At 42.2% G+C, this 280,546-nt stretch overlaps 11 protein-coding genes, 6 non-coding genes and 1 pseudogene across 55 annotated transcripts; 9 read left to right on the top strand and 9 right to left on the bottom strand.

The window, feature by feature from the left end:
• Positions 1–841: 841 nt before the first annotated feature.
• On the bottom strand, positions 842–42,646 carry LOC129823809 (serine/threonine-protein kinase N2-like). Its single transcript, XM_055882822.1, has 22 exons — positions 42,277–42,646; positions 22,070–22,370; positions 18,702–18,856; positions 17,248–17,377; positions 16,803–16,948; positions 16,152–16,365; positions 15,672–15,857; positions 15,118–15,227; positions 14,659–14,802; positions 14,360–14,435; positions 13,848–13,989; positions 13,566–13,704; positions 13,128–13,270; positions 12,535–12,610; positions 11,639–11,730; positions 10,101–10,277; positions 9,171–9,233; positions 9,002–9,078; positions 7,118–7,260; positions 3,749–3,856; positions 3,472–3,552; positions 842–3,080 (listed from the first exon to the last, which is right to left on the bottom strand). Exons 1-22 carry the CDS (start codon positions 42,295–42,297, stop codon positions 2,877–2,879), a joined length of 2,928 nt encoding a protein of 975 aa, XP_055738797.1. The 5' UTR covers positions 42,298–42,646; the 3' UTR covers positions 842–2,876.
• Positions 20,677–20,752, top strand: trnav-uac (transfer RNA valine (anticodon UAC)). Its single transcript has one exon. It is a non-coding gene; the product is annotated as a tRNA-Val (tRNA).
• A 4,396-nt stretch (positions 42,647–47,042) lies between the features above and the next one.
• On the bottom strand, positions 47,043–72,347 carry LOC129823808 (heparan sulfate 2-O-sulfotransferase 1). Its single transcript, XM_055882821.1, has 7 exons — positions 71,887–72,347; positions 51,512–51,756; positions 51,055–51,140; positions 50,449–50,587; positions 50,142–50,239; positions 49,635–49,792; positions 47,043–49,184 (listed from the first exon to the last, which is right to left on the bottom strand). The coding sequence occupies exons 1-7, from the start codon at positions 72,008–72,010 to the stop codon at positions 48,958–48,960; spliced, it is 1,077 nt and encodes a 358-aa protein (XP_055738796.1). The 5' UTR covers positions 72,011–72,347; the 3' UTR covers positions 47,043–48,957.
• Positions 72,348–72,714: 367 nt separating this feature from the next.
• On the top strand, positions 72,715–86,518 carry LOC129823807 (selenoprotein F-like; annotated as a pseudogene).
• A 731-nt stretch (positions 86,519–87,249) lies between these two features.
• cldn18 (claudin 18) lies at positions 87,250–92,099 on the bottom strand. The gene is made up of 6 exons (XM_055882819.1): positions 92,016–92,099; positions 89,674–89,896; positions 88,400–88,564; positions 87,961–88,093; positions 87,752–87,862; positions 87,250–87,622 (listed from the first exon to the last, which is right to left on the bottom strand). The coding sequence occupies exons 2-6, from the start codon at positions 89,888–89,890 to the stop codon at positions 87,520–87,522; spliced, it is 729 nt and encodes a 242-aa protein (XP_055738794.1). The 5' UTR covers positions 89,891–89,896; positions 92,016–92,099; the 3' UTR covers positions 87,250–87,519.
• Positions 90,591–93,045, bottom strand: LOC129823805 (transcription factor Sox-14-like). Its single transcript, XM_055882818.1, has one exon. The coding sequence runs from the start codon at positions 92,698–92,700 to the stop codon at positions 91,966–91,968; it is 735 nt and encodes a 244-aa protein (XP_055738793.1). The 5' UTR covers positions 92,701–93,045; the 3' UTR covers positions 90,591–91,965.
• Positions 93,046–103,688: 10,643 nt separating this feature from the next.
• Positions 103,689–103,760, bottom strand: trnap-ugg (transfer RNA proline (anticodon UGG)). The gene has a single exon. It is a non-coding gene; the product is annotated as a tRNA-Pro (tRNA).
• Positions 103,761–106,334: 2,574 nt separating this feature from the next.
• Positions 106,335–124,022, top strand: LOC129823803 (septin-2B-like). 2 transcript variants are annotated; one of them, XM_055882817.1, is made up of 13 exons: positions 106,335–106,454; positions 108,684–108,723; positions 109,684–109,798; positions 111,163–111,249; positions 111,439–111,562; positions 111,961–112,095; positions 119,058–119,175; positions 119,452–119,553; positions 119,948–120,093; positions 120,569–120,652; positions 121,769–121,841; positions 122,072–122,169; positions 122,487–124,022. In XM_055882817.1, the coding sequence occupies exons 2-12, from the start codon at positions 108,700–108,702 to the stop codon at positions 122,156–122,158; spliced, it is 1,095 nt and encodes a 364-aa protein (XP_055738792.1). In that variant the 5' UTR covers positions 106,335–106,454; positions 108,684–108,699; the 3' UTR covers positions 122,159–122,169; positions 122,487–124,022. The 2 variants fall into 2 exon arrangements, with proteins under 2 accessions (XP_055738792.1, XP_055738791.1); XM_055882816.1 differs by having other exon boundaries at positions 120,569–120,685.
• A 1,992-nt stretch (positions 124,023–126,014) lies between these two features.
• On the bottom strand, positions 126,015–139,468 carry stk25b (serine/threonine kinase 25b). Of its 2 annotated transcripts, XM_055882814.1 has the most exons (12): positions 139,065–139,468; positions 134,366–134,596; positions 134,106–134,162; positions 133,717–133,825; positions 128,410–128,567; positions 127,864–128,049; positions 127,343–127,488; positions 127,038–127,143; positions 126,876–126,947; positions 126,617–126,753; positions 126,442–126,456; positions 126,015–126,336 (listed from the first exon to the last, which is right to left on the bottom strand). In XM_055882814.1, exons 1-12 carry the CDS (start codon positions 139,092–139,094, stop codon positions 126,297–126,299), a joined length of 1,287 nt encoding a protein of 428 aa, XP_055738789.1. In that variant the 5' UTR covers positions 139,095–139,468; the 3' UTR covers positions 126,015–126,296. The 2 variants fall into 2 exon arrangements, with proteins under 2 accessions (XP_055738789.1, XP_055738790.1); XM_055882815.1 differs by lacking the exon at positions 126,442–126,456.
• Positions 139,469–139,818: 350 nt separating this feature from the next.
• trnav-aac (transfer RNA valine (anticodon AAC)) lies at positions 139,819–139,891 on the bottom strand. Its single transcript has one exon. It is a non-coding gene; the product is annotated as a tRNA-Val (tRNA).
• Positions 139,892–140,605: 714 nt separating this feature from the next.
• Positions 140,606–140,678, top strand: trnav-cac (transfer RNA valine (anticodon CAC)). The gene has a single exon. It is a non-coding gene; the product is annotated as a tRNA-Val (tRNA).
• A 324-nt stretch (positions 140,679–141,002) lies between these two features.
• trnav-cac (transfer RNA valine (anticodon CAC)) lies at positions 141,003–141,075 on the top strand. Its single transcript has one exon. It is a non-coding gene; the product is annotated as a tRNA-Val (tRNA).
• Positions 141,076–141,402: 327 nt separating this feature from the next.
• Positions 141,403–141,475, top strand: trnav-cac (transfer RNA valine (anticodon CAC)). The gene has a single exon. It is a non-coding gene; the product is annotated as a tRNA-Val (tRNA).
• A 13,494-nt stretch (positions 141,476–154,969) lies between these two features.
• LOC129823800 (bcl-2-related ovarian killer protein homolog A-like) lies at positions 154,970–162,354 on the top strand. Of its 3 annotated transcripts, none has more exons than XM_055882811.1 (5): positions 154,970–155,312; positions 155,775–156,087; positions 157,116–157,244; positions 160,386–160,549; positions 161,158–162,354. In XM_055882811.1, the coding sequence occupies exons 2-5, from the start codon at positions 155,880–155,882 to the stop codon at positions 161,281–161,283; spliced, it is 627 nt and encodes a 208-aa protein (XP_055738786.1). In that variant the 5' UTR covers positions 154,970–155,312; positions 155,775–155,879; the 3' UTR covers positions 161,284–162,354. The 3 variants fall into 3 exon arrangements, with proteins under 3 accessions (XP_055738786.1, XP_055738785.1, XP_055738787.1); XM_055882810.1 differs by having other exon boundaries at positions 155,755–156,087; XM_055882812.1 differs by having other exon boundaries at positions 154,971–155,312; positions 155,914–156,087.
• A 39-nt stretch (positions 162,355–162,393) lies between these two features.
• On the bottom strand, positions 162,394–172,828 carry thap4 (THAP domain containing 4). The gene is made up of 5 exons (XM_055882813.1): positions 172,331–172,828; positions 170,531–170,684; positions 163,720–163,829; positions 163,142–163,245; positions 162,394–162,776 (listed from the first exon to the last, which is right to left on the bottom strand). Exons 1-5 carry the CDS (start codon positions 172,353–172,355, stop codon positions 162,660–162,662), a joined length of 510 nt encoding a protein of 169 aa, XP_055738788.1. The 5' UTR covers positions 172,356–172,828; the 3' UTR covers positions 162,394–162,659.
• Positions 172,829–184,235: 11,407 nt separating this feature from the next.
• Positions 184,236–226,859, top strand: LOC129823797 (kinesin-like protein KIF1A). 34 transcript variants are annotated; one of them, XM_055882779.1, is made up of 50 exons: positions 184,236–184,573; positions 186,278–186,467; positions 191,389–191,462; positions 191,887–192,069; positions 196,496–196,564; positions 198,414–198,592; positions 198,750–198,861; positions 199,183–199,260; positions 199,484–199,549; positions 199,657–199,674; positions 199,852–199,930; positions 200,064–200,142; positions 200,403–200,545; positions 200,719–200,757; positions 201,343–201,369; positions 201,762–201,961; positions 202,256–202,335; positions 202,448–202,523; positions 202,685–202,764; positions 203,056–203,162; positions 204,913–205,011; positions 205,297–205,477; positions 205,578–205,650; positions 205,750–205,846; positions 205,975–206,135; positions 207,331–207,509; positions 207,669–207,806; positions 208,088–208,206; positions 208,345–208,439; positions 208,564–208,699; positions 209,484–209,664; positions 211,001–211,091; positions 211,268–211,386; positions 211,465–211,538; positions 211,645–211,753; positions 211,872–211,938; positions 212,038–212,122; positions 212,455–212,560; positions 214,085–214,108; positions 214,956–215,070; positions 215,210–215,343; positions 215,471–215,532; positions 216,546–216,691; positions 216,988–217,176; positions 217,386–217,457; positions 218,615–218,721; positions 220,393–220,515; positions 220,803–220,995; positions 221,294–221,412; positions 221,620–226,859. In XM_055882779.1, the coding sequence occupies exons 2-50, from the start codon at positions 186,362–186,364 to the stop codon at positions 221,657–221,659; spliced, it is 5,229 nt and encodes a 1,742-aa protein (XP_055738754.1). In that variant the 5' UTR covers positions 184,236–184,573; positions 186,278–186,361; the 3' UTR covers positions 221,660–226,859. The 34 variants fall into 34 exon arrangements, with proteins under 34 accessions (XP_055738754.1, XP_055738759.1, XP_055738749.1 ...); XM_055882784.1 differs by having other exon boundaries at positions 209,466–209,664; positions 217,386–217,430; XM_055882774.1 differs by having other exon boundaries at positions 209,466–209,664.
• A 19,369-nt stretch (positions 226,860–246,228) lies between these two features.
• On the top strand, positions 246,229–259,247 carry LOC129823796 (ras-related protein Rab-6B-like). 2 transcript variants are annotated; one of them, XM_055882771.1, is made up of 8 exons: positions 246,229–246,452; positions 250,979–251,037; positions 251,331–251,396; positions 251,878–251,983; positions 252,190–252,301; positions 255,018–255,111; positions 256,190–256,256; positions 258,376–259,247. In XM_055882771.1, the coding sequence occupies exons 1-8, from the start codon at positions 246,383–246,385 to the stop codon at positions 258,438–258,440; spliced, it is 639 nt and encodes a 212-aa protein (XP_055738746.1). In that variant the 5' UTR covers positions 246,229–246,382; the 3' UTR covers positions 258,441–259,247. The 2 variants fall into 2 exon arrangements, with proteins under 2 accessions (XP_055738746.1, XP_055738748.1); XM_055882773.1 differs by having other exon boundaries at positions 246,231–246,452; positions 251,331–251,384.
• Positions 259,248–259,390: 143 nt separating this feature from the next.
• On the bottom strand, positions 259,391–275,661 carry LOC129823795 (CMRF35-like molecule 5). Its single transcript, XM_055882770.1, has 6 exons — positions 275,454–275,661; positions 274,835–275,176; positions 264,313–264,435; positions 263,499–263,597; positions 261,623–261,666; positions 259,391–260,616 (listed from the first exon to the last, which is right to left on the bottom strand). Exons 1-6 carry the CDS (start codon positions 275,497–275,499, stop codon positions 260,503–260,505), a joined length of 768 nt encoding a protein of 255 aa, XP_055738745.1. The 5' UTR covers positions 275,500–275,661; the 3' UTR covers positions 259,391–260,502.
• Between the last annotated feature and the right edge of the window lie 4,885 nt (positions 275,662–280,546).

Genomic DNA, 280,546 nt, shown 5'->3' with positions numbered 1-280,546 from the left:
CGGACAGTCTGAGCATTCCTGGTGTAACTCAGGCAGTTGTTGCCATTCTGTAACTCCCGGAGGTGTGATGTTCAGATGTACCAATCCTGTGCAGGTGTTGTTACGCGTGGTCTGCCACTGCGAGGATGAGCACTGTTTTAGGCGTCCCACAGTACTGACATTGCAATTTATTGCCTTGGCCTCATCTGCAGTCCTCATGCCTAAGGCACGTTCACGCAGATGAGCAGGGACCCTGGGCATCTTTCTTCTGGTGTTTTTCAGAGTCAGTAGAAAGGCCTCTTTAGTGTCTTAAGTTTTCTTAACTGGGACCTTAATTGTCTAGCGTCTGAACGACCATTCCATAGGTGCATGTTCATTGAGCAAGCATGGGAAACCGTGTTTAAGCCCTTTACAAAGAATCTTTGAAAGACAGGGTTCTGAAAAAGGGACGTTTATTTTTTTGCTGAGTTTATTTGCAAAGTTGAACATGACAAAGTTATACTGTAGCTTAACAAGGGGAACTTGTGCTCAATGCTTCACCTGGATTAAAGGTAAATTAGTCTCTTTACTATTCTTTCAGAGGTTTTGATCCTTCTACGTGAGATCATGTTTTAGTTATCCACTTACCTCAAAGCCAGGTCACTCCTTGCTATTTCTTCAAAGTGCTCCAGCTTGGTCTGACTTCAGTAAGATGCACTCTGGGTTATGGATGGACAGTGGACTGCTGTAGTATGTTCATGGACAGTTCTATTGGGCATGTTGCTCTTCACACCATGGAAGAGATTCTCAGAGCAAAGAGACCAAGACATAGCATGGGCTTGAAAGTGATGTGCTCATGCCAATAGAATACAATATGCAAAAGTAGCACAACTATTAAAACATTTAATTTGTGCATTCATGATAGGAGACAAACCCCAACAGCAAAATGCTTCTTTACACCAGGGCCAACAGGGTCTTGTAACTTCAATGTGGTGTACCATTCAAAAAAGCTTGTCTGTTTTTGCAACATGCTCAAGCGGCCATTTAAGCACCGGGAGAAATAACTTTGTACAATCTATTTTCATAATTACACTAAACATCATAAAAAAATATCTATTGATAGTGCTATAAACTTAATTGTGTGTACATACATATATGCCCTCCCTGTAATGATTCATTTACATAGTCTGCACAAACTGGCACTAAGTTTAAGCTCCAGAGTTTAGTTTCCCCTGGGTAAAGATCTAGGGCCAGCTTCCCCAATCCTCCTAACCTGGAGGCAACTTCACCCTACACATAGGTTGATGTCAGTTTGATCATACATCCATTACTGTTTCCATAGTCCCACTGTCAGGACTGAATGGATGAGTTTTGGTAATCAGCTGTATCAGTCACTTCAGATCCATCATTTGACCAACTCCAATCATTGCAGGCTGTGCCGTCTTCTGGTATCTTCAGTTAAAAGAATTGAGGTATCGAGGTTGGAATCAATTCTATTTCAAATCAGTTAAGTCAGGTAGCGAATGGAAGTTCAACAGAATTCATACATTTTCTGCATCGAATTGAATTATAATAGAACTGACCCACTGTTATAAATGCTAGAGTAATCGATTCTATCCACAAGAGCACAACATTGCTAGCTGAATGCATTGTTATCACCCAATAACTAAATCTGGGGATGTATAGCTCAGAGTACGAGTGCTGATCTAGGATCAGGTTCCCCTGTTCATGTAATCCTTTTCATTGTGAGCTAAAAGACATAACTGATCTTAAATCAGCACTTCTACTCTGAGACACTTGATTTATATGCTTAATGGTGCTAGGAACCCACCAGAGGGAGCCATGTCGGATATGTGTCCATATTGTGTGCACCTTACAAATGATGACTTTTAAAGCGGCAGTCGCCTTTGATGTCTCTAGAACTCTGTTCTACTGCTTAATTATTTTCCCTCCAACATCCTTATAGCATTACATAGTGAAACACATCCATGTATGCTAGTAAATGAGGGATAGTTGCAGTACCATGAGGGCTAACACTGGATGCACTGCTTTGTCTAATGATCATCTGTTTAAAAATAAAAAAATTCTGCACTATTTTTTGAGAGTGAGCCAGCTCTTAGCTTTGCTAGCAGAAACAGGAAGGCATTCTTTAAAAACGGTGGGAGGGTTCTCCCTGCATTGTTGTGAATGGCCCGTAACTAGGCCCGCAACTAAGCATTTCACTGTTAGTCCACACTGGTTGTTTACGAAGCATGTGACAAATAAGTGTGTGGGTGGGGGAGACGACAAGGATCAGCTAAAAGGGAGCCCTTACTTTGGCTTTCAAGTCAAAAGGCAGTAGTAGTCAAGATGTGTTGTTTTTAACCTCACGTGACAGTTCAGTGATTATTGCTTAAAACACTCATAATACAATATGGCAGACCTTACAGAGAAAAGTCATTTAGTTATGGCTTGAGAAATGACTCGTTAATACGGATGAATAATATTCTGTACATGATAAAAAATAAAAGACCGACTATGAATAACATGATGTTGCCGGCGTTTCTTTTGACATAGTTCATATGAAAACCTTCTCAGTGGTCAGACAATAGACAACATGCGCTGGAGGCCTCCTTCTCCCTCTTCTCACAAAATCCTCAGAAGAAAAGCAAAATGTAATCTCTCTCTCTGTTAAAGAAAGTTCTTCATTTTGTTAAAAAATAAACAAGGGTGTTCAGTTGTGGAGTCGGGGGGGGGGGGTCTTTCAATGGCACAGAGTGCGCCCGAAGGCTGGAAGAACGATGTTTTCCTTTCCCTCAATGTTTGTTTGGGAAAAAGGCTTTTTTCCAAATGTGAGCTACAGTCAGTCAGCGCTGTGTTGTTTGGTTCACAGTGTGTGTTTGTTCAACGTGTTAGGAGGAGGGAGAAGGGGGGGGGGGCTAACACCAGTCTGCGATGTAGTCAAAGTCTGAGAACATGTCCTGCTCATTCTTGCTGAGCGCCCTGGGTTCTCTGGGCGGGGTCAGGATGGGCGCTTCTGAGGTAAATTCGTTGTCGAAGTTGCTGACGTCGTTGGAGTCCTGGATGGTCGGCACAAACGGAGGCTTCACCTTCTTGGACAGTAGTCCGTTCCAATCCATATTCTGGGGGGTGAAAGGAAGGAGAAAATTGATGAAAGAGTGAACTTTTGTCAACTATCAGGACAGACATGTATTGAATCGTCTACCTTTGAGAAAAAAAGCTAATGACAACCAAGATAAGTAGACAAGTCTAATGAACATTATAAACTGGGTGGTTTGAGCCTTGAATGCTGATTGGCTGACAGCTTAGGTATATCTGACCGTATACCATGGGTATGCACAAAACACATTTTATATTGGCCATTAACCACACCATCTCAGGCCTTATTGCTTAAGTACCCTGCATATGTAATGATAAGGTGTCCACATTACCTGTAATCAAGGCTGTTTTGGCTTACAATATCAAAACAGATCAAATATATACACAATTTAAAGAAAACCACTTTCAACTTACTCTGAAGAACAGATGTTTCTTTACTTCTTCTGCGTCTCGTTCTCCTGCCCCAAGACGTCTTTCTGGACTCCTCCTCAAAAGCTACAAACAAAAAGAGCAAAACAAAGCAGAGTAAACATTAAAGCTGTGTTTCAATAACGCCATCGTCTTTGGTTTCTTCTCAGTTCACACTTTCTGACAGCTGATAGCAGTCACTTGAGGTGTTGTGTTTCAGTAAAGGTCAATCTGAAGTGACTGCACCATTTGAAGTTAGTAGTAGAACTTCACCAGAACCCACCCTTCTCATGATGGAGATGGCCTCTGTTGAGAGGAACCTTGGGTAGCGGACTTCATCGTTGACAATGCTGTCAAACACCTCCTCCTCATCGTCCCCAGGGAATGGAGACTGGGACAAGGAAAAAAACACAGATTTTTGCACATACAGTCAATGATTGAGAATGCCATTTTTTTTTTATATGGAGAAGTACTGACCAGGTCAGCTATGTACAGTTGAAGTCGGAAGTTTACATACACTTAGGTTGTAGTCATTAAAACTTGTTTTTCCACTCCAACCACTCCACAAATTTCTTGTTAACAAACTAGTTTTGGCAAGTCGGTTAGGACATCTACTTTATGCATGACACAAGTAATTTTTCCAATAATTGTTTACAGACAGATTTCACTGTATCACAATTCCAGTGGGTCAGAGGTTTACACACACTAAGTTTACTGTAGCTTTAAACAACTTGGAATATTCCAGAAAATTAATGTCATGTCTTTAGAAGCTTCTGATAGGCTAATTGACATCATTTGAGTCCATGTATTTCAAGGCCTACCTTCAAACTCAGTGCCTCTTTGCTTGACATCATGGGAAAATCAAAGGAAATCAGCCAAGACCCCAGAAAAAAAATTGTAGACCTCCATAAGTCTGGTTCATCCTTGGGAGCAATTTCCAAATGCCTGAAGGTACCACGTTCATCTGTACAAACAATAGTATGCAAGTATAAACACCATGGGACCATGCAACCATCATACCGTTCAGGAAGGAGACGCGTTCTGTCTCCTAGAAATGAACGTACTTTGGTGCGAAAAGTGCAAATCTATCCCAGAACAGCAGCAAAGAACCCTGTGAAGATGCTGGAGGAAACGGGTACAAAAGTATCTATATCCACAGAAAAACGAGTCCTATATCGACATGACCTGAAAGGCCACTCAGCAAGGAAGAAGCCACTGCTCCAAAACCACCATAAAAAAGCCAGACTACGGATTGCAACTGCACATGGGAACAAAGATCATACTTTTTGGAGAAATGTCCTCTGGTCTGATGAAACAAAAATAGAACTGTTTGGCCATAATGACCATTGTTATGTTTGGAGGAAAAAGGGGGAGGCTTGTAAGCCGAAGAACACAATCCCAACCGTGAAGCACGGGGGTGGCAGCATCATGTTGTGGGCGTGCTTTGCTGCAGGAGGGACTGGTGCACTTCACAAAATAGATGGCTTCATGAGGAAGGAAAAGTATGTGGATATATTGAAGCAACATCTCAAGACATCAGTCAGGAAGTTAAAGCTTGGTCGCAAATGGATCTTCCAAATGGACAATGACCCCAAGCATACTTCCAAAGTTGTGGCAAAATGGCTAAAGGACAACAAAGTCAAGGTATGAAGTGGCGATCCTAACTGACCTAAGACAGGGAATTTCTACTTGGTTTAAATGTCAGGAATTGTGAAAAAGTGAGTTTAAATGTATTTGGCTAAGGTGTATGTAAACTTCCAACTTCAACTGTATATAATGTTAGAATGCTCATGACAATTGTGGTTTTGTGATAATGTTTTTTTTTGCCATTATCATCTTGCCAATTCAATTCTAAAAATGTAATAACAATATATATACATTACCAGTCAAAAGTTTGGACACCTACTTATTTCAAGGGCTTCTTCATTTTATACATTGTGGAATAATAGTGGAGACATCAAACTATGAAATAACACATATGGAAACATGTAGTAACCAAAAAAACTATTTTAGATTCTTCAAAGTAGCCACCCTTTGCCTTGATGACAGCTTTGCATGCTCTTGACATTCTCTCAACCAGCTTCATGAGGAACGCTTTTCCAACAGTCTTGTAGGAGTTCCCACATATGCTGAGCACTTGTTGGCTGCTTTTCCTACACTCTGCGGTCCAACTCATCCCAAACATCTCAATTGGGTTGAGGTCAGGTGATTATGGAGGCCAGGTCATCTGATGCAGCACTCTATAACTCTCCTTCTTGTTCAAATAGCCCTTACACAACCTGGAGGTGTGTTGGATCATTGTTCTGTTGAAAAACAAATGATAGTCCCACTAAGCACAAACCAAATGGGATGGCGTATCGCTGCAGAATGCTGTGGTAGCCATGCTGGTTAAGAGTGACTTGAATTCTAAATAAATCACTGACAGTGTCACCAGCAAAGCACCATCACACCACCTACTCCATGCTTTACGGTGGGAACCACACATGGAGAGATCATCCGTTCACCTACTCTGGGTCTCAAAGACACGAGTCGGAACCAAAAATCTAACATTTGGACTCATCAGACCAAAGGACAGATTTCCACCAGTCTAATGTCCATTGCTCATCATTCTTGGCCCAAGCAAGTCTCTTCTTATTATTAGTGTCCTTTAATAGTGATTTATTTGCAGCAATTCAACCATGAAGGCCTGATGGGGCTCCCGATTGGTGCAGCGGTCTAAGGCACTGCATCTCAGTGCTAGAGGCATCACCACAGACCATGGTTCGATCCAGGGCTGTATCACAACCGGCCGTGATCAAGAATCCCATAGAGCGGCGCACAATTGGCCCTGCGTCCGGGTTAGGCAGTCATTGTAAATAACAATTTGTTCTTAACTGACTTGCCTAGTTAAATATAGGTTAAATAAAAAATAAAATTAACAGAATTCACACAGTCACCTCTGAACAGTTGATGTTGAGATGTATCTGTTCCTTGAACTCTGTGAAGCATTTATTTGGGCTGCAATCTGATGTGCAGTTAACTCTAATGAACTTATCCTCTGCAGCAGAGGTAACTGAGTCTTCCTTTCCTGTGGCAGTCCTCCTGAGAGCCAGTTTCATCATAGCGCCTGATGGTTTTTGCGATTGACTGACCTTCATGTCTTAAAGTAATGGACTGACTATCTTTTCTCTTTGTTTATTTGAGCTGTTCTTGCCATAGCATGGACTTGGTATTTTACTAAATAGGGCTATCATCTGTATACCACCCCTACCTTGTCACAACACAACTGACTGGCTCAAACGCATTAAAAAGAAATTCCACAAATGAACTTTAACAAGGCACACATGTTAATTGAAATGCATTCCAGGTGACTACCTCATGATGTTGGTTGAGAGAACGTCAAGAGTGTGCAAAGCTGTCATCAAGGCAAAGGGTGGCTACTTTGAAGAATCTAAAATATTCCATGTGTTATTTCATAGTTTTGATGTCTTCACTATTATTCTACAATGTAGAAAATAGTAAAAATAAAGAAAAACCCAGGATTGAGTAGGTGTTCTAAAACTTTTGACTGGTACTGTATATATATATTTTAGAGTTGTTCAAATATTGGCCAGCTTTAAGAGCCATAGTATTGAGTAGGTATGCATCCATATGACAGGTGAGAACCACTAACCTCTCCAACCAGCATCTCAAAGACGAGGACCCCCAGACCCCACCAGTCCACAGCACGCGTGTACGACGTCTCCGTCAGAACCTCTGGGGCCAGGAACTCAGGAGTACCACAAAACGTGCTGGTGCGGTCCCTGAACCCCATTCCTGCCAGAATACACAGAACCATGATACATGTATGGGGACTTTACGGTCCACCCTGACATGGAAATCTGACACCCATATAAGTTTCAGATCAGCATACATACAGTGCATTCAGAAGGTATTTAGACCCCTTGACTTTTCCCACATTTTGTTACGTTACAGCCTTTTTCTGAAATTGATTAAATAGTTTCCTCCCCTCAATCTACACATAATACCCCATAATGGCAATGCAACAAAGTAAAAAAAAATTGTAACATAAAAAAACTGAAATATCACATTTCTATAAGTATTCAGACCCTTCAAATCAGTACTTTGTTGAAGCACCTTTGGCAGCGATTACAACCTCGAGTCTTCTTGGGTATGATGCTTCATGTTGGCACACCTGTATTTGGGGAGTTTCTCCCATTCTTCTCTGCAGATCCTCTCAAGCTCTGTCAGGTTGGATGGGGAGCATCGCTGCACAGCTATTTTCAGGTCTCTCCAGAGATGTTAGATCGGGTGTAAGTCCTTGCTCTGGCTGGGCCACTCAAGGACATTCAAAGACTTGTCCCGAAGCCACTCCTGCGTTGTCTTGGCTGTGTGCTTAGGGTCGCTGTCCTGCTGGAAGGTGAGCCTTAGTTAGAGATCCTGAGTGCTCTGGAGCAGGTTTTCATCAAGGATCTCTCTGTACTTTGCTCCGATCATCTTTCCTGACTAGTCTCCCTGCCACTTTAAAACATACCCACAGCATGATGCTGCCACCACCATGATTCACCGTAGGGATGGTGCCAGGTTTCCTCAAGACGCGACACTTGGCATTCAGGCCAAAGAGTTTAATCTTGGTTTCATCAGAGGTCAGAGTCCTTTAGGTGCCTTTTGGCAAATTCCAAGCGGGCTGTCATGTGCCGTTTACTGAGGAGTGGCTTCCATCTGGCCACTCTACCATAAAGGCCTGATTAGTGGAGTGCTGCAGAGATAGTTGTCCTTCTGGAAGGTTCTCCCATCTCCACAGAGGAACTCTGGAGCGCAGTGAGATGAACATCGGGTTCTTGGTCACTTTCTTGACCAAGGCCCTTCTCCCCCGATTACTCAGTTTGGCCAGGCGCTCAGCTCTAGGAAGTGGTGGTTGGTGGTTCCAAACTTCTTCGATTTAAAAATGATGGAGGCCACTGCGTTCTTGCTGCAGAAATGTTTTGGTACCCTTCCCCAGATCGGTGCGACACAATTCTGTCTCGGGGGTCTGCGGACAATTCCTTTGAACTAATTGCTTGGTTTATGCTCTGACATGCACTGTCAACTGTGGGACCTTATCTAGACAGGTGTGTTCATTTCCAAATCATGTCCAATCAATTGAATTTACCTCAGGTAGACTCCAAATCAAATTGTAGAAAGAGCTCAAGGATGACCAATGGAAACAGAATGCACCGGAGCTCAATTTCGAGTCTCATAGCAAAGGGTCCGTTTACATATGTAAATAAAATATCTTGTTAATTTTAAAATAAATGTGTTACATTTTCTAAAAACCTGTTTTTGCTTTGTCATTATGGGGTATTGTGCTTAGATTGATGAGGACATTTGTTTATTTAATCCATTTAAAAATAAGGCTGTAACGTAACAAAATGTGGATAAGTCAAGGGGTCTGAATACTTTCCGAATGCACTGTAGACCTTATATAGAGTTATTATACATTTATTTTACATTCAATGGTGTTGGAACAGTGAGAGATGGCATTAAGTTGAGGTTGTGTGGTTTTTGTCCTATTTACCCTCTTTGCAAAGGCCAAAGTCAGCTATTTTTACATAGCCCTCAGTGTCCAAGAGCAGATTGTCAAGCTTCAGATCTCTGAAAGTAAAACAAAAATAAATAAATCATGAGAATCAGTATCAATATACTACAAGAGTATAATTTCACCTAGTGAATGGAATTATTCCTACCTGTACACAATCTTATGTTCGTGTAAAAACTGTAATCCCAATACGACACAAGCTGCATAAAATCTACAAGAGAGAAAAAAAGTGGATTTCAGCAAGAAATCAGAGAAAATTTGAAGAGAATCCACTTTATGATTTAGCGTACCACTGAAAACAAGACAGTGGATGTAGAGGTGAGCACTTAAGATACTATTTCAAAGCAAATTGCACCAGAAAATAATCTTGGCACAGAAACAAACGCTTTGGTGCTCACAAAGGACGTGAACCTTCATATTACTACTAGACAAAAATACCTTAAAGATGAAATTCACAGTAGGGGAAACCGCCCCACTATCTGCCCCATGGCCATTAAGGTTTTTGTTTTGTTGACAAAGCAGAGCTGGGGAGCGTCGCAGAAAAAAAAAAATGGCAGTACATATGCTGCTGTTCTATCACATGTGCAATGATGTCAGAGGGGGGAAAAACAACTGTGGTTTGCAGTAACTTCTGTTGTTGTAATATCACAAACAGACGTGGCAGTTTCATTATTAAGGATTTTAGCTTTTACAAAAAGGGGAAATCTGCAGTTGCTACATCCATTTTTGGACTTATAATTTAATGATATGTACTGATTGATTCTGGAAGAATATAACATATAAATGCCTCGAACTTAGTTAAACTGTAATACCCCATCAGAACCCAAAATATAAGACTGTTTTACTCCAAAGTTTGTAAAGAAAGTAAATGTAAAACAAACATTATAAAACCTCAACATGGTTAAAACTATAATTTTTATATAATGGATGGTCAGTCCTTGCATAGGTCTATGAATTTGAGAGTGATTACATTTCTCAAGCCCCATCCCATAGCTTTTTTAGCAAAACAGGGGCGGGAGAGGCTTTGTTATTGATTTCAGCTTTAAAGCATGTAAAAAATAAAAATGGTGTCACTCACATGGCCCTGGGCTCGGAGAAGACATCAGAGTGGATGTGCATCATCAGGTCTCCTCCGGCAGCGTACTCCATGACGAAGCACACGTGCTCCTGCGTTTGGAAGCAGGCAAAGAGGTTGACCAGGAACGGGTGGCGCACGCTGTTCACCGTCTCAAAAATACGCTTCTCACACATCAGACTGGGGGGGGGGGGGAGACCGAGAGACAAAGATGTAAGCCACTGATGCCTGGGCAAGAAAATCTATTTAATGCTACTTAAAATCCATGTGTAAATCAATTCCTGAAATGAAAGGAAATCAGACCAAACTTGTCTGAGCTGAGCTAATATATTTTCCAGCATCAACTGTTAAAGGATTAATATGTAGAAATCGCTCTGCCAGTGTCTGGTTGCAAAAAAACGAACATATTCACTTAATTTCAGTTTATTTGACAAAACAACCAATGTATAGTGTAGAGCAGGGCTCTAAAACCCTGTTCCTGGAGAGCTACCATCCTGTAGGTTCAATCCAACCCTGTTCCTGGAGAACCACCGTCCTGTAGGTTTTCAATCCAACCCTGTTCCTGGAGCGCTACCCTCCTGTAGGTTCACTCCAACCCTGTTCCTGGAGAGCTACCGTCCTGTAGGTTTTCAATCAATGGATTGAAAAACTACAGGAGGGTAGCTCTCTGGGTACAGGGCTGGATTGAATAACTACAGGAGGGTAGCTCTCTGGGTACAGGGCTGGATTGAAAAACTACAGGAGGGTAGCTCTCTGGGTACAGGGCTGGATTGAAAAACTACAGGAGGGTAGCTCTCTGGGTACAGGGCTGGATTGAAAAACTACAGGAGGGTAGCTCTCTGGGTACAGGGCTGGGTTGAAAAACTACAGGAGGGTAGCTCTCTGGGTACAGGGCTGGATTGAAAAACTACAGGAGGGTAGCTCTCTGGGTACAGGGCTGGATTGAAAAACTACAGGAGGGTAGCTCTCTGGGTACAGGGCTGGATTGAAAAACTACAGGAGGGTAGCTCTCTGGGTACAGGGCTGGATTGAAAACCTACAGGAGGGTAGCTCTCTGGGTACAGGGCTGGATTGAAAACCTACAGGAGGGTAGCTCTCTGGGTACAGGGCTGGGTTGAAAACGTACAGGATGGTAGCACCCTGGGTACAGGGCTGGAGAGACCTGTTTTAGAGAATCATTGTACCACCTAAACCCCTGTGAAATGTCTTCAATAACAAAAAATATCTGGTGTACAAAACCGAAAGTAAAAAAACGCAAAAAATATGAAACTAAAAGGACATAAAACGGACCTACCGCTTACCAGGCTTGCTTTCCATGAGAATGAAAAGTCTATAGCTCACCTTTCTTTGTGAATTTGGTCAGTTTGCGTACAAAGCTACATATTGTGCCCATATTAATGGACTTTCTTTTTGCTCGTAGTCAACTCTGAACTGAATTACACGGCTAAACAAAGGTATACTGTTCAGCTCATCAAACAAACAATTCAAAAGACATCAGTATCTGGCCTACTTGGTTGAAGTGCACAGGTTGAGCCCCTTACCTGTCCACCTCGTCACGAGCCACAATGTCTCCTTTCTTCAGGGCTTTGATGGCAAACATCTCTCCTGTGCTTTTATACTCGGCCAACAATACCTGTGTGGAATGAGGGAAGAGAGAAGGCATTTTAGGAAGGCTGGGTTGAGATTTTCAGTAAGAGCACATTTCTCTAGAGCAGGGTTTCCCAAACTCAGTCCTGGGCGTGTGCACATGCCCGCCTGCCCCCCACCCCCGAGTGCACGTTTTTGTACTACACAGCAAAGATTGATGATGAGTTGGTTATTTTATATCAGCTGTGTAGTGCTAAGGGAAAACTAAACATGCACCTAGGGAGGGTCCTGACCTCTAGAACAGGGACGGGTAACTCCAGTCCTCCGGGTTTTGATTGACTCCAATAATCAACTAATCATGATCTTCAGTTTAGAACGCAATTAGTTTAAAATCAGCTGTGTTTGCTAGGGATGGGGAAAAAAGTGAGAGACCACTCTTGAAGGGCTGAGAAAGAGGGAAGAGCAGGACTCTCCAACCCTGTTTCTGGAGAGCTACCTTCCTGTAGGTTTTCACTCCAACCCTGTTCCAGGAGCGCTACCCTCCTGTAGGTTTTCACTCCAACCCTAATCTTGCACACCTGATTCTAATAATAAGCTGGTTGATAAGATGAATCAGAAGTTACAACGGGGGTTGGAGCGAAAACCTACAGAAGGGTAGATCTCCTGGAACAGGGTTGGAGCGAAAACCTACAGAAGGGTAGATCTCCTGGAACAGGGTTGGAGCGAAAACCTACAGAAGGGTAGATCTCCTGGAACAGGGTTGGAGCGAAAACCTACAGAAGGGTAACTTGCCAGGAACAGGGTTGGAGAGCCCTGGGATCGAGAAATGTGTTGGGTGTGTGCCACGTACCTTTCCGAAATGACCACGACCAAGGACTGCAACACATTTAAAGTCTCTGAGACTAAACTGAAATTGTTCTTCTTCCCTGGAAATGGAGGTAGATATCATATATTCAATAGAAAAATACAGACAAACTAATGGTGTCCTGTGTGGCTCAGTTGGTAGAGCAAGGTGCTTGCAACACCAGGGTTGTGGGTTTGATTCCCCCAGAGGACCACTACTGTAAGTCGCTCTGGATAAGAGCATCTGCTAAATTACTAAAATGTAAAACATTTTATTGCTTTCAATAAGAAAATAAATAACCAATCAATTAAGAGGTAAAAACATGCACTTCCTCGTGGAAGTTGGGAACAATACACTGCCCCCAATAAATTATAACCAATCAAACAAAAACAAACACCTATTAAAAGTACATCATGAATGCATCAGTTTCTTCCAAAAATGTCCTCAAACAGTTAAAACAATATTTGAGTGACAGATATTCACCCTATTTGAGAGTCAAAGAATCGCTGCTCTTGATTACATAATGAGTAATTATTTAGGATCTGTAAATCAGTGATTCTGCGCAGTTCAACTGCAATGTAGTCACCAGTGAGCTCTACCTTATCTCCTTCTGTATGACTGTGAGCTCCAGGCCTGGAGGCTGGATCTCCTGCTCTGCAACCTTGTCTAGTCTGTCTAGGTCTGACGACTTCACAGCTATGCTGTTCCTCTTGTTCAGGAAATCAAACGATGCCAGGGCGTCCTGCAACAGCATAACACACTTTTTAGGAGGATGGGGCAGCGTGGTTATGTTCATTGTGGCACACTGTAACAAAATGTTTTGCAACAGAAAAAGTGAATTTTCGGATTCAGGCAGTACAGCCCAGCTTCAAAACGTTTTCATTGAGCAAGACCCAGGTTTCCATTGACCCAGGTTTCCGTTGTTTAATGTTTTTGAACTGGGATGACCATTCCCACTATCATAACCATTATCATATATGACCACATGTGCACTACTTCCTCTATCAGGCATCTCAATGGTAACCCCATATCCGTACCTGTACTTCCTCCTTGTCGGGCAGTTTGTTGTCCTGTGCCAGTGGTTCTCTGATTCCAGCGGGTACAGGGTAGTGCTTGGGTCCCAGGGTGGGCTCTTTGTCAAAGTCCAGCTTGGTCACCAACGGTTCACTGATGGGACTGGAAGGAAAGGTGCCACATCTTAATGAGAGAGTCTACAGACTGTGTGAAGATGTTATGAAAGTCTCTGGCATTTGTGACAGTGTGCGTGTGCATACAAACACCAGTTTGAATTTATGCCTGTTATATATACACACACAAACCTGGTGGGTGTTGGAGATCCTGGCAGACTGCTGGTCCCGGTCTCAGCCACCTGTGGGCTGACTGTGGGTAAGGCCCTTCTGACCAGGCGGCCCCAGGTGGCAATGTTGATGTTCATCTGAGGAGCACGCAGGAACGTCTTCCCTGAGGAGGGACACAGGATAGGTCAGTGACACCACTAACCTCCTTAACAGCGGTCACAAAGCCAGACGGGGAACACTAGTCCTCACAACACCCCTACAGACCCTATGACCGGGGGTGACCGTGGAAATCATCACCTCACCCTTATTTGACTACCGATATTTAGTGTAAGAGACTGAATTAAGCCGTCCAAAGAGGACAATAAATAGTGTCCTGAAAACCAAAGCAACTATGTGATTTCTCAGACAAATTTAGATGTAATTAATATTTTCCATTAAAACCAGTTTTTTTCTGTGGACCTCCTGTTGAGTATGAAGTCAATTGTATTCTGCTTTGGGCCCTATTTTTGTGTTCTCAGAAAATGACGAGTTACCTTGCTGCTTTGAGAAGATCTTTTTTTGTCTCTGCAGTTTGGGTCGCCGCTCAATGACAGGGGTGAAAAATGTGACCTGAACAAAAATCCATAGTTTGGAGGAGACATACAGGACACCAAGCAAACAGGCTTCATCATAGGAAGGTATTGATAACTGGGTGGTGTTCATTAGGGCAAACACGGAAAACATTTAAAACCGCTAGCACCAAAAACTAAAATGAGCGTTTCTTATTGGACAGGTCCAGGTAGTCCCCTTGAGTTAATGAACACAACACTGGTGTAGTGTCAATGTGGGATACCTCTGCAAACAGGGTTCCCTGAGGTTCCAGGTAGAGACACATGCCGTGACGCTGGTTGTCTAGGAAGTCCTCCAGTCGCAGGAACTTGACAGCACACAGCGAGCGCCAGTCTCTCCAGTACACCGAGATCTCCAGCTCACGAGACTGCAGGTCAAACAATGCACACAAGGTCAAGCGCACAAACACACAAGCAAAGTCATGTATTCATAGGGTAACATTTGTGGTGCATTGTGATTTCATTTGAAACGATGTGAATTACTAGGAGATTATTTAACTAGCGTCTAGTGAACTGAGGAATCCACTAGTCTTCTCCTCATAACAAATAATGTTGTAGAAAATACCAAAATTAAACTGGCTGCCAGATAATGAGGTTTGCAATATGCTTATAGGTTAACTGTGTGTGTGTGTGTGTGTGTGTGTGTGTGTGTGTGTGTGTGTGTGTGTGTGTGTGTGTGGTACCCTGTCCAGCTCCAGTGTAAACTTCTGATCCCAGGACTGGTTACTGACAGGTCTCCAGTTGGTCTGTCCCACCACTGTATTGTCCAGCTTCAGCACAGCACTGATTTCATCTGGAGAGTAACAAAGATTTAATACCATTTCCTGCCAAAAATGTACATATTATAGTTCATACATGTATTGTTCAAATGACATTACATTTAAATGAACACGGTGATCTTCCTTTAGGAAACATTACATATAGAGTGCTGTGGTTTCTGTATATTTATAGTTCTGCTACAACTCATGCTCTCAAGCGGAGGGGATGATGGCAGCGGTAATCAGTCACTTGACAGGTTTCAGGTTTCTCCAATGTGCTTTTGTAAAGTGTGTATATGGCGGTGTCTGAAATGGGCCCTATATAGGGAATAGGGTGCTATTTCAGACAACTATGTATAAATATTGTACATCGTAAATTCCTGGTTTTCTGACGGTGTCAAAAAAGCTATCAATGGATTAAGTTTGATTAAGTTTGATGGAGGGCAAGTAGGAGAGACTGTTGGTGTTAGGAGACTCACTGGAGAGGTCTTCACTCTTGGAGAGGTTCCGTGCGCTGGCGCCTCGGTTGCGATTCCCCCGGCTCATGAAGGAGGAGCGCGTCTCGCTGGGGCTCCAGCCAGGCAGCAGCACGGAACCGACTTTGGAACGACCCGGAACGTTCTCCAGCAGGTCCTGGCAGCCCATCAGCCTGACATCTAACGTGCCTGTGGGAGACGAGAGATTTTTATCATAAAGTGATAGATTTTATCAGCCCTGGCTAAGCACAGTACTACAGCACTACTGTCATGATATATTGGTAACTGCATACTTTAAAGACTGAAATCCCAAAATGCCAGTACATAAAAGGCTAGAACTTGAGATCTTTGTAAGTCAAGTTTTCGCACAAATCTTCCATTGACAAAATTAACAGGCGCATATCTCAAGTTAAGATTCAGCTCTACATTGACGTTAACCGCATGCAACTGATGACCACTGCTGTGGGATATAAGGCCTTTTACCTGTGAGTGCGGCGGGCTTGGCCACGGTGCTGTATTGGTTCTGGTTAGAGATGATGCTGGAGCGCGGGCTGAGGGCGGGCGAGGACATGAAGGACAGCTCCTCCACGATGTTGCTGCTGCGAGGGTGGTTCTTGGGCAGCTCACTCAGCCTCTGCTCCAGGGAATACTTGAGCAGGTCCAGCTTTTGACTGGACTCGTTGAAGCGGGCCTGGGCCTGGGGAGAACAGCAAGGTCAAGGGTCAAAACAGGGGCATCTTCAGTTGGCAATAAATGGGTGAAAACTCAATGTACAATTTTGTTTGTTTTTAATTTCAAAATGTGTTTGCTCTCATACTGGTTTCTACAGAAGGTGGTCCAGGAAAAACAAGTTCACAAACAGAAAGGGTATTTTGTATAGAGTTTGTCCAACAGGCACGCACAGACATTTTGAAAGCGTTTGCTCCCATTTTGGGCATACGTTTGTTGAGCAGTGACTTGGACTAAGGGTTTAGGAATAGCTTTCGAAAACATATTTTTTTTGTCTAGTTGTTTTTGGGGCCAGGGTAGGAGTGCTGACCTAGGATCAGTTTAGCCTTTTAGATCATAATTATATAGACTAAGGGACCTGATCCTAAATCAGCACTCCTACTCAACTATGACTGTGGTCTGTACCTCTGAGTGTGCCCTCTTCTCCGTGACTTTGCCAGAGCCCAGGAGCTTCATTACGTTCTTGGCGCCCTCGGCCACGGCTGACTCTATCCTGGCGTGGTGACACAGCTCCTCTACCCGCAGGTCCAGCGGGCTGATGATGGGCTTGGCTGGAGGAAGAGGACCTTGTTAGAGAGACTATCAGGGCATTTCAGGGGATCAGTTTGAGCAAGAGGTGCAGAATCACTCATCTGGATCACACAGTGAGTAAATATTTAGGATTGAAGGTAATCTTTAGATCAGTGATTCCATGTAGTGAATCCACTGTGTGTGTGTGTGTGTGTGTGTGTGTGTGTGTGTGTGTGCGCGCGCTTGTGTATCCGCGCTTCTGTATCCATGTGTCAAAGGGGATAACACAGGACAGGAAGCCACGGCCAGAATGAGTCACAGGCAGGTGTGTGCGTCTCACCCATGACGTCGTTGTTATCAAAGCTCAACTCGCTGGCCTGGCTGCCCTTGAGGATCTGCATCCTGATGAACTCAATCTTTGTCTTGCTGTCCTGGAGCATCTGTTGAGCAGTCGCTAGCAATTTCCGGTCCTGGGCAGAAAATAAAGACACTCACACCATCACCAACAGGTACACAGAGACGTCTATAACAGAAAGTAACTCACTGGACTGTGTGATATTGATCAACATCTGATCTAAACATCATTTCTTCATGAGTAAAATAACCCAAAACAACTGACCCAAATTCCACATCATACTTCAGACAGAATGTGTGTGTGCGTGGGTTACCCAATCGGAACACGGTCTCGTCAAATCATGACCTTAAGTGGAGCAAAAGTTTTCAATGAACGCATGGAAAAAGTTATTCACTGCAGGCGAAAGTAGAATGTCATTGTGTTGTTGTGTTATCGGTGACCCTCGAGTTGACGCACACACTGGCCCGTGGAGTAAACTAGTCGACTCCACCCAGAATTCCTTTGGTGGAGGAGCGCGCTATGCTATTCCGTGCCGGCGTAGAAGGCAGGAAAGGCTTCCAGTCTGACAGGCATTTCCTGGCTGACATCATCAGACCATGCCATTTCCCACAGGATGGTGCCACTTTCTCCAGGAACTCCAGCAGGGGAGCGCTGACCAGGGGTTGCCAACATTCCACACCTTGATATTATACAGTGCTCAGAGTCAGCTATGGCTGATTTTAGCAAAGGGCACCTTCGCAAATAGAACGAAGCTAATACGCCACATCTTGCATAAAATGCTGTGGTTAGTAGTTAGCACTGAGGTTGCTAACATTCCACACTTTAGCGTTAATATCCCTATTGTATTAGTGCTGTATGATTTTAGCTGAATTCATCAGCATTCTACACCTTAGCAACCAGTGCAGAGCTAAATACGGCCTGATAATGCTCTGTTAATATGGCTGGGGTTACTTAACATGATTCTGCACAGGGAGTACTAGCTAGTTCTGTTAATACCATGTCTGGTGTCACTGCCAGGGACACTATCTTGTAGGTTAGTCCTACCATACACCATATTTATAATGGTGCTAACTGAGCTCAACATTTTGAATAATGGATTTTGTGGTCTCTTAAAAAGAAAATACCACTTAAACTATAATTTGGTATTTGCTCCATTAGTCCACTGTTGATACAGTCCAAAAATGTTTTGCATGTCAGCAATCAAGTTTTCAAAATACAGATATGTGTTGCATCATACTGTGACACTGGAAAAACCCTCCATTTCCAAGAAGGATCAAGTGGACAAGAGACTGCAAGGAGGGACTACCTGGAATTAACCAATAGGACACGCTCATTTTCGTTTTCTGTAGAGTTAAGTGCCCTAATGAACATGACCCAGAGGTCACAAACTGAAAATAACTGTTTGTGAAGGGCAAGAGGTCAGAGGTCAGTGGGCATACCTTGGAAGAGCCGTTTGAGTACATCTGGATCATGTTCTCTGCCCCCTGTTTGACCTTCAGCTCAATGTCGTTCTGCTTCTTCAGGGCGGCCAAGCGGCTGTTGCTGGTGCACATCCTTGCCTCGCTAGCTGGGGTGTCCGGGGTCAAAGGGCACTCTAGAAACAAAGGTAGAAGATCAGAAGGGAAGATATGAGGCTTGGATATTAAAACGTTTACAAAAACAATAAAGTTTGCATGTTCATTAGCTACAACATTCAAAGGCTTGTATGGAAGGTCTTAGAGTTGGCCATAATGCATTTCTTATCTTGTTCAATGCAGCCATATTCACCAGGTTGTTGTTTACCATCTACAACAAAGCAATTTGTGTAAAAACAGAAAGCCTGTTGGCAGGGATGGAATTGAAGGATTTTGGACACTGGCCAGCCGGGGAATCAGACTGAAATCTTTACTAGCCCGGGTCGAATATCTGTTCCATGCAATATTTCAAAATACTAAATGTCACTATCCTGCGAGCTAGTTGGGCACATTTTCTACCAGCCCGGTCTGAAAAGTAATTTCCATCCCTGTCTGCTGGTATAAAAACTACTGATGACGGGGAATTATTGTATGTACACTTAGATTCTTTACTAAAACTCCCTGAAGAGTTGGGATTTCTGTTCCAAACAGCACAGAAGTTAGGGGAACCCTGTAGCGGTCTCTGGAGAAAAACAAGCACAAACTTGCTCAAGACAAGATGTGAAGTTACTGTACATGCAAATATATGGTATGACTGACAGGCCCTTGTTGCTAAAAGCCGGGGTTGTGTTCATTAGGAACAAAACATTAGAATGGACAAACACGGAGGGACTACCGGAAGGTTTCCAATAAGAAACGCTCAAGATTCCGTTGCAAATCTTCCGTTGCAAAGCGCTTTGCTACAGTTTTGCCACCCATGTACTCTGTGCTCTTGTCCTGCCCCAGGGGCTGTTGGGTCTGGTGCTGTGCACACCTCACGTATTCTCCTTCCTTCCCTCCAAAAACAAAAGTGTCCTCTATCATTTCAGTCAAGCTGCGGTACTGAGGGATGAGCTCACTGGTTTTCATGCCTGGGCAGAACCCCTCCTCACCGCTGCACCCCTACTCACCGCTGCACCCCGAGACGAGTGCTAAGCAAATGCTCGCTTCGTCACACACAGGTGGGCAAAAACCTGCCTGACTGACTTCTACTGTCTCTTACCGTCATCTTGGTGACAGTTTGAGGTAAACTGTACTCATTTTGAGGGTTAGATTTCATTTCAATTTACAGTTCAATTAGAACAAAAATAAGAGGTCCAATATTCCGCTCCAGCCATTACCACGAGCCCGTCTTCCCCAATTAAGGTGCCACCAACTTCCTGTGCTGAAATGGCTCCACAGCTGACCAACATATCCCTACCGCTAATAGCTCTAGGCCTATACCCAGTCAACAGCACTAACCATAGTTAGCATTCAAATATCACACACACCGCTTTAGCATGAGAAGCACATCCTGTTAAACATTGGCGTCTCTGGAGACTCCTCAGGAGGTCGCCAATTCATTCTAACAGAGAGTAATAATTAATTTAATCAGCCAATAACCTGGCAATGCATATGAAGGAGAACGTCAGGTTGCTAGGCAGCACCAGTCAAAGTTGTTAATTTAGCACTAACGAGAATGATTATGGGTCCGCAAGATTCCTCCGACAATATGTTTAATCTGTGTTCAAGCTCAGACTGAGTGTAAGCAGATGCAAATATAAACGTTGGATACTCAGCTATGTTGTGTGTGTACGGACTGTATTGCAGTCTTAACTGACATTCAATTATCAGTGTGTGCGTGTGTGTCTATCCGTGTGTGTGCCTGTGATCCAGGGCTTCCCTCCAGAAGAGAGGGGTTTGGTCGGGGTCAGGACCAGTCAAGGGCCCCCTCCACACAGCTCACGCTGGGCCAGCCGACAAGTGCTGAGCTATTGAATATGGTCCCGTGTGGCTCAGCTGGTAGAGCATGGTGCTTACAACGGCAGGGTTGTGGGTTCGTTTCCCACGGGGGACCAGTACAAAAAGTACCAACATGTATGCACTCCCTATTGTAAGTCGCTCTGGATAAGAGCGTCTGCTAAAATTACAACAAAAAAAGTTAATGAATACCAAGCAGGGTGATGTCACTCCTGGAGCGCTGACAGGGAAACCAGCCCAACGTCTGATCCCAGGTCAGCCACCGACAGGGTAGAACGCAACACATAGTTACATCGTCATTTAAGAACTGACCTAAGACTTGTTTAGTGTTTTGTCATATTGTTGGGTGTGAAAAAAGGGGAAGGTAATCTGACATCAGTTGTGGAGGACAGAACCCTCCCCCCGTTGCTCTAGAACTTGGCCTGAGGTCAGTTCCCAGTTCCGCGACATAACACTGGCAATGCATCCCTGAACAAAACACCTTTCTCGTCAGATAAGGGTTCTATGTGTCAGGCTAAATTTGTTCCCACTTAAAGTTACGTTATAAAAAGGTTTTGTATAATTTCAGCCAGTAGTTTTGAATGTAGCTCTCACGAAACAAAATGGGTCCCCGAAAATTGTGCACAATTATGAACAACGTCATCCATTTTGTATGCTATGTTTTGTCCTGAAAAATGCTCTAATTCGTACAATATGTTACAAATTTGTAAGTGCTTTAGATCCCGTTAAAAATCTTTATGACTTCCATTACATACAGAAAGGCAGCCCCAATTTCCAATGTCTACAACTAGGGAGTAAGAAATGCCATAGCAGCAGACAGACAAACCCAGTCCTTCTCTCTCCACCCACTATTAATAAGATCAACTATTCCCTGCACATCCACTGAAACATTCACCCGTGTTCCAGTAACGTGCTAAAAATCCATTGTTGTTCACAAATTCATGGTAGCAGGTTCCAACAGCCTCGAAAATAACTAAACGGAGCCCTATTGTAAAACAATAAGGAATATGCCAGTGTCAGCTCCTAGAAGATGAGTCACCAAAATAGAGGGCATTCATTGTGTGTGGGTCCTATTTGTGTATTATGTGCTGTATCATGTATTGAGTGTCCTTGTACCAAGAAATACCACACCTAAAGAGAGCATAGTACTGCACTAAATTCCGTTTAGCCTATGTGAAACAGAACAGAGGGAAAGCATTCAGTACATACACCTCATATCAAAAGAAAGGTTTCACATAGGCTACATCCCCTGAAGTTCCCAGGTTTTTCAAAAATCCCTGTTGAAGGATTCCTGAAATCCGGAGGGAATAAGCAGCGAGTGAATCCTCCAACCAGGGATTTCAGAAAAACCTGTGGAAAGTTTCAAGAGTTTGGCAACCCTAGTTACTCCCACTCCCCGTGAAAAATAGCCATACCTAGTAGGTCGTCGGGGTCCTTGACCACAATGTGGGCGTTGAGTTCCTGGAGCTCCTGGTGGAGCTCCTCCACCTTCTTGTTAGACTTCTTCAGCATGTTGTCCACATAGGCCAGGCTCTTCTTATCCGTGGTGACCTTGCGCAGGTTCTCCGCACCCTCCTTGATCTTCAGCTCTTTGCGGATCTCGCGGCGGATCTGCTCCTTGATCTCGTCCAACTTCTGCTGCACCATGGTGTCCGACAGGTCCAGGTTGTGGCCCAGGCCCAGCCGCTCCGACACCAGCTGGCCCCTGGCGTCGCCCTGGAGGACAACAGAGAAAATAGGTTGGGGTTAGGATTCATAAGGAAATGTAGGGCTGTCCCCAACTAAAATAAAATCTTGGTCAACCAAGAGTCGTCTGTTCTTTCGACCAATCGATTTGTTGAAATGTTAAAACTTGTATTTCTCCGTATATAGACACATGGTATGTTTTAATCAAATCACTGTCAACTGAAACGCAGTTGACAATCCTCTCACTGTCAACTGCGTTTATTGTTATCAAACTTAACATGTAAATATTTGTGTGAACATAACAAGATTCAACAGACAAACTGAACAAGTTCCACAGACATGACTAACAGAAATTGAATAATGTGTCCCTGAACAAAGAGGGGGGGGGTCAAAATCAAAAGTAACAGTCAGTATCTGGTGTGGCCACCAGCTGCATTAACTTTTTAGTATAGGGGGCAGCATTTTCACTTTAGATGAATAGCGTGCCCAGAGTGAACTGCCTCCTATGTCCCAGATGCTAATATATGCATATTATTATTACTATTGGTTAGAAAACACTCTGAAGTTTATAAAACTGTTTGAATGATGTATGTGTGAGTATAACAGAACTCATATGGCAGGCAAACTTCCAAACAGGAAGTGGAAATTCTGAGGCTGGTCGATTTTCAACTCATCGCCTATTGAAAACACTGTAGGATATGAATTTGTTTGCACTTCCTACGCCTTCCACTAGATGTCAACAGTCTGTAGAACGTTGAATGAAGCTTCTAGTGTGATGTGGGGCCGGATGGGAACTGTTTCAGTCAGTGGTCTGGCAGAATGCCAGTTCCTGGTCATGCGCATTCCACATGATATCGCCTTGCGTTCCATTACTTCTGTAGACACAAAGGAATGCTCCGGTTGGAACATTATTGGATATTTATGATAACAACATCCTGAAGATTGATTCTCTACTTAGTTTGACAAGTTTATTCGACCTGTAATATAACATTTTTAAGTTTTCGTCCGAGTTCGCCAGGACCTGCGCGAGCGTTTGGACATGTGTACTAAACGTGCTAGCAAAAGTAGCTACTTGGACATAAATACCGGACATTATCGAACAAAACAACAATTTATTGTCGAACTAGGATTCTTCGGAGTGCATTCTGATGAAGATCAAAGGTAAAGGAATATTTATGATGTAATTTCGTATTTCTGTTGACTCCAACATGGCGGAAAAATGTTGTTTATATCGGAGCGCCGTCTCAGATTATTGCATGGTGTGCTTTTTCGGTAAAGTTTTTTTGAAATCTGACACAGCGGTTGCATTAAGAACAAGTGTATCTTTAATTCTATGTAAAACATGTATCTTTCATCAAAGTGTATGATGAGTATTTCTGTTATTAGATGTTGCTCTCTGCAATTTCTCCTGATATTTTGGAGGCATTTCTGAACATGGCGCCAAGGTAAACTAAGATTTTTGGATATAGATATGCACATTATGGAACAAAACATACATGTATTGTGTAACATGATGTCCTATGAATGTCATCTGATGAAGATCAAAGGTTAGCGATTAATTTTATCTCTATTTCTACTTTTTGTGACTCCTATCTTTGGCTGGGAAAATGGCTGTGTGTTTTTTAGACTTGGCGGTGATCTAACATAGTCATATGTTGTGTTTTCGCTGTAAAACATTTTTTTTAATTATTATTTTTTATTTTATTATTATTTTTTTATTTTTTTAAATCGGACACGATGGGTAGATTAACAATATGTTTATCTTTAATTTGCTGTATTGGACTTGTTAATGTGTGAAAGTTACATATTTCCCCAAAATATTTTTTAATTTCCCACGCTGCCTTTTCAGAGGAATGTTGTCAGGGGTTCCGCTAGCGGAACGCATGGCTTAATGACCGTTGTTCCACAGGTTCATGTTCATTAATTGTTTATTGTTCATTGAACTAGCATGGGAAACAGTATTTAAACCCTTTTCAATGAAGATCTGTGAAGTTATTTGGATTTTTACAAATTATCTTTGAAAGACAGGGTCCTGAAAAAGGGACGTTTCTTTTTTTGCTGAGTTTATATTAACTTAGCTTGTCTCATTCTTTAAGCACACTGTTTGATTAAATAATTAAAGACACACAAATGACTAGAGGGAGTCCGACCAGCAATTGATTTGATTGTGCTGGGCTCAAACTTGCAACGCTGTGTAAAAAAAAAAAAAAGACAGCGAGTGACTGTGACAAACACCTGTTGTCCCTCTCTCTCCTCCCTGCTGCAGCGACCACCAGTTATCACGCTGTACGCGTTGCTGCAGCGACCACCAGTTATCACGCTGTACACGTTGCTGCAGCAACCACCAGTTATCACGCTGTACGCGTTGCTGCAGCGACCACCAGTTATCACGCTGTACGCGTTGCTGCAGCGACCACCAGTTATCACGCTGTACGCGTTGCTGCAGCGACCACCAGTTATCACGCTGTACACGTTGCTGCAGCAACCACCAGTTATCACGCTGTACACGTTGCTGCAGCAACCACCATTTATCACGCTGTACGCGTTGCTGCAGCGACCACCAGTTATCACGCTGTACGCGTTGCTGAAGCTGCAACAGTAATTTCTGACTGAAAAGCTCTGTTTCCAAAATCCCTAATTTTTTTAGGGAAAACATTCCCTATTCCCTCAACCCTTGTTCTCTTTATGTGACATGTATTCATCGCATGCACGTGACCAATATGGCCTGACCTATAGCATATCATAATCACATCAATAAAATGGTCATAACAAACTCCAAACATCGTAACAGCAAAATGGATGCAGAGGACGTGACAAATAAACTCGAAACGGGGAAATGTTTACTGGTTGCTCATGAGGTAAAGGGGAAGTCAGATTTGTGGAATACATTTGACTAGTTGTGGAAAATACTGGATATGAAGAAAAATAAAAGTTAAGGAGCAAGCTCTGCGTGCATATTATGTATGCCTAACAGGTGCTGTTAGATTACAATAACATTTTTCTGACCGTTTGGAACAATGTAAACACTAAATAAATTATACGCATACCTGTGGTAACGTTTTTATTTAAAAAGCCTTTATAACAGCAAAGACTAAAAACATTCACATTCATTCGTTAATGCAATTCCCGAAATGGAACGGTTTATTTATTGTTTAAGCTAATTATTTAAGGGTCACTTTCTTTTAAAACTAAAATGCTTGACTGCATTTCAAATCATGAATGACTCATATGATTGATACAGTAGCCTATATAAGTCTTGAAATATAGGCCTATGTAAGTTACGGTATTAAGGCTAAACAGGAAACGCTCTTAGGCTTACAGCTGGATGGTAGTTATAGAAGGCTGCTATACTAACACTACTAATGATAATGACATCACTTATTATTAGTAACAATATGAAGGAGATCAAGAAAAAGGAGCGTTAATAATAATAATATTATATAAAAAAATATTTGTTGTTGTTGTTGAAATAAAATTGGACAATTTGGAACTGTGTAAACACTAAATAAATAATACATATTACCAGAAAGGCCGTTCTAACAAAGTAAAGATTAAAAACAGACAAATGTGAATTAAAAAAAATATATACTTTTTTCCCCAGGGGGTGTATCAGCTTTAATATTGAGGATAGATTGTTGCTTCCAACAATGTAATTGTCTGCATCATTTCCAATCCCCCATATTTTTTTGGGTAAATAAATATATATATTTTTTGGTAAATAAATAAATACACACTTTTTAGAATATACCTTTATTATTCCCTGCAAACCCTACCACCCTTCCCCCAATTGGAGTAAACTAATAAGCAATAACACTTAGGCTTCTACCTTCAGTTTATACATCTTATACACATTTTACAGACAATCTATTTTACAATAGTTATATTTTGTTTGTTTTCAGTCCTTCCTCTATTTCTGATGTCCATCCAGTTTGATTTCTATTTGTAACTGAGCTATTTCAAAGTTTCTGAACCTATATACATTTTACAGAACCCATATGTTTTAGATTTGTTATCTTAATAAGTCCCACCTTTCAGCTCCATTCAATCCCTCCCATCTATCACTTAACACCATCCATTTTGGATTTCTATTTGCCATATATTTTTAAACTGTGCTGTGATGCTTCACAAAAGTACTGAACCTTTCTATTCTCATACCTTCTGCAGAATGTAAATTAAAGAAACATTTTTGCTAAAATAATTATTATAGTATTGATCGATTGACTGTGACTTTTCACATTACCCAGTACTGCTATCGGCAGCATTAGTTCTAGGTAAATGTTGCAATTCATCAGCCATTCCAAAAACGAGCTACATATGGACAGTACCAAAATAAATGATCTAACGACTCTGCCTCCTCGCAGCAAAATCTGCAAAGCTGAGAAGATTGTATCCCCTATATCATTCTATTGGTTGCAAGAATTTTGTATAATAATTTAAAATGTGAAGTTTTGAATCCGTCGTCATAATGCGTGTCAATTCATAAACCATGTGCCGTGGAATCGGTACATCGAAAATCTCTTCCCAACTATTTTGCAATCTATATGGCACAGCTGTAAAAAACAAATGTCCTTAAATGAAATTGGTATATATATATATATATATATATATATATATATATATATATATATATATATATATATATATATATATATATATATATATATATATATATATATATACACACTGCTCAAAAACATAAAGGGAACACTAAAATAACACATCCTAGATCTGAATGAATGAAACATTCTTATTAAATACTTTTTTCTTTACATAGCTGAATGTGCTGACTACAAAATCAAACAAAAATTATCAATGGAAATCAAATTTATCAACCCATGGAGGTCTGGATTTGGAGTCACACTCAAAATTAAAGTGGAAAACCACACTACAGGCTGATCCAACTTTGATGTAATGTCCTTAAAACAAGTCAAAATGAGGCTCAGTAGTGTGTGTGGCCTCCACGTGCCTGTATGACCTCCCTACAACGCCTGGGCATGCTCCTGATGAGGTGGCGGATGGTCTCCTGAGGGATCTCCTCCCAGACCTGGACTAAAGCATCCGCCAACTCCTGGACAGTCTGTGGTGCAACGTGGCGTTGGTGGATGGAGCGAGACATGTTGTCCCAGATGTGCTCAAATGGATTCAGGTCTGGGGAACGGGCGGGCCAGTCCATAGCATCAATGCCTTCCTCTTGCAGGAACTGCTGACACACTCCAGCCACATGAGGTCTAGCATTGTCTTGCATTAGAAAGAACCCAGGGCCAACCGCACCAGCATATGGTCTCACAAGGGGTCTGAGGATCTCATCTCGGTACCTAATGGCAGTCAGGCTACCTCTGGCGAGCACATGGAGGGCTGTGCGGCCCCCCAAAGAAATGCCACCCCACACCATGACTGACCCACCGCTAAACCGGTCATGCTGGAGGATGTTGCAGGCAGCAGAACGTTCTCCACGGCGTCTCCAGACTCTGTCACACGTGCTCAGTGTGAACCTGCTTTCATCTGTGAAGAGCACAGGGCACCAGTGGCGAATTTGCCAATCTTGGTGTTCTCTGGCAAATGCCAAACGTCCTGCACGGAGTTGGGCTGTAAGCACAACCCCCACCTGTGGACGTCGGGCCCTCATACCACCCTCATGGAGTCTGTTTCTAACCGTTTGAGCAGACACATGCACATTTGTGGCCTGCTGGAGGTCATTTTGCAGGACTCTGGCAGTGCTCCTCCTTGCACAAAGGCGGAGGTAGCGGTCCTGCTGCTGGGTTGTTGCCCTCCTACGGCCTCCTCCACGTCTCCTGATGTACTGGCCTGTCTCCTGGTAGCGCCTCCATGCTCTGGACACTACGCTGACAGACACAGCAAACCTTTTTGCCACAGCTCGCATTGATGTGCCATCCTGGATGAACTGCACTACCTGAGCCACTTGTGTAAGTTGTAGACTCCGTCTCATGCTACCACTAGAGTGAAAGCACCGCCAGCATTCAAAAGTGACCAAAACATCAGCCAGGAAGCATAGGAACTGAGAAGTGGTCTGTGATCACCACCTGCAGAATCACTCCTTTTTTGGGGGTGTCTTGCTAATTGCCTATAATTTCCACCTTTTGTCTATTCCATTTGCACAACAGCATGTGAAATTTATTGTCAATCAGTGTTGCTTCCTAAGTGGACAGTTTGATTTCACAGAAGTGTGATTGACTTGGAGTTACATTGTGTTGTTTAAGTGTTCCCTTTATTTTTTTGAGCAGTGTATTTTTTCTCCCACAATTATCTTTAACCATTTTTGCTCTTTAATGCAGAGCCGACAGACAAGTTCCTTACTTTTTCATCCTTCTACTTGCCTCTTCCATTTTTGTGGTAATGCTGCAATTAGTTATAATTTTGGGTAGAGCAGACATTTCCATATGTCTGTGTTAGCTGCATGTGTGACAACTCCACCAGTCCTATTTATGATATAATTTTTTTTTTAAATATATATCGAAAAATCATTTAAAAAAAAATCTATTAGTATATTTGAGTTTAACCACAATATTTGTGGTATTATTTGTTGTGTCTTTTCAGGTGGATTAAACTGAAATTGCAAAAAAAAGTGAGTAGCTGTAATTTGAATAAAGGGAAAAAGGCCATTCTTGAACATGGGGTGAGACATTCTTACTAATTTACTAGAGAGCCATTTCGCATTTAAGTATAACTTTTGTATGACATTTACGTCATTTAGCAGACGCTCTTATCCAGAGCGACTTACAGTAGAGTGCATACATTTTATTACATTTACATACTGAGACAAGGATATCCCTACCGGCCAAACCCTCCCTAACCCGGATGACGCTATGACAATTGTGCGTCGCCCCACAGACCTATGCATCAGTATGACTGATGCATTCCGTGAGAGGTCTAATACTTTAATATTTAATAATGTCTTCCTTCCAAATTCATAATATAAATAGGCCCTTTTAATTTTGTCTGGCTTGCCATTCCAAATAAAATGTAATATTTTTTGTTCATATAATTTCAAAAGCAGGTCACTAGGTGTAGGTAAAACCATAAGCAAATGGGTAAACTGTGATATGACTAAAGAGTTAATCAGGGTGATTTTTCCACAAATAGACAGGTGTTTTCCTGTCCATGGTAGCAAGATCTTATCTATTTTTGCTAACTTTCTATAAAAATGTATTCGGGTGAGATCATTTCTTTCTTTCTGGATATATACAGTGCCTTGGAAAAGTATTCACCCCCTTGGCATTTTTCCTATTTTGTTGCATTACAACCTGTAATTTAAATAGATTTTTATTTGGATTTCATGTAACAGACATACACAAAATAGTCCAAATTGGTGAAGTGAAAAATAACTTGTTTCAAAATATATTTGAAAAAAAAAAAAAAAACGGAAAAGTGGTGCGTGCATATGTATTCACCTCCTTTGCTGTGAAGCCCCTAAATAAGATCTGGTGCAACCAATTACCTTGGTTGCACCATAAAGTCTACCTGTGTGCAATCTAAGTGTCACATGATCTCAGTATATATATACACACCTGTTCTGAAAGGCCCCAGTCTGCAACAGCAAGGGGCACCACCAAGTAAGTGGCACTATGAAGACCAAGGAGCTCTCCAAACAAAGTTGTGGAGAAGTACAGATCAGGGTTGGGTTATAAAAAAAACTCTGAAACTTTGAACATCCCACGGAGCACCATTAAATCCATTATTATAAAAATAGAATACGGCACCACAACAAACCTGCCAAGAGAGGGCCGCCTACCAAAACTCACAGGCCAGGCAAGGAGGGCATTAATCAGAGGCAACAAAGAGACCAAAGATAACCCTGAAGGAGCGGCAAAGCGCCACAGCGGAGATTGGAGTATCTGTCTATTTAAGCCATACACTCCACAGAGCTGGGCTTTACAAAAGAGTGGCCAGAAAAAAAATAAGCAAACATATTTGGTGTTCTCCAAAAGGCATGTGGGAGATTCCCCAAACATATGGAAGACGGTACTCTGGTCAGATGAAACGAAAATTGAAGTTTTTGGCCATCATCGAAAACGCTGTCTGGCGCAAACCAAACACCTCGCATTCCCCCGAGAACACCATCCCCACAGTGAAGCAGGGTGGTGGCAGGATCATGCTGTGGGGATGTTTTCATTGGCAGGGACTGGAAAACTGGTCAGAATTGAAGGAATGATGGATGGTGGTAAATACAGGGAAATTCTTGAGGGAAACCTGTTTCAGTCTTCCAGAGATTTGAGACTGGGGCGGAGGTTCACCTTCCAGCAGGACAATGACCCTAAGCATACTGATAAAGCTTGAGTGGTTTAAGGGGAAACATTTAAATGTCTTGGAATGGCCTCGTCAAAGCCCAGACCTCAATCCAATTGAGAATCTGTGGTATGACTTAAAGATTGCTGTACACCATCCAACTTGAAGGAGCTGGAGCAGTTTTGTCTTGAAGAACAGGCAAAAATCCTAGTGGCTAGATGCCAAGCTTAGAGACATACCCCAAGATACTTGCAGCTGTATATGCTGCAAAAGGTGGCTCTACAAAGTATTGACTTTGGGGGCGGGGGAATAGTTATGCATGCTCAAGTTCTGTTTTTTGTCTTATTTCATTCACAATAAAAAAAATATTTTGCATCTTCAAAGTGGTAGGCATGTTGTGTAAATCAAATGATACAAACCCCCCAAAAAGCCATTTTAATTCCAGGTTGTAAAGCAACAAAATAAGAAAAATGCCAAGGGGGTGAAAACTTTTACAAGCCACTGTATACTGAATATGTCCACATCCCCGTCAGACCATTTTATTAGTAAACTACACGGTCATGTAAAAGTTGCATTTTTCAGTGATGAAATTTGGTTTTAATCCAGAGAGGTTAGCAAAAGTATCTAGATCCTCTATGAGGCTGTGGAGGGATTCTAATTGTGTTTTTTAAAGAAAACATGAATCATCAGCGTACAATGACACCTTTGTAATTCATCCACAGATTTCTAATCCCTTAAAATTAGATCTAACAATATCAACAGCTAACATTTCAATGGCAATAATAAATAAATATGCCTATAGTGGACAACCTTGTTTTACTCCTCGACAGTTTAAAACTTTGAGATGTAGCTATTATTTACTATTTTACACCTAGGGTTACTATACATAACTTTAACCCATTTTATAAGAGATTCTCCAAAATTTAAATATTCTAGGCATACATATAACTCCAGTCATACTTTATCAAAAGCCTTTTCATAATCAGCTATGAAAACCAGGCCTGGTTTCCCCGATATTTCATAGTATTCTATTGTTTCCAGTACTTGTCTTATATTATCTCCAATGTATCGTCCATGTAAAAAAAACTGTCTGATTAGGATGAATAATATCTGACAAAACCTTTTAAATTCTATGCGCCAAGCATTTAGATACAATTTTTGCATCACAACACTGAAGTGTAAGAGGCCTCCAATTTTTTAAATGGACTGGATCTTTATTTACACACACCACTTGGGTCCTGTTTCAGTAATAATGAAATCAGACCGTGTTGCGTGTCTGATAATCTACCATTTATATAGGAGTGGTTAAAACATGCTAATAATGGTCCTCTGAGTATATCAAAAAAAGTTTTGGATACTTCCACTGGTATGCTATCCAGCCCTGGAGTTTTCCCATCCTTAAAGGCTTTAATTGCATCAAGAAGTTCCTCTGTAATTTGGCCTTCACATGAGTCTTTTTGTACAGATGTTAATTTTACATTATTAATAGGGTTAAAAATCCATACAATTAGCTTTGGTTAGTAGAGATGGAGACAAACGAAACCATTCTTAAGGTGCTTTACTTCCTCTTTCAAAATATTGTTCAGTGAATCATGAGTGATCATTTGTAACAAGTTTCAATACATTTTTTGGGGTAGCATTTCTATGTTGAAGATTGAAAAAGACTTGTGCATTTTCCCTCATATTGTTTACTTGACATGACATTGTGTGAGGTGTGGTACACACAGAATCAGTAGGGTATTAAACAAACACTCAAATAGGCAACAGAAGCAGGATCGGTCTTATTTCTGTAGATATACATGGATGATTTATAAAGCCAGGCGTTTTTAACAGTTAGGCTACTGATTATAGACAATTAAGTTGGGGTTTCCTCTCTCCTCACCTTTCTTAGACATTAAAGGCAAGGGCTGTTTTCTCATCTCATTCTGCTGCATTGTTCTCAACTCCAACATGCTGGTTAACTTTGCTATTATGCACATAACATGGTCTAGGAAAAGGCGCCAATTCAACAGCGCACTGATTGGTTTCAGAACCGTCGACAGCGACCACTATCCAATGCGGGAGAAAGTGCATTTGTTATAAAATACTATTTTTTATTAGTGTTGCACCATTGTCCTTATGTAATTTGACCATATACAAGTTCAGAAGAACTTCTTAGAGTGTGATGGACTATGCCATCCCTACGACCTCCACAATGGATTGGTCCACTCAGACAGGTGCAAATCTGACAGGTGTCTTGTACACATATACAATACCAGTCAAAAGTTTGGACACACCTACTCATTCAAGGGCTTTTCTTTATTTTTACTATATTGTAGAATAATAGTGAAGACATCAAAACTATGAAATAACACATATGGAATCATGTAGTAACCAAAAAAGGTGTTATAAACTATATTTTGATTTGTTTATTTTGTCAAAGTAACCACCCTTTGCCTTGATGACAGCTTTGCACACCCTTGACATTCTCTCAACCAGCTTCATGAGGAATGCTTTTCCAACAGTCTTGAGGGAGTTCCCACATATGCGGAGCACTTGTTGGCTGCTTTTCCTTCACTCTGCGGTCCAACTCATCCCAAATCTAAATTGGGTTGAGGTCGGGTGATTGTGGAGGCCATGTCATCTGATGCAGCACTCCATCACTCTCCTTCTTGGTCAAATAGCCCTTACACAGCCTGGAGGTGTGTTGGGTCATTGTTCTGCTGAAAAACAAATGATTGTCCCACTAAGCATAAACCAGATGGGATGGCGTATCACTGCAGAATGATGTGGTAGCCATGCTGGTTAAGTGTGCCTTGAATTCTAAATAAATCACTGACAGTGTCACCAGCAAAACACCCCCACACCTCCTCCTCCATGCTTCACGGTGGGAACCACACATGTGGAGATCATCCATTTACCTACTTTGCGTCTCACAAAGACATGGCGGTTGGAACCAAAAATCTCAAATTTGAACTCATCAGACTAAAGGACAGATTTCCACCAGTCAAATGTCAACTGCTCATGTTTCTTGGGCCAAGAATGCCTCTTATTTTCGGTGTCCTTTAGTAGTGGTTTCTTTGCAACAATTCGACCATGACGGCCTGATTCACACAGTTTCCTCTGAACAGTTGATGTTGAGATGGGTCTATAACTTTAACTATGTAAAGCATTTAATTTGGGCTGCAATCTGAGGTGCAGTTAACTCTAATGAACTTATCCTCTGCAGCAGAAGTAACTCTGGGTCTTCCTTTCCTGTGGCGGTCCTCGTGAGAGCTAGTTTCATCATAGCACTTGATGGTTTTTGCGACTACACTTGACTGAACTTTTTCCGGATTGACTGAACTTCATGTCTTACAGTAATGATGGACTGTCGTTTCTCTTCGCTTATTTGAGTTCTTCTTGCCCTAATATGGACTTGGACAAATCAAAATCAAATCCAATTTTATTGGTCACATACAAGTTTTTTTTATTTATGTATTTTTTATAATTTTTATCCCATTTTCTCCCCAATTTTCGTGGTATCCAATCGCTAGTAATTACTACCTTGTCTCATCGCTACAACTCCCGTACGGGCTCGGGAGAGACGAAGGTCGAAAGCCATGCGTCCTCCGAAGCACAACCCAACCAGCCGTACTGCTTCTTAACACAGCGCGCCTCCAACCCGGAAGCCAGCCGCACCAATGTGTCGGAGGAAACACCGTGTACCTGGCCCCCTTGGTTGGCGCGCACTGCGCCCGGCCCGCCACAGGAGTCGCTGGAGCGCGATGAGACAAGGATATCCCTACCGGCCAAACCCTCCCTACCCCGGACAACGCTATGCCAATTGTGCGTCGCCCCACGGACCTCCCGGTCGCGGCCGGCTGCGACAGAGCCTGGGCGCGAACCCGGAGACTCTGGTGGCGCAGTTAGCACTGCGATGCAGTGCCCTACATACACATAAGTTAACAGATGTTAATGCGAGTGCAGTGAAACTTATGCAGTAATATCTAACAATTCCCCAACAACTACCTAATACACACAAATCTAAAAAAGGGGTGAATGAGAATATGTACATATAAATATATGGATGAGCGATGGCCGAGCGGCATAGGCAAGGTGCAATAGATGGTATAAAATACATTATATACACATGGTATGAGTAATGTAAGATATGTAAACATTAAGTAGCATTGTTTGAAGTGACATTGTTTAAAGTGACTAGTGATCCATTTATTAAATTAGCCAGTGATTGGGTCTCAATGTAGGCAGCAGCCTCTCTGAGTTAGTGATTGCTGTTTAGCAGTCTGATGGCCTTGAGATAAAAGCTGTTTTTCCAGTCTCTCGGTCCCAGCTTTGATGCACCTGTACTGACCTCGCCTTCTGGATGGTAGCGGTGGGAACAGGCAGTGGCTCGGGTGGTTGTTGTCCTTGATGATTGTTTTAGCCTTGCTGGTCTTTTACCAAACAGGGCAAAAAAAATGTTTACCTTTATTTAACTAGGCAAGTCAGTAAAGAACATTCTTATTTTCAATGACGGCCTTGTTCAGGGGTAGAACGACAGATTCGTACCTTATCAGCTCGGGGATTCGATCTTGCAACCTTTCGGTTACAAGTCCAACGCTCTAACCACTAGCCTACCTGCCGCTATCTTCTGTAAACCACCCCTACTTTGTCACAACACAACTGATTGTCTCAAATGCATTAAGAAGGAAAGAAATTCCACAAATTAACTTTTTCCAACACACACCTGTTAATTTAAATGCATTCCAGGTGACTACCTCATGAAGTTGGTTGAGAGACTGTCAAGAGTGTGCACAGCTGTCATCAAGGCAAAGGTTGGCTACTTTGAAGAAACTCAAAAATAAAATATATATTTTGATGTTTCATACTTTTTTGGTTACTACACGATTCCATTTGTTACTTCATAGTTTTGATGTCTTCACTATTATTATACAATGTAGAAAATAGTAAAAAATAAAGTTGAAAAAACTTGTGGTACTGGTACTGCGTGTGTGTATATATATATATATATATATATTTTTTTTTTACTACAGCTCTACTAAAGAAATCTCATTCGACCAACAGCCTATCGACGAAACAATCGACCAGTCGACTAAATGGGGTCAGGCCTAAGGAAATGTCATGGAGATTGCTATATAAAAGGATCTGGAGGACAAAAAGGTTATACCACAATTGGCGAAGCACCAGAGAAGGACCCTTTGTATCATGATCATACTTTATGCAGGTTAGTTAGCAAGACATTGCTAACAAATGATTAAAGCATCTATAAAGCGTTCAGGAATACATTAAAGGAGCCGCCCCTTTTCCCCCCAAAATGACATACCTAAATCTAACTGCCTGTAGCTCAGGACCTGAAGCAAGAATATGCATATTCTTGATACCATTTGAAAGGAAGCACTTTGAAGTTTGTGGAAATGTGAAATGAATGTAGGAGAATAACACATTAGATCTGGTAAAAAATAATGCAAAGAAAAATCGTTTTTTGTATCATCATCTTTGAAATGCAAGAGAAAGGCCATAATGCATTATTCCAGCACAGGTGCAATTTAGATTTTGGCCACTAGATGGCAGCAGTGTATGTGCAAAGTTTTAGACTCATCCAATGAACCATTGTATTTCTGTTCAAAATGTTATATCAAGACTGCCCAAATAGTTTATTAATAACTTTAAGTTCAAAACTGTGCGCTCTCCTCAAACAGCAGCATAGTATTCTTCCACTGTATTAGCTACTGTAAATTGGACAGTGCAGTTAAATTAACGAGAATTTAAGCTTTCTGCCAATATCAAATATGTCTATGTCCTGGGAAATGTTCTTGTTACTTACAACCGCATGCTAATGGAATTAGGCTACGTTAGCTCAACCGTCCTGTGGGGGACCCATCGATCCTGTAGAGGTTAATGCTTTATAAAGTTTTTATAAAAAAGTTGTAGTTTGTATACAGTGGGACACATTTAATTGTATCAGCCTGTAGCACCATTTGAGGTGCAACAGAAAGAAATGCCGAGCAGGTTAACACCAAAGCCTGTCAGGCGTACAAATAGCAGGTAACAGCAGGTTAACACCAAAGCCTGTCAGGCGTACAAATAGCAAATAACAGCAGGTAAACACCAAAGCCTGTCAGGTGTACAAATATCTCTGTAAACGATACTTAAATTATAACTTGATACAAATACCAAATATTGGCTTATGCCACACTTTTTAGCACACTTTTCAAAAACTTTAGGGAAAATAGAATGGGCATACAATTGACAATTTCATTTCATTTCACTCGGGTTGACCCCTTTCCTAGAACTTGTGTATAATATTTATTTCAAATTGTAGCAAAAAAATAAAAGCTCCCCCTGACATAGTGAAACCATTAAAAGCTTAAGGCACTTGAACTGAGCTTAGCTTACTGCTCCATTCATAGACAAGGCACAATGAGCCCACAACACCAGAACATGTTACGCCTATCTACACCCCATGTTGCATTCTGCCCTTGCTGCATTCTGCCCTTGCTGCATTCTGCCCTTGCTGCATTCTGCCCTTGCTGCATTCTGCCCTTGCTGCATTCTGCCCTTGCTGCATTCTGCCCTTGCTGCATTCTGCCCTTGCTGCATTCTGCCCTTGCTGCATTCTGCCCTTGCTGCATTCTGCCCTTGCTGCATTCTGCCCTTGCTGCATTCTGCCCTTGCTGCATTCAGCTAACACCGTAACGTAATCCACACACGGGTGTTTTACAATTCCTACAGTGGCTACACAAATCTATGTTCCTTACCATCACATCATCAATTTCCATCAACCTTGTCTCCATTGCATCTGCTACAGATGCCGTCCACGTATGTTTTTAAGTTCTGCGTTGTTCTTCCTCTCACAACAAAAACAAAAGTTCTCCCTTTTTCTAAAAACAGAGTTTGGCCTAAACTGTCTGAGGAAGGGGCAGCCAAATCCTGTTAGCCTCTCGCTCTGTGAGGTCACATGAGACAAGAAAGGGACCTAATCTCACTCCGGGGAGCGAGTGGAGTCTTAAAAATAAACTTTGGTAAAAAATATATATACACTGCTCAAAAAATAAAGGGAACACTTAAACAACACAATGTAACTCCAAGTCAATCACACTTCTGTGAAATCAAACTGTCCTCTTAGGAAGCAACACTGATTGACAATAAATTTCACATGCTGTTGTGCAAATGGAATAGACAAAAGGTGGAAATTATAGGCAATTAGCAAGACACCCCCAATAAAGGAGTGATTCTGCAAGTGGTGACCACAGACCACTTCTCAGTTCCTATGCTTCCTGGCTGATGTTTTGGTCACTTTTGAATGCTGGCGGTGCTTTCACTCTAGTGGTAGCATGAGACGGAGTCTACAACCCACACAAGTGGCTCAGGTAGTGCAGCTCACCCAGGATGGCACATCAATGCGAGCTGTGGCAAGAAGGTTTGCTGTGTCTGTCAGCGTAGTGTCCAGAGCATGGAGGCGCTACCAGGAGACAGGCCAGTACATCAGGAGACGTGGAGGAGGCCGTAGGAGGGCAACAACCCAGCAGCAGGACCGCTACCTCCGCCTTTGTGCAAGGAGGAGCACTGCCAGAGCCCTGCAGCCCAACACCGTGCAGGATGTTTGGCATTTGCCAGAGAACACCAAGATTGGCAAATTCGCTACTGGCGCCCTGTGCTCTTCACAGATGAAAGCAGGTTCACACTGAGCACATGAGCACATGTGACAGAGTCTGGAGACGCCGTGGAGAACGTTCTGCTGCCTGCAACATCTTCCAGCATGACCGGTTTGGCGGTGGGTCAGTCATGGTGTGGGGTGGCATTTCTTTGTGGGGCCGCACAGCCCTCCATGTGCTCGCCAGAGGTAGCCTGACTGCCATTAGGTACCGAGATGAGATCCTCAGAGCCCTTGAGAGACCATATGCTGACACATGCACATTTATGGCCTGCTGAAGGTCATTTTGCAGGGCTCTGGAAGTGCTCCTCCTTGCACAAAGGCGGAGGTAGCGGTCCTGCTGCTGGGTTGTTGCCCTCCTACGGCGTCCTCCACGTCTCCTCATGTACTGGCCTGTCTCCTGGTAGCGCCTCCATGCTCTGGACACTACACTGACAGACACAGCAAACCTTCTTGCCACAGCTTGCATTGATGTGCCATCCTGGATGAGCTGCACTACCTGAGCCACTTGTGTGGGTTGTAGACTCCGTCTCATGCTATCACTAGAGTGAGAGCACCGCCAGTATTCAAAAGTGACCAAAACATCAGCCAGGAAGCATAGGAACTGAGAAGTGGTCTGTGGTCAACACCTGCATAATCACTCCTTTATTGGGGGTGTCTTGCTAATTGCCTATAATTTCCACCTTTTGTCTATTCCATTTGCACAACAGCATGTGAAATTTATTGTCAATCAGTGTTGCTTCCTAAGTGGACAGTTTGATTTCACAGAAGTGTGATTGACTTGGAGTTACATTGTGTTGTTTAAGTGTTCCCTTTATTTTTTGAGCAGTGTATATTAAACGGCAGAGTTCCAATGGCCTCCCCTGTGGAGTGACGTGTATGGGAGCAAGAGGAAGATCAGTTGTGTACAGCTACATGTAAATTAATACTTCTAAGGTTGAGATTGGGAGCCTCGGAAAGAGTTTGTAACGTAAAAACATTTTTTGCCTTGGTTTCCCAAAACTGTATACATATTTTAGTACAGTTAATTAATCAGTATTTGGCCAATGAAATAATCGAATCCACTACTTCGGTGAAGCAAGCAAGCGCCACGTTTCAACCAACTGAGCCAACGGAATAATATAGGGCGCTTTGGAACGATTGTATTTGAGTCAAAGTAGCCTACGTTTATTTCTCCCTAGCTGCTATACTCTTATTGACACCTAGGCTTAGTGTGTATTTGAGATTAGACTGCACGGTGGTTCCCTGTTCTGGGTGACTAGTGGCCAAACCTTTACAGATGAAGTATTTGTTGGCCTATTAGGCCTGCGTCTCAGTCCAGAGGGAGAGAGGCTCCGCCTCCCTGTATGACTCACAGGTAAAATGGAGGTCACAACTGCTGGAAGAGGTAAAAAGACAGCTCAACCCAATTGGTTTCTGTAGCTGTGTTTGACTATCAGTGTGAAGACGATGCAAAGCCATGGACCACCCTTATTTTCCACTCTAAGCAACAACATAGCTATGAAAATTTAACTGACTGAGGAGAACATTGAACTTGGACAGGCTTGCATATAAGTTTGAATCAACGCAAATGATAAAAGCTTGTGCCCTTATTCCTTAACTTAGTTTAACCTATGCACCTACAAGAATCCAACCAAAGCAAATATTAGGGCATGAACTTCCACTGTAAGCAGGCTAAATAGCCTTAAGCTCAAACTCCAACAAAAGCTAAATGAGGGACAATGGAAAAGTCAGACAGGCGAACGTTAACGTATGCTAAAAGACTGACTTTAAAAACCAAGACTATTTAGGTTTAAGGTAGAGCGCAATGGTAACTGCTTTTTTTAAAGCCCAAATTAAACCTAAACAACAATTGAACCTAAACATCACCAATTCCTACCCCAAACCGGATTTATTACATTTGGTTTGGTAGCTGCATTTATACCAGAAATGGCACATAAGCGTGAACACAATCACCTCCAAGCCAGACAAATGCATTTAAAAGACTGCAACGCTTGTAAATTACATAGATGACAGGAGTACACCGAACAAAAATATTAAAGCAACATGTAAAGTGTTGTTCCCATGTTTCATGAGCTGAAATAAAAGTTCCCAGAAATGTTCCACATGCACAAAAAGCTTATTTCTCTCAATTTGTGCAGAAATGCGTTTACATCCCTGTTAGTGAGCATGACAAGTGTGGCAAATCAAGAAGCTGATTAAACAGTGTGATCACTACACAGGTGTACCTTGTGTTCAGGACAATATAAGGACACTAAAATGTGAAGTTTTTCACACAACGCCACAGATGTCTCAAATTGAGGGAGTATGCTGACTGCAGAAATCCCACCAGAGCTGTTGCCTGAGAATGTAATGTTTATTTCTCTACCATAAGCATTTTAGAGAATTTGGCAGTACATCCAACCGACCTTACAACAGCAGGCCGCATGTAACCATGCAAGCCCAGGAACTCAACATAAGGCTTCTTCACCTGCAGGATCGTCTGAGGTGGCGGGGGTAGGTGGTAAGCAGTATTCTGTCTGTAAGAAAAACTAATTCTGATTAGCTGAACCTGGCTCCCAAGTGGGTGGGCCTATGCCCTCCCAGGCACACCCCTGCCCACTCATGTCAAATACATAGAGTAGGGCCTAATGAATTTATTTAAATTGACTGACTTCCTTTTATGAACTGTAACTCATTAAATTCTTTGAAATTGTTACATGTTGCGTTTATATTTTTGTTCAGTATAATTACAGCCCTGGTCAGTCTAACTGGACGTGTCACTCTTACATCACAGGCCAAGGGCAGTGATACCTAGGAACAGTGTATGTTTTTCCTGTTTTTCTTGGCAGGATTACAACACAAGACACAAACTACTGATGACCAAAAGGTTATGGGGAATAACACCACTTTGTCACTCCTATACATGCACTAGTCCTTTGTCTAGTCGTCAACAGCAACATAATCAATTCGACAAATACCAGATATAGTCATCCACTCACTGTCCAAACAATCTCAGCGATCACCAAACAAACACAAGAGTCTTGTGAAACGATGTCTGCAAAAAGACAAGTCTGAATTCATGAGTGAGGCTGAGTGGGTACACATAAGGTTCCAAAGAGTGACCTACCTCTAATCTAATCACTGAAACTGCAAACAAAGGCAATATGTTCACAGGTTAGTGTCCTGGAATACAGAAGTTTGAGAGAGAAAAATAATGTAGCCTCATGTTCCGCAGGACACAAAGTTATGGTCAGATCACATCGATCACATCATTATGCGTCCACGCTACATTGTTGTTCGCTAGACTTTTTTTTTCCTCTCACCCTAATATACAAATGACCAGATTTGACAGATGACGTCACCCCAGTCAGCAATGACCGCAAACTTTTTTTCGGAGTAATTTGTTGCGGTTGAGATTTTATTTTTACTTTCTACCGTTTTTTTTTTTTTACAAGATGTGAAGTTTCAAAATGTTGTAATATCATTAGAGTTACCAGTTTCAAATTCAATCATGTATCAGGGAATGCTCAACCTTTTGGAATTGAAAAATATTATACTTGCATGTCTTGGAACATTATTTTCAACTAACTTAGTACACGTATTGTAGCCTAGTAAAACAAGTTTTTATTTTAATAGACACCATTGGGCTTTAACACGCGCCCACTTGACTGGGTCACTGTTTACAAAGGACCTTAAAATGGAAAATGTTTTTCCATGCGTTCGAAACTACGTAATTTTTCTTCCAAAACGCTCAACATTTTACTATCATAGTCGATATTCAATTGATTTGTCATTAAAATATACAACAGATTAATTCAGTTGTTCAGCTGGTGGGAGCTCAAGTGCAAAATTACACAAAACTTTTGATATTTTGATAAATGTTTTCCAGGCCTCAATCTATAATTCCCAGACAATCCTTCGGAAGAGGGGGACAAAATCCCTAAGAAATGTATTAAACTCAAAAGATTTGAATCCACTGCAAATTGTATATAGAATAAAGTTATTTACCAACTTGGAAAGCGCACTTTACAACAACTTTACGCATTTATTGCAACAGTTGTCAACTTTTCATACCTGCACGGAATCGGCGGCCATCTTGGCTTTTGACTTTGAATCAAACTGTACGGAGACAGGGGAGGTGGAACTCCAAAAACAGCCTTGTTTTAAGTTTCCCTCTCGTGCGTCAAAAATAACCTATTTGGTGACCAAACCATAGGTCATATTGGAAATACTTGACTTTCCATGGCTTTCCTTGAGTCCTTGCGTCTTTTTTCGCTGAGGGAAGAAAAGTTGTTCTGTAGTCCACATATATGAAGCAGCAACATAAATAAATGTCCCACTGCTTTCACTTTGGGAGCGAGAGGCTGTGGTTTGTGTGGAAACACATCAGCGTCCGCCCATGGGAGCTATGCACCAACTCAACCCAGAGCCCATTCTCTCAGCCAGATTCTATTCACACTCTCTCACGTGATCATAAAACTTCTCACACGCACGAGCCTCGCACTCTCCTGTAAGAAATCATGTTTACACAATATAATAGCGTGTGACAATTCTAAAAGTGCACTAAAATGATGAAGATCATGAGCTGGATACTACTTGTTCCAGGTTATCCTATAGTTGAAACTTAGTGGTGTAAATTATTTAAGTAAAAATACTTTAAAGTACTTCTTAAGTAGTTTTGGGGGTATCTGTATTTTACTATTTATATTTTTGACTACTTTTACTTTAACTCCACTACATTCCTAAAGAAAATTATGTACTTTTTACTCCTTACATTTTCCCTGACACCCAAAATTACTCGTTATATTTTGAATGCTTAGCAGGTCAGGGAAATTGTCTAATTTACCCACTTATCAAGAGAACATCCCTGGTCATCCCTACTGCCTCTGACCTGGCACTCACTAAACACAAATTCTTTGTTTCTAAATTATGTCTGACTGTTGAAGTGTGCCCCTGGCTATAAGTAAATAAAAACAAACAAGACAATCGTCTTGATTGCTTAATATAAGGAATCTGAGTTGATTTATACTTTTACTTTTATATTTTAGCAATTACATTTACTTTTGATACTTAAGTATATTTAAAACCAAATACTTTTACTCAAGTAGTATTTTAGTTTAATCAAGTATGACAATTGGGTCATAGAGGTTTCACCTCTGATTGACATCATCTTCTTCATCATCATCATTCATCATAATAGGATGCCTGAAAAAAAAAAAAGTGGCAGTAGTATAGTATATAGCGGTAACCTAATACACTGTAGTAGTACAGAAATAGCTGCAACAAGACAGAAAGAAGCAAGTCCATGTGTAAGCTCAAGAAGAGGGAGCGAAGAGGGCACGAAAAGTCGTGAAGAGGGCACAACAAAACCTTTACCCCTCAGGAGACTGAAAAGATTTGGCATGGGTACCCAGATCCTCAAAAAGTTCTTCAGCTGCACCATCGAGAGCATCCTGACCGGTATCATCGCCGCCTGGTATGGCAACTGCTCGGCATCTGACCGTAAGGCGCTACAGAGGGTAGTGCGTACAGCCCAGTACATCACTGAGGCCAAGATTCCTGCCATCCAGGAACTATATAATAGGCGGTGTCAGAGGAAAGACCATAAAATTGTCAGAGACTCCAGTCAACCAAGTCATAGACTGTTTTCTCTGCTACCACATGGCAAGTCTACGACCAAAAGGCTCCTTAACAGCTTCTACCCCCAAGCCATAAGACTGCTGAACAATCAAATGGCCACCGGACTATTGACCCCCCCCCCCCCCCCTCCCCCCCCCCCCCCTTCCATTTGTTTAGTACACTGCTGCTACTCTCTGTTTATTATCTATTCATAGTCACGTCACCCCTACCTACATGTACAAATTACCTCAACTAACCTGTACCCCAGCACATTGAAAAGTTGAAGTTACATCAGACCTCGCTCAGTCTCATAGATGACACTGTAGACTAGCCTTCATTACAGGTCCTGGATCAATTTGGTCATTTCACAGATGACAAGAGAGAGCACACTATTTAATCTCATGAAGCAGGCCCCAGATCAGTCTGGGAAGTAGCACAAAGGGAGAAAGCATAATGGCACTCAACAGGGGTGTTTCCATTCTGCTGATTCTGTTGCAAAACATTTCTTAAACTGAAGCAAGCGGAACAAGACGGGGAGGGATTTACCTGAATTTGTCCAAGAGAAACTCCAAACAGTTGCAAAACGTTCCATTGTGAACCAGAATTGTTGGAATGAATACACCCCAGGGCATTACCTGTTGAGACAGTTATGGGAAAAACAGACAAGTAACTCTTTGCATCTTTATTTCTATCTAGAACCGTAAAGTTTCCAGGCAGAACCTTTTAACCCTACGAAGAACCCTCAAAGAACCTTTTACGAAAGAAAAGGGGGTTCTACAAGAATTCCATCAGGCCTAATTGTGGCTTGGACAGAGGGTAGGGAAACCCTTTTTTATTGTGTCACATTGGCAAATCCAGGAATCTGTCGTAGGCTACCTAACGATGGGATTACTGGGAGATTGGTTCAGTAACTGATGACTAGCATAAGATTACCTGGGTCTGTCTGGGTAGAGTTTAGTGGAACCCTGGGCCAGGCTGGGTAGAGTTTAGTGGAACCCTGGGGCAGGCTGGGTAGAGTTTAGTGGAACCCTGGGCCAGGCTGGGTAGAGTTTAGTGGAACCCTGGGGCAGGCTGGGTAGAGTTTAGTGGAACCCTGGGCCAGGCTGGGTAGAGTTTAGTGGAACCCTGGGGCAGGCTGGGTAGAGTTTAGTGGAACCCTGGGGCAGGCTGGGTAGAGGTTAGTGGCACGCTGCTTCGACCATAGAAACATTATTAATTATATGGCTTCAACAGTGTGCATCAGCAGCCCTGGGTTGGAGCCAATATTTTCCCTAGTTTGGAAACCCCTGTGTCTCGATTATGGATTTCAACCATGGATTGCATTTTATGTAAAAATAAATCAAATATAGATATTTGATCTCCATTGCAACACTATTGACAGATAAAGGTAACCTAGAAAAGCAATTTCCTTATGCAGAAAAAAACAAGTACACCCCTAGCATGAAATATCGTCATGTAGGCATTTCTTGTAACTGTCTATCAGTCTCTTCCTTCGACTGGGAGGAATTTCTGGTCACTGTTCCTTACAGAATTGCTTCAACTGTGTGATGTTTGAGGGATTTATTGCATGTACAGACCGCTTCTAGTCCCCCCACAGCATTTCAATAGGATTGAGATCTGGGCTTTGATTCAGCCATTCCATAACCCTCCATTTCTTATTTTTGAACGATTCAATTAAGAATTTGCTGGAGTGTTTTGGATCAATTGTCCTGTTGCAAGATCCAGTTTCGGTTCAGCTTCAGCCTTTTGACAGATGGCCTCACATTCTCCTCAAGTATTCTCTGGTACAATGTGAATTGATGGGTGATCCAATGATGGCAAGTTGGCCAGGCCCTGAAGCAGCAAAGCAGCCCTAAACCATAATGCCCCCTCCACCATGCTTTACGGTTGGTATAATGTTCTTCTGTTCAAAGGCAGTGTTTTGTTTTTCGCCAAACATGACGTCTGGCATTGCGCCCAAACAACTACACCGTTGACTTGTCTGTCCAGAGCACATTGTTCCAGTAGTCTTGTTCTTCACCCAGGTGTGGTCTGGTAAACTTCAGTCGTCCATTTATATCATTTTTTTTAAAGCAGAGGCTTCTTTCCTTCCTGACCTCTCATGTAGGCCAAGTTTGTGCAGTCTCTTTCTGACAGTTGACTCATGCACTTCGACATTGATTGTTGCAAGATGCCTGTAGATCCCTTGATGTTGCCCTGGGGTTCTTAGAGACTTCTTTGAGCATCTTTCGGTCGGCTCTTGGGCTGAATTTGGTGGGACGGCCTGTCCTAGATAGATTGCCAGTGGTCTGGAATTTTCTCCATTTGTAGATGAACTGTCGGACAGTGGAATGATTGACTTCAAATTGCTTGGAACAGGCTTTGTAACTCCTCGCAGACTCTAGTCATCAACAATCTTTCTTCGAAGGGCCTCAGTGAGCTCTTTTGATCTTGGCCTATTTATTTATGTATTTAATTAGGCAAGTCTATCACACACCTGTATCGTTAAGACCAAACCAGACCACGTTTCTGATCTTTATGTACCCTCCAAGTTACTCTGACTTCTAATCATTTGCACCTGTTTTGGTGCACCGGATTCTAATTTTAGCCATTTGATGGGATGATACAGGTAGGGGTGTACTAACTTTTTCCACACAAGGAAAATTGGATTTCTGTTTATTTTAATTGCATAAATGTGTTATTTGTCACTGTTAAATGTTATATTAGGTCTATTTGTCAATAGTTTGAAATTAACATTAACTATCCATATGTCCAAATATATCAAAGACATACTTTTTCACAGCACTGTACATACACAATTGCATGCATACCTCATAACACTATTGGCAGTTGCCAGTGATGGTATAGGGAGGGTTGGATCTGGTCTACACTAACAATACAAGCGTTGCAGTGGTGCAGTCATATGACCTCAACCTATGGAACAAAGATTTGATTTGAGGCTACAGCTATTTTGAGTAGCTGTTTTTTTTTTTTGGAAGGGGAAACACCTAGCCTGATTCATCTCTTTTAACTTACAGTATCCAAGTGTTCATTTGCTGTTTCCATCACACACACACCACATCCCCATGGACTGGATAATGTCTCCCGTAGATGTCTTCACTCCAGGCAGGGTGAAGACACGATAGCTAATGAGCTCCCTCTACAGTATGCAGCAAGAACAGCAGCCTTTAACATTTTCATCGATCAATGTACTAATGAAGAATGACATTAAAAGCACTCAGTCATGGGCATTTCAGTTTTTAAATGTGTGTGTGTGTGTGATATATAACAAAAACATGAGAACGACAGAATAACAAAAACATTGTGAGGTTGACATTCCAGCAGATAAATCTGCAACAGAGAGGGAGAGAATGTTTTGAGGTTTCTACGGAGGAATACACAATATGCCATGTAACAAAACCTACAAGACTTTCTGTTTAACAGACCTTAAAAAGGGACGCTTCACCACTTTTGAACCTCACATATTCATTACCTCTAGCACCGTACAGTAACAGTGTTCTGTAGTAAAAAAAGAAGATGACTAAGAAAATGACTCCTGATGTCACATGGTGAAGTGCCTCTTTAATGACATGAGAACACAAGCAATGTGTCTGACATGATCACCATTGTTTGGTTTTTACTGCCTGCCTACCATCCCAAAATTACATTTCACCTCGGGGAGTCAACCTCTCTTTTATAGTCCCCTGTGAACAAAATCCCTTTGCTTTTAGTACTTCTGCTGCCTCAACGTCTGGGCTAGGGCTTGATTAGTTGAGAAAGTCACTTCTTCACAACACTTTTGTAGGCTGTTCTAGTGCTCCAGCACTGCAGTCACTGTTGCTGGGCTGAGTCACAGAGATGATCTGATCAGTGTCTGTATTAAGGCCATCAATAGATGAACCGAAATTGGCATTAGCAGTGTCAGCAGTTAGCAGTGTCAGCAGTTAGCAGTGCACACATGGGTTAGGTTATAGTCTTACATAATAACCATACAAATGTAATGAAAATGGGTTGCAAGTTATGATCCTAAGGGGAATAGCAAAATAACATCTAAATTCAGTCATGAAATATCGTGTCAAGAAATTCAGCAAGTTCATGACTTTAAAGCAGCAAAACAACAGACTTGGGAGATCTTTGGGTTATGACAGTAAAAGCACAAAAATAAAATGGTCTCTTGCCAATATAGAGAAAATAACAAAAGCTGAGAGAAAAATCTATAAAAATGGCTCATTAACTAAATGTGTTATACCAGAGCTGAAATAAGTTAATAATAGTAAGTCCTCTTGATATAGAATAACTGTTTGATCCAGATTGAAATTAGTATTATGTACAGCAACTAAATGGTCAGTTGTCTGTCTTCTTCCATAGTTTAATTAAATCATGTGTAAACACTTCACATTCCACCTAGCAATAATCCAAACGGGTGAAAGAGTCAGAAAACAACTAAATAAGTATAGTATAGTATAGTATCAAACACTTAATAGTAGTACCACAGTCGTGAACAGGGTGCATCTGTCACTCAAGTCTATGGAGGTCACAGGATTTAGATTTTGGAAAAACGTCTGCAGTTCATATAGGTAAACTCCAAGATAACATAGTAGTCAACTTTTAAGTTATTAGTGGGAGGGTTACAACGTAAAAAAATTACACCCTCTTAACGTATAAAACTGGGTCGACAATGTTCCCATAGACAACGATAGTAAAGTAGAATAAACCACAAAAACGAAACCAAACAGAACACGGCCAATAAAACCCCTCCCCCTGCACGGAAAATATAAATCATGTGATCAGAAGAAAGAGAACATGGGCGGCTGCCAAGTAGACTCGTCTCCTGTCATGTGTCCGTCGAGCATACCACTCCTGTGACCTTTCACCTGGAAGTATAAAGGGAGTCCTGGACCTGGGATGCTGGTGGGAACATGACCTATTGGCATTATCTCGCACCAGGAAGAGGCCACTTCCTAGTTCTGTCGGCTACTATGGAGACGAGGAGGAGGAGTCAGTTAAGTGGGCGACATTCAGAAACTGCTGACTAACGTCCAACACAGACAGTTCCACAGACCCACTGATTATATTAGTCTTCCTCTTCTCCTCTGTCCAGTGTATGTGACTACGGGATGAAGCCTAGATGAATGGTCCATCTTCCATGTGCATTAGTTAGTTCGTTTTGGGGTAGATCTTCTCGTAGAAGAAGTTCTGAGCCAGCAGGTAGAGTTCCCCGTCCTTCTCCCGGACGGCGTGAGCTCGAACAAACTGGAACTGCTCCAGGGCAAACTCGTAGAACTCGTTCTCCATCTTCCAGATGGCCGACTGCTGCAGCTTGGCGATGGACTCCTTGGTCGGCGGCTTCTTCTCACTCGTCTTCCTCAGATGGGATTTCTTCCCTGTGGGGGAAGGGGCATATGGCATCACTACCAATCCAGGTGGCCCTTGGATTTTTGTTTTTAGTTAAAAATGGTTTATAAAAAAAAATATCTAATGTAATGAATGTAGAGGCACTTGCATATTTCTGGAGCTGTTAAAAAGGTGAGAATTGCTCCAAGGGGAATAACAAGTGAAAGTGTTGTTTTGTTTGCACAGCAAATCACCTCTCATGTGGCAAAGGTACAGCTAAGTGCACGTTCAGAAATAAGCACGTAATCATTCCACATACGATTTACAAAGACTCAAAATACATATTAATCTATTTGAGTATGCTGACACTATAATAAAAAAAAAAAGCTTTAAAAAGACAGAAAACAAATAAATCAATTTCTGCTTAGTTGACAAAGTAATGAATAAAGTCAATGTAAAAGGTCATCTCAAGAGGCATGGTGGTGTCTCTGGTACAGTACCTGTTCTGTAGAGCTCTGTGGCGCCCCTGAAGAAGCGTGGCAGCGCCGCCTCCAGCATCATAACAAAGTCCTCCAGCTCCTCTGTCACCCCCACCAGCAGGTACTCATTGACCAGGTTATACTTGGCCTGCTCCAGGGCCCAGTGACTGCCCACGTTCCTACAAGAGATGTCAATCAATCATGTAATCAATTAAATGCATTTATAAAGTCATTTTTTCATCAGCTGCACATCAGATGTTGTTTAGATCAAGCAAAATAGGCTAGTCTCGCATTCTTAACAGATGCGCTAGAGAGAGGAGAATGATACATATCACAAGAGAGAAAAAGCAAATAAAGGCCTCTAGAAAAGAAAGACATGCAATATAGCATGTCTAATGGAGGTGTTATATTTTAAAGGGGTTCGTGTTTGGTGTTCTACTGTTCATATATCAGCCCATTAAGAAGTGTGTAATGGGGTTAAAGGTTAAGAATGCTTGTTGTGGATGAAACGTAAGGAGGGGTACATACCAGCACTCAGAGTAGTGACCACAGAAGAAGGGGATCTGCAGCCACAGCTTTTCCGGGGCGCAGTCTGAGCCTCCCGCCGACACACACTCATCAAAGGTCTGAAATACATCAATGACAATCAAAGACAGAATTACCTATGGAAGCGTGTTCTACTGTTGAAAATACATTGCATATATAATAATAGTTTGCTGGGATTTTTTTCTCCCAGATTGTAGCTTTAGTGTAGGCATAATGTTAACATTATTTTACAGTGTTAATCACTAATACACTAGTTGGTACAAAATAATCAGGAGAATTGCAGACTGACCTTCTTATCCCCCTGTTTCCGGCGCCGCAGGCCGGGCCGGTAGTCGTCCCCAAAACGCAGGAAGTAGTAGTAGGACACCAGGCGCTCAATGGGGTCACGGATCACATTGATGTAGATGGGCTTCTTCTTTACTCCTAACCTGGGTCAAAACAGAGAGCTAGTGTAAGAATAGATGGTATAATGAAATGCCACCTGCACGTTACGATGCGCCACAAAGATCATGTGTCATTAAATCTAAGATGATCTATGAATACACAAGATGTTAATCTGGGGCCTGTTCAATAGGACCTGGATCAAAAGAGAGAGATAAGAATACAGTCCATTGTATTTAACCTAGAAAGATCCTTTAATGACATTATATCAAGATGTGAATCTGGGCCCTGTTCAATAGGGTAGTGTTGCAGATGTAAAGCTTCAACCTGCCATGACACCACCCCTTTTCACATGATTTAAAGACATATCCCTTCTATAGAGAGTTGCATTCTATCTGGTCTTAATGTTGCACTCTAATGTTGTATTAATGTAGTATTCTATAAGACCACAAGGGAGAGACAGCAGCAACAGTCTATCTGGTAAGACGTGTTCTGCAGTGGAGGGGGCACTCACTTTGTAAAGTCCAGGAAAGAAACGTGACCGTGGTAGAACGCCGGCTTCATCTCCCTCCACTCGGTCACGTTTTTCACAAACCGCACCTGAGCAGGTAGACAAGACAATTAATACATGATATGTGCCAATGCAATCCCTTCTTCAATATCACCCTCCCACTTTCCCCCCTCGCTATCTCTCCGTCTCTCGCCCTCTTCCACAGAGGTCAAACATTGCCACATTAGTGTGCGATCAGTGACGGCTGGTGTGACATTAAAACGGAGGACTGGCTCATTTTAATGGCTGGAATAGAAGAAACCCATTGTTTGATATCTTTATATTCATTCCATTCCAGCCATTTCAATGAGCCTGTCCTACAATTTCCCCACCCACCAGCCTCCACTGTGTGCAATATTTTCTCTAATCAGCTACGAGTGCCATTGACCGTTGAGATTTGCCTCTGACCTCACCCTCTCACCTGGTCCTGCATGGACATGACTGGGTTGTTCTTGGTGGTGTTGATGTGCAGCACGTGGTAGTGGTTCTTGCCACACAGGTCGTAGGCGATGTTGGTGAAGGAGGTACTGGCCGTCTTGGGCACGCGGTTGTAGATAACCACCACGTCCTCGCTGTCGGCCGCCGAGGGGGCCTCCCGCTCCCGTAGGCCGTCCTGTGTGTGCCGCTGCTCGATCTCACGCACCTCGTGCCTCGCGATGGCCCGCTCTGCACAGAGGAAGAGGAGGAAGAGGAAGAAGAGTTAAAGGGATAGTTCACCCACATGAGGACCTATATTCTGTTAGCAACAGTATGCAAACTATCCTTTTACCAGCCTTCTGAACATAATATAAAGAACAGAAAAAAATAAACAAATCACCAAATTCACTGAGAATACATTACATTGTATTAATAATACTCCAAAGCTTCATTATACCTGTCAAACATAGAGAACTGATACTGTGTACTGGCACTTTGGGGTGCACTTGGTGTGGGGTTTGACCATTTATTTAGATCCCTCATGCCTTAATCATTGTTAAAGAGATTCTCCGGTCCTTTTGTATACTTTTTAGCCAGTAGTTTTAAAAGTAGACCTCACAAGCTAAAAGTGGTCCCCAACCACATCATTGTTCCCTGCATCTTGCTAGCGGTCACTCAAATGGGTAGGGGCTGAAGCTTATTGTCTAGAACTTAGAATTCCCCGGAGGGGGGGGGGGGGGGGATTGGGGTGTAGGGAAAATGGCGCAGCACAGATTTCAGAAAAACAGTCACTTTCAAACTAGGGACTTGGTGTCTAATTGAGGTAAGACAGTAATTCTGCATGTATGAACTAGGCATACACTGACACATCCAGCCCAAAGTGCGAGGTTTAAAAAAATACTTAGTAGTCACTAAAGTTCCAGAGCATGTCTTTAAGAGGTTTGGTCCAAATCGGATGTGGGGTACTATATTTATTAAATATTATATGAATCCTATAAATTGAAAATGGCCAATGTGGGTGCAATCAATTAGCTTAATTCCTCAGTGTTCAAATCATCTTTCAACAAAATAGCCTTTCAGGAATGCTAATCTTATGTTTCTAACTACTGAAAAGATTTCAGAACAATCGGAGATGGTGGGTGTCGGACTCCACTTTCTTGTGGTTTTTGGAGGTGGAGTCCTTTGTGTCACACCACAGCCTGGAGTCTATCCCTGTTATATCTCACCTCTGTGTAACTTAACAGATGTGTCTGAGTATGCATGGCCTAAATAATCTCCTCTTTCTGGGAATGGGAATACTGTGTCCTCTCTATATATATAATTTAGATTTGAGTCATTTAGCAGACGCTTTTATCCAGAGCGACTTACAGGAGCAATTTGGGTTAAGTGCCTTGCCCAAGGGCACATTGACAGATTTTTCCCCTAAACGACTTGGGGATTCGAACCAGCGACCTTTAGGTTACTGGCCCAAAGCTCTTAAACACTAGGCTAACTGCTGACCTTACAGTAGCTGTATCAGATAGAAAGGTATGTGACTAACTGTGAATAAACAGACAACGCTGTAGGCCTGAGCCATTTCCGTTTGGCTTTCCTATCCCAGGTCTAAATCAATCTCAGATTGACTAGTGGTAACATTGGCTCAGATCTGTGCTGGAACAGATCAACAATCCAGCATCTAATACTCATGGGAAAGCCAAGCCATGCCAGGCCATGCTGGCAGCTGGCACAGAGAATAAGATGTCATCTGTGATCACGCTGCACTCCCAACCCCCCAACCCCCTTTACCATCCCCACATACACAGCCCCCCCCCCCCCCCTCCCTTTTTACACCCTCCCAGGCAGCTGCTAATGTCCCACTGATCAAAGCTAGCGCTAACCAACCGTGCTAGCAACTGATGCTAGCCACGATACTGGGCTGTGACAGGCGGCAGTCTATGGTCGTCTGTCGTCATGATGAACATAGATAAATATGGTCATAAGTAACACCCAGAATGTATAGTTAGGAGAGACATCTATCCACACGTCACCTAAAGCACAAAGCCATAAAAGAGCAGTTATCATTTTCATATCAGTACGAGTGTTGATCTAGGATCGGTTTCACCTTTTAGATCATAATGAATTAGATTATATGGACAGTTGGAGACCTGTTCCTAGATCAGCACTCCCACTCAGATGCTAAGGCTGCGTTTAGACAGGCAGCCAAATTCAGATTTTTTTCACCAATTGGTATTTTGATCAATCAGATCAGCTCTGAAAATGATCCCAAAAAATTGGAATGCCTGTCTGAACGCAGCCTTATGTGGAGCCCAGATCTCTAGGCCTTAGCGTATTCCCACAGCGTGTCCTAACATTGGAGACAGTAGTCACGGACTGTAACAACTGAATCAGGATCAGCACTCCCTAGCCCTAAAACATAACGAGCTGAACTTAAACAGGCCCCAAGCCACTAGTTCAGGGCATTGTGTTCAGTGCCAACAATTAACAGGGAGGTACAGTATATTGTAGTCTACTGTGTTGAACAAGCTTAGTTAAAATCCCACTGTGTCCGAGCAGAGGGCGCCACACACACACACACGCTTAAGCTAATGGTTGAGTCTGAGGTCATTTAATTAGCAGACAAAGACCCGCTCTGTATTGATGAATCACTCTGACCACACAGTGTGCTTCCATTCAGTCACCATTTCCGTTGGTTCCCCCTCGCCATTTCCAGCTAATTATGACGTATGGTGGAACTGGCAACACAGTCTTAAACACTACAACAACTAATCCGATGCCTATTGTTCTGAATACATATTCTAAAATGCCAGCCGAGATAGCAATATTTACTAAAACAATTTCACGCTAGATTAGAATTGCCCATTTCCAATCATCATTCGTCTTCGGCGGGAAATCCGTGAATATGACAGTTTGTGGTGTGTTATGGTGTCTCATACGATCTTATGGGATAATAAAAACCGGGGAGAAGATGATCCTTTCTCCAGGCAGCTCATACATCCATCATACTCCGCAGCTCTTCATCCCGGAGCGGGTTAGCCCCTCGAGCACAAGCCTAGGCTGAGGGGTAATAGAGAGCCTGAGAGCTAGAAGCCTTGTATGGTTCTGCTTCAGTAGCGCTGGATTGCAAAATCAATGGAGTACGACAGGGAGGAGATCTAGGTTGCTGCTAAAAAATAAATAAATATGAAGTGGTATTTTTTATTTATTTATATACAGTAAGCTTCGATGCGGCCTGTGGCACCTGCAATATTTGTTTACCAGAGTGCATACACAGCCAGGTGGTAATAGGAGTGTGTGATTAATAATTTCAAGCATATTGTACAAGGGACCCTTGGGCTAGCCTTTCACAGCTGCAGGAACTGGGGATTCAAAAGGAGCCTGTTCAACCAAATGCTTCATCAACGACTGTACAGAACTACTGTTTCAAACAAATGTATGACACAGACACCTCATCACAATCTTGCAGTGTTTGCAAATAAATGACGGAGGCACCATGAGTTACAATTTAATTCCTTAAGTGATCTTTTTAGGACAGATTACCGTAGTTGGGGGGGGGGGGGGGGTCCTGGCTTGGAGACAACTGCTGCATTGATGGCCCATGAAAGCTCTCATTCACGTCTAGCCTGGCGGCTAAGGTGTAGACAGCTGGGAGAGAGACGGCTGGGCCGAGCCGGGTGAGGACACAAGGCAGAAAATGAGAAACGACACTTGGATGGCTAGTACAGTTTAGCCCAAGCAAGTGGAGATATTTCGCTGGCATCAACAGAGGTGCAGTGGAAACTGAATAACTAAGCACTCACATGCTCTATTTCCACATGCCAATATAAATCTGTATGTGGAAGCAGCCCATTTCTAAACATACAAGGTATCTTGTTAAGTAGCCTATTTTCCTCATGGAAGAAAACACACGCATCTATGGTCAGTGAAACCAGACCAAAAATCTTGTCAGCAGACAAAACATGCCCTGTGCAGTCCGTTTTTAGGGAGGTTCTTGATTGGGACTGACTAGAACCTTATTACAGCATCAATACGAGTATCACAATAGAGTGCCATTGGTCATGCCCCGTGGTAGTGGACCTGATCAATGGCATGGTTTTAGAAGCCCTCTTGGCTGAAGATACAAAATGTTGGGGTTTTTAACGCAAATTTCCTGCAATTCTACACATTTTGCAATGGCTTATGCCAGTGGTCACCAACCGGTCGAGCGACTGACTGGTCGATCCTCTAGGCACTCCTAGTCGATCACCAAAATGTCTGTAGAAAAGCAAACGATAAAGGCTCCTTTATTTTTATTTGACTTTGCACTTTTGCCGGAAGGTGCACTTGATTCAGAAGCCCTGCGTGCCAGGTAGCCAGTGTTCCTATTTTTAACCATTTAATTTGTCTGAAGGGACAGACTCCACCTACCCGGCGGACCAGGAGCGCTGTAGTTAAATCAAGTGTGCCTACTGCGCTGGCCAATCGGATAGCTCCAATCATCATGCCTATAGCTTCCAAGAACCCACAGTTGGATACTAGCCTGCATAAGATTTCATAACTTTTAAAACCATGACCAGATAGAAACTGTCAAAGAAAAAAAGCATAGAGCTGCTGTTTTTAGGAGTGAGTTATTTGTTTTTATTTCAGCACTGTCAACACTTTTTTCCCCAACACTTTCACAAAGCATAACACTTGCTTCTCACTACCTCTTCTTGCACCGCAGCTGCAAATAATTAGTAGCCACGTGTATCGATAGGCTTGTGTTTTTATTATTAGCAGCTCGCCATGTGTATTTTAATATTGAGGAATATTTAACTTTCTCTAGTCAAAGGAACAACATGAATTTGTGCATGAGGCAGAAGTCATGTGGTCCAATTCCAGTAGCCATCAGGAGGAGGACGGTGTCCTCTCTGGTCAGTCTCACCGGAGGAAAGGAGAGAACAGGGACAGTGAGAGGCAGACCCTCTACTGCCCTCTCCCTCCCTCAGCTGCAGGTACCATCATTCCAGTCAAATAAAAAAGGAAATGAATTTCAATTTATGCAAAGCTGTGCATCGCAAGTGATACACCAACTGATATATTCTGTTATCAAAGCTCGAGTTATGAAATGTAATATGGTCTTAGCAGAACAATATTAGCAGGCCAAGCACAACGCCAATAAGCTGTGACAACAAAGTTTATTCATGTTGCATAGGCTTACATTTTTTAAGTCATGTTTTTATTTAAAAAAATTTCCCCCCATTTTTTTAATTTTTAAATCTGAGTGGTAAATCTCTGCTTGCTTTTTGACTGCGAAAGTGATCTTGACTCAGAAAAGGTTGGTGACCACGGGCTTATGCTATCGGAGTGACTCAAACATTATAACAAAAATCAAATGGGGGCCCCATGCCATAGCATTTTTGGAATTGTAGATTCTCCCATCTAGTGGTGATTGTTAGTTCTCAAAGATGATCGTAATAAAAAAAATATTTTGTTCCATTATATTTTCTACATACTTTACATCTGCTTTTTAGTTTTTACCATCCCCCAAATTATTAGGGTTAGTTTATGCTACACTGAACAAAAATATAAAAACACAACATGCAACAATTTTTAAAAGAGTTACAGTTCATATAAGGAAATCAGTCAATTGAAATTCATGAATTCAATTCATTAGTCCCTAATCTATGGATTTCACAAGACTGGGAATCCAGATACGTGTCTGTGACAACAGATACCTTAATAAATAAAAAGTAGGGCGTGGATCAGAAAACCAGTCAGTATCTGGTGTGATCACCATTTTCCTCATGCAGCATTTGCCTCACATCTCCTTCACATAAAGTTGATCAGGCTGTTGATTGTGGCCAGTGGAATGTTGCCCCACTCCTCTTCAATGGCTGTGTGAAGTTGCTGGACATTGACGGGAACACGCTGTCATACACGTCGATCCAGAGCATCCCAAACATGGTCAATGGGTCTAGTGAGCATGCAGGCCATGGAAGAACTGGGACATTTTCAGCTTCCAGGAATTGTGTACAGATCCTTGGGACATTATCATGCTGAAACATGAGGTGATGAATGGCATGACAATGGGCCTCAGGATCTCGTTACGGTATCTCTTTGCATTCAAATTGTCATTGATAAAAAGCAAATGTGTTTGTTGTCCTTAGCTTATGGCCGCCCATTCCATAACCCCACCGCTACCATGGGGCACTCTGTTCACAACGTCGACATTAGTAATCCACTCGCACACACGACACCAGAAACACCGTCTGCCATCTGACCGGTACAGTTGAAACCAGGATTCAGATGAGATTCCCTGAGACGGTTTCTGATAGTTTGTGCAAAGATTCTTCAATTGTGCAAACCCACAGTTTCATCAGCTGTCAGGGTGGCTGGTCTTAGATGATCCCGCAGGTGAAGAAGCCAGATGTGGAGGTCCTGGGCTGACGTGGTTACACGTGTCTGTAGTTGTGAGGCCGGTTGGACGTACGGCCAAATTCTCTAAAATAGCATTGGAGGCGGCTTATGCTGGAGAAATTAACATTCAATTCTCTGGCAACAGCTCTGGTGAACATTCCTGCATTCAGCGTGCCAATTGTACGCTCCCTCAAAACTTGAGACATCTGTGGCATTATGTTGCGTGACAGAACTGCACATTTTAGAGTGGCCTTTGATTGGTGCACCGGTGTAATGATCATGCAGTTTAATCAGCTTCTTAATATGCTACACCTGTTAGGTGGATTGGTTATCTTGGCAAAGGAGAAATGCTCACTAACAGGGATGTAAACACATTTGCGCACAAAATTTCAGACATAAGCTTTTTGTGCGTATTGAACATTTCTGGGATCTTTTTATTTAAGCTCATGAAACATGGGACCAACACTTCACATGATACATTTATATATTTTTTCAGTGTGCACGAATATAGGGGAAACACTGCCAGTCCCTGGTACAGAAAAGGTTGAGAAATGCTGGTGTAGTTAGTATGTCTAGTGTCAATAGTAGGATACATTAAGTATGGTACCAAGCTACTGTATCACTGCAAGCTTAGCACAGACACTGGTACCTTAATGCGAACATAAGGTAATAATCATAGTTAACTTACCCCTGCAATTTTTCTCTGCAATCAAAGCTCATTTTATCTGACAAGGTGAGTTTATACGATATCGGAAAAAAAAGACAGCTTCAGTTCCGCCCATCAAAAACGGGCAGTTATTTGAGATGATAATTTACACAGATGTCAGGCTTTACAGGCTAATAATTCTATGCCTTGGCAAGGGCTGCTCTGTGGGGTGGACAATTGATTTGTCTAGATCTCTTGGCAGGACTTGTCATTGACTAAGCAGGGCAATTAGCCTACTGCTTGAAATAGGGGGAAAATATCAGGTTCTGTCAATAACACTATCTATCCAGAATCACAGGAAGAGACAGCAGCCATTTCTCCATGTCCACCACCACTTAAGAAATGGTACGGCAAACTGTTCATGTGAGAAACTGTATTACTGTCCAAATGTTTAAAAAAACAACATCACAGAAATAAACAGCTTACATAACAATGCAGGTGTAGGCTAGTTATTGTACAACACAGAAATGTGATTCTCTCCCCCATAAGGGTTAATAATGCATAGACAGGAGTCCAGGGAAAACTCCACAAATGTTCGGGCAATTCTGAGGGCAGCTATTTATAGGACAGATGAGGAGTGGCTAATAGGTTAATAGGACCCAAAGCTCCACAGAGGAAGCCCAACAGAGAACTCCAGTGTCGTTGATGTGAGATCAGATCCATCATCGGCTGTCATAGCAACCAAGTAGGAGAAAGGAAACGGACACCAAAAATGTTCCTCTATGGTCACAAGCGGTTCTCAATACTACTCCTCAAGAACTATAGCCTGGTTAAACCAGACTGAACAATGGAGAGCGCAGCGTTCAGTCTGGTTTAACCAGGCTACATGAACAGCAGCTAATGAATTGATTGAGATCATTCATGAACAAGAACATCTCAAGTGTTCCAACTGGCCTTTCTGTGACATACCACTTCTGTGGTGAGAGGCTGTCCCCACTCCCCAGAGTCTCGGCACACTGCTGGCAGTCTCGCACACACTCACAGTGCATTGCAATGCTGAAGAGAAAGTCTGACAAGGAGAGCGGGCCACAGCAGCAGAGAAACTTTCAGTTCCCCCCCAGAGCTGATAGTACAAGATGCACTGTACCACAGCAGATGAAAGCCAAGCCAGGATAGAGTACCACAGTATGAGTCATAATACCTATAAAACCTAGCGATCAAACAGGAAATGGTTCCAATCTTTTTCCCACCGTACATTTTTCCCCATAGGGGATTTTAGAAACACTTAAAATAAGGGCTGTGTTTCATGTAGACTTACCCTGGCGTGATGTTTTGACAAGGTGACATATTCGTCTGTATTTACCCCCCAAAAACGAAATGCTAATGTGGCTATCATAAAGAACTACAAATGCCATGATGATCTGGACGAGACTGCCGAATCAAGGCAAAGGTAAGAATCTCTGGATTAACTATCTAATGTTAGTTAAATGTAGTAATTAATAAAAATTGGCTACATTTCTTTAAAATGACAATTATGTGAACTGTCTTGTGTAAGTTTTAAATAGACACAATACCTGTTAGCGAAAGTGTCAGCTCGAGATGACGTGCAGGAGCTTGCAGGGATTTGTAGTTTTGCATGACGTCTACTTTGACGCAAATTAGCATTTTCGAATCAAAGTAAATAGAGACGAATATATTGATAAAAGTCACCTTTTCTGGTTATTATGACACCTCCACTGTGAGGCTCTATTCGGCTGCTGTATACAAGATGGAAGTTATATGCAAGACAGGAGGAGCGGAACAGTTCAGCCAGACTGCCTTATCCCTCTATTCTCTGATGAAATTGGTTTTAAAATGCTGCAGGCATGTTTCTCTCCCCTCCTTTTGTTAAGGCTTATGATGTGAGCAGCCAGGGATTTAAATATTTCTGTGTTGAGATGAAAATTAAATCTCACCACCCCCCACCCCTCGTAGCTTTGAAGCGGAAGATAGCTTTTGGATGTAAGTTGGAAATTGGGAAAGGCCTGTTTGGCCACAGGGAATTAGCATCTTGCACTACAGTAGCATCCCAGGCTCCAGATAAAGAGGCTGTTTATGATTATTGATTAGCAAAGGAAGGACTCTGATGAAAAGTAACATGATTATCAGTTATAATGATGCTTGGTATTCTTACAATGCGTCTACAGAAGCTCTGTTACAGCTGGGTCTCTCAGAGGGATGTTGATCAGTGTTATAAAAGCGATAAGTCACCCACCTGCTTTCACGCATGCTTAACCACACCGACCGCATCGTTCGTCAAATCCCTTGGAAACTCGACAAGGGAACACTGCGGCGCAAGGAGAGCGGTCTCAATTACACTCCGGGGTGCGAAACAGTTCATAGCACCGTGATTAGCCTGTCAGTCATCCGCAACTGTGCACGGAAATGTAGCACAGAACTTCACGGGAAAACATTCTTCTTTAGAGTGCAAGCCAATGCCCATAAATACACCAATCAGGGCCCTAACTGCTCGAGCTTAGGGCCATTAGTACTCTGCCCACACCAAATCCATTCCTGACACCTGTGTTTCCACAGTGGGATCCAATCCATTAGGCACTCAAATGGCATGTTTCAGAGTGCTGAGACACATAGAGATGTCCAGTAACCACTATTTAGTGAATACCAGCAGACTGCCAGTGTATGTCTCCATTTTATAACCCTGGGGGAGGCTAAAAACAGCTCCATGGTGTCAAAAGGAGTTCAAAGGCAATCTGAGTGCTCCGGATAATGGTGAAAAAGAGCAAGAGCAAGAGAAAGAGAGAGTGTAGGAGTTGAAAGTGAGGAGATGGCTGAGGTGTGAACTTGGTGATGCAAGAGTTTGATCAGAGGGAGTCAAGTTGGCCACTTCTCAATTAACCTACTAACAAGGCTAAATGAATGACAACCAGGCCTCGACCAGAGTCCTACTTGATACACGTGTAATTAACACCAACGGAAGAGTTGGTCTGTTTTTTTTTTTACCCCTTTTTCTCCCCAATTGGTAGTTACAGTCTTGTCTTATGGCTGTAACTCCCGTACGGACTCGGGAGACGCGAAGGTCAAAAGCCACGCGTCCTCAGAAACACAACCCTGCCAAACCACACTGCTTCTTCACACAATGCCCACTTAACCCGGAAGCCAGCCGCACCAATGTGTCGGAGGAAACACTGTACACCTGGCGACCTTGTCAGCGTGCATGCGCCCGGCCAGCAACAGGAGTCGCTAAAGAGCGATGGGACAAGGACATCCTGGCGGGCCAAACCCTCCCCTAACCTGGACGACGCTCGGCCAATTGTGAGTCGCCTCGTGGGTCTCCCAGTCGCAGCCGGCTGCGACACAGTCCGGTATCGAACTAGGATCTGTAGTAACGCAGCTAGCACTGCGATAAAGTGCCTTAGACCACTGCGCCACTCGGGAGTCCCGAAAAAGTGTTGGTCGTTAAGCAGAAGTTGATGGATATGTAGGCTACAGCTCAGCGTTCAACAGCACAGTGCCCACGAAGCTCATCACTAAGCTAAGGACTCTGGGACTAAACACCTCACTTTGCAACTGGATCCTGGACTTCCTGACGGGCACCCAGGTGGTAAGAGTAGGCAACAACACAACACGTCTGCCACACTGATCCTTAACACTTGGGCCCCTCACGGGTGTATACTTAGTCCTATCCTGTATTCCCTGTTCACCCACGACTGCATGGCCAAACACGACTCCAACACCATCATTACGTTTGCTGAGGACACAACAGAGGTAGGCCTGATCACCGACAACGATGAGACGGCCTATAGGGAGGTGGTCAGAGAATTGGCAGTGTGGTGCCCGGACAACAACTTCTCCCTTTACGTGAGCAAGACTAAGGAGCTGATCGTGGACTACAGGAAAAGGCGGGCCGAACAGGCCCCCGTTAACATCAACGAGGCTGTAGTGGCGCGGTTCGAGAGTTAAGTTCCTTGGTGTCCACATCACCAACGAACTATCATGGTCCAAACTAGAGGTCGACAGATTGATTTTTCAACACGGTTAACGCAAAAACACAGTGTTGGAGAAGAAAGTAAAAGTGAAATATGTGCCATGTAAAAAAGCTAACGTTTAAGTTCCTTGCTCAGAACATGAGAACATATGAAAGCTGGTGGTTCCTTTTAACATGAGTCTTCAATATTCCCAGTTAAGAAGTTTTAGGTTGTAGTTATTATAGGACCATTTCTCTCTATACCATTTGTATTTCATAGACCTTTGACTATTGGATGTTCTTATAGGCACTATAGCAGGGGTGTCAAACTCATTCCACGGAGGGCCTAGTGTCTGCAGGTTTTTGTTTTTTCCTTTCAATAAACCCCTAGACAACCAGGTGTGGGAAGTTCCTAACTAATTAGTGATGTTAATTCATCAATCAAGTATAAGGGAGGAGCGAAAACCCGCAGACACTCGGCCCCCCGTGGAATGAGTTTGACACCTGTGCACTATAGTATTGCCAGCCTAATCTCGGGAGTTGATGGGCTTGAAGTCATAAACAGCGCTGTGCTTCAAGCATTGCGAAAAGCTGCTGGCAATCGGAGGTAAGTGCGGTTTGAATGAATGCTTACGAGCCTGCTGCTGCCTACCACCGCTCAGTCAGACTCTACTATCAAATCATTAACTTAATTATAATAAAACACACAGAAATACGAGCCTTAGGTCATTAATATGGTCAAATATGGTCAAAAAAAAACTATCACCTCGAAAACAAAACGTTTAATCTTTCAGTGAAATACGGAACCGTTCCATAATTTATCGAACGGGTGGCATCCATAAGTCTAAATATTTCTGTTACATTGCACAACCTTCAATGTTATGTCATAATTATGTAAAATTCTGGGAAATTTATTAGGGCCTTGTTGTGGTCTTCACACAGTTCGCAACGAGCCAGGCGGCCCAAACTGCTGCATATACCCTGACTCTGCTTACAATGAACACAAGAGAAGTGACACCATTTCAGGCACCGCATTGATTATATGCAACGCAGGACAAGCTAGTTAAACTAGTAATATCATCAAGCATGTGTAGTTAACTAGTGATTATGTTAAGATTGATTGTTTTTTTATAAGATAAGTTTAATGCTAACTAGCAACTTACCATAGCTCCTTGCTACACTCACGTATCAGGTGGTCAGCCTGCCACACAGTCTCCTTGTGGAGTGCAATGTAATCGGCCATGATCGGTGTCCAGAAATGCAGATTATGAAAACTTCACAAATCGGCCCTAATTAAATCGGCTATTCCAATTAAATCGGTCGACCTCTAGTCCAAACATACCAAGACAGTCATAAAGAGGGCATGACAAAATCTTTCCCCCTCAGGAGACTGAAAAGATTTGACAAGATTTGGCACCATCGAGAGCATCCTGACCGGTTGCATCACCGCCTGGTATGGTAACTGCTCGGCATCTGGCCGTAAGGCGCTACAGAGGGAAGTGCGAACTGCAAGGTACATCACTGAGGCCAAGCTTCCTGCCATCCAGGACCTATATAATAGGTGGTCAGAGGAAAGCCCATAAAATTGTCAGAGACTCCAGTCACCGCACGGCAAGCAGTACCGGAGGGCCAAGTCTAGGACCAAGAGGCTCCTCAACAGCTTCTACCCCCAAGCCATAAGACTGCTGAACAATTAATACAATCGCCACAGGACAATTTACATTGACCCCCCCCTCCCTTTTGTACACTGCTGCTACTCGCTGTTTATTATCTATGCATAGTCACTTCACCCCTACCTACATCTACAGATTACCTCAACTAGCCTGTACCCCTGCACACTGACTCGGTACCGGTGCCCCCTGTATATAGCCTCGTTATTCTTATTGTGTTACTTTTTATTATTACTTTTTATTTTAGCCTACTTGGTAAATATTTTCTTCTTCTTGAACTGCACTGTTGGTTAAGGGCTTGCAAGTAAGCATTTCACTGTGAAGTCTACACTTGTTGTATTCGGCGCATGTGACAAATAAAGTTTGATTTTGATTTGATTAGTGTATCAGGATTTTGACTTTTTATAATGTTCAGATTCATTATTATAACTGAAAGCATTCAAACGTCCAAGACGTGAACTAGGAACTTGACCACATCAGCGATGATATACTGGTCCTCCTAGCACTGCACTGAGATGGACTTTTCAAAGCCATGCTCAAGGCTACTGTCAATCACATCAAATAGTATAACTTTTTTCAAAGTACTTGATGTCGGACTGTGGATGGCAAGGTCTTTTCATGAGCAAATTCCTGTCCAGGGCACTCAGCAGTAAGGAGGTTGGTGCCCAGTGTGGAAATGGAAGATAATTCAGGTCCGACTCTTTAAGAAGTCGCAGGGCAGGCAATGAATGAATGTTGAGCAGAAGGCATTCCTACATCCTTGTGTCACTCTCTCCAAACACATTCACAATGCATGTACAGTACCCTTTCTCCTCTGCATTAAAAGGCCTCTCTTTCATGTATTATTAAAGCAGTGTAAGAAATAAAAGACAAAACCTCACTTAGGATTTTTCACTCAAGTACAACGCGAGAAAACAATTCAACCAAGCTCTGGCAAACCAACCACAATCATTGAGCTTGCTGTAACATCGTGGCGAGTGGGAACTTACTTAGCTCATTGCTCCTCATGGAGCAGCAGGTAGCCTGGCGGTTAAGCGCGTTGGGCCAGTAACTCAAACGGTCGCTGGGTGGAATCCCTGGGCAGACTAGGTGAAAAATCGAATGTGCCCTTGAGCAAGGCACTTTACCCTAATTGCTCCTGTATGTCGCTCTGGATAAGAGCGTCTGCTAAATGACTAAAATGTAAATGTTGTGGAGACTGGTGTGGTGGTTAAATGTAGATACATAGTTAGTTGCATGGGCCATGAGGTGACAGGTTTATAAACAACGCTTCAATTTACACTGCTCTTAGCAAGTATAGCATATACACCCATCTAGAGTTACAGCCAATGAAGAAAGCACACCGTCAACCCCACCTCCACGTGCTAATGTTAAACTTCACGTTTCTACAAAATGTACCTAGCTGGCATAAGAGGACGCTACAGGAAATACAGTGCATTCGGAAAGTATTGAGACCTCTTCACTTTTTCCACATGTTACGTCATAGCCTTATTTTAAAATGGATTAAATACAAAATGTTCCTCGACAATATACTCGCACACAATACCCCATAGTGACAAAGCAAAAACAGGATTAGACATTTTTGCAAATGTATAAAAAAAACAAAAAACTGATACCTTATTTACATAAGTATTCAGACCCTTTGCTATGAGACTCGACACACACCTGTCCACATAAGATCCCACAGTTGACAGTGCATGTCAGAGCATAAACCAAGCCATGAGGTCGAAGGAATTGTCCCTAGAGCTCAGAGCCAGGATTGTGTCGAGGCACAGATTTGGGGAAGGGTACCAAAACATGTCTGCAGCATTGAAGGTACCGTCATTCTTAAAATGGAAGAAGTTCGGAACCACCAAGACTCTTTCAAGAGCTGGCCACCCGGCCAAACTGAGCAATCGGGGGAGAGGGGCCTTGGTCAGGGAGGTGACCAAGAACGCGATGGTCACTTTGACAGAGCCCCAGAATTCCTCTGTGGAGATGTGAGAACCTTCCAGAAGGACAACCATCTCTGCACCACTCCACCAATCAGGCATTTATGGTAGAGTGGCCAGACAGAAGCCACTCCTCAGTAAAAGGCACATGACAGCCCGCTTGGAGTTTGCCAAAAGGCCCCTAAAGGACTCTCAGACCATGAAAATCAAGATTCTCTGGTCTGATGAAACCAGGATTGAACTCTTTGGCCTGAATACCAGGGGTCACATCTGGAGGAAACCTAGTACCATCCCTACATTGAAGCATGGTGGTGGCAGCATCATGCTCTGAGGTTTTTCAGAGGCAGGGCCTGGGAGACTAGTCAGTATTGAGGGTATGATGTACGTAGCAAAGTACAGAGAGATCCTTGATGGAAACCTGCTCCATAGCACTCAGGACCTCAGACTAGGGTGAAGGTTCACCTTCCAACAGGACAATGACCCTAAGCACAAAGCCAAGACAACACAGGAGTGGCTTCGATGACTGGAGTAGAGGTCGACCGATTATCATTTTTCAACGCCGATACCGATAGCAATTATTGGAGGACCAAAAAATCCGATACCGATTAATCAGATGATTTTTTAAAATGTATTTGTAATAATGACAATTACAACTAGAGGTCGGCCGATTATGATTTTTCAACGCCGATACCGATAATTGGCGGACAATTTTTTTTATTTGTAATAATGACAATTACAACAATACTGAATGAATCATCAATAAAATCAATTTAGCCTCAAATAAATAATGAAAGTGCAATATGTGCCATGTAAGAAAGCTAACGTTTAAGTTGCTGGTGGTTCCTTTTAACATGAGTCTTCAATATTCCCAGGTAAGAGGTTTTAGGTTGTAGTTATTATAGGAATTATAGGACTATTTCTCTCTATACGATTTGTATTTCATATACCTTTGACTATTGGATGTTCTTATAGGCACTTTAGTATTGCCAGTGTAACAGTATAGCTTCCATCCCTCTCCTCGCCGCTACCTGGGCTCGAACCAGGAACATATCGACAACAGCCACCCTCGAAGCATTGTTACCCATCGCTCCACAAAAGCCGCGGCCCTTGCAAAGCAAGGGAACTACTCCAAGTCTCAGAGCGAGTGACGTTTGAAACGCTATTAGCTCACACCCCGCTAGCTAGCTAGCCATCACATCGGTTACACCAGCCTAATCTCGGGAGTTGATAGGCTTGAAGTCATAAACAGCTCAATGCTTGAAGCATTGCGAAGAGCTGCTGGCAAAACGCACGAAAGTGCTGTTTGAATGAATACGTATGAGCCTGCTGCTGCATACCATCGCTCAGTCAGACTGCTCTAGACCTGAAAACAGCTGTGCACGGACACTCCCCATCCAATCTGGCAGAGTTTGAGAGGATCTGCAGAGAAGAATGGGGGAAAGTCCCCAAATACAGGTATGCCAAGCTTGTAGGGTCATACCCAAGAAGACTCGAGGCTGTAATCGCTGCCAAGTCGCTGCTAAAAGGTCTGAATACTTATGTAAATCTGATATTTCAGTTCATGTTTTTTTATAAATGTGAAAACAATTCTAAACCTTTTTCTTTGTCATTGTGGGGTATTTTATGTAGATTGAGGGGAAAAAACGAATTTAGTCAGTTTTTGAATGGGGCTGCAATGTAACGGCATTTGGAAAAAGTCAAGGGGTCTGAATACTTTCTGAGTGCACTGTATGTCAGACACCATAAAAGGCATTTCATTTTTACAATAATTGTCCAATAAGTGTTTAAAGGACTTTATTGTTTATTTACAACATTAGATTATTCAAATATGTAATTCAAATCTCCAAACATATTTTTGTTTTGTTTTATAGCACTATTAATGCTCCAAGGCTAATTTCGTTAGCATTTTGGCATGTTTTTATAGATTTAGAAAAATAAAACATTTATAGCGCAAACAGTATCCATTAGGTCAAGCACAGCAAATACTTCAATTGTTTAAGCATATGTTGCAGAACAGTGAATAATTATTTTTTCCTTCTGATTATTGACAAACAATATTGACTAAATCAGTGACAGTTGACAACAGATACACAAAACACACATATTTTTCCTCTAAAAATAAAAGTTCAATACAAACATTTTGTAAAATATGGAAAATTATTCATTTTGCCAATCCCCAATAAAAACATAAACATTCTTTCAGATCTTTAAGTTGACGCTAGACAAAAATCTGAAAGAGATCATGTTTTACGGAGTTGACAAAAATATATATTTTTTCTTCATTCAAGTACACAGTAGCAAGTACACAGTAGCAAGTTTGTTTTTCCTCAGCTGTTTTATGACTCTAAAATCTAAATACATTGAACATATTTGAACCAAAGTTAATATTCTTTCATCATCTATCAGGCAGATGGAGTTGACAGTTTATGGTTGTGACCATTATGAGTCCAATATTGTTTGTTTAAATCTATGAAAAGTAGAGAACTTTACAGACCATGAGTGGTCTTGCTACTCTACATGTAATGAGGACATGAATAAGGGGTCCTTATGGTATAGCTGCCCCTGCTCATTCCTGATGAATTCAGGATTTTAGACAAATCTGACGAAGTTGACCAAATCTCCAGTCACATCTTCTAGGAATCACAGTTTTGAGAGAAATGTGATTTAAAGTTACAGAGGGCTATTGCAAAAAACTACATAAGATACTTTTTCAGTTAATATCCATTATTGCCCTTTAAAAAATAAAATAAATTACATTTTTTTTTAGAGTTTTAGTTGGGATCCTTTGCACTGGACAAGTTCATGTAAGTCGCTCTGTAAGTCGCTCTGGATAAGAGCGTCTGCTAAATGACTTAAATGTAATGTAAATGTAAATCATAGACTTAGTTATAACATAATAACACACAGAAATATGAGCCTTAGGTCATTAATATGGTCAAATCCGGCAACTATCATTTAGAAAACAAAACGTTTATGCGCACATTCTTCATTGATGTTCATGGTTAGGTACAGTCGTGCAACGATTGTGCTTTTTTCGCAAATGCGCTTTTGTTAAATCATCCCCCGTTTGGCGAAGTTGGCTGTCTTTGTTAGGAAGAAATAGTCGTCACACAGTTTGCAACAAGCCAGGCGGCCCAAACTGCTGCATATACCCTGACTCTGTTGCAAGAGAAGTGACACAATTTCCCTAGTTAAAAGAAATTCATGTTAGCAGGCAATTTTAACTAAATATGCAGGTTTAAAAATATATACTTGTGCATTGATTTTAAGAAAGGCATTGATGTTTATGGTTAGGTACACGTTGGATCAATGAGTCCTTTTTCGCGAATGCCCACCGCATCGATTATATGCAACGCAGGACACGCTAGATAAACTTGTAATATCATCAACCCTGTGTAGTTAACTAGTGATTATGATTGATTGTTTTTTATAAGATAAGTTTAATGCTAGCTAGCAACTTACCTTGGCTTCTTACAGCATCCGCGTAACAGGCAAGCTCCTCGTGGAGTGCAATGTAAGGCAGGTGGTTAGAGCGTTGGACTAGTTAACTGTAAGGTTGCAAGATTGAATCCCCGAGCTGACAAGGTAAAAATCTGCCGTTCTGCCCCTGAACAAGGCAGTTAACCCACCGTTCCTAGGCCATCATTGAAAATAAGAATGTGTTCTTAACTGACTTGCCTAGTTAAATAAAGTTGTAAAAAAAAAAAAACGGCCAAATCGGTGTCCAAAAATACCGATTTCCGATTGTTATGAAAACTTGAAAATCAGCCCTAATTAAAATCGGCCATTCCGATTAATCGGTCGACCTCTAGACCTGAAAATAGCTGTGCAGCGACGCTCCCCATCCAACGTGACAGAGCTTGAGAGGATCTGCAGAGAATGGGAGAAACTCCCCAAATACAGGTGTGCCAAGCTTCTGGCGTCATACCAAAGGAGACTTGAGGCTGTAATTGCTGCCAAAGTTGTTTCAACAAAGTACTGAGTAAAGGGTCCGAACACGTATATAAAATATATAGATTTTTTTTTAGAAATTTGTAAAAATTCTAAAAACCTGTTTTGCTTTGTCATTATGGAGTATTGTGTGTAGATTGATGAGGATTTTTTAAAATGTCATCAATTTTAGAATAAGGCTGTAACGTAACAAATTGTGGAAAAAGTCAAGGGGTCTGAATACTTTCCGAATGCACTGTATGTCACCAGATAACACAGATGAAGCTACAGGACAAATGGATCGTTAAAGTCATGGGGTGATTTAAATCCATGCAGACTACCAAACTCCTCACAATTAGCCTGGAAGCAAATCACAATGGCTTCTGCACTGGAGACTTCTAGTAGGAAAAGTGATTCAGCGTCTGAGTGAAGTAACAAGCAGATAAGAAAATAAGTTGGAAATGGGCAATATTGGAGTGTGCCCCCCCCCCCCCCCCCCCCCCCAAAAAAAAAAATAGGCTAATAAATATACAGCTTGCTTTCTCAATGTAGACGGGAGAACTGCATCAGCACCTGGTTGGACAGCAAGTGGTGTCTATCATGTTGCCCTGCCTCAAACCTAGGCTATTTGACTATGCAGGAGATAATTGACAGCTCCAGTTTACAGAGACGTTTGCCCTCTCTAGGCATCAATCAGACGCATTGTCAAGTCAATAAAATTCTTTGAGTAGGCTGTAATGGAAAAGACAGCTCCCTTTAGGTCTTGTTCCAGCATCTTGTGTTTTTTCACTCCAAAATAATTTAGATATTCCCTGTGTTGTTTCAGCAGTTGATTTTGATGTCTACCCAGAACAGATATCCTCCCAATATTTGTTATGGATCCACCATGATAATTAATTCTGATCACAGTTTGTTGAAATGAGCAGGTTGTTTACAACACATTCTTTTGGAACTCATGTTTTACATTAATAAAAGGTTTCTGTGGCACAGCACACTACAGCAAGGACATTTCTCAGAACGATCAATTCCACCATGCAAATATAAATGGTTGTTGAAAATAATAATGCTTACATGGAATGCACATTGAACGGGCCGAAATAGTGAACTTTTCTAATCCCCACGTAATGCATGTTTACATGAAATCACCTTGGAATGGCCATCATTCAAATCTTAAGTCTCTCTCCACACAGCTATTGTTGTCTCCTTGCATGTTCTGTAAAGAGGTATATGAAGTTTAATGAAATAGGAGGTAGAGCCCTTCTGCCGTAACCACGTGGTCTCTGGTCCAAGCCTGGCTCCAGTTTACACTCAATTGCTAACTTGGTGGCAGCGGTGGTATAACCAGGCAGCTCTAAAAGGCGTTATACACGGGTTGCTTTTTATTTTAAAGTGTAATGACCTCTGCTTTACCAAGAGGTCTGGACCTCCTCCATGGCCAAAAGCTGTACTGCACCAGCCCTATAACTGCTGGGTTGATGGTTCAAGCCTAGTTGTCCCCCCTCAATTACTACACTATCAACCATTAACCAACTGGAGGGATAATGGTGCCACAGGTTCTACTTGCTGTTCACACATGATCTGGTCAACCATATGATAAAAGAGGGCAACCTCGTTATACAGTAGGTTTGTCAAATCGTTTACTAAACCTGACTGAAAATTTCGTTGATGTTCCTGGGTTGCACGTTGTCCTCAAAATGCCAGTTTGTCACTTCCCAAGGGGAGCGCGAATGATGTCGTCACAAGTCAACCCCAAATTGGCAACCAAACTGACAAGATGTTCAGCAATGAATCAACCCCTACTGCATCTCACGGACATATTTACCTACGGCATGATGAATAAGGACAGCTTGACCGCAGTCTTACCTAGCTTTCCCCGAGACTCCTCCAGCTTCTGGATTTGGTTCTCCAAGAAGAACATGGCCACTGCGAATGCCAACAGCGCCAGAAGCTGAAACTTGGGCGGTATCATGATTCTTAGAAGCCCCATCAAACAATCCAGTAAGAACAGGTCATTCCAGGTTTAGAAAATACTACATAAAAAGGTAAATGAATTGTCAATTACAGAGCGAACGAGTGTCTGTTAAAACCCTGGTTGTGCAGTAGGAAACACACTCAGGTCCAAATTATGATTCCTACTGTAATATACTCTCATTAAAGAGAACTGAATGCAACCTCAATGCCGTCTTCTTGATGTTGAGATGTCCCCCACAAGGGTGTCAATAGAAGCGGGCTTGTGTTCCTTGGTCTCGGCGAGTCTTTCTCTGTAGAGCTGTCCCGTTCAGTTCACTTAACACGCCTACCTTCGTCGGAGGACTTATTACAACAAAACCCCTATTGGTGAAACCAACAATCCACTAAACGGAATAGGCTTTTCATTCGTCAACAGTCAAGTCTGTTAAAATGCGATTGGACACATTTTAAACAGTTCTTGAATTTGACCACGGGGGGCACTGTCCACATCCGACTGGAATGTAACTGTGAGTGACCGATAAAAGAAGAGAAGTTAAAGGTGCCCTTCTGTTTGCCATCTGAAAAGAGGAATACAAATAACAAATTTGTTTTAGACAAATAACATAAACAACCAGATATTATTTTTGCGAATATATGATCTAATTTTGTTGAATATAAAGATAATTACTAAACAACGTGTATATTCCAATTTACAGAACATTAGGCACTTGCCAGTAGCTACTACTTCCTACTTTTTAAGGGGTCCTCAGTAATCGCCAAAATGTCGGGGGAGGTGTATATTCTGTGGCTTCTTTCTCTCATACAAACGGTAGGTTTTTAACAAAAATAAGCTAAGCCACACGTATGCATTTGTTGCCTATTGCTCAGCTTGTATCGACTGGCAGGTTTTCTTTTGCTACACGATTTATAACCACTTCTTTGTTGCGACATTCGCAACCGGTATTAAACCGAATGACGTGGCTTAAAACAATTGTACCGGTTAACAAAGTTTAACGTTAGTTAACCAGCTAGCCACCTTTGGTACAACTGATATTTAATTACCTTGTAGTAAATCTTAAACTTTACCACTCATACTGTACTTCAAACAAACGGAAACTGCTCGCGTTCACTGAAGTGACAAAGTAAAGAGCCAATCACGGCGAGACAGCGGCTGCGATTCTTCATAACGTTCAAGTAATGGGGAGAACATTTTACCTAGCCCGATTGTTCTAGTATTTGAACATGAGTGTATGACGATAAATGAAGTATTAAAAATGGTTACATGTCCACCACTCAATGATATATAAACACATCTTGTGTTTACAACTTATTTAATTGTTTCAACTTACAACTTTTTTCTAGTCAATGCACAGCTAACGTTACAGTGAAAGCACGTTCTTGCTAATTTAAAAACCAACAATGCAATAATCAATAACAATGTAATACGAGAAAACAAACGCGATAAATTAAAATGTGAAGAACACGAAGTAAACATACTATATACAGTTGAAGTCGGAAGTTTACGTACACTTAGGTTGGAGTTATTAAAACTCGTTTTTCAACCACTCCACACATTTCTTGTTAACCAACTATAGTTTTGGCATGTCGGTTAGGACATCTACTTTATGCATGACAAGTCATTTTCCAACAATTGTTTACAGACAGATTATTTCACTGTATCACAATTCCAGTGGGTCAGAAGTGTACATACACTAAGGTGACTGTGCCTTTGAACAGCTTGGAAAATTCCAGAAAATTATGTCATGGCTTTAGAAGCTTCTGATATGCTAAGTGACATCATTTGAGTCAATTGGAGGTGTACCAGTGGATGTATTTCAAGGCCTACCTTCAAACTCTCTTTTCTTGACATAATGGGAAAATCAAAAGAAATCAGCCAAGACCTCAGAAAAAAAATTGTAGACCTCCACAAGTCTGGTTCATCCTTGGGAGCAATTTCCAAATGCCTGAAGGTACCACGTTCATCTGTACAAACAATAGTACGCAAGTATAAACACCATGGGACCACGCAGCCGTCATACCGCTCAGGAAGGAGACTTGTTCTGTCTCCTAGAGATGAACGTACTTTGGTGCAAAACGTGCAAATCAATCCCAGAACAACAGCAAAGGACCTTGTGAAGATGCTGGAGGAAACGGGTACAAAAGTATCTATATCCACAGAAAAACGAGTCCTATATCGACATGACCTGAAAGGCCTCTCAGCAAGGAAGAAGCCACTGCTCCAAAACCGCCATAAAAAAGCCAGACTACGGTTTGCAACTGCACATGGGGACAAAGATTGTACTTTTTGAAGAAATGTCCTCTGGTCTGATGAAACAAAAATAGAACTGTTTGGCCATAATGACCATTGTTATGTTTGGAGGGAAAAGGGTGATGCTTGCAAGCCGAAGAACACCATCCCAACCGTGAAGCACAGGGGTGGCAGCATAATGTTGTGGGGGTGCTTTGCTGCAGAAGGGACTGGTGCACTTCACAAAATAGATGGCAACATGAGGAAGGAAAACTATGTGGATATATTGAAGCAACATCTCAAGCATCAGTCAGGAAGTTAAAACTTGGTCGCAAATGGGTCTTCAAAATGGACAATGACCCCAAGCATACTTCCAAAGCATAATGGCTTAAGGACAACAATGTCAAGGTATTATAGTGGCCATCACAAGCCCTGACCTCAATCCTATAGGAAATTTGTGGGCAGAACTGAAAAAGCGTGTGTGAGCAAGGAGGCCTACAAACCTGACTCAGTTACACCAGCTTTGTCGAGCGGAATAGGCCAAAATTCACCCAACTTATTGTGGGAAGCTTGTGGAAGGCTACTCGGAACGTTTGACCCAAGTTAAACAATTTAAAGGCACTGCTACCAAATACTAATTGAGTGTATGTAAACTTCTGACCCATTGGGAATGTGAGGAAAGAAATAAAAGCTGAAATAAATCATTCTCTCTATTATTCTGACATTTCACATTCTTAAAATAAAGTGGTGATCCTAACTGACCTAAAACAGGCGATTTTTACTGGGATTAAATGTCAGGAATTGTGAATCATTTAGTTTAAATGTATTTAGATAAGGTGTATGTAAACTTCTAACTTCAACTGTACAGGCTCAGTTCCAGTACAATTTTTACAATGTGTATATATATATATATATATATATATATATATATATAAATAAGTGTGTGTGCATATTATGTCTGACTAAGCAGATTATGGAGTGAGTGTTTAGGGCCCTGTTAGTTTGCATAGACAGTGCAAGCAATAAAATAAAAGGTCAATAAAGATACAAGGTTACCACTACCCCACATTAACCTGTCTAGGACACGTTCCGCTGAAAAGGCAGGTCGGGAAATTCAAAAATATTTTTTTGAAATGTGTAACTTTCACACATTAACAAGTCCAATACAGCAAATGAAAGATAAACATCTTGTTAATCTACCCATCGTGTCCGATAAAAAAATAAAAATAATAATAAATAAATGCTTTACAGCGAAAACACAACATATTGTTATGTTAGATCACCGCCAAGTCCAAAAAACACACAGCCATTTTCACGGCCAAAGATAGGAGTCACAAAAAGCAGAAATGGAGATAAAATGAATCACTAACCTTTGATGATCTTCATCAGATGACACTCATAGGACATCATGTTACAGAATAAATGTATGTTTTGTTCGATAATGTGCATATTTATATCCAAAAATCTGTTTACATTGGCACCATGTTCAGATATGCCTCCAAAATATCCGGAGAAATTGCAGAGAGCCACGTCAAATAACATAAATACTCATCATAAACTTTGATGAAAGATTCATGTTTTACATAGAATTAAAGATACACTTGTTAATGCAACCGCTATGTCAGATTTCAAAAAAGCGGAAAAAGCAAACCATGCAATAATCTGAGACGGCGCTCAGATAGAAACAATATTTCTCGCCATGTTGGAGTCGACAGAAATACGAAATTACATGATAAATATTCCCTTTGATCTTCATCAGAATGCACTCTTAGGAATCCTAGTTCCACAATAAATTGTTGTTTTGTTCGATAATGTCCATTATTTATGTCCAAGTAGCTACTTTTGTTAGCACGTTTAGTACACATATCCAAAACGCTCGTGCAGGTCCAGGCGTACTTCGGATGAAAACTTCTAAAAGTTATATTACAGGTCTACTAAACTTGTCAAACTAAGTATAGAATCAATCTTTAGGATGTTGTTATCATAAATATTCAATAACGTTCCAACCGGAGAATTCCTTTGTGTCTATAGAAGTAATGGAACGCATGTTGATATCATGTGGAATGCGCATGACCAGGACCTGGCACTCTGTCAGACCACTGACTCAAACAGCTCCCATCCGGCTCAACATCACAGTAGAAGCTTCATTCAACGTTCTACAGACTGTTGACATCTAGTGGAAGGCATAGGAAGTGCAAACAGATCCAAATCCCACTGGGATTTCAATAGGCGATGAGTTGAAAATCGACCAGCATCAGAATTCTCACTTCCTGTTTGGATTCTTTCTCAGGTTTTTGCCTGCCATATGAGTTCTGTTATACTCACAGACATCATTCAAACAGTTTTAGAAACTAGAGTATTTTTTATCCAATACTAATAATAATACGCATATATTAGCATCCGGGACAGAGTAGGAGGCAGTTCACTCTGGGCACGCTATTCATCCAAAGTGAAAATGCTGCCCCCTATTAATGCGAAGCTCGAGTCGTGCGTTCTCCGAAACATGACTCGCCAAACCGCGCTTCTTAACACCCGCCCGCTTAACCCGGAAGGCAGCCGCACCAATGTGTCGGAGGAAACACCGTTCAACTGACGACTAAGGTCAGCCTTCAGGCGCCCGGCCCGCCACAAGGAGTTGCTAGAGCACGATGAGTCAAGTTAAGCCCCCCCCGGCCAAATCCTTCCCTTACCCGTACGACGCTTGGCCAATTGTGCGCCACCCTATGGGACTCCCAATCACGGCCGGTTGTGATACAGCCCGGGATCGAACCCGGGTCTATAGTAACGCCTCTAGTACTGCGATGCAGAGCCTTTGACTGCTGCACCACTCGGTGGCCCCTGAAAACTTTAAGTGACAACCAATCTAATGTCTCTGCATTCTTTCCTGCTCAGTTTTCGGCCTATGGAGCCGACCTGTCCTCAGAGGCATGCAGGGAGCTGGGCTTCTCCAGCAACCTCCTGTGCAGCTCCTGTGATCTGCTGGGAGAGTTCAGCCTGGGCCAGATCCAGCCTGTCTGTAGACAGTGCTGCCAGCAGGAGGCCCAGATGGAGTCCAGGAAGGTAAGACGTTTGACCGCATTTAGAGTATCTATAACGGGTGTATCAATTAGAGGTCGACCGATTATGATTTTAACGCCGATACCGATTTATTGGATGACCAATTAAAAAAAATATATATATATTTGTAATAATGACAATTACAACAATACTGAATGAACACTTTTATTTTAACTTAATATAATACATAAAAATCTATTTAGTCTCAAATAAATAATGAAACATGTTCAATTTGGTTTAATTAATGCAGAAACACAGTGTTGGAGAAGAAAGTAGAAGTGCAATATGTGCCATGTAAAAAAAACTAACGTTTAAGTTCCTTGCTCAGAACATGAGAACATATGAAAGCTGGTGGTTTCTTTTAACATGAGTCTTCAATATTCCCAGGTAAGAAGTTTTAGATTGTAGTTATTATAGGACCATTTCTCTCTATACCATTTGTATTTCATAGACCTTTGACTATTGGTTGTTCTTATAGGCACTATAGTTTTGCCAGCCTGATCTCGGGAGTTGATAGGCTTGAAGTCATAAACAGTGCTGTGCTTCAAGCATTGCGAAGAGCTGCTGGCAAACGGAGGAAAGTGTGGTTTGAATGAATGCTTACGAGCCAGACTGCTCTATCAAATATCAATTCATAGTCTTAATTATAATATAAACACACAGAAATACGAGCCGTAGGTCATTAATATGGTCAAATCCGGCAACTATCATTTCAAAAACAAAACGTTTATTCTTTCAGTAAAATACGGAACCGTTCCCTATTTTATCAAACGGGTGGCATCCATAAGTCTAAAAATTGCTGTTACATTGCACAACCTTCAATGTTATGTCATAATTATGTAAAATTCTGGGAAATTAATTACGGTCTTTGTTAGGAAGAAATGGTCTTCACACAGTTCGCAACGAGCCAGGCGGCCCAAACTACTGCGTATACCTTGACTCTGCTTGCACAGAACGCAAGAGAAGTGAACAATTTCCCTTGTTAATATTGCCTGCTAACATAAATTTCTTTTAACTAAATATGCAGGTTTAAAAAAAATATACTTGTGTATTAATTTTAAGAAAGACATTGATGTTTGGCGCATTAACAGTGTTTTTTTCCCACGAATGCGCTTGTTAAATCATCACCCATTTCGCGAAGTAGGCTGTGATTCAATGATAAATTAACAGGCACCGCATTGACTATTTGCAACGCAGGACAAGCTAGTTAACTACACATGGTTGATGATATTACTAGTTTAAGTTGTGGTTATGTTAAGATTGATCGTTTCTTTATAAGATAAGTTTAATGCTAGCAAGCAACTTACCTTGGCTCCTTGCTGCACTCGCGTAACAGGTGGTCAGCCTGCAACGCAGTTTCCTCGTGGAGTGCAACGTAATCGGCTATAATCGGCATCCAGAAATGCCGATTACCTATTTGTTATGAAAACTTGAAATCGGCCCTAGTTTAATCGGTCGACCTCTACTATCAATTATCCTCGTTGTCTCAGTCCTTCCATCTGCACTGATTAGAAAGACTTGCCTGGTGAAAATAATGTGCAGGAAGCTCATCAATAGGCTGACTTTCACCCGGTAAGTTCTTCACAGAGCAGTGCAGATGAGAGGCGAGGAGAGGATGTAGTGAGCTGTATGAGCAAGGATCGACTCCATCACACATACAAGTCATGGGATCAGCTATGTCAGAATATGTTTCCATGGTACCATGTGCATTGATCCTCTGTGGCCAAACAAACATGAACTATTCTCATGTTCAGGCTTTGCAAGAAGATACTGACCCTACCGTTACGCAGAACGCAATCATGGTTCCAGCGTGAGATATGGGTCGGGAAACGTACCTCAATGCAGCTAGCAGTAGCCACCACTGGCATTTTGGAATGGCAGTGTCAGTCAATCAGTACCTTTGTTGTTCAACGTAATGTGTGATTCTATAATGGCTGCTGTGGCTACTGCAAGCTAGCATGTGGACGAAAAAGGCAGTTCTCAGGAAAAAGTAGCAGTATTCCAATCTTCTCGATGGAGCAATGTGGACAAAGGTCAAATTTAGAACACAGTGGCATATCCCATCCCTGCATTGAGGTACGTTTTCCGATCCATATCTCACTCCGGCTCCACAGTGTCTTAATGTAACCATGATTAAGTTCCAGCCAAGTGCATCTCATTTAAACAAGCGTAACGGTAAGGTAGGTATCTTCTGGTAAGTTCGGGCTCTACACCAGAGCAAAAATTTGAGTCTCATAGATTTGGATTTTCGTCCATATTGCAGCCCTTCTCATGGCTGTGTTAGGTGGGTGTTATTCGTTATTAAGATATTACTGGGTTGTTATTAGTGTGTTAGATGTTATTAGTATTATTAGATATTAGTGTGTTAGATATTATTAGGTGTAGATGTTATTAAGTGTATTTAGCAGTCTAAGGCACTGCATCTCATTGCTAGAGGTGTCGCTACAGACCCTGGTTTGATCCCGGGCTGTATCACCAGCGGCCGTGATCGGGAGTCCCATAGGGCGGCGCACAATTGGCCCAGCGTTGTCCATGTTATGGAAGGGTTTGGCTGGGGTAGGCTGCCATTGTAAAATAAGAATTTGCTCTTCACTGAATTGCGTAGTTAAATACAGGTCAAATAAAATAACCACCCCATTGTACCCATGCCACACTATCCTTAACATTGGAGCCCTGACGATACCAGTATCACGATACTCATTATTATCATGGCAAGGAAACAAAACACCAAGCGGCTTTAACTTCTTTAGGAAAACAGCCCTAATGTTGGAAAGAAACATCATTATGTTGTCATCCAGAGTCACATTTATTTATTTTCCAAGCTACTGTATAGCACACAATATTTTACATACAGCAGGTTTTTAAAGTCTGCTTTGTGTAAAAAAAATATATAGATTTTTTTTTAATCCATCAAAACATATTGCGATACTTGTATCATCCCAGCCCTACTTAACACGTGTTCAACTACTCAAATAGATTCAAAGTTGGCTCAAGTGGTAGAGTACAGAACTGTCATTTCTGCTTGATTAAACTAAGCAGCCTCCCATGCCACCCGAGTGCTGTGGTATCCTAGCAACACTACCTAGGAGAGTAAGCCTACAGAGAGGTGTGAGCAGCAGCTCATTTCACATCTTGATTATTACCTCCGTCCTGTAATAGATCGTAATATGCCACTTAGCATACGCTTTTACCAAAGTCACTTACACTATAAATGTAAGCACTCACTGTATGTGGTCATTTCCATGTAGAAGGACCCATGACCACCAACGTGAGAAGTTCATAGGATCGTGACAAATGACACCTACTGTACTGTGCTGTGCTTTGATATCCAAACTTGTGAAAGACACTTCTATGATTGGTTCAGATTTGGTCCGGTCTGGACCAACCAAATTAGGTCTCGTTTGGGGGCAGAGCTCATTAAAATAATAACCAGTGTGTAGAATAATACCCAAGGCAGGATGTTGCATATGTATGCAATATCCATTAGTGGATGGAAATTACACAAACATAGAAATTACATTTATCTATATGACTTCAATATTATGTGAATAAATGCAACAGGCCCTGTACGTCTCTGGAGGAGTCTAGTGAAGGCAGCGCGCCTTGCATCACCTCTCAGTATGACTATAATCAACATGTCTAACTTGCACCGTTATGCAATTGTTGAGAGACTACATACAAATGGCTAATCCTGGTAACCAATGTTCTAGAATTAATTTGAGCCAATCAGATCAGCGATATCAAGGTGGTACCCAAGAATGTGTATAGTGTTAACTACCAATAGGTCTACTCAAATATAAGTCTATAGTCAAAGAATTACTCTGTAAAACGAGGAATGCATTTCATGAATTAAACTAATAGATTAGTCAAAGAATTAACACTCAAACCATTCCAGTGATGCATGATATACATGATATACATTAGACTAACAAGAGTAAATGATGATCACCAATAGGCTAAGACTTAACGTGGTTTTACACTTTGCTCGTTAAAACAGTAGACAGGAATACACTCAGATTCTATCAACTCAATTTTAAACTCCTGTGTCTCTCCCTCTTTGAACTAGACGCCATCCAATGAACAAAATAAGTTTTCCTGTAACAAAAAATCCATAGCACTTAGTTAGGCTTGGGCTGTATACTGGGTTATTTGTAAATAGCCACGGGTTTTTCAATACATATTTGTACGGTGTAGGCAGGTAGCCTTGCGTTTAAGAGAGTTGGGCCAGTAACCAAAAGGTCGCTGGTTCAACTCCCTGAGCCAACTAGGTGAAAAATACGTTGTGCCGTTGAGCAATGCACTTAACCCTAATTGCTCCTGTAAGTCGCTCTGGATAAGAGCGTCTGCTAAATTACTAAAATATATATTTTTTTTTATGTGGCAATTTTTTGGGCAAATAACTGCAGTCAACTTGTGCAATGCGTTAGGAGAGAGAACTGCTTGCGTTCATTTCACCCGTCACATTATGAAGCTCATGTACATTAGTGCAACACATTCAACATAAAATAGGTCAATTTTCATCAGATGACAAAAGTGCAACGCTATTTGGCTGGCAGCAAAAACATTTGGCCGGTAGGGATATCCATGTCTTATCGCGAATCCTGTGGCGGGCTGGGCGCACTGTGTTAAGAAGCAGTGCGGCTTGGTTGGGTTGTGTTACGGAGGACGCATGGCCTTTGACCTTCGTCTCTCCCGAGCCCGTACGGGAGTTGTAGCGATGAGACAAGATAGTAATCACTAGCAATTGGATACCACGAAAATTGGGGAGAAAAGGGGGTAAAATTTAAATAAATAAAATATAAAATAAAAAAACAATGCATGGCCATCATATTTCTAATGTTTAGGCCCATCATAGAAAGAATGTAGCCAGATATATTTCCTAATGTTTAGCTTGAAGTTAATCTTGCATTTTACCTGCTCCTCCCCCCTCTTCTCCAAGCAGAGCAGGCACACCAGTTGCCCTAGCAACTCCGGATTCCACACAGACACAGCATGTAGACATGCTGCTGGAGAACCAGTACTGTTCTTCCTTCAGACAAGCATGAGTCAACTTTGTTCATTTGCACAATGTCTCTCGTTCACATTCGCTTGTAAATGTCCAAACGCACCAAAAGTGACGTTCCGTAGCTCCTACCTATATATGTAGGCTATAACTTAATAATTAACTTAATTGCCTTTCTTTGCAATTTGTTTATTTTCGTTTGCTGCTCATTAGCATATTTTGCTAGCAGCCTCGTGGAAATTTGCTGTTACTTGTGCTAATTTTGTTAGCATTCTGGTGATAGACGCTGAACAGGCTTTTTTGTGTTTTTTTGGCACTCTGCCGGTAATAGCGAAAGAACAGTATGATGTTATAAAAATCTGGATACCGCTCAACCGTACTTACAGTACAATAGAACGTATCAAAATGCATAGCTCTTTATGAACTCTTGAAACAATCGAAACATGGCATTTTAATTCACACAGTAACATTAATTTAGTCGATTTCACGTTTTCATCTGTCTTCACACCTCCAACGGTGTCCGTGCTCCCAGGGTTCTGTGGGAACGCCCCTCCCCAGAGAAAGCCACAGTTTAAGGTGTGTTTGACCTTGATAGCTCGTAGATGGTCAGCCATCCAAACAATGTCATAAATCGTCATTGAGTCATCACGCTGGACCTCAGCGCCGGCAAGTCGCCAGTCGTGGATATCATATCCATGCCTTTCTGTGTAGTACAGATCAGACACACACAGTGAAATTCTGTTACCGGGTGTAAATCCACTTCACTTTCTGTAGTTCAATAACCAAAATAGATTTGGTTGATGTGTCATGTTATATCAAAATTCTGTTACCAAACTGCACACTTCTTCCAGTAAATGTGTTTTTGTAAAATGTTCAGTGTACATTGTTATGTAATCCTTGTGCATAGAGTTCTATGTTTTATTAAACTTTGAAATCCAATTGTTTTTGTTTGGCATATATGTTAAGTCAAATATCTGAGTCTCGGCGCAATTCCGTTAACGTGGAATTGCCTTTGGGATTTCTCAAGAGTGCCCCACTCTTACCAACTGTGCCACAAAGGACCACATGTACTGTAAGGCGGCGGCTACTGCCCCTCTTAACCCTCAGGAGACGTGTGAGAGGGCGTTCATACTAATGCCTTCTCTTCAATAAGCGCAGTCATTTGTGTGACTGTAGAATGTTCTATTCACGCTTGACATTCTGCTGCATAATGAAACATTTGTAAAAATGACTTTTTATAGTTTAATGTGAGTCTCGATGAGCATGGAGGACATTTTGTCAACCATATATCTCTGTGTGTGTCCAGAAATGCTCCTTCAGCTGCACCTCTGGCTCTGCTGCCTCTCTGCAGGCTAATATTACTGTCGCTCAGTAAAGCAAGCCAGCGATGGCCTTTAGGGTTTTGGCCCATTCTAATGAGTTTTTACTCCAAGCGTTTTAGAAAAGCACTGAAACTGGGAACGACATCTTGGTTAGTTCAGAGGATGAAAATAATAAAAATAGCCAAATTATTGTGTGCAAAACTAAAGTTTGCTGTAAGTGTGAGGGATTGATTAACACTTTTTTTAAAGGCCATTATGGTAGGAATCATCAACACCCCTGTGTCGATGTTCCCCCATAATCAACAAAACTGTTACTTCCTACCATGCAGTATGTGAAAAAAGATAATTACATTTGCTGTGCTGGCTTAGGGTAAAGGAAGCTCGCTTTTGTAATTGTATTTGTGTTCCCAGTAACAGCGTGCCTGGGAAATACTGCTGTGACACTCCAATTTCCTGTAAGTTATCGCGTATAGGTGTAGAGCTTTGATTACCTGTGAGGCACAAAGCTGCCTTCCATCAGAGCATATGCAGAGGTTCACAGTTTAATGACCCTGAGGAACAGCCTGTCTACCACATTCATGAACCAGACTGTCCAGAATCACATCATCACCAATTCACCGCCAGGAGCTTCTCTGTGTGTGGGCATCAGTGTGTAAAAATGTATAGTCAGTAAGGAAGTTGGATTTTTCTAAGACTGCATATTTTTGTTGGCCAAAGGATTGTCAAGATAAACCTCTGCATTGGTGTAGAGCAGTGGTGTTCAACTCTCGATGGCCGTAGTCCTGCTGGTTTTCCTTTTTACCTGGCAATTAATTCATCAATTAAGGTCATTGACTGGCCAGCGATTGCTGGCTACCACGCCATAATCAAGTCTGGTAAAAATGTAAGGAGAACCAGCATACCTTGTGGCCCTTGAGACCTGTATTTGTTTTGCTAGTTTTAGTAATGAGCGGATTTTAGGAGCTGTGTGTTAGTCAGACAGGTGACCTCCAGTAGAACAACGTGGTCATCCTACGCCGCACCATGACCGTCTGCTTGTACACACTACAGGACTTAATCCAGTACTTTCCCCTCCACAGCTCTACCCTGGGGCCATCCTGGAAGTGTGTGGATGAAAGTTGGGAAGGTTCCCTCAAGTCCAAGGTGAGTTGTGTGGTAATGTTTTGTGATCACCCATCTTGCAAAGCTAATTGGTGTCGGTTTGTTCTGAGGGGGCTGTTATTGTTGCAGGCTTGTTGGGGTTGAACAGGGATCATCAACGAGATTCAGCCACGTACTAATTTTTTTAATTTTCAGGATGGATGGTGGGGGAGGGGGGGGGACATAATTACAATAATTTGTAGTGTGCAAATATACCACAAGTAGCCCAAACAGATAACATTTGACTAAAACAATAATTTCAAATATTGCTAACGTGTATATGATCACGTATCTCTATTATTATGCGTGGGAATACTTGAACAGATTTTCCCAATTGAAATCACATGGAGCTGATTTTCCTGGTATAATTTTTATTTTTTATATCCAACAATAAATTCTAAAAATATATATAATTTTGCTCAGAAAACTTGGGGGTGGCATATAAATCCAGTTGGGAAACCCTGGGGTAGGGCCTTGGAGCTCTGTGGCACTGTTTGTGTTTAGGACAGCTGTACGATTGCTTTCACGACTGTGGTCCCGTTAACTTGATTACCGAAGAATGTTTTCCAACTCTTTCTGTTTACAACCTTTGTGCAAAAATAAAAACTGTCCATCAATTGATGGATTCATTAGACCTGTGATAATGAGTTAACCTTGTTTTCTGTCCACAGCTTTTGTCAGGTCTGACAAACCGAAGATGTTCAAGGGTCTTCAAATTAAGGTACAAATGAATTGTAGATAATCTTGCCTGTTGTGTACAATGAATTAGTTAAGTGTCAAATGCTGTAAAGAAGTTGTTTCTCTCAGCTTTTATACAACTTTGGAATTAAAATAACCATATTGTCTTGGAACATAATCTTCTGTCTGTATGGAAAATCATGAAGCCCACGCACCACCATAAAGTTTCAATATCACACAGTATATAGAGTTTTTATAATCTTATAGGCATTTCAATGGCTATGTTGAATTGAAAGTGTTTACTGGCTTGCCCGTAGTCCTGATAGTCCTCTTGTCTGTGTTTTTGGTTTCAGTATGTGAGAGGGGCAGACCCTATACTAAAGCTGCTGGACGATAACGGGAACATCGCTGAAGAACTCAGCATCCTCAAGTGGAACACGGATAGCGTGGAGGAATTCCTGAGCGAGAAGTTGGAAGTCTATAATACTGATTCATAGTGCATCATAACATTTTTCCCTGCTACATCTGTACGCCATTTGGATTTGATTGTCTAATTGTATGTTGAAGTACTGCACTCTTAGAATATATATATTATTTTTTTCTGAAAATCAATCTGTAGATTTTCCTAATTATATTTTGTGCCAGGATGTAAAACGGCTTTTTTGTAGATTTGTGAAGATATCAAAATACTTAAACTTACAAGCAAAATACCTGCTGTTAACTTTAAAATTATCGGAATGAATTATCCAAAGAGAGTGTTAAGAAGATTTTCAGTGCTTGTTACTTTTTATTTTTGAATGTTTTTTTTCCTCCTTCCGTCTGTCAGTTGGCCCTGTGTAGTTTTTTTTAAATATTGCAAATGGTGTCAGCAGGAGGATCTTAGGGTGGGGGATCTAGGTGTCTCACCTCATGAGAATGTTCTGGGGAGGCACACATTAATGAAGGCCTCACAGTAAACCACATTTTGGGATGTGAGACCTGATGTCCTTGTGTGTCTCTCTGGGCGTATTGCTGTGGAGAGGGACTGGATTCCCCAGTGTGTGAATGAGTATGGGGAGGAGGAAAAACGCTGCAATTAATAAAATGTCTTTCATGGTATTTATTTCTAATGGTATCTGTCTTTGTGCGTACACTTCATTTAATCAATTGTGCTGTGGTGCATACTTCTGAGTACCACTTTCACTAAAAGAAAAAATGGACAGGTATACCACTGAGTGTATAAAACCTTAGGAACACCTTCCTAATATTGAAGTTGCACACTTTTTTGCCCTCAGAACAGCCTAATTTTGTTGGGGCGTTGACTCTACAAGGTGTCGAAAGCGTTCCACGGGGATGCTGGCCCATGTTGACTCCAATGCTTCCCTCAGTTGTGTCAAGTTGGCCAGATGTCATTTGGGTGGACCATTCTTGATACACACGGGAAACACTTGAGTGTGAAAAACCTAGCAGCGTTGCAGTTATTGACACGCTCAAAGAATTGAGAATCCTTATTTAACCCGTCTCCCCTTCATCTACACTGATTGATGTGGATTTAACAAGTGACATCAATAAGGGATTCACCTGGTCAGTCTTATGTCATGGCAGGAGCAGGTGTTAAATGTTTTGTGCACTCAGTGTAGGTCCAACATGGAGGGGAGCTTTGATTTGCCAAAGGGTGTAGCGTTCTTGCCACCTAGTGGAATAAAATGTCAGTTTCCAGGTATGTACAAGAGAGTTTTCAAATATAGGCTCTGTGTATTGTGTACTCTTGACTCAATGTTATGGTAGGACATTTGAGAAATGGAGAACATTTTGAAAATGTATTTGGTGCATTTCATTGTACAAATGAAAGCTTTACATTAATGGTTTATTGACAAAAGAGCAATAACACATTACCCAAGACCACATGAAACTAAACAGTTACTGGCAGTATAAAATGGAGCCCACTATCAACCACAACAGAATACACATTTTTAAATAACATGCAGTAAAATGTATTGAAACTCTTCAAACGAATCTAGGAAGCGTATATGAAAATTGAGCACTATATTCCAAAGCAACATTTAAATACATGCTTCTTAATGCAGAATCAAATGTATTGATGCAGAATATAACACAAATTATACATATTTTTGGTTGTCTCTCTTCCCATCTTCTGCATGGTGGTCATCATAGACGGGCCTGTTCTGGGCTTGGGGGGCTTTGTAAGCAACTCCTGTGTAGCTGGGGGAAAAAATGCATATTTAAATTCATTTACATAGGTAAAAAAATAAATAATTTGCCTTCATCACAGTGTTCATTTTTGGGCCTAACTGAATATAGCTAGAAAATTATGTACAATTGATAACCTACGTTGACTTGTCCGGTTGTAGTCCCCTGAAGGCAACACACTTCAGAATCCCGCCCAATAAGAGCAAAGCTGCGCCTATCCAGGCAACAAAGAGGGCGGGGCCAAATGTGTACCTGTCACAGAGAAAAAGCACAGTCAGTAACTGACTCACCTGTCTATAGCGATACCATGACCAAATATGGAAATACAGATACATGAAGTTCACTCTTACCTCGGCATCATATTTCCTCCCATCTCCATGCCCTGTCCCATCCCTCCTCCATAATTGGGGTTGTTGGTGGTCATCATGAAACTAGCCACGATTTGGTGAGCATAGATAGAAGCTCCAGCAATAGCACAAATGCCTGACAGAGAGGAAGGAAATTCATTGCTCACTGGCAATAAGAGTGTTTAACAAAAGCAAGCCACTGAAACTGGAATTGTACATTTATTTGAAAAATTCATTGATTGAGGACTTGGGTGGTTACACATTATCACCAAAGATTCAGTTCAGAGAGAGACATGTAGAAATAAGGGATTGAATTGCTGTTCTCCAAGCAACATGCAAGTAGGCTGTCATTGTAAATAAGAATTTGTTCTTAACTGACTTGCCTAGTTAAATAAAGGCTACATTTTAAAATGTGTAAATATAAACCTTTTCGTCCCTATACCTGCAATGATGAACATGACCCCCGCTGTAAGGGTCATCTTGGCTTTGGAGGAATCTTCCATGCTGCCCATTTTAAGGCACTTGAGGGAGAACAGGGCTATCATGGCCCCTATTACACCCAGAACAATGCCCACAATCATCAGTGCTCTCACTGTCTGAAAAGTACCTGGAATACAACACAAATCATTATGTATATTCCTGACGTACAAGCCACACATTGTTTTAGTACACATGAGTTTACAAGTCAAATTTCCTGGGATAGAGGTTCCAATGTGAATTACAAGCTTCAATGTATTTGAATTTTGAATCTGATTCTTTGTCTAATTTTTTTGCCTGTGATAATGGTGTTGACCTAACATGAGCCTGGCTATGAACCCATAATGCACTGGGGCTAAAGTCAATACTGATAGGAGCAGGCCAGGGAAACGGGCGGGAGTTCATTTGGGGAGAGGAGAGGACTGAAACTTAAAAGCAGAAAGCCTCCAAAATGCCCTGTCAAATAAGTAAAAAACCTTTTAGCTGCCCTTTTTTTCCCTTCAAATGTCGCTAATGATTGAACCTATTCTGTGTAACAGTATAACTTTAAACCGTCCCCTCGCCCCGACCTCGGGCGCGAACCAGGGACCCTCTGCACACATCAACAACTGACACCCACGAAGCGTCGTTACCAATCGCTCCCCAAAAGCCGCGGCCCTTGCAGAGCAAGGGGCACACTACACCTAGGTTTCAGAGCAAGTGACGTAACTGATTGAAACGCTACTAGCGCGTACCCGTTAACTAGCTAGCCATTTCACATCCGTTACATCTGCAAGTAAATAACTATGAATTTTTTCTTAAACCATGATCCATTGTTGTTATACAGGCCAACTGTTCCATGTTCCATTCCTTGAGAATTAAAATGAGAGGAATCTACTTGATTATTTTGACAATATCAAGGTCAGAAATGTTCAAGTGATGCCCTGTTTCAAGTCCAACCCAGGTGTCAGTGTGAGTTTGGACACAAAAGACCACTAGGCTACTACAGAGTGGAAATAGAACTACAACTCTTGCTCTAGTTTAGTGGTGCATTTAAGAACCTTGACGCAATTTGGTGATACAGGTAATTACTTTCGGTGAAAACACATTGTTGATCAACCTTTTGAGGAACTAATGGCCACACCAATTCTTCTCCAACTCCCCATACAAGTCAATCTGTAATTTGAACCCTGAACCAATATCTCCGAAACCTTCAATGTAAAGCACTTGGAAGAGTTTCATAAATTCCACATTATTTACCTGAGAAGCCCAGGAGGCCGTAGAGGGGCCGGCACTCAGTGAAGCCTGAGGTGCCCACCTCACAGTTCTGCCACAGGCCCTTATAGGTGTACACCGAGGTCACCACGTCCCCCTGACGGTCCTTGACGCTCCAGTTGTTCATCCCCGTGGCGGCGATGATGGCAGCCGCGCCGAGCAGGCCCAGGACGAATCCACCCGTCTGGAGTGCAGTGGCCATACTTTCCTGAGCGTGAAGTGTGAGTGAAATGTGTGTGTGTGTAGGAAAGGGATGTAGAAGGGTGAGAGATGGGGAAGGCGAAAGGGCGGTGGTGGAACTAATGTGGAGGAGGGTGGGGTTGCTGAGGTTTCGCCCCGCCGCGTGATGTGGCGTGGGCGGTTGACCATGTGCACGTTCACGCTCACGTGTGGGCACAGTGGAGATAGGTGCACCAGGTACCTTTCATCTGAGCCAACCGTTGTTGGGCATGAGTAAATAAAGAGGTCTGAATCACTTTAGCTAAGACAACCCCATAATAGCACGGCATGGCGAGCATGTGTAATGTCTATATACCCTGACAGGGACACACTCAATAATACATAATACACACAAAGAAAGCTAGTGAGACAGAGATAGATTAAGAGAACACGGACAGACAGGCAGACAGGCAGGCAGACAGACAGAGTCAGGTAGGTGGATAGATAGACAGAACAACATATTAAGAGGCACGCACTTCACAGACACAGGTGATGGAGATGATTTATAGACGTGAATTTAGTTGAGACTCGAATGATTCAGAGTGAGCAACAACCTGTAATGACATCCGGTAAGTCCCAGAGTGTATAGGCATCCAGATGTTAGTGTTGATGATTTGTTGATGTAACCACATCAATACTTTTAATGTGATGCTTAGTAAGACTCTTTCCTTTTCACACTCAGAACAAGCAGAAACTCATTTTAATCACACGATCATTTTGTCAACAATCCAACGGGGCAGGAGAGGCTTTCCATTCTTCTCTTATCGCAAGCCTTTCTCATACACTGAGAGCACACACACATACACACACACACACACACACATACAGACGTATACACACTCAAAGTTGTACAGGGTATGTTTTTATACAGTGAAACCAAACAGTCTGGATTTCATCAACCAATACTGGTAGACCATTATGGACCAATAACATTATTGATAAAAAATACCATGGTAACACAATCTTGAGAGTTTTTGCTAATCGTTGTTGGTGGGCAGGGAATTAAAATTTGATAAGTGGTTTAACAAATAACTTCCTTTGCTTCAGAATTTGAATGTACATGTGGTCCAATGGAAATCATCAACAAACTAAAAGCTAGAAGAGAAGTTGACCTCAAACGCTGTTCTAAGATCAGTTAACTCAACCCCAATCCTCCTTAACCATTAAGGAGGCAAAATGTGAAACTGAATATAAATCAACTTCAACTAGATGAATCTGAATGCAGATGAACATGTCAACCATCACCTTAACAAAACACAGTAGCAGTGGTCATCATGGTATTCATTGTTATATTGTAATAAACGGCTCAATTTAATGAGTAATCATAGAGGCATCGATTGACTGATTTATTCTTTTGTATTAGAGTTTAAAATAAAGCATCCATTTTACATCACTAAGAGTCTGTTTCTGTTAAAAATCATCACTGATTCACAGGTCTATCCTGCCCTCATCTGGCCACTGGTTGAACATGTGAGATGACGTTTGCAAAATTATACTTTGATGCAGTCTTATTTATGTGGTAATTTCATAAGACAATAATGTACCTCATTGGGGTCTATCTGACTTGGTATGTTTACTATGTATCTTCTGATAAACCGACTTATTGGTAGCTGGCTAGGAACAGCTGCCAAGCAATATGGTCTGATCTGTTAAAAACAACTATTTTAATTGACAATAGACAAATCCAGATTTTTGAAGGCATATTGACAATTGAGATTTAAAGTTTGGTAACAGCCTTTTTTAAAATGCCAAAATAACCTAAATCATATTCCCCAAAAATATTGTCCTAAAGTTAACGAAGTAAACACAACATAAATACAGAACGAAAAATCCATATAAATAAGGAAAACCAATCAAGAGTGTAAATTCATTTAGACCTATCTACAGTAAATAAATAGATATATTCAGTTTTACCATGATCAGAATCGGTCCTCGTTGCGCGTGCGTGGTAGATATAGCCCATTGCTCACCTTGATGTGAGACAACAGCAAAACTATTTTGACAGTTATGATGTGAACATTCATGTATTTTATTCACATGCGTTTTTTCTTTATGTGGTCACACACTTGAATGTGGTGAACAGGAGTACGGGTCTATGCCGGCCATACCTGGAAAAAGGATGTATGCAACCTGAGGCTGTAAACCCGTCGCCGACCAAGTGCCACAGTTACAGGGCAAGGCGTACCCCGGGTTCGTGGAGGACGGGTGAGTATGAGTGTGCTGGCTGGGGCATCCCAAACTTCCAAACGCGCCAGTCTGGTATCCAAAAGAGGGCGCGTAGGACAAGCCGTTGGCACCCAGAGCGTGGGGAATTTCTGAGATCCTCTGGACAGCACCGGTGCTGAATTGACCTGGGTCAAGGAGCGAATATGGTGACGACGTCGGCGGCAAAAGGGCTCTAGCTTTCTCAGCGGATGCCAAAATGGACTCAGTGGAAAATCCTTTCAAATGTTCTGCCTCCCCGAGGAAGGGAAAGGGGAAAAGGAACCGGTCCTTCTTTAGCAAGCTCTTGGGTTTGCGCCGAGGTCTGTACTTGTAGTTGGGGTGATCTTTCATGTGTTGCGCGCGCAATCTCTTGGCTTCATCAATGTATGGTCGCTTCTCTGATTCGGAAAGCAACTTCCATTCCGCGCCAAGTCTTTTGCTGATTTCAGAGTTGTGCATTTTGGGATTCTCCAGTGACATCTTTCGTCTCTGACCGCGAGACCACACCATGAAAGCGTTCATGGGCCTCTTTATGTGATCCAAAGGTTTTGCCATCTCAATAGCGCACGGTGAAATGCGCATCAACATCAACCAAAGTTATAAAGATCTATAGATTTAGTTGTTGGTATTCAGCTCACCAACTGCTCATGCTCCTTTAGTGTGGAGATGTGGCACAGGAGAGAAAACGTAGCCTATCCAAATTGGGTAGGCTAATTAACAGAGTTTAAAGATAAAAGTTCATACAAATGCCTCTGTTAAAAAAACACGACTAAACCCGGTGGCAACTGGTGCTCCAATGCGAGTTGAATCACTTGTGTGTTTCTCAAGACAAGAAAGCTGCCTGCAATGCAAACTCAAGAATGTGAAGAGGCGCGTGAATGGGAGCCAAACGTAGCCAAGTTCAAATGTATGGATATAGCTGTGTAGGTCTGCGCGCAACCTGACAACATCATAGAAGTGTCATACTCAGGTAAGCCAATCGGAGGGTAGAAAGCATTGTAATCCCTTTCCTAAAATTTTTACCTATGCAACCGGCAATTTGGGAGGAGGAAAGCGCTCTCTTTTTTGTAGCCTTTTTTTGCGTTCCTTTTGTTTAGAGTTTTAGGGCGCCGTTCGTTTTTCACCACCAGCAGATAATGTATTCTGAATTTGGAAATGTATCGGAAGTTAATCTCTCGTGGCCATTTTACTGGAGTGGACAAGTATTAGCTACTTGTCCATGGTCCTGAAATGCCAACTAGAAGCGAGAGGTGTTATGACATCTCCAACTAAAATGTGTAGCAATTACCATGGACTTCTTCACTCAAACAGAGACACTTTGTGTCACGCCCTGGTCTTAGTATTCTTTGTTTTCTTTATTATTTTAGTTAGGTCAGGGTGTGACATGGGGAATGTATGTGTTTTTGGATTATCTAGGGCAGGGGTGTCAAACTCATTCCACGGAGGGCCTAGTGTCTGCAGGTTTTTGTTTTTTCCTTTCAATAAAGCCCTAGACAACCAGGTGTGGGGAGTTCCTAACTAATTAGTGATGTTAATTCATCAATCAAGTACAAGGGAGGAGCGAAAACCCGCAGACACTCGGCCCCCCGTGGAATGAGTTTGACACCTGTGATCTAGGGGTTTGTATGTGAAATGGGTCAGTGTCTTGTCTAGGTGTTTGTATGTCTATGGCTGCCTAGATTGGTTCTCAATTAGAGGCAGCTGTGGTTCATTGTCTCTGATTGAGAGCCATATTTAAGACAGCCATAGGCATGGGGTTTTGTGGGTAATTGTCTATGTAGAACGTTTGTAGCTTCACGGTTGTTTTGTTTCGTTATAAGTGTTCGTTTCGTGTTTCACTCGTCTCAAATAAAAGAGATGTATTTTTCACACGCTGCGCCTTGGTCCACTCATTATCCTCAAGAAGATCGTGACACTCTGAAAAGAAACAGGAAACACTTTTAAAGAAAGTGTAACCTTGTTTATATATAAAAAAATAACAGTAGGGCCACATTAGTAAAACATTTAATAAAATAAAAGATGTGTTGTCAAAAATATATATTTTATTGTCACACACACCGGATAGATGCAGTGAAATATATTGTTTTACAGTAGAACGTCACCACTCGAGTAAATTAGGGTTAAGTGCCTTGCTCAAGGGCATATCAACAGATTTTTCACCTTGTCAGCTCAGGTATTCAAACCAGTGACCTTTCTGGCCCAGCATGCTTAACTGCTAGGATACTTGCTTCCCTTAGGTGACTGATAGGCCATGCCAAGTCTTTTCAGGTAGCCTATCAAACCTAATCATTACTTAAGCCCACAATTTCCACAGTTCTCAAACTGCCCTTAAAAGTTGACAGGTTCATAGAAATGCTCAACTGCACCCTCAATGACTTAATATGCGTCAGTGTGTCTCACCTGACCCAGCCATCTTTCCCACCCCAGTGTAATCAATAATAATCACAGAAATAATTCAATAGTCCTGGATGATTCCATTGATTGTGAGGTGCTGGTAATTACAATCCCTTATCTGATCAAATATATTTAAGCTATTTTCCTTGATATTGAAATGACATTGATAAGACAGGGCCAAATGTCTGAATGTCCTTGCCAGAATACTTATATGACAACAAACTGTACAAAGTGTTTTCTTAAAATTGTTCCCTCTTTAGATTGTGTTCCCCATTCAATCTGTAAAGAAACAAAAAGCAATATTTTTACAAACAGGTGTCATGAGATCATATAGTTTTGTCTTGAAGTTTCCTCCAAAAGCAGTGAAGGGACCTCATCTGAAGGGGGAGAAGATTTGTACATAACACATTATCATTTTGATTAGGATGAAACATACTGAAAATATTGTACCATGAAGGACACCTTTTTGGGGGGGGATAAGGAAAATACAACCCTCTTGGGGATGCCTCAAAAGAAGTGGAAGCCCCTGGGCCATCCTACAAACCCTGAAATGTGCAAAGGGGCTTGAACCAAACAGATTATCACCATGACAGGCAGATTATGTGTTTTTTTACACTGATAGACTTGGTACCAGTGGTTCAGAGTTGATAGACTTGGTACCAGTGAGTCAGAATTGATAGACTTGGTACCAGTGGATCAGAGTTGATAGACTTGGTACCAGTGAGTCAGAGTTGATAGGCTTGGTACCAGTGAGTCAGAGTTGGGAGTAGCAGGTATAAGCACAGATGCCCAGAGTGGAGGCCTTCTTTATTTCAACCCAGCGCCAACTAATCAGAATCAGAAGCACTATTTTCACCAAGTACATGTACACATAGCCTACCCGGAATAGGTGCTGCCAGAGGTAAACAGGATTACCTCAACTCTGTACATCAGTAGCACTGCAGGCCAAAGCCACTTCAAAGGCAGACAAATGGACAGAAGGGAATCCAACGGTGGACGTCGATACAGAGGCAGAGATTATAAAGATGTTAAACCACCATTGGGGTCCAAACTGGGCCTCGCCGAGGGCTGTGTGGATAAACTACCTGGCAGCAGGGCTCAGTGGATCAACAGTAACCCAACAGCCATGTTCTCTATCTACTATGGGGGTTTAGTTCAGAGCTTCAGACACAGGAGGCGTTGACCATGCAGCGAGGGTGATTGCTTCTACAGTACAGGGTAAACATCCTGTTTGTTTGCTCTAAGAAGATGCCAGTTTGAAGAAATCAGCGAATGGATTAATTACGCAAAGTGTGTTAACAAAAATTCTGGTATTTTCCTGGTGAGAGTGTGTAGATAATGACAACACTCCTGTCACTCTTTCCAATAACGCTGTCCTCCGAAATATTTCCTCTGTTTGAGAAAAGCGCTGAGAAGTTTAACTACATGATGGCAATTTTATATGTAGTTTTCTGTACAGTCTGTTTGTGTAAATCAGTGTTGGGTGTGACTATGTTCTGTGAGGACGGCGTTTCCTCTCTAAAGTTCGACAAAACCCTGGGTAATAAGAAAAACTGCCTGCAGCACAAAATGGCCATCATAATCCGGTTATCCTCCAAGCTCTAAAGATACTGGTCCTCAGGAGTCTATCTTTTTCTTCTTATGTCAAAATTGTCCTCCATGCACTCAGGTGGATTAGGAAGAAGTCACGCTGGAGAGAGAGATTGACAGGTACAGAAGACCTGGGGGAAGAAAGGAAATGAAAGAGGAGAAGGAAGAAGGAGTAGTTGTACCTCAGGGCACTAACTTTCTGTTGGTAACTCCAGTGCAAAAGGTACATAAGCCCTGCTAATTTTTGTGTTGAATACCTGCAGCTCAATTCTGTTGACATTAGAAAAACAATCAACCGACTTGTATATCTTTGCCACACTGTACGGAACGGTCCCTCTTGGCCTTTCAGAAAGGTTGTATGTGTCAAGCACATTGACGAATGTTAAGGAGTGTGAAGGTACAGTAGGTGTACCTGAGCTGCAATGCAATCAGTGTGCGGACATTTATTTCTCATTGCTACTTTCTTGTCCAGTTCCTGTGACTAATTTGGATCTCCTTTCCTGACACACGTATGGAAGCTCGAGCTCGAGCTATGAGCCCAGGCTTTAACAAACCTGCACGGTATGATCCCTTTTGCTTATCGAGAGTGAAACGATGGACGCCATGTGGCCATTCCTGTCTGACTCAATCCATTAGTTCAGTGTCTGTCTCTATCCCCCTGCATTTTAGAGTTGCCATTTTTCTAACGTCGGCAGCAGACATCCTTCTCTCTTTACGTCGAGTCTGTAGTGCTGGATTAGCCAGGGTCAGGCAGGGAAGATTGTTGACAATCAAACACAAAAGAGCTATACCTAAGAGATCGATAAAACCTTGAGAACAGGAAGATGTCACGGATCCCTCCGGAACTTTCATTACTCACACCTGGCCCTTATTCCCAGTGATTAGTAATTGTATAAGTGTGTACTTGGTTTAACATTGTCCTGTCGATTATTGTTACAATGTCCGTTGGTGCGTGTGAGTACCTGGGCTGTGTGTTTTGGCTTTCGTGCCATTGTGGATTGCGTAGATGATTACGGGTCTTGTCCCGTGTGTTAATCATTGTGCGCTTGTGTTATTTAGTCAAGGTACTCCTCGCTCTTTTGTTTTGGGTTTCTACCCTGTGTTTTGTTACGTGTTTGTTTGGTCTTCGTCCCCGTGCCTTTACATGGCACGCCGTAATTTGTGCTTAATATAAAAAACTATTACGCATTCCTGCGCCTGTCTCCCCGAATCATTTATGTCATGGTGACAGAAGAAAAGACCTGAAGATAGGGAGGCCATTGTTTTTTCCAAGTCTGGTCATGTGGTTGGGAAAAACTGAGTGCCCTCCTGATGTGGGACCCAATGCCAACCTACACAATATTTTCAATTAATTGAATAACCTTATAAAATACATTTACTGTAGTTCATCTATCAAAAGCATACATCAAATGTGGTTATGTTAGTAGAAATGTATGTAGACCTAATGACATGCACTTTGAGAGAGTTCTGCTTGAGGCATGTGATGTAAGCATAAGTTGTTTGTTCTTTAAAGTTTTTGAATACTTCCTTTTGAATACTTCCACATCACAAATTAATATTCAATTTCAATGTTTTTTTTCTCTCTGCATTGTTGGGAAGGGCCCTTCAGTAAACATTTCACTGTTAGTCTACACCTGTTGTTTTCAAAGCATGTGACAATTAAAATTTGATTTGATTTGAAAAACCCAAGGAATGTTTTTCAAAATCCCAAACCTATATTGTGACCATGTATGCAGAGGACATTTGGCACTAGCTGAGTGTGAAGAAAGTTCAGCATCAACCTCACTTTAAATTGTGTCATTTCAGCTACTCGTACAGTAAATACACAGAAATTCCCAACAATGCAAGACTTCTGGGTATCTTGAGGGGGGAGGGGGGGGGGGGCGTTTTAAATCCAACAACAGTTTCTGACACTTCCGAGGAGTACATTAGGGAACATTTCAGGGGGAAAATCCCTCAGATTTTCCAGACCCTGGAGAGGATTTCACTAAATCTTGTGCTTATTCTCATGATACTTAGGAAAAGTAAAGCGGTTTTAATAGCTTCCCCCTGACACATTGATGGCGGAATATGCTTGGGGTCTGTGGTCGACAGCTCCAATCCTGCAGGGGGTTGAGAGATCTACCCCTGCATGCTCTCGCAGCCCGACTAAATTAATACACTTCCACCATCTCAGGATAAACCTGAAGGCCATATTACAGTGGGGCCTATCTGCAAGCTTGTAATAGCACTTAGTCAGCAGTCAATGAGAGACAACCAGGCATTTGTCAGCGACTCAGCGTCATGCAGGCTAAAGATTTTAAAATGTCCTGCAGTAAATTAAGTGCTGCTTGAAAGTGAAAGGGGCCAGCTAAGCAGGAGGATGCTTTACTTTACATGGCAGAGTGGTTTAGGGGGTGAAAGTGCTCCTCGGTTGGACTCAGATTTAGAGTCCAGTTCATGTTGTATCCTTCTTGGTGAACATTTGGTAGCGGAACCTTAGATCTGAGCGAACGAAAGAGTCACAACTCTTTACCATGTTTCATGACCTTCAAACTAGTACAACTGATATCTCACTGGGCACAGACGTCAATTCAACATCTATTACACTTTGGTTCAATGTAATTGAATTGAAATTACGTGGAAACAACATTGATTCTACCAGTGTGTGCCCAGTGGGATCAATGTTAAACTAACCTGTAGTTGCTTTTATATTTACCTCAACTTAATTTAACCCTCACGTTTTTGAAGAAAAGTAGGGAGTGAAAATGATATCAATCTTTCTCATGAATGGCTATCAGTTTTGTAATAGGGCATCCTTGACCAACTCCATCATTTATGACCTACTGTATTTGAAACAGGGACGTACCGAGGGATAGCCAATAAGGAAAATAAGCTCTTACTAGACAAGTGTTTTACATACAGAGTGATTTGCTCTCTCTGGTTGGATTAATTACATGCTGAATCGAGATGACAGAGGTTGAGAATAATGCCAGTAACACGAAAAGGGACTCCAACATGCAAGATGATCACTAAGGGATCAACTGTTAGGATGCTCACTAAAGAAAATCATTAATACCTACAGTTATTAGACGCCACGATTAAAGACAAGCTTTTACTGTATGCAAATGAGCTGGTAAGACGTTATCAGCAGCCAGGAGAGCTTAGCAGGGGAGCAGTGTGTTTTCAGCTGATTAAACACTGCTTAAAGTTACAGGATTTATTTCCAGAGGAGAAGAGTGAGGGAAAAAGATGCAAGAGAAGACAGTGTTTGTTTAAGCCAGAATTCCACAGTATTGGAAGAAGGTTTTGAAAGCAATACAAGCAATTCCTTTTATCAGTGTGTTCATGTGTGAGAGAGTTTGAGAGAGAAAGAGAGCGAGAGAGCGACATTCCCTCTGAAGAAGAAAAGGGAACGAAGAGGAAGATCAAGGTTGAGGGTGTGGGGAGATAGGACCCCCAACTGACCTTGTTTGTCTGTTACTTCTAGACAGACATTTATCTACCATCTTCCTCTTCCTTTAGGACACACAGGGGGGAACATAAACAATCTGCCCTCCAGGTACCAGCCTGAGCCTGGCAGCTTTACCCCTCTTCTCTACCCCTCTCCTCTAAGCAGCCTGGTTACCCCCTTTAGAGGTGAGACCCCTCTTTAAGGAATGGGATTATATAAGTGGCCAGTTAAAATTATTGGAATTATTAGCGCTTTTGTATTCTGCGTAGAACATGAATTTGTGTTTCCATGTAATGTATGAGGAGAGCCACTTCAAATACAGGCGAATGAGGCAATATCCATACGGTTCATAATATGACCCCCTAAAATGACAGTGTGGTGCTTCTAAGAGGCTTATGATATAATGAAAACAGTGTTCCCCCCAGCTATGATATGCTAGCTGTGACAGTAAGGAGAGATTTGTATTTACTGAGATTGCCTGTACTCGTGTTAAGCGCCATACTGAGCCAGAAGAGAGGGAGTAGGGAGACACCATGACAACAGTATGCTTAGATAAACCCCTACCGGGAGAGGACAGGCAGATAGACAAGCATGAAAGTGGAGGTTTTTAAGTCTTTTTGGAATGTTCCTGCTCAACCAATGGGATGGCAGTGAGTGTACTGTAGGTAGGTGGATTTGGTTACAGGACTGATTATCTGTGGGCACCTCAGAGCACTTGGGAATCAGGACATAACAGATTAATTGCGCCTGTTACTGAGGTGGGCTGGGTAGAGCATAGCACAACACAGGAAAAATATATGGGACTGGAGAATCTTGATAATCCTCCTCTTCATCAAAACTCCCTCTGTCTCATCGTTGTTGTCTTACTCGGTTGCATTTCCCCCTGATTCCCTTGTAAACACTGAGCAATGTTAAACAACAAGACAGGAGACATGATCAAAAATGCTAAGACACGACTGAAAGTCAATCTGAAAACAAACGCAAGTTGGAGAAGCACACCAAATCAAATCAATGCACACACTGAGGTTAGTACTGACAATACAATGACATGCAAGGTGTTAAGGACCAGCAGCACCAGGCATTACAGTGTATTGGTTTAACTGCACACAATGGTAGTACTGAAGAGGGCCACAAGAGATCAGTATAACAACAATCATTAATTGGCCTATGCTACAGCAAGGAGCCTGTAATTTGTTAAAATCAAATTGGAAAAAGTGAGTTTAGATCCATCCCTGTGTTATTTCTGAGACCTAACATGCCAAGAGTGTGCAAAGCTCTCATCAAGGCAAAGGGTAGCTACTTTGAAGAATCTCAAGTAACCGTCTGAGGGGGCTACAAGTAGACTCTTACGTCGCAACGTCCCCATTAAGGCCCTTCTGCTAGCCCCGGCCCGCTAGCTGTCTGAATCGCCGTGTCTCCAGCTCGCCTAGCTACCCACTGGTCCCTATGATCACTCGGCTACGCATGCCTCTCCCTAATGTAAATATGCCTTGTCCATTTCTGTTTAGGTTAGTGATTATTGTCTTATTTCACTGTAGAGCATCCAGCTCTGCTCAATATGCCTTAGCTAACCCTTTGTTCCACCCCCCACACATGCGGGGACCTCACCTGGTCTAAATGATGTCTCTAGAGACAATGCCTCTCTCATCGTCACTCAATGCCTAAGTTACCTCCACTGTATTCACATCCTACCATACCCTTGTCTGTACATTATGCCCTGAATCTATTCTTCCGTGCCCAGAAACCTGCTCCTTTTACTCTCTGTTCCGAATGCACTAGACGACCAGTTCTTATAGCCTTTAGCCGTACCCTTATCCTACTCCTTCTCTGTTCCTCTGGTGATGTAGAGGTTAATCCAGGCCTTGCAGCGCCATGCTCCACTCCTATTCCCCAGGCGCTCTCATTTGTTGACTTCTGTAACCGTAAAAGCCTTGGTTTCATGCATGTTAACATTAGAAGCCTCCTCCCTAAGTTTGTTTTATCCACTGCTTTAGCACACTCTGCCAACCCGGATGTCCTAGCCGTGTCTGAATCCTGGCTTAGGAAGGCCACCAAAACCCCTGAAATTTCCATCCCTAACTATAACATTTTCCAACAAGATAGAACTGCCAAAAGGGGCGGAGTTGCAATCTACTGCAGAGATAGCCTGCAGAGTTCTGTCATACTATCCAGGTCTGTGCCCAAACAATTTGAGCTTCTACTTCTAAAAATCCACCTTTCCAGAAACAAGTCTCTCACCGTTGCCGCTTGTTATAGACCACCTTCTGCCCCCAGCTGTACCCTGGACACCACATGTGAATTGACTGCCCCCCATCTATCTTCAGAGCTCGTACTGTTAGCTGACCTAAACTGGGACATGCTTAACACCCCGGCCGTCCTACAATCTAAACTAGATGCCCTCAATCTCACACAAATGATCAATGAACCTACCAGGTATAACCCCAAATCCGTAAACACGGGCACCCTCATAGATATCATCCTGACCAACTTGCCCTCTAAATACACCTCTGCTGTCATCAACCAGGATCTCAGCGATCACTGCCTCATTGCCTGCGTCCGTAATGGATCTGCAGTCAAATGACCACCCCTTCTCACTGTCAAACACTCCCTAAAACACTTCAGCGAGCAGGCTTTTCTAATCGACCTGGCATCCTGGATGCCAGTATCCTGGAAGGATATTGACCTCATTCCGTTAGTATAGGATGCCTGGTTATTCTTTTCTTAAATAAGCATGCCCCATTCAAAAAATGTCTGTCCACAACCAGCACAAAAACATCCTGTGGCGTACTGCATTAGCATCAAATAGCCCCCCGCGATATGCAACTTTTCAGGGAAGTTAGGAACCAATATACACAGGCAGTTATGAAAGCAAAGGCTAGCTTTTTCAAACGTAAATTTGCATCATGTAGCACAAACTCAGTTCAACAAAGTTCTGGGACACTGTAAAGTCCATGGAGAATAAGAGCACCTCCTCCCAGCTGCCCACTGCACTGAGGCTAGGAAACACTGTCACCACCGATAAATCCACGATAATTGAGAATTTCAATAAGCATTTTTCTACGGCTGGCCATGCTTTCCACCTGGCTACCCCTACCCCGGTAACAGCCCTACACCCCCCACAGCAACTTGCCCAAGCCTCCCCCATTTCTCCTTCACCCAAATCCAGATAACTGATGTTCTGAAAGAGTTGCAAAATCTGGACCCCTACAAATCAGCTGGGCTAGACAATCGACTATCCTACCGATCCTTGACTTCAGCGATGTCATTTACAAAATAGCCTCCAACACTCTACTCAGCAAATTGGATGCAGTCTATCACAGTGACATCCGTTTTGTCACCAAAGCCCCATATACTACCCACCACTGCGACCTGTACCTATACTACCCACCACTGCGACCTCATTGCACCTGTACATAGCCCATCTGTAAATAGCCCATCCTACTACCGCATCCCCATATTGTTATATATATATTTTTTCTCCTTTGCACCCCAGTATCTCTACTTGTACATTCATCTTCTGCACATCTATCACTCCAGTGTTTAATTGCTCAATTGTAATTACTTCACCACTACGGCCTATTTATTGCCTTACCTACTTAATCTTACCTCATTTGCACACACTGTATATAGATTTTTTTCTATTGCGTTATTGACTGTACATTTGTTTATTCCATGTGTAACTTTGTGTTATTGTTTGTGTCACACTGCTTTTATCTTGGCCAGGTTACAGTTGTAAATGAGAACGTGTTCTCAACTGGCCTACCTGGTTAAATAAAGGTTGAATAAAAAAAATAAAAAAATATATAAAATCTATTTAAAAAAATGTATTACCCCTTTTTCTATTCCCACTTTTTTGGTTAGTACATGATTCCATATGTGTTATTTCATAGTTTTGATGTCTTGACTATTATTCTATAATGTAGAAAATAGTAAAAAAATAAATAAAAATGAATAAAAATAATAATAATGAGTAGGTGTGTCCAAACTTTTGACTGGTACTGTATTTTAGACGGTCGAAAAGTGTAAATGGCTTTGCTACAACATATCGGAAGTGTTGAATTAAATGTGAAAACGATCAAAGATTTAACCAAAGACATGGATAACTAACCTCCTTCTTTCTGTCTGTGATGAAACTCTGGAACTATGGTGACAAAAACACGGGCTCGTCCGGGATTTGAACCCGGGACCTCTCGCACCCAAAGCGAGAATCATACCCCTAGACCAACGAGCCGCTTGCAAAACATAGAGATATCAAAGTATAAGTAAAAACATTTAGAGATATTAAAGTATAAGTAGAAACACCAACCATAACGATACGAACTCTTCACATTCCAGAATGAATTTAAAGCCATCATTTTTGTGAAAACAGTTATCTGGTTGTTGGCGACAAATTCATAAGTTGCTTCTGAACTGATACACAAAATTATGACGAATTAAAAAACGTTGAGTTTTTCAATTAAAATTATTATAAAAAATGATTGCATCCAATATAATGTAATGTATATGGTGGATACAACCATTCCAGCTCTGCAGACTTTGCTGCGAAGAGACCGAATCATTAGCTAGATCACTTGTTTTGTTACTGCCATGTACAGTAGCTTGTTTTTTTGTCGCTGGTTCAGGAATGGCTGAAGAATTGCAACTTTTACCTGGAGCTAACTGCAAATAGCACTGCTGGGTGACTTGAGTCAATCTAGCCATAGTCAATCTAGCAATAATATAATAATACTCTCAGTAAAAATGTTCATCTTTAATTTCCAATCTGTAGAAGCTACGAGAATAGAAAGGTTCAGAACTTTTGTGAAACATTACAGCACAGTTGAAAAATATATGACAATTAGAAATCAAAACTGGGTGGTTTTCAGAGATAGATGGGAGGGGTTGAGGGTAGCTGAAGGGTGGGACTAAAAACAAATAAAAATATGTAACTAATGTAAAATATTGCGTGTCCGTAAAATGTATATAGTATGTATAAACTGGAAGTAGAAGCCCAACTATTGTTGTCCATTAGATTACTCCAATTATGGGAGAGGTGATAGGGTTAGGGGAAAATAATAAAGAAGGGAAACATATAAAAATATTTATAAATGGGGGATTGAAAATGATGCAGACAATTACATTGTTAGAACCCCAAAAATGTTTGCAATATTAAAGCTTATCTATCCCTAAAAATACAAAATTAAAAAAAGATGAGAATCATACCCCAGAAGTCCAGTGACCAGGGTTCATCAACTGGCAGCCTGTGGGTCGATTTGGACGAATTTGGCCCACGTGTGGTTTTAAGTTTTCTGAGCAATACATTTTCATTGTTGGACAAAAAACGCTGTAAAAACACCAGGAAATAAACTTCAAATTATTTTAATTTTGGAAATCTCTTCCCAACGCATAATACGATGTGATCATATACAAATGTAAGCAAGGTTTGAAATTATTATGTTTTAGTCAAATAACATATCTGTTTGGATTTATTGAGGTCAATTTGCAGTCCACGAATTATTTGTATTATGTTCCGGCACCCTGACCACCAACTCAAGAAAAAATAAACGCGCAACTGAATCTAGTTGATGACCTCTTGTCTCGACCAACAAGCCGCTTGCAAAAGCCGCAGATGTTGACGTATAAATAACCACATACCAACCATAAAGACACGAAATCGTTGCTGTCCAGGATTAATTTGTAGCTGTCGTTTTTTTTACCGTTATCTGGTTGTTGGCGGCAAACTCACAACTTGAAAAATACAAAATGTACCTTTTCATTATGAAGAAACCGCATTACGGGCTACCATTTCATCCAACTTTCCTTAATTTAGCTAAAATTCTTGTTAAAAAATGTTTGGTCTTGCACAAAGTCTACCGGGAGCAAGCTTGCTATATTATAAGGCTGGTTGAAGATGAAATACATTATCACAATGTTGTTTAAAGAAATAGCTAGTAGTAGGCCAGTGCAGAAATAAATACAATGCTGTTGTGTTGTTTGGTTCAAATTTCTCTTTTCCCCATGACAAAATGTGTAAAATTGAAGGAAGTTAGCTGCTACCCCAACAAAATCATTCAAACCACATTTCTGCAGGCTCACCCATCAACGAAATTCTGGCTATGCCATGAGCCCGAGGCCCATCTGGTTTTGACTAGAGCATACAGTGTACTGTATATGGCTTTGACACTATACTGTTCATCATTATCAAATGAATTTAGGCGTACGGTATGAGGATGTGGCACTGCAAGTGGTGGCATGGGTGGTGAAGATAGTGTTTATAGACAGCTAGACCTAGTCTGTTGGCTAATTTTGGCCTTAATTTGTGCTCCATATAGGACAATGAACTCAATCCCACACTCAATATCTCTGGCTCAATCGTAGACTACCTTATTTCTTACTTTTCATTCACAGCCTTGAAAATGCCCCTACAGTGCAGTCATCCAGGTTGGCTCAACCCAGTGGTTGGATGTCATGGTTGCTTTGTTACCCTGTTTAAAACAATACTATTTAAAAATAATATAATGTTATTATAAATAGGCTTAATATAATCAATTATATTAGTAATCATCGTAGCGTACTCTACAGATTTATTCAAACTTTAGGCAAATTGCTTTCTATATGATTAAAGTTGAAGGACTTTGGATCAGACTGACCAATACTTTGTAACTTGTGATTTGAAGTATGACTACGATGAAGATGGTGATGAAGAAGAATATTAGTACGAATTGTAAAGTTTGGTAGCTAGTAGTATTACATTTGTGTCATAGATTTTATTTATAAAAAGGCCACCGATTAGGTATCAGTATCTTTGGAAAGGCACTGCATTATTTGAGGACAGTCAACGCCCAATGCATTCTGGTCCCTGTGCAGAAGTAACTGTTCGGTGCGTACCGGAATTTGAGGTGTCCATCCAGCCTCACTCGGTTTTCTTTCACTGACAATCGAAAAGGTAAATATTGCATTGTATTTACTAGCAAGTTGTAATATTTCACTGCCTCGTCGAATTAGATACGTCGCTTTAACTTCCTGTCGCATCCCACGTAGCTTGTTAGCTAGCCTTTACTTTAGCAAAGTGGTTGGCTAGCTAAGTTAACGTTAGCTAGCTTTCAAAGCTTGCTTTTAGACACCTTGCCGGAGAGTCATTGTGAGCTAGCCACCAATGGAAATCATAATGTATCACAATTTACATAATTTATAACTACACAGCCCGACTTGAAATGCGTGTTCACTGGCTAGGTATTGTCAGAGCCATATATTTAATAAATACATGGCTCTGTATTGCTAAGAAGCTAGCTGACTAATTTAAATGTTCAAGGCATCTCAAGCACGATTCAATGTCTGGATAGACTCGTGTTTTGTGTTATTTAGCTAAACGGAGACAGCTAGATATGCATTATTTGAAGTAACTACAATATAATTTAGTTGTATTTTCATTCATTGAGACAGCGCTTTCATAACCCAGTCTCGGTAGTTTTGAAAGAAAGATGCCCGGCACTATTTCGAGTCAATTTCTCTGGCCTCTTCAGAGTCTGTCAGCTGACTTGTGATGAAGTCAAATTTTCCACTAACTGTAGGAAGAAATAGCATAAAGTGTTTTAATTTCACTTCCAGTTTGGACATGTTACTTAGTTATAGAAAAGTTACTAGCTAAATAAATAAAAGTACAGAATTGGAGGCAAAACCAGCTTGAGCAACAAATGCATTTGTGAAGTGAGTGTCAAAAAAAGTTGTACGGGATGGCTGTTTTTTTTGTGGTGAGACATTCTTTTGAAAAGTCATTCTGAGCAGAGAGCAGACTTCCTGTCTCTCACAGTCCCCTAAATCATGTAGGCTATGTCGTCCTCCATTTTGTTAGTGTACACAGTTGTCATTCTCTTGAAGTAATAAATAGGCCTATTGATATAGTATTTGCATGTTCTACTGAAAACAGAAGTACACTATATATACAAAAGTATGTGGACACCCCTTCAAACTAGTGGATTTGGCTGTTTCAGACACACCGTTGCTGACAGGAGTATAAAATCGAGCACACATACATGCAATCTCCATAGACAAACATTGGCAGCTTACTGAAGAGCTCAGTGACTTTCAATCTGGCACTTTCATAGGATGCCACCTTTCTAACAAGTCAGTTTGTACAATGTCTGTTCTGGTCAACTGTAAGTGCTGTTATTGTGAAGTGAAATGTCTAGGAGCAACAACGGACAGCCGCGAAGAGGTAGCCACTCAAGCACCCAGAACGGAACCCCTGAAGCGTGTGAAAGTTGAATCCCAGGCCCCCGGCCTTTTGCCTTTTGAGAGGCCGTCATTGTAAATAAGAATTTCTTCTTAACTGGCTTGCCTAGTAAAATAAAATAAAAAAGTTGTCTGTCCTCAGTTGCAACACTCACTACCGGGCTCCATACTGCCTCTGGAAGCTACATCAGCACAATAACTGTTCGTTGGGAGCTTCATGAAATGGATTTCCATGGCCGAGCAGCTGCACACAGCCCTAAATTCACCATGTGCAATGCCAAGTGTCGGCTGGAATGGTGTAAAGCTCGCTGCCATTGCGCTCTGATGCAGTGGAAATGCATTCTCTGTAGTGATGAATCACGCTTCACCATCTGGCAGTCCGACAGATGAATCGGTTTGGCGGTTGCCCGGAGAACACTAGCTACCCAAATGCATAGTTCCAATTGTAAAGTTTGGTGGAGGTGGAATAATGCTCTATGCATGTTTTTCATGGTTTGGGCTAGGCCCCTTAGTTCCAGTGACGCATACAATGACATTCTAGACGATTCTGTGCTTTCAACTTTGTGGCAACAGTTTGCGAAGGCCCTTTCCTATTTCAGCATGACAATGCCGTGTACAAAGCGAGGTCCATACAGACATTGTTTGTCGACTGCAGGCCAGTCGAGAACTTGACTGGCCTGCACAATCGCCCAACATCAGTGCCCGACCTCACTATTGCTCTTGTGGATGAATGGAAGCAAGTCTCTGCAGCAATGTTCCAACATCTAGTGCAAAGCCTTCCCAGATGAGTAGAGGCTGTTATAGCAGCAAAGGGGGGACCAACTCCATATTAATGCCCATGAGTTTGGAATGAGATGTTTGACGAGCAGGGTTCTACATACTTTTGATCATGTAATGTACCTGACATTTGACATCTGTTTTAATGTTCTCTGTTCTCTGGCAGGTTGAAAGAGCGCAAAATGTCTCAGGCGGAAAAATTGAAAGTAAGTTCCCAACAGAGTATGATAAGAGGATGCTTGCATCCCCACAGCTCATTTGAATGTAATACTGTCAGGCAGTTAAGTAAGGTTAAACAAAAACATTTAAAAATTCCCTCATAATATTCCAATAATGACCTCTGCTTATTTGTACTTGGCCTACACTAACGTGATGTGATCTGCTTTGGCAAATTAGGATTTAATAGAATTAAACCATTGGGCCTAAAGCCATTTGGGGTCTTAATTGCAGAATGCATGGCCACTCAAGCAGATGCTGCCAGTGTCCAGGCAGCTACTTCCTTCCCCAGGACTCACAGTTGTGCCTTGACCTGTGTCGAAAGGCTCCATGAGAACGCTGCCATCTCAGGCTTCACTCAGTCCTGCCCCTTGTTCACAGAGGGGGCGCACTAGTTATACAAAGCCATGAACAGTAATGGGTGTATTGCATTTCCAATGTATGAGCTTAGTCTAGCTATATTATAGAAAGGTAGTGTAATAATCCCTTCCTTACATCTGTTCATAAACTGAAAAGATCGGCCTAGGCCTAACTTTAAACCCTTTAGCTAGACTGCACATTCTCCCTGGTTTATGTATAGGCCTGTTAGGGCCATAAACATTGGAATGCAATAATGCATTCCAGAGACAAGATAAAGTTAATTTGTGTATAGCTGATTCTTTTGAGTATCTGCCTAATTGCTGGTTGTAATGTTTGCTGTGATTTGCACAACCCACAGATGTGATTACTATAATATACTGTAGGTCCATCCTAGCCTGAAGACCCGACGTTGAATTGCATTGAATTATATGTCGGGCATCAATGAGCATTTGGATAAGGAAAGTTTAATCTCAAAAGCGCTACAAGGCAGAATGTTGAATAAAATGAATAAAATGAAATGTTTACTTACTCTATTCCTGGGTTGAATGACTGGGGTTCTAATGGACATGTGGTGGTCTCATGTTTTACAGCAGGGTCAGTTTACCAATCCAGAGACCCCGGGGTATGTTGGCTTTGCCAACCTGCCCAACCAGGTGCACCGCAAGTCGGTCAAAAAGGGCTTTGAGTTCACCCTCATGGTAGTTGGTGAGTGTCACAATATTTGTAACCTATATAATGTCTGGTATTTTTGTATGGCGAGTGTTGTATTGTTTGTATGCAGTAGCTAGCTATAGTTCCCTTAGTTGGGCCTTAGACAGAATGCGTACTCCAGTGGTTTTGAGCTTTGCACAAGACCACTGTGTCTTTGGTTGTCGGTGAGTCAGATTTTTTTTTTGCTGCAGTTCTTTTCTCAGTTCAGTAGAGATTAAGGAGCCTTGGCCTTCGAATGGGGAATGTGTGCCAGAATGATCATGTTCACGCAGTTTTGGCATATCATAAGCGTTTTAGGAACGGGACGGCAACAGTAAGCAATTAACATTTTGGATACGCATTTCCTTTTTCCTCTTCATTTGGAGTGGGTGGATAGCATCTCTTCCTTACGAAACATATGTACTGTGTACAGGCTTTTTAAAATGTTTTTTACATTTATTTTGACAGAAAAAAAATCTAACTGGGATTAGGCCTAGTTTGTGCTAAGCAGTTATGCATCAGTTCATGCTGTCGACAGAATGGAATGTGACTTCTTTGACTGTAAGCCCAGACAGTTGTTTGCTAGTTGACAAACGCATTCATTTCCTCTTCTCATAGCCTCACCATTTTCACATTTCCCACCCTCCCCACATCTGTCAGTAACCACTGTTCCATATCTCATCACTTCCTTTAGTGTTTTTGTGTGTGTGTGTGCGGCATACGTGTGTGTCTGAGAGAGTGGAATGTGTCAGGGATGATGTCAGAGGTCCTGGTTTAGGTCACAGTTGAGTCCAGCTGCAGACAGTCTCTATGTAAACGGATGGAGGCAGGGTTTCTCTGGTTTAGCTGTGTAAAATTAGTTTTCCTTTCTCTCATCTACGTATTTGTCTGTGGTGTAGGGGAGGAGGAGAGCCCTATTGTACACGTATCCCCTCTGCCTTAAAATAAACCAGACTGGAATGTGGTCCTGTGTGCTGGACAGGCCTCTTCTGTTGGAAAGTGTCTGTGTGTGACTGTGTGTTTAGAAAAATGTGGTTTTACTGCCAGCTTAATGCATTTCCCAGGCTATGAGAGGCCTAATGTGTATCATTGGTTAGTGCTTGGCTAATATACAGAGTCCAGGCTGGATGTCTGCCAACTAGCGGGCTATATTAGGTTTTTTGTGTAAAAAGAAAAACCCTGCACACATTTTGTAGATTGTAATATTTGTGGTTTGTAGACTTAAAAGTAATCAGATATATTGGTTATATTGCCTTTACCTTTATATTGGCTGTTTTGCCATGCAGGCACAATATAATCTGTTCTATTCTGTTTTTAATTTGGTCCCTTTTTTGGAACGGAATGATAGTGTTTATATTGATTCTGTGTGTTGTGTTTAGGTGAGTCTGGTCTGGGGAAGTCCACCCTCATCAACAGCTTGTTCCTCACTGATCTCTACCCAGAGAGAATCATCCCCGGAGCAGCAGGTATGACCGTATACACATACCACGGCCACACTCCCAGCTGTTATCCCAAAAGGTCATTTGTTCCTGCATAACCTAATGGGAGTCAGTTTTAAAACCAATTATGCCAAATCACCCCTCATTTATTCAGTGGCCTCAAGAGTATCTAGAAAGTAAAAACCTTTTATATCTCCTTTTAATTGTAATCCACAGAGAAGATTGAGCGCACGGTTCAGATCGAAGCATCTACGGTTGAGATCGAGGAGCGAGGGGTGAAGCTCCGCCTCACTGTGGTGGACACGCCCGGATACGGTGACGCCATCAACAGCCAGGACTGGTACGCCGCTATGGTTGTATAGACAGGGGACCTGATCCTGTCCATTCAAATGTAATAACTTTATTTCTCCATGATAAGCTACATCTGTTTGTGCATGGACAAATATGTTATTGCTGGAATACAGTTGATGTCTTTTGTACCCATGTCATATGGTTGCCACAAAGTCCTAATTATGGCTCAACCTCTCCTATTTATAGAATTGATTTTAACCCTAACCTTCAACACACTTCTAACCTTATACCTAACCCTAACTTTTTAAATAAAGATCAAAAATCAAATGTTTGTTTTCATAAAGATTTATGATATATTTAGACTTTGTTGCTGTGGTAACAAGGGACGACAATGTCACAAGGCGTTTAACTACATGGTACCACCACCGTGCTCCTCTTCTCCCCCAGTTTCAGCACCATCATCGCCTACATCGACGACCAGTTTGAGAGATACCTCCACGACGAGAGTGGTCTGAACCGCCGGCACATCGTGGACAACCGCGTTCACTGCTGCTTCTATTTCATCTCCCCGCTGGGCCATGGGTACACACACACACACCACACACACACACACACACCACACACACACACACACCACACACCACACACCACACACACAAGGGTTGGGTGACCGTATCGGATTTTGAAGCTGATTGACAGCCATCATCGATGGTGATGTGACCGACAATGCATAGCCTATTTCAACTTGACTGGCACTAGGCAGTATAGAGCTGACTGGGCAACCCATAGCAGGGCCATGCTATAGCCTGCGTAACCATTTTCAATACATTTGTTTTAAACAATTCATAGAATGCAAGAAAACACTGTAGACAGAGTTAGGGCTGTGGCGGGTCACAAAATGTTGTCAGCTGGTGATTGTCAAGCAAATAACTGTCAGTCTCACAGTAATTGACCGTTAATTAACAAACACATGTAACATCTCCTGGCTTCCACACACAGCTTACAAGTAATTTAAAAAAGTTTAATAAATCTATGTAATCTAACCTACACCTTCAAAATAAATCCATTTATTTATTTTAGACAGGTCTAAAGAAGCATGATATGGGGAAAATGTCTATTTCAGAAGAAAATAATAGCAAAAATGTATTGTTTTAATATGAGGTAGCGTGGCAGGAGAAAAGCAAGTATGCACAAAAACTGAAATAATAGTCACATCAAAATGGAGAGAAAATACCAAATTGTGCTTTTAAAATAATTTGACACCGCTTTAAAAAACAATATAGGCGTTTGGCTATATGTCCTAGATCATCTGATATTGAGAGAGACCAAAAAAAAAAAACATTTTCTGACTGGACATTTTGCGCTGCTTTGGTGAAAGCTCCGTCTAGGGTTGTTACGGTGACCGTAGTACCGCCACACCACTGGTCACGAGTTATGACGTCTGTCAAGTTCTACATTTTTATTTTTTTATTTTATTTCACCTTTATTTAACCAGGTAGGCAAATTGAGAACACGTTCTCATTTACAATTGCGACCTGGCCAAGATAAAGCAAAGCAGTTCGACACATACAACAACACATAGTTACACATGGAGTAAAACAAACATACAGTCAATAATACAGTGAAAAATAAGTATATATACAATGTGAGCAAGTGAGGTGAGATAAGGGAGGTGAAGGCAAATAAAATATATATATAAATAAAAATATAAAAAAGGCCATGGTGGCGAAGTAAATACAATATAGCAAGTAAAAAAAAACACTGGAATGGTTGGTTTGCAGTGGAAGAAGGTGCAAAGTAGAGATAGAAATAATGGGGTGCAAAATAAATAAATACAGTAGGTAGAGGTAGTTGTTTGGGCTAAATTATAGATGGGCTATGTACAGGTGCAGTAATCTATGAGCTGCTCTGACAGCTGGTGCTTAAAGCTAGTGAGGGAGACAAGTGTTTCCAGTTTCAGAGATTTTTGTAGTTTGTTCCAGTCATTGGCAGCAGAGAAATGGAAGGAGAGGCAGCCAAAGGAAGAATTGGTTTTGGGGGTGACCAGAGAGATACACCTGCTGGAGCGCGTGCTACAGGTAGGTGCTGCTATGGTGACCAGCGAGCTGAGATAAGGGGGGGCTTTACCTAGCAGGGTTTTGTAGATGACCTGGAGCCAGTGGGTTTGGCGACGAGTATGAAGCAAGGGCCAGCCAACGAGAGTGTACAGGTCGCAGTGGTGGGTAGTATATGGGGCTTTGGTGACAAAACGGATGGCACTGTGATAGACTGCATCCAATTTATTGAGTAGGGTTTTGGAGGCTATTTTGTAAATGACATCACCGAAGTCGAGGATTGGTAGGATGGTCAGTTTTACAAGGGTATGTTTGGCAGCATGAGTGAAGGATGCTTTGTTGCGGATTAGGAAGCCAATTCTAGATTTAACTTTGGATTGGAGATGTTTGATGTGAGTCTGGAAGGAGAGTTTACAGTCTAACCAGACACCTAGGTATTTGTAGTTGTCCACATATTCTAAGTCAAAGCCGTCTAGAGTAGTGATGTTGGGCAGGTGCAGGCAGCGATCGGTTGAAGAGCATGCATTTAGTTTTACTTGTATTTAAGAGCAATTGGAGGCCACGGAAGGGGAGTTGTATGGCATTGAAGCTCGCCTGGAGGGTTGTTAACACAGTGTCAAAAGTAGGGCCAGAAGTATACAGAATAGTGTCGTCTGCGTAGAGGTGGATCAGAGACTCACCAGCAGCAAGAGCGACATCATTGATGTATACAGAGAAGAGAGTCGGTCCAAGAATTGAACCCTGTGGCACCCCCATAGACTGCCAGAGGTCCGGACAACAGACCCTCCGATTTGACACACTGAACTCGATCAGAGAAGTAGTTGGTGAACCAGGCGAGGCAATCATTAGAGAAACCAAGGCTGTCGAGTCTGCCGATGAGGATGTGGTGATTGACAGAGTCAAAAGCCTTGGCCAGGTCAATGAATATGGCTGCACAGTATTGTTTCCTATCGATGGCGGTTAAGATATCGTTTATGACCTTGAGCGTGGCTGAGGTGCACCCATGACCAGCTCTGAAACCAGATTGCATAGCGGTGAAGGTATGGTGGGATTCGAAATGGTCGGTAATCTGTTTGTTGACTTGGCTTTCGAAGACCTTAGAAAGGCAGGGTAGGATAGATATAGGTCTGTAGCTGTTTGGGTCAAGAGTGTCCCCCCCCTTTGAAGAGGGGGATAACCGCAGCTGCTTTCCAATCTTTGGGAATCTCAGACGACACGAGAGGTTGAAAAGGCTGGTAATAGGGGTGGCAACAATTTCCGCAGATAGTTTTAGAAAGAAAGGGTCCAGATTATCTAGCCCGGCTGATTTGTAAGGGTCCAAATTTTGCAGCGTTTCAGAACATCAGCTGACTGTATTTGGGAGAAAGAGAAATGGGGAAGGCGTGGGCGAGTAGCAGAGGGGAGGGCAGTGCTGTTGACCGGGGTAGGGGTAGCCAGTTGGAAAGCATGGCCAGCCGTATAAAAATGCTTATTGAAATTCTCAATTATAGTGGATTTGTCGGTGGTGACAGTGTTTCCTATCTTCAGTGCAGTTGGAAGCTGGGTGGAGGTGTTCTTATTCTCCATGGACTTTACAGTGTCCCAGAACTTTTTTGAGTTTGTATTGCAGGAAGCAAATTTCTGCTTGATAAAGCTAGCCTTGGCTTTTCTAACTGGTTTCTAGCTTCCCTGAAAAGTTGCATATCACGGGGGCTGTTCGACGCTAATGCAGAACGCCATAGGATGTTTTTCTGTTGGTTAAGGGCAGTCAGGTCAGGAGAGAACCAAGGGCTATATCTGTTCCTGATTCTAAATTTCTTGAATGGGGCATGCTTATTCAAGATGGTGAGGAAGGCATTTTAAAAAAAATATCCAGGCATCCTCTACTGACGGGATGAGATCAATATCCTTCCAGGATACCTCGGCCAGGTCGATTAGAAAGGCCTGCTCGCTGAAGTGTTTCAGGGAGCGTTTGAAAGTGATGAGTGGAGGTCGTTTGATCGCTGACCCATTACGGATGCAGGCAATGAGGCAGTGATCGCTGAGATCTTGGTTGAAAACAGCAGAGGTGTATTTGGAGGGCAAGTTGGTTAGGATGATATCTATGAGGGTACCCGTGTTTACGGAATTGGGGTGGTACCTGGTAGGTTCATTGATAATTTGTGTGAGATTGAGGGCATCAAGCTTAGATTGTAGGATGGCTGGGGTGTTAAGCATGTTCCAATTTAGGTCGCCTAGCAGCACGAGCTCTGAAGATAGATGGGGGGCAATCAGTTCACATATGGTGTCCAGAGCACAGCTGGGGGCAGAGGGTGGTCTATAGCAGGCGGCAACGGTGAGAGACTTTTTTTTAGTAGAGGTGGATTTTTAAAAGTAGAAGTTCAAATTGTTTGGGAACAGACCTGGATAGTGAAACAGAACTCTGCAGGCAATATTTGCAGTAGATTGCAACACCGCCCCCTTTGGCTGTTCTATCTTGTCTGAAAATCTTGTAGTTAGGGATGAAAATGTCAGAATTTTTGGTGGTCTTCCTAAGCCAGGATTCAGACACGGCTAAAACATCTGGGTTGGCAGAGTGTGCTAAAGCAGTGAACAAAACAAACTTAGAGAGGAGGCTTCTAATGTTAACATGCATGAAACCAAGGCTATTACGGTTACAGAAGTCATCAAAAGAGAGCGCCTGGGGAATAGGAGTGGAGCTAGGTACTGCAGGGCCTGGATTCACCTCTACATCACCAGAGGAACAGAGGAGGAGTAGGATAAGGGTACGGCTAAAAGCTATGAGAATTGGTCGTCTAGAACAGAGAGTAAAAGGAAGTTTCTGGGGGCGATAAAATAGCTTCAAGGAATAATGTACAGACAAAGGTATGGTAGGATGTGAATACAGTGGAGGTAAACCTAGGTATTGAGAGATATTGTCTCTAGAAACATCATTGAAACCAGAAACTACATGACCGTTTAGTCACTGTAATTAGGCTTGTCCAAGCTCTGATGTTTCTGCTGGTCATTAATAGCCTACCAAACGTGCTAACTGCCTGGTACTCAGCACTCTATTCTCCCTCTAATCACTCTGACATCAATGCAAATTTTATTAGAAAATCCAATCAAACACTTCATGAGAGCCCATGAGCTCATGTTGCGCAACAATTCTATAGGCAATGCAATTGTGTGAGAAAACAGTGATGGCCTCGTAAAAAGAGGATCCCATCAGCTTTCTATAGGCTAGGCCTACTTTTATTTATCAACTTTCCTAATATTTAAGCACATTGCTTCTCTTTACAACAGGAGTATAGCCTACCTGGCTGGCATGAAAACAAACCACGGGGAAAAGCGTCCTCCATTCGCCGTTTAAGTGCATGGATGATATTTTTTCCTGCTGCCCGTGTTTCAATACAGGTGCATGATAATGGTCCAGTCTAAATCAAAACAAATGTTACACATTATTTAGTATATGTAAAGACAAGATTAAATCAAGAATAGTCTGATGGGTGACAATATTAACTATCGCTTGTGGATTATATATCACTTGTGAATGATGCCCAGCATGAGAAACAAAGCCTTTTTTTAATGTAGCCTAGCCCATAGGCCTATATGCTTTAAGGTTTGTCTCACAACTAAAGTGGCCAAGTCAATTCTTAATTTTAAGCACGTTAATCCGCTTTAAAAGGGGTGTATAGCCTAACTGGCATATACAGTGCATTTGGAAAGTGTTCAGACCCCATGACTTTTTCCACATTTTGTTACGTTACAGCCTTGTTCTAAAATTGATTCAATCGTTTTTTTCCTAATCAATCTACACACAATACCCCATAATGACATGGTAAAAACAGGTTTTTATTCATTTTGTCAAATGTATTAAAAGTAAAGAACTCTCACATTTACATAAGTATTCAGACCCTTTACACAGTACTTTGTTGAAGTGCTTTTGGCAGCAATTACAGCCTAATCTTCTTGGGTATGATGCTACAAGCTTGGCACACCTGTATTTTGGGAGTTTCTCCCATTCTTCTCTGCAGATCTTCTCAAGCTTTGTCAGGTTTGATGGGGAGTGTCGCTGCACATCTATTTTCAGGTCCCTCCGGAGATGTTAGATGGGGTTCAAATCCGGGCTCTGGATGAGTCAATCGAGGACATTGACTTGCCCCAAATCCACTCCTGCATTGTCTTAGCTGTGTGCTTAGGGTTGTTGTCCTGTTGGAAGGTGAACCATCGCCCCAGTCTGAGATCCTGAGCGCTCTGGAGCAGGTTTACATCAAGGATCTCTCTGTACTTTGCTCCGTTCATCTTTCCCTCGATCCTGACTAGCCTCTCAGTCCTTGCCACTGAAAACCATCCGGAGAGCATGATTCTGCCACCACCATGCTTCACCGTAGGGATGGTACCAGGTTTCCTCCAGACATGACGCTTGTCATTCAGGCCAAAGAGTTCAATCTTGGTTTCATCAGACCAGAGAAATGTCATGGTCTGAGTCCTTAAGGTGCCCAAGTGGGCTGTCATGTGCTTATTACTGAGGAGTGGCTTCTGTCTGGCCACTCTACCATAAAGGCCTGATTGGGGGAGTGCTGCAGAGATAGTTGTCCTTCTGGAAGGATCTGACATGCACTGTCAACTGTGGGACCTTATCTAGACTGATCTGTGCCTTTCCAAATCATGTCCAATCAATTGCATTTACCACAGGTGGACTCCAATCAAGTGGTAGAAACATCTCAGGAATGATAAATGGAAACAGAATGCACCTGAGCTCAATTTCGAGTATCATACATAAGTATTCAGACCCTTTGCTAAGTAAGGTATTTTTGTTTTTTAAATAAATTAGCAAAAAAATTCTTCACCTGTTTTTGCTTTGTTGTTATTGGGTATTTTGTGTAGCTTGATGAGGAAAACATTTAATTGAATCCATGTTATAACAAGGCTGTAATGTATCAAAATGTGGAAAGTCAAGGGGACTGAATACTTTCCGAATGCACTGTATATAAGCCTACCTACAATGTATAGAAGCCTAATAATAAGGGGAAGATTAGGCAAAAACATGAATCATTGAATAATTATCCAGTTCTGGGGACAGCAGAGTTGCGTGGCTGTAGCCGGGCCCTTGATGATTCACAACCCATCACACGACGCACAGCCACTGAGGCTCATTAACTGTCACTTGCTCGTTGGCATGCACACCTCTTTCGTGCCACTGCTCTAACAGAGGAATAGGCTACAAAAAATATATTTTGTCATGAGTCCTCTCGTTCCTTTTAGCTCTTTAAAAAAAATTGAACAAATATTGGGTTGGCCAATAGGGGGCAATAACATTGTATACCAAGATTTTATGGGTGCCAATGCTTTATCACAATAGGACAAAGGTTGATGTTGCCCAACCCTAAGACACACACCAATGCCAGTCTTGACAATATAATACTAACCATCACATTTTCAACATTTTAGTTTACCTTGACTTTACATGAGCACCCCCCTGTGGAATTTCCTGCTCTTACACCCTCCCGCTCTCCCTTTCTCGCTCAGGCTGAAGCCTCTGGATGTGCAGTTCATGAAGGCCATCCACAACAAAGTCAACGTGGTCCCTGTCATCGCTAAGGCCGACACACTCACCCTGCGAGAGAGGGAGAGGCTCAAGCGCAGGGTAGGAAACACAGTATAGCTCAATGTCAAGGTAGGACACATATTATAGCTCTTGACTCTCAACAGTATACGATAGGAGAACAGGTTAAGTGTTGTCAAACAAGGTATGTGGATGTAGCTATCGTACTTCAGACACAACTGCACCATGTGCCTGTATTGTTTTAAGTAATCCTTCTGTAACAAAGGTATGTGTATATATCACACACACACATCAAAAGTTAAAGCGCAGTTAAAGTAAATGGCCAAAATGACTTTTCCATCCTCCATGTTGTTATAGATCCTGGATGAGATTGATGAGCATAGTATCAAGATTTATCACCTCCCTGACGCAGAGTCTGACGAGGACGAAGAATTCAAGGAGCAGACCAGGACTCTCAAAGTAACCCTCTCCTCCACCTCAACTAATTTATCTCCTTACAAAGATTCCTAATGTAAAAAGGTCTTTCCTTACATTTATTAGATTTATTTCCCCCCCAAAAATAAATTTTTTTAAATCTTAGCTCAGTGTTTTGGTAACACCAAAGGATCCTCATTAGCTGTTGCGAAAGCAGCAGCTACTCTTCCTGGGGTCCACATGAGACATGACTTCATACAGAACATTAATAGACAAGGACAGCTCAAGGACAGAACTACATACATTTTAAAAGGTCTCACGTTGGTTGATTTAGAGTTGTGGGTTTGAATCCTGCACGGGCCACATACTGACTAGAACATGGTAGCTATTTGACCCATTAACCTCTGCTCTTTCCTCGTACTCCTTTCTCCTCCCCTAGGCCAGTATTCCCTTTGCGGTGGTGGGCTCCAACCAGCAGATCGAGGCCAAGGGGAAGAAGGTGCGGGGTCGCCTGTACCCCTGGGGCGTGGTGGAAGTGGAAAACCCCGAGCACAACGACTTCCTCAAGCTGCGCACCATGCTGATGTGAGTGGGTGGGAGATGGGTGGACTGCACTGGGCCTTATTGTCTGAGGAGCTGCTCTGCGATCTTTGTATATCAGACATGAATAACAGCTTGAGAATCCTGATTTGAAATTGATGGCGATTTTGATTTAGTGTTCATGGTTGATTTAGTTTATTCTCTATCGATGAATGCTTGTCTGTTACAAAGCTGTGTCAGTTGTAAAAACAGAGTGGCTGTGGTTCCGGATTATCTGGAACCCGATTTGCCGTAGCTTAAGATGCAGAGATTTCTGCACGTGAAAAATCCGTATTCGCTGCCACGGCCATAAGTGTGTGTGTTTTATCAATCCGTTACTTATCAGTCATAAGTAGTGGCTGTCCTGTCTCTCATACTGCTTGGCGATTCCATTATGAGGTAAGCCTTTTGTGATCGACTAACTTGAGTTAAGTCATTGGTTTAGTGCTTCATTGATTGATTGATGCCTATCCATCCGCAGCACCCACATGCAGGATCTGCAGGAGGTGACCCAGGACCTGCACTACGAGAACTTCCGCTCGGAGCGCCTCAAACGGGGCGGAAGGTTGTCCTCCCATGGTTACGTTATGTCTCCTGCGTACGTACCTGTCTGCTTGCCTTTCTACGCCCCCCCCCCCCCCCCCCCAAACCTCCCATGCCTAGTAATATAATATACAGCCAAATACTTAATGCCACGTACACAGCTGAATATAACAGATGATGTTGATTCAATTTTAACATGACTCACTTGACTGACTTGGAATTGAATGACTTATCTGATTATAAAGACAATGAATGAGTAACTAATCCAGTGTCTCAGTCAGACAGTGCCACTTATCTGGGGCAAACGTCTGTCAATACGTAGTTAGGTGATCATCAGCATTAAAAGTCATTAACATTACGCTGTTGTAAAATACCATTTTTTTTAACAGGATGTATAATTTTGGATGTACATTCCACAACAATTGGACCTTGGTAGTGCGTTATGGTTGAATATCCTAGTGGACTATGGGTTTTTAACCAGTATATAGATTGTATGGGTATCATATAACTCTAGGAGTGTGGACCCTCTGGATTTTTTTGAGACCTTCCCCTATAGCCAATCCAGGAGAAGGGAGTGATTTTACTGCCTTCCCATTGGCCTGTCATCAGCCCAATGATGCTCTGGTCTGTCCAATCCCATGAGTGAACTGTTGGAGGTACCCCCACGACCCTCTCTTCTTGCTTCTGCAGCTTGCCCTCTTTCACTTTAGCAGCCAGCTGTCTACTGCTCTACCCCCCCCCCCCCCCCCCCCTCAAATCTGTTTCTCTCTGAGTGATTAACCTCCTGCCGCTCTTTCTACGTGTTGCTTTCGTCACGTATGCTTAAATGCTGGAAACTACACACACACACACACACACACCCCAGATTTTGTCTTTTACTAAACTGCCTTCCAGAGACTTCCTATGCACGGTGGGGTTTTCACTCCTCTACCTTTTCTGCTCATTCTATGAATGACAATTAGAGTATTGAAGTGTGTATTTTCTTCTGATTGCGCAAACTATGTAAAAACAGACTTGCAAGAACTTGAAATGTACGAGGTTTCCAGTGTCCATCTTCGGATATTTACGGTAAGTCTCCCCAATGATTGGGCCTTCAGCCTAAAGAGCCAAACTCACCAAACCTGTGTCTGTGTTCCAGGCAGGGGCAGGGCCAGGGGCCTGAGCCGGAGGAAATGGACAAGGACATGATCCTGCAGGAGAAGGAGGCTGAGGTAAATAGCTAATCATTCATATCCCTCTCATTCACCACTCCCACTACCGTTTTACTATGTCTGTCTCCCTCTGTCTGTTTAAATATCACCTTTATGGGAGTATCACACAAATTTGAATGACTGTGATCTGTTTATTTCATGCGATAAAGGTAGTTGTTTTGAGGGGGGGGATGGGGATTTTAGTCACTCTTCTATGTGTTGGTCATAATGCTGTTTTGTGTTCTGTGCAGCTGAGGAGGATGCAGGAGATGATTACCAAGATGCAGGCTCAGATGCAAATCAAGCCTGACGGCGCGGGAGATGTCCAGCATGTGTGAAATACACCACGGTAACAACAAGTCCATTTGAGACTAAACACAACCAAGCTGTGCTGTGAAGACTGAAATGTACCCTGGCATATTGTGGACCTGTATGTCTATATTGTCAAGGTCGTGGGTTCAATACCTGTATAAAGTAAACACAGTACAATATTTAAACTCTCTGCATTGTAAGTGTCTTTGGATAAGTGTCTGCTAAGTGGTAAATATAATTTTTATGACCTATTCAGAGATACTCAAGCAGATTTTGTTGATCCCTTGAGTGTTCATATACATCCAAAGTTAGGAAATACAAGTCAGAATTTGATGGTATTGTCTTTCCTTGCAGGTTTTCAAGCTGTTATTTGAGCTTGACCAGACATGGATGGAAGGATTGCAGAAGAGAAGGGTGTGAAAATGAGAAAGATAACTGGTCCTTGTCTCGTACTGCTTGCCACTTTTTTGTTTATTTTGCTCCTACTAGGAATTATTTTGAGTTTTTTTCTTTTGTTTTTCTTATTTTTTATATAAGCAGTATTATGTTTTATATTTACACTTTCTTTAATATTCCATATTGCTCATTATTAATTTGTTCCATACTATTGAACCATGCCAGTTAGTCACCAAATGGAGAATAACCCTCCTTTAACCTGGAGTATGCTCTTATTATAGTGGCTATTGTTATTTTTTTGAGAAAGCTGAAAGCTGCTGCTCTTCAAGGCTGTCCACTTGGCCCCATCTAAAACCACTCACAAAATGATCAATCATGTTGCCAACTGTGGCTCAAGTTACAAGTGGAAAGCACAACTTAGTTAGCAACTCTCTTCTGTCTTTCATGGAGCCATACAGCTAAAATGTTTTTTTTTCTTTAATGGTTGTCATGCCAAAGTTGGCGAATTCTTTAAAGATCTAGTCTTTCGAAAAGCAGCTAAATTATTTTCTTAATCCATGGATTCATTGACAGGGTTCTTTCTCCCACTCCCCTGCATGCAACACTTAACCCTGTCTCATGTTGTGTTGAAATGACTGGTTATGACTGAAATGCATGACACTGTGACCTTCCCAGTCATCCTGTAGCCCTGAACCAATGAAGGAGACATACCTTGGTGTTTTTTACAGTATGTGCCTCTATAAATCCTGGGCCTGTAAAGTGTGAGTAGGAGTGCAGATCTAGAATCTGTCTAGTCTTTTAGATCGTTATGAATATGGTTATATAGACTGGCGGACCTACCTCACAAAGGAAAGTTTGCGGTTTTGTAACTGCAGTCGACCGTGGTATTTTGGACACAGTAATTGCAGAATAACTAACATTACTGCAGTAAGAAAGTGTTATTTTGGATGCAGCATACCTCAGTTATACTGCAATCTTTTTTCATAAGGGCTGATCCTAGATCAGCACTCCTGCTCCGAGACACTCAGAATATGGGCCCAGGCTCCCTATGCCCCCAGGTTTTAACATATTGTAAAGTGATTTGACATTTGAAGCGAAAGTCCTGGCGAACTGAAAGTAAATTGAATTGCTGTGATGTTCGGACCAGGCTCATGCATTGCAGGTGACATTGCTTTTCTTCGTGTGTGTCCCCTGTGATATTGATGATTGTGGAATAAAGTGCATCCAGTCTGTGTGGTCATGCTGTAAAGGCACACTGTACTTCGTGTTATATGATATCTATCCATATCCTTTATGGCTGTGTGTCAATGGGTTAAGACTGACATTTGGATGTTGGACAGGACCAGTTTGTTGCTATGGCCATCGTCATGGCGATCTGGTTTGTTTGTCACCAGCTTTGCCCATATCTCCCTCAAGCCAAGCCACTGTTCTTAACATTCCAGTTTATGCTGTTTTTATCTAATAACTGTCAAATAAAACCCTTGATGTATACCATCTAGTATTAATGTTTTTATTAGAGCTAGATTCTAGTTTGCGTCATTTGTCATTCTGGGGCTTGTATATGGCCAATATACAAAAGCTAAAGGCTGTATCAAGGCATTCTGCTTCACATTGTCTAAGAACAGCCCTTGTGGTAAATATACCACACCGCAAGCCTAAGTGGCTCGTCTAGCCACGGGATAAATCCTTATCTAATCTTCTATCCAGATGTTATTTTTTTACAGATGACCATATCTTCAGTCTGGTAATGTTCTCCCAGTGGCTTCTGACTCAAGATACAGTAAGATATTGCCAGTTCACCTCAGGTTGATTTGACCGTGTCATTCGTTGACCACAGACTGAAGGAGAACATGCTGACTAAACTCACTTCTACTGCCCCTCCACCTTCCTCGACTTCATCACTGTCACAACCTCATGTCTGTCTCCTTGCCTCTGGCATGCAGGTTCTTTGGCTGGCTGTCTTGTCTAAGTCGCTACACCTTCCTTGACTAAGTATACGTATGCCAGTAACCTTGGCCTCAAATCTACTACGGATTTTGATTTATGTGAAATATGCTAAACAAAACATTCGTATGTTCCTCCTCCCTCTTTCTGCTAGCTTCTTGGCCGTCACTGATCCATTCAACTGACTTCTTTCCTCTTTAAATATGTTATTTGCCCACCAATTTGGATAGCATGAAATTGGGGAGGAAAAAAATACATTGCGTTTATTTGCCCATCTATTTAGATTCATGAGTTCAGTGATCCTGTTCAGTTTGAAATGCAACGTTCATCAATGGAGAACATGTAAAAGAGATCCTCACACTAATCCAAATGTGTATATATTATTTAAAGCTTAGTTGGTATGAGGGTATGCTGGCCAAAACAATACTAACCGCAGAAAAGCTTGTTTCTACAAAATGTTTCCTTTCTCCCTTAATTGAGGTAATCACTGATCTGAATGTGAAGGCAACAGATGACTGGAAGCGAAGGCAATATTTCATAGCACGTTCACCCATCAAATCTTTGTATATCAGTGGTTGATTTGACGTAGAAAGTAAAGGAAGCATTTGAAATGAATTGGAACTAGGCCCACACTATTCCTGTCCTTGTCTCCATGCTACAGCTACATGATTGAGAACGTGGTGCTGTTGATCACCGGTGTCCTGTGGCAGAGCTGCTGCCAAGGTTCCTCCCACTGGGAATGTTTGTCCAGATTGGCATCGCCCGCACCCCAACGGAGTTCTACTATGCCATCCTGGTGGTCATCACTAGACTACAATAGGCATCTTCTGTAGGCATCAGCAGTCATTTGATGGATGACAGTGACATATCTGATTGAATATCTATAATATGACATTTTACAGAATCTTAATGGAAATATCTAGGGCAAGCAGTATTATTATTTTTTCCTCAAACATTTTGCTAAACGAGCTACTTTGATTATGGCCCTTTCACATCAGAGAATGTTGAGTTCAAAAACCTGTGTCATTAATACTGTAACCCAGTGTATGTGTTTGTACAACCTAGTCAGAGGGGAGGGGGGGGGGGGTGGTTAAGCATGAACTCCTAACACTAGCCTAGCTCCCATAGTGAAATGCTTGTAAAATGGTGATCGCTCTCAAGGAGTCTTTATAACTATGACCACCCGGCAACAGCGGAGACTAAGGTCACCCGAGGCCCTGCCGTTCACTGCCAGTGTGAGGAAAGCTAAGGAGCTTAAAATGAACCGGACAGGTGGAAACATTGGAACTTGCCACTGATCAAGTGGTTTTTATATTGAACAAAATGGTCAGAGAATTTGCTTTAGACCCAGATTGAATATGTATATCAAACACAATGGAATAGTGCCAAAGGTGCAAACTCCATATGCCAGGCAAGCTAAACCAGCACACGTGAATTATTTAAAATATGTATTTGACCCAGGTGTTATTTGTTGAAATACATTGAATAGAAAACCTGCAACACCCATGCATGTGATGCAACACACAAGCTCACAAACCCATAGACGTTTCCATAGACTTTATTTTAGGATTGTTTCTCTCTCGATCTAACAGGTATACCAGCACTCTTAATGTCATGGCTTTTTTTTTGTCTTAAATACTCTCCGTTCTATGAAGAAAAACTGTAAAAATATTTAATCATAACTAATTAAAAGTTCTCTGGGAGATTGGTCAGGTGAACTAGGGGGCAGAGGAGGGGTTTTCGTGGTCCATGGGGGAATGTTGGACGGTCTGAGGGGGAATAGAAGTAGACGGAAGGGGATTTGGAGTAGCAGCCAGCAGAGGTTCACCGCGAGGAGGGGGTGGTGTTACCATTGAGAGAGAACCTGATGAATAGAAGAGGGTAGATTTAAATGAGTGACTAGGTGATACTTAAGTGATAAGATGCCAATGAATTGCACTCATCTGTGCCCTTCATAGTCATACCTCACCTTTTATTCTTTGTCCTTTCAGATCAGTGGGTTTAGTCACAAAGGACAAGAGATGAAAAAAGGATGTCACTGAAGTGTATTGGAATTGTGTGTGTGTGTGGGTGTGCTTGAAGCCAGACTCACCTGCAGACTCTCTCCATCATGTGTGTGTGTGTGTGCTTGAAGCCAGACTCACCTGCAGACTCTCTCCATCATGTGTGTGACGAGACGGTCGGAAATGCCGGGACAGGACTCCTCGGCCAGGTTAAAGGCGTTCTCCAGCTCTTCGATGGCCCCCACGCCACCTCCAGCAGCCCTCCGCTTCTCCTTTAACTGGATAGCACAAACACAGGGATTAGTTCGATTTCAGCATAGATATAAAGTTAATAGAAAAGGAAAATTGTATTGTCCACACAATGTGGACATTCTAATAAGTAGCTTTTCTAACTTGTTACCTCTTTGAAAATGGGAGTGACCAATGCCGACAGACACTGTGACTTGGGTTGGCGTTTCACCGAATCTGCAGACTAAAAAAAAAAACAGAGACAAATGACTTCACAGTGTCCCAGCCCAAACCATTTGATTGTGTGTTTAAATGTGCACCAACATGGTCTCACCTCTGTATCGGAGTGTGTGTATCCCTTCTGTAGTTTGTTCATGGAGCTGGGTCGGACTGTGGGGAAGGTCCACACAGGACTCTGGTTGTCGTCACCATCTGCATCCCTGTAAGAAGAAGAGAGAGACAGTAGGTCTGTTTGAGATATTTAATTCAGTACCACGTAAAATAGAGAACTGCATGTTCTATATCTACCGCCAGTCAGAAATATTCAATATGTTGGTTAGGTTGTCTGTGTGTGTGTTTCAAAACTGCTTCATCCATTGTGCACCGTATATGTCTGCGCTTGTGTGTTAAGGGCCTCACATATCTGAGTCGTCTGAGCTGGACTCCTCCCCGTGGCCCTCGGACCTCCAGCGACGGTAGCGGTCGATGAGTTCCGACAGGTAGGCCGTCTTCTTGGTGTAGCGTGTAATGAACTTGTGCTTCACCAGCTCCTTGGCTGTTGGCCTCTATGGAGGAAAAGAGCGTAATACAAAGACACGCAATCATTCCCATACTAAATATGACTGCTTTGAGCGCTTTATAAATGAAGTTGGTATTTTTATGATAAAACTCTAAATATAGGTGCACCAACAGCACCATAGAGGTATTGTAAGTTTATTTATATGAATAAAACAAACAAATGCTTATAACAGCGTAAGTACCCATGTTCTCTTTTATGGAAGCCTACCTACAAAGTCATGCTCATGATAGGTTGTCTACTGCTAGTCCCCTCAATCAGGTAGACTTCTCAGGGCCAGTTTCCCAGAACCCAGATTAAGCCTAGCACTCAACAGAAAATCATTGTCAATGGAGAACTTCAACGGAAAAATTAATTGACTCACAAAGCGTGGGTCTTTATTGAGGCAGGCCTCCACAAACTCTTTGAAAGGCTTGCTGTAGGATCCCTCCAGGGTGGGAGGGGTGTTCTTAGGAATGAGGAAGAGGACCCTCATGGGGTGCAGGTCTGAGTTGGGGGGCTCCCCTTTGGCCAGCTCAATGGCCGTGATGCCCAGGGACCAGATATCCGCCTGGGAGGAAGCCAGACAAGTATACACAGATAAAAACACGTGCTCACACAGAGACACACTTGATATTTATGTGTACAGAATTCATAAGGGATGTGCTGAACATGTATAAAGAGCCTGACATCAAAAACAATTAAGCAGCAGCAGGATTAATGTAAATTCCACCTCAATTCAGTCAATTAAGGAAGTGAAACGATCTTCCAATTCAAAAATAGAAAAATGCTCATTGACAATAAGAGGCTCTTCTCAGATTGGAGTTTCATTGAATATCCTGAACTAACGGAAATAAACCCTGCTGACACTGACAACCCTACAGACTAGGACATATTTGAGCCAACTGCCAACTCCGTGGGGGCTACTGACCTTAAAGTCGTACGCCGACTGTTTGATGACCTCGGGCGCCATCCAAAAGGGAGTGCCCACGAATGTGTTCCTCTTGATCTGGGTGTCGGTCAGCTGGCCCGCCACGCCAAAATCTGCCAGCTTCACGTCGCCTTGCTCTGACAGCAGCACATTGGCAGCTGCCACAGAGAGAGGGAGAAGGGGAGGGAGACAGCAAGGTTGGTGGTCAATATACAATAATAATAATAAATGCCACTGAGAAGACGCTTTTATCCAAAGTGACTTACAGTGAGAACTTACATTTAATAGATATCATCACAACACTTACATCATTCAAAAAGAAGATGGCAATTAATGTTCTCTATGTTGATCTATTGGCCTACAGCTATTGCTTTGTAGAAATCTGTTTTTACGGGTGATTCTCCTGCAAAATCTCCAGCCCCTGATGAATTAGAACATCTACTGTTAACACTGTAACGACATGTTATAACAAGATTGAACAATATACATGTTGTATATCGGTAACGTTAGATCACAACACTACCCAGTTAGCTAAAGAGCACCATTAATTAACAGTTGGCCAACCGTTTCAGCAGCCCCAATCTAATAGTTTGTTGTACTTGCCCAACACCCTTTATTTTTCATTAGTAGTACCTATATCAGCCAATCACAGTTCGTCATTCCCGGTGAACCTGACTGAGCCCGGCCATCTTCAGAGTGAGATTGAAGTCAGAAGCTCCTTGGACTGTTCCTCAACTTTATTGAATTTGACCTGTGTTTAGTGCATGCATCTAATTGTAAGTACTGTGACATGTCATTGCTTGCTTGCTATTTACCATGTTTATGGTACCATGTTTTCCTTTTCCGTGTGCTTCATGCAATTGCTAGCTAAGACAAGATGTTAGCCAGTCATCTTAACATTAGCTTGTTAGGCTTGGTATAGCACATACGTAACGCTATATCGTTTTAGGCATATTATTTTACTCATGTTGTCAGGTTAAAGATATAGCCGTGTTTGTGGACATTTAGAGTATTTTATGTGGCCATTTTAGAGTATTTTATCATGTAATTATATTATGTTGCTACAATATGTAGCCAAATGTATGTAGCCAAATGTTACATATAGCCTAAAAGCCCTTTCCACATGAAGCAGTTGGCCACTATTCCACGTTGGTTCTGGTCTCATGCAAGACCTTAGATACATCCCAGTCACGTTTATTTACCAGTAAATGGGTCTTTATTCTGTAAGTGTATTTCTCTAAGTGTATTTGGCATTGCCCCTTGCATTATACCATGGCGTAGCAGTACCTTGTCATAATATATTATGTATACCCCCCCAGTCTACTCTATGGTATGTCATGTAAGCCAATACTAATGGTTATTTCTTTCCTTTCTATTCCTTCATCAGTGGTGGCTGGTGGCACTTTAAAATCGGGAGGATGGGCTCATAGTAATGGCTGGAACAGAATGAGTGGAATGGTATCAAATACATCAAAGACTTGGTTTCCATGTGTTTGATACCATTCCATTAATGCTATTCCATTCATTATTATGAGCCGTCCTCCCCTCACCAGCCTCCAATGGCTTCAATAGAACCACTTTTACACACACTTACACAGTAGGCAGTCAAAACAAGGAGTGTGGTGTGGTTAAACCCAGTATCTGTAATAAACCTGTTCTGAAGACATCTTGGACTGGACAGATCTGTGTCGGCTGAACCGTATATCCACTGGCACCTATAGCTTTCTACTAAGGTCCCGTTCTACATGGTCTTCCCAGATCAGTCTTTAGTATTTTTTCAACTATTAAAGACATGCTCAGGTACTTTGCATTTTTTGTTTGGCTGGATGTGTCAACGTGTAGATCATACCTGCATAATATACACTACATAACCAGAAATACGTGGACACCTGTTTGTCAAACTTCTCAACCCAAAATCAAGGTCAAACTTCTCATCCCAAAATCAAGGTCAAACTTCTCATTCCAAAATCAAGGGCATTAACATCTGCCAAACCAAGATTAGTCCGTCAGACTGTCAGATGGTAAAGTGTAATTCATCACTCCAGAGTACGCATTTCCACTGCTCCAGAGTCCAATGGCGGCGAGCTTTACACCAGTCTAGCCGACGCTTGGCATTGCGCAAGGTGACCTTAGGCTTGTGTGCGGATGCTCGGCCATGGTAACCCATTTCATGAAGCTCCCGACGAACAATTATTGTGCTGGCGTTGCTTCCAGAGGCAGTTTGGAACTCAGTAGTGAGTGTTGCAACCGAGGATAGACGATTTTTATGCGCTACACGCTTCAGCGGTCCCATTCCGTGAGCTTGTGTGGCCTACCACTTTGCGGCTGAGCTGTTGTTGCTCCTAGACGTTTCCACTTCACAATAACATCACCTACAGTTGACCGGGGCAGCTCTAGCATGGCAACAATTTGACTGACTGACTTGTTGGAAAGGTGGCATCCTATGACTGTGCCACTGAAAGTCACTGAGCTCTTCAGTACGGGCCATTCTACTGCCAATGTTTGTGGAGATTGGAGATTGCATTACGGTGTGCTCGATTTTATACACCGGTCAGCAACGGATGTGGTTGAAATTGCCAAATCCACTCATTTTAAGGGTTGTCCACACACCATGTAGTGTATGAGGAGAGTTACTGTCTTACCTCAATTAGCCACAAAATCCCAAGTTTGAAAGCAACTGTTTTCTTGAAGCTGTGCAGCGCCATTTTCCCTACATACACCCCCACGTGGGCCAGCCCCGTAGCAATTTGAGTTTCAGCCAATGAGCTTCAGCCCCTTGCCATTTGAGTGACAGCTAGCACAATGCACAGTAGAGAGAGCAATGGTGCACATTTATGACGTAGTATGCAATCTTCGGGGACCACTTTTGGCTCGTGGGCGCTACTTTCAGAACTACTGGCTAAAAAGTATACAAAAGTACCGGAGAATCTCTTTAACAAAACTAAAATGGGAGATTGGAATGAGGATTATTATTATTGGCAGGCCCATTTCTTGTGCACTTTACATAAACTCAACTACAAGACTGAATATTTATCACTCTCAGAACCTAATGAAGTCTTTGTGCTTTCGGAGTAGCAGGTTTATGAGTATCACATGCAGAATATTGCTTAGCCTATTACCATTTCATTGTTGCTGGTCATTTGAAGAAATGTCCAAAACTGTTCTACTTACTGTATGTACTGTATAGGCCTACTGTATGTACGTGTGTTTATTTTCAGTCATATTTTATCAAAACATGTTTCTGCACGGTTTTGAACCGGGGACCTGCACTGAGCGTGTGAGGTGAATGTGATAACCACTACACTATGGAAACTGAAGTGAACTGGCAGATAAAATGATCCCATATGATAAAGTATGTACCAGTATATCAAGTTATTTGATTTTGTCTACATATACACTCAGTGGCCAGTTTATTAGGTACACCACCCCGTTCATGAAAATGGATCGTTCCTACAGACAGTGAGTCACGTGCCCATGGCTTGCTATATAAAGCAGGCAGACGGGCATCGAGGCATTCAGTTACTGTTTGTTTGAAAGTTAGAGGGCAAAACGAGTGACCTAAGCGACTTTGAGCGTGGTATGATCGTCGGTACCAGGCGCGCCGGTTCCAGTATCTTAGAAACGGCCTCCTGGGGTTAACACGCACAACGGTGTCTAGGGTTCACAGAGAATGGTGAAACAAACAAAAACCATCCAGTCAGCGGCAGTCCTGTGGGTGAAAACAGCTCGTTGATGAGCGGTGGAAGAACGGCAAGAATCGTGCAAGCTAACAGGCGGGCCACAAACAGGCAAATAACGGCGCAGTACAACAGTTGTGTGCAGAACAGAATCTCAGAATGCACAACTCGTCGGTCCTTGTCATGGATGGGCTATTACAGCAGACAACGACACCGGGTTCCGAACAAGAAGGTGCTCAAGTGGACGTGTGATCACCAACACTGGGCAATTGAGGAGTGGAAAAACATTGCCTGGTCCGACGAATCCCGGTTCCTGTTGCGTCATGCTGATGGCAGAGTCAGGATTTAGCGTAAGCAGCATGGGTCCATGGCCCATCCTGCCTGGTGTCAACGTTACAGGCTGGTGGTGTAATGGTGTGGGGAATGTTTTCCTGTCACATTTTAGGTCCCTTGATACCAATTGAGCAACATTTGAAGGCCACACCTTGTAGAATCTATGCCCCCAAGAATTCAGGCTGTTTTGGAGGCAAAGGGGGTTCCCACCCGGTACTAAATGGGTGTACCTAGTAAACTGGCACTTGAGTGTACATAGAGTGGCTGCGGAAACTTTTTTTCCCTGATTGAAGGTCCCTAACTTTTGCTCATGTGCGTTTCACGTTCTGTGCATGTGTTTCTTTACCTCTACTTTCCCGCACACATTTGGTCTCTCCCTTCACATTTTTCTGTTAATCGCAAATTATAATTCTTCAAGTTTTACCGGTGAAACGTCCATCTGCTACTAACCATTTGATCTCAATCAGTTTCATGGGGATACTTAGATCTTCTTGAGTTACACAGTGTTGTTTCGAAGTAGCCTACAGTGTTGTTTTGAATGATGTACAGTGAGTGAATTTTAGAGCAGATGGTGTTAACAAACTGTAGCATTTTGCCTAGTGGCGCGCTGTTCAGTTTTGGCCACGAGAGAAATATGTGGTGGTGTTTTTGTCTTACAGTAATGGTCATACTATGCTATTTTATTAGGTTGTATTATGTATAATACTATCATTATGTGATCTTGCAGACATTGATTCAGCTTTCGCCAGAGTAGCCTGGGGTGTATTCATTAGTCGTATTCTGTTGCAAAACATCTTGCAACGGAAACTGCTTACCGTTTACTCTAGGAACCAAATGGAAGCAAACAGAGCAAACAAACGGGGAGGGACCTACATGACTTTGTCCAATAGAAACTCTTGTTTTTGTTGTAAAATGTTTTCTGTTTGGAGTAAATGGTTTCCGTTGCAAAACGTTTTACAACGTCAGCGTTTTTCAATAGAATCTGGCTAATGAATACACCCCTGTTCTCTACAACTAGAGCAGAGACTGTGCGTCAAGTAGTAGCACATGTGCAGACACTGAGACCTTTAGTTCGGCAGCCACAGCAGCTGCTATTTACTTTTTGAAAATATGTTTACGCACGGTTTTGAACCGGGGACCTTTTGCATGTTAGGTGAACGTGATAACCACGACACTACGTAAACTGCCAGGAGAGTGCAGGCTCAGGGTATCATTTTGATGGTTGGGGGATTCTGTTAGGGCGTGCTGTCCTGTTGCATAGACAGATTGATAGAGGACCAAAGGGAGCAGCCTGAACCTTTGATATCTCTGTGGATCTTCCTCTCAGAGTGCAGGTACTCCAGTCCCTTCAGTATTTCCCTCAGTATGGTGGCGATATAGGTCTCTTCTAGAGGCCCAGGACGTAGCTGAAGAGAGAGAAATAGTGGGAAGGGACGGAGAGAGAGATAATGGGAGAGAAAGAAAGAGAAAACGGAGGGAGGGAGAGTTTCTTGCTGAGAGTCTATTTAGATCATTGCTAAATACATGTACTGTGTACATCCTCCAACTCATGCCTTTGTATTGTAAGTCAGAATTTATTAATCATACATCTAAGTCAGCATTTATTAATCAAACAATTGGCATTGATTCAATTAAATAGAATTGTACTTATCCCCTCAGGGGCAATTAGGAAAGGCATTGTCTTACCAAGTCCAAAGCTGATCCCCCACCCAAATACTCCATGATGATCCACAGCTTAGTGCCCTGGAGAAACAGAGACCGTGGCGTTTTCAATGCTAAGGCTTGCTGTGAGATTTGACCTGAACATAGGCAGAAGTCTCAGAGTGTGTGAGTTTGTGTGCGTGTGTGTGTGTGTATATATTGGTGTATGAGTGATATGTGTGTCTGTCTCTGTGTGTGTGTGTGTCTGTCTTTCAGTCTCTGTCTATCTATGCTTTTAGCTTTACCTTCAGGTAGGAGCCATAGTACTTGGTGACAAAGGGGCTGTCACACTGACTCAGTACAGTGATCTCCTGCTGTATGTCTTCGATCTCGTCCTCGGCTTCCTCCAGGTCAATGATCTTGATGGCCACCACCTCTTTGGTGCGGTTGTTGATGCCCTTGTAGACCTCTCCAAAGGAGCCCTTCCCAATGCGCTCCTGCTTGGTGAAGTATTCCTCAGGATCCAGCCTGGAATTCTGCTCCACAGGAAAGCAGTGACATCATAGAAGGACTTAGTAAGCTTTTTTTATTATTATTTTATGGGGCAGATCAGCTTTAATATTGCAGATGGATTGTAGCTTCCATCAATGTAATTGTCTGCATCACTTCCAATCCCCCATATACTTGTATGCAAATATATATAAACTTAGCAAAAAAAGAAACGTCCCTTTTTCAGGACCCTGTCTTTCAAAGATAATTCATAAAAATCCAAATAATTTCACAGATCTTCATTGTAAAGGGTTTAAACACTGTTTCCCTCGCTTGTTCAATAAACCATAAACTATTAATAAACATGCACCTGTGGAACGGTCGTTAAGACACTAACAGCTTAAGGCAATTAAGTAGGCAATTAAGGTCAGTTATGAAATGCTTAGGACACTAAAGAAGCCTTTCTACTGACTTTGAAAAACACCAAAAGAAAGATACCCAGGGTCCCTAATGATCTGTGTGAACGTGCCTTAGGCATGCTGCAAGGAGGCATGAGGACTGCAGATGTGTCCAGGGCAAAAAATTGCAATGTCCGTACTGTGAGACGCCTAAGACAGCGCTACACAGGGAGACAGCTGATCGTCCTCGCAGTGGCAGACCACGTGTAACAACACTTGCACAGGATCGGTACATCCGAACATCACACCTGTGGGACAGATACAGGATGGCAACAACAACTGCCTGAGTTACACCAGGAACGCACAATCCCTCCATCAGTGCTCAGACTGTCCGCAATAGGCTGAGGGAGGCTGGACTGAGGGCTTGTAGGCCTGTTGAAGGCAGGTCCTCACCAGACATCACCGGCAACAACGTCGCCTATGGGCACAAACCCACCGTCGCTGGACCAGACAGGACTGGCAAAAAGTGCTCTTCACTGACGAGTCACGGTTTTGTCTCACCAGGGGTGATGGTCGGATTCGCGTTTATCGTCGAAGGAATGAGCGTTACACCGAGGCTTGTACTCTGGAGCGGGATCGATTTGGAGGTGGAGGGTCCGTCATGGTCTGGGGCGGTGTGTCACAGCATCATCGGACTGAGCTTGTTGTCATTGCAGGCAATCTCAACGCTGTGCATTACAGGGAAGACATCCTCCCTCATGTGGTACCCTTCCTGCAGGCTCATCCTGACATGACCCTCCAGCATGACAATGCCACCAGCCATACTGCTCGTTCTGTGCGTGATTTCCTGCAAGACAGGAATGTCAGTGTTCTGCCATGGCCAGCGAAGATCCCGGATCTCAATCGCATTGAGCACGTCTGGGACCTGTTGGATCGGAGGGTTAGGGCCATTCCCCCCAGAAATGTCCGGGAACTTGCAGGTGCCTTGGTGGAACAGTGGGGTAACATCTCACAGCAAGAACTGGCAAATCTGGTGCAGTTCATGAGGAGGAGATGCACTGCAGTACTTAATGCAGCTGTTGGCCACACCAGATACTGACTGTTACTTTTGATTTTGCCCCCCCCCCCCCCCCCCCCGACTTTGTTCAGGGACACATTATTCCATTTATGTTAGCCACATGTCTGTGGAACTTGTTCAGTTTATGTCTCAGTTGTTGAATCTTGTTATGTTCATACAAATATTTACACATGTTAAGTTTGCTGAAAATAAACGCAGTTGACAGTGAGAGGACGTTTATTTTTTTGATGAGTTTATATACATATACAGTGGGGAGAACAAGTATTGGATACACTGCCGATTTTGCAGGTTTTCCTACATACAAAGCATGTAGAGGTCTGTCATTTTTTATCATAGATACACTTCAACTGTGAGAGACAGAATCAAAAATCCAGAAAATCACATTGTATGATTTTTAAGTAATTAATTTGCATTTTATTGCATGACATAAGTATTTGATCACCTACCAACCAGTAAGAATTCTTGCTCTCACAGACCTGTAAGTTTTTCTTTAAGAATTCCTCCTGTTCTCCACTCATTACCTGTATTAACTGCACCTGTTTGAACTCGTTACCTGTATAAAAGACACCTGTTCACACACTCAATCAAACAGACTCCAACCTCTCCACAATGGCCAAGACCAGAGAGCTGTGTAAGGACCTCTACATACTTTGTAAGTAGGAAAACCTGCAAAATCGGCAGTGTATCAAATACTTGTTCTCCCCACTGTACATACATACACAGTACCAGTCAAAAGTTTGGACAAATGGTGGCTACTTTGAAGAATCTAAAATATCAAATATATTTAGATTTGTTTAACACTTTTTTGGTTATTACATGATTCCATATGTGTTATTTCATAGTTTGTTTTCACTATTATTCTACAATGTAAAAATAAAGAAAAACCCTGGAATGAGTTGTATACACAGTACCAGTCAATAGATTTTCCTTTATTACATTCTAATCCTACCACCCCTCCCCTAATTGAGGTAAACTAGTGAACAACAACCCTTAGGCTTCTGCTTCCAGCTTTATACATATTATATACATTTTAGGGGCACAATCTATTTTACAGTAGTTATATCTTGTTTGTTTTTACACCTGTCCTTCCTCTAACCTCAATCACTCCCATCTATTCATTTCACCAAAGTTCTGAACCTATATACGTTTTAGGGACACAGTATGTTTTACATTAGTTATCTTGTTATTATTCACAACCTTCAGCTCCATTCAACCCCTCCCCCTCCCATCTATCTCTTAACACCATCCATATTGGATTTCTATTTGCTATATATTTTTCAACTGTGGTGTGATGTTTCACAAAAGTTCTGAACCTTTCTATTCTCATAATTTCTACAGATTCTAAATAAATAAAAATGTTGCTAAAATTATTATTATATCATTGATCGATTGAATATTACTTTTCAAATCAACCAGTAGTACTATCTGCAGCGTTAGCTCCAGGTAAATGTTGCAATTCTTCAGCCATTCCTGGACCTGTGACCAAACACAAGCTACATATGGACAGTACCAAAACAAATTATCAAATGATTCTGTCTCTTTGCAGCAAAATCTGCAGAGCTGGGATGGTTATATCCCCCATATATTTTTTTAAACATTTATTTGAACCTTTATTTAACTAGGCAAGTCAGTTAAGAACAAATTCTTATTTACAATGACGGCCAAACCTGGACAACGCTGGGCCAATTGTGCACCGCCCTATGGGACTCCCAATCACGGCCGGATGTGATACAGCTTATATAACATTCTATTGGTTGCAAGAATTTTGTATAATAATTTAAATGTAAAAATTCTAAGTTTTGAATCCGGCATCGTTTTGCGTATCAGTTCATAAACCATGTGCCATGGAATTGGTACGTCAAATCTCTTCCCAACTATTTTGCAATCTATAATGGCACAGTTGACAATTTTTTGGTCCTTAAATGAAACTGGTATACTTTTATCACAATTTTCTTTAAAACAATTATGGTCTTCAATGCAGGGCCGACAGACAAGTTCCATTTTAGCAGTAATGCTGCAATTAGTTGGTTGTAATTTTGGGTGGAGCAGATATTTCCATATTGTTGTTAGCTTCATGTGTGACAACTCCACCAGTCCTATGTATGATATAATTTACAAAGACTTTTGAAAAAATGTAAAAATCCCCCAAAATATTTTATTTATTAGTATATTTGAGTTTAACCACAATATTTGTTCAGTTTTTTTTCTGGTGGATTAAATAGAAATTGAAGAAAAATTATATTTGGGAGATTTCCTTTCCATTTCAATAACTGAAAGTGCGAGGTTGTAATCTGAATAAAAGGAAAAAGGCCATTCTTTATCATGGAGTGAGACATTCTTATTCATTTGCTAGAGAACCAGTTTGGATTTAAGTATAACTTTTGTATAGCTGAAGCCTTTAGTGAGAGGTTTAATTATTTAATAATTTCTGCTCTCCGAATTCATATTCATTATATAAATAGGCCCCTTTAATTTTGTCTGGTTGCCATTCCAAATAAAATGGAATATTCCCAATGCGCTCCTGCTTGGTGAAGTATTCCTCAGGGTCCAGCCTGGAATTCTGCTCCACAAGAAAGCAGTGGCAACATAGGACTTAGTAAGAGGCACAAATACAGGCTTTATTAGCTCGTAAACTGGATCAGTGAAGACATTTGGCCATTCTGGTTTTGGATAAACTATTTGTAAGAGGTTATTACAGTTTAGAAAGGTCATTTGATCATATATTGTGCAAATAGGCTACAATATAAGTCGTGCAAATAACCTACAATGTTATTGGTTAGCTGGTTTACTTGATGGGGATTAGAAGGATGCGTGTTGTTGACAGAGACAAGATTAAACATTGGAGGTTGAATGGATTTCGGATGGGTGTGTACATCTCCGCTATCTTCGAAATCGCCAGTCGTCTGTGTCAGTGTGTAATGATTTAGCTAGGCGCCCCCACCCACCTAAACCCGCCCATCTATTCATCGAATGCCTCGCAGTCATCGGGGTTCGCCTTGGCTAAACGGGGTGACAGTCCCTACAGATTAGGCTACCTACCTGGTTCTGCATGTCGCGTAGGTGCGCCATCCGGTCGGCAGGTTTGACAGGAAAAGGGCAGCCGCAGCCCTTTCTGCCTGAAACACGGAGTTGTCAAAATTCCTCTATCTTATTTTCCCTCCTCTCGAACCCCTTCCGTTAGCAGGCTAGCTAACCAAATAGCTAAACACCCAAGCTATCGTGCTGTCACTCCGCAGTGTTTTCGGCCTCGAATCCCCCGACGGCGGGCTTTTACAGCCCGGCCAAGATGCAAGCTATGTATCGTGTAACTCCATGTATAAGAGTGACATTGAACAGGAACTAAATGTTTCCGTATATTAATATTTAATTCATATCAAAGAACACTCAGCCTGTTCTTTATTTGTGGCTTGAGGAGGACTAAATAATGGGTTGAACAACGCATGCGCATGTGCGTCTTTTAAGGGGTGCAGGGTTGTGGGAGTTGTATTTCCACGCGCAGTCGCGTCAGACACAAAGTACATTTTATCCACAGTTCATCGTATCATACACATACACTGTTGCCATTTATCTCCAAGTGTAGCAAGTTGTTACATAAACAACTATATCATGCAACGCAGTAAATATGTAACTCCAAGGGGTTTTTGTTTCAAACTGAATAATTATATATCCCAAAGGGGAATGATTATTAAATGGATTTTACGTAATGTGAATAAAGAAATGTCCAAGTCCCTCTTATTTATTTAGTGAATTTATTTGTTGTGAGACCTAGGGTACTGTCAAATTTTGGAAAAAGTGTTTCCGCCCGGTCTCGAACCGGGGACCTTTCGCGTGTTAGGCGAACGTGATAACCACTACACTACGGAAACTAGGTACAAAATGTATGACTTAAATTAAGTTAAATAGATAGTTCACCCAGATCACAAAATTACTTGTTTCCTTACTCTGTAGTGTTGGCAGTCAATGGACAACGTATGACAGCAATCCATGCTTTGATTTTGTTTCCCTGACATTGGAAAATGCAAAACTTGTAGCATTTGTGGCACAAATCGAATGAAAGTCAATAGTAGCTATTTTACCATTTCCCGCTCGTTATATTGAAATCATCTGTTAGTGACAGCATTGGGCTACACAATCAATTTGAGATAGTTTAGGTTGATTTGGACATGAAGCACGAACAATTTAATATTTGGGAGGGGAACAGCTGGACCTGGTAAAGACATTGGCTTCCGATGGGATAAGTAGAATTGTGTTGAATTGAAGGCTCTTCTCTCACAGAGCAATTATTGTCAGTGTATTATCACTAATTTCCCACTACTCTCTCTTCAGCTACATTCTGGGCCTCTAAAATATACCTGTATCGCCATCATACAGGTAAGTACTGAAGTACTTGAACTCAGAGGAAGATCCAACAGTCACATGTCAGTCTGTCTGTACAACAGGACATCACATTTAAAGGTCCCCGTTTCGAGACAAGATGGAACCATATTTTAGTAAACATACAGTACTCACTTTGAGCTAATTTAGGTTAAAAATAGGTCTCCACTCCCAAACATCAGCACTACTTCTTCTCTACTATCTCAGTTTCCGTAGTGTAGTGGTTATCACGTTCGCCTCACACGCGAAAGGTCCCCGGTTCGAAACCGGGCGGAAACATATTTTAACAAAATAGATAGGGCCAATAACTGAAAATGAACAAATACATTAGCCTACAGTAGTGTTTCCCAGCTCCCAGAGTGATTTTATTTGCCCCCCCCCCTCCAAGTTTAAAAAAAAGTTATTTATTTTTGATTGTTAGACAACAGTTAGTAAAAACACCTGCAAAAAGTGATTTACATTATGTAGATCTGTTCCAAAGTGTAGTTGGGTACTTTTTTCACCATTGATGGAAATAGACTAAGCAACTTCTACAACCATTAGATTGAGGGCAACGAACCCCCCCTCCGACTCAAACGCCTACCCAAGCCCACTTGTAACTCAGTTTCCGTAGTGTAGTGGTTATCACGTTCGCCTCACACGCGAAAGGTCCCCGGTTCGAAACCGGGCGGAAACACATTTTAACAAAATAGATGGGGACAATAACTGAAAATAGACAACACATTCATTGATCTACAGTACAGTATATAATACGTTTTTGCTAAATTCGTTACATACAGTACGGTTGTAATTATGTTTCGGCCCCCTAACGATCCGCTTATGGAAAAAATCGTCCCGTGGCTAAATCTGGACTACAGTATACATCAATGGAACTGTCTTAGACATTTCTTCAAATAACCAGTGTAAATACAATGGTAATAGACTAAGCAATTTCTAACTCCATTAGAATCTGAGCGCGACGAATCTACCCAGTCAAAATGACACCCAAGTGATATTTTCTAAGGTTTCCGTAGTGTAGTGGTTATCACGTTCGCCTCACACGCGAAAGGTCCCCGGTTCGAGACCGGGCGGAAACACATTTTAACAAAATTGACAGAGACGATAACTGAAAATAAACTAACAAATTCATAGGGCTACATAAATAGAACAGGCTTGAACATTTCTTTAAATACAAAACAGCAGCAATGCAATGGTAATATGGAAGTGGTTCCGATGAAACAGAGGCTAGGCTAGTTTACCACATTAGTCACAGGCTTCATCAATAAGTGCATAGACTACGGCGTCCACACAGTGACAATATGAAGGTATCCATGCTGGGTTAAAGGCTAGAGCTACCGATTACAAGGAACGGGACACGGACATGGATCCATATAAATAAGCCTGCTACGACCTCCAATGAGACATCGAACATGCAAAAGCACAATATAGGAGGAGATAGCAGTTGTTGTTCCGGATGACTGCAGTCAATTTGCAGTCTACTAATTGTTTCTATACTGAGCAAAATTATAAACAAACATGTAAAGTGTTGGTCCAATGTTTTGTCCATTTTCCAAACACACAAAACGCTTATTTCTCTCCAGTTTTGTGCACAAATGTGTTTATATCCCTGATAGTGATCATTTCTCCTTTGCCAAGATAATCCATCCACCTAACAGGTGTGGCATATCAAGAAGCTGATTAAACAGCATGATCATTACACAAGTGCACCTTGTGCTGGAGACAATAAAAAGGCCACTAAAATGTGCAGTTTTGTCACACAACACAATGCCACAGATGTCTCAAGTTTTGAAGGCGCATGCAATTGACATGTTGACTGCAGGAATGTCCACCAGAGCTGTTGCCAAATAAATGTATGTTAATTTCTCTACCATGGCATCCAACATCATTTGATAGAATTTGGCAGTACGTCCAACTGGCCATGTGTAACCACGTCAGCACTGGACCTCCACATCCGGATCGTCTGAGACCAGCCACCCCGACAGCTTATGAAACAGAGGAGTTTTGGGGAGAATAAAAAATAAAATAAAAAAAAATAAAAAAATTTGCTCAGAAAACTTAAGGGGGCCAAATAAAATCACCTGGGCCAAATTCTGGCCTACACTATACATAAATAGAACAGTCCTGGACATTTCTTTATAAAAAAAACACTGCATCAATGTTAAGGTAATAGACAAAGCAATTTCTGAGTTAATTAGGCTCTGAGAGTGACTAATCCACCACCCAGGCAAACTGACACCCAAGTACCACCTAAAGCAGTTCACGTAGTGTAGTGTGCCTTACTTGGGAAAGGTCCCCGGTTTGAGACCGGCGGAAACGCATTTTGACAAAGTAGGCCAATGACTGAAAATAAACAAAGAAATACATACACATACAGTACCAGTCAAAAGTTTGGACACACCTAATAATTCAAGGGTATTTCTTTATTCTTTACATTGTAGAATAATAGTGAAGACTATGAAGTAACACATATGGAATCATGTAGTAACCAATTAAAAATATATTTTATATTCTTCAAAGCAGCCACCCTTTGCCTTGATGACAGCTTTGTACACTCTTGGCATTCTCTCAACTAGCTTCATGAGGAATGCTTTTCCAACAGTCTTGAAGGTGTTCCCACATATGCTGAGCACATGTTGGCTGCTTTTCCTTTTCCTGTCCAACTCATCCCAAACCATCTCAATTGGGTTGAGGTCAGGTTATTGTGGAGGCCAGGTCATCTGATGCAGCACTCCATCACTCTCCTTCTTGGAGAGCCCTTACACATCCTGGAGGTGTGTTGGGTCATTGTCCTGATAATCCCATTAAGTGCAAACCAGATGGGATGGCGTATCGCTGTAGAATGCTGCGGTAGCCATGCTGGTTAAGTGTGCCTTGAATTCTAAATAAATCAGCAACTGTGTCACCATCAAAGAACCCCCACACCATCACACCTCCTCCTCCATGGTTCACGGTTGGAACCACACATGCAAAGATCATCTGTTCACTCATCAATCTACACACATAATGACAAAGTGAAAACAGTTTTTATTTTATTTTTAAGAAATACCTTATTTACATAATAATTCAGCCTCTTTGCTAGGAGACTTGAAATTGAGCTCAGGTGCATCCTGTTTCCGTCGATCATTTTTGAGATGCTTCTACAGCTTGATAGGAGTCCACCTGTGGTAAATTTAACTGATTGGACATGGTTTGGAAAGTCACACACCTGTCTATATAAGGTCTCACAGTTGACCGTGCTTATCAGAGCAAAAACTAAGCCATGAGGACGAAGGAATTGTCTGTAGAGCTCAGAGACAGGATTGTGTCGAAGCACAGATCTGGGGACGGTTACCAAAAAATGTCTGCAGCATTGAAGGTCCCCAAGAACACAGTGGCCTCCCTCACTCTTAAGTGGAAAATGTTTGGAACCACTAAGACTCTTCCTAGAGCTGGCCGCCCGGCCAAACTGAGCAATCGGCGAAGGGCCTTGGTCAGGGAGGTGACCAAGAACCCGATGTTCATCTCACAGAGCTCCAGAGTTCCTCTGTGGAAATGGGAGAACCTTCCAGAAGGACAAATATCTCTGCAGCACTCCACCAATCAGGTTATCGTCCTCCATCAGCACCGGCCTGTACCCTACCTGCCCTAAGCTCTCTCCTGGCCCCTTACACTAAGTCTGAATTTGTCCTGCTAGGTGACCTAAACTGGGACATTAAATCACCTGACCAAGTCCTAAAGCAATGGGACTCCCTAAATCTTTCTCAGTTTATTACCAATCCCACAAGGTATGACTCCAAACACCCAGAAAAGGCTTCTCTACTCGACGTTATCCTCACAAATAATCCTGATAGGTATCAGTTTGGTGTTTTCTGTAATGACCTTAGTGATCACTGTTTTAGAGCCTGTATTCGTAATGGCTGCTCAGTGAAACGACCTGTCCTGATTTGTCATAGATGCTTGCTAAAAAACTTTAATGAAACTTCATGACCTGGCCTCTGTAAATTGGTATAGAATTAGTATAGAATTGTTTCAAACATGCCCCCATAAAGAAAATGAGAATTAAAAACAGGTTCAGCCCCTGGTTCGACCGTGATCTTGCAGAGTTACTCCACCTTAAGAATTGCGTTTGGCGAATGCATACTCAGGATGACTGGCTCTCGTTCAGGCAAATGAGAAATAAGTGCACTCAGGCTATCCGGAAGGCCAAAGTTAGTTACTTTAAGGAGCAGTTCTCTTTCTGTGGGTCTAACCTCAAGAAGTTCTGGGAAACTGTTCAAGAACTGGAGAGTAAACCTTCCTCCTCACAGCTGCCCATGTCCCTTAAAGTTGATGATGTGGTTGTTACTGACAAGAAGCACATGGCTGAGCTTTTTAATCACTAATTCCTTAAGTCAGGATTCCTATTTGACTCAGCCATGCCTCCTTGCCCGTCCAACATTTCCTCATCTCCCATCCTTTCTAATGCGACTAGCCCCAATGCTCCTCCCTCTTTTCCCCCTGCCCCGCAACAAAGTTTCTCCCTGCAGGCGGTCACTGAGTCTGAGGTGCTAAAGGAGGTCCTTAAACTATTCCCCCAAAAAACATCTGGGTCAGATGGTTTAGAGCTTTCTTTAAGGTTGCGGCCCCTATAATCGGCAAGCCTATCTCTGACCTTTTTAACCTGTCTCTCCTCTCTGGGGAGGTTCCCATTGCGTGGAAGGCAGCCACGGTTCATCCTTTATTTAAAGGGGGAGATCAAGCTGATCATAACTGTTGTAGGCCTATTTATATTTTGCCCTGTTTATCAAAAGTGTTGGAAAAACGTGTCAATAATCAACTGACTGGCTTTCTTGATGTCTATAGAATTTTCTCTGGTATACAATCTGGTTTCCGCTCAGGTTATGGATGTGTCACTGCAACCTTAAAGGTCCTCAGTGATGTCACTATTGCCCTTGATTCTAAGCAATGTTGTGCTGCTATTTTTATTGACTTGGCCAAAGTTTTTGATATGATAGACCATTCCATTCTTGTGGGCCAGCTAAGGAGTATTGGTGTCTCTGAGGGGCCTTTGGCCTGGTTTGCTAACTACCTCTCTCAAAGATTGCAGTGTATAAAGTCAGAACATCTGCTGTCTCAGCCAATGCCTGTCATCAAGGGTGTACCCCAAGGCTCGATCCTAGGCCCCACGCTCTTCTCAATTTACATCAACAACATAGCTCAGGCAGTAGGAAGCTCTCTCATTAATTTATATGCAGATGATAAAGTCTTATGCTCAGCTGGCCCCTTCCCAGATTTTGTGTTAAACGCACTACAACAAAGCTTACTTAGTGTCCAACAAGCTTTCTCTGCCCTTAACCTTGTTCTGAATACCTCCAAAACAAAGGTCATGTGGTTTGGTAAGAAGAATGCTCCTCTCCCCACAGGTGTGATTACTACCTTTGAGGGTTTAAAGCTTGAGGTAGTCACCTTATACAAATAATTGGGAGTATGGTTAGACGGTACACTGTCCTTCACTCAGCACATATCAAAGCTGCAGGCTAAAGGTAAATCTAGACCTGGTTTCGTAATCACTCCTCTTTCACCCCAGCTGCAAAACTAACCCTGATTCAGATGCCCATCCTACCCATGCTAGATTACGGAGATGTAATTTATAGATCGGCAGGTAAGGGTGCTCTCGAGTGGCTAGATCTTTACCAATCAGCCATCAGATTTGCCACCAATGCTCCTTATAGGACACATCACTGCACTCTACTCTTCTGTAAACTGGTCATCTCTGTATACCCATCGCAAGACCCACTAGTTGATGATTATTTATAAAACCCTCTTAGGCCTCACTCCCCCCTATCTGAGCTATCTACTGCAGCCTTCATCCTCCACATACAACACCCGTTCTGGCAGTCACATTCTGTTAAAGGTCCCCAAAGCACACACATCCCTGGGTCGCTGGTCTTTTCAGTTTGCTTCAGCTAGTGACTGGAACGAGCTGCAACAAACACTCAAACTGGACAGTTATATTTCAATCTCTTCATTCAAAGACTCAATCATGGACACACTTACTGACAGATGTGGCTGCTTTGCGTGAAGTATTGTGGTCTTTACCTTCTTGCCCTTTGTGCTGTTGTCTGTGCCCAATACTGTTTGTACCATGTTTTGTGCTGCTACCATGTTGTGCTGCCTCCATGTTGTGTTGCTACCATGTCGTTGTTGTGTTGCTACTATGCTGTGTTGTCATTTGTTGCTGCCATGCTTGTCTTAGGTCTCTCTTTTCTTCTGACGGAAGGCGCACTGGGAATCCCTCCACACTGATCTAGTGCGAACCTGTTAGAATTTAGAACGGCAGGCCCCGGTGTCTTCTCCAGTAGGATCAAAATGAAAGAGAAAATCATACTTGCTTGCTCTAATTTTGTAGAACCTTGTCTGCTCTCCTTTTTGTTTTGTCAACTTTTCGGCATGTTCTTTGTGAAGTAGGCTATGGGAGTTTTTTTTCTTCTCCACCTTGGCTTAGTGCTAGCGCTCTAGCTGACGGACATCTGGAATCTACTGTATCTATTTCGGATTTCCCTGACTCTCCATCGGCTGGTGATGTGCCCGCCTCCCCTGCCTTTGGTAGCTAACTCAGCCTGCATGCGTTTAAAATGTTTACCATTGGATGGGCCCTGTAAGTCTCTGCTCAGTTTTTGCTTTGATCTGTGGTTATGTTTTAGTTGTGTTGTGCTAATTGTGTTCTAGCCGGACTCCAATAGTTGGGCTCTATCTTGCTGACCATAACCGTGGTTGTTAGCTAGGCTAATGGCTAGTTAGCTAAATAGCTAATGTTAGCTGGCTGGCTAGCTTGCTGGCTAAGACAACTGCATAAAGCTAACATTTGTTGATAGCTGGTTAGATGAGGTTATGTATTTCCAAAAATGTGGTTTACTTTATTATAGCTGTAAGCTAGGTGTTGATAGCAAAACCTGTAGTGCTAACATAATGTTAGCAGGCTAGTTAGCTAGCAACCTTGCAAGTTAATTTGTAACAATACATTCATAAAAAATTTGCTTGTAAGTTGGCTGAACATTTTATTGAAACCAGTAGTCATGAGCGCAACAATTTGGTTTAATTTGAAGTTATACATTTGAAATAATTTCTGTTGAAGTTTACATTATAGGGAATAGACTGGCTAGCCAGGTCCTCCATAATACATCACCCCACAGAATGTTTTGTTGTTGCCGACAGGACTTCAGCGTTCTTTGCCATCCTGATCGGTTTGATGTAATAACTCGAAAAATAGAAAAGTGAGGTGTCACTTTGCATTGTCATATTCAAATCGAAGCACATTTCTATTTGATAGGGCACCAGACTTTTTGATTGGATAAAAAAATATAAAAATGTATTGTCACATGCAGTGAAAGGTGTTATTTTATGGTAAGCCATAGAAGTACAGCCCTCCTGGAGCAAATTAGGGTTAAGTGCCTTGCTCAAGGGTACATCAACAGGTTTTCCACCTTGGTTTGAATATCCGAGCTGACAGTGACCTTTCGGTTACTGGCCCAATGCTCTAACCACTAGGCTACCTGCTGCCCAGACATGTGTATGATGTAAAAAAGGGTCTGTCTCATAACATTGTCATAAATAGCCTAGTGGTGGGCAGCCTCGCACCCTTGTAGCGGGCCCCGGACTGGGCACCCTCATAGCGGGCCCCGGACTGGGCACCCTTGTTGGAGGCTTCGGACTGGAGAACGTCTCTGGAGTGGAGAGACACACAGGATGCTTCGTGCTATGGATCATCACTGGAGGCTTTGTGCCATGGATCATCACTGGAGGCTTTGTGCCATGGATCATCACTGGAGGCTTCTTGCTATGGATCATCACTGGAGGCTTCGTGCCATGGCTCATCACTGGAGGCTTCGTGCCATGGCTCATCACTGGAGGCTTCTTGCCATGGCTCATCACTGGAGGCTTCTTGCCATGGCTCATCACTGGAGGCTTCTTGCCATGGCTCATCACTGGAGGCTTCTTGCCATGGCTCATCACTGGAGGCTTCGTGCCATGGCTCATCACTGGAGGCTTCGTGCCATGGCTCATCACTGGAGGCTTCTTGCCCTGGATCATCACTGGAGTGGAGAGACACACAGGAGGCCTGGTTCGTGGAGCAGGCACAACCCTTCCTGGCTGGATACCCACTTCAGCCCGGCACGTTCGAGGTGCTGACACAGGACGCACTGGGCTGTGCAGGCGCATTGGAGACACCTTGCGCAGAGCCGGCACAGGATACACTGGACCGTGGAGGCGCACCGGAGGTCTGGAGCGCAGAGCTAGCACAACTCATCCTGGCTGGATACCCCCTGTAGCCCGGCAAGTGCGGGGAGCTGGAACAGGCCGCACTGGGCTGTGCTGGCGAACCGGGGACACCGTGCGTAGAGCTGGCGCAGGATAACCCGGGCTGAGGAGACGCACTGGAGGCCAGATGCGCTGAGCCGGGACCATCTGTCCTGGCTGGGTGCCCACTCTAGCCTGGCCGATGCGAGGAGCTGGAATATAGCGAACCGGGCTATGATTGCGCACTGGGGACACCGTGCGCTTTACCGCATAACACGGTGCCTGCCCGGTCACGCTCTCCCCACGGCAAGCACAAGTAGTTGGCTCAGGTCTATGACCTGATTCCGCCACTTTCTCCGTGTGCCCACCCCCCCAAAACAAAATTATGGGGCTGCCTCTCGTGCACGCCTCTTCGAGCCAACTCCTCGTAGCGTCGCCGCTCCGCCTTAGCTGCTTCCAGCTCCTCTTTGTGAGGAGCTCCCATCTGTTCTCATCTTTTCTCATCTATTCTCCCATCTGTGCCCAGGGTCCCTTGCCGTCCAGGATTTCCTCCCATGTCCAACTCTCCAAAAAACACTGCTCCCTCTTACCACGCTGCTTGGTCCTTTGATGGTGGGTAGTTCTTTAACGATCGTCTGTTGAAGAAGGTGTGGACCAAAGCGCAGCGTGGTAAGTGTTCATGATTTATTTTCAAAAGAACACTTGAACAAAATAACAAAGAGCAAAACGACAATGAACAGTTCTGTCAGGTCCAGAAACACAAAACAGAAAACAACTACCCACAAAGCATCGGTGGGGAAAAGATACCTAAGTATGGTTCTCAATCAGAAACAACGATAGACAGCTGCCTCTGAGAACCACACCCGGCCAAACAACGAAATAGAAAACATAGAAATAGGAACATAGAATGCCCACCCAAATCACACCCTGACCAAACCAAAATAGAGTCATAAAAAGCTCTCTACGGTCAGGGTGTGACACACTATAATCTTTGGCTACATTAAATGTTTTCTCTTAGCTACTTCATGTAGCTAACATATTAATGCTTTGCCTATTCGTCTTTGATTTAGAAGATACTGTTACACAAACAACATGCTGATTTAGGCCTACACCATCACTGGTATCAGGCTAAAAAGCTAGCTACGTTTACTCTGACATGCCAGCAAAGCCACTACACAACACTAAACAATACATAATTTGTACAGTTCTCCCTGTACACCAAGTCAGAACTGTAGGATAAATAAAGGGGGCATATAAGCAAACATATAAGCAAACAAATTATTAGGGTGCAGCACATGGGCTAACAGCTTACTACACAACATACACTTAATATTACTTTCTTAGCTGCAGTATACATATTGTGAGGGAAATTAACATGTAACATGCTTACCTGCTTTGCTTAATATGAATAGTTAACAATTAAATATACTTAACAAGACATTTTTGTAAGACATTTCTGTTCTACTAAGGGATGGGCTCTACTCCAGCTCCCTGCAGCATGTCTAGGCGTGTGGTCAAGGACATGGGTTTTACTCGAGATAGGAGTATCTGGAGCTGACAATTGATTTAATGGGTTGGTGATAAAAACATACAGCATGCATTTCATAGAATGCGTTTGTGTTCGTGTAATGTAAGGCACTAGGGAGAGATGGCTTGGGTATGGATAATGATGAGAGGAACCTTGTCTTAGGGGCCAAATTCTGGTTTCTGTACAATAAGAACAGTCTTCACAGAAAAGGCTATCTGGCTGGGGGATACTCCTTTCTCATATATCAAGTCTCACCTTTTGACCCATTCCAGACATCTGCTGTTTGTTATGTAGAATAGGAGGGGGTATTGTTGCTATAAAATATCTTTGTATGTCAGAGCTCTCGGCACAACACTCAAGAGTGTTGGGTCGACCAGCCTCATTATTGCAGAGCACTCACTCTATGCTCTCTTGTTAATAAGTTTGGAATAAAGTAAATATCCTGATTGGTGATTGACCTTGTCTCTCCTCATTATTGATTAGAATTTCCACGACAATATCTCCCTGGCATATTTTTTTGGGTCGACACATCATCTCTAGATTGGGTGATTTGACTGGACAATGAGTATTTGGAGACCTAGGCCTATGTCATTGGATATTCAATTGACACATGCGCATCCTCGCTAAATTCCCATCTGAAAAACAAAAATTAGCAAAAAGTCAGTGGTTGTATTTGATTAACATTTATTGAAAAAGTATGTATTTCAGCAAACAAAGCAAGGCACGCAACTACAGAGGACAAACATAGGTACAAGGTAGGCCTTTCATGTTTCAGATTTTTTAAAGTATTGACCTTCGGCGAATCAATGTAGTCAGAGCTAGATTCCACAAAGCCTGGTCTCTGCTCCACTCTGTTGATGAAGTTATCAGAAACTTCCTTCACCATGGAGTTGAGTTTAGTCCGCCACCTGCATAGGCCACTGGGCATGGACAAGATAAATATTTGGTGCCCTTGGCGTTGGCATAGTGGCCACTGCTTATCATGTGGAGGCATCAGCGCTCAACTAAATAGCCCATTTGATATAGGCTACAGTTGAAGTCGGAAGTTTACATACACCTTAGCCAAATACATTTAAACTCAGTTTCACAATTCCTGACATTTAATCCTAGTAAAAATTCCTTGTCTTAGGTCAGTTAGGTTCACCACTTTATTTTAAGAATGTGAAATGTCAGAATAACAGCAGAGAGAGTGATTTATTTCAGCTTGTATTTCTTTCATCACATTCCCAGTGGGTCAGAAGTTTACATACACTCAATTAGTATTTGGTTGCAAAAGTATTTGCCTTTAAATTTTTTTACTTGGGTCAAACGTTTCAGGTAGCTCCCCACAAGCTCCCACAATAAGTTGGGTGACTTTTGGCCTATTCCTCCTGACAGAGCTGGTGGAACTGAGTCAGGTTTGTAGGCCTCCTTGCTCGCACACACATTTTCAGTTCTGCCCATAAATTTTCTATAGGACTGAGGTCAGGGCTTTGTGATGGCCACTCCAATACTTTGACTTTGTTGTCCTTAAGCCATTTTGCCACAACTTTGGAAGTATGCTTGGGGTCATTGTCCATTTGGAAGACCAATTTGCCATCAAGCTTTAACTTCCTGACTGATGTCTTGAGATGTTGCTTCAATATATCTACATAATTTTCCGCCCTCATGATGCTATCTATTTTGTGAAGTGCACCAGTCCCTCCTGCAGCAAAGCACCCCTACAACATGATGCTGCCGTGCTTCACGGTTGGGATGGTGTTCTTCGGCTTGCAAGCCTCCCCCTTTCCTCCAAACATAACGATGGTCATTATGGCCAAACAGTTATATTTTTGTTTCATCAGACCAGAGGACATTTCTCCAAAAAGTACCATCTTCGTCCCCATGTGCAGTTGCAAGCCGTAGTCTGGCTTTTTTATGGTGGTTTTGGAGCAGTGGCTTCTTTCTTGCTGAGCGGCCTTTCAGGTTATGTCAATATAGGGCTTGTTTTACTGTGGATATATATACTTTTGTACCCGTTTCCTCCAGCATCTTCACAAGGTCCTTTGCTGTTGTTCTGGGATTGATTTTCACTTTTCGCACCAAAGTACGTTCATCTCTAGGAGACAGAATTCCTTCCTGAGCGGTATGACGGCTGCGTGGTCCCATGGTGCTTATACTTGCGTACTATTGTTTGTACAGATGAAAGTGGTACCTTCAGGCATTTGAAAATTGCTCCCAAGGATGAACCAGACTTGTGGAGGTCTCCATTTTTTCCCCCTCAGGTTTTGTCTGATTTCTTTTGATTTTCCCAAGATGTCAAGCAAAGAGGCACTGAGTTTGAAGGTAGGCCTTGAAATACATCCACAGGTACACCTCCAATTGACTCAAATAATGTCAATTAGCCCATCAAAAGCTGCTAAAGCCATGACATCATTATCTGGAATTTTCCAAGCTGTTTAAAGGCACAGTCAACTTAGTGTATGTAAACTTCTGACCCCCAGGAATTGTGATACAGTGAAATAATCTGTCTGTAAACAATTGTTGGAAAATGACTTGTGTCATGCAGAACGTAGATGTCCTAACCGACTTGCCAAAACTATAGTTTGTTAACAAGAAATTTGTGGAGTGGTTGAAAAACAAGTTTTAATGACTCCAACCTAACTGTATGTAAACTTCTGACTTCAACTGTACATACGTTTGCATTGTTTTTGGGAAGAATTATGTGAGGTGTTATGTCTTGATGGAGGCGGATCTTGGGTGGCATTTTCCGAGTTAAACTGACCATGTCAAGCTACACTATAAAAGTATGTGGACACCCCTTCAAATGAGTGGATTTGGTTAGTTCAGCCATACCTGTTGCGAACACGTGTATAAAATTTAGCACACGTCCATGCAATCGCTGAATACAAACATTAGGAGAAGAATGGCCTTACTGAAGAGCTCAGTGACTTTCAACGTGGCACCGTCATAGAATGCCACCTTTCCAACAAGTCAGTTCGTAAAATTTCTGCCTTGCTAGAGCTGCCCCTGTCAACTGTAAGTGCTGTTATTGTGAAGTGGAAACTTCTAGACACAACAATGGATCAGCTGGGAAGTGGTAGTCCTGTTCTGTGTGACCTACCGAGTGCTGAAGCGCGTAACGCGTGAAAATCGTCTATCCTCGGATGCAACACTATGCATATTCACTTTACCTACATGTACAAATTACCTCAACTAACCTGTGCCCCTATATATTGACTCTGTACCTGTACCCCCCTGTATATAGTCTCGCTATTGTTATTTTACTGCTGTTCTTTAATTACTTGTTACTTTTATTTCTTATTCTTATCCATATTTTTTAAAACGGCATTGTTATTTAGGGGCTCATAAGTAAGCCTTTCACTGTAAGATCTACAGCTGTTGTATTCGGTGTGGTGTGGTGTAAAGCTCGCTGCCATTGGACTCTGGAGCAGCGGAAATTAGTTGTCTGGAGTGATGAATCACAGTTCACTATCTGGCAGTCCGAAGGACTAATCTGTGTTTGGCGGATGTCAGGAGAAGGCTAACTGCCCGAATACATAATGCCAACTCTAAAGTGTGGTGGAGGAGGAATAATGGTCGGGGGCTGTTGTTCATGGTTCAGGGCCCTTAGTTCCAGTGAAGGGAAATCTTAACGCTACAGAATACAATGACATTTGAGATGATTCTGTCCTTCTAACTTTGGGAGAAAAGTTTGGGGAAGGCCCTTTCCTGTTTCAGCATGACAATGCCCCCGTGCACAAAGCGAGGTCCATACAGAAATGGTTTGTCTAGATCGGTGTGGAAGAACTTGACTGGCCTGCACAGAACCCTGACCTCAACCCATACGGACACCTTTGGGATGAATTGGAACACCGACTGTGAGCCAGGCCTAATCGCCAAACATCAGTGCCTGACCTCACTAACGCTCTTGTGGCTGAATGGAAGCAAGTCCCCGCGCCAATGTTCCAACATCTAGTGGAAAGGAGCTGATCATCTATTTACATTGATGGAAGTGGTTTGGACTCATGTTTGATTTGTTTTAAGTACTGTCCATACTTTTAAATGACTGTATGTGACTGGCCCCTGTGTGTTAGGCAAACACAATAACTTCTACACTACGGAAACTGAAAGAGAGGAGGGGTAGAAGTAGTGTAATATCCCAAATGAAATCCTTACCCTGATATAAAGAAATTGATACATCTACATCTGGTTTATTAGTATAGTCTACATTTGGAGTTTAGAGCGCATGTAATTTGCTCATAAAGAGGTGGATTCTATTTCTAAGCATTCTAACCCCTGTATGTGTATTAGGATTGATTACAGATCCCCATTAGTTCCTGCCAAGGTAGCAGCTACTCTTCCTGGGGTCTAGCAAAATGAAGGCATTTATAAATAATTACAAGCATTAAATTACACTACTCTACTGCCACATATCTACAACACAAAATCCATGTGATTTGAAGGTGCTCCACTCTTGGCGTCTCTGTCGTTTAGGTCAATTTAAATATAGAGATAATAAGGCTTAACAATGGGAACGGTGCCACGGGTGGTCAATACCCTTAAATGTTTTATAGCTACTAGGCTTATGATAATTATTTTATTGAGTTGCAGCCAGATTAGCCTATTTATTTTATGTAGCCTAGTTTTCCCTTAATTTAAATTAAAATGTGAATGAAATTCATTGAGATAAGCAAGCCATATGATAAAATGAATATTCATGCCTATTAGGCTACAGAAGACAACAACACATTTAGGATGTAAAGTTTATGAACGGGGCCAACGATAGTTGAGCACTGCGCCCGGTGAAGTGGGTGGGGCATGAAAAGACGCTCTCTTTGGCTGCGCTTCACGTCATCTCAACCCAAATAATTTGCTATAGAAGGAAACCGAAGAGTGGACATACCGTTTTCTATGAATTTGGTCTGCACACGAAGTACTGTCTAGTAGCTACATTTGTTAATATGGCTTGTTTTCTGTATTTATTGTAAAAGGTCGCGCGCAAGAAAAGGAATTTCATCAAGATTTTTTGCGTTGTTTGTTAAAATTGTGACGGTATGCAGACAGGATTTGTAATTTGAGCACTGTATTCGACAGTACTTTTCCGAAGGGATATACATGTTTTACCTTGGCACACAAGGAATGATTTGAATCCAATCAAAATGGCATCGGTAAGATCACTGTGATGCGTGTCTTTCAGCAGGTGTCGGGTGGAATTTTCTATATCAATTTAGGAAGATACTCTTAATACCTACAGGTTAATAGGTTTGATCGAGGATTAATAATGAGTAATTAATGCGGAAATAGTATTTTACTAATTTCTCAGCCTACATAAATTGGTCTATATCTAGTAAAATGAACGAGGGGAAATTCACTAGGTTATTCTAGCTTGACATTTCTTTCGTACATATATATGGATATTAAATAATTGTAGACCTATGATAATTGTCGGTCTTGGCTATGCCTCTATGGCAAGTTTATGAATCATACAACCTACTTGGAGTTACATAACAAAGTGGTTTATTAAATTAAAGTTTTTGAATGCATTTTGACCATTCTTATTTGTATTTCATTAAATATATATTTTGTTAACATGTAAAACGTTTGTGATAGGCCATTTTTTTTTTAAACAGATTTAAAGATTATCTTCATTTTGGGAGCTGCCGCTGAGCAGAACCACTCAGGCACTGATACACTGAAGTGGTCAGGTTTTTCCCAATCAGAATCCTGCTTGAGAGATGGAGGTGATTCGTCACTCTTCTGTGTTTGCAGCCGGGGTGATGGAGGCCTTTGATCATTCCCCGTCCGACAAAGAACTAGTGTCCAAGTCCAAGGCACTGTGTAGGGACTACATACACTCTAGGCTCAACCTCTATGGGCTAGGCTCGTCCAAAACTCAGGTGGACTCAACGCTTTGTGATGTGGCTGCTGTGCTTCTCTGTCTCGGTAAGAACCTGCTGCAAACCGTTACATGTGAAACTTCACATAAAAACATGCCTAATTTCTCTTGAGAATCCCTATGTTCCACTGAATAGATATGGTACACACTGTACTGGATTTGTCCACCACGTGTATATCAGTGGCTTGCCTTGAGATTAAGGACTGGCACAGACTGACATGCATGACCCAGAATGCTATTAAAAACCGGCTGGCAGTCCGGGGTAAGGGCAATCAAGCTACTGAATGGTTCAGTTTGGTATGCTAATTGAGACAGGTGAGCTGACACTTACATACCCCACAGGCCCCTCTTGTTCATCATCTATATTTACTAAATGGGTGGCGCAAGACCTGTCTGGACACACTGGTGGGTTGTGGGCTATGGCTGATTTTGTTCAGCTTGGGTTGGTTTGTGGCCAAGACAATAGATTTGTTTACTTTGTTGATCACAACACATCTCTAAAAGCTTGGTCACACAGCCAAAAAGTTTGGGGAAAAACTGATTTAGGATAACCATACTGGTCATAGAAACTAACGCCCCTGTGGTTCAATGATTGCCCCTTATTTGACAGTGAAACAATCTGCAGTTGCTGCATCCATTTTGGATGTATGAATTCATGATATGTATCCATTGATTCTTGAAGAATATAAATTATAAAGGCCTCATGAGCTTTGTTCAACTGTTGTACCCCATCAGAACCCAACGTATTAGAAGTTTTTTTTTTTTTTTTACTCCAATGTTTGTAAACAAAGTAGATGTTAACAAACACTATATAGCCTCAACATGATTTAAACTATAGGTTTGATATCATGGCTGGTCAGTCCTTGCATCCATAGCTCTGTCTAAGAATTTGAGCGATTACATTTCTCCAGCCCTATTCCTCAGCTTTTTACCGAAACAGGTGGGGAGGCACTTTATTTTTTCAATTGCGGATTGAAACTTTAAGTCATGAATTGGGTTGATAGACCAGTCATGCTTTCTCAGCGCTATCCTGTTCCTAAATGTTCAGCCTTGTGGTCGCCCCTGTTTTTTCTAGGTGATGAGCTGGAGTGCATGCGGCCCAGTGTCTACCGGAACGTGGCGAGACAGCTCAACATCTCAGTAGCCATGGAGACCATGGTTTCTGATGCCTTCGTTGCTGTGGCAACAGAGATATTCGCAGCAGGTGAACAACTTCAAAGGGTTGGGGGTTGATGTTGCATAAGCTGACCAGTCAGGGCTGATTTTTGGCAACACACAAGAACATCATGTGTCTGGAACAACTGTCCTATTCCGTCACTGGTACATGCAGTCTCTGCTGTGTAAAAGCATCACACAGTAGCCTACATCTTTATTTTCTTTACTTGACATGTTTTTCTGTCTATTGGACATAGACAAGTTGAAACTTTGACAAAAACATGCATTTATTTTTATCTAACAGCTCACATTCGGTCACTAGTACACACAGTTTCTGCTATGGATCATGTCACTAAAGAGCGAAAAGGTAATTCAATGCCATACATGAATTACTGCTACAGTACAGGATGGGTCCCCTGGGCTGCATTAATAATATGTCGCTCAAACTTGGCTCTGTGTCTGGAAAGATAAAAATAGGCTACATTCGAAAGCATTTTTCGAGCAGGCATTTAGGCAGAACTGTGACTGTTTTGACGTCACCAGAGGCCTTTTTGGAACACCGTGGGATTCCTCCAGACAGAAAAACAAACCTTTGACCAAGGCAACGTTGGCCTTTTGGGATGTGGTGTTAAACGGCAGTATATTTATTAGACTAAAAAAAGATAAGCAAGATTCCTTACATGTAATGATTGCAATAGAGACTAATGAATAATGATTTAATTGTCAATCAAATGCTGCACTCAGAATAATGGATTGTAATGGATCAAAATCCCAACTCTGATCATGAACTGTTCTTAAAAAAACGATTGAAATTAAGTGTTTCAACTTCCAACCATAGACCATTATGACATCATTCGATAAGGAAGTGCTTTGGCTACACGTTCTGTGTAACCTCGCCTCTCGTCTTTTACTCATTGCCAAGTGCACAAACTAATCTTGCTTCCCCAATGTCCCCGATTTCTCTCCCTTCCCTTCTACCCCTTCTCTTCCTCCATCTTCTCCTTATCCCCAGACAATCTATTCTTGGCTGGGTCATCTCACGTCAGGGTCAGATCTCTGTAGGGAGTTAGACGACGTGAGTAACTCCCTGTCCCAGAGGGAGTTAGCTTGTTTAAGCCTTCCCTGAGGTCCATAGATCCCTAGAACCAGGTCACAGGTCAGTCAGTGAAGGCAAACAAAAAATGCTTAAAGGAGGCTAATGCCATTAGCCTTCTTGTTGCATCACAGTCATATGAATAACTCCTGTTAGTTTGCTTCCTGTGAGCAACAGGTGTGCATTTCTTTGTTTATTATTATTTTGAAGCTCTTGTGGAAAATAGTAGAAAAATGAATGTAAATAATGATTATGAAAAATGGCGTTAGGTACCCCAGCGGTTAAGAGCATTGGGCCAGTAACCGAAAGGTTTCTGGTTCGAATCCCTGAGCAGACTAAGTGAAAAATATGTCTATGGCTTTGAGCAAGGCACTTAACCCTAATCACTCCTGTAAGTCGCTTTGGATAAGAGCGTCTGCTAAATGACTATAATGCAAAGAAAGAAGCAGTACAACAGTGTGATGTCATCTATAAATATGGGCCAATGCCTCTTCTCTAAACGCTGATGAAGGATGCCACCGAAACGCGTTTGTTCTGACCTCTGATGCTAAACATATATACATCAAAGCAGACTATTTCAGTGAGTGCAGGTTTTTCTGTTCTTCAAGCATCACAGTCATAACAGGGCTGATAGCCAAACGGCTTTACTAGGAAACTAATGACCATTTCTTTGATGTAGAGCTCTGATGCGACCGTCTTGCTCTTTCTCTCTGGATAATGGACATACTGTACAGTTCACTTCTGCAGTATGCAGTGTCTTGGTACTATCTCTGCACTAGACTGCAGCATGTAGAAGTAGAGCAATTTAAAATAAAGTACAATGGGGTCCGAAATTGACACCCTTAATAAAAATTTGCAAACATTTCTCAAAGGTAGGCGTCAAAACGATTGACACCCCTGTTTTCAATACTTCAAACCACAGGTTTTCAATGGGTTTCAAGTCCGGAGAGTGGAGACTGAGATGTCAATGCAAAATGTTGATTTTTGTTGCCAATTAACCATTTCTTTGTAGGTCTTCCATACACAATCCTTCCAGATCCTTGATGTCCTTCATCTGAGTTGATGGTGGGCCTTCTTCCATGGATAAGCGTGCTTGGGGAGATTGTCTTGCTGGAAGAGTTTCAGCCGCCTGGCAGAGGAAACCAGGTTTTTGGCTAAAATGTCCTGGTACTGGGGAAAGTTCATGATGCCATTGACCTTAAGGGCCCCAGGACCAGTGGAAGCAAAATAGACTCATAACATCAAAGATCCACCATCCTATTTTACAGTAGGTATGGGGTTATTTTCTGCTCATGTATTCTTATTGCGACGCCCACCACTGCTGTGCATGGCCAAAGTGTATTTTCTTGTCATCCAACAAATATAAATGCCTGTTTGCTAAATGGCATTTGCACATGGATTTGAACTGGAGCTTTTGGTCACGACAGGAAAATAGAGCTCTTATGATCATCGGCACCGTGAACTTTACCCAGTACCAGGAGGCTGAAACTTGGCTTTACACATCAAAATATGCAAATAAATGGTTTATTGGCCACAAAAAGCAACATTTTGCAATGGCCATCTCAGTCTCCGGACTTGAAATCCATTGAAAACCTGTGGTATGAATGGAAGAAGGCCCACCATAAACTCAGATGAAGGACATCAAGGATCTGGAAGGATTGTGTATGGAAGAATGGTCTATCCCCCCCAGTGTTCTACAACTCATAAACCATTTTAGAAAAAGGCTCAGTGCAGTTAACGCATTGAAAACGAGCGTCAATGTTTGTTTAGATTGTTTAACAATTAATCTTTCTCTGAGCCACTGTATTACTATAAAATATAAATACCCCTCTGTTTAGCTCAGTATTTGATTGATTTAATTTGGTCATTTTTGCTTATCTTTATATCAATGGTGTCAATTTCGGACCCCACTGTATTTGAATTGGGACTGGTGAACTGCAATACACACTTATCAGCAGTCTAACTACCTCAACTGTTTTGATATGAGCTATGTTCTTTTCATTAATGTTGCAGTATTGTAATAAATAGTATGAAGCATCATGATCAAATAACCACAATCAGCCAACTGATCCGTGATTCTCGCTCTCCCGTCCATAGGTATCACATGGGGGAAGGTGGTATCTATGTACGCCGTGGCTGGGGCTCTGGCGGTGGACTGCGTGCGACAGAACCAGCCAGCTACGGTCCAAACCATAGTGGACAGCCTGGGCCAGTTTGTCCGCAATAACCTGGCCCCTTGGCTGAAGAAACGCGGAGGATGGGTGAGTGGCTGGACTGTTGTTGACCAAGGGGCAGTTTTGTTTCGTAACTACCACATCGTTGTGGTTCTTCGAACACACCGACAGCGTCATTGCGCAAAATAGTATGCAGCTTCATCTGGATATGTATGCAACAAAAGTTTAACGTTCACCTTCTGCTACCATTTCTGTCAAGCCGTCTACGCAAACATTTGTTCGATAAATCCTATGTATGCACCACACCGAACGCGCTGCCTCTGCAACGCAATCGCAGCGTTTTATTGGAAATTATGGTCATTCTGGTGTACCAAAATGCAATGACGCTGTCGGCGTATTCGAAGCAGGATGCTCATTGAAGCGCAGCAGACCTTCCCCTCAACGTAGTCTTTTGAAGGATGCAGAGTTTAGCCTATGCTGCCCTCTAGCGGTTCAGTGGAAGTGTATGGGTAACATTACCAGAGATTTTGGCTTCTCAATTGTCTTTTCTTGATTCCTTACATCGCCATCCTTCAAATATCTTAAATCTAAGGTTATTTTTCTGACCTTCTATGCATGTTGAGAAGGATGGAGGATGCAAAGAATGTCCTGACAGTTTCTCTTAAGCATTTCCAATGTGACCTGTCTTTTTCCAGACGGACATTAAGAGGTGTGTGGTGAAGTTAGATGCCGTTCCTCAGACCCATTGGCTGTCTCCCGTTGCCCAATCCTGCAAGCACTTTCTATCAACACTGTACATCTACATTATGAAGGAGCCATGAAAAGACTTGGGAGAAGAATTCCAGGTTGAAAGAACACTTGAAGTCCTGATGGAACACATTTTCTGGAAGATTGATGACTGTCTAAACAGTGACTTTCCTTCTTGCCAAGTCACAGTATCACATTTGTACAAACAATGACTGCTCTTCTTCCAAAGAGTATTTCATTTGGGTAGTTCCACCAATTAGGTGCCCTTTTTAGTGCGACGAGCAGATGATCAACTTCAGAAAATTCCACCCAGTCTTGGTATTTGTTTCATTAGTCCATTGTTGAGGCCCAAAATGTTTTGCATGTCAACGACAAAGTTTGATGTATAACTTTCCAAATATAGAAATGTAGCCCGTATGATGCATCAGACTAGAAGTCAAAATGCTGAATTTGTCATTTTGTTTAATTTTCCATGTGGTCTATATTAAAAAGGGCACTTCATTTAATATAACAGGCTTTTAAAATAATTTGTGCACAAAATAAAGGGACTCAAAGGAACTTATTTTGTGGAATGACCCATACACTTCAGATTATGAACTTTTGCTCAGTAGTTGTACAGAACCATGTATCTTTCAGTGTCGTAATGCATTTTCCACTACTGTGTTGGCGTGAGTACTTTGGTAGGTGCTCATACCTCTGGATCTCACTTCAGTCTGATACCTACAGCATATCATCTCTGGGACTTTACACTGAAGAAATGGACAAAGCATCCAACAGTTTTTTTGCTGCACCACTGTAGAGGACATGAATTGTATGATGAGCTATTACTGTTGTGGGATGCACGTCTAGCCAGGCTTTGCACACTTTACAGTGCTGTATTTGCTAGTAATGAAACGGGGAGGGGTCAACCTTGCATTTGTCCAATAAGAAACTTGTTTGTTGCAATGTTTTTGCTACGTGTGCCCTAATGAATACTCTCCCGTTGATTTATGGGGGATATTTTAGAATGTTGGATCTTTTAAAATCTTAATGTATTTTATTCAGATACTGTAGTGATGATTGAATCTTAAAGTATCTTTCCTGTGGTCCAGTTGACTTATTGTGCTGTATATACTTTCATATGCAAAATAAACTTTTAAACACTATCGTGATAAGTGCTGTAAACAGGAGTGAAATCACCACAATTAGATTGTTACATTTGTTTTTATTCAACTTATCCATTGGGTTCAATACAGCCTCCGAGAAGGACAACTTGATTATGGGTTGAACACACTTACTTAAACATCACTTGTTGCAGCTGTCTTTTGGCACAATGACCACATCTAGAATCGGTTTATCCTCCCCAAACCCCAATGGGAGAACACTAACCTAGATCAGCATTAATTAAGGGGCAGGAAAATCAAATGAACAAAGTCTAGTGCTTGTTATTACTCCCGTCGCCTCCTGGTGGTCAAGAGGAGCGGCGGTAGGTGATGTGCAAATGCTGCATAAGTGGCCCACCTTCCATCGCCATGGAGACAGTCTGCTCAAGCTTCCCATCCGGTCTCAGCTGGAACACTCTGGAAATCTGAGGGAGAGAACAGGAATCCATCAAATCCTAATTACTGTGGTTTAACCAGAGTAGTGCACTTGACACCAGAGAGTATCCAATTGGAAGGGAGCTTGTTAAATTCTGTAACACTTTATTGGATCTGTCAATTTTGTAAAACTTGACATAACAAATTTCAAGATCCAAAAGAACCAGAAAGTTGTAAGCAACTTTGCACAAGGTAGCTTCTAAGCCCAAGCCCTAAACTCCCCGGTATTTACAGATAAGGAAATAGCAAAGCGGTAAATTGTTTTTCGACCAACCATTGAATATCTATTAGGGGCATAGGCCAAATTTTGCTGGATCGAAAAGAGTATCAACAGACTAGAAAGTGGCAGTCTCACCTGCTGTACATGGGGTTCTTTAGCGAAGGAGGTTCTGGCCAGGGCATGGGTGTGTAAAGTTAACTGCTGTCCAGTCAGATCTCCTTCCTCAATCTCCACCAGGCCTGTAGAGAAGAGAACACCAGATTTATAGGAGGTTCTGATCTCATGGACAGATCTATGCAAAAATAACTGATACTGTTGAATCTGTTCGGGACTAATGGGATAATGAGCAGCAGTAGTTCCGGTGTTTTGTCACTGGTTATTTGGACAAAAAAAAAAAAAAAAAGGTGTTGGCATCTTTTGAAATTTGGAGGGAACGTTTGGCCATAACTTGCAAAGAGAGAGGGTGGAACTTCTTGTTCTGCTCCTCATCTCTTCTCTCAATACGTATGGAACCAGAACTTAAAATCGAGCCGGTGACTAATTACGTGAGACTTCAGATTTGGGTTATCTGAGATTAGAGGTTCAGACCTGGTTTAATAGCTTAGTTGAACTGACAAATTAAAGATTTGCAGATTCAAGTCCCACTTGGGCAACGTTCTAAATTATCTGAGGGGTAAGTATAGGCTAGGTCTAAGCATTGAACAGTCTCGTACCTGAGTTCTGTGCTATAATGAAGGCTACTCTGTTGCCGCCTGGTTGTATTCTGATGAAGCCACACTCCCTGTGCATAGGTTTCTTATTCTCAGCATGGAACGCATTAAACCTGCAGAACAGGGGAAATAAATGTACACGTGATTATTATAACACTGTACGTTCATCCTAGCCCAGAAACCCAACGTCGAATTTCACGTCGGGCATAAATTAGCATTTGGATCAGAAAAATTTCCTCATGACCTCTACGAGCCAGAATGTTGAATAAAATGATATTTGAAACTTACTTTACCGGTTGTCCGTGTGGTTGGTCCTTTTGCAGGTAGAAATGAGAGACAATACATCCACAGGAAAGTTGATGTAATTATACTTTTCAAAGCACTGGAAGTGCGTTGAGGTTTCTGTCAAAGATACTTGCCAAACTTGTGCACGTTTACATCGTTCTGCGTAAGCAAATATCAAAGGCGGCACTCAAACGGTACAAGAACATTAGCCAGCAAGAATCCTCTCACCCGGAGGCATATTGTCCCTGGAGATTTTAACTAGGGAGGAACCGATATGACATTTTTGGCCAATACCGATATTTTCCTTGCCAAAAAAATAAACAAACAAACGATACCGATAAAACATTTGTGGCCTTAAGCATTCTAGTACAGTTAAAGTTTGCTGGCCTTTACGCATGTCCCTATTACCAGTAAAACAATCAAAACCCATTTCTTAATTTGTTCAGTCTCAATCAGGATTTCATCATACATGTCAAGCAGTGAAGTTTCAGCTCTCTGTCCATGGCCTCTTCCTCGGTACGCACTCAGTGTCCTTTTCCATCTTGTCCAGCTATCTAACATTTCATGTAAACCCCGCTTGTTTGCATCAAAGTAGCGGTCCTTGTACCTAGCATCGAGCATGGTGGTGACAGTAAAGGTTCTGAGAGAATGCCACCGAATTGCTTTTTCACAGCCTCTTGTAGAGTACTTTTGCAAGTTAATCCCACGGTCTGTGTCGGCAGTTTTGTTGAGCAGGCGTTTAAATGCCATGACAGAGGGTATCACGTCCGCTGCAGACGCAGTTGATAAACGTATTTCTCGATGCAGTTGTTCGAATGGAGCTAGGAGTGTGTTCAAGTTTCAAACAGGTTCTCAAATGCCATTTAAAATGGTAGTAGCGGTATGAGAACCAGCACATTCTTGAGCATGCAATACGGTTTTCCTCAGTACGTAATCCTCGTCGACCACTGTGCTGTCAGACTCAGCATGCTCATGGGGCTGACGTCGCTGGTCCAAATGTCAGTCGTGAAGCTAATAGCAGTGACGCCCATAGCAAGTAGCTCATGGATGTGGGTTTCAACAATACTGTGCAACTCCGGTAGGGTAACATCTGAAAAATAGCACCTACTTGGTAGTGTGTACCGGGGCTCGAGGTGCTCGACCAGTCGGCGAAAGCCAACATCATCCACGACAGAACGATTGATTGTCAAGGGCAATGAATTCCATTATCTTGGCATTGATGTATTTCACCTTTGAGCGGTCTCGCTGAAATGTTCACTCTTTCAAATGACTGCTCGACTTAAACTTGTTGGAAGTGTGCGCTTAGTATTTTTCTGCTTTTGTTCTGTGTAGCGCAGTATTTTTCATGCCGTCATTACATCTACGTTATAGGTATGCACGTTAGCTTTGACATCGGTTTTGCACATCGGCATTAAACTAGACATCGGGCCGATGTTGACATTTATCTAATATCGTCCGATTCCAATATGCTTACCGATATCGTGCATCCCTAATTTCAACCAAATTCTTCCAAAGTATCACCAACATGTATCCTAACCCCTGATAGGAAACATGCTGGAACAGGTGTACACAAACATCCGTGACGAGTACAACGCCAACCACCGCCCCCACGTCGGCCAATCAGATCACGTCGCTGTTCCTACTCCCCACCTACAAGCAGCAACTCAAGAGGGAGCCACCAACTCAGAACAGTGAGGCGCTGGACAGAGGCAGACTCAATGCTGCAGGTCTGTTTTGGGAATACTGATTGGAATATGTTCGAAGAGTCATCCACCCAGGACTCATCCACCAACATTGGGGAATATACATTGTTAGTCACAGGCTTCATTAGGAGATGTGTTATACCCACAATAACAATCCAACCAAAAACCCTGGATGAATGGTGAAAATCCACACCATGCTCAGAGGCCGTACTGCAGCATTCAATGTCAGAACGAACCCCAACAACTTGAAGGCAAGTACAAGGCTACCAGGTACGAGTTCCGCAAATCCATTAGGGGACGCAAAAAGTAAAAAAATTCAAACCGATGTTCAACAATTCAGACTCGCGATGCATGTCGCAAGGACTACAGCCATCTACAGTGCCCACCGATGCCTCCCTGCCAGGCGAGCTTACCACATATGCTCACTTCAAGGCCGACAATAACAAGCCATCCAGGAAGACTCACGCTGCACCGGATGACCAAGCACTTTTGCGCTGGCTCAGATAGTAAGCAGCCGGCTCAGATAGTATCCCTGGCCGCATCCTCAGATTGTGCACTGACCAGCTGGCGGGCATCTTCAACCTGTAGTCCCCCCACTTGCTTTAAGGAGACCGCCATCATCCCAATGCCCAAGACCAAGATGACATTCCCAAACGACTATCCCATTGGCTACAGTTCAGCACTCAACTCTATTGTTCTCTATGCTTGACACCAAGCTCAAAGTCCTGTGTCTGGACAACACCCTCTGCAACTGGATCCTGAACTACCTGATGGGAAAACCACAGGCTGAGGATTGACAACACCCCCACACTACTCTTAACACAGGTGTGTCCTCAGCCCTCTGCTGTACTCCCGGTTCATCCACAACTGACTTTGTGCAACACCAACTCCAAGTTTGCTGACGACACCACGGTTGTAGGCCTGATAACCAACAACGAGTCAGCCTATAGGGCGGTGGTAACTGTCCTGGTACCTCAATGCCAGTTCAACAACCTCTCCCTCAATATCAGCAGAACAAAAGGAGTTGACTGTTGACTTCAGAAAGCAAAGGGAACATGCCCCAATCCACAGCAACAGGACTGCATTTTCCACTGAGGGCTTGACATGGACCAATAACACCACCAGTCGAGGGTGCAACAGCGCTGCTACTTCCTAAGGCGGCTGAAGTAATTTGGCATGCCATCCCCCAGTCCTCTCCCAATACTACCGCTACACCATCAAGAGCGTCCTGACCGGTTGCATCATGGCCTGGTACAGGAATTGCTCTCTCCACAACCGCAAGGCCCTTCAGCAGCGGGTGAAGACGGCCCCAGTGTTCCCACCCATCCAGGACATCTACTTGAAACAGTGCATGAGGAAGTCTCGCACATCAAGGACCCCACACACACCAGCTGTTCACTTCCTTATTCAGGCAGACGGTATCGAAGCATGAGGTCTGATACCAACAGGCTCAGAGACCGTTTCTATCTACAAACCGTCAGACTGCTGAACACTTGGTCAGTCCAGTTCACCTGCCGAGTCTCCGCACACATGCACTACACTTGCCCCCAATCCATGCCTTCCCCAAAACATGTTTAAATATTGGACTATAAAAAGCTCGAATCTTCCATTCCTCTCAAATTTGAGAAAAAGCTGTTGCGCAGCAACTCACTGCCTTCCTGAAGACAAACAATGTATACGAAATGCTTCAGTCTGGTTTTAGACCCCATCATAGCACTGAGACTGCACTTGTGAAGGTGGTAAATGACCTTTTAATGGCGTCAGACCGAGGCTCTGCATCTGTCCTCGTGCTACTAGACCTTAGTGCTGCCTTTGACACCATTGATCACCACATTCTTTTGGAGAGACTGGAAACCCAAATTGGTCTACACGGACAAGTTCTGGCCTGGTTTAGATCTTACCTGTCGGAAAGATATCAGTTTGTCTCTGTGAATGGTTTGTCCTCTGACAAATCAACTGTACATTTCAGTGTTCCTCAAGGTTCCGTTTTAGGACCACTATTGTTTTCACTATATATTTTACCTCTTGGGGATGTTATTCGAAAACATAATGTTAACTTTCACTGCTATGCGGATGACACACAGCTGTACATTTCAATGAAACATGGTGAAGCCCCAAAATTGCCCTCGCTAGAAGCCTGTGTTTCAGACATAAGGAAGTGGATGGCTGAAAACCTTCTACTTTTAAACTCAGACAAAACAGAGATGCTTGTTCTAGGTCCCAAGAAACAAAGAGACCTTCTGTTAAATCTGACAATTAATCTTGATGGTTGTAAAGTCGTCTCAAATAAAACTGAAGGACCTCGGCGTTACTCTTGACCCTGATCTCTCTTTTGACGAACATATCAAGACTGTTTCAAGGACAGCTTTTTTCCATCTACGTAACATTGCAAAAATCAGAAATGTTCTGTCCAAAAATGATGCAGAAAAATTAATACATGCATTTGTTACTTCTAGGTTAGACTACTGCAATGCTCTACTTTCCAGCTACCCGGATAAAGCACTAAATAAACTTCAGTTAGTGCTAAATACGGCTGCTAGAATCCTGACTAGAACCAAGAAATTTGATCATATTACTCCAGTGCTAGCTTCCCTACACTGGCTTCCTGTTAAGGCAAGGGCTGATTTCAAGATTTTACTGCTAACCTACAAAGCGTTACATGGGCTTGCTCCTACCTATCTTTCCGAGTTGGTCCTGCCGTACATACCTATACGTACGCTACGGTCACAAGACGCAGGCCTCCTAATTGTCCCTAGAATTTCTAAGCAAACAGCGGGAGGCAGGGCTTTCTCCTATAGATCTCAATTTTTATGGAACGGTCTGCCTACCCATGTGAGAGACGCAGACTCGGTCTCAACCTTTAAGTCTTTACTGAAGACTTATCTCTTCAGTAGGTCATATGATTGAGTGTAGTATGATTGAGTGTAGTCTGGCCCAGGAGTGTGAAGGTGAACGGAAAGGCTCTGGAGCAACGAACCGCCCTTGCTGTCTCTGCCTGGCCGGTTCCCCTCTCTCCACTGGGATTCTCTGCCTCTAACCCTATTACAGGGGCTGAGTCACTGGCTTACTGGTGCTCTCTCATGCCGTCCCTGGGAGGGGTGCGTCACTTGAGTGGGTTGAGTTACTGGCGTGATCTTCCTGTTTGGCTTGGCGCCCCCCCCTTGGTTTGTGCTGTGGTGGAGATCTTTGTGGGCTATACTTGGCCTTGTCTCAGGATTGTAAGTTGGTGGTTGAAGATATCCCTCTAGTGGTGCGGGGGCTGTGCTTTGGCAAAGTGGGTGGGATTTTTCCTTCCTGTTTGGCCCTGTCCGGGGGTATCTTCGGATGGGGCCACAGTGTATCCTGACCGCTCCTGTTTCAGCCTCCAGTATTTATGCTGCAGTAGTTTATGTGTCGGGGGGCTAGGGTCAGTTGGTTATACCTGGAGTACTTCTCCTGTCTTATCCGGTGTCCTGTGTGAATTTAAGTATGCTCTCTAATTCTCTCGTTCTCTCTCTCTGAGAACCTGAGCCCTAGGACCATACGTCACGGCAAACCGGGCATGATGACTCCTTGCTGTCCCCAGTCCACCTGGCCTTGCTGCTATTCCAGTTTCAACTGTTCTGCCTGCGGTTATGGAACCGCCACCTGTCCCAGACCTGCTGTTTTCAACTCTTAATGATCGGCTATGAAAAGCCAACTGAAAATTATTCATGATTATTATTTGACCATGCTTGTCACTTATGAACATTTTGAACATCTTGGCATAGTTCTGTTATAATCTACACCCGGCACAGCCAGAAGAGGACTGGCCACCCATTTACATTTACATTTTAGTCATTTAGCAGACGCTCTTATCCAGAGCGACTTAAAGTAGAGTGCATACATTTTATTACATTTACATACTGAGACAAGGATATCCCTACCGGCCAAACCCTCCCTAACCCGGATGACGCTATGCCAATTGTGCGTCGCCCCACGGACCTCCCGGTTGCGGCCGGCTGCGACAGAGCCTGGGCGTGAACCCAGAGACTCTGGTGGCGCAGCTAGCACTGCGATGCAGTGCCCTAGACCACTGCGCCACCCGGGAGGTAGCCACCCCTCATTGCCCGATTCCTCTCTAGGTTTCTTCCTAGGTTTTGGCCTTTCTAGGGAGTTTTTCCTAGCCACCGTGCTTCTACACCTGCATTGCTTGCTGTTTGGGGTTTTAGGCTGGGTTTCTGTACAGCACTTCGAGATATTAGCTGATGTACGAAGGGCTATATAAAATAAACTTGATTGATTATCTGCATTTTTGTCCAAATGTTATTGACAGCCAAGTTTTAATGTTCTCTACCTACATAGTACTCAATACCCATTCATGTTTGATAAATTCAAGATAAAAATTGCTGACACTTCTGAAATTTAAAGCCAATTATCTCATAATCATCTTTTTTTGCAGAAAAGTTGATGTAATTCTACTTTCCTGTGGATATATTGTCTCACACACCAACCTGCAAAATAACCAACCACAGGTAAAGTTAGTCAAAATATAATTTTATTCAACATTCTGGCTTGTAAAGGTTATCAGAGGAAACTTCCCTGACCCAAACGCTCATTTATGCCAGACGTTGAATCCAAAACAATTAGTCATTTAGCAGACACTTTTATCCAAAGCAACTTAGTCATGCGTACATACATTTTACATATGCATGGTCATTACAGGCGCCCTACTCTACCAACTGAGCTAGAAAGGACATGATTCAAAAAAATCATAGCAGGCTAAGCGCAATCTTCACAGGCTCTACTTGTGTAGTGTGATTTTTGTTAGGCCAGCTGTACCCTAGTCAGCGGTCAGTCCAACTCACATGAAGTTGATGACTGGTTGGCCCACATGGGAGAAGTGCAGTCTCTCGTTGTAGCGGAAAGGTGGTATGGAGGAGAATGAGCCCTCTCCTGGCTCATCGGACTCCCAGACCCCAAGAAGCCAGTCCAATGCCAGCAGCGCAGGGTTCAGCTCAGCTATGGGGGAACACAAGGGCTTCATATAGGGGACAGTCATTTGCGTAGGCCTAGCCAGACAAACGGATACGTGCCGTGGTTTCGACGTAGCCTATGAATACGCAACAAAAACTTGTAGTCGCTCACCACTTCAGCTCCACTATACGGGTTGCGTTGCTTTACTATCAATTGTTGCTAGTGGTTGTACCAAATGATCCTCCAATTACACAAGTTGTTTTTGTTTACATTGTGAACATAGTAGCTTCTTGACATCATAAATCTTAGTAAAATAGCCAGTGGTGAATAGTCGAGGCCATATGCCTTCGACCACATGATCAAAGGACATAACAAAAATAAAATGAAACGCTCTCAACTAGCAAGCAAGTCGCAGCAATGAAGAATTTTGTGCGTGCGCGTTCACGCGAAAGGGGGGGGGGGGGTGGCTTGCAGGTCGAGCTTTTCGGTACAACACCGGCAGAAAATGGAGTTAGATGGATTTTGGCCGACGTTATGCAAATTCTCATTGATTAAACATTTGACCTCAATACATTTGTATGTTTCCAAAACTATAATATGTCATGAACAGAGTGAACTACGTTTTGTAGACTTTATCCTTTGCCAAAGTTGTAATTTTGCGTTCTTTAGAAGTAATGCAAGGGCGAATTGACTTATTGCACAGCAGACTTCAGTGTAGACGTACCCTATTGGAAATAAGCAAATGTAGGCCTATGCTAGAACGAGCCAATAGGATCTCACTAGGTTGTGCTTGGCTCGCCCACTTACTTGCTTCTCATTTAACTAGGCAAGTCAGTTAGGGAACAAATTCGTATTAACAATGACGGTCTATCGGGGAACAGTAGGTTAACTGCCTTGCTCAGTGGCAGAACGACAGATTTTTACCTTGTCAGCTCGGGGATTCTAACCACACCTGTTCTGCCAACACAGTACAATGTGTGGTTCTGACTCACTATTCCAAGCTTACACGTACTATATGAATGGTTTGCTGATATTTACCTTTTACAGTGGAGTGATTATAGTCTAATCGGGTGGATTAATTTGCTCCCATTGCAAATGACTGGCCGTGGTCTATCTTGCGTTAGTTATAAAATAACTTTGGTTTAGTTCGGAAAAACAATCTCGGGACAGGATATAGCTGGGCGCACTTGCGTACTAGGCTAATTCAGGACACTTTCATGCCCTGATATAAGGAGCTGGCGGCAAAACGTTTGATTAAACAAGTCAGAGACAAACTAATGCATCAAATTACATATTTAAAAAGAGCGAATAGATATACAATCCCTAAATCAACTAACTGTCAATAGTAAAACAAACGTTTATAACGATTGAGTCAACCTTAATCTAGAAAATGAATGGTGAAGTCGCTCGATGGTTGAAGTGTAGCAGGGCCATAAGGAAATTTATAAAATGTGTTTCTTGGGCCGTTATCGATATCATGAATCTAACCTTATAGCCAACCTACACAAAGCGCAATGTCGCAAGTGTTATATGTAAAAACGAAATAAAGTAAAGCTATATCTACCGAGTAAAATTGTATCGAGTTGGTATGCTGTTGACATTGAATATACACGTATAGAGAGTAGGCTAAGTAAGCAGTTCAAGGATAAAATGTTTCACCGTTGGAATTAGATTGTAAAAAAAATGCTTACCTGACTGGTGAAAAGGGCACGCCATTGCAAAGGTTGTCTTATTCAAAGTATGTCATTATGTTAGAAAAGGAAGACCAATCTTTCGCGAAGCAGTGAAATGGTGCATATAATACTGCGACAATATTATTCTCAGGCTGTCATGTTACTGACGCCCCCTTTTTCACAGATTAATCTTCTTCAGTGGGGTTTATCGGAGGTTGGCATCCAACGTTATGGTGCATTACCGCAACCTACTGTACTGGAGTGTGGGCTAGAGACAGGAAGACACGAAATCCTACCTGCTCTTAAAAAATATAACATATTTGAGACTATATCTAATGACGTTCTACTCAATATACAATTAAACTAATTTACTGTATCCCCTTCTCCCTCATACCAGATCTCAGCCTCTTCTTTTCCCTCTGATACTGCCCACACTGTAGCATTACATACTCCACTATCTCTGTTTCCTGGCAATAATCACACTTTCCTGTTGGATCCTTTCCTATCACATTTAAGGACTTGTTCAACTGGCTGTGTCCCAACCTTAAATCGTGTAAAAATAGCCTCCTCCCCTCCCTGACTTTCCTCTGTACTTGAAATAAACTCAGCAAAAAAAGAAACGTCCTCTCACTGTCAACTGCGTTTATTGTGTGTAAATATTTGTATGAACATAACAAGATTCAACAACTGAGACATAAACTGAACTGAAGTTCCACAGACAGGTGACTAACAGAAATGTAATAATGTGTCCCTGAACAAAGGGGGTGGGGGTCAAAATCAAAAGTAACAGTCAGTATCTGGTGTGGCCACCAGCTGCATTAAGTACTGCAGTGCATCTCCTCCTCATGAACTGCACCAGATTTGCCAGTTCTTGCAGTGAGATGTTACCCCACTCTTCCACCAAGGCACCTGCAAGTTCCCGGACATTTTCTTGGGGGAATGGCCCTAGCCTTCACCCTCCGATCCAATAGCTCCAAGACGTGCTCAATGGGATTGAGATCCGGGCTCTTCGCTGGCCATGGCAGAACACTGACATTCTTGTCATGCTGGAGGGTCATGTCAGGAGGAGTCTGCAGGAAGGGTACCACATGAGGGAGGATGTCTTCTCTGTAACGCACAGCGTTGAGATTGCCTGCAATGACAACAAGCTCAGTCCGATGATGCTGTGACACCGCCCCAGACCATGACGGACCCTCCACCTCCAAATTGATCCCGCTCCGGAGTACAGGCCTCCGTGTAACGCTCATTCCTTTGAAGATAAACGCGAATCCGACTATCACCCCTGGTGAGACAAAACCGCGACTCGTCAGTGAAGAGCACTTTTTGCCAGTCCTGTCTGGTCCAGCGACGGTGGGTTTGTGCCCATAGGCGACGTTGTTGCCGGTGAGAACAGGCCTACAAGCCCTCAGTCCAGCCTCTCAGCCTATTGCGGACAGTCTGAGCACTGATGGATGGATTGTGCGTTCCTGGTGTAACTCGGGCAGTTGTTGTTGCCTTCCTGTACCTGTCCCGCAGGTGTGATGTTCGGATGTACCGATCCTGTGCAAGTCTTGTTACATGTGGTCTGCCACTGCGAGGACGATCAGCTGTCTGTCCTGTCTCCCTGTAGCACTGTCTTTGGCGTCTCACAGTACGGACATTGCAATTTATTTCCCTGGCCACATCTGCAGTCCTCATGCCTCCTTGCAGCATGTCTAAGGCAAGTTCACGCAGATGAGCAGGGACCCTGGGCATCTTGCTTTTGGTGTTTTTCAGAGTCAGTAGAAAGGCCTCTTTAGTTTCCTAAGTTTTCATAACTGTGACCTTAATTGCCTACCGTCTGAAAGCTGTTAGTGTCTTAACAACCGTTCCATAGGTGCATGTTCATTCATTGTTTATGGTTCATTGAACAAGCATCGGAAACAATGTTTAAACCCTTTACAATTAAAATCTATGAAGTTATTTGGATTTTTACGAATTATCTTTGAAAGACAGGGTCCTGAAAAAGGCACATTTCTTTTTTTGCTGAGTTTAAATGCATGCCCTTAGTTGCTATATTCCACTGCTCCTGCCATCTCAGCACCGTCACTGTCCACATCAGTCTTTGTGCCTCTGCCTTGCTCATTGAAATTACAACATCAACATCCCCGCTTCTAAGTGCTTGTTTAGCCAGTACATCAACTGCTTCATTCCCCTCCACTCCCACATGGGGCTGAGACCCAAATCAATCTTATCTGTATGCCCATCTGTCTAATCCTGCCATGGGTTTGTAGCACCTCATAAAGAAGGTATTGTCTACTACGTGACCTAAAGACTCATTAACACCACATGAATCAGAGCAAATAACTACTCTGTCTGGCTTGACTTCCTCCACCCACTGCAAGGCCAACAGTATGGCCATCAGCTCCACCGCATATAGAGCCAGATGATCTGTAATACATTTTCTGACTTCCACCCCACATTCCTGCACTACAAATGCTGACCCAGTACGTCCTGTCCTTAGATCTTTTGAACCATCTGTGTAAATGGACACAAAATCCTGATACACAGTATCAAGACGTCTCTTGAACAAATCAGATGGATCAACACCCTCCCTATCTTTCTGTAGTCTCTCCAATCAGATGGATCATCACCCTCCCTATCTTTCTGTAGTCTCTCCAATCAGATGGATCATCACCCTCCCTATATTCCCCTAGTCTCTCCAATCAGATGGATCATCACCCTCCCTATATTTCCCTAGTCTCTCCAATCAGATGGATCATCACCCTCCCTATCTTTCTGTAGTCTCTCCAATCAGATGGATCATCACCCTCCCTATATTTCCCTAGTCTCTCCAATCAGATGGATCATCACCCTCCCTATCTTTCTGTAGTCTCTCCAATCAGATGGATCAACACCCTCCCTATCTTTCCCTAGTCTCTCCAATCAGATGGATCATCACCCTCCCTATCTTTCCCTAGTCTCTCCAATCAGATGGATCATCACCCTCCCTATCTGTCCCTAGTCTCTCCAATCAGATGGATCATCCCCCTCCCTATCTTTTCCTAGTCTCTCCAATCAGATGGATCATCACCCTCCCTATCTGTCCCTAGTCTCTCCAATCAGATGGATCATCACCCTCCCTATCTTTTCCTAGTCTCTCCAATCAGATGGATCATCACCCTCCCTATCTTTCCCTAGTCTCTCCAATCAGATGGATCATCACCCTCCCTATCTTTCGGTAGTCTCTCCAATCAGATGGATCATCACCCTCCCTATCTTTCTGTAGTCTCTCCAATCAGATGGATCAACACCCTCCCTATTTTTTCCTAGTCTCTCCAACACTTCTAGATCAACTACTGGGGGTGGCAGTAGCCATGGTAGATTTACAGAAATAGCTACCTTTGGACTAAACTCCCTTCAATACAGTCCCATCTCCTTCGCCTGGGTATTACCCACCCACCCACAACTCATGTTCTGTCTTCGCTCATGTTCCCAGCATGCCTGTAAAATCAAATCAAATCAAATGCCATTAGTCACATGCGCCGAATACAACAGGTGTAGACCTTACAGTGAAATGCTTACTTATGAGCCCCTAACCAACAATGCATTTAAAAAAAACACACCCCCCAAAAAATATGAGTAAGAATAAGAAATAAAAGTAACAAGTAATTAAAGAGCAGCAGATAAAATAACATTAGCGAGACTATAGACAACGTACCGGTTCAGAGTCAATGTGTGGGGTGTCGTGGTAATTTCCTGTATTACAGCCTTACCTATTTCCCTTTTCACCTCTGCCTTACATCCTCCTTCCTATCCAGCACTTTAGGATGCTCCTCTCTCGTTCTCTGTCTCCCCCTCTGCCCCTCCTCTGACAAATTTTACCGAGCTATGTACTTCGACAAACGCTCAGCCATCCTCTCTGCCTTCTCCTCATCTGTTACTGCCACATCCTTCCTACTCGTCAACACTGGATAATCCCACTCCCTTCTGACCCCACTCATCCTCTTAATCATCCCCCACACTTCTCCCACAGGTGCACAGATGAATCATGGGAGATGTAGTATTTTGCGGCTTGTGGTAATGACTGGAGTGGAATAGTATCAAATACATCAAACACATGGTTTGATACCATTCCATTCGCTCCGTTTCAGACATTATTATGAGCCATCCTCCCCTCAGCAGCCTCCACTGGTATAGGCCTATATTGCTTGTTAGATATTACTGCACTGTTGGAGCCAGAAACACAAGCATTTCACTACACCCGCAATAACATCTGCTAAGCACGTGTATGTGACAAATAAAATTAGATTTGATATTATATAATTCTTATGATATAATTAAGTTCAAACAAAAACCTTCATACAGGATAATAAAGAAAAAAGCTACTATGACAGGGTAGGAACCATAGATTTGCCAAGGGACCCTAATTAGCCCAAAGGCCAGCAGATGGCGAAATTGAGTCATTTCATTTAACCTTAGCATTTAGCCATTAGCATGGCGGTGGAAAATTGTACTTCATAACAAAAGTACGCATATTTCCCCCGTTTTTCCGTCTTCTCAACATAAAAAAGTTAAAGAGGAAATCGAAGCCTATGCTGCCTGAATGGATAGTGTTTTAGGTACAATCAGTCCATGAGGGATACAACTGTTTCGCCGGCTGCATACAATGTGTTTGAACAGTAAGCTGAAATGACTAAATATCGCCATCTGCCGGCCTTTGGGTTAAACCTTATTAGTGTTGAACAGGTAGAAAATATTAAATCACCCATTAGTTCTCAAAAAGAAAGGAGGACCAAGGCACTCTTCATACAATTCATTAAAATGCCTTTATTTGTATGGCATGTTCAATGGAAACAAAGTTTAAAAACTCTGAAGCATTTCGGCTGCTCGGCCTTCGTCAGGGAGTAAGTACAAAGTTATGATACTACAGTCGTGGCCAAAAGTTTTGAGAATGACACAAATATTAATTTTCACAAAGTTTGCTGCTTCAGTGTCTTTAGATATTTTTGTCAGACTTTACTATGGAATACTGAAGTATAATTACAAGCATTTCATAAGTGTCAAAGGCTTTTATTGGCAATTACATGAAGTTGATGCAAAGGGTCAATATTTGTAGTGTTGACCCTTCTTTTTCAAGACCTCTGTAAACCGCCCTGACATGCTGTCAATTAACTTCTGGGCCACATCCTGACTGATGGCAGCCCATTCTTGCATAATCAATGCTTGGCGTTTGTCAGAATTTGTGAGTTTTTGTTTGTCCACCCGCCTCTTGAGGATTGACTACAAGTTCTCAATGGGATTAAGGTCTGGGGAGTTTCCTGGCCATGGACCAAAAATATCGATGTTTTGTGCCTTATGACAAGGTGCTCCATCATGCTGGAAAAGGCATTGTTCGTCACCAAACTGTTCCTGGGTGGTTGGGAGAAGTTGCTCTCGGATGATGTGTTGGTACCATTCTTTATTCATGGCTGTGTTCTTAGGCAAAATTGTGAGTGAGCACACTCCCTTGGCTGAGGAGCAAACCCACACATGAATGGTCTCAGGATACTTTACTGTTGGCATGACACAGGACTGATGGTAGCGCTCACCTTGTGTTCTCCGGACAAGCTTTTTTCCGGATGCCCCAAACAATGGGAAAGGGGATTCATCAGAGAAAATGACTTTACTCCAGTCTTCAGCAGTCCAATCCCTGTACCTTTTGCAGAATATCAGTCTGTCCCTGATGTTTTTCCTGGAGAGAAGTGGCTTCTTTGCTGCCTTTCTTGACACCAGGCCATCCTCCAAAATTCTTCGCCTCACTGTGCGTGCAGATGCACTCACACCTGCCCGCTGCCATTCCTGAGCAAGCTCTGTACTGGTGGTGCCCCGATCCCGCAGCTGAATCAACTTTAGGAGACGGTCCTGGCGCTTGCTGGACTTTCTTGGGCGCCCTGAAGCCTTCTTCACAACAATTGAACCGCTCTCCTTGAAGTTCTTGATGATCCGATAAATGGTTGATTTAGGTGCAATCTTACTGGCAGCAATATGCTTGCCTGTGAAGCCCCTTTTGTGCAAAGCAATGATGATGGCATGTGTTTCCTTGCAGGTAACCATGGTTGACAGAGGTAGAACAATGATTCCAAGCACCACCCTCCTTCTGAAGCTTCCAGTCTGTTATTCGAACTCAATCAGCATGACAGAGGGATCTCCAGCCTTGTCCTTGTCAACACTCACACCTGTGTTAACGAGAGAATCACTGACATGATGTCAGCTGGTCCTTTTGTGGCAGGGCTAAAATGCAGTGGAAATGTTTTTGGGGGATTCAGTTCATTTGTATGGCAAAGAGGGACTTTGCAATTAATTGCAATTCATCTGATCACTCTTCATAACATTCTGGAGTATATGCAAATGCCATCATACAATCTGAGGCAGCAGACTTTGTGAAAATTCATATTTGTGTCATTCTCAAAACTTTTGGCCACGACTGTACAATGCCCTCTTTTGAACAGCTTTTTCCAATCAACCCTGATTTGAAGAGGGAGTGGTTACATAATTCATTGGACAACACCTAGTAAGCAAAACTATACACATTAAAAAGTGAAATACTGCAGATATGTTATCAAAAATGCAACTCTTGGCTAGAAGCATCATAACCCCTAGAAAGGTAGTTCTAACCTTGAATATGACTGGGCAAAGTGGTTAGAATAGGAGAGCCATCTATTTGATAGTACTGTACACTAGATCACAGCAAACATGGACCACAACAGTCTAAACATAGCTGAGGGCAACAGAGCAATATGTCCACTAGATGACAGCAAAGGGACCTATCACGACCTGACAGGAAAGGTGAGAAATCCATATCTTTGTGTAAATCCAAAAACGCTCCCTTTGGTTTAGCTGTGTAAGACGGTCCCCTTTTCTAATTGAGGCCGGAACATGATCAATACCCACAGCATGTAGGGAGGCAGAGTTGCCATGGTGTAAGGACTTGTAGTGCCTTCCATAGGTACCCTGACACCTCCTTGTGGTGACTCCAAGGCTCCTCCAGCCCCTAGAGGGAGACAAAGACTGTCACTAGTCACTTTAATAATTACATATCTTACATACTCATCTCATATGTCTGTACTGTATTTTATACCGTCTATTGCATCTTGCCTATGCCGCTCGGCCATCGCTCATCTATATATTTATATGTAAATATTCTTACTCCATCCCTTTAGATTTGTGTGTATTTTTTATTTTATATTTATTTCACCTTTATTTAACCAGGTAGGCTAGTTGGGAACAAAATCTCATTTACAACTGCGACCTGGCCAATATAAAGCAAAGCAGTTTGACACATATAACAACACAGAGTTACACATGGAATGAACAAACATACAGTCATGTCAATAATACAGTCGGAAAAAAAGTCTATATTGTGTGCAAATGAGGTAAGATAAGGGAGGTAAGGCAATAAATAGCCCATGGTGGCGAAATAATTACAATATCGCAATTAAACACTGGAATGGTAGATGTGCAGAAGATGAATCTGCAAGTAGAGATACTGTGGTGCAAAGAAGAGAGATAAATAAATAAATACAGTATGGGGATGAGGTAGTTGGATTGGCTATTTACAGATGGGCTATGTACAGGTGCAGTGATCTGTGAGCTGCTCTGACAGTTGGTGCTTAAAGCTAGTGAGGGAGATATGTGTCTCCAGCTTCAGTAATTTTTGCAGTTTGTTCCAGTCATTGGCAGCAGAGAACTGGAAGGAAAGGCAGCCAAAGGAGCAATTGGCTTTGGGAGTGACCAGGGAGATATACCTGCTGGAGCACGTGCCACGGGTGGATGCTGCTATGGTGACTAGTGAGCTGAGATAAGGCGTAGCTTTACCTAGCAAAGACTTGTAGATGACCTGGAGCCAGTGGGTTTGGCGACGAGTATGAAGCGAGGGCCAGCCAACGAGAGCGTACAGATCGCAGTGGTTGGTTGTATATGGGGCTTTGGTGACAAAACAGATGGCACTGTGATAGACTGCATCCAATTTGTTGAGTAGAGTGTTGGAGGCTATTTCGTAAATGACATCGTCGAAGTCGAGGATCGGTAGGATGGTCAGTTTTAAGAGGGTATGTTTGGCAGCATGAGTGAAGGATGCTTTGTTGCAAAATAGGAAGCCGATTCTAGATTTGATTTTGGATCGGAGATGTTTAATGTGAGTCTGGAAGGAGAGTTTACAGTCTAACCAGACACCTAGGTATTTGTAGTTGTCCACATATTCTAAGTCAGAACCGTCCAGAGTAGTGACGCTGGACAGGCGGGCAGGTGCGGGCAGCGATCGGTTGAAGAGCATGCATTTAGTTTTACTTACATTTAAGAGCTGTTGAAGGCCACGGAAGGACAGTTGTATTGCATTGAAGCTCGTCTGGAGGTTAGTTAACACAGTGTCCAAAGAAGGGCCAGAAGTATACAGCATGGTGTCGTCTGCGTAGAGGTGGATCAGAGAATCACAAGCAGCAAGAGCGACATCATTGATGTATACAGCGAAGAGAGTCGGCCCGAGAATTGAACCCTGTGGCACCCCCATAGAGACTGCCAGAGGTCCGGACAACAGGCCCTCCGATTTGACACACTGAACTCTATCAGAGAAGTAGTTGGTGAACCAGGCGAGGCAATCACTTGAGAAACCAAGGTTGTTGAGTCTGCCGATGAGAATGTGGTGATTGACAGTCGAAAGCCTTGGCCAGGTCGATGAATACGGCTGCACAGTATTTAATGTCTCTTATCGATGGCCTTGAGCGTGGCTGAGGTGCACCCATGACCAGCTCTGAAACCAGATTGCATAGCGGAGAAGGTACGGTGGGATTCGAAATGGTCAGTAATCTGTTTGTTAACTTGGCTTTCGAAGTCCTTAGTAAAAATTCCCTGTCTTAGGTCAGTTAGGTTCACTACTTTATTTTAAGAATGTGAAATGTCAGAATAATAGCAGAGAGAATGATTTATTTCAGCTTTTATTTCTTTCATTACACTCCCAGTGGGTCAGAAGTTTACATACACTCAATTAGTATTTGGTAGCATTGCCTTTAAATTGTTTAACTTGGGTCAAACGTTCCGAGTAGCCTTCCACAAGCTTCCCACAATAAGTTGGGTGAATTTTGGCCCATTCCTCCTGACAGAGCTGGTGTAACTGAGTCAGGTTTGTAGGCCTCCTTGCTCGCACAAGCTTTTTCAGTTCTGCCCACACATTTTCTATAGGATTGAGGTCAGTGCTTTGTGATGGCCACTCCAAACCTTGACATTGTTGTCCTTAAGCCATTATGCCACAACTTTGGAAGTATGCTTGGGGTCATTGTCCATTTGGAAGACCCATTTGCGACCAAGTTTTAACTTCCTGACTGATGCTTGAGATGTTGCTTCAATATATCCACATAATTTTCTTTCCTCATGTTGCCATCTATTTTGTGAAGTGCACCAGTCCCTCCTGCAGCAAAGCACCCCAACAACATGATGCTGCCACCCCCGTGCTACACGGTTGGGATGATGTTCTTCCGCTTGCAAGCCTCCCCCTTTTCCTCCAAACATAATGATGGTCATTATGGCCAAACAGTTCTATTTTTGTTTCATCGGACCAGAGGACATTTCTCCAAAAAGTACGATCTTTGTCCCTATGTGCAGTTGTCAAACCGTAGTCTGGCTTTTTTATGGTGGTTTTGGAGCAGTGGTTTCTTCCTTGCTGAGAGGCCTTTCAGGTTATGTCGATATAGGACTCGTTTTACTGTGGATATAGATACTTTTGTACCTGTTTCCTCCAGCATCTTCACAAGGTCCTTTGCTGTTGTTCTGGGATTGATTTGCACTTTTTGCACCAAAGTACGTTCATCTCTAGGAGACAGAACGTGTTTCCTTCCTGAGTGGTATGACGGCAGCGTGGTCCCATGGTGTTTATACTTGCGTACTATTGTTTGTACAGATGAACGTGGTACCTTCAGGCATTTGGAAATTGCTCCCAAGGATGAACCAGACTTGTAGAGGTAAAAAAATAAAAAATAATTCTAAGGTCTTGGATGATTTCTTATGATTTTTCCATGATGTCAAGCAAAGAGGCACTGAGTTTGAAGGTAGGCCTTGAAATACATCCACAGGTACACCTCCAACTGACTCAAATGATGTCAATTAGCGTATCAGAAGCTTCTAAAGCCATGACAACATTTTCTGGAATTTTCCCAGCTGTTTAAAGGCACAGTCACCTTAGTGTATGTAAACTTCTGACCCACTGGAATTGTGACACAGTGAATTGTAAGTGAAATAATCTGTCTGTAAACAATTGTTGGAAAAATTCTAATTGTGTCATGCACAAAGTAACCGACTTGCCAAAGCGAGAGTTTGTTAACAAGAAATTTATGGAGTGGTTGAAAAATGAGTTTTAATGACTCAAACCTAAGTGTATGTAAACTTCCGACTTCAATTGTATTTAATTTTTTTAAATAGTTTTGCGATGGAGCGGTGTCTCACTTGTGGCAGAGGTCTCCAATGCCATTGGTGGGGTTGGCGAGCCCGGCAGAGGACTCTCCATGTGTGAGGAAGAACAGAATGGGTTTGTGTTTGGCCAGGGCCTATAGATGGATAGGCTGTCAGATAATAAACAACATATTTTTGTGCACTAAATGCCATCGATAGTTAGATTCCTTGCAATGTTATTAATGTGTGATGTAACCTTTTCTGAATCTGCTGACACATGTCCATATAATGTGCCAGAGTAACAACTGTTTGGCTTGTCTAAATAATGTCTTTCCTTATCTGATGAACAGAAGAGCAGCAGAGGTGTGATCATCATGAGAGGATAATGAGAAATGATAAAGGAAGTCATACATTGCTAATGGCAGGTCTTACAATGCATTATAACCACATTATAATGCATTATATACACTGAGCGTACAAACATGAAGAACACCTGCTCTTTCCATGACATAGACTGACCAGGTGAATCCAGGTGAAAGCTATGATCCCTTCTTTAATTGTTTTTTTATTTTAATTGAATATTGAAACATACAATCTACCTGCAGTGAAGCAGCTCAACATTTACATTACATTCAGTTACATTAACAGATTCCCATCCAGAGCGACCCACAGAAGCAACCAGGTTAAAAAGGTGATCCTAATGTTTGGTACACTCAGTGTATGTTGGCTTTATGTAATAGTGACAGCTGTCCAGCAGATGGGGTCCAATCAATGAGCTTATATTACCTTCCTCAGCTTCCTCTATGACCAGGCTCTGACAGAGTATGTGATCAAGGATAGATCCTGTTTATTCAAATGGATTACATTGTGAAATGATTTGATGAAAGAGTTAACGTGGAATATCTTGGAAGAGAGCAGTATCTTGGAGGGAGGAAAATCCCATTCAAGTAATAATATGTTTCCTTCACATAGATCATTCATGAAAATTTGAAATACAATAAAATACATGCTTACTTCTTAGAAGATGTATTAACATATCTCTGCTCTCTATAATAACACATTTGTTGCGGTCACTAGACAAAGAAACCATATTTATGAGAAACAATAGCCTATATTGTTAACTATTGCCCACACAGCTAAATACTTGAACTTGAACAACAAAGACTTCATTCACTGAACAGCCATTGGACAGCCAGTGGATACATTTCTGTTGTAGTACTGTAGGTATAGAATTACAACCTTACTCTATACTGGTTAGCTCGGTGAGAAACCAATGAGATCTGCACCCACCTCAAATTATCTGTGCTTTGTATAATGGGGGCTTCCCATTGGTACCTGCATGCCCCCTCTCTCCCAGCTCTTTTTCCCCCCTGTTCCCTCCCTCCCTCAACCTGGTCTTCTCCTCTTACCCCTCCCTTTCCTTTTCCTGCTCCCCCCCTCACCCCCCCCCCTCCTTCTCTGCGCTGCTTCACTGTTCTCTACCTGCTCCACTCCGATGATGCTGACGATGATGTCATCATTGACATCATCATCAGCACCATTTTTCTTGGACCTACCGTATAGGACGTTCTATCTCTCTCTCTCTGAGCTCGCCTCCTGCATTAATCCAGTCTAGCCCCCTCCTCTCTCTCCTCCCTCCTCCCTCCTCACTCCCCTACCCTTGGCTGGCAGACCGACTGACGCACCACTGTGTACCAGGCCCTGTTGTTAGAACCCACCCAGCCATAGCCCTGACTGTGGTGGTCTAGCTCTCTCCATTTCTCTCTATTGCTCGGTGCGGATACTCCCTGCATGGATACACTGAGGGAGGCTGTTAGCTGATATTAACGGAAGGAAAAATATCAAGGAGGAACGCACTGCGGTTGTTGAATTCGAGGTGGTTTGGTAAGACAATTTGAGGTTTTGTTCTTTTCTGTTGAGATGTTGTTTTTGATCACGGTCTTGGGTTGACGCAGTGGGGAACCAAGGGGCTTGTTGTTCCTCATGGTTGTCTGTTTGGATTGGCCATTTTGAGGCTCTTCCTTATCTTGGGGCAGGAAACAAGGATCTTAAAAGGGCACTGCGACATGTTTATGCATGAAGTCTGGATTATTTGGATAATGTAAACTAAATGTGTTGTTATTTTGAGGAAAATTGGCATCCATATGATTAGACATTGTGAAACAATTGTTTTTAAATGTACAGAATCATCTTGTCAATAGCCTCTTTAATTTGATCAGATCCACAGTCTAAAATAAACAACTAAATCTGATAATCATGAATTTGTTAATGTGTTGCAGGGATTAATTTATGTCTGGAGGAATTCAATGACATTGATTTCTACAGTGGGCGAATAGCCTAGCAGTAAATTGAGTGATGGCCTATAATAAATTGCTTCCACAGTGCGTTTGCTATGAGGTGCGGCAGAGCTAGATGGTAGAGATAACAATATTTACATTATGAATGTTGGGTCTTTTCGAGTGTAAACAAAAAAACACGAACTAGGTTGCTGCATACTAACATTTGTGACTTTAATATCCATATCAATTATGTAATTTATGTATTTATAACATTATTTTTGCGGGCTGTAGGTTTTATGATGCTCTGACAGTGTGCACATAAAATTATATGACTGAGATTTTTAGCTGCTGCGTCGAGTGGATATCTGTAGAATCAACGAATTGATGAAACGTAACAAGCCAACCCATTTTGTAATGGGTGGTACATTTTTTGGTCAATATAGGACAACAGACCCAGGCCCCAGTTAGGTTACATATTATTACCCATAGGCTATGACTCTTCAGGCAGGTGTACTGAAGTCGGCATTGGCAGCTGCAGCGTTGTAGACGCGCCCATTGTAAGTAGGTCCGTCGAGGATGGAGAAAAATAAGGAAAGATGTCCGCTACGATGAAAGCAGCCATTTTAATGTTAGATAGCTTAGATTAGAATGTTTACCCCAACAAGTACTAGTTTATAGTCGACTAAAATGACGCAATTTATTGAGGATATTTTAATTTTAGGTTTTGAATTATCCGTCTAAAGAAAAAAAAGTAAGGAGGGCCTACATTGTGATGATGGCATGATGTATCGTATGTGAATCAACTATACCGATACATTGATTAATGAAGTGCAGTAATGATGTGGGTCATCCGAATTCATTGAGGAGGTGGCAAATGACGCAGCATGTAGGGCTGCCTAGTCTACGTTTGTGGTTGTCAAAAATAGATTTAGGAGAACTTCATTCTGTGTCCAACAAGTAGGCAATGACAACATGTCATGTGATTCTTCCAGAATAAGAAACACTGTATGTCATTTAGCAGTCAATTCATAAGGGAAATATATGTGCCTAGACTTTACAACCATACAGTGCTACTAAAAACAAGGTAACTGGCTGGCATTTAGTCAGGATCATTATAAGAGGAGTATAAGACCTTATAAAGGGCCAGGTCCTCATGAAGTCTTTCAATGCACTATAACTGCATCATAATGCAACCATGCAGGTTATGTAAAGTTGTTACCCGTTTTTCTGTTAGATGATGGCATTACAAAGTAGTTAAAATCAGATCTTCATTCAGAGCTTCATCTCACCATGACTTCCCTCTCCACAGGTGTCAGGTGTCTACCTGGCGACAAGCCCCTCCCCTCCTGACTGAACTCCTCTATAAACACGTCGCCCCCCACTGACAGGAAGCATGGCGGGGGCTTCAGTGAAAGTGGCGGTCCGGGTCCGTCCCTTCAACTCTCGAGAGATCGGGAAGGAGAGCAAGTGCATCATCCAGATGACAGGGAACACCACAAGTGAGCATTGGATATTTGGTGTTATAAGACATTTCTAGTATTGTAAGAAAATGCAAAAGGCACTTGCACGTCTGAGCTATCTTTGTTGCAGTTGCATGGTAATAATTGAATAACATGATAAAAAATAAGATTTGTTTTTGCAAATGTATAAAAAAAAAAAAAAAATGATATCACATTTACATAAGTATTCAGACCCATTACTCAGTACTTTGTTGAAGCACCTTTGGCAGCGATGACAGTCTTCTTTGGTATGACGCTACAAGCTTGGCACACCTGTATTTGGGGAGTTTCTCCTATTCTTCTCTGCAGATCCTCTCAAGCTCTGTCAGGTTGGAGGGGGAGTGTCGCTGCATAGCTATTTTCAGGTCTCTCTAGAGATGTTCGATCGGGTTCAGGTCTGCGCTCTAGTTGGGCCACTCAAGGACATTCAGGGACTTGTCCCGAAGCCACTCCTGCGTTGTCTTGGCTGTGTGCTTAGGGTTGTTGTTCTGTTGGAAGGTGAACCTTCACCCCAATCTGAGGTCCTGAGCGCTCTGGAGCAGGTTTTCATCAAGGATCTCTCTGCACTTTGCTCCGTTCAACTTTCCCTCGATCCTGACTAGTCTCCCAGTCCCTGCCGCTGAAAAACATCCCCACAACATGATGCTGCCACCACCATGCTTCACCATAGGGATGGTATTGGCCAGGTGATGAGCAGTGCCTGGTTTCCTCCAGACGTGAATCTTGACATTCAGGCTTGGTTTCATCAGACCAGAGAATCTTGTTTCTCATGGTGTGAGAGTCCTTTAGGTGCTTTTTGGCAAACTCCAAGCGGGCTGTCATGGGCCTTTTACTGAGGAGTGGCTTCCGTCTGGCAACTCTACCATAAATGCCTGATTGGTGGAGTGCTGCAGAGATGGTTGTCCTTCTGGAGGTTCTCCCATCTCTACAGAGGAACTCTGGAGCTCTGTCAGAGTGACCATCGGGTTCTTGGTCGCCTCCCTGACCAAGGCCCTTCTCCCCCGATTGCTCAATTTGGCTGGGCGGCCAGCTCTAGGAAGAGTCTTGGTGGTTCCAATCTTCTTCATTTAAGAATGATGGAGGTCACTGTGTTCTTGCTGCAGAAATGTATTGGTACCCTTCCCCAGATCTGTGCCTTGACACAATCCTGTCTTGGAGCTCTACGGACAATTCCTTCGACCTCATGACTTGGTTTTTGCTCTGACATGCACTGTCACCTGTAGAACCTTATATAGACAGGTGTGTGCCTTTCCAAATCATGTCCAATCAATTGAATGTACCACAGGTGTAGAAACATCTCAAGGATGATAATTGGAAACAGGATGCACCTGAGCTCAATTTCGAGTCTCATAGCAAAGGGTCTGAATACTTATGTAAATCTTTTTTTTTTAAATTTATGTTTAAAACATTTGCAAACATTTCTAAAAACCTGTTTTCGAGGGCCTCCTGAGTAGTGCAGCGGTCTAAGGCCCCTCATCGCAGTGCTAGAGGCATTACTACAGACTGGGTTCATTCCCGGGCTGTGCTAGAAACGACCATGGCTGGGAGTCCCGTAGGACTGCGACAATTGGTCCAGCATCGTCCGGGTTAGGGAGGGTTTGGCCGGGGGTCTTTACTTGGCTCATCGCGCTCTAGTGGCTCCTTGTGGCGGGCCGGGTGCCTGCAGGCTGACCCCGGTCGCCAGTTGAACTGTGTTTCCTCCGACACATTGGTGCAGCTGGCTTCCTGGTTAAACTGGCAGGTGTTAAGGAGTCAGGTTAGGCGGGTCATGTTTCGGGAGGCCCTGACCTCAACCCCATTGAACACCTTAGGGATGAATTGGAATGCCGACTGACTGCGATCCAGGCCTAATCGTCGAACATCAGTGCCTGACCTCACTAATGCTTTTGTGGTTGAATGGAAGTAAATATAATATATATATAAATATATAAGTAAATAAATACAGTTTGATGAAATATTTTTACTAATATGTTCTGATTTAGATTGGGCCTTCAGGAGACAATCTCATATTGTTGCGGTCTGATGAAAAATCTTGTAACTCCTTTTTTTGCCATTACATTTGAAATGTTTTCAATTTGTTGAGAGCAGTAACTCCCCCCAATGTACTCTGAATATTTCATGACTCTCGGACCAAGGACCAAGATGGTATCCTTGTGGTTAGAGCGTTGGGCTAGTAACCGAAAGGTTGCTAAATCAAATCCCCAAGCTGACAAGTTAAAAATCTGTCGTTCTGTCCCTGATCAAGGCAGTTAACCCACTGTTCTTAAGCCGTCATTGTAAATAAGAATTTGTTCTTAACTAACTTGCCTAGATAAATGAATAATAATAATTCTGAAGTTACTGTACATATTTTTATGTTCATTCATGGGAAAATGTGGTCAAGAAAAGTTTCTGTTTTGGAGAGAAGAGATTTTCATCAGACATTGACAATATGACATTCTATATGGTTTTAAAAGACATGTATTTATAAAATTGGATCTAACACTATTTCAAGCTTATTTCCAGAAATTCATCACTTCACAACATAGGCCCTTGTCGGCTCAATCATTTCTACTGTGGAGAATTATTGTAGAGAATCAATTAAACTGTGCGCATCTGCCATTTTCTGCTTTGTGCTTGGAACACACGCTTGAAAGCAATGCGACAGTGGGCAGTGGGGCATGTAACACATCTCCATAGGAAGTGAAACAAAGGGTCCAGTCAGAACTGTGTCTGTGTGTGTGGACCTCTAGACCGTCTTATCCCTCGAGCCAGAGGGTCCAAAAGGCCTCGTTGTTTCTATCTGAGCTGAGACACTGGGTCAGCTGATGTGTGTGTGGGTGTGTCTTATTCCGCTGCTTTGTGCCTGTCGGCAGGTCTGTTTATGACCTCATTCCCACAATCTTTGGCATGGTACAGATTAGGTTAGATCTCTGGAAATCTCTGAAATTGCTTTGGTGAAGGTAATACATTGTACTGTTTACCATGTAAACATCAGCTAGCATCATCCTCTTCCTGGTTGCTTCCACTCTACGGTTATATCAAGGAACTTTAGACTATTAGGATGGGAATGCTTGCAGAAATCTCATCTCTCTTGTATCACTGAGGGATTGTAACCACATTTACATCCACAGTTTTTATGTGATTAAAGTAATTTGTTATGAACAAAAAAAATCGCGACATCTGTGATGGAAACAGGAAGCTTCAGTGCAATTATATAAATGCTGACAGATAATTTGTTGATTCGACATGGGGGGGATCTTTTTGTGTCTGTAAAATTAATTTTGTTGAAAATGGCAGTCGACACGCCTTTATTAGCAAATATTGATATAATAACCATCATATAGGAAGTAAACTTGGAGTTACGCGATGATATGGTGTGTGGTCCTCCCATTACGACTCGGGAAACCATGCAGTTTATTAGGTTACAGATTAAATTATTTATGATGAACTTCACAGGGTGGTGAAAGTTCACAGTGATCTTGATGCTCTTTTCCAATAAATATTGAGTGTCTGATTTTGGTGACATGATGATCGATGCTTGACTGCATTTGACAAATAAAAATATTCTCACTCTTGTCCATAATAATCTCATCATGTAGACTAGCCTTCCCGCACAGCCTACCTGCAAGCTGTTGGCTAGAGAGCACGTGCAAAGACCAGAGTAGGTACATTTGCTATTTAAATTCAACAGTTTTTGTGACAAGACTATCGGTTTTGAATTGAGATGGAAACACATTGACCTTTAGATTTTTATTCTGTACATGAAAACGTAAGTGAAAAAGTACATTTTGTGTGCGCATTGTGTGTGTTTTTATGCGGATTTTAGAATATTTGGATGGAAACATAGCTACTGACACATTCTTCTGTTCAACTGAAACATTGTCTTACGACTTTCAACGACTTCCTTGCTGTGACTGCCTACCACCTTTCTGTGACTGCCTACATCTTCCTTCCTGTGACTGCCTACTTCCTTCCTGTGACTGCCTACATCCTTTCTGTGACCGCCTACATCCTTTCTGTGACTGCCTACATCCTTTGTGTGACTGCCTACTTCCTTCCTGTGACTGCCTACATCCTTTCTGTGACCGCCTACATCCTTTCTGTGACTGCCTACATCCTTTGTGTGACTGCCTACTCCCTTCCTGTGACTGCCTACATCCTTTGTGTGACTGCCTGTATCCTTTCTGTGACTGCCTACATCCTTTGTGTGACTGCCTACATCCTTTCTGTGACTGCCTACATACTTTATGTGACTGCCTACATCCTTCATGTGACTGCCTACATCCTTCATGTGACTGCCTACATCCTTCATGTGACTGCCTACATCCTTCATGTGACTGCATACATATCTCTATCAATACCTAATGCTGATACAGCAGCACCATCAGTGGTGTCTGACCAATCATGATGCCACTTATGTCATAGACTGGGGAATGTATTCTAGCTGCGTTCATGTGCTAGTCAGAACTAGGAAACTCTGACATTTTCAACTTGCTAGCACGTGCAATCGGCTAGAGTACATTCCCCAGTCTATGACATAAGTGACATCATGATTGGTCAGACACCACTGATGATGTGGCTGTATCAGTCAGGCTCAGATGAACCTAATCGCTGCATTACCTCAATGGGCCACAGACACCAGCTGCTGCCAGGTGCTTTCTCAGCTTCTGTGCCTTGGCCATTAAAGCTTTTATAGAGACGGACTTGCTCAGTTTTCCACAAACGCCTGGCCTAGTTTCAGATTCCACCAGCTCCACAATTCTTCCTGAAATGATGACAATGCATTTTCCACTAATTGTATCTGCTGTATATAGTCAGCCAAATAAATTATATATCTGGTATGCCATATACAGTGTATCACAATAGTTTACTTGGTGTAGATTTCTCGGTTTGGTTTGGATACTTCTAACCTTTGTTTCCTTCCTGTCGGTCCTTTCAGCGATCCTAAACCCCAAACAGCCGAAGGAGAACAAGAGCTTCAACTTCGACTACTCCTACTGGTCACATACCACGGTGAGCTTTGCCACACAAGTCCCACACTAGAGACTTGAATGTCGTGCATTTAAAGATCATGCAAGTCATGAGGTCAGTATTTACTCTGTAATTGCTTAATAAAGGTGTATTAAACCTCAATCCCTTTCTCTGTTTCACTCTCCTCTCACACTCTCTCTCTTCTTGTGCTCTCGCTCCCTCTCTCTCTCTCTCTCTGTTTCTCTCTCCTCTCACACTCTCTCTTCTTGTGCTCTCGCTCCCTCTCTCTCTCTCTCTCTGTTTCTCTCTCCTCTCACACTCTCTCTCTTCTTGTGCTCTCGCTCCCTCTCTCTCTCTCTGTTTCACTCTCCTCTCACACTCTCTCTCTTCTTGTGCTCTCGCTCCCTCTCTCTCTCTCTGTTTCTCTCTCCTCTCTTGCGTTCTCTCTCTCTCGCTCTCTCTGCAGCCGGACGACATCAACTATCATTCACAGAAGCAAGTGTACAAAGACATTGGAGAGGAGATGTTGCTGCATGCCTTTGAGGGCTACAACGTGTGTATCTTTGCATATGGCCAGACTGGATCTGGGAAGAGCTACACCATGATGGGCAAGCAGGACCAGAAGGACCAGCAAGGCATTATCCCTCTGGTAGGATGGATGGATGGATAAATGGATGGATGACAAAATGTAGTAAAGACATCATAATCAATAGTTACTTCATCACGTACATGTCAGATACTGAAACTATGAAAACACATTTAGGTTTATACCAAAAAATGCCTCTTATTTATAATACATACTGATTGCTGTGTTCAATGACCCAAGCCCAGCTCAGTTAATCCCTACCATTGTGTCGCTGAGTTGTCATAATGCTTCAGCAAATGTACATTATCCCTTGTGCGTTGGAAGACACAATGTAAGTAACCTAATTTATGTCCCTCTCACTGCCCTGAATGCCTCTGCTTATCCAAGCTATTGTATGCAGTAATCATGAGCCTATGAACTAGAGTTATACTATTAACACTGAGGTGGTGTGCACTAGTAGGAAGTCCACTGTGTGCAGCTCACCCTGCACTAACATAAATAACATGAGCATGTCTACTTCTGCCAAGCTTCCCAGTAAAGCAATGAAAACAATCAAGCATCCCAGAAAAGTTCTACAAATAGCCCATGTTAACATATGTAGCTTAAGAAACAAGGTTCATGAAATCAATCATTTACAGATAACATTCTGACAATCTCTGAAACTCACTTAGATAATACCTTTGATAATACAGTGGTAGCAACACATGGTTATAACATCTACAGAAAAGACAGAAATGCCAATGGTGGAGGTGTAGCGGTTTATATTCATGATCTACAGGTTCATCTGTCTCACCTGAAGCCCATTCTTGTGGGAAGCTGCTATAAACCACCAAGTGCTTATAGTCCATATCTGGATAACGTGTGAAATGCTTGATAATGTATGTGATATCAATAGAGAGGTATACTTTCTGGGTGATTTAAATATTGACTGGCTTTCATCAGGCTGCCCATTCAAGAGAAAACTTCAAACTGTACCTAGTAACTGCAACCTCGTTCAGGTTATCAATCAACCTACCAGGGTAGTTACAAACAGTAACTAGGAATGAAATCATCAACATGTATTGATCACATCTTTACTAATGCTGCAGAAATTTGCTTTAAAGCAGTATCCATATCCATCGGATGTAGTGATCACAATATAGTAATGGCGCCGGACGGGATGGCTGCCGTTTTACGGGCTCCTAACCAACTGTGCTATTCTGTTTGCTTTTTCGCATTGTTTTTAACTTATTTTGAGCATAAAGTTGCTGCTATGGTCTCTTATGACTGAAAAGAGCTTCTGAACACCTCGAACTGGACAAAGATTTTTTCTTTAATGAGTCCGACGTAAAGGATATACTGCTCTCCGGAGACCCGGCCCAAATCCTTGTCATTTGCGTGAAGAAAAAGCGGATATACAGAGGGAGAAGGTTGGGATGCCTTGTTAGGATTCGTAGGCGAGTGAGTAAATCACCACTACCATTGGTTCTATTGGCCAATGTGCAATCACTGGAAAACAAACTGGATGAATGGTTGAGACTATCCTACCAATGGGACAAAAAAATGTAATATCTTATGTTTCACCGAGTCGTGGCTGAACGACGACACGGATAATATAGAGTTGGCTGGGTTTTCCGTGCATCGGCAGGACAGAGCAGCTACGTGTGGTAAGACGAGGGGCAGGGGTGTGTGTCTATTTGTCAATAACAGCTGATGCGCAATGTTTAATATTAAAGAAGTCTCAAAGTATTGCTCACTTGAGGTAGAGTATCTCATGATGAGCTGTAGATCACACTACCAAGAGAGTTCTCATCTATATTATTCGTAGCCGTCTATTTACCACCACAAACCGATGCTGGCACTAAGACCGCACTTAACGAGCTGTATAAGGCTGCAACATCGAGAGCATCCTTACCGGTTGCATCACCGCCTGGTATGGCAGCTGCTCGGCATCTGACCGTAAGGCACTACAGAGGGAAGTGCGTACGGTCCAATACATCACTGGGACCAAGCTTCCTGCCATTCAGGACCTATATACTATGCGGTGTCAGAGGAAGGCCCAACATTTTTTCAAAGACTCCTGTCACCCAAGTCATAGACTGTTTTCTCTGCTACCGCACGGCAAGCGGTACCGGAGGGCCAAGTCTAGGACTATTAGGCTCCTCAACAGCTTCTACCCCCAAGCCATAAGACTCCTCAACACCTAATCAAATGGCTACCCAGACTATTTACATTGACCCTCCCCTTTGTTTTTACACTGCTGCTACTCACTGTTTATTATCTATGCATAGTCACTTCACCCCTACCACATGTTCAGACTACCTCGACTAACCTGTACCCCCACACATTGACTCGGTACTGGTACCCCCTGTATATAGCCTTGTTATTGTTATGTAATTTTATTGTGTTACTTTTAATTTTTTACTTTAGTTTATTTAGTAAATATTTTCTTAACTATATTTCTTGAACTGCATTGTTGGTTAAGGGCTTGTAAGTAAGCATTTTACCGTAAGGTCTATACCTGTTGTATACGGAGCTTGTGACGAATAGAATTTGATTTGGTTTTTAGTAACCATATCTAGGAAAACCAAAGTTCCAAAGGCTGGCCCTAATATAGTGTATAAGAGGTCATACAATACGTCTTGTATTGATTCCTATGTTGTTGATTTAAAGAATATTTGTTGGTCTGTGGTGTGCAATGAGGAGCAACCAGACGCTGCACTTGACACATTTCTGAAATTGCTTATTCCAGTTACTAATTAGCATGCACCCATTAAAAAAAAGATAGTTGTCTATCAACAATGACAAGCCACTGAGGTCTGACTTAATGGAAAATTACTGAGGATAATAGTGGGCAATATTTCCACTCCTATTTGCCATATCTTCAATCTAAGCCTACTAGAAGGTGTGTGCACTTAGGCCTGGAGGGAAGCAAAAGTAATTCCACTACCCAAGAATAGTAAAGCCCCCTTTACTGGCTCAAATAGCCAACCAATCAGCCTGTTACTACCCCTTAGTAAGACAACAGACTTTAAGCACGCTTATAGGGAAGGACATTCAACAAGCACAGCACTTGTTCAAATGGCTGATGATTGGCTGAGATGAGAGAAATTGATAGTAAAAGATTGTGGGAGCTGTTTTGTTAGACTTCAGTGCAGATTTTGACATTATCGATCATAGTCTTCTGCTGGAAAAACCTATGTGTTATGGCTTTACACCACCTGCTATAATGTGGATAAAGAGTTACCTGTCTAACAGAACACAGGGGGTGTTCTTTAATGGAAGCTTGTCCAATATAATCCAGGTAGAATCAGGAATTACCCAGGACAGTGTGTAGACCACTTACTTTTTTCAATCTTTACTAAGGACATGCCACTGACCTTGAGTAAAGCCAGTGTGTCTATGCATGCGGATGACTCAACACTATACATGTCAGCTACTACAGCAACTGAAATGACTGCAACACGTAACAAAGAACTGCAGTTAGTTTCAGAATGGGTGGCAAGGATTAAATTAGTCCTAAATATTTCAAAAACTAAAAGCATTGTATTTGGGACAAATGATTCACTAAACTCTAAACCTCAACTCAATCTTGTAATAAATCATGTGCAATTGAGCAAGTTGAGGTGACTAAACTGCTTGGAGTAACGCTGGATTCTAAACTGTCATGGTCAAAACATGTTGATACAACAGTAGCTAAAATGGGGAGAAGTCTGTCCATAATTAAGCGCTGCTCTGCCTTTTTAACAACACTATCAACAAGGCAGGTCCTACAGGCCCTAGTTTTGGCACACCTGGACTACTGTTCAATCATATGGTCAGGTACCACAAAGAGGGACCTCGGAAAATGACAATTGTCTCAGAACAGGGCAGCACGGCTGTAAATGTACACGGAGCGTTAACATTAATAATATGCACGTCAATCTCTCCTGGCTCAAAGTGGAAGAGAGATTGACTTCATCACTACTTGTGTTGACAAGCTGAATGCACCGAGGTGTCTGTTTAAACTACTAGCACACAGCTCAGACACCCGATCATACACCACAATACATGCCAACAGAAGTCTCTTCACAATCCCCAAGTCCAGAATAGACTATGGGAGGCGCACAGTACTACATAGAGCATGGAACTCTATTCCACATCAGATGTAAAAAAACAGTTAAAAATACACCTTATGGAACAGCGGGGACTGTGAAGAGACACACACACAGGCACAGACACACACAGGCACAGACACACATACACATGAGAAGACACTCACTCTACACATACACATGAATTTTGTAGATATGTGATAGTAGAGTAGTGGCCTGAGTGAACACACTTATCGAGTTGTGAAAGTGTAATGACATATAATGCCATGTAATATTTAAAATTGTATATAACTGCCTTAATGTTCCTGGACCCCAGGAAGAGGGCAACAGCTAATGGGGTTCCTTAATAAATACAAATACAAATAACAACAATAATAATAACAACAAATAACCCTCCATGCTTTCTTCTCTGCCAGCTGTGTGAGGACCTCTTCACCAAGATCAGTGATAGCAATACTGACAACAGCTTGTCCTACTCCGTAGAGGTGAGTGCTCCCGACCCTCTAGTGTTTTTAGAATAAGCTTGAATACAAGAGGCCTACTCCATAGTAGGTTTGGGGTTTTAAAGTGTTAACGTTTTGGCGTTATAATAAGGTTGGTAGCAACATGGAAAATCGTTGTGGAAATCTGTTTCAGCTCAAGTCGACTACAACATCCACAATGCATTGCTCTCTTTATGGGCTGGCTAGCTAGCTAGCAAACGTAGCTACACACAATAATTGTCACGAGCGTCGTAATGAGCGGACCAAGGCGCAGCGTGGTTGAAGTTCTACATCTTTATTACGAAGTGACACTTAAGCAAAACAATAAACGAACAACGAAAACGTGACTACGTAGTGCTGCACAAACACAAAAACAATATCCCACAAAACACAGGTGGGGAAATGGCTACCTAAATATGATCCCCAATCAGAGGCAACGATAAACAGCTGTCTCTAATTCGGAACCATATTAGCACCAACATAGAAATAGACATACCAGAATACCCCCTAGTCACGCCCTGACCTACTACACCATAGAGAAACAAGGGCTCTCTATGGTCAGGGCGTGACAATAATATCAGCATGTAACGTAGCTAATTAGCTGTAAAATCGCCTGAACAAACTGCACTATCAATTTAGGAGTCTACAATCTCACCATGTTCAACCTACAGATCGATGTGCCTCACAAAGTGGAGTCTGACATTCGCAACGGCAGATATACTTTTGAGGAGATGGGAAATGTTGGCCATGCTACGTCAATTGGTTGCACGGTCCATTCTGGGCGATTCTGGGACAAGGTGCGCTCTCCTTTAAAGATTGAATGGGAGTCTTTTGGGTGCTAGCTCAAAAACTCAACATTAGCATGAATTTCGTCAACAAGAAGTAAAACTTTGCAAATCTTTTCTGAGATGTGAGATAATTAACTTGCTATCTGTAGTATTGTATAGCTTTGGAATTGTGACTTTATGTACTATCGAGTAAAATAGGCACGTTTCTCAACATATACATTGACTTTGAGAAGGGATTGCGTGATGATTAGCTTAGCAACCGCGTGACGCAGCATGACATCGTGAACGCGATTGGTCGACAGTTTGCTGGCTGGGGCGTTATAGAATCCTTCATTCATTGGATTCCTGTCTCCTTTCTATAATATATCTAGCAACGGCAACATGCAATGCATCCTGGACTAAAGAGGCAGACAAATAGGGAAAATGTGCTAGACCCTCCGTTAAATTACCAATTTCTCGAGGTAGGAATATTGCAAACATAAGATCAATGGCTCATTCGAGAGACGACAGCCTCCTGCGTTATGACACCGGCCAGTATGGAAATCTGATGTATGATATAGGTTTTCACGATCTAAAAGTCATATTCCTATTAACTTCCAGTATAGTGAGAGAGACTTTACCATGGTGCTTCATCATACCGGCCAGATTTCTGCCTGTTTGAACGCCAATAAATCAGATACACATGAAAACATGAAATGACCCTGGGAATTGTTAGAACATCACTCAGAGATGCACAAATACGATATAACACTCAAAATGAGGGAAACTTTACTTTAACTCCAGGGTGATATGAATAGCTCTGTTACATCTATATAGAATTCACCATAACTAATTGTATCCTAACGTGGTTGACAGTCATGAAATGGCAAATCCACATTAGGGTGCTTAACCCCAAGACAAGTGATATGTAAAAACAATGGGGAGGACACAGTATTGTCATAACACAAACATAAGATAAGAGTTCTGATAAGATTGTCTTTTGTACCCCAAGTGCTCAATAGACGTTTGATTGGCACTTAGTTAGTTTGATTGGCACTTCTATAGAGTATTGACGACCTCCACAGGTGAGCTACATGGAGATCTACTGTGAGCGTGTGCGTGACCTGCTGAACCCGAAGAACAAAGGGAACCTGCGTGTGAGAGAGCACCCCCTGATGGGGCCCTACGTGGAGGACCTGTCCAAACTGGCCGTCACCTCCTACAACGACATCCAGGACCTCATGGAGTCTGGCAACAAGGCCAGGTAAATGTGACATTCAGTGGATGGATGATGGATGGATTGATGGATGGATGGATGATAGATGGGTGGGTGGGTGGGTTGGAAGGGTGGATGGATGGATGGTGGATGAAAGAGGGAGGGATGGATGGATGTCATAAGGTTAAAATCTCTCTTCCTTCAGGACGGTGGCAGCCACTAACATGAACGAGACCAGCAGCCGCTCTCACGCTGTCTTCAACATCATCTTCACTCAGAAGAAACACGACATGGATTCAGAGAACACGTCTGAGAAGGTACAGTACAGGCTTATAACAACTTAATGACCAGGTTCAACCTCCTGTTCAATTTTCTGCAATAGTTTGAGGCCAAAGAGTTAATAAGTCTGACCAATATGTATGGTTTACACTTTTATAGTTGAGATCTATTGCCATGTTATCTGGACATCCACAGTGTTGTCATTTACTCAATGCTCATTACAGATAAGCCCTCAAAGAGCGTTTATTGTTGCTACCGCTGTGTATTTGGAATCTGGACATCTTTCCTTTACAATACAGAGTATGGAAGCAGATTCATGCCAAAATAAATTATGACACCCGAGTGGTTTCTTGTTGCAGGTGAGCAAGATCAGCCTGGTGGATCTGGCTGGGAGTGAGAGAGCTGACTCTACAGGAGCCAAAGGAACCAGGCTGAAGGTGAGAGGGTCTTTTTTGGGTCTACTTTATGGGCTGAATTCGATCCCCCAGTGATGTCGATGTATGAATTCCTCAAAGTTTTGAGTTAACATTTCTAGTTGACACGTCTATGCATTTTACAAAGCATCTAGGCTCTGTGTCTCGAGATTGTGGAGATTGTAGTTTTTGCGTCCCAAGCAATGCTTCTCGATTGATTAACTACGCCCCATCTTTTCCTTTTCAGGAAGGAGCAAATATCAACAAATCTCTAACCACACTGGGAAAAGTCATCTCTGCTTTAGCTGAAGTGGTTAGAGTCCTTACTCTTCTGTACACAACTCGTTGTCTGTATGGTAATTTAAGCAATTTGGTAAGACTGTCTATTAATTCAATACTGTCAATTTCTTATTTTTCTAGGACACGGCACCAAATAAGGTACACCATTTCAATTACTTATTCAATTTCTGTCATGAGAAAATATTTGGGGAAATGGTATTAAGAGATGGATGATTAACAAGCGTTTCTTCTTATACCTGTATGCCTACATTTGTCAACATGTAAATACACTTCTATTGAAGCAGTATTCTAATTGGGAAGATTATCTGTTAACAGAACAAGAAGAAGAAGAAAGTGGAGAACCATATCCCATACAGAGACTCAGTGCTGACCTGGCTGCTGAGAGAGAACCTGGGTACGTACTTTCCACCTAGTAGCCCAGATCCTGCCGACTACGCCAATTGTAGCATCCTCATCACCCTTTAAATAATCTTTCCTCCTCTCGCCCTCATCCACAAGTCATCTGTTTTCCCCTTTCTGTCCATTAGGGGGTAACTCTCGCACTGCCATGGTGGCAGCCCTCAGCCCTGCTGATATCAACTATGACGAGACCCTGAGCACCCTCAGGTAAGAACCCAGCTCTGAGGTAACATTCTCCGGTTAAAAACATAGTAGTCACTGGGTGACCCTATAGTACTTCACTATCACTGTCATCATTTGTGAAGTGTAATGACAATGCATTATGAGACTAAACCAGAAAGTAATCCAGGAGCTTCAAATAATGATACCTTGAAGGCTCCCATGTTTTCACTGTCACTATAATTATGAACAAAGTTGAATTGAGATTTTCGAGTGAACGTCCCCTTTAATGGTTTTCATTCTCTCAGGTATGCAGACCGCGCTAAGCAGATCCGCTGTAACGCTGTTATCAACGAGGACCCCAACAACCGTCTGGTGCGTGAGTTGAAGGAGGAGGTGTGTCGCCTCAAGGACCTCCTCTATGCTCAGGGCCTGGGAGATATCATAGACAGTGAGTACACACACACACACACACACACACACACACACACACACACACACACACACACACACACACACACACACACACACACACACACACACACACACACACACACACACACACACACACACACACAGGATGAGTGTCTCACACACACTCTTCTCTCTCCCCTCTCCTCTCAGCATATCGATGTCCTGATCCTGTGATAGCTGGTTTGAAAAGTGTGTATATTCTGGCAACCTCACGCTTTTGCAGCTAACTTGATAATAAAGCTCAAACTCTTATGACACTAAAGTCCTTACACCCCAGAGCTATGACAGGACTCCGAAACTCATCTAAAACCTATAGAAAGGTTTTACATGAGACCAGCAGACCCTGTAGACAAGAAACTACTCTCAAAGTACTTTCCATGTTCTCATTTCCTCTCGTTTATCTGCACTGATCTGCAAAAATGGGATAGTTGAACGCAAGATGGTGGACTCCTCTTAGGGAACAGACTTTCACCTGTCCAGTCCTTTCAGATCAGTGTAGATCAAGAAGAGGAGACGAGGGGAGGAAGCCATTTTAGACTGTTGGGATGCATGCAGCGTTGGTTACACCGGTTCTCTGGGTGTGTAGCTAGCTGATTGGACGCTCTGCTTCTGTAGAGGAGCTTTGATATGCCAGGTTCTTAGTGTGGGCTCTGGTTGGGTCTCTAGAGCTCAGCTGCCTTCTAATTCACACTGCTTGCCCGGCATAATTGTCCCTTGTGGATGAATAACGTTTTTTGGAATTGCATTGAATTTAATTCAATAATGCTTTCACAGCCTTTCAGCCTGGAGAATATTCTGCAAGTAAGAACTAAAAGACATTTCTTCTAGACTGGCTGCCCTATATATTGGCTGGTCTTCATATAACATTGCTTGTTTTTAGCTTGGTATTTGATGTATTTTGCATACGAATGTCAGAGAAATGCATTGGCTCTAACTTATCGTATGCTTAACATATTATGTCAGTTTAAGTTGCTCTTTTGTCGCTCTCTCTGCAGTGGCTTTGGTAAGCACCTGTCTGCTTCTACAATCCATCTTTTGAGCTTTCTTCTTCTTTTTGTTGCTCTTCCCTTTCTTCCATATGTCCATCTCTCTGTTTTTCTCTCCACCCCGATGTCTCCTCTTCCTCACCTTCCTGCTGTCTGCTCCCTCTCTCTCCCTCTCTCCCCCACACACTCCCGCTCTTCTTCTGGCAGACTTGTGTGATTACAACAACTTTGTCAATAATCGCCAGGCTGTCAATCAAATGGGTGATCTATCCACAGTGACCAATGCCATGACTGGGATGAGCCCCTCTCCCTCACTCTCCGCTCTGTCCAGCCGCGCGTGCTCCATGGCAAACCTGCACGACCGCATCTTCAGCCCCGCCTCCGAGGAGGCCATAGAGAGACTCAAGGTAGGGAGGAGGGAGGTAGGGTGAAAAGAGAGGTAGTGGGGGAGTGAGTAGGTGACTGTGTGAGCTAGAGGGATTGAAGGAGAAAGAGACAGGGTGGGAAGGGGAGAGAGGGGAGAGAGAGGAGGAGAGGAAGGCGGTAGAGAGATAGAGAGACAGCTGGGGACCGATGGAGATAGAGAGGAGAAGAAGAAAATTAGAGAGAGATGGCAAGGGTGAGGGAGGCTAAGCACAATGCTTAGTAATACCATGTGTGTACCATACCAATGTAGACATTTGTCATTCTTTCCACCCTAGGAAACAGAGAAAATCATTGCAGAGCTCAATGAGACATGGGAGGAGAAGCTGCGCCGTACTGAAGATATCCGGATGCAGAGGTGTGTTAGATGGATTTAACCATTATCCTCATCTGAGTCCCTCTGTCTTCAATAACCGTTATAGCTAACCCAAACCCTAACCCCCCAAAACGTGGCTCTCTGCTATCTGTAGGGAAGCCCTACTGGCTGAGATGGGTGTGGCCATGAGAGAGGATGGAGGCACCGTGGGCGTGTTCTCCCCCAAGAAGGTCAGAACCTCAAAAATACAGTACACCCCTATCACAACTGTAATGATATCCGCTACAGTACCCATAATGCTCTGTACATAATCATTTTTTCCCATCATGCTACAACAACCCCTGTCAACAACATTTAGACACAAGTCCTAATGTTCATGTCTTTCTTTCAGACCCCTCACCTGGTGAACCTAAACGAGGACCCATTGATGTCTGAGTGCTTACTCTACTACATCAAAGATGGGACCACCAAGTAAGAACGACTGCTTTCTTTCCCCTGCAGGAAATGTGTACTTTTCATTGAGAACTATTTTGGACTGAGGTGGGCAACAGTCCTGTAGTACAGTATATATGGATTTGGAGTAAGGGGTCAGCTGTTTAAATTTACTACCTGGAATATCAAAGGTGATGAGTGGTCCTGTGAAGTGGGCTAGGATATTTGATCATCTTCAGAATGTGAAGACTGAAATAGCTTTCTTATAAGAAATACATCTGCGTACAGCAAATCACTCTAGACTCCATATCCTCTGTATCTTTCCCTCAGGGTGGGTCGTGAGGACGCCAGAAGTCGCCAGGACATCGTGCTCAGCGGCCATTTTATCCAGGACGAGCACTGCACCTTCAGCAGCACCACAGGCCCCGGGGGAGAAGGTGAGACTGAATTGACCATGCTAGTTCTATTAGTTATATTTCTATGGGAGGAATAACTGGCAGATTATGCCTGAGTACACCAGAGGTTATAGAGACTCTGTAGAGACTGGGACTAGTGAGACTGGTGTTATAGACTATAGAGTAAGATGACTGGGCCATAGACTATATATTAGGAAAACTGTTATAGACTATAGATTAGGATGACTGGGCCATAGACTATATATTAGGAAAACTGTGTTCTAGACTATACAGTAAAATGACTGGGCTATAGACTATAGATTAGGATGACTGGGTTATAGGCTATAGATTAAGATGACTGGCTAATAGACTATAGATTAGGATGACTGATGTTATAGACTATAGATTAGGATGACTGGTGTTATAGACTATAGATTAGGATGACTGGGTTATAGACTATAGATTAAGATGACTGGCTAATAGACTATAGATTAGGATGACTGATGTTATAGACTATAGATTAGGATGACTGGTGTTATAGACTATAGATTAGGATGACTGGGTTATAGACTATAGATTAAGATGACTGGCTAATAGACTATAGATTAGGATGACTGATGTTATAGACTATAGATTAGGATGACTGGTGTTATAGACTATAGATTAAGATGACTGGGTTATAGACTATAGATTAAGATGACTGGCTAATAGACTATAGATTAGGATGACTGGTGTTATAGGCTATAGATTAAGATGACTGGCTAATAGACTATAGATTAGGATGACTGGTGTTATAGACTATAGATTAGGATGACTGGGTTATAGGCTATAGATTAAGATGACTGGCTAATAGACTATAGATTAGGATGACTGGTGTTATAGACTATAGATTAGGATGACTGGGTTATAGACTATAGATTAAGATGACTGGCTAATAGACTATAGATTAGGATGACTGATGTTATAGACTATAGATTAGGATGACTGGTGTTATAGACTATAGATTAGGATGACTGGGTTATAGACTATAGATTAAGATGACTGGCTAATAGACTATAGATTAGGATGACTGATGTTATAGACTATAGATTAGGATGACTGGTGTTATAGACTATAGATTAAGATGACTGGCTAATAGACTATAGATTAGGATGACTGATGTTATAGACTATAGATTAGGATGACTGGTGTTATAGACTATAGATTAAGATGACTGGGTTATAGACTGTAGATTAGGAAGACTGGTGTCATAGATTAGGATGACTGGCTAATAGACTATAGATTAGGATGACTGGGTTATAGACTGTAGAGACGTGGACTAGTGAGGTTCTAGACTATAGAGACGTGGACTAGTGAGGTTTTAGACTATAGAGACATGGACTAGTGAGGTTCTAGACTATAGAGACGTGGACTAGTGAGGTTCTAGACTATAGAGACGTGGACCAGCGAGGTTTTAGACTATAGAGACGTGGACTAATGAGGTTTTAGACTATAGAGACGTGGACTAGTGAGGTTCTAGACTACAGAGATGTGGACTAGTGAGGTTCTAGACTATAGAGACGTGTACTGGTGAGGTTCTAGACTATAGAGACGTGGACTAGTGAGGTTCTAGACTTTAGTTATAGTAGTGTAATCACAGCAGAAGCAGACAGTAGAATGGGTAGAGTCTAGTGAGTGTGTGGGTAGAATCTAGTGAGTGTGTGGGTAGAGACCAGTGAGTGTGCAGAGAACCAGTGCAGAGAGTCAGTAGAATGGCCAAATGTTCACCATCCCCGGTGGTTCTTGTCTGTTGATGATGATGACACAGGGAACGTCATCCTGGAGCCCTGCGAGGGGGCGGAGATCTATGTCAACGGGAAACTGGTGACCACGCCTACTCTGCTTCGCTCAGGTAAGTCTTGAACCCCTCAGCGTCTTCCACTGAGCGTGGGAAACATATATACCACACACGTAAAACATACTGAAAAACTCTGTAATGATTTTATTTAAAAATGTTTTACTTGTTTTGGCATGAATCTGCTTCCATATACAACATCTACAAATTAACTAAGAATCATCACAGGTGATTCACACGTGAACACTCCAGGGTTTGAAAAACATCAATAGGTAAAAATGTATGAAACAACTGATGCATGATGCGGTTGACCTCGGATTGACCTTTGACTCCTGACCCCAGGGAACCGCATTATCATGGGGAAGAGCCATGTGTTCCGCTTCACTAACCCGGAGCAGGCGCGACAGGAGCGGGAGAGGACGCCCTGCGCTGAGACCCCCGTGGAGCCCGTGGACTGGGCCTTCGCCCAGAGAGAGCTGTTGGACAAACAGGGCATCGACATGAAGCAGGAGATGGAGTCAAGGTACAATAATCGATGGGCTACCTTTGGCAAAGCACCAACTGTAATGAACTATCATCCTTTTGTATAGCTTAAAACTGATTTGTGATCGTTTTGTCTGCAGGCTTCAAGAGTTAGAAGATCAGTACCGCAGAGAACGAGAGGAGGCCAGTAACCTTCTGGAACAACAGAGACTGGTAAGACAGGCCACTAACAGATTTTTTTAAATATGTATGAGATATATGCGCTATATTCTGTCATGTGATTTGATGTGTCTGTACCATGGTCTCTCCTAGGACTATGAGAGTAAACTGGAGGCCCTGCAGAAACAGGTGGACAGAAACTCCCGTTGCCTGGAGCCCCCAGAGGAAGAGGAGGAGCCTGAGGAAGAAGGTGAGACAGTGATTGACAGTTATCCACCTAGACCACACTTTTTCAAATTTTTACAATCGTTTTGAAATAAGATGCCCGTTGCTGAGGCCAGACAATGGAATATTTTTAGAATGATGGAATGTTTGAAGTTTTTCCCATAGTTCCATGGACCAAGTGTGAGACGGAGCTTGCACTGTGGGCATTCCGTAAGTGGCGTTTCTACCAGTTTACCTCCCTCAGGGACCTGCTGTGGGGAAACGCCATCTTCCTCAAGGAAGCCAACGCCATCAGTGTGGAGCTCAAGAAGAAGGTAGGTACACTGTCATTATATTTTGGGGTGGCAGGTAGCCTAGTGGTTAGAGCGTTGGACTAGTAACCGAAAGGTTGCAAGATCAAATCCCCGAGCTCAAATCCCTGAGCCCCTGAACAAGGCAGTTTACCCACTGTTCCTAGGCCGTCGTTGAAAATAACAATTTGTTCTTAACTGACTTGCCTAGTTAAATAAAGGTAAAAGAAAAATAAATATACAGTGAGCTCCAAAAGTATTGGGACAGTGACACATTTGTTGTTGTTTTGGCTCTGTATTCCAGCACTTTGGAATGATACAACGACCATGTGGTTGAACGGCAGACAGTCAGCTTTAATTTGAGGGTATTTTGTATTCATATCAGGTCAACCAGTTAGAAATTACAGCGCTTTTTGTACATAGTCCACTCATTTTAGGGGACCAAAAGTATTGGAACAAATTCACACATATGTGTATTTAAGTAGTCAAAAGTTGAGTATTTGGTCCCATATTCCTAGCACACAATGACTACATAAAGCTTGTGACTCTACACACTTGTTAGATGCATTTGCTGTTTTTTTGGTTGTGTTTCAGATTATTTTGTGCCCAATAGAAATGAATGGTAATAAATTATATTCTTATTTACTATAAAAGTGACTCCATAATGACACAATACATTATTTACCATTAATTTCTATTAGGCACAAAGTATCATTTCAAATCCAAAGTGCAGGAGTACAGAGCCAAGACAACAACAAATGCGTCACTGTCCCAATACCTTTTGGAGATCACTGTACATTATATCTATAAAGTAGAACAAAGATTCAATGGTGAAACTGTCAGCTATCAGTAAAATGAAACTGCGTTGTTAATCAGTTCAGTCAATCTGCCAAATGAGTGTGCACAGAATCAGACGGGTACTATTCTTAGTATGAAAAAAATATATGTACTCACTGCTGTAAGTCGCTCTCGATAAGAGCTTCTGCTAAATGACTAAAATGTAAAAATGTTAACTGTCTTAGGAAACTGTAAATCCATTCAACGTGTCAGCAAAGACTGGTATTGCAACAAAAAAAAACTTGCGTAGTTGTTGAACCTTTACAATTGTCAATCGGTTCGATGAGTCAGTGAAATGAGATTTGACAACAACATTCTAAAACAAAACTATTTTGTTGCTAATGTGGCAAAATATTAAAATGATCCACTCTCTCCTTTGCAGGTCCAGTTCCAGTTTGTGCTGCTGACCGACACACTGTACTCCCCACTGCCCCCGGACCTGCTGCCCCACAGCGTGACCAAGGAGAGGGAGAGACAGCCCTTCCCCCGCACCATTGTAGCAGTGGAGGTCCAGGACCAGAAGAACGGGGCCACACACTACTGGACCCTGGAGAAACTCAGGTATGTTTGGGGGGATCGTGGGAGTTTGTACAGGTTTATTTTGCATAGCTCTGGTATTTAGGACTATATAGGTTTATGTTACCCAGCATCTACTTTACTGTGTCTGTTGGTTTGATGTAATCTGTGCTGACTGTGTGTTGATTGTTCTGCCCCTTATAGGCAGAGGCTGGACCTGATGAGGGAGATGTACGACCGTGCGGCGGAGGTGCCTAGCAGCACTGTGGAGGACTGTGACCAGGCCCTGACCGGGGGAGACCCCTTCTATGACCGCTTCCCATGGTTCCGTCTGGTGGGCAGGTCAGTCACCCAGGCCCTGTTCTTTTCAAATGTAGCCGTCTTTCCACTTCCTTGAGGTAATCACTAAGCAGCCAGTGTTTTCATTATGAGAGCAAAAGGATGGAAACAGATCCAATACGATACAGATACAGAGGGGATGATACACATGAAAAATATTTGAACAGGGCCCGGGCTAGTAGACTTAACCCCACTAGAGACCACCTCAAGATTCTATGACGCTCTGAAATGATTGCCCTGTGTCTGTTCCTGCTGCCCCTCTCCTTCTCTGTCACCGTCCGCAGGGCCTTTGTGTACCTGAGTAACCTGCTGTACCCCGTGCCCCTGGTGCACCGTGTGGCCATCGTCAGTGAGAAGGGAGAGGTGAAGGGCTTCCTCAGGGTGGCAGTCCAGGCCATCTCAGGTACAGAGAGTTGACTCTTGTGAAACTGAGAAAGACTGAGACAGAGTGATACAACAGCTATTACAGTTTGTTTATGGATGCTTCTAGTATTTGTTGAGTGTTTGGAGTCGTAACCAACCAGCTGTCTTCTCTCCCCAGCTGATGAAGAAGCCCCTGACTATGGCTCTGGTGTCAGACAGTCAGGAACTGCCAAGATCTCCTTTGAGGACCAACAGTTTGAGAAGGTAGAATCAGTAAGAGATGATATAAAACTTGAGTACTTGCCAAGCCACTGTCTGCATGCTGTATCTAAAACAGTAGAGTGTCATTATCTAAAATGGTTATAATATATATCATATCAAGTGTTTGTCTGGTCAGTTCCAGACAGAGTCGTGTTCTGGCAGCATGTCCCACTCTAACACCTCCCAAGAGGAGCTCCGCTTTGTTGAGGGGGAGGGACAGACCTCTGACATAGGAGCTGACCCTGACGAGGTCAACAACAACACCTGTGCTGGTGAGGGCATCTTCGTCATCATCATCTTCATCATCATCACACCTGATTTCTCTATAATATAATGTGTTATGGAAGTTCTGTTGGCATTGCAAGTGTGGTCTCAATGTTAGGCCCCCCCTTTCTACTATAAATAGATAATCAATGGTGTACAATGGCAGCGCCAACAGTACAAATCATTGAGGATGACAAACAAAGTCAAGGACTTATTCCCACTGTGGTCCTCAGATATTATACGCACAAATATGTTTAGAGAAGACCTATTTATGTAAGCCTATCTAGGGTGTAATCAAATCAAATGTATTTATATAGCCCTTCTTACATCAGCTGATATATTAAAGTGCTGTACAGAAACCCAGCCTAAAACCCCAAACAGCAAGCAATGCAGGTGTAGAAGCACGGTGGCTAGGAAAAACTCCCTAGAAAGGCCAAAACCTAGGAAGAAACCTAGAGAGGAACCAGGTTATGAGGGGTGGCCAGTCCTCTTCTGGCTGTGCCGGGTGGAGATTATAACAGAACATGGCCAAGATGTTAAAATGTTCATAAATGACCAGCATGGTCAAATAATAATAATCACAGTAGTTGTCAAGGGTGCAACAAGTCAGCATCTCAGGAGTAAATGTCAGTTGGCTTTTCATAGCCAATCATGCATTGGATAATTGTTTATTCAATGTGTCGATGTATTTCGTATCGCTTCCTATCCAAATAAACCATAATATGTACATTAAATGTTAACTGAAAGGTCGACATGTACTCACTATGACCACAGACTTGTCCCCCATCACAGCCACTCCGGAGGCCCCTCAGAGCCCGTTAAAGGGGGTTCTGGGTCTGGAACTACCCCTGGAGCTGAACCAGGAGAAGGCCCTGTCCCACCTCCGCATCGGATCCACTTTCACCTTCAGGGTCACCGTGCTGCAAGCCTCCAGCATCTCTGCTGAATATGCCGATATCTTCTGCCAGTTCAAGTTAGTGCCTCCCACACAACTTTTTTATGTATTTTAGACTTTATTTGGCCAGGAAGTGTCTTGAGGTTTAGGTTCAATGTTTTTGAGAGAGACTTGACAAGATGTCAGCGAGGAAAAGCATTTTGAATGATGATGATGATGACGTTGCATATGGGGGCATTTGTTTCTAAAATCTCTTTTTAGGAACAACTACAAGTGTCTATGGTTCAGGTACTTTAACTCAGGCAGTCCTCGTATTCTAATTGTCTCATAGCTATGCTATCACAATGCCATGCCATTCAGGACCTGTCACTTCTCTCTATCCAGAAACCACCACATCCTCTCTTGATTTAAACAAACTTAAATCATATGGTTAATGTTATTCCTAAGGGTTAGTGTTATTCCTAAGGGTTAGTGTTATTCCTAAGAGTTAGTGTTATTTCTAAGGGTTAGGGTTATTTATAAGGGTTAGTGTTATTCCTAAGGGTTATTGATATTCCTAAGGGTTAGTGTTATTTATAAGGGTTAGTGTTATTCCTAAGGGTTATTATTTATAAGGGTTAGTGTTATTCCTAAGGGTTATTGATATTCCTAAGGGTTAGTGTTATTCCTAAGGGTTAGTGTTATTTATAATGGTTGGTGTTATTCCTAAGGGTTAGTGTTATTTATAATGGTTGGTGTTATTCCTAAGAGTTAGTGTTATTCCTATGGCAGACTCGTCCGACGGTGAAAGACAAGTTTCCATCAAATGTGCTCATAATCAGTGCAGGATATTGAGAGTAGTAAATAGTATACACTGAGTGTAAAAAATATTAAGAACACTTTCCCTTTTGTCCTCAGAACAGCCTAAATTTGTCGCGGCATGGCCTCTACAAGGTGTCAAAAGCATTGCACAGGGATGCTGGCCCAAGTTGACTCCAATGGCTGGATGTCCTTTGGGTGGTGGACCATTCTTGATACAGAAAACTGTTGAGTGTGAAAAACCCAGCAGTGTTGCAGTTCTTGACACAAACTGGTGGGCCTGGCACCTACAACCATACCCCATTCAAAGGCACTTAAATCTTTTGTCTTGTCCATTCACCCTGTGAATGTCTCAGTTGCCCCAAGGCTTAAAAATCCTTCTTTAACCGGTCTCCTCCCCTTCATCTACACTGATTGAAGTGGATTTAACAAGTGACATCAATAAGGGCTCATAGCTTTCACCTGGTCAGTCTATGTCATGGAAAGATGTTTTGTACACTAAGTGTATATTAGTAATGTCACATTGCAGTAGTTTAATGTATATTGTTTTGTATAAACTCAATGTACATGATGAATGAATATTTAATATTGATTGAATGTGTTTTTCTACTTCCAGCTTCATCCACCGACATGACGAGGCGTTCTCCACTGAGCCACTGAAGAACACTGGCAGGGGACCTCCTCTGGGATTCTACCATGTACAGAATGTAAGCACTGACCAGAAACAATATATTCTTATTCATTACAACTAATAGGTTACTGCAAGTCTCATTTCTATGATATTACCATTAATTCATTAATTCATTTTGTTATTTCCTCGTATCATCCATTGTTACAGGCCTTATTGAGTGATGGCTAACCTTGCTTTTGATTTGTCTATTAGATCACGGTAGAGGTCACCAAGTCATTTGTGGAGTATATCAAGACCCAGCCCATCGTCTTCGAGGTGTTTGGTCACTACCAGAAACAGCCGTTCCCACCTCTCTGCAAAGACCTCATCAGGTGATAAAACTCTACTTGTTCTCTTCTTCTTCAAATGATCCTGTTTCACTGTCTTGCTAAAATAGTCAATTTTAAAAGTTCACACTTTTTTTACAGTCCCCTTCGACCTTCTAGGAGGCAATTCCCGAGGGTCATGCCCTTGTCTAAACCAGGTGAGGGGTCAAACATGGCATTGTGTCCTTCTCTTTATCTTAGCAAAGTATTTTGTCACAGTGCCAGAACGTTAACCAGGCCAGATTCATTCCTTCTGTTTCACAGTGCCGGCCACCAAGCTAAACACCTTGACTCGCTCCATGGCAGGCCCATGTCACTCCAAATATGACCTCATGGCCTTCTTTGAGATCTGTGAGCTGGAGGCCAACGGAGAGTGAGCACAAATCTTACATCTGTTTCCTTACTTCCCCGCTCATATCAAGGAATCAAATGGACACAACAATCATAATCTACTCATATAGTTTGTACATTTGTTCTGTGTTTGTCCTCAGCTATATCCCTTCAGTGGTGGACCACAGAGGTGGCATGCCTTGCCATGGAACCTTCCTCCTTCACCAGGTAAAGAATTGCAACATTTTCAGAGGGGAGTTGATTTGAATCTATTTCTCAGTTATTCAAGGCCCAGTGTTGACTTCCTGTGTGGTGACCTGTCCACAGGGCATCCAGAGGAGAATCACAGTTACCATAGCACACGAGACAGGAAATGACGTAGAGTGGAAGGAGGTCAAGGAGCTGGTGGTGGGTGAGTATGGCTGGAAGAATGCTTTATTAGGAGACAACAGAGCATAATGACAATAAAGATCCACTAGCTCCATCTTTACAGTACATCAATCGATCAATCAAATGTATTTGTAGAGGCCTTTTTACATCAGCAGATGTCACAAAGTGCTATATAGAAACTCAGCCTAAAACCCCAAACATCAAAGATTGCAGATGTAGAAACACGGTGGCTAGGAAAAACTCCCTAGAAACCTAGAGAGGAACCAGGCTCTGAGGGGTAGCCAGTTCTCTTCTGGCTGTGTCAGGTGGATCATAAATATCCATCTCTGACTTTTGACCTTTGACCTCTCTCAGGGCGTATCCGGAATACTCCGGAGGCTGACGAGACCATCATTGACCCAAACATCCTCTCCCTCAACATCTTGTCTGCAGGCTACGTCTGGCCCTCGTATGACGACAAGTACGTATGATTTCCTCTTTCTCAGCTTTTTACTGGACATACTGTACATACTGGACATATTGGACATACTGTACATACTGGACATATTGGACATACTGGACATACTGGACATACTGTACATACTGGACATACTGGACATACTGTGCATACTATACATACTGTACATACTGGACATACTGTGCATACTATACATACTGTGCATACTGAATATACCGGACATACTGTACATATTGGACATACTGTACATACTGGACATACTGGACATACTGTGCATACTGAATATACCGGACATACTGTACATACTGGACATACTGTGCATACTATACATACTGTACATACTGGACATACTGTGCATACTATACATACTGTACATACTGGACATACTGTACATACTGGACATACTGGACATACTGTGCATACTATACATACTGTACATACTGGACATACTGTGCATACTATACATACTGTACATACTGGACATACTGTGCATACTATACATACTGTGCATACTGAATATACCGGACATACTGTACATACTGAACATACTGTGCATACTGAATATACCGGACATACTGTACATACTGGACATACTGTACATACTGTACATACTGGACATACTGGACATACTGTACATACTGGACATATTGGACATACTGTACATACTGGACATATTGGACATACTGGACATACTGGACATACTGTACATACTGGACATACTGGACATACTGTGCATACTATACATACTGTACATACTGGACATACTGTGCATACTATACATACTGTACATACTGGACATACTGTGCATACTATACATACTGTGCATACTGAATATACCGGACATACTGTACATACTGGATATACTGTACATACTGGACATACTGTACATACTGTGCATACTGAATATACCGGACATACTGTACATACTGGATATACTGTACATATTGGACATACTGTACATACTGTGCATACTGAATATACCGGACACACTGTACATACTGGATATACTGTACATACTGTACATGCTGTACATACTGTGCATACTGGACATACTGTACATACTGGACATACTGTACATACTGGATATACTGTACATACTGGACATACTGTACATACTGTACATGCTGTAAATACTGTACATACTGGATATACTGTACATACTGTACATGCTATACATACTGTGCATACTGGATATACTGTGTATACTGTACATACTGTGTATACTGGACATACTGTACATACTGGACATACTGTGGATGCTGTGCATACTGGACATATTGTGCATGCTGTGCATACTGGACATACTGTAGTTATGAATCAATGGCTTTAGCTTGTTTCTCTCTTTCACAACAACAGCTGAATATGATTTTCCATAATGTTCTGCTGCAATATGTCTATTTTTCTCTTTTAATTTGTTGTTGTATATTAACACTGTATATTTTGGTCACTTTGCTGCTGTGAAATCCTCAGCCAAGCTGCTTGTTTAACCCGCTCGTCCTCTTCTCTTTGTGCTTCGCTGTATTGCAGTGTTTCCCTGGGAGTTGACCATAGGTATAACACACAACCTTTCTCCTTCTCTCCTCTCTTTATACAACCTTTCTCCTTCTCTCCTCTCTTTATACAACCTTTCTCCTTCTCTCCTCTCTTTATACAACCTTTCTCCTTCTCTCCTCTCTTTATACAACCTTTCTCCTTCTCTCCTCTCTTTATACAACCTTTCTCCTTCTCTCCTCTCTTTATACAACCTTTCTCCTTCTCTCCTCTCTTTATACAACCTTTCTCCTTCTCTCCTCTCTTTATACAACCTTTCTCCTTCTCTCCTCTCTTTATACAACCTTTCTCCTTCTCTCCTCTCTTTATACAACCTTTCTCCTTCTCTCCTCTCTTTATACAACCTTTCTCCTTCTCAACTCTTTGTTTCTTTGCTTTTTGTTGTTTTATTTCTAACTTTTTCTGCAGTTTTAACCCGACATGTTCATTTGGCTTGACGCTTAGCAGTGAATTCAAAGCTGTTGTTTCTGTCCATGTATAGAGTTTGTTTCAGTACCCCTTGTCTTTGAGGGGCTTGCACAACTGAATACATTTTCCTCTTGATATTGCCTGATCTATGCCGATGAAGGAAAGTCATACTACATGTTTCCATTCATTCATCATTGACAAAACAACGTCTATACACCAGTGGAGGCTGCTGAAGGGAGGACGGCTCATAATAATGGCTGGAATGGAGCGAATGGAATGGTATCAAACGCACGGAAACCATGCGTTTGATGTTGCTGATACCTTTCCACTAATTCCGCTCTGGCCATTACCACGTGCCCGTCCTCCCCAATTAAGGTACCACCAGCCTCCTGTGCTATACACAAAAACCACTCACTTTTTCCTTTGTGTTTACCTACAGGACGTTTTACCGGTTTGAGGCAGCATGGGACAGCTCCATGCACAACTCCCTCCTTCTGAACCGCGTCACTCCCTATGGAGAGAAGATCTACATCACCCTCTCAGCCTACCTAGAGGTAAACATTTCCCTCGCTGCAACCCTGAAACATCACCCAGGTTGGCTCTATATTGATGGGGGGGAAGTGGTGAGTTAGCCTGTACACTACAATTTAAAGTGCTGTGAGTTAAATGCTGGTTCTGGTCCATTCCTTTCAGATGGAGAACTGCACCCAGCCGACGGTGATCACCAAAGACTTCTGTATGGTGTTCTACTCCCGTGACGCCAAGCTCCCCGCCTCTCGCTCCATTAGAAACCTTTTCAGCACCGGCTGCCTAAGGCCCTCAGAGAGGTAGCTAGGCCCGTAGAAATAGAATTAGAACGTATTATTCCAGGTTATATATCTCTATATGGGTAGGCCCCACCTCAAGCCCTCTCTGTGGAATCTGACAGTACTAACTCTGTTCTCTCTTCCTCAGCAACCGTGTCACTGGAGTGTATGAAGTCAGTCTCTGCCATGTCGCCGATGCCGGAAGTCCAGGTAGATTAAAGGAATGGCAGAATGCTTGATTATAAACACAATTATAAACTGGTTGGTTCGAGCACTGAATGCTGATTGGCTGACAGCCGTGGTATATCAGACCGTATACCATGGGTATGACAATACATGTATTTTTCTGCTCTAATTACGTTGGTAACCAGTTTATAATAGCAATAAGGCACCTCGGAGCTTTGTGGTATTATGTCCAATCTACCATGGCTAAGGGTTGTATCCAGGCAGTCCGCGTTGCGTCGTTCCCAGGAACAGCCCTTAGCCGTCGTGGTATATTGGCCATATACCACACCCCCTAGTGCCTTATTGCTTAATTCTACACAAGCATCTGGGCTGCATTTCATCCAACTTGTGTGTGCAACTGTCAATTTAACAGTTCACTCTATCTGGAGATAAATCTGGAATGAGCTACAACCCACATCCCCAGTGTGTTCTGGCAGTATATAGACAGTATATAGACAGTATATCCATATATAGGCAGTATATAGACAGTATATAGACAGTATATAGACAGTATATCCATATATAGGCAGTATATAGACAGTATATAGACAGTATATAGGCAGTATATGGGCAGTATATGGGCAGTATATGAGCAGTATATAGGCAGTATATAGACAGTATATAGGCAGTATATAGGCAGTATATAGGCAGTACATGGGCAGTATATGAGCAGTATATAGGCAGTATATCCATATATAGGCAGAATATAGGCAGTATATAGGCAGTATATGGGCAGTATATAGACAGTATATAGGCAGTACATGGGCAGTATATGGGCAGTATATGAGCAGTATATAGGCAGTATATAGACAGTATATAGGCAGTATAGAGACATTATATAGGCAGTCTATAGACAGTATATAGGCAGTATATAGACAGTATATAGACAGTATATGGACAGTATATGGGTAGTATTTGGGCAGTATATATGCAGTACATAAACGTAGTTCTGTTTTTATATTTGACATTGCTGTCTCTTGACCCTTTTTTACCCTCAGGCATGCAGCGGCGGCGCCGGCGCGTCTTGGACACTTCAGTGGCATACGTCCGTGGAGAGGAGAACCTGGCTGGGTGGAGGCCCCGTAGCGACAGCCTCATCCTGGACCACCAGTGGGAGCTGGAGAAACTCAGCCTGCTGCAGGAGGTGAGGCCTGGGATTGGTAGGGTCTGTAGGGTGGGTGGGCCGGAATTCAGAGGGGTGGAGTCAAGTCTGATAGTTAGTCAATGAATGAATGAATGAATGAAATAAACAAACAATACTTTGCCATTGAAATGTGGTCTGAATAATAAATAATAAATTATGTTTCCATTCATAAACAGTAGCTGTTTTCAAAATAGTATTGTGTGGCGGTACTACTCACCAATGAGTCACTCACCTGGATAATGGATAGTGGCCATTTTGTGCCAGAGACTCAGCAGTTTCTTTGTGTGTCATAACAGGTAGAGAAGACCAGGCATTACCTGCTACTGCGGGAGAAACTAGAGGCCACCCTGGCCGCGGGGCAGGACGCGCTCTGCAAGAGTGGCGACATCAGCGACTTTGCCAAGAGCCCCATCCTCAGCTACAGCCTCGGGGGCAGTCCTGCCCTGGAAAGCCCCAGCCAGAGGCAAAGGGAGCTGGCTGCCAAGGTGACTACAAGTCCCTGGCTTCTATTAGGAACCAGGCCTACCTTGGAGCTCCTAATACAACGCTTGCTTACCAGAACACTTTCTGGTTCTCTCTCTTTTTTGGACTTTTAATGGTTGTGATTATTAGTAATAATAATACATTTTTCTGCTCCTCCTCTCCTCCTCTCCTCCTCTCCTCCTCTCCTCCTCTCCTCCTTCTGGGGTCTCAGTGTCTGCGGTTGCTCATGCACACCTTCAACAGGGAGTACAGCCAGGTGAGCAGCAGTGCCAGTGAGAGCAAGGTGAGCCCCAGCCCCCAGGCCTGTTAACCCCCTCTATAATCCACTTACAGAACCCAGCCCCCAAGCCTGTTAACCCCCTCTATAACCCAATTACAGAACCCAGCCCCCAGGCCCTTTAACTCCCTCTATAACCCACTTATAGTACCCAGCACCCATGCCCTTTAACCCCCTCTATATCCCACTTACAGAACCCAGCTCCCAGGCCCTTTAACCCCCTCTATAACCCAATTACAGAACCCAGTCCCGTTAACCCCCTCTATAACCCACATACAGGCCCCAGGCCCGTTAACCCCCTCTATAACCCACTTACAGCCCCCAGTCCTGTTAACACAGCCCCCAGGCCCTTTAACCCCTTTTATAACCAACTCACAGTACACCGTGCAGGATACTTTTGCCCAGCCAACCCCTAGCCCAAAGCACTTTGTATACCATCAAACGTGCCCCCTATAGATTCCAACCCACTCTCACTGATCCCACCCAAGAAATCTGTCATCTACATCCTTCCCCCCCTGATCCCCTGTCTAGTTGACACACGCAGCCTTTCTGATCATTTACTTATTTGTTAAACAAAGAACTAAACTCTAACAAATAACTGAATTCTAACAAGGAAATACATTCTAATGAAGAACTTAACCTTAAAACAAAATAACTACCTTATTCACCTCACTCTTAATTAATTAATATTCAGTTGCTCATCATCACTCGTAAACCCCTTCCCCTGAGGTCCCATCTTTTCCAATGATTTACTTCTGTTCTATGGAATCCTTCACCCAACCTACACATGTTCTCATTCTCACCCTTAGCCCCCTCTCCTCCAACCCCCCCCTCTCCTCCCACCCCCGTCTCAGAGAATGTCAGGCTTCTCTGTCCCTACTACAGCATGTTGTCTCTACATGTGTAACCAAAGCCTGGGGCTGAAACACATGTCCTCTCATGATCTCATTGGATTACTTGATGAGTATCAGATTCTGTCATAGACCTTGCAGACCCTCCAAATGCAATACATGGGAACTGTTGATGAATGTATAATGGTGTCATTGTATGTGCGTGTTTGTGTGTGCTTATTTTGTGTGTGTATATGTTCATGTTTGTTTGTATGTGTGTGTGTGTGTGTGTGTGTGTGATTATCTGTGTATGCTTGTGTGTATGTATTTCAGCTGTCTGAGATGTCAGCGTTGCTGATGTCACCGTCCTCTTCTGGTCTGAGCACGCTAACGCCGTCCTCTACTTGCCCCTCATTGGTGGAGGGACATTATGACATCAGGTATGTGTCCTTTCACCTTTCAACTGTCACCCCTCACTCCCAGTTTATTCACCCCAGACCTGCTGTTGACAAGTAGTATACGGAAAGTATTCAGACCCCTTGACTTTTCCTCATTCTGTTATATTACAGCCTTATTCTAAAATGGATTAAATAAATGTTTTTCCTCATCAATCTACACATAATACCCCATGATGACAACACAAAAACAGGTTTTTAGAAATAATTATAAAAATAAGAAACAGAAATATCTTATTTACGTAAGTATTCACACCATTTGCTATGACTCGAAATTGAGCTCCATCGATCATCTATATAAGATTGTCTATAGGGTCCCACAGTTGACAGTGCATGTCAGAGCAAAAACCAAGCCATGAGGTCAAAGGAATTGTCCATAGAGCTCTGAGACAGGATTGTTTCGAGGCACAGATCTGGGGAAGAGCACCAAAAAATGTATGCAGCATTGAAGGTCCCCAAGAACACAGTGGCCTCCATCATTCTTAAATGGAATAAGTTTGGAACCACCAAGACTCTCCTAGAGCTGGCCGCCTGGCATAACTGAGCAATCGGGGGAGAATGGCCTTGGTCAGGGAGGTGACCAAGAACCCGATGGTCACTCGGACAGAGCTCCAGAGTTCCTCTGTGGAGATGGGAGAAACTTCCAGAAGGACAACCATCTCTGCAGCACTCCACCACTCAGGCCTTAAAGGTAGAGTGGCCAGACGGAGGCCACTCCTCAGTAAGGCACATGACAGCCTGCTTGGAGTTTGCCTAAAGGACTCTCAGACCATGAGAAACAAGATTCGTTGGTCTGATGAAACCAAGATCGAACTCTTTGGCCTGAATGCCAAGCGTCACATCTGGGGGAAACCTGGCACCATCCCTACGGTGAAGCATGGTGGTGGCAGCATCATGCTCTGGGGGTTTTCAGAGGCAGGGACTGGGAGACTGGTCAGTATTGAGGGCAAGATGAACAGAGCAAAGTACAGAGAGATCCTTGATGAAAACCTGCTTTAGAGCGCTCAGGACCTCAGACTGGGGCGATGGTCACCTTCCAACAGGACAATGACCCGAAGCACACAGCCAAGAAAACGCAGGAGTGGCTTCGGGACAAGTCTCTGACTGTCCTTGAGTGGCCCAGCCAGAGCCCAGACTTGAACTCGATCGAACATCTCTGGAGAGACCTGAAAAAAGCTCCCCACCGAGCTTGAGAGGATCTGCAGAGAAGAATGGGTGAAACTCCCGAAATACTCCCGAAGTTGTAGCTTCATACCCAAGAATACTCGAGGCTGTAATTGCTGCCAAAGGTGCTTCAACAAAGTACTGATTAAAGGGCTTGAATAATTATGTAAATGTGAGATTTCATTTTTTTTTTAAATACATTTGCAAAAAGTTCTTAAAACCTGTTTTGCGTTGTCATTATGGGGTATTGTGTGTAGATTGATGAGGGGAAAAAAGTATTGAATCCAATTTAGAATAAGGCTGTAACGTAACAAAATGTGGAAACAATCAAGGGGTCTGAATACTTTCCGAATGCACTGAATATGCAAATTAATTAATTCGCTTTGTAGAAAGAGCTTTGTTAAAAGGGCGTTGATAGGACATTGAGAAAGCACCGAGAATGTTTTAAGAACGTTGAGAGAACATTGATGGAACGTTATCTCTGGTCTGCAGACACATTGAGCCCAGCTCTGGAGCTTCAACCCCAGACCTGGACCCCTTTAGCCCTGTAGATAGGAAGAGGATCCCGGGTAGAGGCTGCACTTTCGTCCCTGACATCCAGGAGATCCGCGTCAGGTGAGACCAGACCACTCTGGGGCGTAGCGATTTCAGCTAGGACTAGGCTGCTGTACAGGATTCCATAGAGGTCAGATGAGGCATACAGTTTGATATTGGGGTGAATTATGATATATCTCTGCTAGATTAATTGTTTGGAATCACTATAAAGATGAAAAAATATGAGCAATACTTAAGTTATTCGGATGGGCTGTATTTCTACTAAATCAACAATAAATAAGAAAATATGATGTTTACTTCATATATAAGTGAAATATAACTGTCCTTCTATCTCCCCTGGGCTGCAGCCCCATCGTGTCGAAGAAAGGCTACCTGCACTTCCTGGAGCCTCACACCAGTGGCTGGGTGAAGCGCTACGTGGTGGTACGCCGGCCCTACGTCTACCTGTACCGCAACGAGAGGGACAATGTGGAGCGCGCTGTCATCAACCTCTCCTCTGCCCAGGTGGAATACAGCGAGGACAAGCAGACTCTGCTCCGGGTAGGACTGACAGACACTTCTTCCAAATATATCATAAATATATCAAAAATATACAATATACATTTTACAAATAAATCACTAATATATTACAAATATACAATGGATATACGAAAAATACAGTATACCACTAATATGTTTGTTGGAATGTACTTCTTGGATATATTTTTTGTTTATAGACAAATACATAAAAAAAAATATAATAATAAATATATTTTTTATACCATTGATTTCCTGTATCTGTCCAATTGTAGTTAATTTACCAGATCCTTTTAGTGATCTAAATAATTTCTGCTTTTAGACTCCAAACACATTTGCAGTGTGCACCGAGCATCGTGGAATACTTCTCCAAGCCAGTAATGACAAGGAGATGCACGACTGGCTGTATGCTTTTAACCCCCTGCTCGCCGGAACTATCAGGTATAGTAACCCCTCACTGGCTCAACCTTGTTACCGCATATGTTCATCAATGAAAACCCCTTCTCAAACCTTTATTTTTTGTGTATTACCAGGTTAAACCTCCTCGGAAACACTTGTTCAAGCTAATTTCTAATTCAAATTCACTGTCTCCCCCCGATCATTTTCAGTCAAACATTAACCCTCCCCTCTTTTCCCTCCCTCCCCAAGGTCTAAGCTCTCCAGAAGAAAGTCAGGCCCAAGGATGTGAGAGAGAGGAACACGCCCGGGGGGGGGGGGGAGAAAACAAAAAAACAACACAATCTCAAAGCTCCACTGACCCTCTCCTGTATATAGTTCATCTAAACAGCTCTCCCTGTCCTTACAGTGCTCCATCCTGTCGCTGATACTTCCCCAAACTGCACTTAAAACCATCCCAGCTGATGCCCTATTTGAAGCCTCTTCCTGGTTACCTGGAACATGCACAGTTTAAACTACCCATTAAACACCCTTAATGTAAGACTTAACTAACAACCCAACCCTGTGTAGTGGGGCTTACCCCTGCTGGCTGTATTGTGCCTGGTTGTGACACCCCATTGTCATGTGCATGTAAACTTTACCGTTATCTAACATGCTAACAGTCCCCATAGGGTTTCTCCAAACAAAGAGAAACGTTATAGTGTATAAGTTTTAGTCCAAGTTGTTATCAGTTCCAATGGCCTGCTACTTACTACCGCCCCACTCTAACTGTACATTATACCCCAGATCAAAAACACTCATGTATTTCTTATAAACACTGTAGACTGATAAGAAAAATATTAATGGTGACATGGTATATTCCCTTTTCTAGTCCTCTCATAAGAGATATCTGTTTCTGTGTGTGTGTTCTCATGTTAAAACAGCATATCCACATTTACCTCATGTTGAAATGGCTGCCAGTCGCATACTGTAACTCGTTGTCGGTGCATCTGTTTTGTATCCAAGGTTTTAGACAGTATAGGATGAACGTGATATATCCAGGTTTTAGACAGTATAGGATGAACGTGATATATCCAAGGTTTTAGACAGTATAGGATGAACGTGATATATCCAAGGTTTTAGACAGTATAGGATGAACGTGATATATCCAAGGTTTTGGATAGTATACAGTGGGATAGAAGTGGGGTGCTGTAATAGTTGGATAATGTAATGGACAGATTAGGATAATGGGGATATGATAGGGCAATTGGATGACTCTTTGCCTTCCATGCTTGGAGAATGGCGAGTTCACTGTGTTGATATTTCATAGTAACATGTTTGTAGAGCATTAGGCAATATAATACGCCAGCTGCCTGACTCACACTGGAGAGCAATGTGTCCTTGACCGTTTACATATTCTTTGTGTATATACATTATTTATTTGTTATTTTAGTTTTATTTATTTATCACTGACCAGTTTAATTTATTTGTATGGGACCACTGACCAGTTAATGTATTTGTATGGGACCACTGACTAGTTCAATTTATTTGTGGGGGACCACTGACCAGTTTAATTTATTTGTGTGGGATCACTGACCAGTTTAATTTATTTGTGTGGGATCACTGACCAGTTTAATTTATTTGTGTGGGATCACTGACCAGTTTAATTTATTTGTGTGGGATCACTGACCAGTTTAATTTATTTGTGTGGGATCACTGACCAGTTTAATTTATTTGTGTGGGATCACTGACCAGTTTAATTTATTTGTGTGGGATCACTGACCAGTTTTGTCGCATGGCACTTTATTGTTGCATTATATCAACTTTATTCTCTTGAGTTGATGTCTGTCCCATTCACTCAGTTGTTTTTAACCAAAGCAGTCCAATCTATTTAAAATAGTGAAGATATCCTCTGTCATGTAGACTTAAAAAATGTCTCCTAGGTTTTAGTGAGATATTAATGTAATCCTTTGCGAAACCTACGATTCTGCTATTGGCCCTGAATGTTTGTTTATAAGTGAAATATTCCACGTGGATACACTAAGAATGGCTCCTCTCCAGCAAGAGGATGTTTTTTGCGTTCTATGGTGGTGGGTTACTTTGCGTTCTATGGTGGTGGGTTACTTTGCGTTCTATGGTGGTGGGTTACTTTGCGTTCTATGGTGGTGGGTTACTTTGCGTTCTATGGTGGTGGGTTACTTTGCCTTCTATGGTGGTGGGTTACTTTGCCTTCTATGGTGGTGGGTTACTTTGCCTTCTATGGTGGTGGGTTACTTTGCCTTCTATGGTGGTGGGTTACTTTGCCTTCTATGGTGGTGGGTTACTTTGCCTTCTATGGTGGTGGGTTACTTTGCGTTCTATGGTGGTGGGTTACTTTGCCTTCTATGGTGGTGGGTTACTTTGCCTTCTATGGTGGTGGGTTACTTTGCGTTCTATGGTGGTGGGTTGCTTTGCGTTCTATGGTGGTGGGTTACTTTGCGTTCTATGGTGGTGGGTTACTTTGCGTTCTATGGTGGTGGGTTACTTTGCGTTCTATGGTGGTGGGTTACTTTGCGTTCTATGGTGGTGGGTTACTTTGCCTTCTATGGTGGTGGGTTACTTTGCCTTCTATGGTGGTGGGTTACTTTGCGTTCTATGGTGGTGGGTTACTTTGCCTTCTATGGTGGTGGGTTACTTTGCCTTCTATGGTGGTGGGTTACTTTGCCTTCTATGGTGGTGGGTTGCTTTGCGTTCTATGGTGGTGGGTTACTTTGCGTTCTATGGTGGTGGGTTACTTTGCGTTCTATGGTGGTGGGTTGCTTTGCGTTCTATGGTGGTGGGTTACTTTGCGTTCTATGGTGGTGGGTTACTTTGCCTTCTATGGTGGTGGGTTGCTTTGCGTTCTATGGTGGTGGGTTACTTTGCGTTCTATGGTGGTGGGTTACTTTGCGTTCTATGGTGGTGGGTTGCTTTGCGTTCTATGGTGGTGGGTTACTTTGCGTTCTATGGTGGTGGGTTACTTTGCGTTCTATGGTGGTGGGTTACTTTGCGTTCTATGGTGGTGGGTTACAGTACATCGAATCATTTAAAAGAACGCTGTGATTATACTCTATTGATAGGTTAGTGGGATATTTTTTACCTTTTTTCCGCCAGTCGAGTTGTCTGAAAGTGCATCGCTATGCACCAGGTAGTGCCTCCCTTTCTCCACTTCGCTCTCTCTTTTTCCTGTTTTTCATCAAGTCCACACTTTAATATCATTGACGTCCACCACATTAGCTCAATGTTACATGTATCGAAGCAAGCTTGTATTTACTCTGATGCTATGAACCTAATATTGATGCCGTGTGTCCATATGTTTCTATTTTGACTAATATGTGTACAGTCTATAGACTACACTAGCTTCTTGTGTAAAGTAGCAGCTAACATCCTCTGCTTTGCTTTTGTATAGCTGTTTTACAGCCTGGTGCTTGTGTCAGAAGCCTATACAGTATGAACCTGTAGATGTTATGAAGTCGCACATCCTGGAGACTTTGGCTGTGGTTTATTGCTGCTGTGACCATTCTTTCACACCCAGATGACCACAAACTGCTATCTGAAACGAGAATAGTCCAAAGGGAATCAAGGTGGCACTGCCGACTGAAGCAAAGTGACTCTTCAGTGCTACGTTGGTCTAGCAGCCGTAGGAGATGGACAATTTCAAACTGAAGTTGCCTGTTGTCTCGTAGTCTGAGTGTTGTATGCTTTTGTACGTCCTTTTGCTTTATTGAAAACCAAGCGTTAGTGTTGTGTTTACAGCAACATCATGTGTCAGTGCAGCAGACCAGCCATGGCCAGACAGCCAATTGGATCATGTCCTACTGTTGTTCCTTGTTTGTATGGCGAGGTTCGTGTTTTGGTCAAACACAATTCTCCCATCTAACACACAGTGTTGGGTTTTTATGCATGCCTTAGGCCTGCCAACCTACAGAGCATGCTCAGATAGACACAGCAAGGGAGCAACATGCAAGACATGGCATATATACACATCACACATGATGTTCCTCAAATGATGTTTAATAAGCGCTTATATCCTCAATTATGAACATATCTTCTTATATCCTTCCTATAAGGAATATATTGCGTATATACTGCAGTGCAATAATTGAGAGTTGATTGGTTTCAGTGGAAAATCACACAGTTCTTTGTTTTCTGTTTCTAGAATGCTGAAACTTAAATACAACCTATCACAAGATAAATACTATGAACTACTTAAAATACAACCTATCACTGGGTTTCATATTGTGGATCCGTTTTTTTTTTTTTGTCATTTAGCAGACACTCGTTTCCTGAGCGTCTTACATGAGCAGTTAAGGTTAAGTGCCTTGCTCCAGGTCACATCTATAGATGTTTTTTTCTCACCTTGTTGGCTCGGGGATAAGCAATCTTTTGCTTACTGGCCCAACGCTCTTAACCACTAGGCTACCTGCCGACCCAGTTGTGGTCATCTTGGTGTGTGTTGTATGCAATTTTTTACTTTGGTGTACACTGGTATGCCACTATTTTGCCTGCTCGACCAATGGAAGAAAAGAAAGCTTTATTTATGAATTATTGTTTCTATTTGGAGGTGGATTACGTGAGTAGGGAATATTAGGGCTATTGAATTGTCATACTCATCACATCATCATTTATCATATTAAGAATGTACAGAATGCATAAGATTGTTTGGGGGTTACAATATTATCCCTCAAAAGAAGGAGATGTTGTTTTGTTTGAAACTGTACTATTGTCGCTTTAGCGTTTAGCGTCTACTAACTCTTAACTCTACTTCTTAAAACTAGGATACTTCTTAAAACTAGGGTACATCTTAAAACTAAGATGCTTCTTAAAACTAGTATACTTCTTAAAATCAGGGTACTTCTTAAAACTAGGATACTTCTTAAAACCAGGGTACTTCTTAAAACTAGGGTACTTCTTAAAACTAAGATGCTTCTTAAAACTAGGACACTTCTTAAAACTAGGACACTTCTTAAAACTAGGGTACTTCTTACAGCTAGGATATCTGAAGTTCCGTCCTCAAAGAAGAAGTTAAAACGGCGCATTTGAAGTTCCGTGAGCCGGCTATATATACAAATACAGATGGATTCTGTTACTGCTTTGACAGCTTTTTTATGTAGCATTACATTTCCTGGATCCAAGCATGCGGATCTGCCTCTTCTTCACACAGCTCTCTCTTTCCCTCACTGCTTGCTAATGACGCCCTATCCCCCTCAGTGCAGCTCTGTATAGAAACAGCCCCGTATACTAAACGCCCGCCTAAATGACTCTGCATTGACCTTGGCATTTGATTGGCTCTTGTCTTGTCAATAATGAACCTGATTGGCTGTGGTGGGTCTGATCGCACAGATGTAACCCCCGTTCCATAATAACTGGCCTGTGATGTCATCTCAGTGCTCACGTTATCTTTTGAGTGTTGGAGTTCTAGTGTCTTCTAATGTTTGTGGACACGTAAACAATTTGTCAGAATAAAGTGAAATAAATGTGGAACTTATGCAACATTTGCTTGTGTCCTTTGTCTAGATTTTGTTGTCTGGCATCGCCAATCATCTAAAACTCATAGATCCTACCTTATACAAGGATGCAAGGACGTGCTGATTTGAAATTTGTAAAAAATAAATGTATTTCTAGACTTCAGAGAGCAACAAAATAACTCAACTGGACATCTAAAATCGTAAGTATCTCTAATGTGGTGTTGTTCAGACCTGTTCCTGGGGCCCCTACTGTACATGGTGTGCAGGTTTTTGCTCCAGCCCAGCACTAACATCTAATTCAACTAATGAAATATACTGAACAATAATATAAACACATGCAACAATTTAATTGATTTTACTGAGTTACAGTTCATTTGAGGAAGTCAGTAAATTTAAATAAATTCACTAGGCCCCAATCTATGTATTTCACATGACTGGGAGTACAGATATGCATCTGTTGGCCGCAGATACCTTTAAGAAAATTGGCATCACAATGAGCCTCAGAATCTCGGCACGGTAATTTGCATTCAAATTGCCATTGATAAAATGCAATTGTGTTTGTTGTCCATAGTTTATGCCTGCCCATACCTTAACCCCACCGCCACCTTGGGGCACTCTGTTCACTACATTGATATCACAGGACGTCATAAACGTAGTCTGGTGTTGTGAGGCCGGTTGAACGTACTGACAAATTCTCTAAAACGACATTGGACGATGTTGGAGGCAGCTTATGGTAGAGAAATTAACATTACATTCTCTGGCAACACCTCTGGTGAACATTTCCTGCAGTCAGTATGCCAATTGTATGCTCCCTCAAAACTTGAGACATCGGTGGCATTGTGTTTTGTGACAAAATTGCACATTTTTGAGTGGCCTTTTATTATCCCCAGCACAAGGTGTCCCTTTATAAATATCATGCTATTTAATCAGATTCTTGATATGCCACACCTGTCAGGTGGAGGGATTATCTTGACAAAGGAGTAATGCTCACTAACTTGGATGTAAACAAATGTGTGCACAAAATTTGAGAGAAGTAAGCTTTTTGTGCGTATGGAACATTTCTGGGATCTTTTATTTCAGCTCAAGAAACATGGGACCAACACTTTACATGTTGCGTTTATATTTTTGTTCAGTGTACTTAACGATTAGTTGTTTGGTTGACCGCTGCGCCAGTGTGACCCTAAAGATACAGCCCAATTCAGGGATTAAAGGGCCTTTGTAATGTGTGACATATTGGGGAAGATGGCCTGTTTATATGTGCAACTATTATTATTGTTATTATTGTATTGTGTGTGTGTGCTTGGCTTTAGTGCAATGCCTTTTCACACATGTTCTCCCTATAGCCACACTCATTTTGTTTTGGCCCTATCACTGCAAAGCCAAATCTCTATCAATCAACAGCTTGTTGCCAATGAATGTCTACTATGCTACAACATAATGGCTACCAAGTCAGCCAATGAATGTCTCCAATGCTACAACATAATGACGAACAAGTCAGCCAATAAATGTCTCCAATGCTACAACATAATGACGAACAAGTCAGCCAATAAATGTCTCCAATGCTACAACATAATGACGAACAAGTCAGCCAATAAATGTCTCCGATGCTTCAACATAAAGGCTACCCAATGAGCCAAGAAGTATTCAATGCCTTTATTCTGGTTGGTCTGACAGGCCTTCCATTGTTGTAGGTCATTTCTTTCCCCTGCCCAAGCCTTTGTTTCTCTCACATTCATACATCCATAGCTATAGAACACTGCTTTATATCTATGTATACATGTTACATCTGCCCCTGCCACTCCTACTACTTCTTATCCTGTGTCTCCCTAAACTGCCACCACTCTCCCAGTGCTCTCTCCCTCTCTCTCTCTGTGTGGGTGTATCTGATTGTGTGAGTGGAGACCGGTGTGCTGGAGTCAGAGCAGATCCCTACCAGCTGCAATCTGTTCCATAATCAAGACCTCTACAAATACTCAGCCCTGCCACTTCCATGCTGCCAGATTGTAGCCTCTGCTCAGTCAGTCTGCATTTCTAGCTGTTTGCGCCTGCATAGATCTTGTTATCCTGTGGTGCCTGGTTTCCCTAGCCTGATGTTGCTTTTCTCTCCGCTACAGTTCTGTCCACTCTGACTCTGGTCCCTGTCCCTGGTCTCGTCAGTCCTGCTCCCCTGCCCTGGACCCCCGCTCTACTGCTTCCTTGGATTCTGCTCGTGACCTGCTTACCCTGCCCCTACTTCCCTTGCTCCAGTGTCAGTTCCTGGTTCCCTGCTACCCACCTGAGCTCCCCCTGGCCTGTACCCCCCCCCCCCCCCCCACACACTTTTCAATTAATACCTTGGTTACCTCATCCCTGTCTCCTCATCTGAGTCTGCACTTGGGTTCACCTGCTCCACCCTGCGTAACAATACAGTTGAAGTCGGAAGTTTACATTCAATTAGGTTGGAGTCATTAAAACAAATTTTTTCAACCACTCCACAAATTTCTTGTTAACAAATTATAGTTTTGGTAAGTCGGTTAGGACATTTGTTGGAAAAATTATTGGAAAAATTAAAAAGTAGTTGCATGACACAAATAATTTTTCCAACAATTGTTTACAGACAGATTATTTCACTTATAATTCACTGTATCACAATTCCAGTGGGTCAGAAGTTTACATACACTAAGTTGCCTTTAAACAGCTTGGAAAATTCCAGAAAATGATGTCATGGCTTTAGAAGGTTCTGATAGGCTAATTGACATCAATTGATTCAATTGGAGGTGTACCTGTGGATGTATTTCAAGGCCTACCTTCAAACTCAGTGCCTCTTTGCTTGTCATCATGGGAAAATCAAAAGAAATCAGCCAAGACCTCAGAAATAAATTGTAGACCTCCACAAGTCTGGTTCATCCTTGGGAGAAATTTCCAAATGCCCGAAGGTACCATATTCATCTGTACAAACAATAGTATGCAAGTATAAACACCATGGGACCACGCAGCCATCATACCGCTCAGGAAGGAGTTCATTGTGTCGACCACGGCCTCCTATCTCACCCTGGCTCTCATGGAGACGCTTACACCGACTTCAGGAACAGAACAACAATGCGCTCTTGTCTCAGACTGGTCGTCTCCATGACCCGGATGGGGGTAGGGGTGTCATGGCGGGCTAGTTAAAGTTCACCGCTTAGAGTGGTGTTAGCGATTTGAATAGCTACCTCAGCAGCTTCCACCCTCCCTCTCGGAGTCTGGTTCCTTGAGACCGGTCGATGAAAATCATTCACAAACCCTCCAAAAATGTAAATCTACCCCGATTTGACCTTCAGAGTTGGACCTCAAACTCCTAACCGACACCCCAGACTGCTGATCTCACACCCTCTGCTGCATATTTACAGTAATTCCTGACATTTAATCCTAGTAACTCGACACAGTTGGGGATACAACATTGGACGACAACACAACCGGAGATGCCATACCGGACCAGCTCTCTCTTCCACTTCTACCACCTAAAAACTGCCGTGGACAAGATGCTCAACACCCGTATTCTCCAATATCCCCAAGCCAGCATCGCCGCACCACCCCTTGCCCCGAGCACTTCCTGCCTCCCCAGGTGATCTACGACAGCCTGACCATTGACCTTTACATGCTGGGCTACTTCCACATCCTGGAGCAGGAGTTGACAGCCGAGGAGCTGAAAATGAGGGCACCTGCTGTGAGACGATGTCTTCTACCACGTAGGGGGTTTCCCATGGGAGACCGTCAGGGACTTCCACAAGGCGGTCCTCCAGGAGATCCAGGAAGGGAAGCGGCTGTGGCTTGACAGATTTGAGGACATCAAAGCCCCGTTCTTTGGGAATGCTGCAGCACCTGGAAGGTACCATCCAGGGAGCACCAGAGAGTGTCAGTGGGCACAAGGCTAGTTCATAGTGTAGACTGTCAGTCCGGAAGAAGAGCTTCTAAAGTGTAGCAGCGACACATCATTTTCCTGTTTCAGCAACAACAAGATCTATAAATACATCAACCACAGCCTACTTTCTGGAAGGATTTCAAACATTAGTCCTGGTTTTCACTTTGTCTTTTGATATTTTTTTGTAAAACTTGTTTGTGTTATTAGACTGTTCAGTGCATTTTGGTGCTATTGGAGAGACTATTAATTCAGAATGAGTGTGCATGAGTGTTATGTCATTGCAAATCAATTGAAAGAAGCTGAATACATCCTTGATCATGATATCCTTACAGCTTTTAGATTGTTGATTTATGTTGGATAGTAAATGCCCTAATCAGCCGTTTTATATCAATATAAAATAATTTCTGGGTAACAATGAAGTACATTACTGTAATAGATTTCCATTAAAATGGGCCCCCCAAAAATGTTCAAGCAAGAATTTTGCTTGGACTGTCTGAGAATAGTCTAAGTGGGGAGGGACAAATTTAAACTAGCTGTTATTGGCAGAGGTTTGGAACTCTCTTTGTTATTGGTCTACTAACCAATTTACCTCATGGTGATGTCACCATGGAAAGCCGAAACTCCCTCCCATGCAAACCTGCTGATTAGAAAGTCCTGTCTAGATTGTATTTTCAACCAGGGACTATCAGGAAATAACATTGATCAAATTTTTTCTAACTTTTACAGTGTTAGTTTCATCAACTGTTGTACAATATGATACAAAACGCAGGAAAAACTGAATTTTGACTGCACTGGGCCTGTAATTGCATAATATTATATGGAAGGAGATTCATACCACAACAACATTACCGGTATATTTGTTTTGGCATGAATCGGTTTCCATAATCCCTACAGTGTAATATACAATATACACAACATACAGTCGTGGCCAAAACATTAGGAACACTAATATTGAGTTGCAACCCTTTTGCCCTCAGAACAGACTCAATTCGTCGGAGCATGGAATCTACAAGGTGTCGAAAGCGTTTGTCAGGGCTGCTGGCCCGTGTTGACCCCGATGCTTCCCACAGTTGTGTCAAGTCGGCTGGATGTCCTTTAGGTGGTGGTACTTTCTTTATACACACGGGATACTGTTGAGGGTAAAAAAGACAGCAGCTTTGCAGTTCTTGACACACTCAAACCAGTGTGCCTGGCACCTACTACATTATCCTGTTCAAAGGCACTTATATATTTTGTCTGCCCATTCGCCCTCTGATTGGCACACATACACAATCCACAATCTATCTCATGGAAAGTTTGTTTTACATCAATAGTATAATGTGTTTTAAAATCAGCAATAACATAAGCCCCTATAACATAACCTGATGTCTGCCCAAGTACAAATTACAAACTGTTTTTGCATCGACTCATTACAACAGTGCCTAATGTTATACTGAACAAAAAAATAAATGCAACATGCAACAATTTCAAAGATTTTACTGAGTTACAGTTCATATAAAGAAATCAGTCATTTGAAATAAATTAATGTGGCCCTAATCTATGGATTTCACATGACTGGGCAGGTGCGCAGCCATGGATGCGAGGGCATAGGCTGACCCGCTTGAGAGCCAGGTCCACCCACTGGGGAACCAGGCTCAGCCAATCAGAATTCGTTTTACCCCACAAAAGGTAATTATTACAGACAGAAATACTCCTCAGTTCCATCAGCTATACTGGTGGCTGGTCTCAGACAATCTAGCAGGTGAAGAAGCTGGATGTGGTGGTCCTGGGCCGGCGTGGTTACACTTGGTCTGCGGTTGTGAGGCCGGTTGGACATACAGTCGTGGCCAAAAGTTTTGAGAATGACACAAATATTTATTTCCACAAAGTTTGCTGCTTCAGTGTCTTTAGATATTTTTTTGTCATATGTTACTATGGGATACTGAAGTATAATTACAAGCATTTCATAAATGTCAAAGGCTTTTATTGACAATTACATGAAGTTGATGCAAAGAGTCAATATTTGCATCAATATTTCCATTATTTGCAGACCCTTCTTTTTCAAGACCTCTGCAATCTGCACTGGCATGCTGTCAATTAACTTCTGGGCCACATCCTGACTGATGGCAGCCCATTCTTGCATAATCAATGCTTGGAGTTTGTCAGAATTTGTGGGTTTTTGTTTGTCCATCCGCCTCTTGAGGATTGACCACAAATTCTTAATGGGATTAAGGTCTGTGGAGTTTCCTGGCCATGGACCCAAAATATCGATGTTTTGTTCCCCGAGCCACTTAGTTATCACTTTTGTCTTGTGGCAAGGTGCTCCATCATGCTGGAAAAGGCATTGTTCGTCACCAAACTGTTGGAGGGTTGGGAGAAGTTGCTCTCGGAGGATGTGTTGGTACCATTCTTTATTCATGGCTGTGTTCTTAGGCAAAATTGTGAGTGAGCCCACTCCCTTGGCTGAGAAGCAACCTCACACCTGAATGGTCTCAGGATGCTTTACTGTTGGCATGACACAGGACTGATGGTAGCGCTCACCTTGTGTTCTCCGTACAATCTTTTTCTGGATGCCCCAAACAATGGGAAAGGGGATTCATCTGAGAAAATGACTTTACCCCAGTCCTCAGCACTCCAATCCCTGTACCTTTTGCAGAATATCAGTCTGTCCCTGATGTTTTTCCTGGAGAGAAGTGGCTTCTTTGCTGCCCTTCTTGACACCAGGCCATCCTCCAAAAGTCTTCGCCTCACTGTGCGTGCAGATGCACTCACACCTGCCTGCTGCCATTCCTGAGCAAGCTCTGTACTGGTGGTGCCCCGATCCCGCAGCTGAATCAACTTTAGGAGACGGTCCTGGCGCTTGCTGGACTTTCTTGGGCGCCCTGAAGCCTTCTTCACAACAATTGAACCGCTCTCCTTGAAGTTCTTGATGATCCGATAAATGGTTGATTTAGGTGCAATCTTACTGGCAGCAATATCCTTGCCTGTGAAGCCCTTTTTTTGCAAAGCAATGATGACGGCACGTGTTTCCTTGCAGGTAACCATGACTGACAGAGGAAGAACAATGATTCCAAGCACCACCCTCCTTTTGAAGCTTCCAGTCTGTTATTCGAACTCAATCAGCATGACAGAGTGATCTCCAGCCTTGTTCTCGTCAACACTCACACCTGTGTTAACGAGAGAATCACTGACATGATGTCAGCTGGTCCTTTTGTGTCAGGACTGAAATACAGTCGAAATGTTTTTTTGGGATTCAGTTCATTTGTATGGCAAAGAGGGACTTTGCAATTAATTGCAATTCATCTGATCACTTCACTTCATAACATTCTGGAGTATATGCAAATTACCATCAAATTCTCTTAAATTAAGTTATAGGTGGCTTATAGTAGAGAAATTAACATTCAATTCTCTGGCAACAGCTCTGGTGGATATTTCTATATCTTTTTTTTCAGTATAAATTATGGGAAGTTCCCTGACGTTGTGCCATACTTCTGTCAGGCGTTACACTAGATTTTCCAAGAATCCAATTGGGGCACATGCAGTAGTGGGACATACAGTTAAACATGTTGTACCTTCTCAGGTTGTGGTGGTGTTGCTTTGGTCCCATGATCAAAGCCAGAGCCATGCTATATTCCTGTTAAGGGGTTTGGTTGGAAACTTTTTGTGCTCAGAGTTATCTAAGGGGTTAAGGCACATGCACAACCCAATCCTACCTAGACATCCAGACACACACTCTCACATGCACAAGAAGAGATGCTTGGAAGCTTGTTTTCGGCTGTTGGGGTGAACACTGCAAACTGTCACCATAGATGAGGAGGAAAAAGAGATGTCCAAAACATATTTTATTATAAAGGTATGTATGAAAGCATGTACTGTAGGTAGATCACTTTCTCAGATGTTTTCAGATCTATACTAGATCCAAACTAGATCCAAACTAGATCCAAACTAGATCTAAACTAGATCCGAACTAGATCTAAACTAGATCCGAACTAGATCTGAACTAGATCCAAACTAGATCTAAACTAGTCCACAGTAAATCTCAAGATGGATTATAGATCCGGCAAATGCGTCAATGCCAAATTAATGTAAAAGATAGGCACAGGAAATCTGGAAATTATATGATGCTTATCTTTTCCATTAATTGTAGCATAAAGCTTTAACTACAAAACAGATGGCCTGGAATGTGGACATATCTCAAGAGAAGACTTCTGAGGTCGGAAAACATCTGACAAACTTTGATTTTGGAGTTTAACATCCCTTTCTGGTGTGAGTCTAGACTTGTTCAATTCCACGTGTTGCACGGACTACAAAATGTCTATATTCATGCTCAAAGTAAAGATCATTCTGTAGCCACAGCAAGATATCATATGTAGTCAAAGTCTACCAGAGATAAAAAGGCCAAGAATGCTTTCCTTATAGGTGTTCAGTGCCTATAGAAGGTCTCTTGGTACACACAGAAAATTTGCTTGTTTGCTTTCTCTCTTTGTCTCTCTGTCTCTCTCTCTGTCTCTCTCTCTCTTCGTCTCTCTTTCTGTCTCTCTCTCTGTCTCTGTCTTTCTTTCTTTCTGTCTCTCTCTCTTCGTTTCTCTCTTCGTCTCTCTTTCTGTCTGTCTATTTCTCTGTCTCTGTTTCTGTCTCTCTCTCTTCGTCTCTCTCTTCCTCTCTCTTTCTGTCTCGCTCCCTTCGTCTCTCTTTCTGTGTCTGTCTCCTTTCTTCTTTATCTCTCCACCCCCTCTCTACCCCCCTCTCTCCCTTCTCTTCCTCCCTCACTGTCCCCCCAAGCTATTTGTGCTGTGTCACAGTCTGCTCCAGCTCATCCAGCTGCTGCAAAGTGCCTACGTCAAGAGCGGCATCACCACAATAGAGCACCCCTCCGGTTTCAACAGCATATCTACATTATGGGCACCATCTCTTCCCTGCACGAGGTACAGCACCCTCTGCCGTTCTCAACTCTTCCCTGCACGAGGTACAGCACCCTCTGCCGTTCTCAACTCTTCCCTGCACGAGGTACAGCACCCTCTGACGTTCTCAACTCTTCCCTGCACGAGGTACAGCACCCTCTGACGTTCTCAACTCTTCCCTGCACGAGGTACAGCACCCTCTGACGTTCTCAACTCTTCCCTGCACGAGGTACAGCACCCTCTGACGTTCTCAACTCTTCCCTGCACGAGGTACAGCACCCTCTGACGTTCTCAACTCTTCCCTGCACGAGGTACAGCACCCTCTGCCGTTCTCATCTCTTCCCTGCACGAGGTACAGCACCCTCTGACGTTCTCATCTCTTCCCTGCACGAGGTACAGCACCCTCTGACGTTCTCATCTCTTCCCTGCACGAGGTACAGCACCCTCTGACGTTCTCATCTCTTCCCTGCACGAGGTACAGCACCCTCTGACGTTCTCATCTCTTCCCTGCACGAGGTACAGCACCCTCTGACGTTCTCATCTCTTCCCTGCACGAGGTACAGCACCCTCTGACGTTCTCATCTCTTCCCTGCACGAGGTACAGCACCCTCTGACGTTCTCAACTCTTCCCTGCACGAGGTACAGCACCCTCTGACGTTCTCATCTCTTCCCTGCACGAGGTACAGCACCCTCTGACGTTCTCAACTCTTCCCTGCACGAGGTACAGCACCCTCTGACGTTCTCAACTGGGATAGCACAAATTCATGTGTAACTGTAAAATCTCTCCAGCACTAGCTGGATGGAATGTTATTAATATATTTCATAATTAATACACTTTTTTTAAACAGCTGAAAATACAGTGTATCTATGACAAACATTTTTGTTATATTTCAATCTTTATGGATGTACAGTGCATTTGGAAAGTATTCAGGCCACTTGACCTTTTCCACATTTTGATACAGCCTTTTCTAAAAATTGATTAAATTGTTTTTCCCCCTCATCAATCCAAACACAATACTCCATAATCACAAAGCAAAAACTGTTTTTATAAACTTTAACAAATGTATTAACATTAAAACTGAAATATCACATTTACATAAGTATGCAGACCCTTTACTCAGTACATTGTTGAAGCACCTTTGATGCTACAAGCTTGGCACAACTATTTATTCTCTGCAGATCCCCTAAAGCTCTGTCAGGTTGGATGGGGAGTGTCGCTACACAGCTATTTTCAGGTCTCTCCAGAGATGTTTGATCGGGTTCAAGTCTGGGCTCTGGCTGAGCCACTCAAGGACATTCAGAGACTTGTTCCGAAGTCACTCCTGCATTGTCTTCGTCCCAATCTGAGGTCCTGAGCGCTCTGGAGCAGGTTTTCATCAAGGATCTTTCTGCACTTTGCTCCGTTCATCTTTTTCTCAATCCTGACTCGTCTCCCAGTCCCTGCCGCTGAAAAACATCCCCACTGCATGATGCTGCCACCACCATGCTTCACCGTAGGGATGGTGCCAGGTTTCCTCCAGATGTGACGCTTGACATTTAGGCCAAAGAGTTCAATCTTGGTTTCGTTAGACAAGAGAATCTTGTTTCTCATGGTCAGAGTCCTTTAGGTGCCTTTTGACAAACTCCAAGCTGGCTGTTGTGCCTTTTACCGAGGAGTGGCTTCCATCTGGCCACTCTACCATAAAGGCCTGATTGGTGGAGTGCTGCAGAGATGGTTGTCCTTCTGGAAGGTTCTCCCATCTTCACAGAGGAACTCTGGAGCCCTGCCAGAGTGACCATCGGGTTCTTTGTTGCCTTCCTGACCGAGGCCCTTTCGCCCCTGATTGTTGAATTTGGCCGGGTGGCCAGCTTTAGGAAGAGTCTTGGTGGTTCCAAACTTCTTCCATTTAAGAATGATGGCGGCCAATGTGTTCTTGGGGACCTTCAATGCTGCAGAAATGTTTTGGTACCCTTCCCCAGATCTGTGCCTCGACACAATCCTGTCTCGGAGCTCTACAGACAATTTGTTCGACCTAAAAAAACAGCAACCTGTTTTTGCTTTGCCATTATGGGGTATTGTGTGTAGATTGATGAGTAAAAACGAATATTTAATCAATTTTAGAATAAGGCTGTAACGTAACAAAATGTGGAAAAAGTCAAGGGGTCTAAATACTTTCCGAATGCACTGCATATTTAAAGTGTAATATTGGGATGCAAACTCTTTCAAATCTATATCTGACATGGTATATGTGTTATTTTTTGTAAGCCCATAACCATATGTGTGAGGTGTATACTTTTGTTTCAAAGTAGATGTGTTTAAGATGACTAAGAAACACTCTAATTTAGCCCACTGTAGTAAGCCCACTGTAGTAAACCCACTGTAGTAAGCCCACTGTAGTAAGCCCACTGTAGTAAACCCACTGTAGTAAGCCCACTGGGCTGTGACTGCATGTGTGTGTCCTGCAGATGGGGAACATGGTGCTAGTGGTGTTTGTTAGTTACTTTAGGAGCCGGGTCCACCAGCCTCGTTTCAATGGCCTGGGAGGGCTGTTCATGTCCTGTGCTGCTGCCATACTAGTTTGACTATGAATTGTCTAATGTGTTGCTCTGGCAGGCTCATCATAGCATCCTCTAGAGAAAACCTTGAATAATTAAATTCTCAGTTAGAGTTTAACAAAATAGCAATATAGTTATATTTAAACAGGTTATCAAGCGATTCTTTTGTAAATCCTCAGTCACTGTATACAGTATATATATATACAATGTAGAAAATAGTAAAAAAAGAAAGAAAAACCCTTGAATGAGTACAATAGTTTTTTTTTTCACTTTTGACCTTTCTTTTTTTACTATTTTCTACATTGTAGAATAATAGTGAAGACATCAAAACTATGAATTAACACATATGGAATTATGTAGTAACCAAAAAAGTGTTAAACAAATCGAAATTGATTTTCTATTTTCTATTCTTTAAATAGCCACCCTTTGCCTTGATGACAGCTTTGCACATTTTTGACATTCTCTCAGCCAGCTTCATGAGGTTAGTCACCTGCAATGCATTTAAATTAACGTGTGCCTTCTTAAAAATGAATTTGTGGAATTTCTTTCCTTCTTAATGCGTTTGAGCCAATCAGTTGTGTTGTGACAAGGTAGAGGGGTATACAGAAGATAGCCGTATTTGGTAAAAGACCAAGTCCATATTATAGCAAGAACAGCTCAAATAAGCAGCAAAAAATGACAGTCCATCATTACTTTAAGACATGAAGGGCAGTCAATCAAGAACATTTCAAGAACTTTGATCGTTTCTTCAAGTGCAGTAGCAAAAACCATCAAGTGCTGTGATGAAACTGGCTCTCATGAGGACCGCCACAGGAAAGGAAGACTCAGAGTTACCTCTGCTGCAGAGGATACGTTCATTAGAGTTACCAGCCTCAGAAATTGCATCCCAAATAAATGCTTCACAGAGTTAAAGTAACAGACACATCTCAACATCAACTGATCAGAGGAGACTGTGTGAATCAGTCCTTCATGGTTGAATTGCTGTAAAGAAACCACTACTAAAAGAAGAAGAAGAAGAGACTTGCTTGGGCCAAGAAACACGAGCAATGGACATTAGACCGGTGGAAATTTGTCCTTTGGTCTGGAGTCCAAATTGGAGATTTTTGGTTCCAACCGCCGTGTCTTTGTGAGACGCGGTGTGGGTGAGCGGATGATCTCCGCATGTGTTTTTTCCACCGGGAAGCATGGAGGAGGTGTTATGGTGTGGGGTGCTTTGTTGTTGACACTGTCTATGATTTATTTAGAATTCAAGGCACACTTAACCAGCATGGCTACCACAGCATTCTGCAGCGATACGCCATCTCATCTGGTTTGGGCTTAGAGGGACTATCATTTGTTTTTCAACAGGACAATGAGCCAACACACATCCAGGCTGTGTAAGGGCTACGTGAGCAAGAAGGAGAGTGATGGAGTGCTGCGTCAGATGACCAGGCCTCCACAATCCCCCGACCTCAACCAAATTGAGATGGTTTGGGATGTCGGACCGCAGAGTGAAGGAAAAGCAGCCAACAAGTGCTCAGCATATGTGGGAACTCTTTCAAGACTGTTGGTAAAGCATTCCAGGTGAATCTGGTTGAGAGAATGCCAAGAGTGTGCAAAGCTGTCATCAAGGCAAAGTGTGGCTATTTGACAAATCTAAAATCTAAAATCTATTTTGATTTGTTTAAAACTTTTTTGGTTACTACATGATTCCATATGTGCTATTTCATAGTTTTGATGTCTTCACTACTATTCTACAATGTAGAAAATAGTAAAAATAAAGAAAAACCCTTGAATGGGTAGGTTTTCTAAAACTTTTGACCGGTAGTGTAAATATATATATATATATATATATATATATATATATATATATATATATATTTAAATGGATATGTACTTCATGTATATGGGTTGGCACAAGCAATAATAACGCTCACTGCATGTTTCTCAAAGATATTGAACTGATTACAGAGAAATATATGCATGTGTTGTTGTTTTTAGCCGGAGGGTTGTGGGACATGTGTGTTCCCAGGGAGAACTCCTCTGCCCCTGAGGTGTGCAGACAGGGGGGCAGCGGACACCCCTCTGAGGAGCGGACACAGTGGCTGACCCTGGCTGCTTCCAAGGTGCTGTTTGGCATCTCCTATGTGGATGACTTAGTTCTTTAAATTGGTAGGCTACTGCTACAGTACTGCCTGAATCTGTAATGACGTTTCTAATAGGAGAACCAGACAAAATGTTCATTGACACATTCTTTAGCTAAAAAAAAGGAATAATTGTCACGTGCTTCGTAAACAACAGGTTTGAGTTATATTTCAAGTATCATCTGGTTGATATTTTATTCACAATTAATTTATTGTGTCTTCCAGCCACCCCGTTCACCATCTCTGTTTTTGGGCCAGCCTTCTGGTACCTCCTGGGTTCCATGATGCTCTGAATCTATGTAGATGTGGACAAGATAAGTTTAAGTATGTCACTGTTCAACCGTTAGTAATAGGAAGAGCACATACAGACAGAAAAATATGAAGCAATGACTTTTAAATTCAATGGAATTTTCCCCTACCGTTCTCTCTCAGATCCTGTACCGATACCCCCCTTATTCTCCCCCATCCTCTCCATCCATTAATCTTCTTCCCTATCCTTCTTCCCCATCCCCTCTTACCTCTACTCCTCCATCCCTCTCTCCCCATCCCTCTTCCTCCACCCCTCTCTCCCCATCCCTCTTCCTCCACCCCTCTCTCCCCATCCCTCTTCCTCCATCCTTCTCTCCCCCATCCCTCTTCCTCCATCCCTCTCTCCCTCCTCCTCCTTTGCTGGCCTCACCACCTTCCTCAGCTAGTTCCTGGAGCACCAGTATGGCCTCACCACCTTCCTCAGCTAGTTCCTGGAGCACCAGTATGGCCTCACCACCTTCCTCAGCTAGTTGCTGGAGCACCAGTATGGCCTCACCACCTTCCTCAGCTAGTTCCTGGAGCACCAGTATGGCCTCACCACCTTCCTCAGCTAGTTCCTGGAGCACCAGTATGGCCTCACCACCTTCCTCAGCTAGTTCCTGGAGCAGCAGTATGGCACCACCACAGCCTGCGGCAGCTTGCTCATGGATGATGTGTTACGTACGCTACACACTTACTGTACACACACGAACGCACACATGCACACACATACGCATGCCAACTGCACACTTGCACACACGTACACACACCAAACGCACGCATGCACTCACGTACAGTGACACACTGGACAGGTGGACTGTATGAAAATACCCCTCATTACTGTGTGGCACTATACTGTGTGACATTTGTTTCCTTTGGCGGTACAAATCCTAACTCAATTATTAATGTTCAGTCTCCCTATGCTGTCTCTACGTCATTCACTTTATATAGACCACTGACTGTATTGTGCACTCAAAATGTTGCACCGTTGTAGCCAAAGCAACCATCACTGATAGGTTGGCAAATATTCTAGTCTATTCTATTCTGTTATTATTTTACCAGGTTTCTCCCTCTCTGTAACTCCAACTGTTCCTGTCTGAATTATGTCTTTAACCCTGTGTGTGGAACAAACAACACAGAGTACATCTCTACATTTACATTTACATTTAAGTCATTTAGCAGACGCTCTTATCCAGAGCGACTTACAAATTGGAAAGTTCATACATATTCATCCTGGTCCCCCCGTGGGAATTGAACCCTGGTCCCCCCGTGGGAATTGAACCCACAACCCTGGCGTTGCAAGCGCCATGCTCTACCAACTGAGCCACACGGGACCATCTCTCTCTCTACTATCTACTCTCTCTACTCTCATCTCTACTATCTCTCTCTGTCACACTGGCTGCACTAATGTCACTTCCGACCCACTAAACTCTCACAGAGTCCAGGTACTGAATAGTTCACCTTTGAGTTAAATCAATATATCAAATTCCCTGTCAAATACTGTATATCAAATCAATATATCAAATTCCCTGTCAAATACTGTATATCAAATCAATATATCAAATTCCCTGTCAAATACTGTATATCAAATCAATATATCAAATTCCCTGTCAAATACTGTATATCAAATCAATATATCAAATCCCCTGTCAAATCTTCATTCTTCCACCTCCACAATATTTACAAGTCAAGTCCTCCCTCTCCCGTCCTGCCGCTGAAACCCTCATACATGCATTAATCTCCTACTCTCCCGGCATCAACGCAAGCTCCCTCTATAAGCTCCAAATGGTTCAGAACTCTGTAGCCCGACTCCTCCAGCCCAAAGTCGTGGCAGCACATCAGCCCCATCCTCCATGAACTCCACTGGCTCCCTGTCTCTCAACACATTAACTACAAGATCCTCCTTCTGACCTACAAAGCTCTTCTCCACCTTGCCCCCCCCCCCCCTTACCTCTCCGACCTTCTTCTCCCTTACCAACCCACACTCTCACTCTGTTCCACCACAGCAGGCCACCTTGCCGTTCCCAAGTCCAAGCTCCATGGCTCTGGAACTCCCTCCCTCCAGCCATCTGTGACTCTAAGTCCATCACCATCTTTCAGTCCCTCCTAAAGCCCCACCTCTTCTCCTTGGCCTACCCCTAAACCCCCTCCTCTCCCCCCCTCCACACACACACTCAAATCAAATGTTATCTGTCTCACACACCTGCTCGCTCACTCACACACTGGCACATCTCACTCTTTTCCCTGCTTAAACCCCTCCCCCTTCTCTTTGTTTCATGTTTCTGTTTCTTCCTGCTGCTAGTCTGGTGTTGCCTTGTTTGATCTGTTTAGTTTCTACAATTGTAAAGCGACTTTGGTTTCTTAAAGTGCTACAAAAGTCCCATGGATTATTATTATACGATATTATTACTATTATAGATTATTATATATTATTATTATTATTATTATTATTATTATTATTATTATTATTATTATTATTATTATATAACATTATTATAGATTATAATTAGAGATTATTATTATTATAAAATATTATTATTTGAGATTATTATTATTACTATATATTATTATTAAATAGAATTATTATATATTATTATTATATATTATTATTATATATTATTATTACATATTACTAGCGATTATTATTATATATTATCATTATATATTATTATATATTATTATTATTATATATTATTATATATTACTATTATATATTATTATTATATATTAGTATAGATTATGATTATGATTATATATTATTATTATATATTATTCTTATTTTATATTATTAGTATTATTATAGATTATTATTATTGGAGATTATTATTATTATATATAATTATCAGAGATTATTATTAGAGATTTTTATTAGAGATTTTTATTAGAGATTTTTATTTATTATTATATATTATTATTATATATAATTATTATATATTATTATTATATTTAATGATTATATATAATTATTATTATATTGTATTATTAGATATTTTTATTATATATTATTATACATTATATATTATTATTATTATATATTATTAATATATATTATTATTATATATTATTAGTATAGATTATTATTATATATTGTTATTATATATCATTATTATATAGTATTATTACATATTAGTATTATTATATATTATTATTATTATTTTATATTATTATTATTATTATAGATTATTATTATTATAGATTGTTATTATTATTATAGATTATTATTAGAGGTGATGATTATTATATATTATTACTATATATTAGTATTATTATATCTTATTATTATTGGAGATTATTATTATTATGATATATTATTGTTTGAGATTATTATTATTATTATATATTATTATTAGAGATTTTTATTTATTATGATCTATTATTATTATATATTATTATTAGAGATTATATTATTATTCGAGAGTATCATTATAGATTATTATTATTATAGATTATTATTATAGTTTATTATTATAGATGATGATTATTATTATAGATTGCTATTGTTATTCTAGATTATTATAATATATACTTGTTATGATTATATTATGATTAGAAATATTATAATAATATATTGTTATATTGTTATTGTTATTATATTTGATATCTAGCCTGGTCCCAGATCTGTGAATACTGGCAAGACAGCAGTATTTCAAAGACATTTGGAAGAATGTAATATAAACTAGTCAGACCTCTCCTCCCAGGCTTATCCATGTGTAGCTGTGTGCCCGCTGTGCCTGCTGTGACTGTTGATGGGGCTGCCATGGGGATGGGCACGCCCGTCCAGGTTCCTCTACCAAGAGCAACCCCCATCTCCTGCCCTCCATGATCCTCATGGTCTTCACTGGATTCACCCCACAACCCCATCTACACTGAACAAAAATATAAACAAAACATGTAAAGTGTTGGTCCCATGTTTCATGAGCTAAGAAAAAAAAATCCCTGAAATGTTCCATACGCACAAAAAGCTTATTTCTCTCAAATTTTATGCGCAAATTTGTTTAGATCCCTGTTAATGAGCATTTCTCCTTTGCCAAGATAATCCATCCACCTGACAGTTGGGGAGTATTTCTGTCTTTAATAAAGCTCTTTGGTGGGGAAAAAATTATTAGATTTGGCTGGACCTGGTTGCGCCCCTGCCCAGTCATGTGAGATCCATAGATTAGGGCCTAATGAATTGATTTAAATTGACATATTTCTTTATATTAACTGTAATTTAGTAAAATCTTTGAAGTTGTTGCATGTTGCATTTATATTTTTGTTCAATATAGATACCAAATATGTTTCAATCCATATATTTCATATATACTTCAGCCTGGCTGCCAGCCCTTGCTGTGTTTAAACTGGCCATTGACTACTCCTGTGTCTGGTGGAAGCAGGCCTGTGGGAATAAACTGAGCGCCTGTGGTTACTACTACAACAAACAACATCCTTCGGAACAGGTGCAGATGCACTTGATGTGCTTGTAAATTAGGGGTCGCCACGAACAAAGTCTTGTTGTCCTTGTTTTTCGTGAACATTTTATTTACACATTTTAGCAGATGCTCGAACTTCACCCGAACTTCAGGAGCAGTTCGGGTGAAGTGCCTTGTTAAAGGTCACATTGGCATGTGTTTATCCTAGTCAGCTTTGGGGATTCGAACCAGCAACCTTTCGGGTTATTGGGCTACAGGTGGGTTATACGTGCCTTTGGTCAGTGCTCTTATTCCTGGCTGGCTGGAGATTACAGCCATCACAGGCCTGGCCCGAGTATTAAGAAGGAGCCTGGGAGGCCGGTGTAAGAGGAAGGCACTGAGCCTGAGTATTAAGAAGGAGCCTGGGAGGCCGGTGTAAGAGGAAGGCACTGAGCCTGAGTATTAAGAAGGAGCCTGGGAGGACGGTGTAAGAGGAAGGCACTGAGCCTGAGTATTAAGAAGAAGCCTGGGAGGCCGGTGTAAGAGGAAGGCACTGAGCTTGAGTATTAAGAAGGAGCCTGGGAGGCCGGTGTAAGAGGAAGGCACTGAGCCTGAGCATTAAGAAGGAGCCTGGGAGGCCGGTGTAAGAGGAAGGCACTGAGCCTGAGTATTAAGAAGGAGCCTGGGAGGCCGGTGTAAGAGGAAGGCACTGAGCCTGAGAGGGTCAAGGCCATTGGTACCTTCAGCTCAAGTTAGATCACAATACTGGAAACACTAAGGTTGCAGGTTCAATTCCCGCATCGGCCAATTAAACTGAATATGTGCCACTGTCAATGAAAGCTCTGTTAGTATCTTTGGATAAAAGTGCCTGCTGAATGACCATGTTATTATTATATTATGTAGTATCAACATTGAAGATTTTATTTTGGACTATAATACAAATTAACATAGCAGTTTCTTCCATTTTGAAGGGACTTTTGATAAAGGAATGTTTTCAGTTTGCTTATCATGAAAAACGGTATATGCTACGGGTTTATTGTACAGTATTCGCATCGTTTTTAATTTTATGAGGATTTGTATCAATGACACTATTTGTGAATGAATGTGAATGTCGTATTGCTATAACAAATTGTTTATAATACAATGTGTTTGGAAATAAAACTAACCTGAAAACACAGCTATTGCATTATGTTACTTACGTTGCTGAATATGCATACACGGTGTAAATGCAAGGAATAACGGTAGAAAATGCCATAATATTTCAGAAGGTGAGAGAACGAATAAGGTGAGGTCGCGCACAGGCGCACACGCATCCTAAATTGACAGGACGATGCTGAGCTGCATTCCCATCATTATATGAGCAGAGGAGGATCCCAACACACCGATAGTGAAAGAAACAACGCCTCTGGATCAGAAAACCTGTATTATAATCCGATAGAGTTTTATCGCTGTAACCATGTCCGCCGGAGGAGACTTGGGGAACCCTCTGAGGAAATTTAAACTCGTCTTTTTAGGAGAACAGAGCGGTGAGTCGAGCATTTTGGAGAGCCTTGGAGGCTTGCTTGGTTATCACTTGCCAAACATGCTAATGTATCCTGAAGGCCATAACTGTGTTATTTGGTCTATTTGAAAGTTTTCACTATTTTGTAAATGTTTTGAGAGGTTGTGTTATATGTTAGCTCAATCAACCAATTCACCGGTTGCTGTCACGATTTTGTTTTTGTAGAAAATTTGATTAGTCATCCATTGTGATCTTAAACGTCATGAAATAAATCTATCTTCCCGGGTTTCCAGATGTTCATATTTTATTTAAACCAATTTCTCTATTTAAACATGTTTTATTTTAATGTATAATTGGTATTAGAGAAAGATTACAGTAGACGACGTGAAATACGAATGTGTATGTTTTGATGTGGTGCAGTGACCTGCAGAAAGATTCGTTCTGTTTCAAGATTATAATAACATGTTATCACAGTTACATCGTTGATTATATGCGTAAATGTAACATTAAAATGTATGACATGACAAGCTATAATTTTTTTAGGTTTAAAAGGGATAAATAGACAAACAGTTCCCATGTGTCAGTTCGGGACACACCCAGGTTGGCGATGTCTGTAGAATATATAAACCTCGCAGTCACTGTCTCCAATCTCCATCACTTGACTCACAGTTCCGTAACAGAATGATAGTCACGAATGGTTTTTCCGTGTCGTAACATGATGATGTATCAATAATTCAATCATTTAGGGAACAATGACTGTTTACTTGGTTGATATGACACAGATTCAGGAGTCTAGATCGATAATGGTTTAGCGCTATAAACCTCTTGGAATATGTGGTCACTGGTCAGACATCAGACAGTCGGAGTGGCTATACAGATCTCGGTACAATCATGGAAGTGAAAAATACTAGTGGTTTATTTGTAATAGAATGGATGCTGTGTTAGGGTGTGTGTGTGTGTGTATGTATGTATGTGTATGTATGTATGTATGTATGTGTGTGTGTGTGTGTGTGTGTGTGTGCGTGCGTGCGTGCGTGCGTGCGTGCGTGCGTGCGTGTGTGTGTGTGTGTGTGTGTGTGTGCGGGCGTGCGTGCGTGAGTGAGAAAGAGAAAGATGAGATGTGTGTCACCCATGTCCATAATTTAGTGTATGTGCCTGTGTGTGTGTGTGTGTGTGTGTGTGTGTGTGTGTGTGTGTGTGTGTGTGTGTGTGTGTGTGTGTGTGTGTGTGTGTGTGTGTGTGTGTGTGTGTGTGTGTGTGTGTGTGTGTGTGTGTGTGTGTGTGTGTGTGTGTGTGTGTATGTATGCACTGTATATGTGTGTGTCTGTGTGTATGTAATGGTAGGTGTCATGGCTTTCCATAGAAAATTAATCTGAGATGTAGCTGCCCATGGTGCTCTGTGTGTGTGTGCGTGTGCGTGTGTGTGTGTGTGTGTTATTGCATTTGTATGTAGCTAACACCCTAATGGTTTTCCGTAAGGTATGTGGTAATGTAGCGGTGTGGTGCTGATTTCAAGCCTGTAATGGCCACTGCCCATAGCCTTCTGTAGGTTACTAACTGTGATGTACTTAGCTACAAGGAGCCTAAGACACCTAGACAAAGCGAGTGCAACATTATCCATAGGCTAGTTATTGATTTCGTAACAGTATGTATTTACTGTATGTATGTATGTATGTATGTATGTATGTATGTATGTATGTATGTATGTATGTATGTATGTATGTATGTATGTAGACAATGTATGTTCTGCACGGTACGTACAGTTAACTGCCAAAATAAAGGAAACACTAACATAACATGTCTTAATAGGGTGTGTCAGAACAGCTTCAATGCACCCTGACAATAGATTCTACAAATGTCTGCAACTCTATTGAAGGGATGTGACACCATTCTTCCACAAGAAATTCCATCATTTGATGTTTTGTTGATGGTGTTGATAAACGCTGTCTCAGGCACAACTCCAGAATTATTTTGGCAGTTACCTGCATGTATGTATTTGATTGAAAAAAGGCAAGGGGTCTGAATGCTTTCTGAAGGCACTGTATGTACAGAGCATTTACAGAGCATATGTTGACAGTGCATTTCAGAGCAAAAACCAAGCCATGAGGTCAAAGGAATTGTCTGTAGAGCTCCGAGACAGGATTGTGTCGAGGCACAGATCTGGGGAAGTGTAGCAAAACATTTCTGCAACATTGAAGGTCCCAAAGAACACAGTGGCCTCCATCATTCTGAAATGAAAGAAGTTTGGAACCACCAAGACTCTTCCTAGAGCTGGCCGCCCGGCCAAACTGAGCAATCGGGGGAGAAGGGCCTTGGTCAGGGAGGTGACAAAGAACCCGATGGTCACTCTGACTGAGCTCCAGAGTTCCTCTGTGGAGATGGGAGAACCTTCCAGAAGGACAACCATCTCTGTAGCACTCCACCAATCATGCCTTTATGGTAGAGTGGCCAGACGGAAGCCACTCATCAGTAAATGGCACATGATATCCCGCTTGGAGTTTGCCAAAAGGCACCTAAAGGACTCTCAGACCATGAGAAACAAGAGTCTCTGGTCTGATGAAACCAAGATTGAACTCAATTGTTCTGCCAAGTGTCACGTCTGGAGGAAACCTGGCACCATCCCTACGGTGAAGCATGGTGGTGGCAGCATCATGCTGTGGGGATTTTATTCATCGGCAGGGACTGGGAGATGAGTCAGGATCGAGGGAAAGATGAACGAGCAAAGTAGAGAGAGATCCTTGATGAAAACCTGCTCCAGAGCGCTCAGGACCTCAGACTGGGTCGAAGGTTCACCTTCCAACAGTACAACGACCCTAAGAACACAGCCAAGACAATGCAAGTCTCTGAATGTCCTTGAGTGGCCCAGCCAGAGCCCGGACTTGAACCCAATCTAACCTCTCTGGAGAGACCTGAAAATAGCTGTGCAGTGACACTCCCCATCCAACCTGACAGAGCTTGAGAGGATCTGCAGAGAAGAATGGGAGCATCTCCTCAAAATACAGGGGTGCCAAGCTTGTAGCGTCATACACAAGAGGACTCGAGGCTGTTATTGCTGCCAAAGGTGCTTCAACAATGTACTGATTAAAGGGTCTGAATACTTATATGAATGTGATATTTTAGTTTTTTATTTTGTATACATTTGCAAAAATGTCTAAACCTGTTTTTGCTTTGTCGTTATGGGGTATTGTGTGTAGATTGATGAGAAACCCCCCCCCCAATTTAATACATTTTAAAATGAGGCCGTAACATAACAAAAAGTGGAAAAAGTCAATGCGTATGAATACTTTCTGAATGCACTGTATGTATGTATGTATGTATGTATGTATGTATGTATGTATGTATGTATGTATGTATGTATGTATGTATGTACTGTATGTATGGATGTGTATATATACTGTATGTATGTATGTATGTATGTATGTATGTATGTATGTATGTATGTATGTATGTATATACTATATGTATGGATGTGTATATATGCTGTATGTATGGATGTGTGTATGTATATACTGTATGTATGTATGTATGTATGTATGTATGTATGTATGTATGTATGTATGTATGTATGTATGTATGTATGTATGCATGCATGCATGTATGTATGTATGTATGTATGTATGCATGCATGTATGTATGTATGTATGTATGTATGTATGTATGTATGTATGTATGTATGTATGTATGTACTGTATGTATGGATGTGTATATATGCTGTATGTATGGATGTGTGTATGTATATACTGTATGTATGTATGTATGTATGTATGTATGTATGTATGTATGTATGTATGTATGTATGCATGTCATGTATGTATGTATGTATGTATGTATGTATGTATGTATGTATGTATGTATGTATGTATGTATATACTGTGTGTATGGATGTATGTATGTATATACGGTATGTATGTATGTATGTATGTATGTATGTATGTATGTATGTATGTATGTATATACTGTATGTATGTATGTATGTATGTATGTATGTATGTATGTATGTATGTATGTATGTATGTATGTATGTATATACTGTATGCATGTATGTATGTATGTATGTATGTATATACTGTATGTATGTATGTATATACTGTATGTATGTATGTATGTATGTATGTATGTATGTATGTATGTATGTATGTATATACTGTATGTATGTATGTATGTATGTATGTATGTATGTATGTATGTATGTATGTATGTATGTATGTATGTATGTATGTATGTATGTATGTACTGTATGTATGGATGTGTATATATGCTGTATGTATGGATGTGTGTATGTATATACTGTATGTATGTATGTATATACTATATGTATGGATGTGTATATATGCTGTATGTATGGATGTGTGTATGTATATACTGTATGTATGTATGTATGTATGTATGTATGTATGTATGTATGTATGTATGTATATACTGTATGTATGTATGTATATACTATATGTATGGATGTGTATATATACTGTATGTATGGATGTGTGTATGTATATACTGTATGTACTGTATGTATGTATCTATGTTCACCCTTGTGTTCTGTTCATCTTCCAGTGGGGAAAACATCACTGATCACCAGGTTCATGTACGACAGCTTTGACAACACATATCAGGTAAAACTTGGCTCCTTCATTTAATGTTCAGGTACAAACAAATTACAGGACATAAATTACAAACACATTACAGGACAAAGTACAAAGGGCAATACAAATCTAATTACCATAGATTTGATTAGATGTCAGTGCTTGGCCTACACACTGAATAGCTTCTTATGTTTCCTATCTATCACAATACATATTTTATTTTGTGAATAACAAACTATAGAGGGTAAAACACTGTACACTGTGGGACTTATTTTATTGTTCTATTATTGCTAATATCACTTTCCTGTTGTTTTATTTGACAGGCAACCATTGGGATTGACTTCTTATCAAAGACCATGTACCTGGAGGACCGAACAGTAAGAAACTCTGTCAGTTTCCTGAAAGGAACACACAGATCAACACAGACTACATTATTTCTACACTTTTTAGTGGCCTAGCACGCTAACTAGTACAATAGCACTCCAATTCTCCTAGTATACAAGACATACTAACTATACCAGAGGAGGCTGGTGGGAGGAGCTATAGGAGGACAGGCTCATTGTAATGGCTTGAATGGAATAAATTGATTGGTATCAACCCCATGAAACATATTGAAACCACATGCTTGACTCCATTATATTTATTCCATTCCAGCCATTACAATGAGCCCATCCTGCTATAGCTCTTCCCACCAGCCTCCACTGAACTATACATACTTGTACATACTACATACTAATTACATCGATGAGGCATTCATAAATGAGAATGTATTCTCATTTAACTTACCTGGTGAAATGAACTTAAATACACGTGTTAATACAGAGCTGTTGTTTAGCCAGTACTGTATCTCTGTGTATGCTATCTATCTAGGTGAGGCTGCAGCTGTGGGATACGGCTGGCCAGGAGCGCTTCAGGAGTCTGATTCCTAGCTACATACGGGACTCTACTGTCGCTGTGGTGGTGTATGACATCACAAGTGAGCATTGCAACTCACACAACAAGCAGAACCACACGCACACACACACACACACACACACACACACACACACACACACACACACACACACACACACACACACACACACACACACACAGTTACCCTGTGTACTATAGTGGCGTGTCATTTTGGTTTACACAGTAAAATACAGTAAAAATGTTGTAAATTATGTATTTCCTCTACAGACATGAACTCGTTCCAGCAGACTTGTAAGTGGATTGATGACGTTCGAACAGAGAGGGGCAGTGATGTCATCATCATGTTAGTGGGCAACAAGACAGACCTGGAGGAGAAGAGGTGGGTCTAGTTCAGGGTTCCCCAACTGGCAGCCCGCGGGCCGAATTTGGGCCACTGGTGGTAATATTTGTCCCCCCAAGTTGTTGGACATAATTTTTATTTATTTTATCTTTATTTAACTAGGCAAGTCAGTTAGGAACAAATTCTTATTTACAATAGCGTCCTAGGAACAGTGGGTTAACTGCCTTACTCAGGGGCAGAACAACATATTTTTACCTTGTCAGCTCGGGGATTCAATCTAGCAACCTTTCGGTTACTGGCGCAATGTTCTAATCACTAGGCTACCTGCCTCCCCAGGACTGTAAGACTGTAAAAACAACAGGAAATCAGCTCCAAGTTATTTTAATGTAAGAAATCTGGTCCCAAGTGTTCCCGCGCATAATAGAAAGACACATGCTTGTATACAAATGTAAGCAAGGTTTGTAATGATTATGTTTTAGTCAAACATATCTGTCTGGGCTTCTTGCGGTCAATTTGCACTACAAATTATTAGTAATTATGTTCCGGCCAGCCGACCATCCTCAAAAAAATTGTTCCATGGCTGAAACGAGTTGATGATCCCTGTCTGAAACGAGTTGATGATCCCTGTCTGAAACGAGTTGATGATCCCTGTCTGAAACGAGTTGATGATCCCTGTCTGAAACGAGTTGATGATCCCTGTCTGAAACGAGTTGATGATCCCTGTCTGAAACGAGTTGATGATCCCTGTCTGAAACTAGTTGATGATCCCTGTCTGAAACTAGTTGATGATCCCTGTCTGAAACTAGTTGATGATCCCTGTCTGAAACTAGTTGATGATCCCTGTCTGAAACGAGTTGATGATCCCTGCCTGAAACGAGTTGATGATCCCTGCCTGAAACTAGTTGATGATCCGTGTCTGAAACGAGTTGATGATCCCTGTCTGAAACGAGTTGATGATCCCTGTCTGAAACGAGTTGATGATCTCTGTCTGAAACGAGTTGATGATCCGTGTCTGAAACGAGTTGATGATCCGTGTCTGAAACGAGTTGATGATCCCTGTCTGAAACTAGTTGATGATCCCTGCCTGAAACTAGTTGATGATCCCTGCCTGAAACTAGTTGATGATCCCTGTCTGAAAATAGTTGATGATCCGTGTCTGAAACTAGTTGATGATCCCTGTCTGAAACTAGTTGATGATCCCTGTCTGAAACTAGTTGATGATCCCTGTCTGAAACTAGTTGATGATCCCTGTCTGAAACTAGTTGATGATCCCTGTCTGAAACTAGTTGATGATCCCTGTCTGAAACTAGTTGATGATCCGTGTCTGAAACTAGTTGATGATCCCTGTCTGAAACTAGTTGATGATCCGTGTCTGAAACTAGTTGATGATCCCTGTCTGAAACTAGTTGATGATCCCTGTCTGAAACTAGTTGATGATCCCTGTCTGAAACTAGTTGATGATCCCTGTCTGAAACTAGTTGATGATCCCTGTCTGAAACTAGATGATGATCCGTGTCTGAAACTAGTTGATGATCCCTGTCTGAAACGAGTTGATGATCCCTGTCTGAAACGAGTTGATGATCCCTGTCTGAAACTAGTTGATGATCCCTGTCTGAAACTAGTTGATGATCCCTGTCTGAAACTAGTTGATGATCCCTGTCTGAAACTAGTTGATGATCCCTGTCTGAAACTAGTTGATGATCCGTGTCTGAAACGAGTTGATGATCCCTGTCTGAAACGAGTTGATGATCCCTGTCTGAAACGAGTTGATGATCCCTGTCTGAAACGAGTTGATGATCCCTGTCTGAAACGAGTTGATGATCCCTGTCTGAAACGAGTTGATGATCCCTGTCTGAAACTAGTTGATGATCCCTGTCTGAAACTAGTTGATGATCCCTGTCTGAAACTAGTTGATGATCCCTGTCTGAAACTAGTTGATGATCCCTGTCTGAAACTAGTTGATGATCCGTGTCTGAAACTAGTTGATGATCCCTGTCTGAAACTAATTGATGATCCCTGTCTGAAACTAGTTGATGATCCCTGTCTGAAACTAGTTGATGATCCCTGCCTGAAACTAGTTGATGATCCCTGTCTGAAACTAGTTGATGATCCCTGCTCTAGTTTATATCTGACAAATGTATTACATATACACTGACTGTACAAAACATTAGTTACCCATGCTCTTAGCATGACATAGACCGACTTTCTAAATCCTCTTCAACCAGTGTAGATGAAGGGAGGGAGACAGGTTAAAGGATGATTTTTAAGCCTTGAGACAATTGACACATGGATTGTGTATGCGTGCAATTCAGAGGGTGAATGGGCAAGATAAAATATTTAAGTGCCTTTGAATGTTGTATGGTAGTAGGTGCCAAGCGCACCTGTTATATGTGTCAATAACTGCAACGGTGCTGGGTTTTTCACGCTCAACAGTTTCCTTTGTGTATCAAGAATGGTCCACCACCCAAAGGACTTTCAGCCAATTTGACACAACTGTAGGAAGCATTGGAGTCAACAGGGACCAGCATCCCTGTATAAGCTTTCCGGAGGGGTAGTTTGTCTGCCTTAATGCTACTTTTTCAATCCCTTTAAATGGATTATATATGCATTTACAGCGTGAACATGAGTCACCTGATTTGATTCAACTATGCATCAATTGTTCAACGTCATTGGTTCTACATAAACCGTTTAAGATGTCTATCAAGTATTTCCCTTGAAACATTTGAATGCATGCTATGGTCTGATTCTCCCACAGGCAAATCACTATTGAGGCGGGAGAGCAGAGAGCCAAAGAACTGAACGTGATGTTCATCGAAACTAGTGCCAAGACAGGCACCAATGTCAAACAGGTGATTCTTGCTATATCAAATCAAATCAAATGTTTTTATATAGCCCTTCTTACATCAGCTGATATCTCGAAGTGCTGTACAGAAACCCAGCCTAAAACCCCAAACAGCAAGCAATGCAGGTGTAGAAGCACGGTGGCTAGGAAAAACTCCCTAGAAAGGCCAAAACCTAGGAAGAAACCTAGAGAGGAACTAGGCTATGAGGGGTGGCCAGTCCTCTTCTGGCTGTGCCGGGTGGAGATTATAACAGAACATGGCCAACATGCTCAAATTTCATAAATGACCAGCATGGTCAAATAATAATAATCACAGTAGTTGTCGAGGGTCCAACAAGTCAGCACCTCAGGAGTAAATGTCAGTTGGCTTTTCATAGCCGATCATTAAGAGTATCTCTACCGCTCCTGCTGTCTCTAGAGAGTTGAAAAAAGCAGGTCTGGGACAGGTAGCACATCCGGTGAACAGGTCAGGGTTCCATAGCCGCAGGCAGAACAGTTGAAACTGGAGCAGCAGCATGGCCAGGTGGACTGGGGACAGCAAGGAGTCATCATGCCAGGTAGTCCTGAGGCATGGTCCTAGGCCTCAGGTCCTCCGAGAGAGAGAGAGAAAGAGATAAAGAGAGAATTAGAGAGAGCATACTTAAATTCACACAGGACACCGGATAAGACAGGAGAAGTACTCCAGATATAACAGACTGACCCTAGCCCCCCGACACAAACTACTGCAGCATAAATACTGGTGGCTGAGACAGGGGGGAGTCAGGAGACACTGGCCCCATCCGATGATACCCCCGGACAGGGCCAAACAGACAGGATATAACCCCAACCACTTTGCCAAATAAATTTAGCATTTCTTAATTAGGCAGTCAACATTTCAGAATTTTAGCTTCTTAATATGCTTCATGTCACTCAAACATAAGATTTAGATTGTGGAAATTCTTTCTAGTATGTCGATTTATTATGTTAGTTTTATTCTATTCTTTCAAACTATTTCCCTTCCTCTCTTGCTCTCTCTCTTCCTCCCTCTCTCTTTCGCTTCCTCCTTCTTCCTCCCTCCCTCTCTCTTTCTCTCTCTCCCTCTCCAGCTGTTTCGGCGTGTTGCAGCAACCTTACCTGGGATGGAGAGTTTGGACGATGTGAACCCTGAAGGCAGTATCCTTTAGAACAGAGAGAGTGAGTGACTCAACACTGTTAATCAAGGCTCAGAACAACGAAGAGAAACTCAGTAGAGGGAAAGAATCCTTTAACTCATCGTGGTTGCTGGTACGGTAATAAAGAAGTAGGCAGAAATAGGCTGCCATCTCCAGTGCAGTGAACCCGTAATATGATCAATGGTATGAGTCAGAGACTGACTGAGTTGGCTACTCACCAGACGAGAGAGGGACTGACTGAGTTGGCTGCTCACCAGACGAGAGAGGGACTGACTGAGTTGGCTGCTCACCAGACGAGAGAGGGACTGACTGAGTTGGCTGCTCACCAGACGAGAGAGGGACTGACTGAGTTGGCTGCTCACCAGACGAGAGAGGGACTGACTGAGTTGGCTGCTCACCAGACGAGAGAGGGACTGACTGAGTTGGCTGCTCACCAGACGAGGGACTGACTGAGTTGGTTGCTCACCAGATGAGAGAGGGACTGACAGTTGGCTGCTCACAAGACGAGGGACTGACTGAGTTGGCTGCTCACAAGACGAGGGACTGACTGAGTTGGCTGCTCACCAGACGAGAGAGGGACTGACTGAGTTGGTTGCTCACCAGACGAGAGAGGGACTGACTGAGTTGGCTGCTCACCAGACGAGAGAGGGACTGACTGAGTTGGCTGCTCACCAGACGAGAGAGGGACTGACTGAGTTGGTTGCTCACCAGACGAGAGAGGGACTGACTGAGTTGGTTGCTCACCAGACGAGGAACTGACTGAGTTGGTTGCTCACCAGATGAGAGAGGGACTGACAGTTGGCTGCTCACAAGACGAGGGACTGACTGAGTTGGCTGCTCACAAGACGAGGGACTGACTGAGTTGGCTGCTCACCAGACGAGAGAGGGACTGACTGAGTTGGTTGCTCACCAGACGAGAGAGGGACTGACTGAGTTGGCTGCTCACCAGACGAGAGAGGGACTGACTGAGTTGGCTGCTCACCAGACGAGAGAGGGACTGACTGAGTTGGCTGTTCACCAGACGAGAGAGGGACTGACTGAGTTGGCTGCTCACCAGACGAGAGAGGGACTGACTGAGTTGGCTGCTCACCAGACGAGAGAGGGACTGACTGAGTTGGTTGCTCACCAGACGAGAGAGGGACTGACTGAGTTGGCTGCTCACAAGACGAGGGACTGACTGAGTTGGCTGCTCACCAGACGAGAGAGGGACTGACTGAGTTGGTTGCTCACCAGACGAGAGAGGGACTGACTGAGTTGGCTGCTCACCAGACGAGAGAGGGACTGACTGAGTTGGCTGCTCACCAGACGAGAGAGGGACTGACTGAGTTGGTTGCTCACCAGACGAGGGAGGGACTGACTGAGTTGGCTGGTCACCAGACGAGAGAGGGACTGACTGAGTTGGTTGCTCACCAGACGAGAGAGGGACCGACTGAGTTGGCTGCTCACCAGACGAGAGAGGGACCGACTGAGTTGGCTGCTCACCAGACGAGAGAGGGACTGACTGAGTTGGCTGCTCACCAGACGAGAGAGGGACTGACTGAGTTGGCTGCTCACCAGACGAGAAAGGGACTGACTGAGTTGTTAAGTAGCTTCTTTAGATCACTTTAAACTCTGTCAAACGTGTGAAATAATCTCTCCAGTTGAAGCACTTCTGACACCGTGTTATGATGTTAAGAGATGATTGTACAGAGACACTGTGAATAAGAGTAGGAGGGTGTGAATGGCTCAGCTTCAAAATGTTATTGATCAATTGAATAATTCTTGAAAATGATACCCAAGCCTGGCCAATACCCTAGTTATTGATTTAAAAAACAGGCCCTTCCTAACCCGATGTATAATGTCGGGGCCCTTAGGGCTCGAGTTGGGTAGCAGAGCTGTACTAGGGAGACATGATGAAGAATACACTATTGTGGTTGGAAGGAGGGCGTACTGTAGTTACATATAGTGTGGAATTGTGTGTGTGGGTGTGAGAGAGAAAGATAGAGGGTCTATTATATTGCATTAAAGTAATTTTTTTTGACTGTTATGTGACAGTTTTGTTGTTTAGAATGGAATATGCAGATAATGTTTAACTATTTTCTATGTGTTCCCCAAGTTTTCCTTAATTGGTCACTTTCCAGTGATTGACATAAAGCTGGACAAACCAGCAGAACCCACTGTCCCAGAGGGCGGGTGCTCGTGTTAATGCAGAGCTGTCAGACAGCTTCCTTCACACCATAGGCTTGTTGTGTTGCTTCCTACTGGTTAGCTTCCAGTTGACTTTTCTGATTGGATATGGGCCTTATACCGTATATATCCGATTAGACGAATCAAGTGTTATTTCAGTCTTCAGTTGTAAAATATTGTATACTTTGTCAATATGTAGCTAAGTGCCGGACAAGAAAAAAAAAAGAAAAAAAAAGGAAAATGGAATGAAACTCGAATTATTTTCGCCGTTATGTTTTGTATTTTTTTATATAAAAGGGAAAGCACCAAAAATGAGGCTTAAATGGGGAGAAGTGGGCCAGTCCATTTTCAAGATGGCTGCCCTGTCTGAATGTCTGCAGCACGCATGCACGCTGATCTCATGCCTCTCGAACCCCGGAGCTGCTCGACTAACTTAGAATGTTTTATAGCGTAATAATAGCATACTCATATCAACAATGTGTCCCAATTCATATTCTCCACAGGAGTTGATTTACCATAGATTCACCCTTAAGTTCCTGTAGCTGTGAAAATGTGTAACTCTCAATGGGTAACTTTTATAGAACAACTGTGCTGTGGTACAAGAAGAAAAAAGCCAATGGAATTTCACATGCCCTCCCCTTCTCCCCCTCCGTTCCCCCGGAAACACACATAACGATCCACTGTACTGCACTGTATATAATATGTATGTCGTGAACTTCCCTTAGTAAAAGTGGTCATTGTTCACCGGTATGAATAATCTAACAATGTTTAATGATTAATAAATAAAAGATTAAAAGGGCTTCACTCTTCTAACCATCCACACTTACCCATTTCAAAATGGTCTCGTCTTTCAAAAGTGTCTCTTTTGCTTTACTCGTCGTTATATTTATGATCCTTTCAAATACATACTGTATATCAGACTAAGTCAGAATATAACACATTTTAATTCTACATAACATGATCCTCTCATTTACAGTTCAAATCAAATTGTATTTGTCACATGCTCTGAATACAACAGGTGTAGACCTTACTGTGAAATGCTTACTTTAAAACCTTTAACCAACAATGCAGTTCAAGAAAGAGTTAAAAATATTTACTAAATAAACTAAAAGTAAAAGATAAAAGTAATACAATAAAAATAACGCGGCTATATACAGGGGGTACTGGTATCGAGTCAATAACTATTAAATGATGTTGGGCATAGTGGGCACATGGTGGGGGGAAATGGAGACCATGGTTAGAGACTATTACCTATTTGACACTACCAGGGGTCTAACCTGCTTTTGAAAGCAAAAGTCAAATTGAAAACATAATTGGCAATATTGATTTTCATTAATAGCAAACTAGGAGGACTGATGGTTTGCTTAGCTAATCTACTGTAGCAAGTCTGTTTGGTTAGGTAACTACTGTAGCTATCTAGGAAACTTGCCAGCTAGCTATTTTTTCATTTCTAGCAGAAAGTGTTATAGCCGTGGTATAAGCGAGATAATCAACTCGGGGCTCTATGCGTTCCCTGGAAAATAATGCAACTCCGTGGAAGGTTAGTGCCACGGCGCTGTGCGTGTTGGCCCACAACTTCCAAATCATGCATTGTTTTCCACAGAATGCATAGTCCCTCATTGATTATCCCTTAATTATGTCTATTTAATTATGTGTTAAAAACCATTAGTCAGTTATAATGCATATAGTGAGCCAATATTTACTTAGATATTAACAGATATTAACATGCAAATTAGGCCTAAGTGACCTAAACATTAAGACAAGGTGAGTAGAGACATGAAAGACAGTAGTCAAGGTAGCACATCTGTGAGGACATGAAGCAGATTATGCAGATGTTTGCTCAAATTAAATCTCACCGCTCAAGAGGTGGCACACATAGTTAATAACATGTCACTGTGATTGGTTGCCAGTGTGTGTATGTCCCTTCTGATTGGTTGACAGTGACAGGTGTTTCTGGGTTTGCTGACTGGAGTAGATGGGAGGAGTAGGCAGGGTTTTGACCAATGTTGACAGTGGCATAGTCACCAGAAGAAGTGCTTTCTTAAATGACAGCACTGGCTTCTTTGGGGCAGCTGGGGTCCTTATGGAAGTTGACACCGGCATAGTTGACATTCAGAGGGGCTTGTGGGTAAGTTGGCGTAGATGTTGGACTGTAGGGGTTGGTCATTTATTTCCTCATAGTCACGATCACAACCCTGGAGAGAAGGAAAACGAGTGGGATGGGAGGACTTACGAGAGGGAACATACACTGAACAAAAACACATGTAAAGTGCTGGTCCAATGTTTCATGAGCTGATATAAAAGATCCCAGAAATTTTCCATATGCACAAAGTCAAAATTTTGTACACACATTTGTTTACATCTGTTAGTGAGCATTTCTACTTTGCCAAAATAATCCATCCACCTGACAGGTGTGACATATCAAGAAGCTGATTAAAGAGCATGATCACACACTCAATGACATTGCTACATTAGGCAGATATTTCGTAGGAAACAATGTCATCAAAATTGTCAAATTTACTTTAGACAGATGGCAATGTCATTAGCTAGCAAAGTTAGTCAAATACCTAGCAATGCTAATGTTAATTAGCTAGAATTCGGTGTGCTCCCCTCACTCTTATCTAGCTAGCTAACATTATACTACAGGTGTTTGTAAATTCACTCTGGAGTGCCAGAGTGCGCATTCGTAAATTCAGAACATTGTCAGATTGTCATAGTAAATTCAGAGCGTTTCACTCTCAGAGCGTTCAGAGAGAACACTGGACACTCTGTCCGAGGAGTAGGGTTGATCCGAGCATTCTGACTTCACAACAGCAGTCAAGCGCCCAAGCTAACTGGCTAAAGTTGGCTAGCTTGCTAGATACTTCTGACACAAATGATAGAACTTCACTGTCAAGCCTCAGGAGAAGACCCAGATGCAGACAGTTTCAAAGTAACAAAAATGTTTTTCATGAGCTGAAAAAAGATCCCAGAAATGTTCCATATGCACAAAAGCTTATTTCTCTCAAATTTTGTACACAAATTTGTTTACATCCCTGTTAGTGAGCATTTCAACTTTGCCAAAATAAGCCATCCACCTGACAGGTGTGGCATATCAATAAGCTACACAGTGTGTTATACATTGCTCAGTATTGGGTATCCAGCAATCTGTTCAGGTGGTTTTGAGAGCTGCATTTCCACCAACAGGGCACACACACTGACCTCTCTGTTGATCCCAGTGTTCACCGTCGGTGCAGAGGAGACAGCTGTAGAACACAGACAAACACAGCTCACTATTTGGCTCCAGCCGTCTGTTCAGGTGGATTTGAGAGCTGCATTTCCAAGAACAGGGAGCCGAGGGCACACTGTCACAATGTTCACAATGAGACGTCTATTGTTCAATCAGGGCCAAAGGATGATTTGTACCTCTGTCACTCAGCTGCGTTATGCCATTGTCATCAACATTCTCAAGACGCTCAGCCATACTGATGCCCAAAAGTCAAGTGGTGCCCAGTCATTCTTAACAGAGGCTATGAGTTCTGTCTAAATTACACTATAGTAGCTTGGAAATGCATGACATTGCCATTATGCAGCTATTTTGTAGTAAAAAAGTATCAATATGTTGTCAAATTTACTTTAGACAGATGGCATTGTTGTCATTAGCTAGCTAAGTTTGTCAAAACTATCTAGCAATGCTAATGTTAATTAGCTATAATTCAGTGTGCTCCCCTCCCTCTTATCTAGCTAGCTAACATTATAACACGGGTGTGTTCGTAAATTCACTCTAGAGTGCCAGAGTGCGCTCAGTGTTTTCTGGACATTTGTAAATTTAGAACATTGTCAGATTGTTATAGTAAATTCAGAGCGTTTCACTCTTGGAGAGTTCAGAGAGAACACTGGACGCTCTGTCCGAGGAGTAGGGTTGATCCAAGCATTCTGATTTCACAACAGCAGTCAAGCGCCCAAGCTAACTGGCCAACTTGCTAGATACTGCCGACACAAATGAGGGAATTTCTCACTCTGTCAGGGCTCAGGAGAAGACCCAGATGCAGACACTTTCGAAGTAACAAAAGTTTTACAAAAACAGGGGGGCAGGCAAAGGTCAGTAATCCAGAGCCCGAAAGGTACAGAACGGTAGGCAGGCTCAAGGCAGGTAGAGGACAGTAATCCAGGGTGGTGTGACAAGGTACAGAATGGCAGGCAGGCTCAAGGCAGGTAGAGGACAGTAATCCAGGGTGGTGTGACAAGGTACAGAATGGCAGGCAGGCTCAAGGCAGGTAGAGGACAGGCAGAATGGTCAAAACAAGACAACAGTAACTAGAGACAGGAGCACGGGAAACCCGCTGGTAGGCTTGACGAAACAAAACGAACTGACAGGCAAACAGAACACAGGTATAAATACATTGGGGATAATGGGGAAGATGGGCGACACCTGGAGGAGGGTGGAGACACGCACAAAGACACGTGAACCAGATCAGGTTGTGACACTGACCATTTCACTCATTCTAGCAGAGCTGGTTAGGCTGTTTAAGTTATCTAGAGCTTTGGATACTTTAACTGCTGCCCGCAACAATTTAATGGCATTTTTTGCCAACGTTTACTGACACGGTCATATTCAACAGGTGTTGCAGTTTGTAAATTCTGTTATTCTGCACTCCTGTCACAGATGAGTGCTCTGAAATCAGAGTAGATAGCCAGAGTGAATTTACTAACGTTATACTACACCTAAAGTCAATCGGATGACATCACAATGATAACAGGTTTTCCAACTAATTATTTGTTTCCAAATCACTATAATGCACTTTAGACTAAATCTTAATCAGTGCCGGTTGAGAACATACTAGCCGGTTGAGAACGCACTAGCCGGTTGAGAACGCACTAGCCGGTTGAGAACGCACTAGCCGGTTGAGAACGCACTAGCCGGTTGAGAACGCAAGAGTCGGTTGAGAACGCACTAGTCAGTCGGGCATCAGTCCTCAAGAGAACTCAAAACAATATTGTGACGAAATGTGCAATCATGAATATGCAAATTATTTATTTGAAATGAAAAGTGTGAAAAGAGGCATTTAAATGTTTTGACAGCGTGTGTGTTTCTCACCTGTTTCCTTGTTGCATTTCCATCTGTAGACTATAAGCAGACTGACTACAAGCAGCAATGTAACCAGACTCATAGATACTATGATGATCACTGATGTTCCTGGAACACAGACACACAAGTAGCGCCAATACTTTACAATCAGCACTTCTGTTCAACTTTCATAAGGCCTTTTTACACTAATATGTAATGTAAGATCTGCCTCTTCGATAAAATGTTACATTTTATGTGCATCTTTTCTGTTTACATCCTATCCTTACATTAGCCTTGGATGTGGTGGCCAACATTCATGCATGGGTGTAGCTATTTGCATACACCATAGTATATAGACTACCAAAAGAAGGCTAGCTGTTCAACTATACAGGAGCACCTCATCTAAACCATATTGCATACTTAAGTAATGCATCAAATCACAGGTGTGGACATTGTCCCCATTTGTTTAAGGCTGATTTACACAGGCAGCCCAATTCTGATCTTTTTTTTCACTAATTGGTATTTCGACCAATCAGATAAGCTCTGAAAAAGATCTAATGAGTTGCTCGAGAGACATTGTCTTTGCACTATACCACTCAGTGGGGAATCTGGTGTGGAAGTGTCCCACACTACCTAAAGTCAGATTTGGCTCCAAATCAGTAACTTACACTACAAAAGTACATGTTGTGAAACCAGTTTCAAAGAGAAACCAGCATACAGTAAGTTTAAAAGGCTCATAGGCTGTGTTCACGCAACTTTTGACCAATCAGATATTTTCAAATCATCTTTTTCAGAGCTGATCTGATTGAATTAGTGAAAAACACAGCCATAAGAGTTTATTTACCAGATCCATTGTGTGTTGATGAGATGGATGATGGTGGTGAGATGGCTAAGGATGATGGAGTTGGTGAACCAGGTTTTGATGCGGTTGTAGTAGGTTCTGTTTTGGTGGTGATTGTTGGTGCTACTAAAAAGGACCACAAAACAAAGTGACAATTTTCCACATGGCTAACAAAACAAAAATGCTGTCTGCTGGTATTAAAGTAGTTCTTGCAGGGGGATGTTGTCACGTTGTATAAAAGGATTGGAGACAGGAATACATAATAGGGGGTTTTAACTCCACCCAAAAATACAACATGCCATGTAAAGGCACAGGGACGAAGTCCAAAACAAACACATGTACAAAAACACAGGGATGTAACCCAAACAGAAGAGGTTAAACCTCTAATAAATACACGGGACGAGACCCATAATAACGATGACACAACACCGCACAGACACTCACAAGATCAACGGTCATGGGAACAATAACCGACCGCACAATGGTGAGCAGAGGGCACATATATACAATTACTAATCAGGGGGAATGGAAACCAGGTGTGGGTAATAGGACAGTTCAGTACTGCCTGGAGGCCGGTGATGTAGACCTCCGGAACGGGTGCACGGAATGAGCAGGAGTACAGGGAATCAGTGACAGATGTGTTGTCGCAGAGACATTGTTTGTACTCTATACCACTCAGAGGCGGGAATCTGATTCAAAGTCAGATTTGACACCAGATCTGTCTCTTTACAGTACAAAAATATGTTTACTAACTAGCGTAGTGTAGAAAGGATTCGTTGTGTGTTGGTAGTGTTATGTTATGGAGGGAAGGTTAGAGTTAGGACATTGACAAACAACACACTACCATGATACACTTTCACACTACATCCACAGGTAGCAGCACCAACCGAGTCTAGACGCTGAGCCAAGTTTCTAGTTAAACACAGGTGCTGCCAATTAAGGTGAGTGTCCCAGCTGGCAGGGCCATGAGGCTGCTGGTGTTTGTTTGGTAGCCATGAGGCCTTTCATTTGTTTTTGAGTCTTTAGTTTGGGCATGGTTTTTTTCTACTTTCTTTTTTGTACATATTTATTTTTCGTCACCAGCTGAACAAATAAAAATCCACTTGGACTGGCCGACCAAGAGGTCAAGAAGGAGCTGGTCCTGGACCTAAGATAAGTTGGCAGTCTCCTGGGTACAGACATTGTGGTCCTGTGTGTGTAACGTCTGCTTCCAACTCACACTCAAACACGTAGATCCCCTGAACGCAGCTCACTTTCCAGCCCACTTTCAAGCTCACACACTCAAACACATAGATCCCCTGAACGCAGCTCACTCTCCAGATCCTATTTACCTGCTCACACACCTGTATGTCATTATCACACACTATTTTGTTCAGTTCTTTGCACCCCATCATTGTGAGGTATTGTTTGTTTTGTGACACACTTCTATTCGGTGCTCTGTTTTTCCCGTAATGTAATCCTCCTGTGTATGATAGGCTATTGAGGCAGGCAAACACTATTGGATTTCCTGTTATCAGCCTATTGCCTGATCTCCCGGGCGACATTACTAGCCTTTTCCCTGCCTGTACTGTTGTCTTGTTGGACCCCCTGTGTATGACCTTCTGCCTGCCCCTGGACCCAGCTACCTGCCTCCTCCTATGGTCCTTTACAATAAACACCTGCTGCGTCATGTGCTTGAAGCCAGCTATCTGTCTCCCATCATGGTCATTACAGTGTGGCTCAGTTGGTAGACCATGGCACTTGCAACACCAGAGTTGTGGGTTTGACTCTCACGGGAACCAGTACAAACAAATATGAAAATGTATGCACTCACTACTGTAAATTGCTCTGGATAAGAGCGTCTGTAAAACTTAAATTCAACACATAGCTGCACACGCTTACTTTATGCTCACATCAAATCAGGTTACAGACCATGTAGCTAGGCCTAAGATGTAGACACATTTAATATACTACAGGTTGTTTTTCCCGCCTCCACTCACACAGGCACACCCAGCTCTCTCCCTCATTGTATCCATCTAAGCTTCTCACTTCACTGACATACAACTGTGTCCTGATCATTCTGTCTCACAATGCAGAACAGGCTCATGCAATTGAACCCTTACTCTTGAAATCTAGCTGGACTGCTGACAGGGTATGAAGAGTGTGGTTGTTCTGCACGCCACAGAGACATCTCCCAGCATCCTCTTTGATTAGGCTAGTGATGGTCACGGTGACAACTCTGGCTGTCTTGTTGTCGAACAGTGAGAACGTGGCATTTTACGTGGCATTGTTTTTATTCATACACACAATGGATGGCGACTGACCGTTCTTCACAGCCTGTCACCTCAGTGAGGTTCTCACAACACCAATCTGTCATTTTAAACAAACATCTAGGCCTAGCGCTCAGAAAGATGTTCAACCAATTTATTACAAGATAATGATATGCCATAACAGAACTAGAGTGGGTTGGAAACTCCAATGACAATTCCTTGTCTAATGCATTAATGATGTGTGATCTGTGGTTCTCTAATACATGTACTGTACTGTGTGTTTAATCCATTGTTCACGCCACTTGAAGGATATGACCTGATTTAGGGTGAAATCTTGTTGAGATGTTAAAGGGGAAATCTGCAGATCAAACAACAACAAAGCAGTCACCCCATCACTGTTTTTGTTAAACAGCTGACGGATGGGACTGGAGAAATATAGACACTGACCATCCATTAGATCAAAGCTGTAGTTTTAACCATGGTTTGTCTATCCAGTGTTTGTTTGTTTACAAACAATGGAGTAAAACAAGCTTATATTTTGAATTTTAGTGGGGTATGACATTTGAACTAAGCTCATGAGGCACTTATAAGTTATATACTTCAAGAATCAATGGGAATATATTATTTATTTAAAAGTACAAAAATGTACAGTACCAGTCAAAAGTTTGGACAAACCTACTCATTCAAGGGCTTTTCTTTATTTGTATTTGTAGAATAATAGTGAAGACAAACTATGAAAGAACACATACATGGAATCATGTAGTAAGCAAAAAAGTGTGAAATAAATTAAAATATATTTTATATTTGAGATTCTTCAAAGTAGCCATCCTGTCAAGGGTGCGTACTGGCGGCAGAGAAGTCAGCCGTTTCCAACGGCTAAGTTTAATTATCAAAACCCACCGGATACAGAACAATACAATACATGGGTACATAACCCCGACGCACACCAGAACAAAACGTGCACAAGCACTGACAACAAACAATTATGGACAAGGACATGGGGGGGAACAGAGGGTTAAATACACAACATGTCATTGATGGATTTGGAACCAGGTGTGATGGAAGACAAGACTAAACCAATGGAAAATGAAAGTGGATCGGCGATGGCTAGAAGGTCAGTGACATCGACCGCCAAACGAACAAGGAGAGGGACCGACTTTGGTGGAAGTCGTGACACATCCTCTGTCTTGTATACAGCTTTGCACACTCTTGGCATTCTCTCAACCAGCTTCATGAGGTAGTCACCTGGAATGCATTTCAGTTAACAGGTGTGCCTTGTTAAAAAGTTAATTTGTGGAATTTCTTTCCTTCTTAACCTGTCTAGGCTGAGGGTGCCGCTAGCGGCACTCCCCCCCCAACCCCACTGAAAAGGCAGAGCCGCGAAATTCAAAAAAAATATATTTTTTAAATATTTAACTTTCACACATTAAAGTCCAATACAGCTAATGAAAGACACAGATCTTGTGAATCCAGCCAACATGTCCGATTTTTAAAATGTTTTACAGGGAAGACACAATATGTAAAGATGTAAATCTATTACCTAAAAACACATTAGCATAATCCACCATCTTTTATTTGTCCACCAACACCAGTAGCTATCACCAATTCGGCTAAACTAAGATATTTATAGCCCCTAACCAAGAAAAAAACTCATCAGATGACAGTCTGATAACATATTTAGGGTATGGGATAGGTTTTGTTAGAAAAATGTGCATATTTCAGGTAGATGGCATAGGTTACAATTGCACCCACCGTCACAAATGGACTAGAATAACTACATAGAGGAACGTGTTTACCTACTTACTAATCATCAAACATTTCGTAAAAATACACAGCATACACTAATCGAAAGACACAGATCCTGTGAATACAGACAATATTTCAGATTTTCTAAGTGTCTTACAGCGAAAACACAATAAATCGTTATATTAGCATAGCACATGTGCAAACATTACCCCAGCATTAATTCTAGCCAAAGTGAGCGATAACGTAAACATCGCCAAAATATATTATTTTTTCACTAACCTTCTCAGAATTCTTCAGATGACACCCCTGTAACATCACATTACAACATGCATATACAGTTTGTTCGAAAATGTGCATATTTAGCCACCAAAATCATGGTTAGACAATGTGAAATGTAGCCCAGCTGGTGAGAAAATGTCCGTGCTCCATATTAGACAGTGATCTACTCTTATACATAAATACTCATAAACGTGACTAAAAAATATAGGGTGGACATCGATTGATAGACAATTTAATTCTTAATACAATCGCGGAATTCCATTTTTTAAATTATCCTTACTTTTCAATACAGTTTGCGCCAAGCGAAGCTACGTCAAAAACATGGCGTCCTAAGCCACTAACATTTTTCGACAGAAACACGATTTATCATAATAAAAATGTCCTACTTTGAGCTGTTCTTCCATCAGTATCTTGGGCAAAGGATCCTTTCTTGGGTCTAATCGTCTTTTGGTGGAAAGCTGTCCTCTTGCCATGTGGAAATGCCAACTGCGTTCGGGATGAACTGGAAGCGTGCCCAGCGATTCACAGCGTTTCAGAAATAAATGTCCCAAAATCGCACTAAACGGATATAAATTGCTATAAAACGCTTTAAATTAACTACCTTATGATGTTTTTAACTCCTATAACGAGTCTTAACATGACCGGAGAAAGATTACTCCCAACACTAATGCTTGGAACAGGTGCGGGTCGGTGTCCTCCACGCGCGTGACGCACCAAGAAAAGAGTTGCTAGCTACAGGGTTTTTTAATTTATAGTGCCTGTGAACGCGCAATCGACCCCATTCAAATCGTCATCACGTAAAGGTATCCAGGGGAAGACGTAAGCAGTGTCCGTATACTCATAGCAATAACAGTGGCCTTTTAACTGACTCCAGATCAGGGGCCAAAATTTCTGAAATCTGACTCCATGTCAGGGAAATTGCTGTAGAATGGGTTCTGTTCCACTTAGAGACAAAATTTCAACTCCTATAGAAACTATAGACTGTTTTCTATCCAATAATAATAATAATGTGCATATTGTACGATCAAGAATTTTGTGGGAAGCCGTTTCAAAAATTACACGATTAGCATAAATAGTGACAACAGCGCCCCCAGCCTCAACAGGTTAATGCGATTGACCCAATCAGTTGTTTTGTGACAAGGTAGGGGTGAGATACAGAAGATAGCCATATTTGGTAAAAGACCAAGTCCCTATTATGGCAAGAACAGCTCAAATAAGCAAAGAGAAACAACAGTCATCATTACTTTAAGACATGAATCCGGATAATGTCAAGAACGATGAAAGTTTCTTCAAGTGCAGTCGCAAAAACCATCAAGCGCTATGATGAAACTGGCTCTCATGAGGACTGCCACAGGAAAGGAAGACCCAGAGTTACCTCTGCTGCAGAGGATAAGTTCATTAGAGTTACCAGCCTTAGAAATTGCAGTCCAAATAAATGCTTCACAGAGTTCAAGTAACAGACACATCTCAATATCAACTGTTCAGAGAAGACCGTGTGAATCAGGCCTTCTTTGTCAAATTGCTGCAATGAAACCACTACTAATGGACACCAATAATAAGAAGAGACTTGCTTTGGCCAAAAAACACGAGCAACACAAATTAGACATCTGTCCTTTGGTCTGAATAGTCAAAATTTGAGATTTTGGGTTCCAACCTCCGTGTCTTTGTGAGACGCAGAGTAGGTGAACGGATGATCCCCGCATGTGTAGTTTCCACCATGAAGCATGGAGGAAGAGGTGTGATGGTGTGGGGGTGCTTTACTGGTGACACTGTCAGTGATTTATTTAGAATTCAAGCCACACTTAACCAGCATGGCTACCACAGCATTCTACAAATAGGGCTATCTTCTGTATACCACTCCTACCTTGTCACAACACAACTGATTGGCTCAACTGCATTAAGAAGGAAAGAAACACCTGTTAATTGAAATGCATTCCAGGTGACTACCTCATGAAGCTGGTTGAGTGAATGCCAAGAGTGTGCAAAGCTGTCATCAAGGCAAAAGTGGCTACTTGGAAAAATCTCAAATATATTTTAAAAACAGTTTTTTGGTTACTACATGATTCCATATGTGTTATTTAATAGTTTTGATGTCTTCACTATTATTTTACAATATAGAAAATAGTAAAAATAAAGAAAAACTCTTGATTGAGTAAGTGTGTTCAAACTTTTGACTGGTACTGTATGTAGCAATTGCAGATTGCCCCTGCAATTGCTACATGCGCATAACAGAACAATGCATGCATTGTGTCAATGAATAATGTGCATAAAAAATGGAATAATGTTCAGGTTCTCAAGTTAAAAACTTCTTGTCAATAGGGGGGCGCTATTTTCACTTTGGAAAAAATCGTGCCCAAATTAAACTGCCTCGTACTCTATTCTAGATCATACAATATGCATATTATTATTACTATTGGATAGAAAACACTCTCAAGTTTCTAAAACTGTTTGAATTATATCTGTGAGTAAAACAGAACTCATTTTGCAGCAAACTTCCATACAATGTGAGGTTCTGAATTATGCACTATAGCCCTTACTATATCACATGTGATTGAATATTAGCAACTGTTGGCCTGGGCGCCTGGGTGTCTGTGTGTGTGTGCTGGAAGTAACAGTTAGCCCCAGATAAGTGTGCTGGGAAGCAGTGGTTAGCCTTGAGCGTGAACAGTGGGCTTTGTATGCAGGTGCAAATAGCGCAGACAATGTTGCAGAGCTGTCTGACCTCAGTCTCTGGGGTGAGGGAGCGTAATCTACACAGCAACAGCGCCGGGACACCAAAGAGGGCAAAGAGGCTAGGACTAGCCTGAGCGCCGGCGATAGGCTGTGTGAGTCTAAACCACGCCCAGTCTCTACTTTGTGACAGGCCGGCTCGGAAGCAGGAACTAACTCTGTCAGAGTATATTATAATGTTTTTGTCAGGAACAAGTCAGTTCTCTGTTCTACCCTGCGGGGTGGTACAGGGAACCCGTATATACGAAAGTTGCATTTGCCATTTATTACTTAGTTAATAAAAAATACATAGCATACAATTGGTGACTCATCGTCATACTTATCCTTATACCAGATTGAATTGGCGCAACCCTAACAACAGGAAGTGAAAAATCTGAAAACGAGGCTCTGTTCCAGGGCCTGCCTATTCAACTGGCTTATATTTATTGATATGCATGCACTTCATACGCCTTCCACTAGATGTCAACAGGCAGTGGAAGGTGGAATGGGGTGTCTAGCTTGATCTGAGGTCGAACAACAGCTTTTGGAGTGGCAGGTCAGGAATTTCCTTTCTCTACCTAGGCGCGCGAAGCACCTCCATATTGTCTTCTGATAAGCATTCGGTATACACGGCTAATATCTCCGGCTCTGATTTTATTTGATACATGTGATAATAACATCGTAAAGTATGTTTTTTCAACCGAGTTTTATCAGGTTATTCAACGTTTATTGGGACTTTTGGAGTTTTCCGTTCTTTGCATCGAGAGAAACTGGGAATGTCATCAACATTGGCTAGCATTGTGGCGCGAATTCGACAGGAGAAAAGGACATTCTAAAACCAAACAACGATTTATTCTGGAAATAGGACTCCTTGTACAAGATTCTGATGGAAGCTCAGCAAAAGTAAGAACAATTTATGATGTTATTTCGTATTTCTGTGGAAAATGTTATTTCTATTCTCCGCCGTTTTGGCGGGCGCTGTCTCGCAATAACGCAAGCTGTTTGTTATGGTAAAGTTATCTTAAAAAATCTAACACGCGGTTGCATTAAGAACCAGTGTATCTTTCATTTGCTGTACAACATGTATTTTTTAGTAAAGTTTATGATGAGTTCTTTGGTCAGATTAGGTGAGTGTCCAAAATAGCTCCTGACATTCTGGGGAAATGTTGCTACATTTTCACAATGTATAACCACGGTTTGCAGCTCTAAATATGCACATTTTCGAACAAAACACAAGTGTATTGTATAACCTGATGTTATAAGACTGTCATCTGATGACGTTGTTCAAGGTTAGTGATTAATTTTATATCTTTTGCTGGTTTTTGCGAATGCTATCTATGCGGTGAATAAATGTGTTTGTGTGTTTGGCTATTGTGGTAAGCTAATATAATGCTATATTGTGTTTTCGCTGTAAAACACTTAAAAAATCGGAAATATTGGCTGGATTCACAAGATGTTTATCTTTCATTTGCTGTACACCATGTATTTTTCATAAATGTTTTATGATGAGTATTTAGGTATTTCACGTTGCTCTCTGTAATTATTCTGGCTGCTTTGGTGATATTTTTGATGGTAGCTGCAATGTAAAACTATGATTTATACCTCAAATATGCACATTTTCGAACAAAACATAAATTTATTGTATAACATGTTATAAGACTGTCATCTGATGAAGTTGTTTCTTGTTTAGTGACTAATTATATCTCTATTTGGTCGGTTTTGTGATAGCTACCTATGCGGTAGAAACATGGTGAAAATATGCGGTTGAGTCTTTGGCTATTGTGGTTAGCTAATAGAAATACATATTGTGTTTTCGCTGTAAAACATTTTAAAAATCGGAAATGATGGCTGGATTCACAAGATGTTTATCTTTCATTTGCTGTATTGGACTTGTGATTTCATGAAAATTATATTATATGATATCCCTGTCCCGCTAGGCTATGCTAGTCAGCTTTTTTGATGAGGATGCTCCCGGATCCGGGATGGGTATTAACCTTTTACGGGGGCAGCCCGACACCGGTACACTTATGACAACATCCAGCTAAAAGTGCAGGGCGCGAAATTCAAAATCTATTTTTTTTTTATATTTAACTTTCACACATTAACAAGTCCAAGACACCAGATGAAAGGTGCACATCTTGTGAATCAAGCCAACATCTCCGATTTTTAAAATGTTTTACAGGGAAGACAAAATATGTAAATCTATTAGCTAACCACGTTAGCAAAAGACACATTTTTTTCTAACTCCATCAGTTTCTTACTCCATCAGGTGCTATCACAAATTCGACCAAATAAAGATATAAATAGCCACTAACCAAGAAACAAATTCATCAGATGACAGTCTGATAACATATTTATTGTATAGCATATGTTTTGTTCGAAAAATTTGCATATTTCATGTATAAACCATAGTTTACATTTCAGCTACAATCCGAAATTGCACCAAAAGCAGCCATAATATTTACAGACACCAACGTCAAATAGCTAATTACTCATCATAAAACATTTCTGAAAAATACATAGTCTGCAGCAATTGAAAGACAGGCATCTTGTGATTCCAAACAATATTTCCGATTTATTAAATGTTTTACAGCGCAAACAAAATGTATCGCTATATTAGCGTAGCTACAATAGACAGAAATAATTGGGCGCCCACGGCCAGTTCACATGCACGACAGATATATGAAATAACATCATAAAATGGGTCTTACTTTTGCTGATCTTTCATCAGAATGTTGAAGAACGTGTCCTCTGTCCAGATGAGTCGTTGTTTCGATTCAGAATGGCAAATCTCCCTCTTCAATTAGCATTGGCACTAGCCGAGTGGCATAAATTTCTCCAACGTAAACACAGTCAGAGGACGGAACACGGCAAAACTCCCGAATAAAGTTTCAATAATCTGATTAAACTATATTGAAAAAACATACATTACGATGATATGGTCACATGTATCAAAAAAAATTCGAGCCGGAGATGTTAGCCGTTCGATACGAAGGCAAAACAGAAGTCAATCCCACTTCCTTCAGAGTACCGGAAGTGGACGGTCTTGTCAAAGAAATAGGTTTTTTTCCACCACAGACCAAGAGGAGCAAAAAAAATTCTTCTCTGACACCCTCTTTACACCAATAGGAAGGCGTATAGAGTGTCAGCAGACTCCTAAGTGTTAAGACCATGTATAGGCATCAAGTTGAAAAGAGCATCGATTTCTGACATTTCACTTCCTGGTCAGGAAAAGTGCTGCAGAAGGACTTCTGTTTCACTCAGAGAAATAATTCCAACTCTTTTAGAAACTAGAAAGTGTTTTCTATCCAAAAAGAATAATAATATTCATATTGTACAAGCAAGATTTGAGTAGGAGGCCGTTTGAAATGGGCACGATTTCACTGGCTACTCAACACTTTGCCTTGCAGCCATAAGAAGTTTTTAAGTAAATGTTTTAAGGCTCAGGTCAATAGCGGAAGCTTGATTAGGAATGTATATTATAATATGTTTAGTTTGGAAGTGACAAAGTTTTGAGGATGAGAATCAAAGGTTTACACTACCTTCAGCGACTTCAAGGTTGACTTGAATGTAGTTATCTTGTCCCCATTTGTCCACTCCACACCAGTATCTCCCAGCATCATTTAACGTCAGGTTGGTGATGGTCACAATGAAGACACTTTCCTCTCTGTTGTCCTTCAGCGAGTATCTCCCTTTTGAAGCACTGTTTTCCCCCACCTCAGTCTTAATAACTTTGTCTTTATTAAAAACAGTACAAACCCCTTTGCAGAGGTACTTCTGGTGGCTCCTCCACTCCTCTCTATAGGGGCATCTGATCTCTGCCTTGCCCCCCTCATATCCGTCCACTGTGATCAACTCTGCTGTACACACACTCCTCACAGCAGCTGTAGGACACACCAACAGTCTCATTACAAACAGTACAAACACCCCAGCTTCCATTTCACATACTGTAAGAGTGGATTCTGGTCTGGTACACCACTGGTGTTCCCCATCACATCCATCAGTACATACTGGACCTTGTGTTCCTCAGTGTCCCCTCCCCTTTATCTAACAGCATTATCAGTGAGTGAATGGAGTTACACTGTAAAATGTTACAACCAAATGTATCCAACTATAGAGAGGATTCACTGGAGATGTGTTCATTCAGTCTGATGTACTTACCTAAGAGGAGGACAACCTTCAGTGTGAGGACCAGCAGGATAACCATGATGACTTGTGGCTCCCAGCTAGTTCAAGTCTCTTTAGACCCTGTACACCCTGTTTACTCCAGTCAAATCAAATTGTATTAGTCACATGCGCTGAATACAACAGGTGTAGACCCTACAGTGAAATACTTACTTACGAGCCCCTAACCGACAGTGCAGTTTCAAAAAATACGGATAAGAGATGCAGAGTAGTCACCTCAGACCTCTACGTCCAGTTACCACCTCAGTACAGGAAGGTCTGCTCCTGCAGTGTGTATGAGAACCTCTCTGAGAGTGAGTGTGTCTACGCTGAGCCACAGAAGTCCTGCTGTTTCACTAAGTACTTCCTGAAACCATTTCACTTCTCAGTAACACTTTATAATAACTTCCGGCAATAAACAATTTCTAAGACATTTATATACAGTTTACTCACCATTTATTAATAATTTATTCCTACAATAAATATTAAATAAAAACATATACTGTATATAGACAGATTTTCAAACAACTTTGAAATGATTTGTTAATGATTTACTAGTTAGGGTGGCAGGTAACCTTGCGTCCAGTAACTGAAAGAATGCTGGTTTGAATCCCCTCGTTGACAAGGCACTTAACCCTAAATGCTTCTGTAAGTCACTCTGGATGAGACCATCTGCTACAGTGCCTTCAGAAAGTATTCACACCCGTTGATTTTTTCCACGTTTTGTTGTGTTACAAAGTGGAATTAAAATGCATTGTCATTTTTTGTCAACAATGTATACAAAATACTGTAATATCAAATTACGTTTTAATTTGAAGTCCATTTTAAATCGCAACACTATTTACATTAAAACAATCAAATTAAAAGTACAAAGGATGAATAAAAGAACATAAAACACAGAGGATGTCTAAAACATTCACTGATTAAAGGCCAAGCTAAAAGGTACATTGTTAACTGTGATTTTAAAAACCTCAATGATTTCTGCTCCTTTTACCTGAGAAGGCAAGCTGTTCCATAACTGAGGGTCTTTGATAGAGAACATAGATTAGAACATTTTACATGCACGCAAGCACGCACGCACACACGCACACGCACACGCACACACACGCACACACACGCACACGCACACACACACACACACACACACACACACACACACACACACACACACACACACACACACACACACACACACACACACACACACACACACACACACACACACACACACACACACACACACAGCCCTGTTCACAATGAGAACTCTATTTCTCAACCAGGGCCAAAGGATGATTGTATGTGCAAATGATTTCTTGGAATTGAAAACTGGATGTGAAAAGAGTAATTTCCCTTATTTGACACAGTGTGGGTGTGTGAGAGAGTGTTTCTCACCTGTTTCCTTGTTGAATTCACATCTATAGACTATGAGCAGGCTGACCACAAGCACCAATGCAGTGATTCCCAGATACTATGATGCCCACTGATGTATCTGAACACAGACACAAACAGTACCATTAAAACACGTACTTTACAATCAGCACTTCTGGTCAACACTCTAATGTATTTGTCCTCTTGCTCAGTTGTGCACCGGGACCTCCCACTCCTCTTTCTATTCTGGTTAGAGACAGTTTGCGCTGTTCTGTGAAGAGAGTAGTACACAGAGTTGAAAGAGATCTTCAGTTTCTTGGCAATTTCTCGCATGGAATAGCCCTCATTTCTCAGAACAAGAATAGACAGATTAGTTTCAGAAGAAAATACTTTGTTTTTAGACATTTTGAGCCTGTAATCGAACCCACAAATGCTGATGCTCCAAATACTCAATTAGTGTAAAGAAGGCCAGTTTCATTGCTTCTTTAATTGGCAAACAGGTTTCAGCTGTGCTAACATAATTGCAAAGGGATTTCTAATGATCAATTAGCCTATTAAAATGATAAACTTGGATTAGCTAACACAACGAGCCGTTGTAACACAGGAGTGATGGTTGCTTTTAATGGGCCTCTGTACGCCTTTGTAGATATTCCATAAAAAATCTGCCGTTTCCAGCTACAATAGTCATTGACATCATTAACAATGTCTACACTGTATTTCTGATCAATTTGATGTTATTTTAATGGACCAAAAATTTGCTTTTCTTTCAAAAACAAGAACATCTCTAATGACCCCAAACTTTTAAACGGTAGTGTAAATATTTACACCCGTATGTCGTTGTCTTCTCTGTTGGAATCCGGTCCGTCTGCTGGAGAGTCAATTGACAGAAAGTCTCTGGTTGTGTTAATTATGGATACGTCAAGCGTACACATGGATGTTTTGTAGAATAGATGTTTCGGCGGTTGACGGTATTCTTGTCTTAGACTTATGTAATTTCCAGCTGCAGACTAGTAATTATACGTCTAGGATTTGCTCATATTCTGTAGTGATCGATAGTCTCAGAGTTTAACCATTTCCAGCCGTGTAGCCAAAACTACATCTGTATGGTCTCCGTGGCCTATGGAGTTGTAGTTCTTAACCATTTCAACATGTACCGTCAGCTCCATAATTTGATCTATAGAATTGTAGCAGTTCCAACGTGGGGACTCCGTCCCGATGTTCTCTGACTTAATGTACATTTTGTAGGAAGTGGTTTAATACTCTGTGGAAAAAGGGGCAGTTCTATGACACCTGATGTAATGTCTGACCTCATGGGGGCGTGGCCACTGACTAGTTAAACTTTATATGAACATCCATACTCATATTTAGAAGGTTAACATCACATTACATCTTTTCACAAATAGTTTCATATTTAATCACATACGTTTCACAATATTTAGATGTAAACCTGACAGCTGGGAAATGTACACTTTAACCTTTTTACATGTACCAACACACGGGTGTGATCATTCTACAGTGGTTCCTGTAGCATACGATCAAACTGGTGTGATTAGAACGCTTATTTAGAACGCTTATTTAGAACGGCCAGTTTCGAATGATGCAACAATCAGCATTTAAGCTGGCCCCACTTTTTTCAGAAACATTTTGCACAAACACAGTCCTTAGAAAGTTATGTCCAGAATGTGAGCAGTTTATTTTTGGATGCAATGTTCAGACATTCACAGAAGTAGCTACAGCATAACACAATCATCCAAACTGGAAAATGTAGGCTACATTTGTCTTAGCGCTAACTGCGGAAAGATTGACATAACACATGCGGTCATATTTGTATAACTCTCGCTGACCAACTACAATATGAATTAGCTAATATAAATTACTATTTATAATTAATCACATCACGGGTGAGCTCACCATTGATCGAAATAATTGAGTAAAACACTCTCTAGAAATCGAAAGTAATCCGACGATGGGTAGTTTCTGCTCGCTGCCATGCTCTTCTCCCCTCAAAGAAACCAAAGATAATAAGACGAGACAAGATGAGTTTGGTCTATTAATAGTATGCATGTTCAAAGGGGGGCGACGTCCACCATTGTTCACATCCCACCATTAATTTCCGTAAGTCCTCAAAAAATGAGTGAACCCTTACGGCCATCATTTTGTTATAACATTTTCGGTCCAACAGATGATTACGTGAAACCCAGAATGCATTGTATGTCAACAAACATGGCTCCACACACATAGCAGGAATTAGCTTAGCTCATCATAATCAGTACAACCTTCAAAAAAGTATTTTACACACATAATATGTGCACATTACAATCTATGCAAGAGTCAGAATGCATGATTCATCACCTGTATTTGAAAAACATGTGAATAAAACTGTAAATATATCAATAATTTGATACAAATCAAATCAAATCAAATTTTATTTGTCACATACACATGGTTAGCAGATGTTAATGCGAGTGTAGCGAAATGCTTGTGCTTCTAGTTCCGACGATGCAGTAATAACCAACAAGTAATCTAACCTAACAATTCCACAACTACTACCTTATACACACAAGTGTAAAGGGATAAAGAATATGTACATAAAGATATATGAATGAGTGATGGTACAGAACGGCATAGGCAAGATGCAGTAGATGGTACCGAGTACAGTATATACATATGAGATGAGTAATGTAGGGTATGTAAACATAAAGTGGCATAGTTTAAAGTGGCTAGTGATACATGTATTACATAAAGATGGCAAGATGCAGTAGATGATATAGAGTACAGTATATACATATACATATGAGATGAGTAATGTAGGGTATGTAAACATTATATTAAGTGGCATTGTTTAAAGTGGCTAGTGGTACATTTTTACATAATTTCCATCAATTCCCATTATTAAAGTGGCTGGAGTTGAGTCAGTATGTTGGCAGCGGCCGCTAAATGTTAGTGGTGGCTGTTTAACAGTCTGATGGCCTTGAGATAGAAGCTGTTTTTCAGTCTCTCGGTCCCTGCTTTGATGCACCTGTACTGACCTCGCCTTCTGGATGATAGCGGGGTGAACAGGCAGTGGCTTGGGTGGTTGTTGTCCTTGATGATTTTTATGGCCTTCCTGTGACATCGGGTGGTGTAGGTGTCCTGGAGGGCAGGTAGTTTGCCCCCGGTGATGCGTTGTGCAGACCTCACTACCCTCTGGAGAGCCTTACGGTTGTGGGCGGAGCAGTTGCCGTACCAGGCGGTGATACAGCCCGACAGGATGCTCTCGATTGTGCATCTGTAGAAGTTTGTGAGTGCTTTTGGTGACAAGCCGAATTTCTTCAGCCTCCTGAGGTTGAAGAGGCGCTGCTGCGCCTTCTTCACAACGCTGTCTGTGTGGGTGGACCAATTCAGTTTGCCCGTGATGTGTACACCGAGGAACTTAAAACTTTCCACCTTCTCCACTACTGTCCCGTCGATGTGGATAGGGGGGTGCTCCCTCTGCTGTTTCCTGAAGCCCACAATCATCTCCTTTGTTTTGTTGACGTTGAGTGTGAGGTTATTTTCCTGACACCACACTCCGAGGGCCCTCACCTCCTCCCTGTAGGCCGTCTCGTCGTTGTTGGTAATCAAGCCGACCACTGTAGTGTCATCCGCAAATTTGATGATTGAGTTGGAGGCGTGCATGGCCACGCAGTCGTGGGTGAACAGGGAGTACAGGAGAGGGCTCAGAACGCACCCTTGTGGGGCCC

This window comes from Salvelinus fontinalis, chromosome 26, assembly GCF_029448725.1.
Source record: "Salvelinus fontinalis isolate EN_2023a chromosome 26, ASM2944872v1, whole genome shotgun sequence".
NCBI lineage: Eukaryota > Metazoa > Chordata > Actinopteri > Salmoniformes > Salmonidae > Salvelinus > Salvelinus fontinalis.
The sequence above is the reverse complement of the archived record's forward strand: the minus strand, read 5'-3'. Positions and strand labels throughout refer to the sequence as shown.

Coding starts and splice junctions, on each gene's coding strand:
- LOC129823803 (XM_055882816.1), top strand. CDS start 108,700: ATGTCTCAGGCGGAAAAATTGAAA. Junction 119,554..119,947: donor AGCAGACCAGGACTCTCAAA/GTAACCCTCTCC, acceptor CTCCTCCCCTAG/GCCAGTATTCCCTTTGCGGT. Junction 121,842..122,071: donor TGCAGGAGAAGGAGGCTGAG/GTAAATAGCTAA, acceptor TGTTCTGTGCAG/CTGAGGAGGATGCAGGAGAT.
- thap4 (XM_055882813.1), bottom strand. CDS start 172,355: ATGGCGTGCCCTTTTCACCAGTCAG. Junction 170,685..172,330: donor GTGCCCTTTTCACCAGTCAG/GTAAGCATTTTT, acceptor GTTCCCCCATAG/CTGAGCTGAACCCTGCGCTG. Junction 162,777..163,141: donor AAGAACCCCATGTACAGCAG/GTGAGACTGCCA, acceptor TCTCTCCCTCAG/ATTTCCAGAGTGTTCCAGCT.
- LOC129823797 (XM_055882774.1), top strand. CDS start 186,362: ATGGCGGGGGCTTCAGTGAAAGTGGCGGTCCGGGTCCGTCCCTTCAAC. Junction 209,665..211,000: donor GATATCTTCTGCCAGTTCAA/GTTAGTGCCTCC, acceptor TTCTACTTCCAG/CTTCATCCACCGACATGACG. Junction 216,692..216,987: donor AACTCAGCCTGCTGCAGGAG/GTGAGGCCTGGG, acceptor GTGTCATAACAG/GTAGAGAAGACCAGGCATTA.
- LOC129823800 (XM_055882811.1), top strand. CDS start 155,880: ATGGAGGTGATTCGTCACTCTTCTGTGTTTGCAGCCGGGGTGATGGAG. Junction 156,088..157,115: donor TGCTGTGCTTCTCTGTCTCG/GTAAGAACCTGC, acceptor TGTTTTTTCTAG/GTGATGAGCTGGAGTGCATG. Junction 160,550..161,157: donor TGAAGAAACGCGGAGGATGG/GTGAGTGGCTGG, acceptor GTCTTTTTCCAG/ACGGACATTAAGAGGTGTGT.
- LOC129823795 (XM_055882770.1), bottom strand. CDS start 275,499: ATGGTTATCCTGCTGGTCCTCACACTGAAGGTTGTCCTCCTCTTAG. Junction 264,436..274,834: donor CAACCTTGAAGTCGCTGAAG/GTAGTGTAAACC, acceptor GGTCCTTTTTAG/TAGCACCAACAATCACCACC. Junction 261,667..263,498: donor GAAATGCAACAAGGAAACAG/GTGAGAAACACA, acceptor TGTGTTCTACAG/CTGTCTCCTCTGCACCGACG.
- cldn18 (XM_055882819.1), bottom strand. CDS start 89,890: ATGGCCACTGCACTCCAGACGGGTGGATTCGTCCTGGGCCTGCTCGGC. Junction 88,565..89,673: donor CGGCCTCCTGGGCTTCTCAG/GTAAATAATGTG, acceptor GTTGTATTCCAG/GTACTTTTCAGACAGTGAGA. Junction 88,094..88,399: donor GGTCATGTTCATCATTGCAG/GTATAGGGACGA, acceptor CCTCTCTGTCAG/GCATTTGTGCTATTGCTGGA.
- LOC129823796 (XM_055882771.1), top strand. CDS start 246,383: ATGTCCGCCGGAGGAGACTTGGGGAACCCTCTGAGGAAATTTAAACTC. Junction 251,038..251,330: donor GCTTTGACAACACATATCAG/GTAAAACTTGGC, acceptor TTTATTTGACAG/GCAACCATTGGGATTGACTT. Junction 256,257..258,375: donor CGATGTGAACCCTGAAGGCA/GTATCCTTTAGA, acceptor GTCACTTTCCAG/TGATTGACATAAAGCTGGAC.
- LOC129823809 (XM_055882822.1), bottom strand. CDS start 42,297: ATGGCCGCCGATTCCGTGCAG. Junction 22,371..42,276: donor TGGCCGCCGATTCCGTGCAG/GTATGAAAAGTT, acceptor GTTGTCCTCCAG/GGCGACGCCAGGGGCCAGCT. Junction 11,731..12,534: donor GTCGTGGTCATTTCGGAAAG/GTACGTGGCACA, acceptor CATTCCACACAG/GTATTGTTGGCCGAGTATAA.
- stk25b (XM_055882814.1), bottom strand. CDS start 139,094: ATGGCGCACCTACGCGACATGCAGAACCAG. Junction 128,568..133,716: donor GATCCACAGAGATATCAAAG/GTTCAGGCTGCT, acceptor TCTCTGTGGCAG/CTGCCAATGTGCTGCTGTCA. Junction 126,754..126,875: donor TCACTCCCATTTTCAAAGAG/GTAACAAGTTAG, acceptor TGTGCTATCCAG/TTAAAGGAGAAGCGGAGGGC.
- LOC129823808 (XM_055882821.1), bottom strand. CDS start 72,010: ATGGGGCTTCTAAGAATCATGATACCGCCCAAGTTTCAGCTTCTGGCG. Junction 50,588..51,054: donor TCTTTCCTGGACTTTACAAA/GTGAGTGCCCCC, acceptor GTTTTGACCCAG/GTTAGGAGTAAAGAAGAAGC. Junction 50,240..50,448: donor GGAAACAGGGGGATAAGAAG/GTCAGTCTGCAA, acceptor GATGTATTTCAG/ACCTTTGATGAGTGTGTGTC.
- LOC129823805 (XM_055882818.1), bottom strand. CDS start 92,700: ATGTTGATGCGCATTTCACCGTGCGCTATTGAGATGGCAAAACCTTTG.